This window comes from Clarias gariepinus, chromosome 17 (assembly GCF_024256425.1).
Source record: "Clarias gariepinus isolate MV-2021 ecotype Netherlands chromosome 17, CGAR_prim_01v2, whole genome shotgun sequence".
Lineage (NCBI taxonomy): Eukaryota > Metazoa > Chordata > Actinopteri > Siluriformes > Clariidae > Clarias > Clarias gariepinus.
The window spans coordinates 13,766,154-14,054,511 of NC_071116.1; the positions used below are offsets into that span (position 1 = coordinate 13,766,154).

At 37.0% G+C, this 288,358-nt stretch overlaps 14 protein-coding genes and 2 pseudogenes across 14 annotated transcripts; 12 read left to right on the forward strand and 4 right to left on the reverse strand.

Annotated features, from left to right (window-relative positions):
* Positions 1-1,626: 1,626 nt before the first annotated feature.
* rab38b (RAB38b, member of RAS oncogene family) lies at positions 1,627-6,562 on the reverse strand. Its single transcript, XM_053476251.1, has 3 exons — positions 6,364-6,562; positions 5,044-5,324; positions 1,627-1,907 (listed from the first exon to the last, which is right to left on the reverse strand). Exons 1-3 carry the CDS (start codon positions 6,560-6,562, stop codon positions 1,755-1,757), a joined length of 633 nt encoding a protein of 210 aa, XP_053332226.1. The 3' UTR covers positions 1,627-1,754.
* Positions 6,563-8,513: 1,951 nt separating this feature from the next.
* Positions 8,514-43,892, reverse strand: grm5a (glutamate receptor, metabotropic 5a). Its single transcript, XM_053476250.1, has 9 exons — positions 43,780-43,892; positions 42,305-43,042; positions 30,054-30,303; positions 21,173-21,408; positions 20,511-20,757; positions 20,185-20,353; positions 19,160-19,286; positions 13,343-14,282; positions 8,514-10,755 (listed from the first exon to the last, which is right to left on the reverse strand). The coding sequence occupies exons 2-9, from the start codon at positions 42,984-42,986 to the stop codon at positions 9,879-9,881; spliced, it is 3,528 nt and encodes a 1,175-aa protein (XP_053332225.1). The 5' UTR covers positions 42,987-43,042; positions 43,780-43,892; the 3' UTR covers positions 8,514-9,878.
* A 1,028-nt stretch (positions 43,893-44,920) lies between these two features.
* On the forward strand, positions 44,921-48,888 carry LOC128505556 (tyrosinase-like). Its single transcript, XM_053476059.1, has 5 exons — positions 44,921-45,745; positions 45,993-46,209; positions 46,867-47,014; positions 47,150-47,331; positions 48,516-48,888. Exons 1-5 carry the CDS (start codon positions 44,921-44,923, stop codon positions 48,728-48,730), a joined length of 1,587 nt encoding a protein of 528 aa, XP_053332034.1. The 3' UTR covers positions 48,731-48,888.
* A 269-nt stretch (positions 48,889-49,157) lies between these two features.
* kpna7 (karyopherin alpha 7 (importin alpha 8)) lies at positions 49,158-52,322 on the forward strand. The gene is made up of 11 exons (XM_053476060.1): positions 49,158-49,244; positions 49,345-49,429; positions 49,499-49,639; positions 49,717-49,802; positions 49,883-50,151; positions 50,284-50,366; positions 50,463-50,726; positions 50,878-51,111; positions 51,620-51,802; positions 51,948-52,094; positions 52,185-52,322. Exons 2-11 carry the CDS (start codon positions 49,364-49,366, stop codon positions 52,272-52,274), a joined length of 1,563 nt encoding a protein of 520 aa, XP_053332035.1. The 5' UTR covers positions 49,158-49,244; positions 49,345-49,363; the 3' UTR covers positions 52,275-52,322.
* Positions 52,323-53,724: 1,402 nt separating this feature from the next.
* Positions 53,725-59,008, reverse strand: chordc1b (cysteine and histidine-rich domain (CHORD) containing 1b). Its single transcript, XM_053515626.1, has 11 exons — positions 58,827-59,008; positions 58,456-58,505; positions 58,281-58,337; positions 58,040-58,191; positions 57,806-57,906; positions 55,904-55,962; positions 55,740-55,810; positions 55,545-55,650; positions 54,510-54,629; positions 54,259-54,321; positions 53,725-54,016 (listed from the first exon to the last, which is right to left on the reverse strand). The coding sequence occupies exons 1-11, from the start codon at positions 58,888-58,890 to the stop codon at positions 53,843-53,845; spliced, it is 1,017 nt and encodes a 338-aa protein (XP_053371601.1). The 5' UTR covers positions 58,891-59,008; the 3' UTR covers positions 53,725-53,842.
* Positions 59,009-62,861: 3,853 nt separating this feature from the next.
* Positions 62,862-117,807, forward strand: LOC128505418 (protocadherin Fat 3). Its single transcript, XM_053475819.1, has 28 exons — positions 62,862-66,141; positions 71,811-72,128; positions 78,886-78,947; positions 83,658-83,972; positions 84,108-84,318; positions 84,518-84,586; positions 85,128-85,270; positions 86,385-86,660; positions 86,824-87,031; positions 87,206-91,291; positions 91,685-91,881; positions 93,496-93,649; positions 96,020-96,253; positions 96,863-97,255; positions 98,213-98,427; positions 98,653-98,790; positions 101,082-101,225; positions 101,368-101,565; positions 102,925-103,202; positions 103,280-103,815; positions 104,996-105,124; positions 105,443-105,600; positions 107,619-108,081; positions 108,471-108,624; positions 110,062-110,756; positions 111,253-111,345; positions 114,270-114,329; positions 117,311-117,807. The coding sequence occupies exons 1-28, from the start codon at positions 62,862-62,864 to the stop codon at positions 117,772-117,774; spliced, it is 13,671 nt and encodes a 4,556-aa protein (XP_053331794.1). The 3' UTR covers positions 117,775-117,807.
* Positions 117,808-127,174: 9,367 nt separating this feature from the next.
* On the forward strand, positions 127,175-136,481 carry mtnr1bb (melatonin receptor 1Bb). Its single transcript, XM_053516485.1, has 2 exons — positions 127,175-127,370; positions 135,637-136,481. Exons 1-2 carry the CDS (start codon positions 127,175-127,177, stop codon positions 136,479-136,481), a joined length of 1,041 nt encoding a protein of 346 aa, XP_053372460.1.
* A 9,112-nt stretch (positions 136,482-145,593) lies between these two features.
* LOC128545428 (cell surface glycoprotein MUC18-like) lies at positions 145,594-158,051 on the forward strand. Its single transcript, XM_053515688.1, has 10 exons — positions 145,594-145,658; positions 147,766-148,275; positions 148,757-148,817; positions 151,249-151,311; positions 151,678-152,034; positions 155,307-155,425; positions 155,701-155,848; positions 155,995-156,110; positions 156,355-156,511; positions 157,002-158,051. The coding sequence occupies exons 3-10, from the start codon at positions 148,811-148,813 to the stop codon at positions 157,094-157,096; spliced, it is 1,062 nt and encodes a 353-aa protein (XP_053371663.1). The 5' UTR covers positions 145,594-145,658; positions 147,766-148,275; positions 148,757-148,810; the 3' UTR covers positions 157,097-158,051.
* A 2,597-nt stretch (positions 158,052-160,648) lies between these two features.
* Positions 160,649-164,175, forward strand: LOC128505585 (nectin-2-like). Its single transcript, XM_053476097.1, has 4 exons — positions 160,649-160,733; positions 162,659-162,871; positions 163,239-163,589; positions 163,937-164,175. Exons 1-4 carry the CDS (start codon positions 160,649-160,651, stop codon positions 164,173-164,175), a joined length of 888 nt encoding a protein of 295 aa, XP_053332072.1.
* An 18,058-nt stretch (positions 164,176-182,233) lies between these two features.
* On the reverse strand, positions 182,234-183,313 carry LOC128545396 (uncharacterized; annotated as a pseudogene).
* Positions 183,314-186,929: 3,616 nt separating this feature from the next.
* Positions 186,930-194,583, forward strand: LOC128545378 (cell surface glycoprotein MUC18-like; annotated as a pseudogene).
* A 3,946-nt stretch (positions 194,584-198,529) lies between these two features.
* LOC128505444 (uncharacterized) lies at positions 198,530-205,325 on the forward strand. The gene is made up of 6 exons (XM_053475863.1): positions 198,530-200,093; positions 200,682-200,801; positions 201,161-201,206; positions 201,313-201,389; positions 201,946-202,037; positions 204,238-205,325. Exons 1-6 carry the CDS (start codon positions 200,090-200,092, stop codon positions 204,553-204,555), a joined length of 657 nt encoding a protein of 218 aa, XP_053331838.1. The 5' UTR covers positions 198,530-200,089; the 3' UTR covers positions 204,556-205,325.
* An 846-nt stretch (positions 205,326-206,171) lies between these two features.
* On the forward strand, positions 206,172-210,327 carry timm10b (translocase of inner mitochondrial membrane 10 homolog B (yeast)). The gene is given in 4 exon segments (XM_053515746.1): positions 206,172-206,335; positions 206,419-206,514; positions 209,522-209,921; positions 209,924-210,327. Coding segments are annotated over 4 exon segments (702 nt in total). The 5' UTR covers positions 206,172-206,308; the 3' UTR covers positions 210,103-210,327.
* Positions 210,328-216,480: 6,153 nt separating this feature from the next.
* Positions 216,481-237,197, forward strand: ilk (integrin-linked kinase). Its single transcript, XM_053516237.1, has 13 exons — positions 216,481-216,624; positions 221,015-221,189; positions 226,644-226,809; positions 227,295-227,390; positions 232,638-232,734; positions 232,840-232,923; positions 233,049-233,134; positions 233,252-233,361; positions 233,527-233,654; positions 233,827-233,948; positions 234,783-234,882; positions 234,970-235,100; positions 235,600-237,197. The coding sequence occupies exons 2-13, from the start codon at positions 221,101-221,103 to the stop codon at positions 235,747-235,749; spliced, it is 1,359 nt and encodes a 452-aa protein (XP_053372212.1). The 5' UTR covers positions 216,481-216,624; positions 221,015-221,100; the 3' UTR covers positions 235,750-237,197.
* Positions 237,198-240,196: 2,999 nt separating this feature from the next.
* LOC128505765 (NHL repeat-containing protein 3-like) lies at positions 240,197-250,721 on the forward strand. Its single transcript, XM_053476367.1, has 7 exons — positions 240,197-240,348; positions 243,367-243,519; positions 243,609-243,759; positions 246,814-247,017; positions 247,482-247,573; positions 247,678-247,790; positions 249,014-250,721. The coding sequence occupies exons 1-7, from the start codon at positions 240,256-240,258 to the stop codon at positions 249,258-249,260; spliced, it is 1,053 nt and encodes a 350-aa protein (XP_053332342.1). The 5' UTR covers positions 240,197-240,255; the 3' UTR covers positions 249,261-250,721.
* Positions 250,722-253,129: 2,408 nt separating this feature from the next.
* Positions 253,130-271,854, forward strand: emsy (EMSY transcriptional repressor, BRCA2 interacting). Its single transcript, XM_053476104.1, has 21 exons — positions 253,130-253,191; positions 255,232-255,291; positions 255,523-255,631; positions 255,732-255,831; positions 257,841-257,915; positions 258,033-258,208; positions 258,286-258,444; positions 259,312-259,571; positions 260,691-260,919; positions 261,112-261,336; positions 263,379-263,528; positions 263,723-263,896; positions 264,194-264,330; positions 264,423-264,599; positions 264,680-264,881; positions 265,979-266,143; positions 266,276-266,425; positions 266,929-267,059; positions 267,314-267,832; positions 267,929-268,252; positions 270,904-271,854. Exons 3-21 carry the CDS (start codon positions 255,526-255,528, stop codon positions 271,099-271,101), a joined length of 3,657 nt encoding a protein of 1,218 aa, XP_053332079.1. The 5' UTR covers positions 253,130-253,191; positions 255,232-255,291; positions 255,523-255,525; the 3' UTR covers positions 271,102-271,854.
* Positions 271,855-288,358: the final 16,504 nt, after the last annotated feature.

Below are 288,358 nucleotides of genomic sequence, written 5' to 3' on the forward strand. Positions count from 1 at the left end.
TTTTGCAGTTAAATGTCTTACAGTACAAGCAAGTCTCTATGATTCACCTCTGTGTGATCTGTGCTAAGAATATATAATCGTGTATGTTTTCTAATTTAGTCAGTACCTCACAGTCCAGTTAATTTGCTCTTTTGAAATTCCAGGATGCTGCAGAAAAGGTGACCAACAGCATGCACAGGTTTGCAAAATAATAATCATGCGGATGTTGCGGGAGCTGCAACCTTCACAGGAAGAGCTTTTATACGTCTGTGCTCAGCAGTTGTCATGGTGATACCAGAAGACTTGGGCTGAATATGAGTAATATGCTAAAATGCACTGCAATTCCACCAACGTTCTATCATGTACTATTCCCAATGACAGGAACTCTTGCTTTTATTCCCCTCAGGAGTGTTTCTGGTTATGGCAACACAAATGCTGTTTAAGTTTAGTTTATGCCATGGTTTCTGTCCTTCAACCCATATAAATATTAATGCACTATTGTTTGCTAATTTATTACTGAAGAATGTAAAGCTTAATTACAAATCACTGATGTCAACTATAATAAAATGTGTAATCCCAAATCACATAAATATTATATTTACATATACTGTACCATGATAATAACCATGATCAATTGACACATCTATTTATATATGGAATAACCAAAATAGTATACTGCATACTATTAAACAACTGTAGAAAAAAATGTGAAGAAATATACAGCTATTCCATTTGAAATATATTAAGATAAAAAAAAAAAAACAGCACTAGAAGTAGAAGTAATTGTAGGATTTGTCAGTATAAAACAGTAACAAAGGTAATGAGTCAAAGAAGAGGCAATAAATTGATCAAAACAGTTTTCTTCCATTTTTAGTCCAAAATGCAATGCATTCATGCAATACTAATAATAAATGATAATTTATCCAAATACAAAACACTTTAAATCTACATGTACATGTCTGCTTTTAAAAATGTACATAGTACTTAAGATAAAGTGTTTTCAAATTATGTAATGCTTCCCACATAGACGACAATAGACTAGTGCGAGGTAAAAGTGCAAAGGGTTTGCACTCAGCAGGCAGTGGAACAGAAAGGAACTTAGATCAATAACCATGTTTAAAGATGTGAACTAAAGTTTGTGCTGAAGAGGGGCTTCATGGGAGATTTATATAATGGTAGTGAGTCAGAAAGTGAATCACTGAGTTGCATGGAGAAAGAGTGAGAAAAATAAAGGCATGGGAAAATGTAGAAAATAGATGGAAAAAGCTACAGAGAAAGACAAACAGAGAGGGTATAGTATGTGGTGTTTCATTTCATGCACCATAAGGATGAAAGTTTATCAGGGAATTTTCTGTTCTGAATATTCTGCATATTCTCAAAGAAATGATGGAAAAACATCTGCTTACTTACTCACAGCATCAATACATTTAAACACAAATACCAACATGTGAAACACATATGCGACCAACAGCCCCAAACAATTCATAAACAGATGTACAATGTATTAAAAAGGGACCCAGTTCCCATATGTTCCCTATGTCTTTTAAAACTGTTCTTTATCTGTCCGTCTTGAATCACAAGGGGAAAACTGCATAAGCCAGCCCCTGTGTTGTAGATAAATAACTGTAATCTTACAAAATACCCATTCATATGTTACTGGACTTTGTGTTCCATTCACACGCAGGTGTTGTGGGTACAGACACAGTGGGAGAAAAGGACATCCGTCTTTTAGTTCTCCAAGGCTGCTGAGCCTGAATCCACGTCTTGGTCAGATGTTACGGTTTGAAACATGCAGAGCAGCTCATCTTTGTGGTTGTGGTCAGCTGAGGGGAAATGCTGTCAGGAACCACCGATTTGAGTATATCGTTCTCACTGGCAATGATGTGCTTGACCAGGTAATTTGCAGCTTCATTGATGTTAACGTTTTCCTATAGCAGTGAGATTGAGAAAGTGTTAGAAAACTTATAATGCCAAAGTTTACTTTTAAGCCTCTATGTAAACTCTACGCTAATATCAGTTTGGTCATTTGCATACTGTATGTCAACTATGGTACATTTTCAAAGATTTAAAAAAAAAACCTGATTGACCAAAATCACCACAGTAAATATGAGTTCAAGTCAAACTAGGAATTTTGAAAATGGAATGTAACCGCTACTGAAATTTGCACCAACATTTCACTAGTGCTTGGACACTATCAAGGCAGAAAGATTCCTCAGTATGCCAGAGTCATAACCAGACTACCGGCTTCACTTCTCAAATGCTGGCCTCGCAGGAACTCGTTTAATGACCCAACATGTGGCAATCACTTGGAGTAAGGTCAAGACTGTACTGTATGTGTTAAAAACTCCCAGCTGAGTTCCTGTAATGTGCAAGTGGTGTTCCTGAATGATTGTTTGTACAGTTCACAGAGACAGTTGTGTCTCTTCTGCAAGTTGTCAACAAGTTCCCTGTTGGTTTTTAAGGATCTGGTGTCCTACTCGCTGAGCCACCTCAGCCAGGATCGTCCTTTAAGGAAGTGTGGCCTTCTGTAAAGCGTTTAACCATTCTGTAAATGTCAATCGGTTTTATGCCTTCATTCATAACAAATCTCCTGGTTTGACTTAAACACCGTCCATATGTACACTGCAAGTTAATAGAAGAAAATTCTATTGAATTCTTGAATGTTATCTTGGTAAATTAAATATTTTTTTTTTAATAATTTAAAAAGTAAAAAAAAAAAAAACCTGTTCCATACCTTCTTGCTTAATTTGACGCTGTAATTACAAATCTAATGTTCATGACTTTTAATTTTAATTCTAAATCTCCTGAATCTCGTAATCTGGTTCTGGCCACCTGACATTCCATTAGGGCCTGAGCTGGCTGAATAAGGTGGCTTAGCTATTTCTAATCCTATTTTTATATTGGCAGCTGACTAGTCGAAAAGTCAGGCTCTGTAAATCACAGTTACACATTATACTGTATGTGAGTATTTAAGTTCTTTCTAAGGAATGAGATTCCATGATTTGTTTCATTTTACTAGACAAAATAGCACTGTTCTTTTAGCTACTATACTATAAATCTTAAAAACTAGCAACAAAGTTCTAGACTAAATGCTGGTTAAAGATTATAAATATAATTTGAAAAATGTAAGTAAATAGTTCATAGATACCACAATGATGTTGTTTGGCTATGATATATTATGTAATATATGTGGTACGTATAGCTGGATAGGAGAGCAGATCAGTTCATTTTCTCTATTATTTTGTATTGCTATATTATGTAAGTGCAAAAACTTTGATTAATAAAAAAACGGGGTAACATGTATAGAGCAATCAGGCTGAAAAACAGAATGATCACCTATGACACTTATACTATTACTTTTCTAAGCGCCCCAACTTATGGTTTTCCCCAAAATGACCGTTTGGCTAGGGTCTCCTAAAATTTTTTTGATTATGAAGATACCTTTGCTACCTGTGCCAAACCACTTTTCTTCCCTGACTGCTAACTTAAAAAAAAGAGACATAGCATGACTGGAAAAACTGTAATAATTTGGTGAAAATCATGTTAATCAAAAATCATTCACACCTTCTAAACTGGCCTGGAATCAGTGCAAAAATCACCCCATAGACTTTAATGGAGTTTATAGAGAGGACACACACTAAAAAAATATTTTTTGACTGCTTTGGAAAAACTGGCATCATGCACTCAGTGTTTAAAATACACACATAAAAACTTGACATTCCACAAGTTTAAAGCCTCCTCTCCCAAACAATCCAAATTCTATCATGCAGTATGACTAAAAATAGCACAGTCATGGCTTTGGCTTTGATGTTAAAGCTTGATACATTCTCTGTGCCTGTGAGTTTCTCTTGCCAGGGGGAGGATCAGCTGCAGCAACACACACACACACACACCTCTGATATCAGGGACACCTTTGTAATCGTTGAAAAAACAAGTCATTATCACAGAAAAAGTGGGCCACTATTGCATTCCCACTTAATTTCTCCAAGAACTGTATCTAGTTCTTACTAATTTAAGTTCTTCTCTCAAATTATAGCATGCCATTTAGTTGTTCTCATGCTTGTAATATTAGTTATGCCATTGCACAATTGCCAAGCCAATTCCAGCTGTGGATATCTCACATACTTTAACAAGCTCAATAGGCAGTATAATGCGATAAACATCTAATTCAGAACACAGCTAGTTCTACAAATGTAAACAAAGGGCTTTACTTACTTTTTACAAAATGCAAAACACAAAATGTAGACTACATCATAACAAATATTTTCTAGATTTGTGCATATAAACTATTATATACCTCACAAGAATTTGTATGTAGTTTGTGTAAAATATAATACAGTGTATTAAACATTTGTATTTAAAACATCTAGCAATGACCTGCTTCTGTGAGGAGGCTGGAAACCATGTCTTGAAGTTAGTTAGAAGGTTAGTTGGAAAATAGTAAGCCTATCTCCAAAAATTAATTATAGTATGTGCTTTTAGTAATGACCCATATTTTAGAGGGACATAGTATTCTTGGCTACAGACACTTTTTAAATAGAATGGGTGCTTTTTAGGTACTCTTTGAATGGCACTTTAGCTCCCCATTGAACGGATGCTTAGTTCCCATTCAAGGTTAATCACGGTCATGCCAATATTAAAACAAACTGTGGCATGGCAGCTACAGAGAATTTCCTTTCAGTAAATGTTATTACTTGATGTAAAAGTTAATACATTAGTTAAATGTTATTACTTATTACTCGTGTACATATAATCATATTTTACTGTATGTATGAGAATTCTACTGTAGTTCCACTTAATTCATGAGAAACCATTTAGATTTTTTTTACACAATGTTGATAAGTGAAGCCTCTTGTTTGTAACTGCTTGTATGTAAGAAAGTGTCATCTTTTTAAATGTATTTATAGAATTATGAATGGAGAAAAACGGTTAAGTCTGGCACAAGTACTAACATGAAATGGACTTCCATTGTAAATTGATCCCAACTACTTCCCACACCTATATGCAATTTTAGTCAGACTTGCCTCTGGAGTTTCACCCAACAGATGTATGTGAAAAGTCTACCTTAGCTGATGTTTCAAACCACCCTACAAATCCATTTTCTTGGCAGAACTGGTCCATCTTCAGACTGTTATTGACCAGAATGTCTTTGCTTTGGTCACACTTGTTGGCCAGAAGCACAGTTGTAATGCTTTTGCCATTTGCAAGTGTCAGCTTCGAGTCCAGGTCCTCCTTCCATTTAGCAACTGCTTCAAATGTTGCAGGTCTGGTGACATCAAAAACAATGAATGCCCCCATGGCCTCTCTGTAGTATACACGTGTCATGTTCCCAAAGCGCTCCTGACCTTAATGATAGGCAAAACAGGGGGCGGGGGGAAACACAAGGCAAGGTAAGCATACATTTGTTAATAACACTGAACTTTATTGCTGTGCATGTATTATACAACCGTAAAACTGACTGTTTTATTTGTGATTATTTGTGAGCTTTAGAGAAATGCACAATAAAGTATTTACATTTTCTTCATAAGTAAACAATGAATTAAAAATGATGTAATACTCATTCACTAATTCTATTACTACAGTAAAAACTCACTTGTTAGATTCTATAGTTTATTTGTGCATGTACAGTATTCGCAGGTTGGCTAACAACCAAAGTTACAGTAGCTACTCCTGTCTGGTTTGTTTAGGGCGATTTTCCTCCACAATGACTCTCATGTGATCTACAGCACCTCCAAATCTTACTCACATGAGACCACTTATCATATGATTGCATGCATACCTTCCACATGGGAAATTAGAGCGAGAGAGAGAGAGAGAGAGAGAGAGAGTTTCAGAACCTTTATATTTGTGTACAGTGTGAACCAATGTCAGTGTAGGTGGTTGTGTTCAGTTATGCCTGCATGTTGTGTGTGTGAGAGAGAGAGAAAGAGAGAGAGGTAGAGAGGTGGCTGGCATAAATGGATCTGGATTTATTAAAATAGTGTTCTGTAGGAGGCACACTGAGGGCTCAGGAACTTGACAATCCACTCTGCCAGTTGGATCTGCTCTTATAAGTAGGTCTAACCAGCAAACTCTCCAGTATTGCATTAACTCTAATGTTAATTTCTTTCCATCAGGGCTTAGGAAATCAGTGTAAATTTAAGAGTGAACAATTTCTCTGTACATGTAAAAGCTGAAATGGGGTTACAGACAACTTGACTGGGGCAAATGCAACCATACATCCAATGTAACAATTTCTTGCGTGAGCCATGTCTAATTGTCTAATTAATAGGCGTAAGTTTTTAAACACGTGGACATCATAACCTTCCAGAGTCCAGTCTGAGAAAGAAAGAGGCCCGAGGCAGGGACATGAGGATTGTTACGAGCGCTGCCGCCCACGCCTACCTGCAATGTCCCAGAGCTGCAGTCTCACGGTCTCCGAGTCCCAGTTGAGAACTTTGAGAGCGAAGTCCACCCCGATGGTGGCTCTGTAGTTCGTAGAGTACGTCTGATGGACATAACGCTTAATGATGCTGGTCTTGCCCACACCTAAATCCCCGATAACGAGGATTTTGTACAAGTGTTCTTTCTGATGGCTCTGCATGGCGGCGGACTGCGCGGTCGCTCCACTCGGAGTCCCGAGAGAAGTTCAGTGATGCAGCCGATAAACCCCGGGCAGGGTGGGGCGGGAGAGCAACTTGTGACCGGCATGTTGGCGTCTCTCGTGGGAGTCACGTTTTCTCCCCCCCATCCATCCCGAGCGCGCGCGTGCGTGCGTGTGTATATTAATCTCGTAATTGTTGAAGTAAAAAACTAAAATAATCAGTATTTTGTTTGTTTGAATGTTCTCAGATACAGCGAATGTGACTTTAACCTGAGAGACCTTTCACTCTTTACATGGTTCTTTAGGGGGTAATACTTTGTTTTACTGTGATTTTACCACAGACTGGTGGGCCATTATTTAGAAACAGTGGAATTTTGGGGCAAAAAAATAAATAAAAATAAAAATAAATCCCTGAAATGTACAGTTTCGTTTATTTATTAATTTTTTTTTCATAAATTTGCAACATTTCAAACAAACTTCTTTCACGTTGTCATTATGCGGTAGAATTTTGAGAAAAAGAATTAATTGAATCCATTTAGGAATAAGGCTGTAACACAAAATGTGGAGTAAATGAAGCACTGTGAATACTTTCCAGATGTAAGACTTACTTTTAAACTTTATGAATCCACAAAAAGTAGAGCCTGATGCATTTTTATTAATTCATTATTTTTGCACATTTTTTAATTGCTGTTACTTCGCTCCAGGTATTACCAATGACAATAAAAACAATTTTTTTAATTAGAGACCTATTAAAAAAATGGCTTCCATGGGATAGTTTTCATTTATGCATAATCAGTTTTTATTTTAAATTTTTAACAGTTGTAAGTATAAAATAAGAAACGCCAATTTCTAACTAAAAAGCAGCACTTAAAATTGCAAAATAAAAATGGCATTTCTAAGCAATACCTTAAGAACTCAAGAACATTTTCAAATTGTTGAAAGTAGTCACTGGCGTTACAGAGGTGACTGATATTTATTTCATATTCTTAATTATAATTTATTATGTTTCATGATTTTAGTGTTTAATTTATTTCATAAGGTATTTATGTTATTGTGAATCATATTTATTTAATAAAAATATATCTTTGGATGAAAAGTACCTGGACCCACTTTCATGTATGAATATTCCATGTATCATAGTGATAAAATATTTCCTTGAACTTGGCCTTTAAAAATGCCTCAATTCAATATAGAACATTAAACTAAGAAAAATTATTTCATGGTTAAAAGTAAATACCATAATTTCTGAACATGTACAAGTAATGTGTCTGTTATGTTAATTTAACTAATTTTGGCATCCACGACTCTAAGTGACAGCACTTTCCACCATTTTTGTAGAATGACCCAAGTAGGGTCTTATGGATTTAATAAAATGACACTATAATGTGTAAAAAGTCATCAGTATATATTGTAATGTACTATTTATAGTAAAATATTTAGGCCTAAAACAAACACTCCTTTCACCATGTCTCTTAACAGTGAGCTTTTGTTGCTAAGCAACATAACAGGCACAGATTTAGCTTAAACAGCACAAAGGCTTAATGATTATTGTATCGTGATGATAAATGCAGTGTTAAAGAAATACTTTGTAATGTCTTATTATGAATGGATATTATTTTCGATAATGTTATAAAATATTTGTTGATATTTATATTTTTATAGGTTGTAAACACTTTTCAGCCAATTGGATTTTAGACCCGAATTGTAATCGCCCAATTCTGTGTGTGCGTGCATGCCCACGCGCGTCATGGGCAGAAGTGTGGGAGGTGTCAAGAAATGAAAAGAAAAACAGAAACAAAATGCAATCGCAGCATGAGAATCCAGTTTAGCCCACAACAACCAACTAATCATTTATCTTCCTACAATAGTGTAGAACAACAAAAAAATTAATCCTTGACATTTTATCCGTTTTAATAATATTCAGAAGTAGCCTATTTCCATTTTTTTGTCACACAATACAAATGCAACTGAATAAAAAATGTTTTTCCCTTTTTTTTTTTACTTTCAACTTCTTGCTAATTGTCACATAGATAAACTATTATAAAAGCTTTTACAAGATACATTCATTTCACCATCACAAGGCCTAAACTAATAATTATTAGCCTAATATATTACAGTAATATACTAAATCAACACAAATGTTGGGTAGAAAAATACCTCACACTTAGAGCCAATATCTACAATTTTTTGAAAAAGGTAAAGGTAAAGAGCAAAAGATGCAAAATGCTTTTAGAAAATATACAAAAGGTAACACTTGTAGATTCAGCTGTTGGCAGTGTTCTGCATGCATTACATCCATTCAGTAAATATATTGCACAATGTAGGCTGAAGAGATATGCACAGTGCACAACATTAGTAGAAAGTTTAAGCACTGCCTTGAATTAAAAAAAAATCTTTTAAAAAGAGAATTTGTTTGGTCCAAATGATGTCTATAAATAGACAAGTTAAATTCATTAGGGTTAAATGAAAACGTATCTGACTGATTCACATTCAAAAGTACATAATTACTATAAATAACATTGTAACAGGATGCAAAGCATGTGCGCTTGAATGCTTGTCTACTAATTCACTAAGCCTTAAGTATTGCTATCTTTATGTTGCACATTACACAGCCAGCCTAACAGTAAAATTCTATTAAATTAAAACAACTAAACATCTTTAAAATATGACGTGTCATTTTCTTTGCATCTGAAGTGTTAAACAAGACTAAGACTGTTTAGTACTTGTTACTGAAACACAGTCACTTGGAAAATAATGCCATTTAAAGATTTGTTCAGAATGTATCCCATACAACTAAAACAAGATATACTGTATATTATGTTAAAGCATTATAGTATGCAAGAAATTTGGCTGAAGGACAGCGTTATACACAAACAACAAATATAACAATCTTTCAATATAATCACATGTGGTTATACTGTTGGAATGTGGTCACTGGCTTAAGGTCAAGCACAGTATACTATCGCAGTCCTTTGTTCGCTGAGCTTTCCTAAGCAAAAGCATGTGTGCACCTCAAGCTGCTTTGACATCTCTGTTGGTGCACTTTATTCAAAAGCTTACAAAGAACATTTTCATCCATGCTGTTCAGACTAAAAGAAGCTATTTAGCTACTTTCAATAAATCCCTGCAGAGCTTCCTCAAGCATTGTTTTATCCCTGATCCTTTTCTCAGTATAGCCTTGATTCCAGTTCTCTTGAGTTCCGCAACAGTATAGTAGAACCTGATTTGAAAATATTGTCATAACAGTATTTAAAATGCCCGCATGCCACTGATGGTTCTTTTTGATAGCATGTGATTTGATCATCTGGAAGGCTAATTATAGTGAGGAGGAGCTCTGGCTGTAGTTGCGCAGCATCAGTCGGTCATACTTTGGGGAATTGCGCTCACACAGAGCCAGGTCTGAGTCTGGACAAGTTGGAGAGTCATGCGGTGAGCCCACTAAGGAGTCCCTGAATGGGGATGGAGGTGTTAGAGCAGCCAGTTCCTCAAACTCCGTGGTCCTGACTGCAAAAGAGGGGTCATAGGTGCTATTAGAGAGACTAGCGGGGGATGCCCTGCTGCTTCCACCTGTGACTATCCCTCCCGCAATGCCTACTGCTGAGCGGGGGGTAGCATTAGCTGCAGCCACCACCTCTGCATAAGTGGTCACTGTTGTCGAGCGCTGCATCTCTCGTGGAAGCAACTTAAAGGAGGGAGAGCAGGGGCCAGAGGCATTTATGGTACTGCCTGAAGTAGAGCCAGGTGGTAGCATCATACTGTTGAGCTCGCTGATGTTTGCAGTGAAACGGTTCACCACACTACTAATCTGGTCCATAATGGATGTCTGCAATGGTCCACCTTGCTGTAAACGCTCTGTAAGATACGTAGGAAGTGCTGCCACTGGCAAAGGCCGTTCTCTAACATCTTCCTCATCTTCACAGCAGCGCTGCATTGACCCACGCTGGCACACGGTGGGCAGTGGAGAGGGAGTGCGTGGACGGTAGGTAACAGGGTAGCGTTGGCCACTTGGTGGCCGTTCAAATGACATTTTAATTCCAGTGTCAGAAGGTGCATCACAGCCCTTGGAGAAAGGTTTAATTATAGCTGTTTGATTGACCTCTTCTTTTCTCTTGATATGAATTGAGATCCTCTTCCACAGGTTTGGCCGGTAGCCTCTCTCATTTTGTGCCCAAGTAACCGTCTTGCCATTTGAACTGAGGAAAGAAAACATGAACTCAGACCAGTTGATATACAGTAGATGTTATTCTCTGTCCTCTAATCCAATATAGCTTCAAACCCTTTTCATATAAAATAGTAAATTATATGCTATTTTATATGAAATGCTGTTATTCAAGTCATCAGTGATATTTGTACAAAAATTATTTAAAATAAAAAACAAATAAAAAAATGTGAATGGTCTCATAAAGTATGATAAAAAAATGTTACTCCTTAATTTATAAATAATAAATAATGATTTATAAATTTTAAATTGTTAAATTTATGTTCGGATATTTTTCGCACTCAAAATATACCACATCTCCTACTGCCTGATTGTCTAGTGTGGTTACATACAGTACTACTTGCATATACAGTAGTTGACTGGTTTTTCCATGCTGTACTATGCACCGTCCTTGGTCTAGTCTGCTAAATAGGCTGATCTTACAGTTTCCCCTAAGATCAAGCATCAAATGTAGCATCAAAAACTCATGCATTTTCATATTGGATCATACAGTTTTGTGTGCCACATATGGGAGGCATGGTGTCTCAGTGGTTAACCTTTGGTTTTCCCCACAGTCCAAAGACATGTGTTGTAGATTGATTGGTGCACCAAATTTACAATAGAGCATTGCTAGTCTCACCACTGTCTTAAACACTTTTCCTTTCATTCTCGCTGATACTCTTTTATCGCACTACACACCTAAAACTTTTCTCCACCCATTCCAACCTGCCTGTACCCGCCTCTTCACCTCCTTTCCACACTCTTCGTTTCTCTGGACCGTTGACCCCAGGTACTTAAAGTCCTGCACCTTCTTTGCCTCTGCTCCGTGTAGCCTTACCGTTCCACTTGGGTCCTTCTCATTTACACACATGTATTCTGTTTTGCTGCGGATAACCCTAATTCCCCCTGCTTTCCAGAGCATGCCTCCACCTCTCCAAATTTTTCTCCACCTGTTCCCTGTCCTCGCTACAAAGCACAATGTCTGTTGCAGATTGGTTTGAGAATAGTGAAAGCAGCATGATAAAATATGCCAGATGTTAATCCATGTGCAAATACCAATTGTTCCCCTGCATTGTGCATTCCTCCTACTGGGAGACTCCTCATCCGCACCCTAGTGAATGCCTTGGTCTAAGTAAATTCTTAAATTAAATTGTATAAAATCTTATTTGTATATCAAATGGAAATTGTTGCAAATCAGGTTGAAAGAAAAAAATGGATACATATATATACATATATATATATATATATATATATATATATATATATATATATATACATTTAGAGTGTCAATATAGTTACTAGATAGTTATTAGATACTAATGCAATCTTAAATAAATGTCTTACATAATTGTGTGGAAAGTTGTGTGAACAGGAAATGTGTCCACTTTGCTGAGGTTACCAACTATTCACTAATGGTGACTTTGTACAAAATTGTTAATTATAAAAAGAAGCAATCACTAAATAGATACTCAAAAAGTCAATGAAGGACAGAGGCTGGCAATAGGTGACTACATCACGTCCTAGTTGACTAAATTGCTTTCCCATGTGCTAAATCTCTTGTAATCTATTTTGTGCAACTCCAATTTTATGCAACTCTATTTTCATTTCCCACTGTGTGGTGACGGGCATGGTCAAGTGTCTCTTATAAATGGGGGTGGAGACTTGGAGATGCAGTGGGTAATTTTATAAATGTGCAAGCACTTTTTATATACTTTTGCTCCTCTCCTGCTGATTTCTCTACTTTGCACAGAATTTGAAAACAAGACCTAAATCTGTCATTTTATTGAGTAATTAAACTCAGTTTTGCAAATCAACTGATTGCCTTGCTATCAATTTACCTTCCAGTGCTCCATGAAAATTAGTCTGCAGAGTATTTTAATGTGCCTGAAAAAATGTGCCTGCGGCTATACTTAGCTCAGACAGTGGGCATTTGATACTCAAACTGTTAATCTATCATAAATTCAAGACCCTTATCTAGGTAGAAGTTAGCAGACATCATCAGCACTGCCCACAGACTGATTGACCACTTTAAATTGAGGTCACTACAGGCCTTTAACCACCAATGTCATTCTTCAATTAATATAAGTAGATATACTTAATTTAAAGTTGTTTATTTTGGATACAGAACACAGGACAGGACCCTGCAATTTTCCATATGGTTCTTGCTCAATGTTTATGGTTTTCTATATTAATTGTCTATTTTAGCAAGTTCCTATAGTGTAATATGATATGTTCGTTCTTAAGTGAACTGAAATAATATTTTTTTTATTTACTTTTTTTTAATCACTTTCTTTTTTAAAGGTTTTGAAAACATTGATTAAATATATGTATTTTATGTATATTGATTTGCAAATAATATTATTACTGTAAAATTGCAGAAGTGTTTTTTAGGGTAATATGTTGTAATCAGTTTAATCTTCTAAAAATAAACAGTGTGCCATTGCTGTGTACAAACAATATACAGTAGTAGGAATGTATTAATAAATATTAATTGAATCAACTACCTGGTAATTCTGCCACAATGTTACTTTAAATGCACATAGTAATTAAACCTGAACAACATATTTAGCATAATAACATACCTGACATTTTCTGCTCCTGATCCACGTCGCTTCCAGAGTTTAGCCAAACTGCTGGAGCGACTAGCTGATGAGGCAGACTTGCCGTCACCCACATGCATCCTTACGACAGTAGATGTGGTAAACGCACTGCGCACGTTGCGCTCTGGCTTTGCAAGCATGATATAGACTTTTGGCACAAACATGCAGCACAAAGCGGTGGTCGCACTGAGACTGACGGAAAAGCACATAGTGATTATTTTGTAATTGGAGCCAAAATAGATAGGCACAAAGGCCAGCCAGATGATGCAGGTGGTGTACATGGTGAAGGCGATGTATTTGGCCTCATTGAAGTTGGCTGGGACATTACGAGTCTTGAAGGCATAAAAGGTACAGCTGAGAATGAGCAGCCCATTGTAGCCCAACGGTGCTACCACTCCTAGTGTTGTTGTATTACAGATGAGGTGCACCTCACGGATTGATGGGTAGTCATAGATCACCTGAGGAGGCTCCATAATGAAGAGTGCAACTATGATGGCCAGCTGCAGGAGAATAAGGATGAAAGCTATAATCAACTGGGCACAGGCACTCATAAAGCGAGGCTTCTTGGTGCAGATTTTTTTCTTGCTGCCAGCCAAGATGCGAGCAATGCGATTGGTCTTGGTAACCAGAGCAGAGTAGCTCATAGCAGGGGAAAGGCCAATACCTAGTCTCTGTAGATAGCAGTACACTACATGTGGCTTGGCGATGAGGCAGAAAGTGCAAAGATAACCCAGACAGATGCCAGCCAGTATGATGAAGCAAAGTTCTCTGCTGGAGGATTTCACAACTGGTGTATCATGGAACCTGATGAAAACCAGTGTCACAAAGATGGTGGACAGAAGACCAAGGCAAGCAAAGACCACAGCCGCTATAGGTTCAGGGTCTCCCCACTGTAAATAATGCACTGGTATTGGCTCGCACCCTAAGAAACAGGAAAGCATTATTAGGACCTTATTTTGTATTACAAGTTTTTTTTTACTGTAGAATGGGCAGTTACAACCACTTATTGAAGATTGAAATAATTGGAAAAGCAAAAGTAATAACATCAAACACTATGAAATGTTAAAATGTAAATATAAATACTGACATGTACTGTGTTGGTGGCCTTAAAAGCCTTACATAGGCTATTTACCTTTTTATTTGTATGAGAAGTCATAAAAGTAGAGAACTCAGATCAGGAGAAACAGAGCTTCTAAAAAGACAGGCCACTGGTGACAATGTAATAAGACTTAAAATGGTAAATACTAGAAAGTCCTAGTAATATGCACTTTTCAGCTTTTTAACACACTTTATATATAATAAATTATATTTACACACTAATAATTCCACTATTATCGTAAAACTATAAAATATAATAAATAAAAAGTTTTATTGGAAACACCTAAAGAAAAAATATATAAACATTTCAGTGTAGTTAGACAGAATGTACAGAACCCAAAAATATTGGGAGCTTAAAAGATTAAAACTATAAATTTGCATTATGAGATTAATATTATGGGTTCTGGAAATGCAAGTACTTAAGTTGTTTTATATGAAGTGATATATCTTTTATATGAAGCTAAAAATATCTTTGTGAATTTGCTAATTACAGTAATAATTAGAAATATGAGACTCTGGCCCAGTCCTCTTTCCAACATTTGGTGAGCTGACACACTGGGATTACCCAGAAGAGGAACTGGAAAGCCTATGATAAGAAAACCAGAGATTTCCCAGAGCACAAGAGGCTTTGAATGGAGTCCAGGGTGATATTCCTAGCAAGTGGGGTAATCTATTCAGTTGGATCTTTCTACTACTGTGAGTCATAGCCCTGCTGTTGGTAGTCCTCTGATTTGCAGTGACTCTCCCTATGATCCCCATGAATTTACACCACTAAAACCAGTATATTAATCATTTACAAAGACATTTAACGTGTTGCGTAGTCCATCACATACATCAATACAAATTTCCCATCTACTATTATTTTCAATGACTATAACATGTAAAATTTCAATATTTTTATTTTGTAGTTTGGCACTAGTTTGATTTTGAGTGATCCTAATTTTTAATTGCATTGGTTAATTTTCCCCATTTCTTTTATCTTATTGTCAACAAGCTGAGACAACGTTTTTTTTCCTTTTTATTAATAGCAAATTCCTGCTGTTTCTAAGCAGATATTAAATGAGAAATATATTAAGCAAATCTGTTTTGTTCTATTCTCCCATATGGTTTATGATGATCAGTCAGTTTTTTTGAATCAGTGTCATCTTGCTTACAGAGACAGGTCTCCAGTCTGTGTCAGCTGTTATACAGTATTGCACACATGTGAGCCTTATTATTAGTAATAGATGGAATGTAAAATGAGATGGTGCAATTAATTGTGCATCTGGGTACAGATTCAAATAATTCCCATATCTCATTATGGGGTTACAGTGTACTGTGTCTTTGTTCAGTCACTTACAACCTTCATACCACTATTCATATTTATTTATTTATTTATTTATTTATTTATTTATTTATATTTTTTATTATTATTTTTATCTTACAGTTATCAGTAGACAGTTATCTTAATCTCCAAAAACAGTTGGAAAGATCTGTACAATACAATTGCTCCTTATGTACCACTTGTTGAACAACATTGACCACCATTTGACTGGCACAAACAGTCAAAAGTATTGATATAATCTGCTTAAAAAGGCTTCCAAACTCGATGAAATCTCTCAATTAATGTTACAAAAATGGATTTGTTTCTGCTTTTGTTGTTTAAGCTGATTACATGCTGTAAGCCCCTAGCATGCTTTCCTGTGCCAAGAAAAAAATCATTGTTACAAAGAAAAAAAAAGAACAACTGAGTCTGTTGAGATGTTAAGGGTCATTGAAACTTAAGAGGGATTTGTTTTATTTATTTATTTATTTATTCATTAATTAATTTATTTATTTAAAATGGTACTTATTGTTCTCATGAGGACCATGTCCAAAGCTCTGTTTATTGCATTTAATTGCTGTAGGTCTGTTATGAGTCTCAGTGACCCAGACACTGGAAATGTATAACTAGATATATCTGTACTAAACATACCAGTTTAACTATGCCAAGCCCAGTATCCCTGCTTCTGTTTATAATTTGAAAGGCAACAGTTTATTATAAATAAGCACTCCTACTCTTAACCTAGATCTTGTTCTATCAAATGATTACCCCGCTGTTATGCGGTTCATATGAGAGTCACTAAAATCATCATCTCTGTAATTTCCGTCTCAACACACAACATGTCTTCTAATTTATTCCAATCCTACACAGGCTCTTAAAATGTATTGTCTTTTTCATCTTAATTTACTTTACTGCTTTGTATTGAATGATTTGGGTCATTTTCATAAAAAAAAAAAAAAAAAATCTATAACATGTAGAACCACCTTAGCAAAAAGCAATCAAAAATAACTTAAGATTTTCTGCAGGAGTTATTAGTCTCATTAGTCTTCTTATAACTAGTTTGATGAGAAATCAGCCCAGTCTTCTTTACAATGGTGTGTAATTTCCTTAATGTTTGAGAACAATTGTTAGTGCACAGCTTTCTTAAGATCACGCCACAGCATCTCAATGGGGTTGAGGTCTGGCCTTTGGCATTCTACCACCTAGTTTTTTTTTTTCTTCTGTACCCCTTTACAGGTGCATTTCAATAAATTAAAATATCATCAAAAAGTTGATTTATTTATGTAATTCAATTCAAAAAGTAAAACTCATAAATTATATACTGTAGATTCACTACACACAGACTGAAGTCTGACGTGTTTATTTCTTTTAATTTTGATGATTTAGTTCACTAGCCTGCTAATACAACTAACCTGTAAATTTTTAAGCTTGTAAGAAACAGAAACGAGATTTAGCTCTTGTTTTAACTTCTATGTTGCTGAGTTTAAAAGAAGGATGTCATTGCAAATTAAAACAACTATCAATACATCTTAAATCTGCTGCTAGTGCAACTTTTTTTTTTTTCTCAGCCACATCTGAAATGGAATGCCTGAAATTCGGTCGGAAATGCCTAAAAATAAGTTGGGGGTAAAATAAGTATTTGTAAGTATGTGTTTTGTTCCACACATAAAAATATCAGGAAAGTCATATTTCCTGCATTCTGATTGGCCAGAAAAGTGCATTTTAGCAAATGCATTTAAAACTACAGACACTTAGAGCATTTTCACATTACGGCCCCGGAATAATTTTCGAGAATAAAAAATCTGGTTTATTTTGATCAGTGAGAACACAATCGTTTCTGGAACCGTGCCCAAGTCTGCTGGAAAAGGGGTGTCAAAAATAATACAGCGTACTCGGGCACAGACTGAATCAGATATGGGACCAAATAATACTTGAGAACAGAAGTAGATCACTGTTTAGACACTATATCATCAGTGCCATCTGTCTCCTCCGAAGTCTGTGTGTGTGTGTAGTACAGTGCCGACCTCATCCTCTTACCCATACAGTCATAGCTGGAAGTAAGTAGGCATATGAGAGCATTGCTATTGAATTTTTATTTTAAAAATATTAATAATATAAGGCATAATGCGAAGGTTAACTTCCATGTTCTCTTTTTTCCTTGTGTTTAATGGCGGCTCACAAACCAAGCAGGTGTATACCTGGTGTCAGGATATGTTCAATCACATGGAGATATTGGAAAAGACAGATGGTGTTCATTACAGTGCACTCTAAACAACAGTTGACTTCCATGGTCAGGTACAGTTAACTTTTATATATGAACCGCACCTACTGTAAGTAAGCTGTACCATGCTCAAGACCAGATTTTCAAAAAGACCAAAGCAAAGTATGCTGAATGCTCACATTACTCAAATGTACCAGACTTTGGGGTTGAGTGTACTTGAATTCATGCCTGGGCCTAAGGTGTGAAAGCACCAATATACACTGCGTTTGAAACAGAAGCTGTTAACAGACCTCTAAGACTTTTTAAAAGTAGTATACTACTGTATGTAATATTTAATTTTTGGCTGAAAGCTTGTATTCATAATGAGTTTAAGAAATGAAAAGTGATTCACTACAAAGGTTATTGTTAAAAGACTTGTTGTCAGATTGCTGCAGCAATTATCTAAATTTAGGCAATTAAGTATTTGCTTATTTAAATACAGATTGTGAGTTATTTGGGCCAGGCAGTGTCTGATCGCATACAGTCCCCTCCACCACTGAAAAGGCAAGGCCAAAGTATAATAAATCACTTTTAATATTTGGTTGCATATCCCTTGGTTGCAAAAACTCACATCATAACTGATTGTTTTTTGTGGTATGGCCTTTCTCCATATTTTTTGTTCTTTAAGAAATATAAATATTAGAAAAATATAAGAAAAATAAATTTTAAGAAATAGTAAACATGTGGCTTGTGATACTTACACCGCAGGCCTTTTGGTGGTTGTTTCTAACATTGACTGCTGTTATTTTCCTTGATTGTACTGTTTGATGTGTGGTTGTTTGTACACCAGAGGTTTTTCTCTTTATCAGGACATGCCAAAGTACTTAAATTGTTATACATAAGCATCAATTTTCCTATTTTCTTAGCTTTTTTTAACAGACAGTTCTCTGGTCATCATGGTCATAAAAAAAAACAAACAAACAAACTATTAACTATTTAATGAACCAATAGAACAGGGTTGCTCTGGGCATCATCTATTCATCTCAAACCCAAATGTTTTCAGTGTCTAGTAAAATCAAAGGCAAAGCCTTGCCACTTCAACACTTTCAGAGGGGACTGCTGGATTATTTAGGCGTTACTAACATAATAAAAATGTATGGTATTTTAATATTTACATTATTAAGATCTATTTACTCACCTGTGAGATCATCTGTTGGCCAGGATCCCAGCTCACAGGCCCGGCAGGTGTACTCATCAAAGACATACTCATTATCTTTACATGGAGTACAGGTCCAGCAGCAGCTAACTTCACCTTTACGGATTACCTTGGATGAGATCGAGGAACTTATCAATAGTCCAATCATACTAATACAGATTTTCAAAATCCAAGCAAAGAATCCTCATAAACCCTAGTCATGCCATTAAAACAAAAATACATTTCCTCACCGATTAAGCAGCTGTGTGATACCTATTTTTGTTTTACAAACATTGTAAAAAAATCCATATTTATGGACATTTATGTATCCATTCATCCATCTAGGAAGTTCTGTAGTCCAGCTAGGGACTGTGGAGGCCAATTATGATTACCATTGTGTTTATTACCGTGGTAGGACCTCCTGTCAACATTTACACGCACAGTCACACACTACAGGCAATTTGGGAACGGCAATTAACCTAATCTTGTTGTTGACCTGTGGGAGGAAACTGGACGTGCGCACACACCCTGAGGTGGGAATTAAAACCGATCCCCACCTCCCTATTTATTTATGTATAAATCTTTTTTTTTAGCATTTTATGCTAGCCCTATTCCTCCAAAATATGACAGTCCCTAGTGCTTGTGCATACACACTGCAGGTGTCAAATAACATTGTTTTGTAAATAATAATAGGCATGAAAGGTTAGCATTAAATAAAAGCACATTTTACAATGTTTTAATGTAATTTCTCTCATATTAATATTGTGTTTACACATATACATAAAAACACACATTTTACTACCACCAATTAACATTATTAATGTGGTAAGATTGGATAATGTAAATCATGTCTACGTTTTTAATCCACCCTACTATACTAGTAGAGATCACACAGTGACTCTGTCTAAATTAATTCCTGGCTTTTTAATTTCCTGACTTCATTAAAGTTATTTCTTTCATGTTATGACTGCATAACAATTCATAAGTTCTGTGTCATTTTATGACTTTTATGATACAATATTTCTTACCTTAATCTGAGCCCTTTCACAGGGGTCACTGCAGACTGAGTGGATGATCATGCTGCTGTTGGCCCAGATCTCTTCATCGTCCATCTTTAGTCCACTGTTGTCCCAGCTGCCGACATGAATGTAGCTGTAGTCTTCTTCACTCATCTGTTTGAAGTTCATGATCTCATATCTGAACAGTACACACACACACACACACACACACACACACACACACACACACACACACATACACACGTATACAGTATATATGATCAAGAAGAAATAGCTATAAAATACATCATATTTATCATCCATGCTTGGAGTTTTTTTGTTTTTTTTGCCCCTACCTTCCTGGAGAATCCCCATTTTCATCAAAGAGCACCACCTCTCCAGAAACACCAGTGAAATTGGTCCTCATGAGGAATTCAAGAAGTTTGCGGCCATCGATGGGCCTCATTGATTCACACAGACCAGCATAGCCAGGACACAGTGATTTCTGCATGGCGTGTAGACCATAAGCCATGCTGTAGATGGCATTGATGACAAAGCCCATCTTAGTGTCTTGAGCATAGTGGATCCGGAGAGACTCTTTCTCTGATTAGGGAAAGATTAGGTGTATTACTTTTTTAAAGCATCTTACTATACATACAGTACTGTGCAAACTTCTGTAATACAAACAAAGCAAGTATGCCTCTAAAAATAAATACACAAGTACCATAAAGCCCAAAAAATAGTAAATAATGAAAACAAGTCTATTTCATGTGACAATGCTATGAAGACAGCATTTGTGCTGTTTTATAAAGAAATTAGCTATCAAGGTGAATGAGGTTAATCAATGTCCTAAAATTTTGGAAAAAATCGATGGGAAAGTTTGTACCAAGATAATTTGCCCAAAATGTACATTTTTTAAATAGTAAATAACCACAACAATTGTTTTTATACAAGATTTCTTCATTTAAAGGGTAAAAGCTTTTAAAAATGTCAACTTTTTTGTTTAAGCTACACTCACTGGTGCAGGTGCGGTTGTATTTCGTGTTCTCCTGTGGGTGGCCCTTGAGTCGGCACTGGAAGCGATGTTGCCAAAATTCAACGAACCAGGGGTTGCGATGGTTCGTGTCTGGCTGCAGATTCAGGTAGTAATCATCAAACCAGGTGACATAAGCAGACTGCAGCTTGATGGTGATGCCTCCAGCCGCTTCTTTCTGATATCCATCTGTCACATCATACCGATCGGCCCAGCCATCACTGCAGAGAGGGGCAGAGAAATGCAGCAGGAAGGAGTGTGATCCAGTGAAATTAAATGCTGTGACAACAGGAATCAATGTTGGAATACATTTACATAATCAGCAATGTTCCAAAACAGAAACAACCAACAACTGTTTCACACATCCCCGCTGTAAAGTGTGTTAGTGAGAGCAGGACACTGGTGTTTATACTCAGCATGTGACTCAAGACAGAATGCAATAACCAGATCTTTAATTGTTCATAGCAAAGACAAGCTGGCAGCACCAAAGAATGAATATCCATATCCAGGTTTTTACAATGAGATAAGGGAACGAGGAAAGAAATATTTTTAGAAATTGAATTGAAATAGACGAACTAATCTACGTAAATATAAACATGTTCGAGACACAGCAGAAAGAAAAGCAGATGGTTTAGTGAACGAAAGCACAGAGTGTGAGATGTTGAACCATTCTGCACACTCGAAGAGCAGAGGGATAATTTGTGACACCCACAGCAGATCAAATGTGAAATGGGGAATACAGCAGCAATTTATTTGATGGAACTAAGGCTCAGCTCTCTAAATTACTTCACTGATCTCTTTGAACAGTTTAGTGAGTCCCTTAATGTGCATCCATTTTAATTAGTAAAAATAATATTCACATATATATACACACTATCGTTCAAAAGTTTGGGGTCACTTTCTAACTCTATGATCTTTTCTGATTTTTATTTCTTTCTACATCGTAAAGAAATGCTGAAGGCGTCCAAAAAATGCATTAATCTCCTTTGAACAGGTAATGGTGAGATGTGTCTGCTACTTATGCTCTGTAAGGACTTTATAACACCTTTAATCTGAGGTGCTGTTAATTGGTCATTTTTCAGGCTGATAACTCTAAATGAACTTCTTGTCTGCGGCAGAGGTAGGTTTTGGTCTCGCCGTCCTGGGATGGTCTTTATGAGAGCCAGTTTCATTATTTACCTAATTCCATATGTTATTTTATAGTTTTGAAATCCCAAGTATTGTTGTAGAATGTGGAAAATAAATCACTAAACAAAAACAAAGAAATTTGCAAGTGTCCCCAAACTTTTAAACGGTAGTGTACAGTATATATATACACACACTGTATATGCACCCCTACTTTGAGTTTGCAACTTCACTATATAATTTTAGCCCAGCTGCTTTTTAGAGTTTGAAGTGGATGTTGTGAGTTCCTGACTATTTTCCCCAATCTCTTACTAACCAAAAGGTGAGAATAAGGCTGTGCAGCTGTGCTCTTCCTACACTAAGTACACTATACACTGAATACGCATAAACCTATTTTGTGTTCGTTCTGCCTTTTCAAACATTTCCAAGCTTTGCAGCTCTGGTGTTACACAACTCTGAGCGTGGGAGGTCTTTGTATCATTTCTGTTATCTCGCTAAGGAAGGAGAGGCTTTCATAACTCGTCCTTGGAGCCAAAGCATTGTGAGCAAAAACATTGAAGGCAGTTTTAACGCCGAGCTTTAAACATTGCAGCACAGTGTGCTAGTGAGCTCTGCAATAGCCCACACACTGACCCGCTGGGTCAGCCTTCTTCATGACTTCCGGCTGCTACCGATATAAAAAAGATCCTGCACAAGAGCCAAGCCATTGTTGCTTAGTATTACATTTAGACACATAATGATTTTCTTATTTTAAATATCAGTCCCTTAAGATCTTGAACACAGAGGAAGAGAGGTGTAGATTTAAATTACACCAGACTAATACAGGTAGATAATCAATCCTTGAATTCAGAACAATTGCAGCGTCGGTATACAGAAACAGGAAATAATACAGATGTGGTGGAGCTAGTAATAAATGTAATATTAATTTGAGGATATAAAATGAAAGATTATATTAGAAGTTGCCTTCTTATGAAAGAATGACTAAACTCTATAAAAAAATCTGTGGCAATGGAATATGCTTTATTTTTGTCTTATGCAATTTGTGCAGTCCCCTGCACCACTGAATTACAAATGTAAAGCACCGAAAAAATGCTTCTTTTCTGCCACTCTCTATAATATCTAACAAGCAAGGTAAAAATGTAGGCAGAAAATCTGCGCTTGTCTGCATAGCATTTGCCTGGAGCCTGCATCACAGGCTGTTGTACACACACCTCCACATGCATGGTAGCTTTACTACGTCAAATTAGGCCGTCTGGATATCATCCATGACACCGATTTCCGAAATAGGCACTCTTCAAAAATTCACACTCTGTAGAAAGTAAACAACAGTTGGGCCTGACACAATGCCTCTCTCTCTAAAAAGCACTAATAATGTATTCGAAAGTCTCATTCTTGGCACGAATAGAAAGGCATTTACAAGTGCTTCAGACTGTTAAAGGACATACTGTCCATTAACATGTTTTACAGCACACAATGAAACCAAAGCAAAGAGGAAAATAACCCAATTAAATAATTCTACAAACATTAAAAAAAAACATTAAATCAAACACAAATCATTCTACAGATATAGTAATGAATTTATTAATGAAAAGAAGTAATAATATTCTCTTATTCTACCGCATAAAAAAAAAAAAAACTTGTTTGGAAATATAATGCAGAAAGTACTCTGATTTTGTTCTGTTGAGTTTAATTTCTACAGGCACCTGGGTGTGTTTATGTAGATGAGAGATTTAACACCACTGCAGCCTGCAACGGATCAAAGGGACCACAATTCCTCTGACAAATGAGGAGTCTCGGCATCTCGGTATAAGCAAGATGCATATTTTCCTGCTCCCACACAGATATGACATAACAAATGGATAGAAAGCGAGAACAAATCTGAATAAGGGTATACTTACACTGGTAGCATATAATGTTGTCACTACAGTAGAGTATATGGTTGACCATATAGTTATAGGTTGAGTAGAAAACAATGGAACAAGCCCTTTTTTAATTTTATAGCTCACCATATTTGTGAAAACATATCTAGTTGAAAAGAAGAAGCACTTTTTGTAATGCAGTGGGTACAGTACAACAACTCTCTTTATCTTTAAGTAGAAAATGTAGGTTCAGTATGTTTACCAGTGAATATGCTCACCATCTGGTGATACCTATTAATGTTACACGGTAGACCTTTCTTCTTTGGAATAAATTAACAAAATGTTAATTTATCCTGTTTTTACAAACTTTTTTTGTATTATTATTATTATTATTATTCAGCCATTGCCAAATATATATAATTTTGTAACTATAATAAAAAGTAATAGCAAAATGCATAAAGAGGGGAAAAAGAGTTAGTTTGGGCCTCATGATGCATAATGATAGTTCTCCCAAAGTAATAGTTGAAAAAAACAGCCAGACTGAATTTAGGCTAAATCTAATAATAGAAAATTGTGATGTCACATTTGAGAAAAATTAAAACGGAAAGAAAAATCTCTTGTTTGAAGGGTACTATGAATAGCATATTGGATTCTGAAGGCTCCTGGGCACAAATTCTTGAAACACCATTCACTGGGAGCTGCCAAAAGAAATTAACCATACTGCAATCATGAACTGGTTATAGATTACTGAGCAAAAAAGAACAATGATATAAAAAAATATATTTCATCAGTCCATATGTATTTGGACAACAGCACATTAAATTATAGATACAAGGGTTACAAGCCAGCCTACATAAACAAGTCTGGTATAAAATGACACAAGCAGCAAGCCACACACACACACACACATACACACACACACACACACACACACACCTACACACAAACACACACACACACACACGCACACACACACACACACACACACACACACACACACACACACACACACACACACACACACAGACACACACACACACACACATACACACAAACACACACACACACACACACACACACGCACGCACAACATCCAAACTAAAGAATCAACAGCATTTCTTTCCGAACACCTAATGTTATACTGTAGCATCACATAGAGATAACTATAATGAGGCTATAATGACTATAATGCAAAACCCAGCAACTTCCATTGTATTGTTTAGCCTATAAAGCCTTTTATACTCAGCAAAAAAAGAAACGTCCCCTGACTTTCAACTGTTTTTACTTTCAGTAAACTTAATGTGTAAATATTTGTATGAACACTAAAAGAGTCAACACCATAAGACATAGACTAAAAATGTTTCACAATGTGTCCCTGAATGAAGGGAGGCTCAAAATCAAAAGTACCAGTCAGTATCTGGTGTGGCCACCAGCTGCTTGAAGTACTGCAGTGCATCTCCTCCTCATGGACTGCCTATTGCGGACAGTCTAAACACTGATGGAGGGATTGTGTGTTCCTGGTGTGACTCGGGCAGTTGTTGTGGCCATCCTGTACCTGTCACGCAGGTGTGATATTCGGATGTACCGATCCTGTGCAGGTGTTGTTACACGTGGTCTTCCACTGCGAGGATGATCAGCTGTCCTTCCTGTCTCCCTGTAGCGCTGTCTTAGGCGTCTCACAGTGCGGACATGGCAGTTTATTGCCCTAGCCACATCAGCAGTCCTCATGCCTCCCTGCATCATGCCTAATGCACGTACACGCAGATGAGCAGGGACCCTGGGCATCTTTCTTTGGGTGTTTTTCACAGTCAGTAGACAAGTCTCTTTAGTGTCCTGCGTTTTTAGAACTCTGACCTTAAATGCCTACTTTCTGTAAGCTGTTAAGGTCTTAACGACCATTCCACAGGTGCATGTTAATTAATTATGGTTAATTGAACATGCATGGAAAACATTGTTTAAACCCTTTACAATGAAGATCTGGCAAGTTATTTGGATTTTTACAACATTATTGTTGAAATACACAGTCCTGAAAAAGGGACATTTCTTTTTTTGCTGAGTATATAATATGCTTTATTCTTTTCTGGCATACAATTCTTTTTTCTATAACTGGTAATTTTGTGGTGGAATACGAATATTTAAAAATCTGAATTTTTTTTGGTACTGACTTAATAATTAAGTCATAAAATTAAAAAAACACAGGGTGCACACACTCACTCACTCTCTCTCTCTCTTTCACACACACACACACAAGCACACAAGCACACACACGCACGCACACGCACGCACACGCACACACACGCACACACACACGCACTACAGGCAATTTTGGAATGTCAGTTAGCTTAATCTGCATGTCTTTGGAATGTGGGATGAAACTGGAGAACCCAGTGAAGACCCACCAAAAATGGGATATCCATCGAGGCTACAACTAACAACCAGGGAGGGTGAAGACTATTACATGTTTTTTCTCAAGACATGTAATGTCAGCCAATCGCATCATTTCCAACTGCTTGCTCACACACCCTCTGGGGTAGCAAAACACACTCATAGATAAGTGCTATCAGCTCCTTCTGCTTGCGTGAGCTCACAGATGCACATGGTTGTCTAGCATTGTGTTTGATGCAAGACCGCTAATGTGTGACCCAGTCTACAAATCACTGACCTGATCATCTGTCATTATCTACACTTGTTTCTTATTGGTTCATCCCTAAAGTTAGATTTTTTATGGTTGAATGATGCATAGGTATAATTTACTGTGTAGCTTCACAAACAAAAAACATTCCTCTAGACTGGAAATAAAAGCCAAAACATTGCCAAACAACAATTTGAAAAATAAATAATAATATATTAAATAATAATAATAATAATAATAATAATAATAATAATAATAATAATAATAATGATAATAATAAATAAATATTAGTCAGATGATGATTAAACCTTAAAGGAACAATATCTGTGTATGTAAATGAAGCTTAAATAAAAACTATTACACTTTTCCAAATCGTTATAAAAAAAAATTAAATAATATATATATATATATATATATATATATATATATACACACACACACAATCTAACAACCAACAGCTCATTGCAGTCCCAAAATGGAAGGAATGCAGTGTCAAAGGCCAATATTATAAAAATTGTGTCACTTGCAAATCCTATCGATCCCACTATATATAGGAACCTTGAATTGCGTGCATAATTCATTCCTGAAGTGGGCTCATATCTCATAAACCAAATCAAAATTTCCCATAAGAAATAATGGAAACTCAAATTATTTATTCCACAGCCCCCCAAAATAAATACATAAAAATAGTTAACACAAAATATGAAGTAAAAATAAAGCAAATTAACCTTCACTAAAAATAAATGGCGACAGATAAGTATTTCCGTTTGTGCTCACAGGCACTGTGTATGTGTATGTGTAAATCTAAAGTAAGCTCCTCTCTCCCCCTTCTCGTCGAAAGTAAAAGGTGTGTGTGTGTGTGTGTGTGTGTGTGTGTGTGTGTGTGTGTGTGTGTGTGTGTGTGACACAGTGTCCAATGACACGCATGACACAAAGAGCAGGCTGATACAGAGAGAGAAAATAGATCTTTAACCTCTCTAATAAGACTTGCTTTTGCTTTACACGTGTGTTTTTGTACACACACATATACAGAAACGTGCACGTGAGACAAGCGCACTAAGACCCAGCAGGGGAGACGATTATCCACAATTCCGCAGCACAAGAGAGAGAAAAACCGTTAGCTCAGTTGTGATAACGTGACGCTCGGTACTCGTAAACCAAGACTTTTCCAAGTCAATATTTATAAAAAAATCTTTGCTTGTCTTGCGGAACAATCGCAGAGAAGAACCTTCCAGAAGAACAACCATCTCTGCAGCAATCCACCAATCAGGCCTATATGGTAAAGTGGCCAGACGGAAGCCACTCTTTAGTAAAAGGCACATGGCAGCCGACCAGGAGTTTGCCAAAAGGCACCTGAAGGACTCTCAGACCATGAGAAACAATTCTCAGGTCTGATGTGACTCTCTGGCCACTCTACCATATAGGCCTGATTGGTGGATTGCTGCAGAGTTGGTTTTCCTGGTTCTCCTCTCTCCACAGAGGACCTCTGGCGCTCTGACAGAGTGACCATCGGGTTCTTGGTCACCTCCCTGACTAAGGCCCTTCTCCCCTGATTGCTCAGTTTAGATGGCCGGCCAGCTTTAGGAGTCCTGGTGGTTTCGAACTTCTTCCACTTACGGATGATGGAGGCCACTGTGCTCAGTAGGATCTTCAAAGCAGCAAAAATTTTTCTGTAACCGTCCCCAGATTCGTGCCTTGAGACAATCCTGTCTCGGAGGTCTACGGACAATTCCTATGACTTCATGCATGGTTTCTGCACTGACATGAACTGTCAACTGTGGGACCTTATATAGACAGATGTGTGCCTTTCCAAATCATGTCCAATCAGCTCGATTTATGTACCACAAGTGGACCCCAATTAAGCTGCAGAAACATCTCAAGGATGATCAGGGGAAACATGATGATGCGCCTGAGCTCAATTTTGCAAACGCTGTGAATACTTATGTACATGTGCTTTCTCAGCTTTTTTATTTTTAATAAATTTGCAAAAATCTCAAGTAAACTTTTTTTATGTTGTCATGGGGGGTTGTGTGTAGAATTGTGTGTGGAAAAAAATGAATTTAATCTATTTTAGTATAAGGCTGTGACATAACAAAATGTGAAAAAAGTTGTGATGTAAATACTTTCCTGGATGCACTGTATATATACTGTACATATACTATATATACTGAGCAGGTAGAACCACTTACAGATTAAAGAAATGACGTTGATATCTTGTCACAGTGGTACCTACGAATAGTGCATTAGGCAGCAAGCAAACTTTCAGTTCTCAAAGTTGATGTATTGAATGCAGGAAAAATAGGCAAGTATAATCTTACTTATTATAATAAGAGCCAAGTTGTGATAACTAGAGGACTGGGTGAAAGCATTTACAAAACAGCAGGGTCTTTTACTTATGGGTCTTTTTCTAATATCCCATGGTATCTACAGTAGAAACTGCCAAGATGGTCCAGGAAATGCTAAACAGGTAACCAGAGTGAAGGCTATTCCCTCTGGTGTAGTCTCACAGAAGCCTACTGTAGCACAAAAAGATTATGCTAGATATGACTGAAGGACACACAATGCATAACGGCTTCATGTGTACGGAGCCACCTCCTGTAGTAACAGACCAGGAAGTGTGTCCAGGGGAGCAATGGAGCAATGAAAGGTAGTCTGGTCTAATGAATTCTCTTTTCTTTTATTTCATGTTGATGACCAGGTGAGTGAACATTGCATCCCTGGCGAGCAGATGGCACCATGATGCACATTGGGAAGAGGATAAGCTGGCAGGGCAATGTGATGCTTTGGGCAATGTTCTGCAGTGAAACCTTGGGTCCTGGCATTCACATGCTTGTTACTTTCACACATACAGTACCACCTACCTAAACATTGTTACTGACCAAATGCACACCTTCATTGCAATGGCATGTCTTAATAGAACTGTCCATGTTTAGCAGAATAACACATCATGCCAAACTGAGAAAAGATGCCCAGGAATAGTTTAAGGAACATGATAAAGAGTTCATAGTGCTTAATTGGCCCTTAAAAGATCTTAATATGATTGAGTATCTGTAGAATATGCTGGAGAAACAAGTCTTCAAGAAACAAGATTTTCAAAGAGGATACCACAGCACCCATTCAGAGTGTCTGTGCACATGTGTGTAAAAGTATAATGTCAAAGTATACTGTACTGTATATTCCTATTGGTTTAATATCACCTAATATTTGACTGCAAATTGAATAAATTGTAAGTGACTTGAGAGAGCATTACCTGCCAACCAAAAGGAACTCTCCCACTAGTCGACGTCGTCTCATGGCTTTGAGAATCCCACGCACAGTCATGCCCTCGCAGAAGCATGCCACCACGCGTGCTTTGGGCAGATGACTGCGCAGTTTTTCCAACAGTCGGTCAAAGCTCTGCTCTCCGGCGTTACTGTAGATCTTATCTGAATGTGCAATACAGATGCCCTCTTTGGCTGCCATTTCTTTGAATGCCTCCATCCCGCTCTCGCCATAGTTTCCTGAGGATTAAGAAATTACATTATCAACAAACTGTAGCATTTGAGCATAGACATGCTGCTTTATTTATGAACGTTCCTAAAACAAGTATTGTAATGCAGTTTAAACTCAGGCTAAAGTCACAATCTGTTGTATAGTATACTGATATTCTACCAAGGGGTCTAAAAGTTATATAATTCCTACTACTAATTAATATAGTAATATTTATGTTTTAGCACCTTTACCACAAAATCACCTGACCTTAAAATTACATATAATTTTATTACAGAAAAACATTATATTATTACAGAATGATTTTCATTATGTATTAATATGTAGTAAGTTTGCTGTCTCTCAGCAAATCCTTTTCTGGATATTAATTTACTGCTTAACTCACTAATAGCGAACCTCTTTTGTCAACTGCTTAGCAACATATTTGTTGTGATCTGCTCAATTCACAGATCTAAATTCATTCTTTTGTCTCAACCCATATAGAAATTATACTTCCCATATAGTTGCAGACAGACTTTCTAGGTTCTAGATTACTGTTCAAAAGTGTATTTAATAGCACTAACTCGATCATGGAATTGAAGATTCAACTATTTACAGCTCAAATTTAAAAAAAGGATGATGCAAAAAAAGGACAATGCAGGTATATATGGGCAATGTCTGGGCTCTGAATGCAAACTGAAGATTAGCAACAGTTCTGTATTCAGTGCCTCAGCACTGAACATCTTAGAAAGGGATTTGTTGAGACAGATGTGCACAGATGCGGCACATACTCTAATTTAGCAGATCTCGATATGAGACTCATAGCCCAGGGAGACTTTTAGCAATGAATGTGTTCAAATATGTTCAGCTTAAACAGGTTTGGCTTTAGCTTTATCCAATTAGAGCCATTCTACAGGATTTCTGCTTGTGCAGTAAAGGATTAGGATCCTTAAAATTTAGGGATAAACACAAATGAGGGTAACACAATTTCAATTGCAAATATTATGCTCTCTAACTTGAGGTGCTTAAAATGTATCAACTTATTTATGGCTGGACTGCCAACAGACAATGTTTTCCAGGGGTAAACGATTTGTTTTATGTAGAACAGTGGCTGTTTTTTTTTTTTTTTTTTTTACAGTGCATCAGTTTCTCATTGCTTTATAATCAAGTTCATTGAGGTTTGTTTTTCAAATATAGGAGTTTGTAGATGTCTGCCTTCTCTGTAGAGCAGATGATTCCTGCAATCAGATCTGCCACTTCTAAAAGCCAGTACATGGTACGGTCATACTTAGATGATGGATTCTGACATGAGCATGAACAATCAGAAGGACATGTTCCACATAGAAACAGGTTATCTGGAACATGTTCACCCATCCTCACATGCATTATAGCACTCATAATGTGTCCCAGGGCGTGACAGATATTATCCTAACTTAACAACTCGGAAAGGCTATTCCAGTGAGCAGTTCCAGTTTTGCTGTGTTGACTGGAAGTTAAATACAGTTGTGGCAGTAACCCTCTCAGGGCTGGTTAAGATCAGCCCAAGACACTATAAATTTAAGCCAATCTGACTGGTCCAAAAGTTTTAGTTATATTTTCTGTGGCACTGTCATCGTCATGTTCACCATGGAAAATTGGCCCAGACCACCAGATAGACTACCTATTAAATATATGTGTTTTTTCTGCCTTAGTTGTATCATGTGTAGTTTAAGTCCTCATTTATTGAATTCCATTTCCCTGGCCCTGTCTTGCCATAATTGAATTTCTGTTTAGTTTTTCTAGTTATTTCTTGCTCTCAGTTCTACTTTTCCCAGCTTAGCTGAGGAGATTGTTCTGCCTCAATGCTTGACTGCACCCATAGGTACAGTATGCCTCCCTGTTCACCTGCAATGGGCGCTCTGCCTCCTTGCTTAGTTAGGGTTGTCGATTTGCCTACTTTTTTTCTTGTATGGATCATTTTGTATTAAGGTCTTTTTTTAACTATCGTTAAAGACTTTGCACTAAAGGCATTTGTATTTGACTCCATAGATTTTGTGACAGTCAGTGAGAATTTGTGGTAAAGGTCTGACCATCTTTGTGACATGACTAAAAAAGTATTAAAGTGAAAACACTGTTCCTGGCTGTTATCTGTACATACATACATACATACATACATACATACATACACACATATACATGTATGCGTCTATATATATATAAAGTCAACGTGGCTATGTCTGTCTATATGTATGTATGTATGTATGTATGTATGTATGCTTCCTATACATATTGTATGTATTATAGTCATTGGATTTTTGGGTTTGTGTACTGAAATATTAAAAATGCTTCTAAAGTGTAAGACCAGAGTTTTAACCCAAAATTTGTATTTGTGTCTATATGTATTGTGTAGGTATTGCATGAAATACATTTTCTGGTCTACGCAGAAACATATAAATTTTTTCTGTCTGGTGAAAACTAATGATCAATATTCTCCTGTGCCCGTGTTTTACACAATGTCAGTGGTTAGCTCCCCCATATTACTTCAAAATCAGGTCACCTACTTTCTGCTAGGAATACGGACCCTTTGGTAGGGTTGTAGTAAGAGTACTAATGTACAATACATGTACTGTGCTCACTGAGACATAACAAAAGGCAATAATTAAACCTACGGAATCACATTAATGCACATAGTGCCCATTGTTATACAATACACATTAAACTATAATGGCTCAGAGAAAATAATGTTTCTTTTTTTATGTAAAGCCCCCTCTTTAAGTATTCAAATAGAAAGGCTAGTAAGTGGTTGCTGTTGATATTTAAAGGTATTTACATATACATACAGCAAATATAGACAGGGCACATTTTCTTTGAACCCACCCATATTTTTATTGCCCATGTGTGCCAGTGTTATTACTGTAGCTCTGAAAGTATACTCTTGGTTTAAGCCCTTGTTTCGCCTTATAAGAGTGTAATTATTGTTAGAAAGCATCAGCCAACATCAAGACAAATAGGTTGTCTATGGAAAAAAAACACACAATTGTAACTCAAAAAAACAAAACAAAGGAAAATCAACCAGTGCCACTGCATAATCACTAGCGTGGTCAGTACAACAATCGGAAATGTCTTGCAAAAGAAGGAAGCTACTGGTGTGCAAACAAAAATGCATTAATCAGGTCAGTCAAGGACAGCAGTTTATGACAAACTTTTGTAAAACCTGTGAAGACCACCCCACTCACACCCACACACACACACACACACACACACACACACACACACACACACACACCAAAAAAAAAAAAAAAAAAAACCTGTCCGTGACATCACCAACATTTTCCAAAGGGCAGGAGTACAGGTATTAAGATCCACTTTGTGGAAATTTAGAGGTCATGCCCAAAATTAAAACCGGTCATGAGCATGAACATGAACAATCAGAAGGTTGGGTTGGAATAAGCAAAGAAATGTAGAGATATCCACAGATTTCTGGAAATAATATCAACTTCTACTAAAGTGATAGGAAAGTTCAATGTGACCTACTTATTCAAAAAATACAATCTCATCCGTCACTCACAATGGAGGTACCACAGTGTCATAGCTTTGGGTTGCAGGTTACTTTCTGGAATGGATTCAGTTATCTTTATTCATGTAACTCATGAATAAGATGCCAACTGCAGGATGCAGGATCCAGAAGTCTACAGAAACATTTTTCCAACAATTCATGTAGTCTAATGAATTTGGAGGAGCTTCATCATAAACAAAGACAATGGCTCAAAAAAATACCCACACAAAAAAGGACATAAGTAAAAATTTAAAAGGAAGGAAAATACAAAATCTGAAATCTAATGACAAAATATTTTATGTTAAAAACTGTTATTTATGCTGTCATAGGTAGTATACGGTCCTTATCTATTATGTGAGAATAAGCATACCTAATTATGTGTTTCTGTGTTTCTCTCACTCTTTCTCTCTCTGTTGAGCTACCAGTGATCCTTACCCGTTCTGCCCTCCGGATGTGCCTGTTTCATCCTGATGCCCTACTTTTGGTTAGAGTTTTCATCAAATGAAGACTGCTCACTGCTGCTGAGGATAGCCCCATATGGTCTTCTTATAGATAAATGTGACTGCTGAGGACTACTTAGAAACCATGAAGATCATGGTGGACTGCATTTAATACAAATTTCTCGATTTCTCTGTCAGTTTTTCACTTCCTTCGATTCATTGACTGACAGCTGTGTTGTGGATATGGTGAAATAGTAATACATGAAACTTTTTTCCAAGACCAAGAAAACCAATTAACTGTTATGAATGGTACATGATGTACGATCAGCATAATCATGGTTTAAATTACAGGAAAGCTAAGGGAAGCTCACCCTGAGATGTTCAGGGGAGCTCTAAATTCTTTTTTACACTTTTGTGTCATACGTTATATTTTACTTTCCATAATTTTCTGTAATAGAAAAAAATGGGTTGATTCTATCATTATTTTTAATTTTCTAAGCATCTGTCTCCTCCCTAATTACCACAATTCTGTGTCTACTCCTGCTGTGGCCATCCATGTGTGGCACTGCTGCACTCAAATTACTAGACATCCATAGCCACCCGAAATCCTCGTTATTGGGTGGGCACAGTATTACAATGGACTGAAAGTCATTCAGTACAAAAACAAACTGTTTATTTAGTATTTGTCGTTGTTCAGGATATGTTGTTCTTATTGTGCCTATATGAAATGTCATTTTCGGTATTAACTGCCTGCAGTGATAATAGTAAAATGTTTTTCACAGTTACTCCGTTATTGAACATGCTATCATGCACTTATATATGTGTGTGTGTGTAAATATACGCTACCGCTCAAAAGTTTGAGAATACTTGCACATTTCTTTGTATTCGTTTAGTAATTTTTTTATATTCTACAATAATACTGAGAATTTCAAAACTATGAAATAACATATATGAAATTAGGTAATTATGTAGCAACAACAACAACAACAGTCAGTTATTATTTTAAGACATGAAAGACAGCCTTTCTGGAATAGTTCCTGCAAAAACAGTATTGTCATTTGCAAAACCCATCAAGCACCATAATGAAACTGGCTTATGAAGACGATCCCAGGAAAGCAAGACCAAAACTTACCTCTACTGCAAAAGAGAAGTTTAGAGTTTAGAGTTACCAGCCTCAGACATCACCAATTAACAAACAGCACCTCGGATTAGACCCATTATGAATGCCTACAGAATATAGCAGATACATCTCAACATTAACTGTTCAAAGGAGATTATTGCCTATGTTGGACACCTTCAGCTTTGCTTTACAATGTAGAAATAAATAAAAATTTGAAATGACCATGGAGTTTTTGAACCCTGAGTATAATTAAAAATTTATGTTGTGCACATCTTTATGCTAACAACTGTATTTACATGATATCTACACTCACCTAAAAGATTATTAGGAACACATGTTCAATTTCTCATTAATGCAATTATCCAATCAACCAATCACATGACAGTTGCTTCAATGCATTTAGGGGTGTGGTCCTGGTCAAGACAATCATCTGAACTCCAACCTGAATGTCAGAATGGGAAAGAAAGGTGATTTAAGCAATTTTGAGCGTGGCATGGTTGTTGGTGCCAGAGTATGTCACAATCTGCTCAGTTACTGGGATTTTCACGCACAACCATTTCTAGGGTTAACAAAGAATGGCGTGAAAAGAGAAAAACATCCAGTTTGCGGCAGTCCTGTGGGAGAAAATGCCTTGTTAATGCTAGAGGTCAGAGGAGAATGGACTGACTGATTCAAGTTGATAGAAGAGCAACTTTGACTGAAATAACCACTCGTTACAACCGAGGTATGCAGCAAAGCATTTGTGAAGCCACAACAAGCACAACCTTGAGGCGGATGGGCTACAACAGCAGAAGACCCCACCGGGTACCACTCATCTCCACTACAAATAGGAAAAAAAGGCTACAATTTGCACGAGCTCACCAAAATTGGACAGTTGAAGACTAGAAAAAATGTTGCCTGGTCTGATGAGTCTCGATTTCTGTTGAGACATTTAAATGGTAGAGTCAGAATTTGGTGTAAACAGAATGAGAACATGGATCCATCATGCCTTGTTACCACTGTGCAGGCTGGTGGTGGTGGTGTAATGGTGTGGGGGATTCTTGGCACACTTTAGGCCCCTTGGTGCTAATTGGGCATCGTTTAAATGCCACAGGCTACCTGAGCATTGTTTCTGACCATGTCCATCCCTTTATGACCACCATGTACCCATCCTCTGATGGCTACTTCCAGCAGGATAATGCACCATGTCACAAAGCTTAAATCATTTCAAATTGGTTTCTTGAACATGACAATAAGTTCACTGTACTAAAATTGCCCCCACAGTCACCAGATCTCAAGCCAGTAGAGCATCTTTGGGATGTGGTGGAACAGAAGCTTCGTGCCCTGGATGTGCATCCCACAAATCTCCATCAACTGCAAGATGCTATCCTATCAATATGGGCCAACATTTCTAAAGAATGCTTTCAGCACCTTGTTGAATCAATGCCATGTAGAATTAAGGCAGTTCTAAAGTCAAAAGGGGGTCAAACACCGTATTAGTTTGGTGTTCCTAATAATCCTTTAGGTGAGTGTATTATAGGAGAATATACTTATGTTCACATGAAAATATCAAAAGGCCTTTAGCACTGCACGTTCCACATAGGAAATTAATTACACTGTAACCAACACCCACTGGCAGGGAATAAATAAAATGAATATGTAAATGGTAATCATGATCACTCTTCATCAAGTTATCCAAGCTGTCCTACTCAATTATAAGGTCTGTCATGATATGGGAAAAAAAGGCACAGTAACCCTGGAAATCAGAGGAGCAAAGTCATGCTGCTTCTCAACATGCCCATCAAGTGTTTATATGCAAACAGGGGAGAAATAATAAGGAGTTTTACATTAATTATTTGGTGTTCAGATGGTAAAAATTGAGAAAAAACTCCCATGACAATTATGCTTAAAGTGGTATTAATGCCGTTTCTAAAACTCTTAGAAACTGTATTTAGGAAGCATACATCAGTTATAAAACTTGTGTTAAAATATTTCCTGTTTTTTTTTTAACAATTTCCTTCAGAAGTGGGGAGATGATAATTCTCTCTGGTGTCTAAACTACTTGCTGCATTTCTTTCCCGTTTGCTGTGATATAGCTTAAATACCAGGTAGTAAAGCAGCAGTATGTCAGAAGTTATTCATGAGGTCTCCAGGACCTCTATTGTGCCTCAAGATCCTCAAAAATAAAAAAAACCTTGTTTAGCCTTTTTTTTTATACCAGGTGTGAAGTGCTTACTCTCCATGTCAAATCCTCCTAAGAACCTGAAGCTGGTCACACTTTCCACCTCCTCCCCATAAATACAGAGTCCTTTGTGGTTTGTTTTGAAGTTTCACAGACAGTGTCTATGTTTCCTCTCTGTAAGCATTTTCATCATTGTTTAATAATAGACCCACTATAGTTGTATCATCTGCAAATTCGATTAGTGCGTTTAAGCTATAGGGCAGTTTGCAGGGAGTACAGGAAAGGGCTTAGAGTGCGGACTTGGGGGACACTGGTGTTGACATTTACATTTTTTTTCATTTAGGCATTTGGCAGACGCTCTTATCCAGAGCGACTTACATTTTTATCTCATTACACATTTGAGCAGTTGAGGGTTAAGGGCCTTGCTCAAGGAGTGTAAGTGTTGAGCGTGATGGTTTATTAAATATGCTCCACAAACCTTATATTCTGTCACCTGTTGGTTTTGTCTTAATCATGTACTGACTGGTTTCCGATTTTCTGATTGCCCTAGTGTTTTGCCAATCTACCGATCTTTGCCTGTTTGGTTTTGTTATTAGCTTAATAAATCATGTATTCCTTACCCGCACTTGAGTCCACCTCTATGTTACTCCTGACAGAATACTTCACCGTCATGAATGCAATGGAAAAAATAAACATGTGAGAAGCACTCCTGAGTCTGCAAGAGTACTGAACAAACTTCATCAGTTCGTACATCCCAGGAACACACAGTTATCCTGGTAATAACGGACCGCTTTCCCAAATCAACATATTTAATCGCACTACCTAAGTTCCCAAAAGCGTTCCAAGCGGCAGAATTGATGTTCTAGCACATATTCTGAAACTTCAGCATACCTAAGAACATAGTAATTCATTAAGGTACCCAGTTTATTTCCAGAGTCTGGAAAGAATTTATAGAGAAGATGGGTATCTGACTTCAGGGTATCACCCTCAAGCAAACAGCCAAACTGAACATGCAAATCAAGGGATCGGCTGCTTCCTGAGAACATTACATGAAAATTGCTAAAAGCGCTATACAAATAAAATTGAATTGAATTGAATTGAATTGTTCCTTCTATGGGTAGAATATGCACAGAACTTAACCCATTTCAGTGTGTTCTAGAATACCAACCTCAGCTGTTCTAATGGAATGCCAACATCACAGACTCTCCAGCAGTAGATGAATGGTTTTGGAGAAGTGAGCAGTTATGGGAACAGGCACATTAGCGCCTAGAGAAAGCAGCAGAATCCAATAAGATTTTCACAGACTAACATTAAGAACAAAACACAACATATGAATCTGGAGATCAAGTCTGCCTTTCAACAAGAAACCTACACGTAAACAAAGGCAGCAGGAAACTATACCACAAATATGTTGCACCATATAAAATTCTACATGGTGATTCTTTTAGGGATGAACAATGTAACATACAAGCTTGAATTACCTCTGCACTGTTTAATCTTACGTACGTTTCACATCTCCCAACTAAACTGATCATAAGTAGTCCATTGGATAAAACCCATCAGGACACTTCCCCATAACCAATCCAGATGGAGGGTCAACTGGCCTACAGGATCAGAACTATACTAAACTCACATCGCAGACAGGGTAAGCTACCCCTAAATACCTAGTCAAATGGGAGGGGTACGGACCAGAGAAGTGAAACTGGGTCCTAGCACAGGATGAACTGGACCCACTAATGATTGAGGAGTTCTACAGCAATCATCCTAACTGTCTAGCCCAAGATCCAAAGGGAGACCAAGGAGAAGAATCGCTCCCGGAGGTAGTTCCTTAATCGGAGCTCTCTCAGGCCAGCTAAGTCAGCAGAACAGACAAGGCTGTATTCATGAAGAAACATGGCGAAAACAAACTACAACTCCCAACTTTCACCTTCCAAATCAACTGAGTTGTAACACACCTTTACCCAATTACCCAGGTGCTTAAATAGGTAAAATGGAGAAATAGTGCTTAAATGGAGGGACTGCGCGAAGTATATAGTTTGCTCCCATGAGTTTTCCAGACGTTATGAAGCCATGTTTGTTTGTGTTAACTTTACAGTGTATGACTCTCATCCTTTGTTCTGGTTTCCAATTTTCTGATTGTCCTATAGCGTACGTGTTTTGCCGTTCGACAAACCCTTGACTGTTTTTTGGACTACACCCAAGTTTTACCCGTGTTTGGTTTCGTTATTAGCTCAATAAATCCTGACTTCGTTACCTGCACTTGTGTTCCATGTCTATGTGACTCCTGACAGATAAGTGGAATTAAATGCCAAACGTAAGTCTACGAATATCCTAATATAGGTATTATGATTCTCAATAAAGTGAAAGTGTAATTTCTGCAACTGTGGATCTGTTGGGTTTGTAAATGAACGGTTGTTGGTCCTGGTCACAGAGGATGCACACCTTGATGTGATTTAAACCCAATGTTTCAAAGCTTTTCTGAATTTCTGTTCTTTAAGCAATCAAGCTGTAGTTGTTCCAAGTTGTGACTACTAATAACAATTTAGGGGTGATGGTGGCGGCTATGAGGCAGACAGGGATGGTACTGTAGCTTGTTGTAGTGTGTGATTAAAGATGTTAGTAAACACTCCAGTCAACTGTACTGTACTGACATGGAATGCTATTGAGCCCTGTTGCTTTATTGCAGTTAATGTTTTGCAAGATTTGCCTGACCTGGTAATGTAGAAGAGTAAGCACCTGACCATTCCATTGTGTTGATGTTGCAAAAGTGACAGGTGCATTTTTGCCATTTTTGTTTGGATGTATATACCTGTCTAACTGTAAAGTCTAACACTTTACCCTTCTTTGTGTGAATCAATATTCTTATAAAACCTGGGTAAACAGTCTTAAGATTTGAATGAGTCAAATCTCCTGCCACAATAAAAATGCTATGTGGGTGTTTATTGAGTTGCCCGCTAATGGCATTATGTGTTTTATTCATGGCAGCCTTAGTGTTAGCCCGGGGGTGTACATAAACGGCTGTAATATAAACCACAGAGAACTCTCTAGATAAAAAAGGTCTGCAGCAAACTCCAGTGCCCCTGCACCACTTGTTGTCTACGTACACACATGCTCCCCCTCTGTAAGGTTTTGTAATATGATGTGAACTTTCTCATACCTCAATTCTGACAAAACAACCCCCTCTGCGCTTCCTGATTCCTTATATAGTAACACTTTCTGTAGCCCATCTTCAGATGAATATACATGCAAACACTTTGTGTCTGCTGAAACCCTTTTTTTAAATGAAAAATGCTAATGTATTTCTTTTTGTCTGTCTGTCTTCGGGTCTCTCTATGACTTACATATTAATGACTGGTCCTTTGAATGTACAGGATGTATGTGATACAAGCCACCTGGGCAAAAGCTTAAATATGCTCTCTTTGCTGATAATAATGCCGGCCCGGTAAGCATCAAGATTCGGCAGACACAACAAGCAATACTTTTCACTCATCCTAAAATTTTCGGTACTCCTCTTAAACCTAACACCCTTCTTTTGTCTTTTGAGTTAATTGTCAGCTCAGGACAGTAGAGAGAGTGGCCTGCTAGCTCCACAGCTTGATCATTAATCCTTTCATGTAGGTTTGATCATTATGACATTACTTTCCAAACAGTGTCTTGTAATCTTTAGACTTATACTGTATCATCAAGCTTGTTGATGAGTGATTGTGTGTTGGCAAGGAAGATGCTAGGCACAGCGGGTTTGTTCAGGGCTGCCAGCATCCTACTGTAGCTGAGACACTGGCCGACTTACCTTGCTTCTGCTTCCTTTAACATCTCTGTCTGTGTCCACTTCTCTTTGGGGTCATGTTTTGTGTGTGCCTACAGATAAATAATTTCCTCTGGGATAGAGTTTAAGTTATTGGGGACATAATCAACAATTCTGTTCTTAATTCCAAGATCTCCATCCGAGTATATTTCCTAGTATTTGGCTTTAACTTGCACCACTGCTATCTTGATAAAATCAGTCATCAGTCATTATATAGGTCATTAAATCAGTATTGGTGTCATAAAAAACATATAAGAAACTGCTTGTGACACTTTAAAAATGAAGGTGTTAGGAGGAACAAAGATGGAGAAGGTTCTTAAAACATTAGGACAGCTTTAAAAGTTTATGGAACTGAGAAGTACTATGAAAAATACCCTTTTCCCACTTATCAGTATAATAAAATAATATAATTTATAAATAAATAATATAATATAATTAAATGATTTTTTAAAATTTAAGACGAATGTTCCAACAGAGTAATTAAAAAAAATCCATCCACCAAATAATGATAAATAATAATTGGGGTGAGTATTTTCTTAAGGCAATGTAAGTGTTCAAAATTACAGTGTACAGTGATTATCCAAGAGTGGAAGTTTGACATGAATGTCCACGTTTTATAATAATAAACCATAATCAACTAGTTTAAGCAACTTTTGCTTAAATAGTCCTGGATTACTGAAGTGAATATAGAAACTGAATTAAAAAATTTGCAACACTGCCATAATCTAAGCAACACAAAAACATATTTTTCAAATATTTCTATTTTTACTTTTACTCCTTAATTGAATATCATATGGAGTAAATTAAAGGCTTTTTTTTTTTTTAAACTGGACAATTTATTGGCATAGTTGTTCCTTAAATGTATTTAGGTATAATTAGTCTTGACTGTAACTGCCATGAAGTAATATAAAACATCATAAAACTGTTCAACCAGAGCCACATTTACATTAAACAGCACATGTCTCATCTTACCCTCTGTGTGTATAGCTGACACATAAGTCCAGTTGTATCGTTTAACGATGTCCACCATTGCCCTGGCCTGCTGAGCATCTGATGGAACCACCCTCATGAAATACTTATACAAGGACTTATCACTGAGATCCATACTGGTGGCTGAGTAGGCAATTTGGGGTATGTTGAAAAGCTGAAGAAGGTTTTGCACCTGGATGGCCACTGAGCTGGAGCCAGGCCCAATGAGCCCCACTATGGGTTTCTTCCCTTTCATGGGTGTGCCTCCACCAGCTGAACATCTGGACATGCTCTCCTCTTCCTCAGTGGAAACCAGGGTGTCCCGGATAAACTCTATGCTTTGTTCCAGTGCCACTGCTGAGTGCCAACATGAGTCTCGGATCTCACAACCCAGTGTAATGTTGGGTAGAATGTTGGGGTCAGCATTGATGCGATCAAGAGTGTGCATCATAGCCTCCACACGCTGGATGCCATACTGCTCTCGCACAGCACCACATTTTCGCTCATGGACCTTGTCTGCTGGTGGTTGATGGTGCACAGAGAAAAGTGCCCCAATGGTAATGTCACCAGGCATGTGGGCCAGGACCCGACGCTCATTAGACTGAGCATGCACCAGTGTTACTAGCCTTGTAAGCCTTTTGGTGTCTATAAGAAGTGCGAAAAGAAAGAAAAGCAAAATCCCCATTTCCTGTCCTCTCTCAGATCAGTCGGTGCCAAATACAGATGGAGTCGTCATGGTATCTGCAACAGTTATTAGAGAGGGAGAGAGAGAGAGAGAGAGAGAGAGAGAGAGAGAGAGAGAGATGCTCAGACAGATAAATGAAAATCTAGGAAAATCATTGCATAAGTCTGACATTCTGTAGTAAGTGGAATTAAATGTTTAAAAAAAGGAAAATATTACAAAAGTAAATCACTATTTTCACCGTTGCCAATTAAAACTTAAAACACGTTTATCTAATTAGAGCCCTGTTTCCCCTTAAAAGCTAAAATAGATCCTGCCAAATGGCTGTTCAGGCGTTTGAATATGTCAGTGGTGTTGGAGGCGAGAAAAACCCGTGAAGTCACGGGCACACTTTCATAACCACTGATCTCGTAGCCTTTAATTTGTCCAAACAATCCAGCGTCGACGCTACAAGACCTAAAGTCTTATGAACTAGTGTCTCCTACAACGTGTCTGATGCGAAAGACTCGGAGCTCTCCGCGGTGCTGAAATGTCGAGCAGTATAAACGAGCTGCATTCCATTACAATCATTAGGCAAATACAAATACATTAATCTCAACGCAACAAGAAGCATGCAGAGAATAAAGAAACTTCGATTATGTCTGAAAACGCCAAACTCCACTGGTTACCGAGGAACACAGAACCGATGTTTTCTTTAGGCTTAAACAATATCACTGTGTAGCAGTATAAAGTAAACGTTATGAAATGTCCCAAATGTCTAGTTCGTATTTACAGTTAAACGAAACAGAAATCTTACCGTTCTCGCCTTCTCCGTGTCCTAAAAGGTGGACATATCTTGGTGTAATAAGCGCTGACGAAAAGCGTGCGGTTTCAGCACCGAGTGTCACATGGTATTATGGATAATATAGCACTGCGCCTTTGCGCGCTGGTCGAAGTGTTTACATTCATTAAGGATGCTAAATGTTGACACATCCCTTAAGTGTAGCCTCTACACACCTTCATTTCAGTGAACTAACAGCGCAGAGTGAGCGTAGGTGGTTTGAATGCGGTGTTCTGTATGGTGTTATGGGAAATGTGTTTCTTTCTCCTGACAGGTTGGACAATTTAACCATGGTCTAAATTACTTTATTTGTGGGACAAACTGTTGGCTTTTATATTATTTAAACTTGTATATGTTTGTTCGACATTGGGCATTTTATTATGAAATTATAATCATATAAGAAATCTTAAGCATCAGGTAACTTATTGCACCCTACAGCGTGACACCCAAGATTGGCCATCAATTTTTAGACAGAAATTTGAAAATAATATTATATAAATGCAGGTATGTGTTTCGATAGACTGTATATTATAAAGGAAAAAATAAATCAGTTAATGTATTTTGGCTCTACCTGCTTTACCACAAAAAGTATATCATAGCTGATCTTGGATCATTTCTCACATCATATATAGAAATCGTTATATCTTCCTCAAATATCAAACATAATCTTTTGTCATTTGGGCACCATCTTCTGGTTAAAACTGCGCATTGCGCACTAAAGTTTGGATATTTACCCAAAGCATAGAGCATTGAGTTCTCTCGCATAGGCCCCTAACACAGGATAGGAAAAAATGAAATTATTTAGTTAATAAAAGAAAGGAAGTTAAAGAAGAAGTACCTTCTTCCCAACAAGGTGGTCAAATTATGTGACATAAAGCGACAGAAATGTTACAATGTTGAAATGATGACTTCATGCAGTGACAAAGCACGAGCAGCAGTAACAGGCGGGAATAAATGTTTCACCCTAACGACCCTGAGGCTGGGAGGCATGTGATCTGAAGAATCTGAGGGGGTGTGGGAAAGAGATGGGGTATTAAGGAAAAAGGATTGATTCATGAAAGGATTGATTCAAAAGTCATCAGTGTCCCATTGCCAGCAAAACCTTTTCTATTATGCGATGCTCTCCCTGGTTGTTTTAATCTTATTCGTTCAGCTACTGAAGCCGACATGGCAGCAGATTCCCCGGCAATGCGCTACCACTGAAGCTCTGGCCTTGAAGCAGTGCTGTCCTGTTTGGAGCGGAGACGGATCTGCATGCGGAGCTCGCTCTGGTCGGGGATTTTGCCAAGACGTGGCCGTTTCGGAGCAGCCCGATGGCCCCCAATACCCGTTTAGAGGCGTGGATGACCGGGAGAGGTGGCCTCTCAGCTTTTTCAACCGCACTTGCCGTTGTCTCAGAAACTTTATGGGTTCCGATTGCGGTGATTGCGCGTTTGGCTACTACGGGTCAGTTTGCGCTGAAAGACGCGAGACGGTCAGAAGAAATATTCTTCAGCTTTCAAAGATCGAAAGGCAGAAGTTCATCTCTTATCTTAATTTGGCCAAAAATACAATCAGTCAAGATTATGTGATAATTACGGGCATCTACAACCAAATCAGCAACTCATCCGGGCCAATGTTTAAAGACGTTTCCGTCTACGATCTGTTTGTCTGGATGCATTACTATGTTTCTCGGCCAGCCCTGCTCGGAGGGGAGAAGAATATCTGGACGCAGGTGGATTTTGGACACTGGGCCCCGGGCTTCTTGCCATGGCACAGGGTGTTTCTGCTTCGCTGGGAACATGAGATAAGGAAAGTAACGGGAGACTTCGACTTTGCTATGCCATACTGGGACTGGAGGGATGAGCAGAAGTGTGAGGTTTGCACCGATGAGCTCATGGGTGGGCAAAGTCCTCTTGACCCCAGACTCATCAGCCCGTCTTCTGTTTTCTCTTCATGGAGGGTAATCTGAAAACTTGACTTATACATTAAGTGACATAGAACCATGTTTACAATAATCTGTACATAATTCCACTCTTCACACAAACACACACACACACACACACACACACACACACACACACACACACACAAATAGCTTATCAATGATAAAAAGATATTAGATGATTATAGCATCTAAAAATAAACAAGACATATTTTGGAATAATTATTCTTATGATTGCAATATTGTTTAACTATAAACTGTGTAGGTTATTTGCTCCAGAGAACCTGAATACAGTCTGAACGGTATCCTATGTAATGGCATTGAAGAAGGACCTTTATTGCGCAACCCTGGGAACCATAACCAGAATCTGACAGATGGGCTTCCTACATCTGCTGAAGTGGACTTTACTCTCAGCCTGTCCGAGTATGACACAGGACCAATGGACCGCATGGCTAACATGAGCTTCAGGAACACGCTAGAAGGTTGAACAAAAAATAGAAATTAGGCCACAATATGTTTATCTCTTTATAGGGCACTCACTGAAATGCTTAAAAATTTAAATTACCAAAATGACAAGACTTTTTCCAAGTCTTTTTTTTTTTTTAACTTTTAAAATTTTTAACACAAGTTTCTTGTAAGGCTATACATATGAAGTTAAAGCCACATAAAACACATCAAAATACAAGCATACCTATTTCCTACAAATATGTTTTCCTTGAGGTAATGATACTGCCACTTGTAAGTTACCGAATGTGGTTCTATGCCCGATTAAGGGTTAATAAATTACGCACAAATTCAATAGATGCACCAATCCAATCCAAACAGTTAATTTTCTTGCCTGAACTGAATGGAATTTTATTAAGTTGTGACGGTTGCTGTAGTGTTCATCTGGAAGTGCTGTGCTAGTGCAGCAAGTTTGATAAAGGGAATCACCATCACTTTGTATTTGTATTTAGGGCTTTAGTTACTGAATATGATGTTGTTTGTAGAAAAAAAAATCATCCTTTTGATGTAGCCTCATATTATTTCACAAGATTATACCCCAATTAAACTAATTTAATTATATGAAATTTTTTCAGGTGATATTTGGCAAAATTAATCTATAAAAACGGCTAGCAATTAACCTTACTTCATTTTAGGTTTTGGAAATCCTCGCACAGGCCTTGGGAACAGCAGCAAACTTGGCATGCATGCAGCACTGCACATCTTCATGAACGGCTCCATGACCTCAGTGCAGGGCTCAGCCAATGACCCAATTTTCCTCCTACATCATGCATTCGTAGATAGGTGAGAAATAGCAGTGTAAAGTTAAACAATTCCTAGCCTATTTAACAACTTATGTAGAACATCTTTCTTTTGCCCGTAATCAATATTTGCTTTGTATTGAAAAGCTTGTTTTTGAGCTTGCCCTTGTTTCCTTAGCATTTATGAGCAGTGGTTAAGAAGATACCAGCCAGAAAAGTCTTACTACCCCACAGCTAATGCACCAATTGGCCACAACAGTGAATACTTCATGGTGCCATTTATACCTCTCTACCGGAATGGGGACTACTTTATTTCCAGCAAAGAAATGGGCTATGAATACTTCTACCTCCAAGATCCTGGTGACATATATATTTTACTGTTATATTCATTCATATGATGACAACTGCAAAGTAGTGTTACTTCTAGAAGGATAGTCATGCTTTGTTATTTGACCAAAACATTTTATAAAAGGGGCAAAACAAACAAACAAATTTATTGGAAAACACTTTTATTTAAAAGTGTTTATAAATAAAATATTTCTAGTATTAGGGAAGATTAATTGATATCAAGGAGAACTCATGTTTGAATAACCATCTTCATTCTATGTTCACAATCGCATTCACAGTCTAATTTATACTGTCAATATGTAGGTGGCACAGTGGCTTAGTGGTTAGCACTGTAGACTTACACCTCCAGGTCTTGGGTTTGATCCCAGCATTGGGTCTGTGTGCATGGAGTTTGCATGTTCTGTGCTTGGTGGGTTTCCTCTGCACAACCAGTTAGAATGAGTAAACAAACAATCAATATATCAAATGCATCGTATTTTTTTTAACAATTAAATTTTAGAATGCAATGTAGTCAATACATTCTAATATGCATATTGAAACATTTTAGCAGGGCACTGTGCATTAATACATTTTGCATTGATGTTACACTAATTATCCACCCAATAATTTACCACATTATTTCATATGGAGGCATGAGAAATAAAGACATACAGTAAGCCTATTCTCTTTGTGAAGATGTAGTTTATGTATAATAATTTAGAGTGGTAGGTTACATTAAATATTACATTTAGGGTAGATTTAATTAATTGATTCTCATCGTATGCTGAAAATCCTTTTAAAAATGGATCACTGCAGCCTATATTAAACACATGAGCACGTCTATGCTTTGTACCACTCTCTCACTCATTGTCTATTCCGCTTTATCCTGTATTCAGGGTCGTGGGGGGCCTGGAGCCTATCCCAGGAGGCTTAGGGCATGAGGCAGGGTAAACTCTAGACAGGGTGACAATCCATCGCAAGGCACAACTACAGGCAATTTGGGAATGCCAATTAGACTAATCTGCAGGTCTTTGGGAGAAAACCGGAGTGTCTGGAGGAAACCCACCAATCACGGGGAGAACATGCAAACTCCATGCACACAGAGATGGGAATGGAACGTGGACCCTGGAGGTGCAAGGCGACAGTGCTAACCACTTTTTTTTAATGAAAGGGTTCATAATAATAATAACAATAATATCAATATATTGTGATTGTAGGTCAGCGGTTTGTAGATGACGTCAGGTCCTATCTGGAGGAGGCGCATGGCCTCTGGCCCTGGCTGCTGGGCGCCGCGGTCTTGGGCGCAGTTTGTTTTGCACTTTTGGCTGTGGTGCTGACTAAAATCCGCAGACTTTTAGCAAGACGAGCGGAGGAAAGCTTCGAGAAGCAACCTCTCCTAAGCAGCTCCGAGGACTCGACCGACTCGTACTAAGCCTGAAGCACGTGACCTCTAGGTGGCGACAGTGCACATGAAACCTTTTCCACCCGCCTAGAACTCTAGTACTCTAGATAAGAAGTGGGGAGAAACATATAAAAATGTGAACGTCAGATATGGGGCGAAGTTAAGATATAAATATGATTATGATTTTTTTTATTACTTCAGAAAAAAATAAAGACAAAACTTATTACAAATAAATGTGTCGAGAATTTTTTAAAGTATCAAAGTGCAACCAGGTCCCAAGCCATGTTTAGTAAATGTAATATGTGTCTATATCAATTTAAAAAATCACTATATGCTAGAATTAATAAACCAGCTCTCTTTACCACAGTTTTGTAAAAGCACTGAATGAAGGTACACATGCTTGTTCAACAGACCATGTCCATGAGGAATTGCCGATTAGGATCACCTGAACATGGTTCAGCAAGGCATTTAAATATTTCTGCAGGAGGTTGTCTTTTTTTTTTTTTTAAACAAAAAACCTTGAGTCAATAGTGTGGTGATCTGGGTGAGTGTGTTATACTTTAAACCTATATTATGGCTTAATTTTATCTCCTTTAAGATACTTTAGGTTTTTCTCTAAATGTAACATTTCCCCTAACTTCTAGTGAGAACCTAATACACAAGATGCCTACCGAAGCTTTGGGTGATAAGCGCATGTGCAAATTCAAAAACCGAGGCAAGGATTCCATGGTAGGTTTAACACACCATTAAAACTGAGCAGTCTGTTGGAAATATGGCTAATTTGTTCCATTTCTGAAGAAAATGCGTGAGCGCAGGGTTGCAGAATGTGTGGAGCTTCGAAAAGCACAAAGAGTGGAAAGCATCCTGAAAAGGAGAAACATTTCATCTCAGCCTGAGGAAGAACCATTGTCTCCAGAATACACCACTGATAACCAACAGGTTGTAGTGTCCCTATTCTTATCATCTTCCCTATTAGTGTGTGCTTTTACCCAATGTGGTTTCTACAATTTCATTAGGTCATTTCAGCAACAATTGAGGAAATTGTTGCCAATGTTAACAGTGACTCTCAAGAGCAACAGTTGCAGGGCTGTCAAACAGCCAGGTAAGGTGCATCATGATATTCTTCTCAATCACTCTTACAAGTTGTCATTTAATTTTTTTTTTTATTTTTTTTAATTAAAGGAAACTTTTGTCTCGGGAGAGAAATCCTCCATTAAAGGAAATAGTGGATGCAGGCTTGCTGGCCCGATTTGTAGAATTTCTGGGTAGGAACGATAACCCCACCCTGCAGTTTGAGGCTGCCTGGTCACTTACTAATGTGGCATCGGGCACCTCATGGCACACTCAGCAGGTGGTGGAACATGGTGCAGTGCCTGCCTTCATTGCCCTTTTAGCCTCACCCATGTTAAACATAAGTGAACAGGCTGTCTGGGCCCTGGGCAATATTGCAGGTAACTGACTTGGTAAAGATCTTAAGCAATGTTTTATTGACACCATGTGATGCAAGCATCTTAAAGTTGCAAGATAAGCCTTTAAATACCTCAAGTATTCTTGACTTGTTGCTCAAAGGTGTGTTCCCACAGGTGATGGCCCAGCATATCGTGATGCACTTATTGACTGCAATGTGATCCCTGCCCTACTAGCTCGGCTAACCCCAGATGTCCCTGTAAGGATTTTTTTTCCTTTGTTTTGATTTTTTTAAATATTACATTTTCCATAACTGGCTTGTGGTGGGAAAATAATAACTTGCTGTCCTCCATAGGTTGGCTACCTTCGCAACCTGACATGGACCTTGTCCAACTTGTGCAGAAACAAGAACCCTTTTCCCCGTTTCTCTGCAGTCCAGCAAATGCTTCCCTCCATTATACAGCTGCTTCACCACAGCGATAAATCTGTTCTGTCTGATGCATGCTGGGCCATCTCCTATCTTACAGATGGGCCAAATGAGCGTATTGATATTGTAATAAAGACTGGGGTTCTTCCACGACTGGTTGAGCTTCTGGGCTTTGAGGAGCTTGCAGTGGTGGTAAACTGTTTTGAGCCTTAATTGAATCATACAGAATTCGTAGAAAGAAAATAACTTAATATAAATCTGTTTTGCTTACCCATCTCTGCATCAATATAAGTGCACCTGAATATATATCCCTTTTTTTTTTTTTTTTTTTTTTTCCCCGAAGACTCCAGCACTCCGCTCTATTGGGAACATTGTAAGTGGTTCAGACTTGCAGACACAGATGGCCATTGACGCTGGTGTGTTGAGTGCCTTGCCAAAGCTAATGCGTCACCCCAAACCCAGTGTCCAAAAGGAAGCAGCCTGGGCTGTATCCAACATTGCAGCTGGACCACGGCAACAGATTCAGCAACTAATAACATGTGGTCTATTGCCTCATCTTGTAGATCTTCTAAAGAATGTAAGTTTTATATTTTTGACTCCCACATCATTTTTTTTTGGGGGGGGGGGGGGGGGGGGGGGAGTTGGACTTGTTTCTAAAGGTGTGGGTTTATTTTCTAGCAGCATGGCAGTAGTTTAGGTGTAAATCAAATGCCACTTTGGACATTCCTTCAAATAGACTATACATCTCTTTTTGTAAAGTAACCAGACTTGTATGGAAGAGTCCACAATCTGAGGCAAACAAAAGAATTGAAGTTAAGCCCTATTTTGTGTCCTTGTCTTTTTCTCATTGTCCTATTAACTTCAAGTGTGGGAAGAGTATAAATTAAGTAGTGGCCACTTAAACATTTAAGTTGGTAAGTCATTGACATTGCTGTGACTACTAGAAAATGATCCACTTTGGAGATCACAATAATATAGCTGTAGCATATAATTTATTCTAAAGTGTATTGTCCTTTAACAAAACCCTGATCCCTGAACTTGTCTAAGCAATGTTCACAAAACAATACAACTTGAATCTTTTTCAGGCTGACTTTAAAACTCAGCGAGAAGCTGTCTGGGCAGTCACAAATTTCACCAGTGGAGGAACCGTGGACCAGGTTGTTCAGCTTGTCAAGTGTGGTGGTCTGGAAGCGATTCTAAATTTATTAAAGGTTAAAGATTCCAAGACAATCCTAGTCATCCTGGATGCAATCAATAACATTTTCTTGGTAAGGGTGAAATTATGTTCAGCTCATCATTCTTTATCACTCTCTAGCTTGCTTTTGTAATGAAAGTCTTTTCCTGTGCTGTATGACTACTGACCTGGTGTCTGTGCTATTCAGCTCAGCTGACTGACTGCTTTTCTTTTTCTAGGCTGCTGAGAAACTTGGAGAGGTTGAAAAGCTTTGTTTGCTGGTGGAGGAGTTGGGTGGGCTGGATCATATAGAACTCCTTCAGAATCACGAAAACAATGCTGTGTATCGTGCTGCCCAAGCACTTATTGAGAAGTACTTCAGTGAGGTGGGTTGAAGGAGAAAATGGTCATGCTGCAAATTTACTTCCATCCTTATGCATATATGACTAATGTGATTCACTTTTCCTTTTGCATAGGATGGTGAAGATGAATGCCTGAAAACTGAGGCCACTGAAACGGACTTTGTTTTCGGGCCAGCTGAGGTGCAGAGAAGATTTGACTTCTGAATTTTCTTTTTTAAAATGCCTTTGTATAAATAAATATTTTTTGCAGTACTTTGGCAATTTTTTTTTTTAAAACATTTTAGTAAGCAAACGATAATTTGTAATTGTTTAAAACGGTGCCATAAGGTTCTAAGTTTAAGAATGGCCAAAATGGCAATTCATTCTAACATTTTGGTGAGTGGGGTCTAATGCAGGGTTAAAATTGATGGGTAACTTTAATTTGTTCCAGTAATCACCAGTTATTTCAATCACTGTAGAGAAATGAATGTATTCTGGTTATGAGCATTAAGGAAGCAGTCAGATAAGATGAAGTTGGTGCCTACAGTTCAGTGTACCCCAGACTTTTACCACTTTTTTTTCTCTAGTGTGCTGAAAATTAACTGCAACCAGAACACATGGTAGAGCTAATAGGTAAATCAATATAATAAGCTAGGTAAGTTAAACTGGACTTACTGATCACATTAAAAAAATTCTTGGTTAATAGATCTTAACCAGGGGGCTACATTAATCATGTGTTGCATATTTAGCAAATTTGGTTTTAGCCTCCCCCAAAATATTTCAGCAGTTCATGGTCATCTTGTGAATCGTCACTTTGCTCCAAAGTGTGCTGGGATTGGTTTGTCAATTTGTATTTAATTATATAACCTGAATAATAAGTAGATGAAAGGCATTTACAATGGAGCTAAATGCAGCACAACTATTACATCAAGATTCCAGGCTTCCAGTAAATCATATGAAGGGTCATCCCATGGGTGGAAACTAGCCTAGAACTTTTTTTTTTTTTTTTTTTTGGGGGGGGGGGGGGGGGTAATGCAATATAATTGAGCATATATCCTAGTTTATTGGTGGTCAATTTGTCTTTTTCCTTTATTGTTCAAGTATAACTTACAAAGTGGGTATATACTGTAACAGAATTTAATACATTCAGTGAGACTCAACAACCCATTTAATGTTGAGCATACCACCCACTTAACATTTGAGACTTCCCAAGATGCAAATGTGGAATACCACTGTCTTTATAAAATATTTGAATTCTTGTTAAAGTATGCAATCAAAAACCACCCCATTTATTTAAACCCTGTTTAACTGATATACTTGGAGTATTACACTTCCATTGTTGTAGGATTGGTTCAACATTTAATTATATTGGTCAAGTTAAAAGATGACTTTTAATGACATGGAAAAATAAACTATGGGAATGTAAAGTTGGTAAGAAATATACAGAGTGGGTTGTGAAAAATCATGGCTATTTCCACCGTCATCTACTTAGTATTTTACAGTGATTACCTAATAGCAATAGAATTCATCATAAACTCAGTGACTCTGGCTATCGTGCTTCAAGCAATCTACCATGGAAAATGACAACCATTCATAGTTTAAAACAATTAGACCAGTAGTTCTGGACCTAATTTAAAGGAAAATTGCATTTCATATTGCAAAGTGCAATGAATCGTGAACACTCTGAATCCTGTTTTAATAGAATTTCTTTCATGCATTGTAAATGTTTCATTATTTGTTGAATTACTTACATAGGAAAAGGTCAGAAATATCTAACAGCTCTGCATGTTCTTCTAATCATCACTATCACTATCACTATCATGCCCCCTTTTCTTCTCTTCTTCTTTGGGTGGACTGACTGCAGGTGGAAGGTCCAGCCGTGCCCAAGACATCGGCTCAGCTTTCTTCAAAACAATCTCAATCTTAGCAGCCATCATGTTCAGTGTGCTTTTACTTGTGTCAATAACCTATAATGAGAATGAAAAGCCTGCTATTTAGCCTTGGGCAGTGGTATACATGTATAATAAAGTGCTTGCAAACTAGTACTTGCTACTTACTGTACAAAGTGTCAATGTAAACAAGTACTCTATACCACTACTGTACATCAAGTGAAACTGTTAAAATTATTACAATTGCAAGAATACTATTTTCAACATAACCACTGTATACAGTACAATGAATTCTGAGATGCATAAATACTAGTACTTACACCCCATAAAATAATCTTCTGGTCAAATTCCTTATCTCCATCAAATATAATGTGGATATCCAGCTGCAACAAAGGGAATTACTTACAGGATGTTCAATGTAATTTAAATTCTAAACTTCTTACTTGTAATAAAGTTTTTGCATTTAAGATTGTAGAAGTCAACACTGAAATTGATAAATGTAAAACAATGAGTTTGACCATGAACAAAACTCTACACCCATAATAAAATTGCAAATTTAGTGCAGTTGTACCTGGGTACTATTGGCATCCACATAGCTAAGCTCAGGTACGGAGTTTTTGGCATAAACTGTTATGGTGACCTGGCTTCCTGTTTGGTGCCAATCAAACCTGCATGGCACAACCTTCTTACCCTGAAAACAGACATTCACAAAAACAGTAAGTTCATACTCTCCAAAACATTTGATTTCACTAATGAAATGTAGTCTTTGACTGTTACTGCAACTGAGTTCTAGCAAGTAGCCAAAATGAATGGAAAGGGGGAGGAAAGAAATTTGGTGTTACCCAACATATGTTGCCACCTTACTTTATGAAAAACATAAATGTTTTATTTTCTTTATAAACCCGCCTAGGCTTTGTGACTGCAGAGATCATTTAAGCTATATAAGGAGCTAATTTGAAACCGAGCCAGTTTCTCTAAAGATGTTTTAATTGCTAATTTGCCAGATAAGAGTGTGCTTGGCAAAAAGTAAATGCAATGCTTTGATCACTTACTTCTTCAGCGATCAGCTTTTTGGGATGAAATGTTGAAACACTGCTAATGTTTACCCAAATTTAGCAAAGTCTTTTGATGGTTGTATTTATGAGGAGAGACTGAAAATTAAACAAAAAGGAATAATTCAAATTTCAAGGAGCCAAAAGTCCTTTTAGCTATAAATCAAATTGTGGTGTTTATGATAAATATTCCAAATCTCTGAGACAAAGTAATGGTTAGAATGAGTGGATAAACATAAATTTAATTGTTTGTGTGATTTTGTGTGTAAAACTGTTCTTAAGGTAAATCTTCATTTATATAATTATTGGTTTTGGCTCTATTCTGTTCATTGACAGCCCGTGTAGTATTGTGTGTACAGTCTAGCTTACCAATTGGCCTTGGCATTTTTTTAATTCCAACATTTCTATGCCTCTTTTTCAGAACTGAAATGAATGTGGCAATAAACATGACAATCCCCTGCTCTTTGGACTACTATGCTACAGAACCCTTTTGAGAAGATGAAACAAACCATTCTCTTAGTAAAATATTCTAATCATCACACGAAAAGGCACACCGAATCTTTTTTCCGCCATAGGTGTTTTCCTTTGGTGCAGCCCTCCTGAGAAAGAAAAGTGTTGAAGTCAGATGTTTTCCTTTTGCAGCAGCTCCAGTATTTCATCCTTTCAAGAAAAAAAGATGCAATATTATCCAGCAATATTAACTAAAAAAATAGGTGTTAAGATATACTGTTTATTGGGTTACTATTTACCCCTCATGGAAGATTGGGAATCCAGCATGAAACAAACAAAGTTCCTCATTGCTCTCTGTTCCACTGAAAGTCTACCAGAATGGTCAGGAAAATATTAAATAATTTAATAGCTGGTAGTTTAGATTAAGATATCATAAAAATAACAGTCTGTGCACAAAACATACCTTGGTGCAGCCTCCATTTTTACAAGATGTACCAATCTTAATTTCATCATCTTCCTTATCTGTAATACAAATATACAACTTAGTCCTTTTCTGACAAGCAACAGAAAGAAACCAGCTTAGCTTGAACATATGCACACAATGTTATAATCTTTGACACAATATTATTAATGTAGCTAGTTTTTTTCTATTATTTATATATATATATATATATATATATATATATATATAAAACATACATACACACAGTGTATATATATATATATATATGTGTGTGTGTGTGTATATATATATATATATATATATATAATGTGTGTGTATATATATGTAGGCTACTGTTGCGCTTGGCTTGCTAATTAGGGACAACCCAATTATTTTGATTCATTACACAATCACAAACACACAACTTCTTTAATTCCTTTTGACTGTGTATTGCTGCTTTGCGACAATGACAACTGTTAAAAGCGTTATACAAATAAAATAGAATTTAATTGTATGCCCGGTATAGACATTACATCACAAGTGTGTCCTTAGGAATGTAACAGTAGGCAGCACATCAACTTTTCGCCATACTGTGAGGTAATAACACAAATGCAACGCTTGCGTTAAAGTGTTTTTGGAAATAGGTCAAGACAAAAAGGCTGTGTAGCCAGGCATTCCATCACAGCCGTGTCACAGGCGTTTGTGGGGCCAGGCGTGTCACAGGCGTCCACCAACAATTGTAACAGTAAGCAACATCTCAATCAACTTTTATGTCACACTTAGAGATAATAAAATGTACATCTTCATTTGATTACCAGATCATTAGGAAATTTGGCAGCAGTGCAACTTTCTGGATGCCAAGTGCCATAAAACAAGATTAAGAAAAGACCATTAGATGGAAGTTTGTGGGTGGAGCAGCTTTGCGACAATGACACCCTCTAGTTTAACATGCATATATACACATATAGACACACACAGACACTAATTATATATATATATATATATATATATATATATATATATATATATATATATATATATATATTAGGGGTGGGCGATATAACCAAAATCTTCTATCACGGTAGAAGCAATTTTATACCTTCATAACGATATATATCACAATATAGCAATTTGTATCTGAAAATGCATAATTAAAAATTCACGTTCGTCTCATTCGTATCAGTTTTCTTATACCCAAACCAATTCCACAACAAAGACGATGCACCTTTTTTCTTTACAATCTCCTCGTTGTTGATTTTGTCACATGTAAGCTGCTGCACCGTCTTCTTCCATTGTCGAAGTGTATGTGAAGCCAAACACATCAAAAGTGGGACAAAACCGTGGCACCTCATTGAACCAAATATCTGCGCGGCCCAGTGGACAGCACAGCGCGACTATCTGGATAGCGCAGAGATGATCTGGTTTATTTGCGGACTAAGTTGAGCAGCGCTGCTCGAATCACAAACCTGCGTGACCCACTGTTTTTTATTTAAATTTTTTTTTTTAAATGTAAGGACTGTTTAATATTGTTTCTCCCTTGCCAAGCCTGGTTTGTACGTGCGCATCCCAGCGGGGTAAAATTTATTTTGATGGTTGGCGCAGTCTATTTCTACCAGAGTCGCGCAGGTTCGAGCAGCGCTGCTCAAGTTGGTCCGTGCTGCATGATCCACCGGGTCTGAATATTTGGTCTGCCCATGCCGGCTCAATCGGGTGCCACGGTTTCATCCCACTTTAGATGCATTTGGCTTCCCATAGAAGTGAATGTGTATTGCGTGGTTACGTAATCTCAACCGTGCAAAAACGTCACGTGATCTCAACCGCGATTAAGACGATAGATCAAAATCTCTATCTGTTGACAAATTTCTACCGGTTAACCGTGTCTACCGGTATATCACCCACCCCTATATATAGATAAATACTAACCTTCTTTCTCGGGTGTATTTTCAGACCCCTTGAGCTTTTCTAAAGCCTGCTTAAGTGAAGCAGAGACTTTCTGTGGTAATCTTGATAGTGGTTCATCTGGACTGCAAAAACAAGAAAAAAAAATTTTAATTAAAAAAAAAATAATAATTCTTTTGTGACATCTGTGAGCAAGTACCTTTAAACTGGTTTACATCATTAGTAACAACAAAAAAGTACTGTTGAGACATCTATTACCTTGGTCGCTGTATAGCTTGAAAAGGTTTCGGTGTCTGGATGATGGACTGTGGTTTAAAGTCATCGATATCCTTCTTTTCTCCAGATGTCCGGACCTCAGGTTTGATGGGTTCAGGAGGTTTCTCCTGGTTATGAGGTCCTTTTGTACAACCCTGAGGGGAAATTAAGATAGAGTGCAAACAACTGTAGCATTTCTATTTATTAAAAACAAACACTTATTTGGCCCTGACAGTTTACTTACAGCAATACTAAGGAAATCGGAAAAGTCAGTTGTGCGTCTCTTACAGCACGACCAACCCTAATGAAAAGATAAAGAATACAACAAATAAATTCAAATAGGCTCTTAAAAAAAGAACGTGAAAGTACTTTGTATAAAAAAGTTTGTATACAAGTTTGCCACCTCCTCATCAAGTTACCTTCAGTGCATCGTGGAAAACTGGCACTCCTGGGTGATAAGTACATTCATCTGTGAATAGGGAATGGAAATATTAAAAAAGACTGAAATAAAAAGGAAAAACAGTACTTTAACTACCTGGTTTAGACAAATACAATAGTTCTTAGCTTACTAGCTACACACGTCAGTGGCTAATAACCGGCAGCCTTTGAGCTTCATGCCTTCTTGACTAAATGGCCTTTAACTAACCAATAAAACTATTTAATAATGTTTACTTTGGAACATATCGCTTATTGAAATTAAACTAGCTAACATGAGGCTACCGTTATCCGGTTCTCAAAGCCAGTAAAAGCATGCAGCTAACTGTTTAGCTTTGCAAGCTCATTAACTCACCGTCAAGATTCTTCTCAGGGTCAAAACGTTGTCCACATCCCTTATTATAACAAAGCACAGACATTATGTAACTACATATATTTACACAAACTCTAAAATATCACGGAAATGGCACTGAACCAGATGAGGATCCAGTCGGATCTAAAACGCTCCTTGCCGCTTCCTCCTTCCGCCATCTAGGGCTGAAAGTCGATCTCCAAGAGAGGCGAATCTCCGATTCCAGGCATTAATAATCAAGGCTCGATTCCGTTTTGCCACAGCAATCTATCTATTTTCAGCTAGCGTTAGAGGAAGAGTTAAAAAAAATTAAAGGTTGAAGCTAAAAATAAGCTGATCATCTTTAATGTAATGTAACACGTAAAAGTCCATCTGTCTTTCTGTACGGCAGAACTCTCTGCCTAAAATCAGTACAAAGAAATAGCATTTTGTAAGGTTCAGTATCTTACACCTTCTTTACACTAAGTTGTACTTCTTTCGCTGTTAGCCGAATACGCTCCTTGTTCAGTAATGGGGGGATCAAATAAAAAGAAAATAAAATATAAAATAGATTTGATAAAGATTACTTTTTGACTTAAAATGACTCCAACACGTTAAAATTCACCTAAACCACTTTAACACTGTTATTTCAGCAGTGAAAATAGTGAAACTTCTAGTAAAATATTCAGTTTAGATTTTCTAACTATTATCTATTGGTGCTTGTTTTACATTGAGCAAGTAGCTTATTGGTAGCTTCATTTGCAGTAGATTATTAAATCTGGCACATAAATTTTTATAATATAGCTTTTACTCAACATTTTGATTTCATTTATAGTGTAGTTTCAACTTCAGGCAGATATTTAACTACTGCAAAACTTTTCTTAAATTCTAAAACGTGGTGTATAGGCGAAACCCTTTTTGTTGTTGTTAAAAAACATTACTATTACATAAATAAAATGAAAAATATGTAGAAGAGTTTTTGGGAAAATAGATTAAGCCATGGCATTAGCAAAAGTTTATAAAGTTATTATCAAAAGAATAAATGTGTGGGTTTAATTTGCCTCCTGTTAGTCATTTTATATACACTCCAAGAGCCATGATCAAGTTCAAGTTCAAGTAGGCTTTATTGTCATTACAACCATATACAGTTAGTACACAGTGAAACAAATCAACATTCCTCCAGGACCAAGGTGCTACATGCAACATAAATTTACAACATAAATTAACTGAGACACTAAACTAGCTAACCAAGAGGCCTAGTTAGCTTGCAATGTTAAACCCACCTACGGTAAATGTTTGAGAAGTAATCTCACCTTAAAGTACCTAAGGTTTCTACTGGATTCCAATCTGGTGACTGGGAAAACTTAAGATGATGAAGATGATGAACTTATTGTCATGCTAATAAAACTGATTTGCGATGGAAGGGGTCCCCAAGGGCTGATAATCATATTTATTAATTATAAGATAATAGTCATGAATGCTGGTTGGAGCTGGTTGGCCCCACAAAAACTTTGGCCTAGGGCCCCAAAAGACTCTCGAATCACCTCTGGCTGGAAATAGTAATTGGATGATAGGTAATAATTACCAATACTTTACTAGGCAGTGGATTTCAAGAAATGATTGATTAGTATTAATGTACAAAATGTGTGCTGAATTAACATTCCATACACCATTATACCATCTTCATCACTCTGAACTGTTGACACAAGACAGGTCAGTGCCATGGATAAATGCTGCTGGCGCCAAATTCTGACCCTACCATCTGTGTAACTCTGCAGATATCAAGATTCATTAGACCAAGCTGCATGTTTTTCCATTCATCAAACTGTCCAGTTTTGGTGAGTCTTTTCCCATGGCAGTGTCAGATTTTTGTTTTTGGCTAATAGAAGTGAATCCTGACATACTCTTCAGCTGTTGTACTTTAGTACCCACATTTTGTAGAAAAGAAAATCCATACATATACAGCTCTGTAAAATGGAATTATTTCCATAGAAATGGTGACGAATTTGGGAGGAAAGAAATCTCCTTTCTGATGAAATCTTTCTAATGCAGCCTCATTTGTTCAGCAGGGTACCTAGTTCCTCCAGTCCCGATCTACAGCAATAAATAAAGATGGACTTTCACCGGTCATAAAATAGTATTTTCCCAAAATGTTTACCCTATTCATTTTAAAATACTCAATTAAAGCAAAGTTATTCTAAACCATTGTCAGCTAAATGACCTCATATTTACATGGGAAACTCTGACTTTTACATTGGCAGATCCAAATGGAATAAACTATCAAAGACTAAACATTCATTTGTTCTCTTGTGTAATTTGTGGAAATATTATAGTAGTGTAGACATAGGAGAATTTTAAGCAACTAATAGGATTTCACTTTAAAGTAAAAATACAATAGAACATGCATGTCATGTATTGACATTTTATCAAGTCCCATTGCTGCTCAAAAATATATAACATACATCTTGAAGCAAAAGCTTTATAAAGACTTTTTAAAATTCCGTTTTAAATTATATAATATTTTTATTGCAGGGTGTAACCTTTCTGCTAAAATCTTTCTGGTTATTCACAGTTGATCTCCCTTTTTAACAAGGCCTTTCAGTTCTGCTGGTGTCTAATTTGTATGTGTTTTTTATTTATTTATTAAATGTATTGCAAATTCTGATCCCAGATCATTAGCAGTTAGATATACCCGAACCTGCACGTCTGACATCAGTCATCAATCCTGGTCAAAATCAATGCAATCACTTTTTCAAATGCAGGGCAGAAGTGTTTAAGCGTGCCTTAACTTTGGCGAGTGGGCGGAGCTAATGCGTTCCTTAAATTTGCTTTGAAGAAAATGATGCAGAATGGGCGATCTCTCTCTCTCTCGCTCTCTCTCTCAAGATTCAAGAGTCAAAGGTGCTTAATTTCTTAAGCCAAAGCTTAGAAATAAAGCACAAGAATATATCAGGAGCAGATAGATTACAATAAATAAATGTATAGAAAATAAAAGAATAGAGGCATTTAGCTCTGCAGTCGAAGATAATGTAACACTCTTGAACATTATTGGAAATAAGAAAAGAAAAAGAAAAGCAATAATGTTAATAATAATAACAGCGATCAGTGTGTGTGTGTGCATGTGCTCTCTCTCTCTTTCTCTCTCTCTCTGTATGTGTTTTCTGTCAAACTTTGTTCTGCCAGTTTTAGCGCACAGCTAAAATCTGGTTTTAATGTTTATATTCTGGATTAAAATGATAATAATCAGCGCATCAGTGATCAGTCACTCAGTGTCCCCATAAACCAACAAGGACACATCATCACCAAGCCGAGGCGCGCGTGCAGAGCTGACAGTGTCTCGTGAGCGCGCGTTGCGAGCCGTGCACTGCGCACAGGAATCAGTGCTCGCTAAGGGACCGAATCAAGCTTGAGAAGGGGATCTACTTTCTCTCTGCATGGTTGAATTTTAGCGGGTAATTTCTTTTACTAACACTCGCTCATATACAGGTAAGACACATCTTTCTTATTCTAATATTCCGGTCCATGATCAGTTAAGTTCAATCGCGCGTTGCTTTTGCGCTCCAACACATTGGACATGTCAGCGTGTGCGTGTGTTTACTCTGGGCAAAGTATTATTTAATAGATAACTTGTTCATAATTTTACGTTATGAACAAGTTTATATATATATATATATATATATATATATATATATATATATATATATATAATACGTGTTTGTTATTTAGCGAATATTTTCACATTTTTTCTTCACCTTTCAGTGAGTGAGTTTTTTTTATTCACAATTTATATTGCTCTATGTGTTTTTTGCTGTGAGATTAATTCCATAGGAAGACAATTGTAAATTCAGACCTTGCCTCATTGCTGAGCACGTTATCCTCCTGATTAAACTCTTTTCAACTTTTTTTTGTAATTAACTGTTGGCAGCACTTCAGAATTTCATCCTGGCATTTCATCAACAAGTTCATTTTAAAGAGATTCAATTTTCGTGTCTTCGTGAATTAGCCTGTATGTTGTTTATAGCAAGTAATTTCTTATTTACAGGGACACTGGATGATGACATGGCTATAAACAGATTTTCTGCGAGAAATGTGAGAGCCCATCTGGCCAGCTTTTCCCTCTTGCTCCTTTGGCTGCTTACCTGTTGTGCACAGCCACAGCCTCCTGAATCACATGATTTTCAGTTCACCAGGACTGTCTACAATGCAACTATTTATGAGAACTCTCCGGCACGGTCCTACCTAAAAAGCGAAGTCAAAATGGGGATCATTCTGATACAGTCCATCCCAGCGGACATTGAATACTCGATCATGTCAGGAGACGAGGGGTTGTTTGAAGCCGAGAAGTACGTGCTGGGAGATTTCTGTTTTCTGCGCATACGTACTAAGGGGGAAAGCGCAGACATTCTGAATCGTGAGATAAAGGACTACTACACATTAAGTGTAAGAGCTACAGCTAGTGGTGGTCTACAAGCATATACAAAAGTCATTGTGCAAGTTATGGACATGAATGACCTTCGACCTTTATTCTCACCTACTTCTTATACCATCATTGTACCTGAAAGCACCCCAGTGGGGGCCAGCATTGGCCAGGTTACTGCCACTGATGCTGACATAGGCTCCAATGGTGAAATTTATTATTTCTTCATAAAATTAGTGGAAGAGTTTGCTGTCCATCCCACCAGTGGCATTATATATCTTACAGCCAAACCCGATGTTGATAAAAATACAAAATTTGAACTTGAGGTGTTGGCAGTTGATCGTGGAATCAAAGTTTATGAGAACAATGGTCTGAGTAGCATTGCAAAAGTATTAATCGACATCATACAAGTTAATGAATTTTCACCAACACTAAATGTGGTTGCAGTTGTCCCATCTGTGACAGACAAAGAGCCAGTGTATGCTGTGGTTACAGTGCAGGATCTAGATGAAGGTAGAAATGGGGAAATCGAATGGGTTGGTATCACCAAAGGTGATCCTTTGGAGCAGTTTGTTCTCAAGCAAGCACCACGTGGTAATAATTACTTGCTGAAAATGTCTGAACCAGCAGATTTGAATACATTTCCATATGCTTATAATCTCACTTTCCAAGCCAAAGACAGAGGCATACCTCCACGGTTTTCCAACACTCAGATTCTTCAACTCTTGATAAAAAGACCAGAGCCTGTGCTTTTTCAATTTGAGGAAGATATATACAGAGCTACAGTTAATGAGATGGCTCCTCCTGGAACAATTATACGGACTGTTGCAGTCTTTCCTAAGCCACAGTATGTCACCTATAGCTTAAGCCCTACATTGGATTCTACATATTTCTCTATTAATAGTTTTACTGGTGTCATATCAACAATAAGGCCATTTACCATGCCAGGACATCAACTTTTTGAGTTAGAGGTAATAGAATCTGCAAGTGGTCTGAGTGCCAAAGTGCAGATCACTGTGGAAGATGCTAATAATAATGTTCCAACATTCACCCAAGATTCATACAAAGTGACTGTCAGTGAGAATACTCCAATTGGTACTGTAATACTTGTCGTATCAGCAGTAGATGGCGATCAAGGGGATAATGGATGCATAACATACAGTATACCAATCCTTCAGCCTGTGCCCTTTACAATTAACCCAAATACCGGTGAATTAATGACATTAAAAGAACTGGATTTTGAATCATCTTTGGAAACATATGTTTTCTTTGTCCGGGCTTCAGACTGGGGCTTGCCTTATCGAAGAGAGAGTGAGGCAAATGTTACAGTACAACTTATAAACATCAATGACAATCCACCCCTTTTTGAGCGTGTATCATGTAAAGGAATAATTGGTCAAGATTTCACCAAAGGACAGACAATATTCACTTTTTCTGCTATTGACATTGATGACCTTGGTTTGGTTAAATATAATATACTGTCTGGAAATGAACAGGGCATCTTCAGTTTAAATCCAGACTCTGGCATTTTGTCACTGAGGAAGTCCCTTGTTGGTGCTAATGTTAAAAATGAAGTGTTTAGTTTAAGAATAGCAGCCACAGATGGTGAGTTATTCTCTGAGCCCACCTTTATTAACATATCGGTTGTTAAAGGGAAAACTTTAACCAGGAATTTGAGTTGTAATGACACAAATGTTGGACAAAAAATTGCTGAACAGCTTCTCAAAAAAGCCAGTGCAATGGACAAATCAAAGATTGAAGAAGCTTACAACGACCTATATTCTGTCAATCGTCACACACCTCAGTTTGAATCTTTTTCCTCTGCTATAGTAGTTCGTGAGGATTTGCCTGTTGGATCAACTGTCATGAAAGTGAACACCACTGACAAAGATACAGGCTTCAATGCTCGCATTCTCCATGTTATATCTGATGGAAATACTGACAGCTGTTTCAATATAGATATGGAAACTGGTGTGATTCATATCTATCAGCCACTGGATCGTGAAAAATCAGACCGATATCTCCTTAATATAAGTATATATGACATGGGTCTGCTTCAGAGGTCTAGCTGGAGGCTGGTAACTGTAAACATTGACGATGTAAATGATAATAGCCCTCAGTTCTCCTCGGAGAGCTACACCGCAGTGGTGCCTGAGAACACAGCCATTGGAACAGAAGTGATCCAGATTGTAGCCTCAGATATTGACCTGGATCAAAATGGTGAAATCTTTTACACATTATTGACTAGTACACCTCTTTTCATCATTAACAGTGGAACTGGGTGGCTCTATGTTTCTGGGAAGCTGGACAGAGAGTCAATGTCAGATATTACCCTGAAAATTGAAGCCAGAGACAAGGCAGACAAAGGGAATCAAAAATCCTCTGTGACGACGCTAAAGGTCTACTTGGACGATTTAAATGACTGCCCACCCATGTTTATTCCCAAGAGTTATAGCTGCAAGGTATTAGAAGACGTTCCTGTAGGCACTGTCATTACATGGTTGCAAACCCAAGATCCTGACCTTGGATTGGGGGGAAAAGTAAATTATTTCCTGACTAATGACTTCAATGGGATGTTCAAGGTCAATGTGGAGAGTGGAGCTGTAAAAGTGGCCAAGGAACTAGACTTTGAAAAGCAGCAATTCTACAATATCTCCGTGGTTGCAAAAGATTGTAATGACTCTGCTCAGCTTCATTCTTTTTCTTACATTGAGGTGGAGGTGGTTGATGTTAATGAAAATTTTAATGAGCCCAGCTTCTTCGAGTTTGCAGTGAATGCCACTGTTAAGGAGAACTCACGCCTTGGAACAAGTGTGGTTCAAATCACTGCTAAAGACAACGACACGGGCAGGGATGGCCAACTAAGATACTCAATCAAATCTGGCAGTGGCCTTGGCAATTTCTTCATTGATGAGGAGACTGGTATGTTTTTAATTACTTTAGTACCTATGCACCATTTTGTGGTAAAGACATTAATTTCTCTTTTACCTGCAGAGCACACACATTAGATATGATTTGTACCATGAAGGACATTAGTAATTAATATGATAGATTAACACTAATGCTTCTGTTATGTGGAAGTGTAACATTAATTATTCATGTTCTTCTGGATATTGCCTAATAGCAGTCCTTAACATAGAATAAAAACCTACAGCAGTGAATTACTAGGCACTCTATTAATCATTTCTCCTGCATGAGAAATATAAAAAATATAATGTTTTGTGTGTGTGTATATATATATATATATATATATATATATATATATATATATATAATTACATTTTGACATGTTATAATAAAATGGGGTTCTTTGTGCTAGCAACAGCCTGGCAATTACACATTATTACAAGGTTGTTGCTCTATCAGATAAAATTACCTCTTCTAGCCATAAACGCAAACTACTGACCTAGAAAACAAAAATTAACCTTCATGCCTTTTGAATACGCATTCTTAAAAGCCACTTTGTTACTGAGTTTGATATTCAAACTTTTAGTAAGAATATCAAAAGCTGATTATGCAGAATTCAGTTGAAGGGAAAAATATAAAAATGAGGAGGCATGTTAAGCAACACTCTGATCATTAATTACAGCTAATTACTATTGATTAAATAGTGGAGTGCTGTGGGGTGACACAGATGTGGTCCTCCATTTACATGTCAACTATTTCATTTGAGTATGTTAATCTTGGAGTGTTTAAACGTATGACAAGTGTGACTAGCCATATCAACACTGCAGATGATGATAGATATTCTACTAAGAATCACAGTTTCCTGTGCGTCAGTGAGTCTTATTCTAGTTTTGGTGTTTCTCTTCAAAAATCTTTCCTATTTTTGAGTGGATTTCTCCAATGGTCCAAAGACATGCAGATTAGGCTAACTGGCACTTCCAAATTGCCTGAAGGGTTTGAGTGTGTGCATATTTATGCCCTGCAGGATGTATCTAGAGTGTATCTTGGCTTGAGTACACTGGGTTCGGCTTCTTGCGTTCCATGACCCTGTACAGAATAGGCGGTATGGAGAATGAGTAAGTGAGTGTTGGGAGACATGCTGGAATTTTGCATCAGTCTCTTTAATTTCAGGAGCTTTTTACGAAGTGAAATCTGTATACGCTGTGAAAATCTAGAGTCAAACATGCTCACTTTAATTTTCTTTAAGTCCTGCAGTGATTGATTGTAGTACTGCATGTGTAAGAGCAAGTTAGTAAAATTAACTTCCTCTGTTTAAATGTCACTGTGAACTAAAGAGACGGATGGGATTTATAAAAGGCTTATCCTCACTTCACTTTTCTGCCTTTAGCAGCTATTGGTATTCTCACCAGAACTTGGAGAAATAAGTCAAAGCACATTTTCATTTAGATTGCTGTCACAGAGGAGACTCAGCTCTAATTTACCTCTGAACTGTGGCCTTTTTTTATTCCTGGTTACATTCGCTATATCAAACTCATTTATACAGAAAAAAACATAATTACAGCATGTCATCATGGACAGACTTAAAATAACCTTATTGCCTTATTGCTCTTTTGGGGAGTTTTTTTCATGTTTGCCCAAAGCCATGTGAGGTGGGAATTGTTACTATGAGCATAAATCTCTTTCCATGAACTTAAGTCAGTTAGATTTCATTTTAATTAGATGTAGATTACATTTAAATGTTGAGAAAAAAGCACGATTTTAATTAGAAGTAGATTACATTTGCATGTTGAGAAAAAAACATCAGTCTTACAAAAGAAGAGCCTTAAGATGAAGAACCTTAACAGCCCTTTAATATTCACAGGTTGTTGTAAGATTTTTTTTTCATAAATATCAAGCCATGTGGGACTAGTGAGTACAACAGAATTGACTTTTGAGAACTTTTAAGTAAAACTTAGGATTCTTGGTGACATGCTTCATCATCATCATGTTCATCGTCTATACTGCCTATCCTGTACAGGATCACAGGGGGGCATGAAGCCTGTCCCGGGAGACTTTGGGCTCAAGGTCAGTGTACACCCTGAACAAGGTGCCAGTCCATCACATTGCGCACACTCACACACACACACACACATACACACACACACACACACACACTACCGCACTTTTTATGGCTTGTATAGCTTTAGTGACACGCAGCTCCAGGGTCTCTAGTTTGATCCCAAGTTTGGGTTACTATCTATGCCGAGTATCTGTGCATGTTTTTGGTTTTTGTCTACTTTGAAAAACATACCAGTAGGTGGATCAATCTCTGCTTTGTGTATGAATGTGTGTGCACATGGTATTCTGCAACGGACTGGTGTTTCATCCAATGTGTGCTCCTCTATTATGCCCAGCGTTTTCATTTTAGGTTCTGAATTCGTTGTGACCCTGACTAGGATAAAGAAGTTACTAAAGATAAATGAATGAATGAATTAATGGGTTCATTTTGCTAGACCTCGCTAATTTTAAAAATCAGACTGCTAAATATTGATTACCTCTTAAAAAGAGTCTATCAGGATGAGATTTAGTCTTGGATAGCGGCCATTAAATCGCAAGGACAGCAATACTTCTTGATCATGTCTTGATTCAGATGTTTTTTTTTTTGTGTATGTTTGTGTGTTTTTCTTTTTTATTTTAATTAACTAACAATTTTAGTTGCCATTAATTGACATAAACAGAAATTGGTAATTTGACTCAGGTGTATCAGGTCATCTATTTGATTGGCAATAAGATCTCTCAACCACAACACCACACAGGACTAATACCATTTTTAAAAGATCCACTATTATGACAGTGTCTCTTCGCACTTATCCTAGATATTCATGGGCACTTTCATGCATATTTGCACCCCCCCCCCCAGTCATTTTTCTTGATTTTTCTATATTTTTCTATATTGTACAGAATATTTTTATTTGTACAAAATATTTTTATTTCATTCTATCTAAATTTATTTTTTACTGTATTTCTTTTTGTTCATAATTATTTCTTATTAATAAGCTTTTTTTTTAAGGTCACGGGCAGTCATATTAGCATTTCACTGCATATCGCACTGTGTATGACTATGTATGTGACAAATAGAATTTGAATTTGATTGCTGGCAATACTGTGAACTATAAGATTTTTTTATTATTTGTTATTAACTGAAAATTATAAGTAAATATTGTTATATTTTTAACTAATCATAAATTAATCACTTATATTTTAAATGAAACTATCTGTGAAACTTACAGTGGATTCTAAAGAACTGGGCAATTTTTTTCAAATTTCAGCAACATCAGAAAAAAATTATATTTTCCTGTAAATTTGCTTTAGTTTTGAACCCAGATACATCAGATAAATGTTAGGAAATGTCAAAAAAAAAAATAAATGTCAGAGGAATATTGTAAGCATAAATATAGTCCAATCATATGATCCTTTGATATAGAGGTGCAGTCTAATAGTAGGCAAACTAGTTCTAATACATATTTATAATATAGCTTTTATACTGTAGCACATAAACTGTTCCATTTTATCATTAGTTACTTATTTACTATATATTTATTTGTAAAGATCATAGCATTTTACACACAACTGCAATGTCTAATCTACATCTGCAGGTAGATTTTTAGGTTTTGTGCATATATACTGCTCTAAGTTACGCTTCATTCAGGCTCTCTTCAGTGCAGGTTTTCATTATGTATTAAAACACTTTGTCCTTTGAAACCCTTTCTATGGTATTCTGCATGTGTGCATGTTGGTTTGAAAGACCAATCCTTCCTACAGTTCAGTTTTTGCTATTAGATATGGAACTACATTTTAACTTAATAAGAATGTAGCTTGGTTTCTAAGCTGATTTGTTTCTCACAAATTCTATATTAATTTTAAATATAATTGTAGCTTACATGAATGCCATTTTTGCTATATATATATATATATATATATATATATATATATATATATATATATATATATATATAAGATGATATTTACTGCAAGTCTTCTATATGTTTAATATAAATGATAATTAAACAACTCACAACCAGCTCGATTAATCAGATGGTTAATGCTTGTGTTAAAATAACTTGGTTAGGTGTGAAGGTTGTAATACTAAGGTATTTTCCAGATTGTACTCTCTGACCTTTCTTGTCACCTGAAGGTTTGAAGACTGAATGCATTTTTAAAAAGAATGAATACAAATTTTTGTGTTTGAAATGAAGGTGTTTGGTGCATTGCTGCTTTATCCTGTTGTGAGCTGATCCATCATCTGTCTCTCTCTGTTACGGCCTCGTGTATAAATATGTGCACATTTGTATGCTTGTGTGTATGTCCTCTGGTGCTTAATACCTTCTGCAGAAGCCTATTCGATCCTAATTACAGTCTAGGAGCAGTGCACTGGGTGACCTGAGTGGACTTTTTTTTTTCTACTCATGGTGGATGTGCTAGTTGGAACCCCTGCGGCAGCACTTTCTGGCTGAGTGGTACTGAAGTGAGTTCTATAGTATGGACTAGTGGATAGGGACAGCTGTCTGATTGCTACACTGCTATGTGCTGGGTGACTTTGTTGGCAGCTCAAAGCCCCAGCGGTGATCATATTTACATGTGGGAGCACTGCAGCATTTGAGGGCCCCAATCACAGAATGGCAGAGGTAGCACTTTGGTCAGAACCGATTAGATGTTCTACGTTGAAGAGCTGAAGGTCGTCCAGTCCCTGAGTGTTGCCATGGCAGTTGTTCCCCACAGTCAGAGACACTCCAGACGATTTCTTCAGCATTTAACATAAGACGCTGCGCCACGTTGGTGTGTTTTTGACACCGCCTGTTAAAAATCTGTTCATTCAGCATTTATGTCTTTGGCACAGCGTTGTGCTTCCACAGCAAAAAGAAGGCATACATGAATGAAATCTCTTTATTTATGTACATATTTTTTCCTTTTCCATTATCTTACTTTCAAATACTGATTAGGACTTTTCTTCAAAGTGTTTGTTTTGTAGGGAGTCAATGATAAAGTAAGAGTACCATGCTTTTAATATTTCCGAACTGAACAGTTTACTTTCTGATTGCTAGAGGTTATGTTCAGTAGCCTGGGTAGCTGGGAAAATTTTAACACAGCTCTGATGATAAAACACAAGAGTTTTAGCTGTTTTTGTTAGGGTGAGTGTGTTTGTAAAAATTTTAGTATTTTAAAAGTATCGGTCATCTAAATTATATTCATGTTAGGGTAATAAATCGTCTGATGAAACAGGAGCACATTACAACTATTTTTTCTTCAAACTACTGTATCATTGATATTTAGCATTACAAGAATGTGTGTACTAGTAACCAAATTACTAGTACTGGGTATTAGGATCCCAAATCTGGCAAATGTAAATCTGTGACACCTTCAGTATTTTATATAGATTGACTTCCACCAGTTTGTGATGGATAGTAAAATGTCTACTCTTAAAGACTTAAGACAAGACTGTGCACATTTGAATAGAAAGTAGTATTATCTTTTGATAAAAATAGTTTTAAAAAAGTTTTTTTCGGGGCCATATTTAAATAAAACATACTAGCATAATCGTGTTTATACTGATAAGGCCCATGCCTTATGTGGTAATTGATAGTGTTTTTGCATGTTATGTGATGTTGCATGTTCAGAGTTTAATGTTGTGCTATCTTCCCTAACAGGAGTGATCTACACTTCTAGTATTCTAGACTGTGAACGTCAGGACTCTTACTGGCTAACCGTCTACGCCACAGACCGAGGGGTTGTGCCGTTCTCTACCTCCATCGAGGTGTATGTCCAGGTGGAGGATGTCAATGATAATGCCCCTTTGACCTCTGAGCCCATCTATCATCCTTATGTATTGGAGAATTCACCCAAAGATGTTTCAGTGGTGCGTGTACAGGCCAATGACCCTGACGTTACTTCTTTTGCCGAACATCTCACATACCGCATCACAGCAGGAAACCCACAAAACTTCTTCACCATCAATTCCAAGACAGGTGAGAAAATTATCCTTTATTATTATTATTATTATTATTATTATTATTATCCTGAATATTTTTTTTATTTATGCTGGCTAAATGACAATTTACTGGTCATGCAGAAAATGCAAAGTAAATTAACTTATACAGCCATAACCATAAAACCAAAAACATTTAGCTCAATATTGTGTAGGTTCCCCTCGTGCAGCCTGGGCAGCTCTGGCCCCTCATGATCCCATAAGACCTTGGGGCGGCTGTGGTATCTGGCACTGGGACGTGAACAGCGGATGCTTTGGGTGCTGGTTGAGTTAGTTTTAGGGCTCATCTGTGCATGTGTGTATTTTAGCATTACATTGTTGTTTGTGATGTTTTGAACAAAGCTACCACATGGTCCATGGTTCATAAAACAACAACAAAATGAAACTTATTCAGAGTTTATTTAGAAAATTACCTGTATGCAGTACTCAGGAAATCTCTATGTAAAAAACCCCACATATTTTAGTTGTTTATGGAATCCTGACTCATAAATTGATTTAATTGAATAATTAGAACCTGCTTACACACTTTTATTATACCACGTATTTAATTAAAATTCCAACATCAGCACTTGGCAATTGGCCATCTATGTACTTTGCTTTGTCCTCCCTACCCCTGGTAGCTCACCCCCGTAAACACTCCCCCCCCACCCCACCCCCTCCCGCCCACAACCCCCACTTCCCAAAACAAAGTTTATGCTATATTTAAGAAAACCTGCAAAGACTTATTGCTTTTAAAACACTTAAATTAACTAAATTCTGTAGTTACATTTCTGCTACTTTGAGTTTTAAAAAAATCATCTTTTCTCCATGATTCCTTACACTCAAAACTTTATCTATCTGTAAAATCTGGTGCTAACTGGTGCGAAAAAGTGGGCCTGTATTGTGAAGTTCACGCTGTTGCTTTTCTGTTATTCTGTAATTCATCAAAAGTATGTGTGATATTTTCAAACTTTGGGAAAGGTTAACACCCTTTGACCAAGCTTAGATATAGACACTTTGTGTTTTTATAAAACCATTTATTTTTTCTAGACATACCCGCAGTGTTGTGCATGAACACGCTAAAAAAGCGCATGAATAATTTTTGGTGAACGGTGAACTGATCGGTTTAGTTGTCAACTAAAGAATGTGAGCCTCATTAACATGCCAAGTAATGAAAGCAAGCGACAAATACTTTGTTCTTTTGATTTCTAATATTGCTAATAAAGACATACCACACACTGACAGCAGCTCCCTGACACCTACAAATCATTAACAATATCTCGGAAATGTTGATGTTTTACGAACAAGTGAGCGAGAGAGAGAGAGAGTGCATAGCGATTCGTCTTTTGCTTAGTGAACCTATAATTGTTTGTAGTGGGCGGGGCTAATATATTATTATTATTATTATATACTGTATATGTATACGTAACCTCACTGTCTCTCTTCTCTCTCCATTAGTATAGTTGAGTCTTATGTAGTGCTGTGGCTGAGTTGAGGTTGAGTAAAGCACAAATACATGTACACAACTTCACCTAATCATCAAAGTACAGTAAAATGTAACGTTACTCCTGCCCATAATACCAGTGAAAATAATGGTAGTTTTTTTGTTGGATTTTTCTATTGCTTGTGATGGGTTTAATGTTTGTAAAAGACATGTTGCATCATCAGCGTCATCTGCAGCTAGTTCGTTTTTGCATAATTTGCTAGATGCATATTTTATGTGCTTGAAATTCATTCATTTTACAAATAATTACCCCAACTTTAATATAATTTAGGACATACAGTGTTTTATGGTAGTTACCACAGTAGTATTAATGTCAAATCTTTAAAATATAAAAAAATTATAGGGTAGACAGGGAGTCATGAAGAGGTCCTGGGAGTTTCAGTTGACCCCAAGATTGCTTGACTTCCATCTTAATAAATTTTTTAGAAATGTCTGATGGTGTTTAACACAAACTCAGGGCCCAAATTCGGCAAATAAAAATTAGAGGTAAAAATTATTGAATACATTTTTAACAGCTATTAAATAATTAATTAATATGTACTTATTTCGCTGATGTAAGTGATTTTCATATATTTTGATCTGTTTTAAAATATCTAGTGTGGAAGTTTTATGTAGGCTAAAAATATATTCAGCTTTTAAAATGAATCATAATAAAAATATTAATTATTTTTAAATTCGACAGAAAAACACAATATTATGTTCTGGACATGTTTTGTCCCAGTCCACAAGAATGACTGATATTTAATCATACAAAAGAATGCAAAGTGTAAGGAACAAAATGACAAGAAAAAAAAAGTGTAATAAGCCTTTTTTGTAATTTCACAATTTTTGATGCTAGCTAGCTAAAGCTATGCTACATTAGCCACATTAGCTTTGGCTCCAGTGTTGGAGCTGGGAGCCAAATCTGGTATTTACATTTGTAGAATTAAAATGATTTCCAAAATTAATAGATGAGGTTCCAGATCCCATGTGATCAAAATGATTTTATCATTTTTTTATTTTAGATATTTTCACTTCTAGTTATACTGGTTGTGGGAACAAAGCCTAAAAGTTCCTCCCAAATATGGCAACCATAACAGAAAACTCGATCGGGGCTGAAATGTTCAATGAATAATGTGGTCTTCACACAATAAAGAAAACTACTTACCATCCAATTCAGATCAGGAAATAGCCTTTGGACCACACTGTATATATTTAACTGCTCTGAAGTGCTTCTGCATTTAACTCATGGATTTTATGTCCTAAATGAGGCCAGTGGCAGCACAATCTGAGATGGGCAATAACGGATATTGATCCCTTTGCTTACTAGCTGACTAGTAATTACCTTTTGTTTCAGATTATCTACAAGCTGCAACCCTAACACACACTTATGAACACATATATACAGTGCAACATATCATATTGTATGTTGTGCTCCTGCTCAAAATGATTCTGTATCTCTAAATGTGCTTACTTCTGCCATATGTCACACTTCATAAGTAATTAGTGTGTGGACCTAAATAAAAAAGAAAATGGTAATTTATCCTTTTGGGAGGGCTTAACAAAGTAGTCCCTTGGGCTACACTGTCAGATGGCATACATAAACTGGCACACTAGGATTTTTTTTATGTAAAATTGGTCTAACAAACAGCGAGAATAGTGTGACATGCTGTGCTGTTTGCTGTTGCTGTGTGTGTAACAATATGGTGTGTGTGTGTGTGTGTGTGTGTGTGTGTGTGTGCGTGCATGCATGCATATGCGTGTGTCGGTGTTTGTACAAGTGTGTGGGTGTTTTTATATAGTAATTAAAGGTGATACAAGCTACCTTAGGGTTAATTGTCAAAAATCTTGTTTATTTAGCTAGAGTTAAACATGTGCCTAGCAAGTTTTAAATGATTTTCTTTGGGAAAATATCTGCTATAAAATTCAAATTTAAATGCCACTTTAGGAGAGACCATATCGTTACGGGAATGTGAAGGATAACGAATAAACAAATAACAAATACATGAAAATTAAATTTCAGTTTTTATGATCTGTTTTATTATAATCTATTTTTTTCTACAGATTGTTATGTACTTTTTAATTAAATACAGTTTAACATGTACTAGAAGTGCATATAGGGTATATACCTCAGTACAAATATTGCCATTGCGGTTAAAGTGTGGGTTATATATTGTAGCGGCCTAACAAGGCTGACAAATACGAAGAAACTATTAAGTGTTTTATGTAAAGACTTAATGAACAGCTTCTCTTTAATGACTGTAATATTCATGCATGCAATCTGGAGCTCCAGTGTGGTAGTGGGGACGAATTAGGTTGGGGTGTAGGTCCACAGGGCATAGCTCAGTGCAGTTAGAGTCCTCAGAGTTGTGGCACAGTGAGCCGAGCACATTGGAGGCAGAGGCGGCGGGGTGTGCACAAGGGGCGTGTGGCAGGCAGCTTCCTGCTTGGCAAATTTGGACCCGAACTTGCAGAGACAAGAGACGTGCGTAAGTATGCGTTAGGAAACCCACAGATTTACCCACAGCTTTCTACCCACGGGTTCTATAGTATGTGGTGAGTGCTGTGTTCTCTAGCCAGGGTGAATTTAGATGCTTCACCTAATTTCCCCACACAATGGCGCTGCCAAAAGCAATAAATGTGCTGTTTTACAATAGGGAGGACACGATTGATATTACTTTGCAGATTTTTGACATACAGTACTCACCCACTGATCTAAAGGGTGAGGGCTGCTCCTTTCATGCCACGTCCAAGCAGAATGCGGGCCCTCCTTCCAAACAGCAGGTCGATGAGGGTGAAGCCAGTGGAGGCATGTGGAGTTTTTTGGACCACAAACAGTATGTTTGCTATAAGCTGGTTCCAGTTATAGCCCCCACCCTTGCACACTATTTGCCGCAGCATTCTCTTTAGCATTTGGTTAAATCTCCAGAATGGCGTGGAATGAGTTAGGTGCATAAGAGTGCTGACTTTCACCTGTGACACTACAAAGAGATTGTACAGCTCACCTCACCTCAGCTTGTGCTAGTAAAGAAGGTAATTTCTTACTGAGAGGTAGAAGGCAGGCCAGGGCTGTGGAGGTGTGTCGGCTTTATCCTAAATCTCAACCGCCTGTTCTCAGCAGTATGTTAAGCAAAGATTTTTCTTCTGTAGCTGCGTGAAACTACCATCATGCTTTACCTGCTGAGACAGGAAGAGAATGGGATTAGAGGGATCATTAGCCTCACATCCTGCCTTAGCGCCTACGCCATCATCCGGAGTTTGCACCAGCCACACCGGTTGTGATGGCTCTTCCTCGTTGGTAGTAAACTGGGACAGTCAATTACCTCTGTAGTCTTCACTTTAGCATGCTCACCATTTCTAACATCATCATTGGCTGTCTCATGCCTACTGCCTTCCTCTCCTATTTTGGGAGGAAGTACAGCACATAGTCCATTGCAACTCTCTCTGCCATTTTGTAAGACTTTTAAGGTGGCTGGCCGCAGTGCCAAGAACTTTCCAACATCTTTTTTGGCATTTCCGAGAGAGAGAAATGGCACAGTGGGGCTCACCTGTGAGCAGTGGAATGCTGCTGCACTCCTGTTGAGGCCGGCCCTCCTGCTCTGGCCCCACAAGGTTAAAGCTGTGAAAGCTTGGCTGCCGTTGCCTGCAGAACTTGTGACAACTGCTCGAGGAGTGCCTTTTGTTGAGTGCTGGTTTCAAGGAGATGCCCAAGATATTCTTATGGAGATCTTTGTGCGCCCAGTTCTGGTCTGCTTGGCCATATTGTCCTTCCGAATAGCAGGTTGACAAGGCAGAGAAAACCATGGAAAACCAGTTTCATAAAACACAAAGAGTTATTGATTTTCACATGCTCAATTAATAGCTTCTTCTTAATGACCATAATACTCTGGTGTGCAGTCTGGAGCTTTAGTGTCGTAGCAGGGATGCATAAGGTTGGGGAGCAGGTCCATAGACTGTAGCTTGGTGCAGATAGAGTTCTCAGAGTTGTGGCATGGCGAGCAGTTGAGGCGCATAGCACGGAGCAGGAGGCGCGTTTGAGGCAGAGGTTGGCTTCCTTCTTGGTGAATTAGGACCGAACTAGCGGCGTCTGTTAGTCCAAGAGACATGCTTAGGTACTCTGTGTGCTGTGATTAACAGGTTGGAGCCAGAAGGTTTTCAAGGGCTGTGTAGGATGGCTTTCACACACATGCCTGCACACACCAGTTTACCGATAGAGACTTTTACTCAACCAATCACGTGCGCACACACAGACACACAGACACATGGACACGTGCACACACACACACACACACACACACACACACACACACACACACACACACACCAACTAGCATACAGACAAGGGGTAGGGGTAGGCGGTTGCGTAGGATGACTTGACAAAACAAGAAGTGCATGCATGCCATATGATACTTGATATTTGGTACTCGTCTATCAAGACTTGCTCGTTTTTCAAGTCAAAATTTAAAAAAAAAAAATTTGTTACCTTATGATATAATAAATCACTTTTTTTCTTGTAGTAACACTTTCACAATTATATTGTTGTTCTTTGCTGCCCAGTGACTTCTTTTGGTATAACTTTGCTTTACGGCTAAAATGCTGTATTTATAGTCACTCTGTGTGCATGTGTTTATGTTTCCAGTTTCCAGCTGTTGTAATTTGTTTAATGGAGTCTCTCTGGATCAGGGTGTTGTACATTTAGGAATAGTTGCCATGTTTAGCTGCACTACACTGCTTTTTTGTACAAACAGTTTCAACAAGAACATGAGTTATGCATTTTATGCTATCTGCTTCCTTTCTAGTTCCTCATTCTATCTACAGCATTACAAGGATATGGGCCAATTGCTGACATGCTCATATTTATTTAGAATGCATCTCCATTCAGATGTCCTACCTGTAAAGGAAAAGCTCTGCTTTTAATGACCCTCTATTCTCAAACTCTCAGGGGATAGTTAATGCTTTGCAAAGGACACTAGGGGCTCAGAAAGAGAGATGCCTACTTCATGCCATCTGTAAAATCTGGCTGTGTGATCAGCCTCCTGAGCATTACAGGAAGCTGTCCACTTCCCCCCCCTCCCATAATTCATACACTGACGTATTTTTTATTATTATTTGTTTCACTATATTTAGTTGTCTATGGGTAATTACCACTTATTCTGAATTCAAAGGCCACTATTATTTGTGACACAAAAATATTCCTTGTAATAGTTCAGTTTTTAAGATGTTTTAAATGTTGCGTTTTATATTATTAGGAGATAATAACAATAATTGTATTTAGGTCTCATCACTACGACATCAAGGAAACTGGACAGGGAGCAGCAAGCCGAGCACTTTTTGGAGGTATTTATGTGTCATTTACATATACAGTATGTCATTAGTCATGGCTACAATTGTTGGCACCCCTGAAATTTTTCTAGAAAATCAAATATTTCTCACAAACATTTTTTGCATTAACACATGTTTTGCTATACACATGTTTATTCTCTTTGTGTGTATTGAAACAAAAAAAAAAAGTGAGGAAAAAAAAAACAAATTTGACATAATGTCACACAACCTCCAAAAATAAGCTGGACAAAATTTTTTAAATTGAAATTAGAAATACTTGATTTTCTGGGAAAATTTCAGGGGGGCCAACAATTTTGGCCATGACTGTATACAGTATTTAATAGACTTTTTTTTTATACCATGTTTAATAAAATAATTTTTTATTACTTCTGATTTTTAAACTTCCGGTAACATATGTTCAGCAAATTTGGCTCAAAATCAGTGCCTATAAATACAATTGTTTAACATCTGTTTAACATCATTTAGCAAACATCTGTGGTAAAACTTACATTAATATCCCACCATGTTTGTAAAAAATTAATAATTTTGTGGAGAATTGTTTTGTATTAATACTACAGTATATACTGTACTGTATACACAATACTGTGCAAACGCTTGAGCCACCCCTTATTTCTTCATTAAATTAAATTAGATAAAATTAAAGAACTGGGAACAAATGTTTTACTGCCAAAGATTGCAGAAATATAAAATAAAATAAAAAATGGTTGTTTGTGTAACAACCTCAGCAGCAACCTAATTTCCCCTCTAGTCTGTACCAGTCACTCAGCATTCAGCATCACCAGCAAACTAGTCACTGACCTGATCAGCTGTCATCATCTGCACCTGTTTCTCACTGGTTCATTCCTTATGTAAAGATATATTTTATCTTTGAATGATTCATAGGTCACTGTGTGGGTTAACAAACAAAAAATAAAAAAAAACATTCATCTGAAACCGACCAAGTACAGGGACTGGAGTAAAATGAGAGCCAAAGGAGCCTGGAGTACTGTTTCTCAAGACTGCATTAAAATACAACAAAATCCAGCTCTTTGCAAGTAAAGAAATGAGGGGTGGATTAAAAAAAATAAGAACATTAAATTATAATCTGAATATATTGAATGTAACCTGCCGTCATCACAGAGCAGGCACCATGTAGTTGTTTTGATGTTTATTGTTTGTCATAGGCATCTTGTGACAACAGGCAATCATGTTAGCTATAGGAATTTAATGATCAATGACAAGATAATGACTACACTGGCAAATTTACTGTATATCATGGCCCAAAGTAATACTTAGGTTAGATCACCTGTTCTTTGTAAAGATTGCAAAAAGTGAAAACAGTTTTTCTAAAAACAGTTAATCTAACTGGGTGCAATTTTTTTTTTGACATCTAGAGGTAAATAGCACCGAAGGCAGAAAATGATTGTCTGCAATCTTTATGAAACCAAATCAAGTAACAATTTCAATCAATTTTCAACCAAATCAATTTCTATTAACAATCATTTTAAATAAATAAGTAACAAAACCAACAAACATCACTTAACAGTATCTATGAGCATTTAGGCTACAGTAGGTCATTTTATAATCTCTCACATTTATGATTCGTTTCATTTCAAAATCACAAGATCTGCATTTATAATTTAAATAAAAAAGAAAACTGTCTAAATAAATAGTTCAATGAACATTTCAATTTTTCATGGCGAGAAAAAGATGCACCGATGGGTGCACACACACACACACACACACACACACACGGTGCCCTGCGAATGACCTGACTGTTGTTAATGGCAGCTAGTTTATTGATACTGTATTCGGTGGTATCAAACATCATGTCATTTTACTGAAGCCATTTAATTTAAAGGCAGCCATATAAGTTTCCAAAAAAAATGTGCCCTTAACCCTAGATTTTTTTTTTCAGCAGAAGCTACACTGTAACACTACTAATAATCTTCTAATAGAACTTATTTCATTTGAACGTTGGATGGACGTTACTCATTTGCTCATGGAAATGTGTAAATATAATGACTCTGTTTTCTGTGTTTGTCTGTTGGCATGTGCATTTTATTGTAAACAGCCTAATACTGTTTACAGTGATATAATAATTGCTAATAATATAATATACTGATGCATTTATGTCTCCTAACACCCTTATCCAGAGCAACTTACAATTTTATCTTATTACACGTCTGAGCAGTTGAGGGTTAAGGGCCTTGCTCAAGGGCCCAACTTGGTGGTCATGGGGTTTGAACCTGGGACCTCCTGAACCATAGTTCAATGCCTTAACCACTGACCTACACCTGAACCCAATAAGCCTAACTGCATGTCTAAAAGTTTGACATCCTAGCAGCCCAGTGGAAGGAGTGCACATACTTGTCAGACTTAGCTTGGGTAAAACTACAGTGCATCCTTGGTGCCAGAGGGCACTGCTGAACTTAGTGGAGAGGGCATGTGGCAGGTGATAAAGGGGGAGCATTTCGAGAGACAAGGCATTTTAGTGCTTATAAGGCTGGCAGAGGGCATCTTTGGGCTAAGAGGAAGCATTTAAGTGCTAACAGGGTTAACAGAAAGCATTTCAGGACCAACAGTTAAAGATAGCATTAAGCATTTAAAACATAAAGAAGCATTTCAGTGCACCACTGTAACCGGGGTAACGTTAGCAGCAGAGTCTGCAACAGGTGCTTCCATGACAGTATTAGTCATTGTTGATTGTACTGTGATGATGACACAGACCTTTTGCTCTTGGCGGTTGGCAAGAGAGAGACATTCACCAACTCGAACTGCTGGAGTAATGAGTAACAAAGCTGCTTAGGGGAAATGTTTCAAAGTTTAAGTACACGATACAAAAGAAACATTTACAAAATGTAGTGAAGTAAATGTGGAAGTTGCTAGAAATATAAATAATGAAGTAAAATAAATGTGTTAGAAAAATTTTAGAAATTTTTTATGCAAAACATTAAATTAAAAAAGACAGGAATAAACAGTCTGCAGTAGTTTGCCACTGGGGTCATTCCTGATACCATATTTTTAATTATTCTAATTATTATATGATTAGTTAATTCATTTACAAAATTACTGCAGTAAAGTAATTGATCTTCGATTGATCCTTGCAGTCACAATAATGGATGGCAGATGTACCATTAACTGACATTAGGCTACTATGTACTGTATTTTCTTTCTGGTTCAAGGTGTATTTCAGCACCAAAAATTTTAAGAATACCTTTTATTCTGCTGATTATTTTTAAATGCAGTATGTCGCAGTGGACCTCAAATGGTGATCAAATATGAGATTCCGCCTCGATTTGCTGGTGCTTAATTAACTCTGCCATGGATTAATTAGAAACGACTCTGGCTTCAGACATGAATAGCCAAAATGACCTGATGTTGGCTCCTGTTAAAATGCCTTTAGGCTGTGTTCATAAACTAGCGACCTAGCCAAGTGTGAAAAATATAGATATATATTTTTTTCCTTTTTCCTTAATTTGGAAGAGACTGTAAATAGACGGTTCAGATTTGTTGCTTATGCAGTCCAGTACCTAAGCAATGTTTAAATTGGCAACAACAACCGACATAAACAGCCTGCATTTAAATTTATTAAAATGTATATGTTTCTGACATCTAACAGTACTTGTTTAGTTTAACAATATACAGTCTTTGCATTATTTGTTTTCCATAATCACATCCCTCAGCTTAAAGTGTGTTCTCATTGCAATAGAAAAAGGACCTTATATGCTATTGATTATTTAAAGTAGGACAGGATGTAGACAATGCAAAATAAGTGTAATTACTATGCAGCATGTAATGCCTTGGTGACTTGGTTAGACAATGCTTTTGTGAAGGGACAAACCAAACTGATGGAGGAATGGTTCCATATTTGTTCTTCAATACAAACTATATACAAATATGGAGTTTTGTTGAGCAAGTGTTAATTGATTTTTTGATTAGCGTTGTACAGTACTTTGAATCTATACTGTGCATAGATCACTATAATTTCTGTTCTTTTTGCATGCAAAGGTTGAGTATGAATCTAAATATTTCTTTGCACACCATGTAAAGCTCTGAATCTCTTATGCTCCAGTTGTCCGATTATCCCACTGTAAATTAGATAAAGATATTTTGTGTGCATTTATGCTGATCATTGTTCCCGAAGGGCTTTCACTGGCTCTTTTGTGATAAAGTGTATCTAATAGGTAGGCAGAAAGTGTGAGGTGCTGATTGAGCCAGGATCTAAACCTTATTTTACATTTGCATGTATTGGTGAGCAGTATATAGAGAACAACTTTTCATAGAAGGGAGGGGGAAGAGGCAAATGTTATTTATTTATTTATTTATTTATTATTTATTTATTTATTTTTAGCTAAAACTAAGAGGATTTTTTTTTTATTAATAGAATAGATTCAAAAATAGTTATTAAGTTATTTTTATCCCATCTACTTCAATTAATTACTATTTTTTACACCTAGGATATAAGTAAAAAGCCAAACACAGAATTACAGTTTAACAATAATGCTTGCAGAAAACCAATTACCAAATTTAGGATTATTTTTATGGATTTTCTTTTAAAGGAGATAATTGATATTAAATTAGTTTATTACCTTGGGATTTGGTTGTTTACATAAGTAGTGTAACACTGATTAAACTAATTGCTAATAAGCCTAAACATTTGCACTAACTATATACAGTACACATAATTGTACAAATTGTTTGGAATTTATTGCATGCATTCAGGTTACTATTTCGGATGGCAGTGGAGTCTCCAGGCAGTCCACAGTGTGGGTAATAGTGCATATTGAAGATGAGAATGACAACACACCAAAGTTTCCCGAGAGAGTCTATTGCATAAGTCTTCCAGAACGGGACCAAAACAAACATGGAAATCCTGTCTTTAGAGTCTTTGCGTTCGACTTGGATGAAGGGCCTAATGCAGAGCTCACATACAGTATAGTGGATGGAAATGAAGATGGGAAGTTCTTTATTGATACCAAAACTGCAATGGTGTACTCCACAAAGATGGTGACAGCAGGGGCTTATGACATCCTCACGGTACGGAGCAATTTTATCCCACAGGCATCTTATTGTGGGTCTACTACCTAATATTACCTATCATTACATTTATTTTCTACTTTCAAAATCAGTGGCTTCCTACACTTATTAGTTTGCAATCCCTATACTTTGCAGATAAAAGCAATGGACAATGGGATCGCACAGAAATGGTCAACTGTCCAGGTACACATTGATTGGACCAGAAAGGTATTGCCTTTGCCACAGGCCTTGCAATTTGTGGCACCTGCCTATAACTTTACTATTGCAGAGAATTCTAAAGTGTTTCAAAATGTGGGGAGCATCTTTGTGCAGCAAACAGAAACACCAGTCTGGTTTGATATCATTGGTGAGTTGTAGCGTGGTTTGCTCTATGGTTACATAAAATGTATTTTACAATGTTGGTATCGATTATTTATGTATTATGCATGCATGTTTTAGTGAAAGACATTTAGCTGTGCTGAAACTTTTACGTGATTCTATTCACTATTTCCCTTTTATGAGTTTACCTTGGTACTCTTGCTGTCTCTGTGCTTTCATCGTGGAAGGTGGTACATCACTGGAGATGTTTAACATTCCCCGATTTCATAATGCTAGAAACTGCACAACCAGCACAGGTGAGGAAAAAAAAAACTATTTGATACTTGCTTTAAGACGGCAGATTGCTTAGGGCAAAAGCACAACCTTTCTTACAGTAAACAGTGAAGAGTACTCAACACCTACCAGAAACCATTTCCTCTAATCTCTGTTAAATATGATGGAAATTGAGGGAAATTGGATAAGACATATGCAATGAATACTAAAAATGCCCTCATGCTTCAGAGTGGACTAGAATTAATGATTTGCGGATCTGGGGCAAGGAAAACCTGAACGTATCACAGCTGTTTGTGGCAGATTGAGATATGAGACCATAGCTGATGAGAAAGATGTGAGCATACAGTGGTTGATGCTGTGAAGTCCATAAAACTTTGATGATGAGCTTTGCTGCAGTGAAATTGCATCTCCTAGAGATGTGGAAAAAATACTGAATCCGTTTGTTGGCCAACTAATTGTGTTTATTTTACATTATAGATGGTGCAACTATAGATTAACATAATGTTATAAATATACTTTCTTGCTAAGCTGTTTAAATATATTTTATATTAATTTATTTATTAGGAAAAGAAAACTATGACGGAGTGAATGACATCCAGAGGGGAATGGGGACTATAGTTTTGGTGAAGCCATTGGATGCAGAAAATCAGTCATTTTACAACCTAACTGTCCAGGTGACTGATGGGACAAATACAGCAACCACACAGGTATGTTCAAGAATTTTGTAATATCAATGTCTGTTTTTTTTTCCTGGTTAGCTCTTTTATTTGAAAATAGCAAAAAGTATTTTAACACCTGATTATCACATCCATATGTGGATCTTCCTCAAACTTGTCTTTAATGTCTTTCCATGCTGTTGCATCAATATTTCCCTTTACAAAGGGCCCAAGCATGTTCCAAAATAAATTCCATATACCAATATAAGGTTGATATGGAAGTGCTCAGATGGTCAGAACTAACTAACTTCTAACTTCAATACATCAATGCTTGACTTGACCGGTGCTCTTGTACCTTAATGAACAAAAATTCCCACATTCACATTCAGAAATCTATTAAACATCTTTCCTAAAAGAGTGGTGACTGTAACAGCAAAAGGATGAATCAACTACATGTTAATGCCAACGTTTTTGAAATGGGCACATACAGTATGGGTATGGTGGTTAGTTGTCCACATATGCAGTATGTGCTGTTTGTCTAAACACAGCCATATAGTGTTTTTTTTTTTTTTTTTAATTCTTTTTTGAGTGCATTTATTTGTAATGGGAAACAAATAAGGTGAACTATACATTCATTAAGTGTGATTATTACTGTTTCACAACCAGTCCACACTCTATCGGGCAACTATCTCAACATACTGATAAGAAGATACTTAGGAGATTCATTAGGTTAAAACAGGGGAAAAGGGCAAATACTGTATAATGATGAAGGCAAATACATCATTAGAGCTTGTTAAAATAAATAATAAAAAAAACTTGGGATGCATGCCTAAACAATATCAATGCTTCAAAAAAAAAAAAAAGAAAAAGTAACATAAAAGTAAAATAAGTGCTACAGGAATTATTTGAACAAATGAGACCCTTGTTTGTAATTGAACTGGGCTTGTTTTTGATAAGCCTCTAAATCATTGCTTTGAACAAAAGTGGAGTGGATTAGGATGTTACATTGAATTTGTTTAAAGAGGTATGTCACTTTTTGACTTTTGCAAACAGTATGCAGTGTGGACAATAGTAAGCATGATTAAACATAATCAATACATTTTGCATCACTGCTTTTTATGCAGTAATGTAGTTATTTATTGACTTCTGCTGCTTCTATTTCCAGGTTTATATCAGAGTTTTGGACTGCAATGATAACCCTCCAGTTTTCTCCCAACCTAAATATGAGGTCTCAGTTTTAGAGAACACACCAGTGAACACAGAGGTTCTGCGTATCAAAGCCACGGATAGTGATGAACGAGCCAAGCTGAGTTATTCTTTTCATGGTAGTGTGGATCTGGTCAGCATGCGTATGTTTCGAATTGATATTGGCACTGGTGTCATTTACACTGCTGATGTTTTGGACTATGAGGCATGTGCACAGCATATTCTTATTATTATGGTAAGAAAGAATAAACATTTACACTAGCTTGTTTTTCAGTTACTTACCATGTAATCTAGTAACTACAGTAAAAGTAATAGGGAAAGTATGTGTTTACAGATTGTGAAAGTTTTTTTACACTATTATTTCTTTCTATCTCCGTATGCCTTCATATTTTCTATAGGTGAAAGACCAGGAATTCCCCTACTACAGAGACCTGGCTCAGATCATAGTGAATATAGAGGATTCCAATGACCAGAGTCCTTTTTTTACTAACACAGTATATGATGGAATGGTAACTGATTCTGCCTCAGGGGTACCTGTTGTACAGGTTTCAGCCTTGGACAGAGACACAGGGAGGAATAAAAAGTTGGTATACTCCATTGAAGCAGGTGGGTTTATGAAATATCAATAAAAAAATGTCTCGCATCCCCTGACTGATCTAACAATTTCATATGAATGTATGATACAGTATTTGTTGTCACTTATGTTTGCTAGTATTATATAGATGCACACTGTATCTCCATTTTGTACAGTTGTACTATAATTAACTTGTTTTCTTTCAGGTAACACAGGAGGTGCATTTGGAATTGATTCACTGTCTGGCATTATTTTAGTGGCCAGAGAGCTAGACTTCACATTTGTTGGCTATTACATTCTTACTGTTCGTGCCACGGATGGAGGCAATCCAGCACTAAGTGCCACTGCAACTGCCAGAATTTCCATCTCACTCTCAAATATCTCTAGTCCTAAATTCACCCAATCAGAGTACCAGGCTGAGATTCCTGAGAATGTGCCTGTTGGAACCTTCGTTTCTCATATCACAGCTCTAAGCCCTTCCGAACTCATTTACAATATAGATCATGGGAATAATGAGAAGACGTTTGAAATCAACCGCTACACAGGTGTAATTGTGACTCAGAAGTCCTTAGATTTTGAAACCACATCATTCTACAAATTGATTATCCAGGCTGTCAACATGGCGGGGTTTGTTTCCCGTGCTACACTTAACATTCAAGTGGTAGATAAGAATGATAATCCACCTGTATTTCAACAGCTGTGCTATTCGGGAAGCATTAGTGAAGCAGCTGCCATCAACAGTGTGGTTTTAGATGATGATGGAAGTCCCCTAGTGATCCAGGCTTTTGATTCTGATAGGAACGAGAATTCTTTACTAGTCTTCCATATTGTGGAAGACATGGCAAAATTATTCTTCTCTGTTGATGCTGGTACTGGATCAATCAGAAACATTGCCAATCTGGACTATGAGACCTTTAGTGAGTTTTACTTTCAAGTCAGTGTTAGGGATAGTGGTAGCCCAGAACTGACTGCAGACAGTGCAGCAGAAGTTTTAATAAAAGTCATAAACATCAATGATTCTCCTCCCCGATTCTCTCAATACACATACGACACTGTTGTGCTGCTCCCTACATATTCTAGTCTAGAGATTTTAAAAGTGGAGGCATCTGACCCTGACATGAGTACAAATTCAATTTATTATTTTGCTGACAACAACCTGGAGCCTTTTGCCATTGATTCCAGGACTGGGATCCTCACAGTCAAAAACACCAAGCTGTCACAAGACAGGTACTCTTTCAACATAAAGGCATCAGATGGACGTTACTCCTGCACTGCACTTGTGACAGTAATAGTACGTGAGGCTATGGACAGTGGTCTTTTGTTTAGTGAGCCATCATACACTTCCACGGTATTGGAGAACACCATGAACATATCTACTTTAATGGTAGTCAATGCTATAGGAAACCAACTAAATGAACCAATTAAATATACAATGTTAAATGCAGGGACCCACTTTAAAATTGGACCCACATCTGGGGTCATACAGACCACTGGAATCGCATTTGACTGTGAAGAGCAAGAGGTATATGAATTGGTAGTGGAGGTGAGTCGTGAACATGACTGGTTAAGGGTTGCCAGGGTGATGGTTCGAGTGCAAGTGGAAGACGTCAATGATAACGCTCCTGAGTTTGTCGGCCTACCATACTATGCTGTAGTGCAGGTTGATGCGCAGATTGGCTCATCTATATTTCAGGTGTCAGCTACAGACTTGGACAAAGGAATAAATGGAATGGTTTCCTATGAGCTTGAGGATGAACATAAACATTTTGAGCTAAACAGTATAACAGGTGAAGTTACTCTTCAAAGAGCCTTTGTAGCTGACATGTCCAATGTTGAGTACTCACTAGTCATTATCGCGCGTGATGCCGGCTACCCTTCACTTTTTACTGCTGTAGAACTACCAGTCACAATAGTTAACAAAGCCATGCCCGTTTTTGACAAAAGTTATTATGGGTGTTCTGTTAGAGAGGACATACCTGTGTCAACCCCAATTCTAAAGATTAATGCTGTGAGTCCTGAAGGGCAGAACATTATTTACACCATTGTGAATTGGTATCCCTCTCTCCAGTTTGACATTGGTTTTGAAAGTGGTGTGATCAGTGTTATTTACCCCATAGATTATGAGACTACTCCTTATTATAAGCTAATAGTCAGGTCCACTGATAGGATCACTGGAGCTGCATCAGAGGTTGATGTTAACATTGATATTTTGGATGTAAATGACAATGCCCCTGTATTTGAGAAAGCTTTATACACTGTTACTCTGGCTGAGAACTTAATCACAGGGACTGTGGTGGTACAACTCTTTGCAACAGACAGTGAATCTGAAAATGATGCTATTCATTATGAGATACTTTCAGATGATTCAAACTACACAGACTACTTTGCCATTGAAAGCACCACTGGTCGTGTTGTGACAGTCCATCTTTTGGACTATGAACTAATTCAACACTATAGATTCATTGTCCGAGCAACAGACGATGGCTCCCCACCCCAGAGCAGTGAGGTCACGCTTTCTATCTTGGTAAATGACACAAATGACAACCCTCCATCCTTTGACCAGCCACTCTATGAAGTCTTTGTTAATGAACTTGCTCCGAAGGGGAACTTTGTAACCTGTGTTCAGGCTTTTGATGCAGACATCTCCGATTTTGACAGGATAACATATAGCATTCTTTCTGGAAATGATAGGATGAACTTTTTAATAGACCCTGAAACAGGAGTCATTACTCTATCGCACCAACGTTTGCAGCGGATGCAGCAGTTATACATGCTCAATGTGTCTGCATCAGATGGAGTGTTCACTAGTATAGCACAGGTAAATATTTGGATACTTTGGGCCAACCTATATAACCCTGTTTTTAGCCAGAAATTTTACCTTGCTGAGATACAAGAGAATAGACCTGCAGGAACTACGGTTATTCAGGTTCAGGCCACAGATGAAGACCTTGGGCTTTTTGGTCAGATAATGTATTCGTTTATCAATGACCTTGGAAAGTCTCTGTTCATTATTGGAGCAGATGGAGTAATCATCACTGCCCAAAAATTAGACAGAGAGAATATGATGATTAGGGATATTATATTGATAGTAATGGCTCTGGATGGAGGTGGAAGAGCCTCTTTCTGCAATGTTAGAGTAATATTAACGGATGAGAATGATAATGCTCCACACTTCAGGGCTGTGGAGTATAGGGTTAGCATTAAATCTAATATAGGTATTGGTACACTTTTGACTCAGATCCAGGCTCAGGACCCAGATGCTGGGGATAATGGCAAGGTGACTTATTCATTGTACAGTGAGGCAAGGCTTCCTTTAGTGGATGTGTTAGAAATTGAGCCTGATAGTGGATGGATGGTCACAAAGGGAAGCATGACTCATTTGAGAGGAACAGTTTTATCCTTCTTTATTAAGGCCACAGATGGAGGAGTCCCTTCTAAACACTCATTGGTGTCTGCATTCATCCATGTACTCCCACCTGATGCTACCATGCCAGCATTCACTCAGCCCCAATACTCCTTTACTGTTCTAGAGGATATACCAATTGGCACAGTTGTAGGTTCAGTGTTTTTAAGTCCAGGTCAGAGTGCAATTTTTGCTGTGGTAAATGGGGAAACAGTAGAGAGCAATCAGGGGAAAATGTTTATAATAGATAGAGAAACTGGTGTTCTCAGGCTTGATAACACGCTAGACTACGAATTAGTTAACATTTATCATTTCAAAGTGTCTGCCACCATGAGAGAAGATTTAGTAGAATCTATGTCTGTTGTTGATGTGGAGGTGAAAGTCCTAGATGTGAATGACAATAAGCCTTCCTTTGAGACTAGCTCATATTTAGCTATGGTAATGGAGGGCGTTTCTGTAGGTACACGGGTCATGCGGGTAAATGCTCTGGACCCCGACTGGGGCACAAATGGCCAGGTTACCTACAGCCTTGAATCAATCTTCAGCCATGATAAAGAACAAACTGAGCAACCATCTATCAATACTATGTTTACAGTAGATAGTAAAACAGGTTGGATCACCACTCTTAGAGACCTGGACCATGAAATATATCCATCGTACACGTTCAATGTGGTTGCATCAGATCTAGGGGAGACAATCTCTCTCTCTTCTACTGCTGCTGTCACTGTTGCTATAGCTGACATCAATGACAACCCTCCCATCTTTGAGAGTGCCTACTACAGAGCTGCTGTGAAGGAGAGTGACCCAATAGGAGAAGTAGTGTGTGTTCTTAGCACCCAAGATTCAGACACTTCTGATCAGAATAGACTGGTCAGCCTCCATATCACAGGTATGTATTAATGTATGCATTTGTAGCATGATGAAGTATATTGTATTCAATTGACTGGAGTGAAAAACAATGTATGTTGGAAAAAAAAAACTAGATTTATATGTCATATTCTTATGTGAGTGTGCAGATTGACAGATTAAACCTTTTTGTTAACTGCATTTATTCCCATTACTAACAAGTAATTTACTTAAATTGAAGAAGCCAATATACATGCAGGATTTAATTTTAAATATGAAACAGATGCAATAGGTGCTTAAAAAACAATTCAATCAGAAACAGATCATCCTAAACCATATTGAACCACTTTGGACCTGTATAAAATTCATATGTATTATTGTGATTACATAAATTGGAAATTAATTTTTTTTTGTGGTTGTGGTTTCCTTGGCCTAGGGGGGAACCCTAGGGGGGTGTTTGCAGTAGATACAGTGCAAGGAGTGTGGAAGTTGTTTGTGAAGCAGGCATTGGATAGGGAAATGCAGGATCGATATCTACTCAATATCACTGCCTCTGACAGCTTGTTTGTGACCCATGTGATTGTGGAGGTCACCGTCATGGATGCCAATGACAACAGCCCTATATGTAAACAGGTGTGGGTAAAATAAAATTACCTTTGTTAAAACCTACATATTGAGCATGTCCCCAATGTATCGCTTGTATTATTTTAGATCCCAATAGACATAAATCATCCTTGCCTTTAAATCATCCTTCGAAGACAAAAAAAAATCATGGCAATACTAAGTACCCCACATGATTTAATGGCTTTTATATCCACCTTTAGTAGCAATAACTTGAAATAATTATTTAGTTTATGATTTTTTTCCATCTCTCACATTGTTGTGGAAGAATTTTGACCCATTTGTCTTCACAACATTGCTCCAAGTTATTGACGTTTTTGGGCGTTCGCTTATTCACAGCTCTTTTAAGGTCCAGCCACAGCATTTGAATTGGGTAGAGGTCTGGACTTTAACTAGGCCATTCCAAAACCTTAAAAAAAGAATTTTGTTTCTTTGTCAGACATTCTGATGTAGATTTACTAGTTTGCTTTGCATCATTGTCCTGTTGCATGTCTAATTTCGTCAAAGCCTCAGCTTCACATTTGCCTCAAATAAGTAAACTTATTCAATCTTCTTCTAATTGTGCTGTCATGGACTGAGAAGTAGCTCTTGGGACTTTTGTATTTCTCTGTGCTTGGGGTGAATGTGTCTTGGCACATCCACTCCTGGTAACTGTTGTGAATGCTTTCCACTTGTGAATGATCTTTCTCATTGTTGAACAATGGACTACAAATTGTTCGAAAATGGTTTCATAAGATTACTGTGCAGCAACAATTGCTTTTCTAAGACCAATGCTTATGCCTCTCTCTCATTGTGTTAACAAACCTGATTGCTCCAGACCAGCAAACTGCCAAAACCTCTGCTTCTATAGAGGTCACCTGCTAATGATGAGATAATCAAGAGCTAGCAGCACCTGGCTGCAACTTAAATCCATCTTAAATCCTGTTGAAGCTGTAAGGGTGTTCTTAGTCTTGCCCAAATGATTATTTTTGGCTTTATTTTTGCTAAATAAATAATTGCATGGTAAAATCTTATATGTTATTTGTCTGAGGTTGTATTTGCATAAGACCCACTATAATCAGATTATTTTTATTATGTTTTTACACAAAAGTACAAATTTAAAAGAGGAGGTACTAACTTCTGAATGTTTCTGAGTATTTTAAAATATAAAAATGTAAAAAAAAAAAAAAAAAAATTAAGAAATATTTCTGTATTTCTACACATACTGTTTAAATTCATGGTTGATTAACCCTCCCAGGAATTGACATTTAAATACGAAATACAATTAAAATCAAATAAAAAAATTATATTAAATAAAAATTAGGATAGCTAAATTAGCATTAAGGATCCCATTTACTTTGGTTTTGTGTGCATGATTTTAGTTGTTACCTTATTTCATATTATTTTTTAGTCTCTAAAAAGTTGCAGTGAACATTAATACACATGCCTGACAATAGTAGTACACTGAAAAAAAACTTACTGATAACAACAACAATGATAATATTATTAATAATAATCATCATAATAATAATAACAATAATTATTATTAATAATCATTTATTCATTGTGTAGTAGTAGTAGTTTTTAAAAAATAATAAACAAAACATTTTTTGGTATTTTTTCCTTTTTGCCCTTCTGTTTCCCCAGGCTATATATGAGGCATCATTTCCAGAGGACATACCCATTAATTATGGAATTCTGACTGTTTGGGCTACAGATTCTGACATTGGTATCAATTCAGAAATTCAGTACTCCTTATTTGGCATTGGAATTGAAGACTTCTATATGGATACTAACACTGGTAAAGATGAGATTCGGTAACCAAATTCTTTAAAACCAAACTGACAAAATATGTTCCATGAGCAAACCTAGACAGCAGGCATTTGAGTTTAGGCATATAAGGGGCAGCTATGGAATATGTGGTATATTATAGCCAAAACGAGCAAGTGTTGTACTTTTTTTAAGTAAGGGATAACTGGAAAACAGGCAGTGCTTTGGCCCTCGAGGGCGAGGGTTAGTGATGCCCAACCCTATAGCCCCCCCTACCCTAAACATTTTGTTTGTGTTCCTGCTTATACACCCATTTATATTCAGAAAAACCTGTTAACTGATTTAACTGATTATTTAAATTAGGTGTCCTGGCAATTGGAAAGTGGAAATTTAAACATAGCATCTTAGCAACGATATTAAACAAAAGAAGCAATACAACTAAATAAAAAAGTGGGTTACAGCCCGGCAAAACACAACTAGAACCAATCAGTGATAAAATAGGAAATGAAACAGGAACTAAACAAAACACTAACAAACATACTGTATATATGAAGAGAGAGAGAGAGAGAGAGAGAGAGAGCGTGCTAGCTAGCTAGCTAGATAGATACAGTAGATAGATAGATAGATACAGTAGATATAGATAGATAGATAGATAGATAGATAGATAGATAGATAGATAGATAGATAGATAGATAGAGATATTTTTTTGTCTATTGAAGTGCAGCATGCAACAGTGTGGTGACAAAAAATAAGCATTGCTAAGTACTGTAATTACATTTTTTACTGGTATAATTGGTTGATGTTAGGCAGCCATATTGCTTATGAGTCTGTTGATAGCCCCAAGTACTGTCTATTGTCTTGGATGTCTTGGAGGGCCAAACACTCAACTCCAACATAGGAAACTATGGTACAGTGATAAAAGTGGGCTCCAGGGAAAAGTGTTTCCTGCTTTCTGAATGGCCTGTACAGTTCCTTTAACAGCACAGTAGTGTCAGCCCATGGGGGAATGCTAACATTCATATAATAACTGATGAATATTTCCTCAGTGGCCAGTGTGGTTGCCACTTAAGCATGACACAAATGTCTAGTAATGTTTGTTGATCATATGTGATGGTGCAGCAAGATAGACCACAAGAAATGACTTTTGTATAGACAAAAAATAAATTAATTAATAAAATAAAAAACGCTGCTGATTGGGGGCTCGCAGCGTTGCAGCCATGATCAATATCATCTTGGTCATCCAGATCTGGCTGATATGACAGTACTTGAGTTCAGTGCTATCATGGCTGAAAAGACAGTGTTCAGGTCTATTGTGGCTTACAGGACAGATTTCAGGAATGTCATTGCTAAAAGGCTAAAGATAGGACTGATGTACAGTATTATGGCTAACAGGACAGATTTCAAGGCTATAATGCATAAAAGGACATGGTCCATTAAAAAAAAAATCAGAGACTTTACTGGAGGACTCCCTGGTGACCTCTATCTGGAGTTAAGCCTGTTGGGTAATAAATACTGCTCCTTCATGCTGGAACTCCTGCAATTACTCCACCACATGCTGTGCCAGGAGCGCAGTTCTGCCATTGTTCAGCTGAATGGTAGCTTCTTTGTTTGATGCTGGATGATGTACAGCTGCTGTCACTGCTCTATACTGTCTGCCTTTCATAACTACAAAGTATGAAGTTTCCTCTCACCCTGAACACTGTCGTGCTCTGAACTGTCAGTCCTATTTTTGTATTTGGTATGTGGAGAACCCTGAACACCATTGGGCTAAGTGCTGAAAAGTTTACAGATCGCCAGTGCATTGTGAGGGAGTTGTCTATGAAGCCTGGTCACTCTCACCTGCCTGTCTGTTTTCGAAGCACCCTGAGGTCCACCTAGCACCATACATCTCTTCTATACACTCTTTGTTACCAGTCAGCTCAGACAGCCAAAAATATTAGTGAGAGTTCATCCATTATGCTGGAGGTTGGGTCTTGAAACTGTGAACATGTCAAGAAGACTATGAACAAAAATTTAAATACCCATGTCAATTTAAAAGTTTCCATGCACCATACCCAGCTCCAGTGTGGAACACCCAGAGTAGAGTGGCGATAAGGGGAAATGTAAAAGAAAAGTTAGGAATCAGTTTGCTTTGTTTCAAATAAATGTTATTCATTTTTAAATTCTTTTATTTTGATCACTAATTTAAGAAGCAAATCTAATTCCAAATTGAAATTTAATTTGTACATTGGATGGTAATTTTTTCCTTGATATTTAGAGTTTCACGAGGGGCATGGTATTCTTAGGGTGGTTTGGGTGAACTGTACAAACATCTGACAATTTTAACAGGGGTAGTTGAATTTTTACACCCTGTGTCTACATATGTTCTATATTTCCTTTTTTTGTATTTATTTATTTTTAGGTGAGCTGAAGACTGCCTCTCTTATGGACCGGGAGAGGACTCGGTCCTATAATCTAATAGTGCAGGCTACAGATGGAGGTGGCTTATTCTGTCGCTCTGATATCTTTCTCACTGTAATAGATGTAAATGACAATGCTCCTTCCTTCTTTTACACTGAGTTTCTAGCCAGTGTGTTTGAAAATACTGCACCTAAAACCCCACTAACACGTCTGCAGGCTGAGGATCCTGATGAGAGTGAGTACTCTCAATAATAAATTTTCCTTGTAACACATAGGCTGTTTTTTAATCTCTGGTTCTCATTTTAATGGACTACAGGTATTGTTTTGTGGTCATTATTGCCATTAAGTGGGTTTTCTATTAGATATTCACTTCACATCCACCGTTCCAAGGTCAACATTATTTAAAGCCTTCTAAACAAAACACACTTATCTACATTTAATTCTTATTGCATTGTTGTTTTCTGTATGGCTTATCCCTTTTACCAGGATTTATATTTACAGTTCAGATAGAAAAAAAATATATTTGCTGTAGGGTATGTGTGAAAGTTAGTGCTATAACTGTGTTTCTCTAAGCTTCATTGCTTTATTCTATAATACAGACAAATTAGCAGTACGTCATGTTTTTACACCAATTAAATACCACAAGGGTTTGCTAAGAAACAGTTTGAGACCAATTCTTCTAAATGGTCTTAGGCTGGTTGGTTTATTTCTCATGAAGCAGAGATTGCTGTGTTCATGTCTACTTAAATTAAGAAATAAAAACAAGTAAATAAGTAATTAAGAAAAATCAAATTGATACTGTAGTGGTCTGTTTGTTACTGTTTGTACTCTGTGTTTCCCCCAGACCTAAACAGAAGAATCATATACTCTCTAGTGGACTCTGCTGATAGTGCCTTCTCCATTAACCCATTTTCTGGAGTGGTAATTCTGGAGAAACCTTTGGATCGAGAGATCAAAGACTCATACCAAGTCAGAGTGCAGGCTGCAGACCAAACAGGGGCTGTCAGCTCACTCTCCACACAGGTAGACCTCATTGTCATGGTTCTGGATGTCAATGATAACCCACCAGTCTTCCAGAAGCAGGACTATGCTGTTACAGTGCCTGAAGATGTTGCTGTTGGAACAGAGTTGTTGAGGGTCTTTGCTTCCAGTAAAGACATTGGTATCAATGCGGAGATCTACTACAGTATCAGTACAGGCAACGAACTTGGGAAGTTTTACATTGATAAGACTTTAGGTGAGCGAATGATTGGTGCTGTTTACAATGTTTAATTAAGTATCAGTTGTTATTTTAAGACACAAAGGTCAGCTGTTCAGAAACAGTTTTTGTAAGAACATTATTTTACAGTGCATTTGCAAAATCAATCTAGCACCATGATTAAACAGAATCTCCTGAAGACCATCCCATTAAAGCAATGCCAACACTTACCCCTGAAACAGAGGAGAACTTACCAGCCTCAAAAATCAACAATTAACAACATCTCAGAGCTGTTATGCAGACTTTACAATAAATAAATAGCAGATACATCTCAATATCAACTGTTCAAAGATTACTGCATATTTTGGATGCCATCCGCATTGTTTTACAATGTAGAAAGAAAAAAAATTGATGGTGTGGCCAAACCTTTAACTAATACAGTAGTGTGCACTTCACTGTAAGCACAAATAAAATATTTAACAACAAATTTCCACTTTCTGCATATATTAAAGGACAAGTGCATAAGACAATTCAGAAAATGGACTTTAATTTGGGGATAACAGTTTAGGGAAGGGCAGAAAATTGCTCGTGTTAAAGAATATAATTGTGCATGCATCATTCCACTGTTTACAAATGGGTATATGTTAAGAAAGTTAAGGGTTTCTTGCATTTAAGATGTTCCTATGTAGAAATTTTTAAGAAAAATATTTCTATTTTACCCTTCTTCTAGTTTTCTTAATTTTGCACATAAAAATGTTTCATCCAGTCCCGTAGCATCCAATCTGTACTGTGTTTTTCTTGCTCTAAGACAATGGTGGTTTAATTAATATATGGTGTGTTTCCAGTGTGTTACAGCAGAAAAACACTAGAACTGGAGTTTTTAAATAATTTTCAACAGGAAACTTTATAGATGTTAGGTTTTGCAATGGTTAGCTGACTACAGTCACCACATTCTGGGCTGTATTAAAGACTAATTGTTATTTATTATTATTCCAGGCAGCATCTCAGTGGCTGATGATTTGGACTATGAAGTCTGTAAAGACTTTTTCCTTAAAGTTGAGGCTGTTGATGGTGGAACCCCTCCTCTGAAAACCTCCACAATCATAAGCATTGACGTGATGGATGTAAATGATAATGCACCTTACTTCAGTGAAGAGATTTATAATGTTCTGGTCAGTGAAGACACTGCCAGTGGGGAGACCATCATTAGGGTATGGTTAATTAATGTGTGGTTATATTTAGCAATTATTAAACAGTACTGGATAATTATTCATTTGATATTTTAGCTGGTGATTAATAATGTCCAGTTATCTCTTAAATGTAATTATTAAGGTAAAAATTTTCAATTATTTTTATTGAATTATTTGCAGAAAACAAGGCACTTGATGGCTTTACTCTTCTTAAGGCTGTTGCTTTTTTGTGTTTGTGATGTGAAGTTATTAGCAGAAGACCTTGACAGCCAAGTAAATGGGAGAATTACTTACTCAATCTTGAGAGGAGACCAAGGGAACCAGTTCTGGATCGATCCAGTCACAGGACTATTGAAGGTCAACAAGGCACTTGATAGAGAGAAGGTTAGATTTTTAAACAACCTTCATGACTCTCACAAAAAAAAAAATCACCAAGGCCTTGCATTTGGAGTCTCTTCTCTACAAATAGAATAAAACTATGCATAAAAAATGTAAAAGTTAATCATTTTCTGGGCAAACATAATGCAAGCGCTTTGTTGTGGTTGCATGTACTAAATTACACAGAGAGATTCATGGTATTTATACGGTTGTAATGGGTTTGATGCATGGGAAACACCACAGACTTTTCTTACAGAAAATGGGTAATTTCATTTGGGAAAATAGGTAAGGAAAGGGGCTTAATGCAGGAAGATGGGAAAAAAGAGAGGAAAGTGGTGAAGGGGTGTACGAGCAGGCCTGGAGGCAGTGCCCAGCTCGCAAGCGGGCACAAGGATGGTGAGCAATAGCGGCGGGCAGAGTGGGCCTGTGTGGTCAGGGGAACCTGCATGCCCCCTAAAACGGCTCTTATTTGCTGATTGGCCATCCGACCCCTCCTAGCTCTCCTTAGGCGCGGCTACAGACGGGAGGCCCTCATGGTCTGGTGGCTGGGTGGTTTTTCCTGCTGGGAATCTGGGCCTTAACGTGAAGATGCAGTGACCTTTTGCTCTTTAGCGACAGATCACGAAAGCTAGCTCTTTAGTGAAAGTGAAAGTGCCGCTGGAGCTTGTGCAATCTTTTTGCGGAGATCAAATGGCAGCATTTAGTTCTATGCCTTTAAAGTGCCTTGGGCACACTGTATCACTCCGCTTGTATGCCACTATTCCACATTGTTGTTCACCGTGTGACTCACTGTGTGCTCCGTAGACCTCCAGACCTTGAGCTACACCACCCTGGCCAGAGATCCATTAACAATGATAATTTACCAGCCATGACCTTTGCCGCGGCTCCACCTCTTTGCATACCTGCAGAAGCGGAGGCAGCCTAGCTAGTGAGCCTACGGAGTAAACGAGGAGTGACAACACATTGAGACGCACACCCATCACTGTTTTCAATGTTTTTTTTATTTTTTTTTATTGTTTTTAACATTGTACTGTATATTAATACTGAAGTCACTGAAATTATGACATATAAAATATGGAGTTATGTGGGTGACCAAAGTGTGTATAAAAACCCAGAGTATGTTTTATATTTTTGTTTCTTAGCCACCTTTTGCTTTGATGACAGCTTTACACTTTTTTGGCATTCTTTCAGTCACCTAAAATGGTTTTCCAAATAGATTTCCCAGAGGTGTTGAGTACGTGTTGGCTGCATTTCCTTCACTCTCTGGTCCAACTCATCCCAAACCATCTCAATTAAATTTAGATCAGGTAATCTGATGCTGCCCTTAACTCTCCGTCTTGGAGAAATAGCTCTTACATAACTTAGGTGTGTTTTGGGTCATAGTCCTGTCGAAAAACAAATGATGGAATAGCATGTCACTGCAAAATGCTGTGGAGGTCATGTTAATTAAGTGACTTAATTTTGACCAAGTCACCAACAATGTCATCCTGAAAGAACCCCCACACCATCACCCATCCATGGAACTATTCTCAATTCCATGTCCAAGCGAGTTTCTTGTTGTTCAGCTAAAGTGATGGTTTCCTTGCCTCAATTTGACCATCAAAGCCTATCTCATAAAATCTCCTCTGAATAGTGGAGGTTAATACAGTATATATCAGCCACTTTAACTTTTGGCAAGCATTTATGTGGGCTCTTATCTAAGGTGGTGTAAATAAGTGGTTTCTGAGGTTGGTCATTCTAATAAATGTATCTTCTGCAGCAGATGTAGCCCTTGGTCGTCCTGTCCTGAGACAGTCCTTATGAGAATGAGTTTCCATCATAGTTTGATTATTTTGCTATTCAAAGTTCTTGAGATTTTTTTCAATTTGACTGACCTTTGCTTAAAGCAATTAAGGACTGTCTTTTCTCTTTATTTAGCTTTCTTGCCATAATCTGGATTTGTACGGTAGTTGAAGTAGCACTAATCGAGCTATTGACTCTGTACTGTACCTACTCTGCATTTACACAAGACAACTTATATGCTCTCATCAGACCATTCAGGGTAGACAGAGCCACTGCCATTCTGAAGGAGACCACTTCCATTTAAATACAGAAATCTTCTATGGTATACAGACAATTAGTCAGAATAACTTAATATTTCTTTAGAGTGATCCTTCCCTTTTAGTGGATAAATGAGCCCAACCATTACCAGGACTTTATTTGATGTGTTAGTATAAATGCATTATCAGTATCTAACCCTACTATTTCAATGTAATTTTAATCACACTCTTCTTATATCTTCTTATATCCAAACTTAGGTCTCCAGCTACACTTTGTTCGTTCAAGCATTCGATAGTGGGTCTCCTGCGATGTCCACGACTGTACCTGTGAACATTGATATTGCTGATGTGAACGATAATGCTCCAGTGTTTTCCCCAGAGAATGCTTCAGCAGTTATTCAGGTATGTGCTCAGGGTGTCTCGGAATTGTTACACTGTTACAGAATGGAACAGCCTTATATTTGGTGAACAGCTTTATATCAGAAAAGAAATGTTCATTAATAATCTTTTGTTAGAATAAACTTTTGATTATATGCATTTTCAGCTGAACAAACCTGCAGGTACCACCATTCTGATCCTTTCTGTCTCTGATAATGATGCTCCACGAAATGGAGGCCCTTTTGAATTCCTAATTGTATCTGGGAACGAGGACAGCGCATTCACTCTAGACAGGAATGGAGAGCTGCGGTCGAACAAAGTGTTTGAACTACATGCTACAAGGGAGTACGTCCTTGAGATCCAGGTGTGCTTAAAACACTGCTCTGTGACAAACTGCTATTTGCAAGGCACTGAATAAGTGCCATCTATCTTTATTAATCTTTTATAAAGCCTTCATCCAAGATGTATCAGCTGTCTGTTTGAAAAATCTGAAAAATCCTTGAATGAGTAGGTGAGCTTAAACTATTTGCTGGTACTGTATATTTTTGTAAAGGTGCTTTATGAGGGTGTCCACTATTAAAAAGCACTATACAAATAAACGTTTTGTAAAAATCTACTTTTTTTTTTCTTTTCTAAAACTTAGCTTAACTGGCAAGTTGCACATTGTAGCACTTTTCAAGTGATGTAACCTTTTTGACATCAAAACTGAATGAAGCAGTCTTTAAAACAATAGACTCTCGCTGCATTGCCTCTTACATTGGCTGGTCCGACAAAAAAAAAAAAAAAGTCACACACACTGACTTTGCAATCTGGTGGCCAAGTCACGCGTGAAAATGATTACTCTTTCACAATTTGAGTCCTAGAATATGGCCGTGCCATCAGGGAAGAAAAAAAATCTATAACACTTCAGAGGCTTGTACAGTGGGCACTATACATTATGGTAAATCTGAACTGATCTGCTCAAATGACCTTTTTCCTTTGGTCCAAAGTCAAATCTTTATGCTCCCTAACAAATTGAAGTCTTTTTTCTGATTAGTCTCACTAGCAAGTGATTTCTTATAGCCACACAGCTGTTTAGTCTCAATCCAGTGAGTTCTCATCACATTTTTTACGATGCCGCTCCACTATACCTACATTTAAGGCATCTTCATTCATTTTCTGATGACAAATCTTCCATTAAGTTGATAGTTCAGCATTATCCTTCCAGGTTTTAATAATGAGTTAGAGCGTTCTTACACTATTTGCAGATTTTTTTTTTATCTCCTTAGTTGTTTTCTTTTCTTAATGCAGACCAGTAATTTGACTCTTTCTGAAAGAGATTTTTTTTAGCAATGTGTATAATTATGGAGTTTTATGTCAGTTGACTTGATGTGTTCATGTACCGTACTGTAAAGTTTTAGTAGGATTCATGCTGATCATCTTACCCCTTTTTACGAATACTTAAACCTTTTTATTTGGTAAAACCTAAATCAATATATTAATTTTGGTGAAACATGCAACATTTGTTTTCTTTTAATACAAATTCACTTAAGGTGCTGTTTTAGTAAAATCGTCCTACCAAATAATTAAACAAAATATCAATATGGTTTATTAATGTTAAAATATGGTGTTAGTTCTTGCATAGATACAATAAAGTGCATTGAAAAATACAAATACTGTAATTTCATGTTAATTACAGTAATATATGTTTTCATGTGTTTTTCTTTTCTTTCTTGTGAGTAAGGCATGGGACTCTGGGAAGCCTCGCTTGTCCTCGACCTCTTTTGTGGTTGTGCATGTGATTGGAGGAAGTGTCTTTAAGCCTGTGGTCGTTCCTCTAGAGATCATTATAGTGATGGTGGAAGGTGTCTTTCCTGGTGGCATCATTGGAAGAATCTATGCCAGGGATGAAGATGAGAATGATGAGTTGTCTTTTACACAGCAGCCTCAGCCAAAAAGCCTGTTCAGTGTTGACCGACAAGATGGCAAGATTGTGGCCCTGAGTGGTCTGGAGCCTGGCAGGTAGCATGTTCCTGTTTGTTTATTTAGTTTCAGACTGCGGCTTGTATGGTATTTTATAACACCATCAATGTTTCCAGGTACTGCATTAATGCCACAGTCAGTGATGGTCATTTCTCAGAAACCGTGGGGGTAAATGTGCAGGTTGAGGTGGCCACAGAAGAAATGGTGCAGAATGCCGTCTTATTGCGCTTCCAGGACCTCTCTCCAGAGGACTTCGTGGAAATATACTTAAAGCCTTTGAAGAAAACTATTCAAAATGTACTGGTTGGGGCCAGAATGGTGCAGACCCCAGAGCCAATTCATATTATTGGGGTGCAGTCGGTGACACAGTCTTCCCAGCTGGAGGTCCTGTTGGCTGTGGAAGCACAAAAGGGAGGTTATCTGGAGCCTGGGGAGCTGGCACTGAGGCTGGGTGAACTACGGGAGAAGCTAGGAGGAACATTGAAGCTGGTGGATGTGCTGGATCAGAGCTGCTCAGGCGATTTGGACTGTGGTGATAGTGTGTGTGAACTCAGCCTAAAGCTGGAACCTGCTGACTTTATCACTTATGGTACCTCTAAAGTGAGCTTTGTCTTGCCACGTTTTGTGCGCACACAGACTTGCATGTGCTCAGGTACGTCTGACTGCAGGCTGCATGTCAAAACCCATGAATTAACAGTTAGAAGTTTAGTAAATCATTTTTCAAACCCTGCGTCATAATAAAGACAAAACCATGTCATGCCTGATGTATTTTTTTGCTATGAATCATAATCTGTTGACTACTTGTTTTTTATAGTCAGCTAAAAATGATTCCCTACTTTGATAACTAAATTAGATTTCGCATATTGTCTTACCTTGTCATACACAGTGGATCTGTCTCTCTCAAGCTTACTTGCAGACATCTTATCCTACCCTATTTATAATCGAACATGTTAATAAAGTTGTTGACTGAAGAGCTTACCACTGGGTAATAGACATTAGTCAAACTGCTGTCAATAGTTTAATGTGTTTTTATAAGTTTAAATAACTTATTGTTCATTACAATTAATAAAAATGTTCAAAATTGTTTTGGGCACAGTATGGATATTTATCATGTAAATGTTACTCTTTATGAAGGGTAATTTAATTTTAAAAATCATGGAAGAAAAAGTAGCAATAGGTATTATATATGTGATAATGTCCATGGCACATCTTTCTTGAAGTTTCTTTTCTTGATCTTTCTTGAAGTTTGTTACTCAACAACTAAAGAATAAATAACAAAATGTAGCATCTGAATTAACCTGTTATGTCAATGGTAACATAACCTATCATGTGACATATTGTAAACTGTTATGATCACAAATGACAGCATTTAAGTTCAGGCATGAAAGTTGTACAATTGTCTTTTTTATGAAGCAGTGTTTAAATGTTACTAGATTTTTGATGTAATTATTTAATTTATTCAGCATGGAAACTTTGTGTTGCTTTTAAATCTTTCAAAAATTGGGTTTTCAAGTAACCCAAAGCACTTCCTAAGCACTTTATTGGAATTGCTTAAACACCTCCACTCCTTAATGTAAATATCTAATGTTGCAGAAGTGCAATAAATAAAATAATGCTGATACTTGGCAGGAGTGGTGATTCTGACTGTGGCATTATTGTTAGCGACAGACAGCAACTGACCCAGTATTAATATAGTGTTCCGAATAAAGTGCTTGCTGACTATAATCAAAATTCTTCTAATCACACCTAATATTAGTGTTGTACTTCCAGGTGGTTGTTCAGCCTTTTTTTGCATAGCTCCTGCCCTAAACATGCTGCGCTCTCTTGAGCAGGTGGAATATGTTCAACATCTGATGCGATGTGTGGCCAGGCCTGTCCTCCTGACATGCAGTGTGTCCATAGTGCTGCAACAGCTCCCTCTGCATGCCAGTGCCTGCCTGAAACTCTTCACCAGTGTGCAGGTTTGAACCCACCTTGTCCTTATTTGTGACCCGTTATATCAAGTCTTTTGTATGCACAGGTTGCACAGGGTAGGTTTACACTATGACCAATAGTGTGCAGTAGGTGAAATGTATCAAATTTTCAGTGGTGAATTATGGGCATAAATTTGAAAGGGCACAGATTTATGTACATATATTATTATATATGCAGAATGTGTCACAGACACTGTGTGTGTGTGTGTGTGTGTGTGTGCGTGTGTGTGTGTGTGTGCGTGTGTGTGTGTGCAAGCATTTCTGTTTTCCCCATGGCATGTTGATGTTTTTTGATGTGTTCTGCAGGTCAGACATCTCTGAGTTTTTCAGGGAACAGCTATATTAAGTACAAAGTGACGGCCAACAAGAGAGATGGGGCTATAAAGGTCAGCATGAAGATCAGAACCCTGCAAAACAGAGGAGTCATAATGTACAGGCATGCTGAGCTTTGTCACATGCTAAAGGTAAACACACATGCTCTTGTGCAGGCACATACTGTACAGTACACAGTATTACATGCACATGCGTAGAAACAACAAAAAACTGAATTTCTCAAAGGTTTGCACAATAAAACTGAAACTAAGCACACAGTGTGAACACCTGAAGATGCAAAAACTATAATCACAATTTTGTTTCATTTAAAGAGCAATTCCACAAACATCTCTACATGCAAATACCTACATTTTAGCATGATTTTCATAATCAAGCCTTGTTTGTTCATATGGAAAACAACTCGAAGCACAAATTGGTGTCATTCACGCCACACCTGCTTAAACTGCTACGCTTTTTAAATGATCTGTCAGATCATAAAAGAGGCCTTAAGTGTATCATAAATCTGTTAATAACAGAGACCTCAATTGCGTCGTAAAGCTATGACTGTGTCATAAAACAGCGGAGCAGCACACAACACAGCCATAATAATTTTATCAATGTCAAGCATGTACCAGTAAATCTACATCACAATGGTTAAAAAATAAAAGAATCAAGGATTTTAATGACCAAGTCAAAGTCTATGTCTCAACTGAAATGCTGTGGTGGGACCTTAAAAGAAACATTTTCTTTTCACAGATTGGAAAGATAACTTGCAAGTGGTGGCAGAGCTTGATTCGCAATTGACAATCATAAAAGAAAGTGGTGTTAGCTACAGTAATTATATGATCATGGGGACAAATGTTAAAAAAATATATATATATATATTATGGTTCTCACATACAGTCATGTGCAAAAGTTTAGTTCCCTCACTTTTAGTTATGTGTGTTTTGTGTAAAAAATTATCTGATCGTAGCGGATCTTAGTATTAGGCAAATCTAACATCAGACAAACAACAATATATGACTTTTTTTTTCACCATGCCATTATTTTCAGTATTATTTATGAAAATGAAGCCAAAAATGATTTAAGGAGGTAAATGATTGCTGCACATTAATCTTCCAAGGAGTGCACATCCCAACACATTCACCCCAAGGCCAGAGCATGCAATGCTCAGAGAAATATAAAAATCGAAAAGCTAGACCCTACAGACCTCACTGAGCATGTTACATGTTAAAGTCCATGACAGCACAATAACTGTAAGAACAAGTACGGTTTGCTGAGGAGGATTGTCAGGAGAAAGCTTCTGTAGCAGGAGAACATGGAAGCATGACTGAGGTTTGCCATGACTGCATCTGAACAAACCACAAGACTTCTGGAACAACATCCTATGGAGAGATAAGACTGAAATTGAGTCATTAGGCCCAGCACCATGTTTTGCGAAATCCAAACAGCAGTTCAGTCAAAATACACTGTACCCAATCTCAAGCACGGCGGTGGATGGGGGATAATTTGGTTTTGCAGCCACATGACCTTGGCACCTTGCAGTCACTGAGTTGACCATGAACTCCTCTATACCAAATTATTCTATTATTTCTGTCTGAAAGCTAAAGCTCGGTTGAAATGGGATCATGGAAACAAAGATCTAAGGCACACCAGTAAATCTACATGAGAATGGCTTAAAAATTATGTTTTTTTGTAAAAATGAATGTTTTGTAATGAACAAGTCAAAGTCCAGATCTCAACCCAATTGAAATGCTGAGGTGGAACCTTAAGAGAAATGTGCAGAAGTAAATGCCCAAGAAAATAATTCCTAAGTTATTGCTGCTAAAGGTGGGTCCGCAAGTTATTAAATCATAGGGGTATTTAGTATTGCCCACATGTTTTTTTGCCTTTCTGGCTTACTTTTTGTTAAATAAATAATGTCACAGTGAAAACAGTGTCACGGTGATCACCCTCTGCGACTTTTTTATTATCATTTACAAAAAAACACATGGAGTTAAAAGATGGGGTACTAACTTTTGCACATGACTGTACACACACATGCATATTTAGGTACACATAGACATGATCAAACTCATATTACTATCTTAATTAGTTCTTCAAATGTCTTTTCTGCAATGCCCACTCAGGTATGGCATATCACTTACAGACTGCTATACTGTGCATTTAGATTGAGGAAGGGCGCCTTTGGTTCCAGCTGGACTGTGCCAAAACTCTCGATGTACTGGGCATCTCTGGACGCCCCATAAATGATGGTGCATGGCATGCTCTGAGCCTAAGTCTAAATTACAACTATACACTACTCTCACTGGATGACAGCCATGTGGAACGCTGGCATGATGCCCAGATCCCTGTTCATCTCTGGCCTTCTACCACTAATGTTTCACTGTTTTTTGGGGCTCTGGTGTCCCAGAGAGGTGAGCCCAGGCACTCCATGCCATATGATGGTTTCCAGGGCTGCCTGAGTGCTATAACACTGAACGGAAATGAGCTGCCACTACAGAGTAAGAGAAACCGCCATGGTGAGTTAACCGCAATCAGTGAGGTGAAGATGGGCTGCGTCCTCTACCCTAACCCCTGTCTGGAGGTGTCATGCCAGAATGGTGCCACCTGCAATAGCCTGGCCACTGGAGGTAAGATGTGTGGAATAGTGTAGAATTAAATCGCTTTTTAAAACTTTGGGTTTTTTTTTTTTAGGAATTTAGTTTGTATGCATGAGGTTTATGAATTAAAGCAAGTACAAATGACCTATTAGCTTTGGTAAGTAACAAAACAAAATCATTTAATGGGGCTTTTTATTGAGTTCTGTAATAAATTATAATAAAAAAAATCTGTAAACCATTTTGCTGATTGCTGAACAGTTATCCGATGATACCATTAAAATTTATTTAAAGACAATTTCTGATGAAGTTGATGTGTGTTGTATTTAATGATTAAATGTGATGGCTGTCAATCAAGTGATAACTGACTGATTAATGATTTATTACCTTTCTTACTGTTTATCGCGGCAATGGGCCCATAGCTTTTTCCTGCAGCTGCCCACCACAGTACACTGGTACTCTCTGTGAGTCAAGAGTCTCAGCCTGTGTCCCCACACCGTGCCGGAACAGAGGAGAGTGTAAAGCTGTGGGTAACACTTTCCTTTGTGGCTGCACAAAAGGCTTCACTGGACTCATGTAAGCCTCATTTTCATCTAATCCAACATTACATTTACACAAACAAGGTTGTATACACACACACACACACACACACACACACACACACACACAGTATTATAAAATATAATTCCTCATTGCATTTATTTTTTGATTAGTCATGTAACATGCATTTTCTAATTAAGCACTGCATTATATCATTATAATTATTGATAGATAAAGTAATTATTATTATCTGGTTGTATGATTGTGTTCATGTTAATGAACAGACTGTGGGCTTTGTAGGAAAAGCTTTTCCATTAGAGGGCAGCATTGTTGTCGAGAAGGAGGCTTTAAATTCCCAAATATACTAATTTTTAATTACTGTAAATTATTCTTTACATATTTATAACAATATTTTTATGAAAAAAAATTAGGCAAAAACTATTATAAAACTTTTAAAGCAAAAGAACTCTATTTTAACTTATATCTATTATATCTATTAGCAAGGTATTAAACATGTTATTATTGTTATTTGGATGTGTATTGGCTTGTTTGAAATTTTTTCAAGAAATAATTAATAAACTTAATTTTTAGAAAGTACTCAAATAAATTAAGTTAATATGGAATTGCATTGGATAACCACTGCATAAAAAAATAATAATTTGGAAGATGTTTCCTTAACATTCATTAAAATGTAACATCCTTCACAACTTCTCAATGGTTTTTAAACTATGGTCTGCTTATGAATTACTTATATTCAATGATTAAAAAGTCTCTTAAACATGAATAATTTACTGCCCAACCAAAAAAAGTCACACACTCTAATATCTTATAGGACTGCTGTTTGCTTTTGCACACATTTTCTGTCGTGGTGTTTTGACAAGCTTATGCAATGTCAGAACAGTTATTTCCATCGCGAGTCGCATTACTTCTCTAAAGTCTTCTCCAGCACATCCTAAAGATTCTTAATGGAGGTAAGGTCTGGAGTCAATGATTACCAATTTATGTGTGAAAAGATTTCTCATGATCTCTCAACCAATATTTCACAATTTAATTCTGACAAATCCGGCATTTAGCAGGCGTTGTTATCCAAAGCAACTTATATTTTATCTCATTATACATAACATTTGAATGTTAAGGGCCTTGCTCAAGGACCCAACAGGGGCAACTTAGTGGTCATGGGGTTTGAACCTGGGACCTTCCAAACTGTAGACCAATGCCTTAACCACTAAGCTAACCTGAGCTGACATGGTTGTTTAAAAAATGAGAATATACTCAATTGCATTAGTTATGGTTAAATAACTTGTTTGCCAGCTAAACCATATAAATAACTGCATTAATTTTTCATTGGCCAGTGGAAGGCTCTTAACTATTTGTTTAGTTGTGGTCAGGTGGTGGCATTTTTCTGGCCAGGCGGTGTTTTATTCTTTATCTTGGGGTGTTTAAAAAAAACCTAACTGATCCCTATTAACACAGATGCAGTGAGGATGTGAACGAGTGTGACCGGGAGGAGTGTGAAAATGGCGGCACATGTATGAACACATTCGGGTCATTCTACTGCAACTGCACAGCTGGCTTTGAGGGCCAGTTCTGTGGGCAGCCATCAGCAGGTGTAACAGGAACACAGGCTGAGATGCTGTCCTACATTGGCCCAGCAGAAGTGATTGGTATTGCCGTTTTGCTTTTTGTGGTGTTGGTGCTTCTTGTGCTGCTGGCTGTTTTCCATAAGAAGCTGCTACGTAAGGACGGGATCAGCGCTGATTCAGCAGGCATCTCCGCAGAGAATAGCTATCCCCTACGTGAAATGTGTGCAGGTGCTGAAGGACCTGAAGGACCTCCACAGGTCATGGTACGCCCTACTGCTTACACAGCACCAAGGTTTCAGAGGGAGGAAACAGCAGGTCTTGCCAGCATCTCATGTCCACCCCCAATGGACACATTTCAGTTAAGATCACACAACCTGGGTATACCTAGAAGAGGGGTAGCTGTGTGTAGCGTTGCTCCAAATCTGCCCTCATTGTTGCCCAACTTCCCCCTCCGTAACCCTCCCTGGGAGGATGATGATGAAGATGATGAAGATGATGATGAAAATGAAGAATGTGATACTCAGGCCCGAAGATGGCAAGATAGAAACTATCGAGCAGATGGTCAAGAAATGGACACAAAATGGGGTAAAGAGATGATTACATAAACATGTAAACCACACACACACACACAAAGAAAAAGAGAGACAGTGAGATAATAGACCTAGTTATTACTTTGGTTCCATTTGTTACTGTATATATTATTTCTTAGTTTAAAGAAACTAACACGTTAAATCTGCACGTTAAATCTGGCTCAACAATAAATAATGTATACTCACAATCTGTCATCTGTCTTTGTGGCCCTGGCTATACAGGAAAATCCTGAATAAAATTCTACATTTAAATTTAGTAATTACTCTGCTATTCTGCTTTCAACCTAAGCACATGACTTGTAAATATTACATATAACTGTTTTTGTTGTATTTTTAATTGGACCCCAAGACATCATTTGAGGCTTATAACAGTTTACACTATCCTGGTCAACACTAAATAAAGCAATTAATTACATGATACATGCTAAAAGGTGTGTGTGTGTGTGTGTGTGTGTGTACATGTTTAAATCCTTAATTCTACTTCTCTGTAGAGTCTATGACTGCAGTGGATGAGGCCTCTTCTTTTTCAGATAGCAATACAAGTGAAGCTCACTCTGTTAGATCTGACTTCTGCCTTGACAACGGTGAGGCTACATTCAGCATATCAACTATGCATCTTCTACTGTAATCTCATCCCAAACCACCTTCACCACCACCATAAGTACCACATTGACCACTAACAACTTCCTTTAGAGATTGTAGTTAGGTGTACATTTCTGTGCTTATAACTGTGCTTAAGACATTTCTGTGCTTATAATCTTAACGATCTGCAGCAGTAATAACTATAGTTCAGTTGAAAGTAGAAACCAAACAAGTGCTTGCCAAACAGTTGTGGGTTTTAGCACTGGTGTTTCAAAAGAAACTGCAGTCACAAGCAGATTTTTTTATTTTTCCTTATAATTTAAAAAATCTAGTTATAAATTATTCCTTATAATTAAAAAATCTAATAATTTAATTATACCTTATCTATAGAAAAAATGCTTTAAAAATAAGCATCATAAAGCAACTTTGGATCATTTTGGATTTACATTTCTAATAAGCAACCCAAAGTTTATAGGCAAAAAATAATAATAATCTATTGCAGCAGAAGGTGCATCGCAAAAGTGAGTGGCAAAAAGCTTCAAGCAGTAGTTTTGCACGGTTTGAAAGGTGAGAGGAGGTTAACCCTAACCCTGCACCTCCACATAATGCAATAAATTAATGATTAGGATGCTCTGGTATATGAATAAATACTGAATGATTAGTGGTAATTCTATTTTGGAAAATAAGCAGGCATAGGAAGATGTAAACTGTAAAAGTTATATTTTTGCTTAAAATATGAAAAACACAAATTTAAAGTTAGTCTTAAAGTGTTTAAAGTTAGATTTTCTCTGAAATTTTATGATAAAGCATATAGGTCCTGATTAAATAAATATAATAGCGGGCAAAGTAAGTTTTGTGGTAGAGTTTTGTGGTACTAAGAATATGTAGAAGGGTCCATCTGGAAAGTATACTAGTGTCAGCCCATAGATTTGTCATGAGTAGATTGTAGATTGGACATACCCACCAAACTTTTGGCAGCAGATGTCGACACTATTTTAAATGGATGCTATAGCTGCAGTGGAGAAATTAAAAAAAGATCAGATTAAGACTGATTCAAAATATAATTTGCAGTACTTGGCCCACTGTAGCATTAACAGAAGCAGTATAATTTAACACAAATTTGTTAAACCAGTATATTATATATATATAGTATTTAGTATACCTAAACCAAGTATACTATTAATCACCATAATCTATAGATTCCCAACAAGGAATATTAAAGCAGCACTTTCAGCTGCTCTTTTTAATGTTGATGTAGTTCTGGGCTGAGCTACTTTAGGCTACAGATATATTAACAGGGGCGGACTGGGACCAAAAAGTGGTCCTGGACTTCATGGCCCACAGCAGCCCACCACATCCCACATCACAAGACATTGGCTCATTAATAAGGAGAATAATTTTTTACACCACTAGTACAAAAATATAACACAATACAGAAATAAATGCTATTTAAACATATTATTTGAGGTATCACTGAACATATATTTGGTAATATTTGTATTACAAAGAACCAAAGAAAAGAACATTAAGACAAACAACATCTAAAACAATATTTTAGCTGGTCAGGGGGAATTTGTCTTGATGCAGTGTAAGATATACCACTCATCAGTGTAAGTTGCAAGTGCAGCAGGGTCAGTTATGATGAACCAGTGCCTGCTAATGATGATAACCAACACCTCTCCCCTTCTCTGCCTGAGCCGAGTGAAAAGGCTGGCAATCAAACTGAATAGGTATCAGTATACCTAAAATCAATAGCATCATTAGCTCGTGCTAGTAATTATTATGGTAGTCAATATTAATTAAAAATCATGTTTTCCGCATTATTTTAAATTAATATTGACTATCATAATAATTAAAATGAGTAGCAAGTTTACTACTGCGAGCTAATGCTGGTTCATCATCACTGGGCATTATCTGTTAATCTGAAGCATTTCACAACATCTACCTCTAAAGCTTTTTTCTTCTTTTCATGTAGCGTTTAAGCTTCACCTTTTTTCCCCCTCTTTTCATCCATGGAAATTATTATAAACTATTTGCTCAGAGAAATTCGCTGTATTGAGAAAGGATCAATATATCTCCCTCTGTAAATTAGGAGGAAAAGGGGGTGTGTTTCAGGACATGAACAGAATGGAATAGACAAAACTAATTAATACAATCACAGTACATTTACATGCACACAAACAAATGCTGTTTGCTGGCAGCGCCCGTGCGATTGACGCATTCCTTCATCTGCGTGGAAAAGAGATGCAATATTATGGTTTCCGTGATAAAATGTTATTTTTTAATAATGTGTTATTTATGTGTGAAACAGTTGTTAAACTTTAATTATAGTGTCAGCAGTCAATAGTGCAACATTGCAATCATTTGTATTTTGATACTGATGCATTAGCAATGGTTTCACTTGTAGTCAAAACTATACAATACAAGTACAATATCTATGTGCGACATTTTCCACCCTTTTTTTTTTAAACAAATTACACATTATAATAAGATTGGTTTAATATAGTGTTTTTTTATGCGGTACTGCACAGTAGATATTTCCAGGTAATGAATATTTATTAATTATTACATTTCAGTGTTAATGTCAGTCTAAAACCTGTTTATATAACATTTAGATTTTTTTAAAATTAAGATATGATAATGATGTGAAGTAATTTGCTAGTGAAAAATTACTAGATTAGTTCTACTTTTCGTAGTTTTTTTCGGACTAGTGACAATTTTACAGTTTGTTGGTGCCCTTGGCAAAAATGTGCAGGGGACCACTCCAACCAGTGTTTAATACCATATAATATCTTAATATTATGAATAAGTCATAAATAATGAATAAGTTTGTCAGCCCTAATAAAGGTTGTTTTTTTTTTGTCTAGTATTTGAATAATGACCCATTGCTTTGTTATGGTTGTTGTTTGCCTAAACCCAAAATTAGCTTCCGTTGTGACAGTGATACGGCGGGTCAATGATGCAGCGGACCACGTCACCAGTAAAGGTATGATGATATCCTCATTTTGTTTGCGGTCTTTAATTTTAATAATACATAGATTTTTAGAATAAAGTATCTGGTGTACTGTAGCCTATATCAATACGCTATGCACTGTATGTAAAACACAATATAAGTATCTCAATTTGTATTTGTATCTGATAAGTGTAGTAACCAAGTGTAAACCAAGAAATCAGCAAAGTAAAAAAAAAAACTCAAACTCGAAGCAAAATGTGTTGAAAATAGAAAAACACAACAAAAGCTAAATTAAATGAGATTTACAGGCAGGTCCATAAGTACAGTAAACAATTAGATGTAGATTTGAGATTAATCAATTAAAATGTGATTGAAGCTGTAGAATGTTGTTATAAGTGTTGACTTCGCAATTGAGCTTCATTATGTCATCAAAAGTCATCATTATCTTAAAAACTGTTAGGGAGATCAGAGCAAATAACAAATTGGTACATATTAAAAAGGGATACAGTGCCAACCTCAGCAGCACCAAAAAGACTCTAAAGAGAATAATTACAATTCTTTTTTGGTGATAAAATACCCCTTGAAAACATCTAGTAGAGAGGCAAGAACTCTCTGGAGGAGGTACTGTAGGTGTATCATTGTTAAAGTCTAAAATCAATAGACTTCTTTATGAATGTTCTGTACATAAAGGCAGATAATCTCAAGATGAAAACATTGTGTAACACTTAAGAACATAAATGGGAGATTAAACTTCAGACTAGATAACATTTATCAAAACCTGCATTGTTTTGGAACCAGATTAATTTGTTGCCAAATGATTGGAAAAAGAAAAAATGGAGAAGAAAATGAAGGCTTCACAATCCAAAGCATACCATATCTGCCAAATATGGTGGAGGCAGTGTTATGGCATGGGCATGCATATCTGCCAATGAATCTTTGTCATTGGTGGTTATTGATGATGTCACTGCTAAAATTACACAATGAATTCTAAAGTGTAGAGAATTATACCTCTTGCTAAGATTCAGTCGAATGCAAAAAAAAGTGATATGACACAGATTTGCAGTAAAGATTGCTAAAGTCACAAAACATACAGTGAAATCAACCCAAAGAAATGGAATGTACTTAAAAGGTTGAGTCACCTGACCTTAACCAAATTCTGCATGCTTTTCTTTGAAATAGGCTGCAATAAACACTAAAATAAAAATAAAAGTATCTCTTGGGAGGAAAATCAACATTTGGTGATGTCCTGGGGGTCCAGAATTCAGGCAGCCATTGATTGCAAAGTTTCCCTCAACTTAAAGGGGTTATAGAAAAAATATCCTATTCAATAAAACAATTTTATTTAATTAGTTTGAGGTATGATGCAAGTATCCAGAATGTTTAGGTAGTAAACATTTTTGTGTGTAATATCTGTGATCTTTTTTTCTTCCTGCTACAAAATTAAAAGGCTGGATGAACATCGTCTACATGTTGGAGAATTTTTGTATTTCAGTTTTCAATCCTTGCACATCACTTTCGTCCTGTTGAGACATTAAGGAAGTGGAACCTCCTGCAAATTATTTATTTTAAAATCTGCACCATCAAATATTGCTGTGCTTGATGGTACTCTAATTCAATTTCTTTTTTCTTTTTTTTTGTCATTTATTCCTACCGTTTTGGGCTATTATCTCTGCCACTGAACAAGACACAAGTCGTCTTTGGACAAACTGTTGAAACTTTATCAACTTTCTCAAACTTGTGCTTTTCATAGCTGGATTATTAGCTGTTTGTTCTTTAAAACTCTTAGGTAAGAAGATTAAGAACTTGAGCCATGCCCAAATTGGCTGATTCGTGAACATTTGTGATAGGCACTTACAGCACCTTACTGCACCATAATGCTTTTTGTGATGCTCAAATTCTCCCAGGCTATAGAAACCCTTGTTGTTAGTCATGTCCTTCCAGTGCTGTGGGGGAAGAAACAGCAGGTATGGCAGTACAGCCTGCATGAAAGAAGAGACTAAGCACCTTTGACGCATTACAGTGGCAGGTACAGCAGTAGGAAGAACAATCACCTTATCAGATCAATGGGGGTGGACTGAGTGTCTTTAACAAATTTAACAGCTCTTTACCAGCTGTTAACACTGATTCAGTAGGGTATATGAAAAGTTTAAAAATCATAAACCTTTATTAAATTTTTTTTGTGTAGCAGCTCAATGTAGAAATTATTCTAATAATATTTTTTAAAGACAGCTTTGCAGAATTTCTTTACCTGTACTGAAGATTTGCACTATAGTGACCCATCCCTCATTTCTTCATATTTTCTTTAAAAGAGCCAGACTTTCTTGTATTTTTATGTGGTCTTGAGAATTAATTTAATTTCAGGCTTCCTGGTGGAATTTTAGAACATTTTTGGATCCATTTTAAGTCTAGTCCAGTGCCTGTACCTGACCAGTTTTAGAGAAATGTTTTCTATTAGTTAAGCCACACAGTCACAAACAGCCAAACATCAAACTTAAGGCATGAACCAAAGAGAACTAGCTTTTTCCCCTTCCCTTTTTAAAAAGGTGTTTAAAAAAAAAAAAAAATCTTATTACAGATTTAGTCACCTTTGCTGTATAACGACTGCGATTGTTCTGGGCAGATATTTCACAAAATTTTGTAATGTAGACGTGTGAAACTGATGTCAGGTCTGAGGCTTAGTCTGTGTTCCAATTCAGTTTAAATGTGTTTAGTGGGGTTGACATAAGGGCTGTGTACGTACATGCCACTCGAGTTCTTCCACAGCAACCTTTGTAAAATGTTTTAAAGAATATTGCTTCATGCACAGGACCATTTGCTTTACTAAATCAAGTTTAATAATCATGAAGGAAAATTGTAATGCTTCAGCATACAAAGACATCCTTTACAACTGTGTGTAACTGGTTGGAAAGGTTCTACATATGGTTGTGATTATGTGTAAATCCTCGTAAGTTCTTAAACCGTTGGCCATATACAGTACAGTAGTGTATTTAAAACAGTCTTTCTCTGTCCTGTAGCATACCACTGGGAGGCTACGAAGTGGATTCCTGACCCCTTAATGACTGACCTGGAATCCATTAACAGACTGTGCTCTTCTCCTCTTCTACCAGCTCCTCATATCCTTACCGCCACACGGCTGAGTGACAGCATTCGTTTAGGCGGCAGTGTGCACTCCCTGGAAGTCAGCTATCCATCACATATGTTTGAAGGCCACAGAGACTTTTACTCATCACTATCTAGGGAGAAGAGCCCTGACCCAGTGTGTGATGGTTGCCAGGATGAGGACAGTCTTCCTCAAAGGAGCTATAATGAGGGAATAGCCAGTGCCTCGTGCTATCACTCTAGCCATGGGGAAGACGGGCTACAAGTCTGGAAAGATTCTCACTCCTTTGGCAGCCATAGGGAGATCAATAAACTTGGGGACAGACGATCATTTGGAGCTCAGTGCACACAGAATAACCTGTCTGTGGACAGCCTGTAGACAGGTATAAGCACGACTTTCTGAAATGACAGCCTAGACACATGCACGTCAGTGCATGCGCAAATAAAAGAATAAATAAATAAAAGAATAAAAGAATGGTATAAATAGAAGAGTTAAACCCCAGACTGAAAGTATAAAAATGGCAGAATGTTTTCACTTTCCTTCTTTATTCCAGCGATTCTGAGAGCACGATGAATCATTTACAGAGATGAATTGGCCAACACATTACTAGCCACAATCAGGGATTGAAAGAAATCTTTGGAGTATAAGACTTTTTTTTTTGTCCGGGCAGAATAAATAGCAATATAAACATATGATATATTAAAAATTTAAATATTTGCTATAAACCATCAAAGCCTTTCATACAGTGTTTGTCTACCCATGTGAAGAGCAATGGTATGTTTTCAGATCAATAGCATTTTACATTTTATACACTTGGCATTCTGTCACAGTCTGAATCACACAATAGTGTGTTCCCCTGCCATGTCTAAAGAAATATTTTATATTCTCTTCATGTTCAAACCTTTCAGTGCGGTTGACTTTAAGAACAGTGATGTGCCACAGTTCCCTCTTATTTGATGCAAACAGTAACAATTTTAATTTTACTCTCTTTCTATCTCATACATGAATTCTAAGGGAGCCTGTATCTTGAGCAATATTTTGCCACTTTTCTAAGGCTTAAATTCGAATCCCCACTGAGCACTTCTAGCTGAGCAGAGGCCTCAGGAGGCAGTGCTTAGGCCGGATGACTGCAGAGAAAACAAGCTTCAATGCTCCCCTCCACCTCAATTACCCCCCCACCCCCCATATATCCTTCTTGAATGGTTACATAAAGGGACTGTTGTGACAGAGTACTGGGGAAGGTAATGCACAATTGTAATATGCTGTAGTACTGTATATGCAAAGGATTTATGCAAGTTGTGTGGACATGTGAGCTTGGTCAATCTCCAGAGTTCCTATAGTAGCACAAGATTTTTGAGGGGTTAGTAAGTGGAAGAATTAGTAAACCATTGCTATAATTTATATATGCAATACTTTTTCTGTGTCTCTTAGCAGCACATATTGTATCTTTCAACTTTAAATGGCACAGGGGCTGAATTGGCTGAATTCATAGTTCTGGGCTTCTGTGATGCGAATGGATGGAAGCAGGTCTTTGTACAGGTACCATTGTAAGGGGATAATCAATGTTATTCACTTTACAATTTTTGCATTTATGACAGATCTGTGAATATGTCTAGCTTAGCTCTGCAGTGCTGAGTGCAGTAATATGTTCCCACAGGGCAGGCAACCCTCCAGGCAATAAAAGATGGGAGGAAGGTATTGGGAACAAAAATTTCCTCTTTATCACCAAGGTTGTGTGAAGGTGATTCACAAGGAAAACAATATAACCAAGTAGAACAGCACTTTAAGTATATGACTAAATGGGGCCCAAATATAAAAAATCTGTGACCATAAAAGCATGTTCTAACATTTATTCTAAAAATGACCCAAATATTGCATTTACTTAGTGTGCATTATGTCTTTCTCTGAATTCTCTGACTGAGTACTGATGTTATTTCACAGTCATGTCACACTCCATGCGGTGGACAGTGCAATAAGTTTTACAAAGTTTAATCTAACATACACTGCTGTCCAGGGGGAAAAAATGGACACTCCAAGTTTTAATGACCACCTTTAGTGTTGATGATGGTGCACACTTACAATGAACTTGTAAATCAATCAAGGAAGAAAACCTCCATAGATGTGATATCCGGGTCATTCAATACATTCAGATTGCAGCTGAATTCATTTTATTGTCACATAACGTTGTTGAGACATAGACCTGACCAACTGAGGCAAACCCAGTTAATAACACTGTCTCCTGAGGCTTTTACAGTATACATGATGGATAGATGAATGGATGGATAGATGGACACACAGCTTGATCCTGTACTGTGAGTTCTCATTACATTGTGCATACAGTATGTAATGCTCTTACTTTCCCTGCTAAACATTGTTGTCATTTGAATTGTCAGTTTTTATTATGCATCTGTACTAATCATTTAAATGATCATCTCCATACAGTGATTTTTTTTCTGAAAACATATCTTCCACAAAGTTGAAGGTTCAGCACAGTCCTTACAGGTTTTAATAATGTGTTGGACAGTTCTTAACCCAGTTCCAGTAATTTAAACTCCCCTTAATTAATTTCGGTACTTGAATGCTACCAACAGTTTTTATTTTTTATTCAGTAAAGAGAGTGAGAGAAGAGCAACTGCTTGTGTGATATGAACTTCTGATGTCCTTCATGTCTCCCCCCCCTACATTTACCAATTTTATATATAGAAGTATACTGGTATAATACAAATTACAAAAAAAAAAAGGAAACAAAGCATCAAACACTTAATGTGATGATGTAGCCTCTCACAATAGATTCTAATTTTAAACTATTGTCTTTCCTGTCTATACACATTTATTGTACTCATTGTGGCAAATGTACACAATGCACTTAATTAAAACTGTATGTTGGCTGTTGGTTATTTGTGTATGTTTCAAATGTTTGTATGTTAAAATATGGCATATGTATTCTTAATATTAAATAGCTTAATACTGTACACTGTTGTAAATAATACTGCATAATAAGCAAACATGCTTTTTACATTCTTTCATTTTTTTTGATAATTTGAGAATTTATACAGGAAATTCACAGCAGTGACACATAGTAAAATTGTTTTACACATTTTGAGTTTTATTACATATTATAGTTATAATGTTTCTATACATAATAAAATTGTTATTATTGATGTTTATTATTACTGTATATAAGCCCCTTTAATGGTCATTTATCCTAATTTACAAACTCAAACATATATAAGGAATATTATACCTGCCTAATATTGTGTAGATCCTGCTTGTGGCACCTAATCACCTCTGACCCATCAAGGCATTGCTTTTTGTCTAGCCATCACAGTCTGGCCCTGGTCCATATCACACATATCCACTTGTGTTCCACAGGGTTCGGTGCTGGATATTTTTTATGTTTTACCCCCTCACAGGTTGAGATTATAACATCATATGGGTTTTTATACTACTTCTTATGCTTATGACATCATCACAGGAAATCTGGCTGACATTTTACCATGAATGGCAGGGCATCCCTGGTGATGTATAATCCATGTCTAGATCTTGCAACATCCTGGACATCTTTTATATCTCACCATCTGTCACTGCCTTGGGATAACGATGGACAACCAACTTACTTCTTTTCTGACATTGCTAAAGTAATTGACTCTATTTTTGCTAATTCCTCCCTCAGAACAATATGTTAAAAAAAAAAAAACCCTGGCGAGGCCTCGATGGGAGCAGCTGAAAAAACGACAACAAAGCATATGACAACTGTGCTGGAAATTTTTCATGTAGTTGCTGCCAAAAAAGAAAAAAAGAAAAAAAGAAAGAATCCATAAGTTTTTTGGAAGGTGGTTTGTTAATGTTTCATAGATCTTATAGATCATTTGTGTTTCCATAATTAATAATGATTTATCTAAGATAATAAATCATACAGTCTAAAGATGGATTCCTGGTTCACAGTTGTTGTAGGCAGCTATGTACTGTTCATACTGTACATAAGCACTCATCAAACCTCTCAGACATTGGGGGGAGGGAATCTGCTAAAAGGAATACCCTATCCAACACTATGCACGCTAATACTAAATAGAATGTAATACTAGATATTGAACCAGTGACTAAAATTGCTGAATCCAATACTGTGCATTAAATTGCTTAAAAGTATGCTCTGATAGGTACAGTACTACACTGTGTATGGTGATAGTTATTATGGAAGTGCATTAAAGATAGCTCCTGTGGTACAGTAGCAGTTTATAAATCCCCTAACATGACATTGCTCAAGCCTGCTCACCTACACTGAATTCATTGAATGTTTATTTAGCCTCATGTGTCTGTATATAAAAAAAATTACAGATTTCCAATTTTTCATTGCTCAAACTTAATAAGGTGAATTTTTATTAACATTGTTAACATTAGGGATCCTAATTGGGTCTGGTAATATATATATATACAGTATATGTACCAGACTAAAGGTTTCATTTTTCAGCACGACCTGGCACCTGCTCACAGTGCCAAAACCACTGGTAAATGGTTTACTGACCATGGTATTACTGTGCTCAACTGGCCTGCCAACTCTCCTGACCTAAACCCCATAGAGAATCTGTAGGATATTGTGAAGAGAAAGTTGAGAGATGCAAGACCCAACACTCTGGATGAGCTTAAGGCCGCTATCGAAGCATCCTGGGTCTCCATAATACCTCAGCAGTGCCACAGGCTGATTGCCTCCATGCCACGCCGCATTGAAGCAGTCATTTCTGCAAAAGGATTCCCGACCAAGTATTGAGTGCATAACTGAACATAGTTATTTGAAGGTTGACTTTTTTTGTATTAAAAACACTTTTCTTTTATTGGTCGGATGAAATATGCTCATTTTTTGAGATAGCAATTTTGGGTTTTCATGAGCTGTATGCCAAAATCATCAATATTAAAACAATAAAAGGCTTGAACTACTTCAGTTGCGTGTAATGAATCTAAAATATATGAAAGTCTAATGTCTATCAGTACCTTACAGAAAATAATGAACTTTATTACAATATGCTAATTTTTTGAGAAGGACCTGTATAATTATGAGTATAATAATAGCTGCGTTAATACCTATAGAAACATTGTAAAACTTTTGTTTTGTTTGGATGCCTAAACATTTTAGAAACTTTTAGTAAGGATCCCAGGATGAAGCCAAAAGTAAAGGCACTATCGACTGGGCTAATAAGTACACTGGAGGGGACCTTGAATCAACATTACAAAGTTTCTGTGGACCCAAGGGAGGCTCTCAGGCAGATGCACTAACAATTTCAATTTGAAGCCACAGGTGTGTTGGAAAAGTCTGTTGGCATGCTGCGTTGATAGCAGTCACATCTGTTTGTGAGTCTGCTTGCAATGCTTACAGTACACAGACAATAGTATAGTCAGTGATGGGGTGTTCTTTTCTGTGCACAAAGGATGTCTTCTTACATTCAGTTTCTTAAGGCAAACCCTCCTTCCCTAGAATGCCGTCGAATCTTTCTTAACATGCTCCGCATTTAGATTCAACAAATGTTGACAAAAAATGTTTATCATGTGTTTTCCATTACATTTATTGATTTAATTTTTGGGGAGTGAATAATGTAAATCAAAATGCAGCAATGCTGTAATGTCTTGTCCCAGAAACTCTTGTCCTAGAAGACTCAGATTAATGCAGTTGATATCAGTAGATATTGTCACGAAGAAGCAATATTTACAGAGTCTGCCAAAAAATGTATACACATCTCAGGAAAAAAAAACTTGTATAAATATTTTAATACTATTAAATATTTTAATACTTGAATAGATTTCTGACTCTCACAGACCTGTAACTTCTTCTTTAAGAGACTCCTCTGTCTTCCACTCATTACCTCTATTAATGGCATCTGTTTGAACTCGTTATCAGTATAAAAGACACCTGTTCACAACCTCAAACAGTCACACTCCTAACTCCACTATGGCCAAGACCAAAGAGCTGTTAAAGCACACCAGAAACAAAATTTTAGACCTGCACCAGGCTAGGAAGACTGAATCTGCAATAGGTAAGCAGCTTGGTGTGAAGAAATCAACTGTGGGAGCAATTATTAGAAAATGGAAGACATACAAGACCACCGATAACCTCCCTCGATCTGGGGCTCCGTGCAAGACCTCCCCCACATGGGGGGACCTAGTGAATGACCTGCAGAAAGCTGGGACCAAGTTAACAAAGGCTACCATCAGTAACACACTGTGCCACCAGGGTCTCAAATTCAAAACCAGTGCCAGACTTGTGACTTGTCCAGGCCCGTCTAAAGTAACTAGAGAGCATCTGTCATATGGTCAGATGAAACCAAAATAGAACTTTTTAATAAAAACTTAACTTGTCATGTTTGGAGGAGAAATGATGCATCTAAAGAACACCATGGGGGTGGAAACATCATGCTTTGGGGCTGTTTCTTCTGCAAAGGGACCAGGACGACTGATCCGTGCAAAGAAAAGAATGAATAGAGCCATGTATTGTGAGATTTTAAGTGAAAATCTCCTTCCATTAACAAGGGCTTTGAAGATGAAACGTGGCTGGGTCATTCAGCATGACAATGATCCTAAACACACTGCCCAGGAAACGAAGGAATGGCTTCGTAAAAGCATTTCAAGGTCCTAAAGTGGCCTAGCCAGTCTCCAGATCTCAACCCCATAGAAAATCTTTGGAACGAGTTGAAAGTCCGTGTTGCCCAGCGACAACCCCAAGACATCACTGTTCTAGAGAAGATCTGCATGGAGGAATGGACCAAAATACCAGCAACAGTAAACCTTGTGAAGAATTACAGAAAACGTTTGACCTCTGTCATTGCCAACGAAGGGTATATAACAAAGTATTGAGATAAAATTTAGTTATTGACCAAATGCTTATTTTCTACCATAATTTGCAAATTAATTCTTTAAAAAATTTTACAATGCAATTTTTAAAAAAAATTTTTTACCCCTATTTTGTCTCTCATAGTCGAAGTATACCGATGATGAAAATTGCAGGCCTTTCTCATATGTGTGTGTGTGTTCAGTTTGTCCATATACTGTATAGGTCCATAATGAGCAAGCTGGAGGCAATATATACAATCTTATGCAAAAGTTTAGGCACTCCTTGATTTTTTTTTTATTAAAAAGATCTGATTAATTTGATTAAAAACAGTCTCTCTTGGAAATTGAAAAAAAAAAACGCACAATATCCTCAGAAAACATTGATGCATACAGTAGTTACTTCTTATGCCATAAATTGAACAAAATAAAAAATAAAAACAGTATTATGACACTGTGCAAAAGTTTGGGCACACTAAGAGTCTTAGATTCTTTTTACAAGGTTTCAGGTCTTAATCAGTTAATTAGATCTAATGCATGGCAACAGCTGTCATTAGTAAATGTCAATTTCAAAGCATCACAAATACTTTGACTCTTCAAACCTTGTGTACACACCTGCAGACACTCAACAACCATAGGTTCATCTAAGCAGCTGTGTAAAACTCTGAAAATGAATAAAAATTATTGATGCCCACAATGCAGGAGAAGGCTACAAGAAGATAGCAAAGCATTTTTTAGCTTACAGTTTCCACAGTGAGAAATGTAAATCACGATGAGATCTGGAATACCAAGAAAACTCTGCAGATGTTGCTAGTAATGTGAAAAGTGAATTTACATTGTTAGCAAATCTCCTTATTTTTAAGGCTTTTCAGTGTTTGTCAGCTTAAATCTACGCTGTTATTTAGCTATTTAGTTTATTTAGTTTCATTTGGAATGCAGCCAGAAAATATCATAATTAAATCAATTGCTTATAAGATTATATCTAATTTTAAAGAAAAAATGAAAATTTGAAAGATCCAATCGAATAAAGAATTAAACGGTGGGTTGGCAGAGTTATGTGCCAGAAGTTTGATCAAATAAAGAAATTGTATTGCATGACTGGCTTTTAGAGCAGATTAAATATTTAACTTCTAAAATCGTACATATTTCAATGTAAGAAAAAATGTTTATGTAAAAAAAAAAAATAGTGTTGGCTAGGGTTTTTATTAATTAATTAATTGATTTATATTAACTAATTACAGTGGCATAGTGGTTAGCATTGTCGCCTTGCACCCCCGAGCCCTGGGGTTGATTTCCACATTGGTCTGTGTGCATGGAATTTGTATGTTCTCTGAGTGCTTGATGGATTTTCTCAGAGTTCTCCAGTTTCCTAAGTATGACTGTATGTACCTGTATTTATCTGGTTGGAGTGTTTACAGTGTGTTTATAATATAAGAATTTTAAGAAAATCATCAAGATGCACAGTGTTCTTGGGGCTGAATGCCTCATGTTTACTCTTCCAAAACATACCACATTTTCTTCACTTCAAATCCCTTTCTATGTGTCTTTGAGGCATTTATAAACAACTGCAGATTTCAAGATGAGATCAAATGATTGTACATTGAAACAAGTTATTGGGAGTTAAAAAAAAAAGGAACCCAAAAGGGAATAACGAAGAAAAAGTTATTGGGAGGAAGAAAACCCAAACTTTTACCCTCAGCTGAGAGGAAATTGGTTTCGGATGGTCAGGGATAACTCAGGAACCATTAAGACATCGGCCTCCCATGAATTGGTAACACCAGTTTCCCTGCCTACATTCCAGTGAGGGCATGGGCATCCGGACGGGTGGATCACCTGCCATTTGGGTTATGGCCACAATGCCTATTAAGATGTTACCAATGAGCGTGATCTGCATGTCTCTGGAATGTGAGAGGAAACCAAAGTACCTGGAGGAAACCCACCAAGCACGGGGAGAACAAGCAAACTTTATGCACAGGAATCAAACCCAGACCCTGAAGGTGCAAGATGACAGTACTAACCACTAAGCCACCTAATAAGATATTTCTTGCTTTATAAAGTACTGTATAAAGAAGTGTGATTAGGTAAAACATCATTCAACTACAATACCCAACTACTGTTGAGGTAGTTCAACTACTGTTGAGGACGAATGATCACATTTTCAGCGAACTTGTGTAAAACATTCGAACACGCCATAATGGTGAACAAACAGCATGGATATGTAAATATAGATTAAAAGTGCGTCTGAAATAGAAAACTGCAATAAAAGCTGAAATGGGCATTTTACCCCGCCCGGGCGTCCTGTCCCACTGTCTGTCCCCTGATGTTTAACACGCGAAAATATGCCTGCTCTCTCGGAGCTGACGTGAGGAACCTGTGCGCAACAGCAGCGGATCAGCAGCGCGCGCTGCTTATAAAAGCTCTTGCAGGAGTGAGCTGGGTATTTGTTAGTGAGCTGGTTAGCTGGTTAGTGAGCTGGCCTCTTTTTCTTCTTCTTCTTCTTTTGCGACGAGCCTATCCTGTCAATGTCTTTCTGTTACTGTTATTACAATCCAGCATGGGGAAGCGGTTCGCGCTCCTTTCATCCACCTGTATTCTGGAGAGGAGCAAAGTGGGAAAAACATCTGTGCATGCATTTACGCGCCAAGAGGACACAGTCTTGCGCGGTGGTTCGTTTGGGTGTCAGGCGAATTGAGACATAATGGGCATGATCTGTAATTAACTAATTAATCAATTAAGCAACGGAATGGCTGTTTTTTTTTATTATGCCGAAAAATATTGAACAGATGATGATTAAATAAAAGACATTTTGTCCATTGTATGTCCAAACATCTGCAGCATTATATCTTCTTAACTACAATAAGCATTATTATCGTAATAACTACAAAGCGTATATGCGCTGTTGTCAATAGTCCAGATTGTTCAGATGATCGAGTGTGGAGGAGTAGTCGCTGGAGATTATTTCGTCATGTCAGAAATCGTCCCTCTCGTCAGGAACCTGAGGGAAGTGGGAAGGTTGAGGCGCGCGTCGGATCCCGGAGCGCGCCCTGCCTGGGCTACAGCGCTGCTGGCCAGCGTGCTCATCTTCATCACTGTAGTCGATCTGATAGGAAATTTTTTAGTCATCATTTCTGTATTCCGGAATCGCAAACTGAGAAACGTGGGTGAGTAGCACAATAACCACACACACACACACACACACACACACACAGTACTGTATATAAGCTACCATTTAAGATGCCCTTTATTCTTTTTTTTAACGCACAGGCATGTTTTCGGTGATGTTAAAAAAATACGAATGTATACATTTTGACAAGGATTCTGAAGACTCATCATCAAACCAGGTCTTTAGAAATAGTTTAGGATTTAACTGTACACATGTAACGTTTTTATCGCCCTTTAAAATAAAGTATATGTGTGCCAATTGTACACTATATGGAGTCAGTCAGTCTGTGCCAGAAAGACTCACTTCTTAAATGTGAATTTTGTAAAATAGTTAAGTCAAGTTAATGAATGGATTTATGTTTGCTATAAAATTTAGACCTGAAAGATTAACAAAAAATATTATGTTTGCAGTTTATTCGCGTTTTAGCAACTTTTCTTTCGTTTCCATTCAAGGAAAATATATATCATCGATATAAATTATTTTCTCTAACTATATATTATTCATTTATTTATTTATTTTAATTTATACCTAAAATTCCGAACAGTATCTATCTAACCTTTCCATGACTCCATATAAGGAACAGTAGTTTTTTTAGCATTAAGAATAGCTAATAGTTAATAGCATTACGCTGCATCACATTTTATAAATCTATTTCTATGATAATAATGAACAATAATTGTTATGTGTACATTGTTTGTACTTTATAAGGACAAAACATTTCTGTTATATTTCTGTAAATATGATACATACGTAAGTTTGCGTTCATGTTGCAACCTTCATCCAGCAGAGTCTAACCCACATCTATACGTCACTTATTCTAGTAAACACGAAATTTGATTACATTTAAACGACATTGCAAGGATAAAAGCTTTTTTATTACTTCCAGCAATTTCCCTCATATTTACTCCAGGGTCTTTCATTTTCTTATTTTTTTCTGTTGTATAAAGAGTTTAATTTGAATGTTGGAACACTTTGCCATTTTTTCGTCAGTCTTCAACTGTGCAGTGCCTCAGCTTCCTGATCATGGCTGAAAGGAATATAAGCCAATGTAAGCATTAATTTTTGTTGCCCATATGCCCTTAAGCTCACTAGTTGTAAGTAATGGGTAGAGTTGAAGTAGCCTTTCTGTCAGCCTAAATCAGTATTGCCCATCTCATGTTAGAAGTGCAGCTCATTTGATTATTTTATAATGTTTTATGGCTAAATTCTGTGCAAAATCTAGTTTGAAAAGCTCAGGAGATCAGCAGTTTCTAAAATACTTTAGCCACCTCGTCGCAACAGCAACCATGATGTTCAAGTTTCTGAGAGCACTTTTCCCTGATTGAGATGTTTGATTTTAACTTTACGTGAAGCACATCAAACGAATTTGCACATTTTGAATTATGCATAGTACACATCAGTAAAGAATTACATTACAGAAAAAAAATCCAAAATCAAGAATCATAATCACATCTAAAGAAGAATTAAGCTGAAATGAAACAATTTTTACATCCAAATATCAGGGTATTTAAAACACCATTGGAGCCCAATTTACTGTGGTAATTAGAAATACAATATATACACAGTATTTTCTGGGACATAATTTAGGTGAATTAAAAAAAATTTAAACATGGAAATTGTATGGTAAAAATGGATTAAACTACCATATGCAGTTCCTCATTTTAGTCTTCAATTTAATGTACAGGTATGTATGTGTTAATTTGAATAATATTTCACATATGAAAAAAAGAAATGTAAAATTGCCATACTGTACTGTCATATTGTTGCTAAAATGTCAACAGGTTCCATAAGTTATTGTTATTGATTCCAGATGCAAACTGATTTGTTCATGGAAAAGTGTGCACTTATTTAGCATTAAGCATCAGAAACTTTTTAATGAACAACTCTTTATCTGACCATGAATTTTATATTTTGCATTGATGTTAGGATCCAGTACATTTTTTAAATATGTAGTGGAGTGTACATTTCAGACAAAACATTTGCATGTTATTTTCCTAATTTTTTATTTTTAATATCTGAAAAGCTAAAATTATCATGCAGATAATTACTCTTAAATTTTGCAATGCAGCATCAGTTCAAAACTAATTGTGATCTTAGGTTAGAGTCTGTAATACACATGCATGATGCATGTTTACAGTCAGCCTCATTTTTTTACATTTCTGATCGTATGACTCACACCTCTGTCATCATCATCATCATAATCTGTCCTCATCAGATTCTAAGGGTCAGAGAGAAAACCTGTCAAAATGTGTTTGATCATTAGTTCCTAGTTCCTAGTTTCTGCTCAATTCTCCTGTTCCTCCTGTTCAAGGAACTAAAATGTATTCCTACAACTTTCATCATTTTGTCTTCTAAGATATGCAATGCACATAATATCTTCTCATAAACATATAGTAATTATACATCAAAGCTTATAAAAAATAAAGAAAAAAAAGAAAAAAACTTTCTATTTACACTGTAATGTAAATAGCACTGTAAGATATATAACGAGTTAATAAAGAATGTGTAAGGTTCTTAATAAGTATGTTAAACTGTCTGAAATATACAGTACACTGTATACATACAGTATCTACATCAGTAGATAAGGTACATTATATATGTACAGTACAGTACCTTAAGCCTAAAGAATATCTATAATGCTCATTTCCATATTATTCCATCTATTATCTTAAAATATTAAAATATACTTATTTAATTTCAGGTTTGCATATGTTACAGTACTATTCATACAGTATGAACAGTATCTTTCAGTCTAGTTAAATACACACAGTCAGAAACATGGGGAAAACTACTGAATTGACAGTTGCCTAGAAGATGATCATCAGCATCATCATTGCAGAAATGAATAAGTGTTACCAGTGTGCTCAAAGTGCTATCTGGAAAAGAAAGTGTGGTAGGAAAAGGAGCACAAACAACAGAGATGACATCACGCTTAAGAAGATTGTTAAGCAAACCCGATTCAAGAACATGGGAGAGTGGAGTGAGACTGGAGTCAGTGCACCAAGAGCCACTATGCAGAGACGTCTTCAGGGAATTGACTACAACCGTTGCTTTTCTAGTAAGCCACCCCATGTCAGAAGTATTTAACCTGGGCGAAGGAGAAAAATAAGCGTTGCTCAGTGGTCTGAAGTCCTCTTTTCATATAAATGTAAATTTTTTCTTTTATTTTAAAAAATCAAGGCCCCAAGGTCTGAAAGAACAATGAAGAGGCATATAACTTACTGTAAGTTGCTTAAAGTCCAATGTGAAGAGTCCACAGTCAGTGATGATTTGGAGAGCCATTCAATTTGCTGGGGTTGGTTCACTGTATTTTATCAAGTCCACAGTCAATGCAGCACTTACCAGGAGATTTTAAGCACTTCATGCTTCTGTCTGCTGAGGAGATTTATAGAGATGTCGATTTCTTCTTCCGGCACCTGCCCACACTACTGCTTGCTGGTTTGCTGACCATAATATTACTGTGATTGAGAGACCAGCGAACTTAACTGACCTGAACCCATAGAGCACCTATGTTGTATTTATCAACAGGAAGATGAGAAACACTATTTTTTAAATGCAGACTACTGCTAACCCATCCCCCCACATGACAATGATTGAATTTTGCTCAGAGACAAGTGGAACCCGTGAAAAACCCATTTTCTAACCGGGTTGCTGTTTTGTTGTTTTAAAGCATGATACATAAATTAAAACATTTTTTCTAAATGATAAAATCATTTTCCCAAATGACAAAATCACAACAAAAGAAGAATTAAGCTGTCTTGGAGGATTTTTCTATGCTAAATTAACAACAAAAAGACAGCTACGTGAACTTTTAAGACTCAATATTCTGATTTAGGTGATGGCTTGTCTGTGCCATTTGCCTGTCATAGATGAAAAATTCAAATATGTTTGATCAAAACCCTTAGTAGTTTTGAATAATAAACACAGATTACAGTATTATGCAAAAGTCTTAAGCCACTCCTCATGTCTTCATATTTTGCTTCTTTTCATGTATTTTCTTTACATTTTTACAGTTCAAACATACTGCCAGTGCAGTCAATGCATACCTTGACTGAAAAAAACAAAAACAAAAAACCATTATGGACACTATCAGTCATGGATTGGCCTGCACAAAGCCCAAATCTCAACATTATGGAAGCATTGTGGGATCATCTTGACATAGAATGAAACAAAAGGAAGCCAGCATCTAAAGAAAAGCTTTGTAATGTCCTTCAAGAAGCCTGGGGACCTATTCCTCAAGACTACTTAAAAGTAGTTGACCTATTAAAAAAAGGTTACCTAAGATAGTTCAGGCTGTCTGGAATAACAGCAGCCATACCAAAGATCAAAGACCAAAGCTTGTTTAAAGCTTTTTATATTATATTTTGTATTTATGCATGCACATGTTGCAACAAAATGACTTTACCTATACTGTATAGTACAGTATATACAGTCTACAGTATATTAAGTGTGCTTAAAAGGAGACACAATTTGACATGTGACATAGACTGTAAAACACACTTATACACTCACCTAAAGGATTATTAGGAACACCTGTTCAATTTCTTATTAATGCAATTATCTAATCAACCAATCACATGGCAGTTGCTTCAATGCATTTAGGGGTGTGGTCCTGGTCAAGAAAATCTCCTGAGCTCCAAACTAAATGTCAAAATGGGAAATAAAGGTGATTAAAGCAATTTTAAGTGTGGCATGGTTGTTGGTGCCAGACGGGACGGTCTGAGTATCTGCTCAGTTACTGCGATTTTCACGCACAACCATTTTTAGGGTTTATGTAATGGTTAACCCCTAGAGGGCGCCTAAGCGCCTGGGTTTGTTTATGTTGTAGTTTTTGTTTAAGTTGGACTACGTGTCCCAGACTGCACCTCGGTCAGGTGACGTAGGAATTCACCTGAACCGAGGTAAGCTAATTAAGTTAATTATAAATAGCCTGACTGGAGCGCAGTCAGGCGTCTAGCTTTAGTTGTCGTACTTATGATTTATGTCGGTGTTGTTTTATGTGTACAATTAATAAAAACCATTACCAAACCGCCAGCTCGCCTCCTGCACTTATGCCACCTAAACATAGACGCCGATTTAGAAATCGTGACAGTTTACAAAGAATGGTGTGAAAAGGAAAAAACATCCAGTATGCATCATAATAGACAACCAAAGATAAAATTTATGTTGATATTTAAGTATCTGACTGTATGAAATGTAATTATTTATCTGACTTTAAAGTATAAATTTGGACTAACAAGGTCCAATCAACAAAAAATATTTGACAATGTGACGTAGCTTGTAGAAAATCTTTAAAAGTGAAAGGAGTAATGTTGAGCATGCTTGAAGTGACAACAAACTATTTATTTATATAATGACTGTAAAATATAAACTGTTCCTTAGCTTGTTTATCCATCATTGTAAGTTTAGCGGGCACTTATTAGATAATACATTGATAAACAGTTAGTGAGCTGGATGAGAGTCACGTTCAGTTCCTTGGTTACCCCTTTTTCACCAAGGCGGTTCTGGAACTAGTTCAGAGCCGGTGACTAATTTCGAACTAGTTCTTGGTTTTCAGACACCCAGAGCCTTCAGACAGAAAATCTGGTTCCATGGCAGCACCAACACTCTGCTAGAAAGTACAGAGTAGAGACATACAGTACACAGACGTACAGTATACAGTGTTTATCAAACAGAACCTACTGTAAATGACTCAAACATGGCCTGATTTGATTAAGGCCTAAGAAACGTGGGTCTTTCTGTTGTGAGTAAGTGATGGAAAAAGCACGTCTTCTAGGAGAAGTAACTGTCATTGTACCCTCAGAGGCCCCAAATCTCACCGGATGGTGCTTCAATTTAACAGCCATCTGGATCGAAAATGTCCACCCTGACCACATGTTAAAACCTTTTAATCTGAAAGTAGCCAGGCCAAATCTGTATATGCTTATCAAAGTTTGTTTGTCTAGAGTTTGAAGTGTGTTGAAAACTTCTAATCCAAAAGCAGGCAGGCAATATCCATCAATGCTGATCAAAGTTTCTTTCTCCAGAACTCTGAAGTGTGTCAACATAATTGAATCTACAAACCAGAAGGATAAAATACGTGAACGAAGATTATGGTCTCTTTATTTTGAAAATTGGAAGCATGTCGAAAACTTTTCATCCAAAAACCAGCAAACAAATCCGTGAACCGGTAACCTGAGTCTCTTTCTCCAGATATTATAAGGTATATCAGCAACCAGAGGTCTTAACTGCAACGTTGGGCAAATACTCCAGGGAGAAAGCGAAAGATTCAGCATCCTTTTAAGGCTGAAGTAGAAATTACTATGTGGGAACAAGAGCGTGAGAAAGTCAGTGTGAGAGGGTCATAAGGAGGAAACAGATCTGAACAGTAGTCAGACTGGAGCTGGGAGAGGAGAAGGATAAAAGCAATTAATTGTACATTTATGTATTCATGTCAGAACACTGGCAACGCTAGCTGAGAGTAAACCACATACCAGCATAATGGAAGCGTACTAGAGACTAACCAGACATTTACTCTAGTGAGGTTGCGCCTGGCGTTGTGAAGCTATTTATATCTATTGTGATTTTGATGTATGACTTGTATTTCACTGACTACAACTTGGATCTCCTCTTGTTCATGTTGTTTGTTGATCGACTTACCCCTGCCTGCTTATTGAGCTCCATTTTTGATTTGACTGCCAGTGTTTTCTCTATTAATAAAACACCATATTTTTCCTGCAACTGTGTTCTCAAAGTCAATTCCTGACAATTCATTATTAATTTATACTTTCATCCTGGTAAAAAATTTCTTTTTGTAAAAGAGTTCTTTAAAAAACAAATCAGTACTAGAATTGCAAGTTTATTTTACTAATTATATTAACTACAAATTCTTAGATAATTGATTGATTTGCACATCTACCTGACACATAATGTCTGCTACAGTAATAGTATCAGGATCTATTGGAGGTCTTGTTGGCAGACCTTCAGTCTTAATAGCCTTAATTCATTTTATAAAAGTTTACATCAAGAAACGTTATTTTGTTTGTTTTGCCTAATGGCTTTTTGGAATATTTGCAGTTTTATGGAGTTTAGTTTTAAGAAAATAAAGAGATCTTGGTCTGTATTTAAGTATCCCAGAGTAAGAAATCGCTCCTAAGTGGCTAAAAACTCTCAGAGTGGTGCAATTTTTGGTCCTATTTTGAGGGCCTACATTTTAATCAACATTCCCAAAATTGGAAATCTGTCTCCTCCAAAATATAGTCGAGCTCTGGAGGTGTCCTAAAGGAGGAAATGGCGTTCAGGCAGAGACACACATGGAGGAGAGACTTTTTGGTAATAACTATAATGTGAAGCCTACTTGTGGTGAATTGATGAAATCAGTGCCAGTTGTGCCAGTTTTAGTAATTCATGTCACTAAAATTTGTCTTAGATTTGTTGACATTGTGACAAACACTGTTTATGACAGCACTATTGCGACAGCACTCTTACTGTATCTTCTTCCTGTAGGTGATAAGGGGATGGGAACGTTTACAGCATTTTTCCGGATGTTGTTTTAGCTTTGCATTGAAATATAGTCATCCTACAAATAAGTATTATTTTCAATATTTTTTAATTCTATCTGATGAGTAGCTTTTCTTTTCTTGAACAAACATTATGGGATTATGGAAAAGATGTTCCATTTCAGAATGGTTAAATAATCAGCCTGAATCAAGGCAAGCAACAACTAAAATAACCTGAATTGGATTAAGACCTGTGTAAGAAGGATATTGCTAACTCATCACCTTTGTGGAAGAAATGGTCAGTTATGTTTGTACTGTAAATATTCTAATATGTTAAATTCGAAGACAAAAACTCTGTTAGTTTGATGCCTTTACAGGTCATATCGTATACAATACATTGTAGGCCAGTGGTTCTAAGGTAATCTCAGTTTGCAACGGACATCAGTATTAACCCAGGGCTTTTGGTTTGGAACCTGACTGTGATCTTAGACACAACATCCTGTGTTATGATACCATACATTACATTCAATGCATGTAATTTGTCTGCTAATTGAGCTCAATAATTAGAGAGAGAAACAATGCATTTAATTGTGTGGCCTGTATTTCTATACTAACTGCCTTAGTAGTCAATTGTTGGCAGGTCCGCAAAGCAACAACTAAAATAACAGTCAACAACTCAATCCCGCTCCTATCGTAGAAGGTCACTGACTAAATGATTAGTGCAAGACTTTTGCACAATATTTATAGTTATACAGTTATTTAACCTTTTTTCTTATCTTCTTTTAGGTAACATGTTCGTGGTTAGCCTGGCCCTTGCTGACTTGGTGGTGGCTTTTTACCCATACCCACTGGTCCTCTATGCACTGTTTCATGATGGATGGTCACTGGGGAACACTCAGTGCCAAGTGAGCGGCTTCCTAATGGGCCTGAGTGTAATCGGCTCAGTGTTCAACATCACAGGCATTGCTATCAACCGCTACTGCTACATTTGCCACAGCTTTTCCTATGGGCGCTTCTACAGCCTCCGTAATACATTGCTACTTGTGGCACTCATCTGGATGTTGACTGTGCTGGCCATCCTTCCCAATATCTTTGTAGGCTCTCTGAGCTATGACCCCAGGGTCTACTCATGCACATTTACACAAACAACCAGCAGCTCATACACCGTGGCAGTGGTGGTCATACACTTCCTGGTACCCATGGCAGTGGTGACTTTCTGCTACCTCCGTATCTGGGTGCTAGTCATCAAGGTCCGGCATAAAGTAAAGAAAAAAGAGCATAGCCAAGTGCGGCCCAGCGACCTACGCAATTTCGTCACTATGTTTGTGGTGTTTGTGTTGTTTGCCATCTGCTGGGCACCATTGAACCTTATTGGCCTTGTAGTGGCAATTGACCCAGAAGTAATGGCCCCTCGCATCCCTGAGTGGCTCTTTGTGATTAGCTACTTCATGGCCTACTTTAACAGCTGCCTCAATGCCATTATTTATGGCCTGCTTAACCGGAATTTTCGTAAGGAGTACAAGCGTATTGTAAGATCTGTGTGGATGCCAAAGCGGTTTGTATCAGAGACTACAAGGGTTTTCACAGATGGCATACGAAGCAAACCCTCTCCAGCCATCAACAATGAGTGAAAATGCTTTTGAGGTTTAAAGCACGCAGACAATTTTATCTCTCGCCCAAAACGGGAACTGAGGATTAGTGAAATTCTCATTTGAAGCCCAATTTTTTATTAAGCATGTCATCACGTAATTCGTCATTTTTGAAATTGGTTATGTCTTTTAACACTGCTCAGGGTGCTTGGTGTCTTTTCACCACTGTGAAAGATCACTTTTAACTTACCTTTTTTATCATTTACACTGGAAACATGTACTGTACAGTGTATTCTACAGGGTTTGCTTTAACATTATTTCTAATGGTGACATCTAACAGTTTTGATTCATGCATTTATTATGTTTTCATATATTTTGGTGAAAGCAATAGACAGAGTTTACTTTGCAAAACTTTTATGTTTAACATCTGACCTGAAATTTACCATCACATGTTTAGGCTTTTTTATATATAGAGAATGCAGTTGGATCTGTTTAATTTGTCAAAGAGTTAGTAATGCTGGATAAAGCATAACCTTTAAGCCAACCACAAATTCTGCTCTTCTAATTCCCTTATTCAATCATGTGGCATCTCTTCTTTACTGGTTCTCTCCCAAGCACACTACAGCATAGGAGAGACTTTACCTCAATAAAGAAGGGATTCAAAAGAAGGAAATGCTGCTTATGTATCTTGGTTGGGCTGGGACTAGAAAACAAGAATAAAATGTGTTTAAAACGATGTGTTTGATTTTACTTTAATATTTTACACATTTAAATTTATCGCACACAGACATATGCACACAAAGAGCTTCCAACAGTGTAATGACTTAATAGTGTCACATGCAAGTCTTCTCCCACAGATTGTGTGTGTTTCTATATACAGACACAATATACAAGCACCTCTGCTTTCACACACCCACACCGAGACACACTCGCTTGTATACTGTACACACATACACACACACTTATTAGTAAACTCTAAACAAATCAATAAAATCCCTAATAAGCCATGTGGAAACTCGCTCTGATTAAAAAATTCTTAAAAAAAAAAAAAAGAAACTATACCTGGATTCCCACAGTTGCACGTGCTGATGCATCCTGTTAATTTTCAATGGGGTGATGTTACGCATAAGTCTTTAAGCCTTAATGTGGCTTAAAGAGCCCAAAAATATCGTGGCGTTAAACAAATCAATGGGGTGTTAAGAAAAGTTTTTTTGCAGTCTGAATTCACTTCATACTCCATAACCAGATGTTGATTGGACACCAACCAAAGAAACCGAGATTGCAGAAACTGTGGTGAATCCAGTATACAGTCATTTGGTTGTGTTTTTTTTTTCTTCCTAACATGACCTGGCAGGACTCTCCATGTGCTGTACATGGACCCTCAACATGTACACAGACCCTAATATACATACATACATACTTATTGTATGTACAGTACATACTGTACATACATACATACTGTGCATGATAGAAACTATGATAATTTGAGAAAGAGAAAGAGAAGAACCACTAGCTCAGATCATTGGCTCGGGAAAAAAGCATATACGGACTGCTCGTAGTGCAAAAACTTGGTCGTTCATCATGTTAAAATTGATTACAAATTTTACAAATAGCTTGTCTTGCTAAATAAGTTACTCGCAATCCAATGTTTTACTGATTGATAAATTCCTAAACTTTATTAGATGTTCATAACTAATCTATCAAAAATTAATAAAACAATAATACTTCAGAAGGTACAGGTAAAGAGTTTTCACAGCATGTCTAATCTATTTCTGCAAGAAGGAGTGGAATAAAGCGGCCAAATCAAGATGTAATAATTTGGCAGACAATTACCACAAAAAGCTCTTTATCAGTGTGCACAAGGTAATTTCCATTGCAAAGAAGCAATCCATGTCTGCCATTTTAAACAGACAAATCAATAATCAGCCAGTGAAAATGCATGACCATTTGCAGAGACATATTTTAGAAATCAAGGTCAGGGGCTCATTTAGGTCTGGTTTAGTGAGGTGTTAAGGTACACAGCTTGTCAAGAAACTTCAACATAATATTATGTTGCTGATAAAGAGTGAACATTAAGTAATGTTTTGAAACACCCTAAAATAGAGTGGAACCTTAGATTACGACCATAATTCGTTCCGGAAGTGGGCTCGTGGGTCAACAGTTATTTAAAATAGATTGTTTTAAAGTGGAAAAGAGTTCTATGGTCAGACAAGTCCAAATTTGACATTCTTGTTTAAAGTTATGGACACCCTGTCCTCCTGGCTAAAGAGGAGGGAGACCTTCCTGCATGTATCATCTGTATCATCTGTAAGTGCATATTGTGGGGGCAGCTTGCCTGCTTTGCAAGGCACTTTAAATGCTAAAAGGTATATTAAGGTTTTTCTCAGGTAAAACATTTATGTTCTCTATGTTTTATTGTAAATAACATATTGGCTCATATGATTTTAGTCTTTTAGCTTTAATTTTATTTAAATTTTAAAAATGTCCCAACTTTTCCAGACTTTGGGTTGTACAAAAAGTATAAGGAGCCCAATAATGTAAACTTGGATTAGTTGAAATTATGTAATTGGAAAGAGACATACTTTCCAATCTACAGTACAGGCTATGATTTTTACCCATACATAATTCCGCATGACAGAAAATGTCTGTGTATGTTCTATTTTAAGGATACAGACAAGGTAACATGAACATGGACAGGGATGTAACCAAATACAGTTGAACCTTGGATTGCAAGTATAATTTTTTCAAAAGCTGGCTTGTATATCAAAGCACTTGTATATCAATATTCAGATTTCCCCTAAAGAAATAAAGTAAACTCCTATGATTCATTCCACAACCACAATATTTATATGAAAATAATTAATACAGAATATAAAGTAAAAATAAAACAATTGCCCCTAAATTTTCCTTTAAAAAGGATGCAGACAGAGCAGTGTTTTCGTTAGTGTGTGTGTGTGTGTGTGTGTGTTTGTGTGTGTAAATTCCATCTTAACTACCATTTAAATATGTGTAAAAAGTCATGAAACATGCACCTCTTCTTAATAATGTTGCTCATTAAAATCTATCATTATTTTTCAGTGGTATCAACACACACAAGTGGTTATACACGCACAGAGTCTCTTATCAACATGGATTATATATATGTGCTTTTAATGTGCTGATGTCAAAATGTAAAATTATTAAACTCTGCAGCAATTATTAACTTCTCTTGTTCCAGGGCTGCAAAAATTATCCATCTTTTTCTTCACATCTCTTTTCTTCTTCAGTCTTCATATTCCCTCATCACCCTTTGCCCACAAACACCACAGAGTTATTTGATGACTTGAGACAACCTGAGGACGCAAGGAACAGCAAAACATTGCTTTCAACTAAGCAAGAAACAACAAGTCAAATTGATGAAACATTGCATAAGGCAGTGATTTGATTCTCCATTGTGATTATGATCGTAATGACCCATGTCATTCTACCAAATAATGATGGCCTTGTTTAAAAAATGGCATCAGTTACCCTTTGTGTAAATCAGCTTCACACCAGTGTTCCCGATACAGACAAGGCAGAGCTGTGAAGGAAAAAAACAAAAACAACATGACTATCAGTGACAGTGACATGACCAGTGTAAAGGCCTGCCGACACTAATCAGGGAAAGAGCATTAACTGTGTACACAGTGACGTATGGAAAGTTTGTGTAAAAAATTTCAATGGCACCCCAATACATCATTTGAGGCTTATAACAGTTTACACTATCCGAGTCAACACTAAATAAAGCAATTAATTACATGCTAAAAGGTGTGTGTGTGGGTGTGTGTGTGTGTGTGTGTGTGTGTGTGTGTGTGTGTGTGTGTGTGATTGTGTGTGTGTGTGTGTGTGTGCGCGCGCATGTGCGTGTGTGTGCCCTCATTTATTCTCCTTGTGTCTCGTACAATAAAAGAAAAATGTTTGTTAGGTAAACAAGGGAAACTACTTAGATGTAATATGGGAAAAAGAAACAGATGAAGACAATGGCAAGAAGAGAGTCTGTGTCTGACCTTGTCTCGATGGTAACAAAGTTTAGAGGGTACAAAAGAGTAAAAGTTCTATAGCACACCCAATGATAATATTCTATATGTGAAGTGGACAAAATCTGCAATAGATAACAAATAGACTATGTATCCTGTTATTCTGCATTCTGCTAGATCTGTCTGGACAGATTATTACTATGATTTTTTTGTTGTTGTTGATTATTTATTACTTTTTCCTTTAGATAACAACTGTGAGCAACTGTAACCTACTGTAGCATAAGCAATTTCCCTCTGGGATTAATAAAGTTCTTGAATGGAATGAATCTTGAAATGGAAGCATCTAGTGGTAATAATAACCTTGTCAAAAAATGGCAAAACATGAAAACCCACAAAGCATTGTCTTAAAGTATGTGAAGTTTCCCACCATGGCTTATAAAAGTTCCAAACTGCCTCTTTAAACAACATCAGCACAGTTGTACATCAGAAGCTTCATAGCATGGGGTTTCAATGGCTGAACAGCTGCCCATGACACAACACTCAAGATTGATGGTATAAGGTTGATGGTATCACTTAACTTCATACATTTCAAGAGGGGCAGCGACTCTCCAGAAAACACAGGGACAGGGATATGCTGTCTAGTATAATTAAGTAGAGCAAAACTATGACACTACGCTGGACTTATACCAGACATATATCAAAGGTTTTAACGAATGGCGGTGTGGTTGAAACCAAAATAATCAGAGCACAAATTAATGCTCGTGTGACTGAGAGAGGGAGGGGGTAATTAATCATAAGAAGGTATGAATGTAGAGGATGTAAATTGGGGCATTACTGTACATAAAACATTCTGAAGCTCTGTGGTTAAGGAGTAGCATAAATGTCTGCTTAATCATATATAGTTATTTTTATTTGCCAGGACACTAATTCACAACTGTTTCATTTCAGAAAATTGAGTTCATTCACCATCTTAACTGCTGACAAACAGAGAAAGTTTCAGGCTGTGCTTTCTTAAATAAGTGGTACTGTAAGTGGGAGGTAATCATGCTGTATCTTCTGATAAGGCGCAAGTAGAAGTTAGGAAACCCTAGAAAGTACTCTAACTCCTTAAAGGTAGTGGGAATGGGCCATTTCCTCAGTGCTGACACTTCACCTTTGTTTCTTAGCTGCACTGTATAAGAGGGGGGGAAAAAAAACTAAAAACTACCCTGAGCATTTAAAATTCTAATTTTCCCCTTTTGCATAAAGTTTCAAATCTGCACACTATGTCCTTCAACACATCACTGATGAAAAACACTTTAAAACTCTGTGGAAGTTGAATAAAGCCTATACATTATCATGCAATATTTATAATAGGCAGAGGTGGAAATAAATGAGGAAATCTGTTAGCTGATCCTCTCCTTTTCAACAAAAGGACAACAAACACTGCAGCATATGAGACCATGGCACTCCAAGACCAAGCACTGTTGCCTGCTTAATTGTCTAAGTAGCTTGTTCCATACTGTACCTTAACACAACAGTGACAATTTGGCAAGATTTTGGGGCTGGGTGCAATTCATTGATAACACATGATAACACAAAAATCCCAGGACTGTCCTGAAACTTTGTCAGCGTACTCCAAATAAAAACTGACCATCCCAAATATTCAGTTTGTATCATTTACAGTAAAGTATTGTTTTTCATTGGTATAGATTTTTGTACTGCCATAATATAAGAGCTTTTGGATTATCCTGACTATATATTTCATATAAGTATGACCAAATAAGCACAAACATTGATAAGAACATTTTCCAAGCACCTACTGTAATGCACTTATACACAAATGGAGGATGTAGACAAATAAAAAATCATTCTATGCTGCACATTATTTTGTGCTACAGTAAATGACTCTACGTCAACATGTGTTTGATTTGAGATGTACACTCTCAACTAATCCCCCAATTAACTATGTTTTTAAATAACCATGTTGGTTAAGTCTTTACACTACTTTTGTGTTTCAAGTTCCTCTAACTTGGAACATTGGCTTTGACCATGCCAATGCAACTCTGTAATAGTTGCACCACTGTTGCCAATTCTTTTTCAGAGGAAAGGAGCTAAAGCGTGAACAAAATAAGTCGCTAGACGACTTGTAAAACTATTGTTTCAGTTTAAGTCAGGAATAGAATCTCAAGTTCTGCAAGATCTACAGTATGAATAAAGAATGAATAATTGAGTTCCAAATTTTTATTGTGATTGTGTGGTGTGTGTGTGTGTGTGTGTGTGTGTGTGTGTGTGTGTGTGTGTGTGTGTGTGTGTGTGTATGTGTGTGTGTGTGTGTGTGTGTGTGTGTCACAATCATCAGTAACAAATATAATAAAGTGTGTGAGCTGACGGAACAGCCCTCTGAGCAGTGCTGTTAGCTGCTAAAGGGGCCAGTGCCTGTCATCTCAGTGCTGGACCATTTAAAAGGCTTTAACAAGACATACAAACCCCAGAGACCAGACATCGACTACATGCCATTACCCTCCAACTCCACCCGAGGAGAGACAGAACTTGTCCTCTAGCTGTTTACTTGCTCTCCCAAAATGTGCAGTCATGTGTACAAGTTAGTACCCTCTCTTTCAAATAATAACAAAGGGTTGTAAGAATATTTCCGAACAATTTTAAATGCAATGTTCTACAAGTGGAAAGCATTCAAGACAGTTGCCAATCTTCCCAGGAGTGGACGTCTCAGCACATTCGCCCCAAGGCCAGAGCAGGCAATGCTCAGTTGTTGCATAGTTATTTATTTTCAAAATGAATTCAAGGAGGGGAAATGACTGAAGGAGAGAGTAGTGGAATTCTCTTTTGATGAGTGGAAGTGAAATCTCCAAGTTCAAAGCCAGCTGACCTGAGAGTATCCGGATGTTGGCATGATTTATAGACTGGGTTAAATCCAACGTTGCAGGTCCAAGCATGTGCGACAGAGATCAAAGACCTTTGTACAGGGACCACAGGTCAAAAGGCAAAAGAGCAGTCAAGAACACAGACAAATAGGCTCTCAGATGAGATAATCTACTACTAAACCTAGATTACAGCGTCATCATGAAGCCACAGGCACTGTAAATTACTTGAGTTGATTTAGGTGCACAGGCGACGAGAGAGGAGCTTGCTAAGGAAATTAAGGTGTTGAAGACTATGCTTGGCTGATCCATGACGGAACATAATGTTTGTGTATTACACATATGTATTATACAGTACCTGTATGTATTACCATTAAAGAATTTAAAACCTCAGTAAAAAATAAGGAAAATGTCTTTACCATCTTCAGTTTTTACTAAAGGTATACTCACTTTTGCACTTGGTGGTCTCGAACCAAATAAAAAAGGGGAAAAATAAAGTGCTATGGTTGTATAATAAGTAATTTGGTACTATAGAGCTTGTGAACTTCTTACTAAACAAGATTACAGTACAGCTCATGATTAAAAACCTAGTCTCCGTGCCCTGAAGTTCTGGCTTCGATAACTTAAAATGTAATAGACAGGACATGAGGTACAACTGCTTTTTTTACACTGATCTAAGAAAAAAAAAAGAATTTGGCTCACCATGAGAGGCTGCAGTACACCTACTGCCACAGCAAACACCAATCTGCAATGTTTGCTCATTATACTTAATTTTTAAACCAATATACAGTATGCTAAATCAGGATGAATAAACTTGTTTTTCAATGTATTTTTCGTATTTTTTTTTTTAAATATGCTCGAAATAATCATTGTACAAATGTACAGAAAGTATACATTAGAATACAATTTTTAACATACGGTAGTCTCAGTATATTTTCAGTTAAATTTAAAAGTACTTTTTCTTATGTACTTATATTTAGTGCACTACTCTCTCGTGTGTGCGCGCTTTTAGACTCCTTTTTGCAGCTGAATCTCTCTCCCTCTCGCGCTCTTAAACTCGTGTGCTGAAAATCACTTTTGCCCGATCAAGATAATTTATGTTTATTCTGTGCGCTCACTGTCATAAAGCGACAACTGCAGCCGCGTTAGAACTCTGCAACTATTCCAGCCAACCAGAGACTAGAATCAGTGCGACACCAGCCAATCAGAAATGGAGGCGGGCAGGTTTGGACTGTCTATTTTGATTGGCTCCCCAGTTCTTCGCTTCTAGTTTGGAACAACAACTGAAAGCTGCATCATTGCGTGTGTTAGTAAAAAAATTTTTATTTTAATTGGCATAAGGTAAATTTTATGGTTTTTGGTAGGTAATTTGTAATACATACTTTAAGCTATAAAATGTATTGTCTAATGTGTTGTTGCTAAATCTTATGTACTTTGCTTGTGGTATAATGGCTCCGTAGCTCTCGGCCTGTTTTCAGTCTCTGTGTAACAGTTACAACTGTGGAAAAGCAACACACCAGGTTTGAACTAATACTGTTTATTCTAATACTGATGTTTGTCTGTGTTTAGACAACAGTTCATATTTTAGTGCAATAGTAGTGCTTTTTTGTAACCTTGTGCAAATTAAATCTGTTGAACTCATAAATAAAATCTTCCTCATAATTACTGATGTAATGCTTTTCAAAAACATGTTATAGTGTAGAAAATGCATTTAGCATTTGTAAATTTTCCTAAACACCTTTAGTGTACTGTTAACACATTTGCAATACTGTAGTATAGAAGGTTGTGTGTACTGAATGATATAATAAAGTATATTTGTATTAACCACACAGTGTACTTTTTTCAGTATTTGCAATTGTCCAGAAGTATAACAGTATGCTACGGCTGTAATAAGAATATACTCATAGTATATTAATCATGTATTTGTAACACAGTAAAAATAGCTGTAATGTGCTTATAATACATTAAATATATACTTAAATTTCATGTATGTATGTTAATACACACACAGTGTATTAAAATCTTTAGCCATATACTTTAGGTGTACTAAGTTTACTTAAATTTGTTCCACTTTAGCACACAAAAGTATACTTAATACACTTAAAATTGTACTTTTGTACAATTTTATTACAACTTAAATACACTTGGTACAAAATTAGTTGTTCCAAAATAGCAAACTTCAAGTATACTAGTTATTAGTCTGCTGCAGGCATACTTAAATTGCTTGCTTTTAATATACTTTAACATCCTTTTTTTTTTTTACGTGGGTATAACAGCGAATGGGAGACGCGCATCGAAGAACGACACAATCCAGGATCAGGACAAATCCACAAGGATCAAATCCAGCTAACTGAGTGAGCCACGTAAGAAGAACGGACCCCTAGTTTTAAAGTCTCATGTTTATTTCAGCATTTTTCTTACAAGTCATAAAATAAAAAGCGCTAGAGCGCCCTCTATTGGCCATCTGTCCCTGATACAGGCCTACTGTTTAAAATAATAAAAAAGAGCAATTTTTTTATATTTCAATAAATTAAAAATTACTAATATCAACTATTTGTAGTTTTTAATAATAAGATTTTGCACTTTAATCAATTATATACATAATAAAATATACAATAAAAGTATTCTGATCAACACTAATGCCCCACAGAAAGACAAATATCAACATATAATTTATTTCATTTGCAAACAAGCATAAATTAGTTAACCCTTTTAGCTAAGACATATTTCCAGTTATATATTTTTAAAAAATATATTCTAATTTTAACTATTATTAAATGACTCTAATCAGCATTGTTGGAGGCTAAGCTAAAATTCTAGACATCAGCATTGAGTAAGAAATTAATACTAAATATCTACAGTGCATCTTGAAACCATAGGAATATCATGAAACAAAATTCTGTAATTTAAAAAGTAAAACTTGTATATTCTAGTTTCGTTACACATAAAAGTTTAATGTTTCAAACCCTTTTTGTATTAATTTCAATGATTATGGCTTAGAGTGCATGAAAATCAAAAATCCAGTATCTCTATCCAGTACAGCTATTTTTGATCCTTTACTTATTTCCAGTGCTTTAAATCAAAAGTATGACAATCCAAGTATGACAATAAATTAAATCTTTTTTTACGTCCCGTTAACTCTGAGGTAATGGTATAGAAAAATAGCAAGAAAAGTAAGGTCTAGGCATAATGGCAAACTTTTTTTATTTTATTAAACCTGTCCAGAAGTAAACAAGTTACCACAGGTCAGGACTTTCCCTCAGTTGTCAACAATAATTTTGAGGTATTATTATAAATAGCCAAACATTTCCACACACATCAGTACAAAGATAACTCGCTTGTCTTCCCTAATTTCATGCACTTTTCTTTGACTGGGTGTATGGAATTTTGTTATGTCCATGAGTGCAAAAAGTGGTTGAATGACATAATTTTATAATACTCTTTTTATATGTCCTAGTCCTTAACAAGTTCTATGATAGAGCAAAGCATGTATTTTCATAAATACTGTACACCTGCGTTTCTGATAAACAGAATCAGTAATATATGTGAAATTGTTAATTAATGATGACATTATCAACATTTAGCATTATTTAGAGTACAATGGAACCTCGGATTGCGAGTAACACAGTTTGCAAGCATTCTGCAAGACAAGCAAAAAAATCTTGACTTGAAAAACAAACATTCCAATGGAAATACTTATCTTTCTGGATTTATTTTACTTTTTCAAAGGTAAAGTTAAGGTTAATTTATTTTTATTTTACTTTAGATTTTACACAAATTATTTTTATATATTTATTTTTTTGGCATGTGAAACAAATAATCTGAGTTTTCATTATTTCTTATGGGGAACTTCGCTTTGATATATGAGTGTTTTGATTTACAACCACACTTCCCAGAACGAATTATTCTCACAATCCAAGATTTTACTGTAAGTTAAAAAGCTAAGAGCTGCAGAAGGCTAGGTTAACTGTTAGCTGCTGACTGCTAATCACTAATGGCTAACCTAATCCTAAAAAGAGCTAATAATTGCTAATGAACAGTGAACAGCAGAACTGGGCAAAGTTGATCACTGAGCTGGGAGAGGGTCTCTTAATATATGAGGTCACAATAGGGGAAAATCTTATTTGATTGTTTAACCTTTGGCCAATATAAAAATGGGGAAAGGATAAAAGATGGGAGGAAAGGTTGCATACACTGTTAAAAGTATTTTAAATAGAGAAGGGAGACAAATATTGATGATAGAGGATTCAAACTGAAATGAAAATAAGGGAGATGAAGACCAGAAGGTGGCAGTAATGTAACTTGATGCCACGCAGCATAAAACAGCAACAACTGAACAAATATAGGGAGAACTAAAGCACTGATTTTGTTTGTGGGTTTATAGAGATATGTATGTTGAAAAATGAATAGAAATGTATTTTGCATAACAGGCCCTCTTCATACATATAAAATGACATTTGTTTATTGCAGGTTGAACAGATATGCAGGTGGATATGAGTGTGCAGAGCTGCACACTGGAGATTAAAGTGGGTGACCTTAAATGCATATATACATAAGCACTTGGATTCCGTTTTAAAAACTCCTGTACATGCTGTTCTTTACATTGTATCTGAATTAATTAATAATATGACTTTATCACCCCCAGTAGAGTTTTTTTCTAAACAATTTTCTGCAGTATCAGTTTAACATGAGAATAGTATTAATTCCAGCACTGCTGTTTGTAATTTTTGTTTTTGGACTGCAACTGTTTAAATACTGACTAAACTTGATCAGATTTCATAGACTCTGAATCCAGTTGCCTTTTAATCCTTGTTATGTTTTGCAGTAATACGCCCGCTGCGTAAGCATGTTTGCCATGTGAGTGTGTTTGTGAGTGTGTTTGTTGTTTTAGGCCTCTGACGTATATTAGGGAGAGCTGTGATGGAAAGGTCGTGTAGTGATGGAGCTTTGACCAGTGAGGAGAGGATGAAATGGGCTAAGGTTAAACATTCAGCTTTTAATATACTGTAACACAACATACAGTGTACATTATTGCTCGAAAGTCTTGAGCCCCCCATTTCTTAAAGTATAAACAGATTGGTGTGGCTCACGACCTTTGCGCATATACAATTCAGTGTTTACTAAATTAACCACTGCTTCCTTATTGAGTCCGTATTGAAAACATGCACACATATTTCAAGCATGTTTATCAACTTTCCTGAGAGTAACACTTTAGCAAAATTACAGGTGAACATCGATGTCCTTTTTTAACATATAACTGTACAGATGATACTGTTGGCCCTGACGGGAGACTCTACTTCTTCGCTGGAGTGATAAATTCTGCAATTGTATTAGCTTTTCGGACAGAGCCATAGCCTTAATCTGTTATGTATCCAGTGTCATCATCCACATTCTCGTTCTCACAACATCACAAGTCCATGTCCTTACAGGAATTCGATTACTGTTTGTGTGTTTATTATAGCAAGCACCCTAACACGCCGCAGTGTCTCTGTGTCCGCGGGACCGTCAGTGGAAAATGGAAGGTAAAGTAATTTTTGTGTGTGTGTGTGTGTGTGTGTGTGTGATTGTGGGTCACTATGACTGTGTTGTGTGCTGAGAGAAGTGGCTTTTATATTCATGCTACATTACAAACTAGACCAAGCCAGCTTGGATAAACTGACTGGCAATACTACGCACTGTCTTTCCTGCAAGGGAAAAACATTTTTTTAAATAGCCCACTTTTTCCATTGCACATTGTTGACCATTTTTAAATCTTTTCACAATCAAGGCCTTCACCACCCTTTTACTGGTATTAAAATACATTAATTCAGGCCGTAGCACAAACCATTTTCCATTTAAAATGCTGCCTGTGTATTTTGGGTCGGCCTGCTTCACCACATCCATAACACCTTATCAGTAGTGATTGAGAAAGTGTATTTAAATTATAGTCATGGGTGTAATACATGAATAAATGAAAGTTATTGTAAGAGAAACTAGAAGCCACTTATTCTAATTTAATTTTCCTTTGAGCAGCTGAAAATCTGAGTGTCTGAGGGAGGAAAGGAGAGAATGAGTTGCATGTCAGTACAACAATGGTATGAAAGTCTTTGTGAGGATATGATCTCACCAGAAGACCTGGTATAGAGGGAGAACAAAAAATTACCAAGTATTGAGCCTTGTGGGACACGAGTTGAAAGACTGCATAGAGCAGATGTGGATCCCCTCCATGTCACAAAATACAATCGAATACGTGACACAGAGCACCTGGCCAAAAAGCTCAAATATGCTCTCTTATTTGATACTAATTAGAGAACCTCAGACGCATTGTGTGTGCATGTGGAGAAGTGGACATATCAATCAATAATAACAAAAAATATTTCATTTTAAACTTAACACATGGCAGTAAGACATATATTTACATATGACATACATTTTATTCTCACTAGTAGGTCAAAAACATACAGCAGTGAAAAATTCCCACTTGGCTTTGACACAGTCATATCTTCATGACAATATTTTGCCCCACCTTACCAGTATTTGCTCCTCTCTACAGTGTTAACTGAGAGAGTCAGGATTTTAAAGTTCAGAATTTAGACCATTATATAGCACATCAGTGACTTGACCTGTCAGCCCTCCTTCCACTCAAAACCAAAAACCCACTAGCTCTGCAAAAAATTGTGTCAACACAGTAAGAACTTGTACAACTTGACAAAAATGCAGTAGAAACCGGCAAGAATGTAGTATTGCCTACCTTGACATGGAGCTGCCATGCAATTTTGGATACCTTCAAAAAAAAGTCGGGTGAGGAAGTGATTAAAGCAGGACATGACTCAATAAGTTAATAATGACATTGACCAGTTAACAGAATAATGAACAGCTCTCAGGGATTTTACACACTACAAGCATGGGGTTGAGGCTGAGTTGGCATTCCTGCTTCTGGACCTCCACCTCTAACGTGCACTCTTGCCTGTTAGTGTGAGTGGGTCAAACTGATTGCATAAATCTGTGATAAGGTAGAGCTCTCTGAAGGCTATACAGTAACTAAACAGTTGGCTTAGTTTGCTGCTTACTCTTTGCTCACTTCCTGTACTCTGTCTTGAACATGCCACAACTCAAAATGCGGTTTCCTTTAAGGACAAAATGGACAGTGTCTTATATGAAACCAAATACCTGTGCTTAACTAACATCTTTTTAAGTTATTTTTTTCCTTTCTTGTTTTCTTTTTCTTTTTTTTTAGCAAAATGGAGGATGACCAAAATAAAGTTTACAAAATTATGTGTTAAAATTGTTTTAAAAATAATTACAGTCATTAATTAATTGCAAAAATGAAATTGTACTTTACCTGTGAACTATATAGTATTGTGATATGTTTGATCCTTTGAAATATTTTCCACTATACACAAGTTCTCACTCTCTGTCTTGTGTGGTCATGGATAAATTTGTAAGAAAAAAAAACTTTAAATAAATTTACAAATTGTGTTCAACAATATAAACTAGATAACATTGCAGGGTTTGATAATGTTTTCTTTCTTCTGTTTGAGCAAATTTGCATGTTAATGCTAATACTCACTGGCAGTTTGACTAATGAAACAAATTCACATAGTGATCACTGCTGCTGAATCAGCGGTTCTAGTCATGCCTGAGATACTGAAAGCAAAGACCATACATTTTAATACGTTCTTCACAGATGAAACAGAATTTACAATTTAAAAGTTTGTTTAAAATAGTTTTGAAGCTCTGAATCAATTCTGAATTAAAAACTGATGCATCAATACAAAGAGTTAATCAATTGATCATTTTAATTAAGGTTTGTTTAATATCTAGTGTAAATGAGGCTATAGGTAAGTGTATATTGTCTTTCTGTCTCTTGTGATGCATTGTTCAGGAAGTGGCTTTAGGCTATATCACCGTAGTATAGCCTACAGCCACTTCCTGAACAATGCATCATTTTTTGTTCTTTCACTGTTTCTGCAGTCATGGACACTGTCATGAAGGGTAACCCTACCAGCATACTTATTATAATAAGCATTCTTCAAGGTAAGCATGACTTGATTTATTTACAAGCTTTCCGTACATTTACATATTGCCTTTACTGTTTAACAATATATCGTTTAGTTTATTGTTTAGGTGATAATGTAATATATTTGGTGTATCTTCTTTATAATAGGATAATTTTTTTTCTGATAGCAATCAGTAGTAATCACTAAGAAGTTTACACATTTATTGCTAAAACATTAAGATAATATTGTGATAATAATCTTATATTATTAATATTATATTAATATTAGTATGATGTATATACAGTACATCATACTATTTTTCTTTTCCTTAAGTATGTATAATTTTTGCTGACTCTGTATATACTGTACATCCCTGATTAATGTTACGCAAACTAACCAACAGGAATTCAGAGTGTCTCTATAGAACATAAAACGGAGGTGAATGCGACAGTTGGACAAAAAATCAGCTTGCCATGCATCATGCCAGAGAAGCATCCAAAAATCATCCAACTACAATGGCATAAGGAGGGAAAACATGGACACCAAAAATTAGTGACATTTAATCCTACATTTCCTACTTATTATTATGCAAATGTCACACTGCAGCTGGTGCCAGAAACAAACAGCACAAACACGGACAAACGAGGCTCCATCTTGCATTTGCAAAATGTTACTGAGGAGGATAGTGGAGAATATGTTTGTGATATCGCCTCATTTCCTGATGGCAGCATCAAAAGCTCCACAAACGTCCAAATTACAGGTAAATTCATAATGAATGTAACTAGGAACAATAAAAAACACCACTGTTTTCAGGATGCTGCAGAAGGATAGCATTTAGTTAAAAATACTTTCTCTTTAAAGTTTAAGATACCATCAATTTAAATAATTTTACCTCTTTTTTGTCAGATTACTGTGTTGTGCTTCTTCCTACAAATAAACTTAAAAAAACCAAACCTATTAGGAAAAAAATAATTAATTAATTAAGAACTAGGTTTAGTCATAGGTAGTTTAATAAAGACAAAAGTTGTCTGAATTTGTACTGAGATATTTCCGCTTGCCAAGATTAGTATTTTTTCCAATGCTGGTACAGTGGAACCTCGGATTACGAGTAACAAGGTTTACGAGTGTTCTGCAAGACGAGCAAAGATTTTTTATAATTTTTGGCTTGAAAAACAAGCCTCGTCTTGGTTTTACGAGCACCGAGTATCATGTTTAACGCATGCGCGTTAAACATGATACTAACGCATGCTAACGCATACTAATCGCGACTAACCGATTCTTTTGAACGGCTCATAAACATGAACGATGGGAGCCGAGTTGCAGCTGGGAGGGGAGCCGTTCTTTCTGTCGTTCTTTTTATCCTATGTGTGTTTCACACAGATGCACACAAATTAGCTCCTCCGCGAGACAGAACAGTTATAGGGGGAGGGGCGCACCCAGCGCGAGGGTGCTACTGCCTAACAGCATGGTGATAGTTGTGCACGCATCCTTCACGTGAGTACTCCAGTGGAAAAAAAAACCTGCGTGCCTCTGTCATTGGGTAGGAGCGAAACAATGTTCTTGTGTGGAAGTGTTTGTAGTAAAAGCTGTTTTGTACAAAAATTCATTGCAGCCAGCTTTTTTTTTATGTTTATTTATGAGTAGGTATTGTATGAATAACATAAGTCAACGTAGCTTTACACATACACACACTTTGCATTAAAGGTAAATCCAAAATAGTGATGTCACTGTCTAAGCAGAGGGATGTTGTGCAAACCTATGGAATATAGTCCACACATGACAAATGAGGCAATAATCAATATTTTAGAATAATTTAAACTCAGTGATTATTTTCAGGATAACTGACTAAATATTTAAAAAGAGCCAAAAAAGTCGTTCTTTTGAACGCCTCCTTGAAAGAAACGGATCGCCAAGACTCGGATCTTCTCAAAGAGCCATAAATCCCATCACTAATGGTAGGTGGGCTGTTAAGGCGTGTGTGTGTGCGTGTGTGTGTGTGTGTGTGTGTGTGTGTGTGTGTGTGTGTGTGTGTGTGATTTGACACCGAGCTCCTTCACTCACAACAACACACACACAAACACACACACACTCTCTCTCGCATTTACAGCCCCCCCTCCAACTCCCTCCTCCTCTTGGCTTTCCACACACATAAAGACACACACACTCTCTGCCTTACACAAAAACTCTGCTCCGTCGCAATTCTTTTCAAAGGTAAAGTAAATTTGTTCTTTTTTACTTTACAACTGTGATTCCGTTAGTATGCATTCACGCGAGTGTGACTTGCGATGTTCCTTGTTAATTTTTCAGATAAAACAGTCTCTCCGTTGTGTGTGTGTGTGTGATCTGCATGCACACACACACACACACATTAATGGAGAAACTGTTTTATCAGAAAAATTAGCAAGGAACAATGCGAGTCACACTTGCGTAAGCGCATACTAACGAAATCACTGCTGTTAAGTTAAAAAAAAACTGAGTTTCTGTGTAAGGCAGAGAGTGTGTGTCTGGCACTGTTTGTGTGTGTGTGTAATGTGTGTGCACACACCACACACACACACACACACATACACTCACAGCACCTGCGTGTGCAAACTTAAACACTTATCTGTCAGGATTTATTTTTACTTTTTTTTAAAGGTAAAGTGCAGGTTAATTTGTTTTATTTTTACTTTATATTTTGTATTAATTATTTTTATGTATTTATTTTTTGGGGGGCTGTAGAATGAATAATTTCAGTTTCCATTATTTCTTATGGGAAAATGAAATTTGGTTTACAAGTGTTTTGAAATACGAGCCCGCTTCCGAAACTAATTATGCTCATAAGCCAAGGTTGCACTGTATGTGTTTTCTTTCATAAAATCTTGCAGCTTGGTGCATTTAAAATATTATTTAACACAATATGGTGAAACTTGGTTTACGAGTGTTTTGCAACACGTGCACAATTTTAAAATAAATTTAAATCAATTATTTTTGATTTAATACATTTTTTATTTTAATAAATAATTTTGGATTTAATGCATTTTTTTATTTTTATAATTTTTTATCAATTCATCAACTTGATAAATGAGCAAGGTCTTGAAATACAAGTAGTATGCAGATGCTTTATCTGCTGAGTTTCACATGATCACAACTGAGCCAATGGTTCTTCTCTCTCTCGTGCTGTGTGCTTGTGGGTAATCATCTCCCATGCTCAGTCTTAGTGCGCATGCGTCACTTGTAACACCTGTGCACGTGTATTGTTTACTATAACCACGTGTGGTGACCAAGTGTAGTGACTGTTCTGTAGTCATTGTACTGCAACAATGGCCCTCGTAAAGAAAAAGGTTGAAAAGGCTATAGTGTGGGAGATGAATCTGTTTAATGGCACTGTCATATTTCTGTGAAATTCTCAAAATGAGTCAAAAGCAAGTGTCATTACAGAGGTTCCTTATTTAAGATTTTCTGACAGAGACATTCAGAGAAGAGTGATACCGTTAGCATAGGTGTGCCCGCGCGCTTGTGTGTGTGAATGTCATACACAGTATGTCCTCCTGTCCTCTTTCTCCCTCAAACCAGCCACGATTCTTTTCAAAGGTAAAGCAAAGGTTAATTTGATTTATTTTTACTTAATATTGTGTATACATTTTTTATATATGAATATTTTTGGGTTGTTGAACGAATCATCAGAGTTTGCATAATTCAGAAATAAACAGAAATAAGAAATTCACTTTGATAAACGAGTGCTTTAGATTACAAGCACACCCCCGGAATGAATTATGCTCGCAATCTAAGGTTTAACTGCATATGCTATCAAGTATATCAGTATAGCAGTATGATATTAGTATATTTATTCCAGATTTTTTATCACCCTATACAATAATGTATACATGTATCTTTAGACTTAATCACAAAGATACATAGTTTTTTTTCCTTCTTTTTGTTCTTAAACTTTTAGCAGTAAGAGAAAAGAAAAGTGAAAAATTATTTATCAGCTGATACATTATGACCTAACCAAAGTTTTTTACCTGAACACAATGTTTGTTTTCTTCCCAGTGCTAAAGGTTTTAATTAAGATTACACCCTCTGACAGGAATATAATAGAAGGGGATACAGTGAGCATCAAATGTGTTGGTGATCCTCCGCCTGACAAGTACATATTATCATTCTCGTTTGTAAGTCAGAAACAGAAAATAAAATACATCAATACAAAGTTTTTTCACTGCATGTCACTCATCACTTTGCTCACACCACAACACCACATAAATAAAAGATTCATTGTTGTTGACGTTTACTCTTACTTTTACTTTTGGATCACTTCTGTCATTTTTTTTTTAACATATTGCAAGTGCGATTTAAACTGTTATTCCTCAATGAAAGTTTTTTCACTGCATGTCACTCATCACTTTGCTCACACCGCAACACAACTTTGATTTGCTCCTTCCTACAGAATCAATCAGAAATGGAAAGTCTGGATGGAAAGTTCATAATTCAGAATATTACTCGACACGTCAAATATCTAATCTGTCAGCTCGTCAGGAATCCTTCAGAACGAAACTTAAAAAGTCTCAGTGCACATGTACAACTCACTGTAGACTGTAAGTCTTTATCTATATCAGTAACATACACCTTTATATACTTTACATGCATTTTCAACTAAAACAGATTAAAGTAAACATTAATTTTAATGTTTTCCCTTATAAATAAAAAAATATATATTATTAATTCTTGCTCTGCCAAACAGTTCTTGATGAAATAGAGTGCAATTCTGAAGAACAGATACAAGTCGAAACTGGGACAAATCTGACAATTGCATGTGAAGCAAAATCTTCTATGTCCTTGCATTTTGTCTGGAAGAAGGTAATTCACAGAACAATTATTTGAAAGATAAAACTATTCGGTTTCATGGTAATTCTTCATCTGTGGTTACCTTTAAAATAGGGTAGCAAAAAAAAGCTTCTGGACCTCCAACTCTTTGCACTCTTTCCTGTGAACACATAACATTATCTACAATAATACCAGCCACATGTTTAACAATACTTAAACACATACACACACTAAATATTAAACAGTATACACCTACGATGTCAATGTTTTTCTACAGGACAACATGACAGTGTCCTCTGGTGCCAGTTTAAACCTGTGGACAGTGAGTCCTGATGACTCTGGGATCTACACCCTGACTGTTCACACCAAAAATCTGAATCGTCTCCACAGACAGAAAGATTTTACAATTACTGTGGTAAACAGGACACACACAGGTGAGTGTGTCAAAATCAACCTGTGATAAAGTAGAGCATTCTAGTAAGCCACATGAATAAAAGATTGTTGTTGACTTTTACTCTTACTTTTACTCTTGGATCACTTCTGTCATTTTTTTTAACATATTGCAAGTGCGATTTAAACTGTTATTCAACTATTAAATGTACTATTTTGCATTCAAACACACATATACGTATGTAGGTTACCAGCAAATAATTGGACAAATTATCTCATTAAGAGGATGTTAACGATCATTATCAACTCAATGTTATAAAATACTAAATACTTAACAAACATTATACTTACTTAAAAAACATTATAAAAACAAATACTTAAATGATTGCTAAACGCTACATAAATTACTGACTATACATATATCACCTGTAATAAATTGGAACAAATGTATTGTAGTATTTTTACACTAAATGTATTTTATTAAGTGTAATGTATGATTGAATATAAATCCAATGGCATATATTTGTGCCCCAGTTCCACAGGACAACATGGAAGTTACACCCCCAAACAGGACAAACTTGGGCAACATGCAAGATGAGCACTATATGTGTCTGCAGTCCACCACCTAAAAACTGCAATACTTTATTTTAATCTTGTAGATTTTATGTGATCAATCATTTTCCACTTTTTAAAGAAGTTGCTCAACTTGTTACAAATAGAACATATCTGTGAGCAAAAATCTGCTCTTATTTAACATAAACGAAATTAGTTACTCAGAAGCCTATATACTGTAGCTTGCTCACCTATACAAAAAATCTAAAAATAACTAAGCAATTAGATGCAGAATCCCCCCCCCCCCAAAAAAAAGAATAAAAGTAAAAAAAATTATAATTAAAATAAAGTTTTTAAAACAAAAAAAAACATTTTTTATGAAAACCTTAGCTAATTTTTAAGGACACGTGTTCTATTGCATTATTACAGCAGCCTTATGCAAATCACAATGTTAAGTTCCATCTAGAGTTACACTGAGATCTTGTATTGAAGGTCCCTGGAGACTAATTTTCAATGCACAATGCCATGAATGCCGAAAAAGATGATGAACATGCATTATGTCGAGCTGTGAACCTGCCTTGACCTGCCTTCAACTTTTACCTGAACTTGTACAACTTCCGGGAAGAACTTCCTTGGCAAAGAGCTGCCATTCGCTCTCTGAGGCTCTATGACTAAACAGTTGAGTGTGCTGATTGTAGAAAAAAAAACTTTAAATAAAATCACTAATTGTGTTTAACAAGATAACACTGCAGGGTTGAATAATGTTTTCTTTCATGTGTTTCGAGTTTCATATCTTCTTGTGAATGTTAATACTTACTGGCAGTTTGATTAATGAAACCGATCCACATAGTGATAACAGTGAGAGCCGTTTACTGCTTACATCAAACAACTGTTGGGTCAGCACATTCAGTCATGCCCCAGATATTAAAGGCAACACCCATACATTTTAATACGTTTATCAGAGATGAAACGGCCGAACCTAATGTTACAATGGCAACATCACAACCACACAACACCAGCAGCCACAACATTATGGTGTATATAAACAAGACACATATAAAACAAGTATATAAACAAGTGGGTCAAAATGTCTGCATTAATCTGTGATTAGGCAGATCTACAGAATCTAAAATGCTTGTTTTGAGCTAACTCCCAGTAATAACCAGGGAGTTTTGGATCTTTATGCAAATTATAAATGCAGTTTTGTCCTAAAAGGACAAAATGGCCAGTGTGTTACAAATAGGGTATACTGTAGACTTATCTGCTAGGAAGTGAAAATCCCTGTGTTTTATAATCCTCTGTGCCACAGAACTGTGCCCAGGTGCATTGACTTTTGCCCAGTCATCAAAGGTATACGCTATCCGCAAAATTACACCTGTTCTGTTGGTTATTTGTTTTACGCTTTCAAAAAAGAGTCGTAAATAGGAGGTAGATTATTGATTTGATTCAAACTGATTTATTTTTTAGGCACTGTGATTTTCGTTAAAAATAAATTCAACTGCACTAGTGTTTATTATCTGATTTGTCCCAAGAAGCTATATATTTTACAGTATCAAAAACTACAAAAAGTATGTCATATACAGTATGCCTAGAAACTCAGAAGGAGTAATACTCTTGCTAAATGCAACAGATTGAGGCATTTTAAATTTTCTACAAAGACTGTGATATAATTTAAGAAACTTGGCAAATTCAGAATTAAATTTACCAGTTGAAAGTTTGCAAATTGTTTTAAAAGTGTAAATCGATTCTGAATAGAAAACTGATGCATCAATACAAATAATCAATAAATTAATCAATAAAAGTTTGTTAATTTCTAGTGCAAATAAGACAGTACTGGTGTACTATAAATTGTCTTCCTGTCTCTTCAGTTTGATTAATGAAACAGATCTACATAGTGATCACTGCTGCTGAATCAGTGTATCTAGTCATGCCTGAGATATTGAAGGCAAAGACATTTTACATACTGTCAGAGATGTCAAGTAACGAAGTACAAATACTTCGTTACCTTACTTAAGTAGAAATTTTGGATATCTATACTTTACTGGAGAAATTATTTTTCAGCCGACTTTTTACTTCTACTCTTTACATATTTACACAATTATCTGTACTTTCTACTCCTTACATTATAAAAATAGCCTAGTTACTCCTATTTTATTTTAGCTTGTCATTCAAAAAACAAACATTTTTTCATGTTTTTTCAAAAACAACCGGATAAATCGCGCCATTGATTGTGGTTGGATGAGAAGTATAAACATACTATTCCGACACCCTATTGGTTGGTACGCGATCCATCGCACCTGCACATGACGTCACGTCACACACTTCAGCAAGGACGTTTCAATAAAATAGCAATTTCGGTTGATAAGGTTATGATAAGTAGACAAAGACGTCCGTGATAGAGACTCAAGATTCAAGCGAAATGTCACAACCAAGCACCAGTGAGGAAGGTAACAGGAATGATATATATACACACACAAACACACACACACACATATATATATATATATATATATATATATATATATATAAATTTGATGAATCACTTGGATTAATCATTCATTCTGACAGCACTAATGTTACTATACAAGGGTAATTGTTACTAAGCCTGCCCTGGGTACACTAATTTTCTTGTACTGTATGTTGCCCTCACAGATTCCTGCAGCTACATAAGCTTGGATGTACATCCAATAAAGGTTACCGATGACATGCCTCTAAAGTTAGACTTTTTTCACCATTAAAATACTTATAGGCAACTATTACATGTTAATGCTCAGTAGTACACATATATGGTTCTTTAATGTATTTGCATTGTACTAAAATGGATTCTTTTTCAATTGCCATATACAGTATCATATTCACTATGGCCGTTAAAAAAAAACAACAAAAAAACAACACATTTTTCTTATTTTTATGAGGTGTTAGTGCATGCTTTTTATGTATCTTCCTCTTATGTTAGCTTTCTGTTACTCTGTTATCTCTTATGTTAACGGGTCGGTTTTGACCCGTGTTTTTAATCAATATTACCCTCAAAATAATTATTTATGATCCAATTTTTTTTCCTTACCTATTGGTTACTTTGTTATGCTTCCTTGTCCATTAAAAGAATGTTTTTAATATTTTGGCTGTTACCTCATGAGCTTTTACTTTAACAGCAGACCTCTCGTTTTCAATTAATAAAATGTTACCTGACCATTACTGAGGGGTATTACAACACATCTCTTAAATAAATTTGTTATATATATTTTTATTATAATATTAATTACTATAGTATCTAAGGTGTTAGGGGTCAAATTTGACCCATATATATTTATTTCAAAGAAAAAGGCAAAAAAGTATTTTCAAAAATAACTTTAAAATGAATAGAAACCTAAACAAGTAAATCTCAAAATGTGGATTTGCAAGGTCAAACAATCAACGAACAATCAAGCAAATCAAATCAATAGAAATGAGGCACTCGTTTCAAAAAAGGTCTTTGTGTGCAAGAACATGCATGTGCATTTAGATGCATGTGTGGCAAAAAGTGACACTTTTAGTGTTCTTTGCAAATATATTTTTTTGCAGAAAAAGCAGAGTACATTTGTCTTTTTGTCTTTATTGCTAGGGCAGACCTGACACCTCTTTCTTTTAGAATGAGAAAAGAGAAAAAAAGAAAAGGTGGCTTCAGTGGGGTTGTGGCTGTCATTTTGATGACATTTGCAGCAGCTGCCCTGCCATGTACTGTAGGTCAGGAGGTACTGAGCTCCAACAGATCCTCGGAAACCTGCTAATTTGTATCAAAACGCTGTTTTGTGTCCTCTGCCTCGTTTTTAGAAAAGATATGATCCACAGCTGGGCTTACAGTAAATCTTCTTCTTATTTTTGACTGCTGCAAACAGTAGATGTGTGCTCTGTAGGTCACCAACGCTAAACTAAATTTGTCTTATGCAAGCCTTACATGTCTGAACATGTCTGTCTTTGTTTGTTTGTTTTGTTTGTTTAGCTAAGGAGACACACAGGCAAAGAGAGAAGTCCCTCAAAGTATGTTTATGATTTTTGTTTGATTTTTGTATAACTATTGTTTTATAACCTTAAATTATAACTGGGTCAAAACTGACCCTACCAACACAAAGGTAGTAATTTTCACCAGAGCATGTTATAATTTAGTACAATTGTTTTTTTGTTTTTGTTTTTTATTTTAATTCAATACAGATTCCTGACAAAGTCGAAAAGCCTTGATGCAATAAACAAAATTAGGTAGTAGTTTTATGCATTTAAAAAGTAAAACGGGTCGGTGCTGACCCTAACACAAGAGGAAGATTAAATATTTATTTATATTTATTTTAATGTATATAAAGTATATTTTTAAAGAATTTGTCAAATTTAGAGAATGTACTATTTAAAAGTTTGTTTAAAATGGTTTTGAAGCTCCTAATCAATTCTGAATTAAAAACAAATGCATCAATTGTCATGGCAGATTTTGTGAACTGCACTAATGTTCTAAACCCAAACCCAACAACTACTTGAGTTTTGAAAGAGAAAAAAGTTTATTGCAACCAAAAGTAAATAGACAGCACTGGACAGACCAGCCAGAAGACAACAGACACCCCACGAAAATTCTGCAAGTTCCCCACTATTTTTCAAATTTTACATGATATATACCTTCACTTAGCAATTACATCATTGTTTGCTCCTCCTTAAATCAAAAAGTCACTTAATATTCATTAGATGTAAGCTAATTTTGCTCAGGTCAGATTGATATGGCAGCTCATATTTATTCATATCTGGATAGACCTAAAAGGTCGTATTTTCTTTTTTCGCCCCTTTTTTGGAGAAAGTTTGGTTTGTGCCTTTTTTTTCCAACCAAACTATTGACCACCGTTGGTGCAGACTTGGGTTTTTCGTCGGAGTTGCAATTTTTAAAATCTTCCTTTGCAAGATCCATAAGTACTCTGTCCTTACTATTCCCATTATATCTGATTTGTCTTTAACTGTCCATAGTATCCTTCTACATATATATCATTTATTTGTTTATAAGTACTTTAATATCCGTTTTGATTATTAGTTTTGATTATACATTAAACATAATTGTACAACTATGTGATTTTTTTAATGTTTCTGACCTTATATATCAACTAGTAACTAATGTGCTTAATTATTATTATTGGATACTAAAATTAGAGATTAATTAAATCAGCACATGATCATGTAAAAAAAAAAAAAAAAGCCCTTCTCGATCTTGCCTGAGGATCCTTCTGAAAGCAGGTGCTTACACCCTGCCTTATAAAAATCGCCATAATCATCACCTTATCAGAGCACTTATTCCTCTGAGGAGGGTATTGCTGAGGATAAGTGATTAATTTGAATAATTTTCCTTTTTCCAACATGATAAATATGTATGTTGTTTATCCGTTCTTAAAAGCGGAAGTCTGGCTCTTTGCACCTTATGTCCCGATCAAAGCAGAACCGAAAACTTATTTTTATATTTTGGATCACTGCCTGAATTTTTCTGTATTTTCCAGTTGATTAAAGTTCCTCAATTTCTTGCACTCTGTGATTACGGTTTGTTCTTGGTTCACACTGTTTCTGCTTAATTATCGTTAGTAAACAGCTGTAAAACAACATTAAGGAATACATATTATTAGTATTATTGTTTTTTCTAGTATTATTATTTTTATTTATTGCTCTGTTTTCTATCCCTGCCTCCTGCCTGTACTGTATATTTCTCACTTCCCCTATACCCCTGTGGTATAGCCTACAGCCACTTCCTGAACAATGCATTATGTTTTGTTCTTTCACTGTTGTTTCTGCAGTCATGGACACTGTCATGAAGGGTAAACCTAACAGCATACTTATTATAATAAGCATTCTTCAAGGTAAGCATGACTTGATTTATTTACAAGCTTTCAGTACATTTACATATTGCCTTAACTGCTTAAAAATATATGGTTTATTTTATTGTTTAGGTAATAATGTAATATACTTTGTGTATCTTCTGCATAGTAGGATCATGTTTTTTCTGATATCAATTAGTAGACTATATATAATTTTCAAACGTCAGCCATAAATGTACACATTTATTGCTAATACAGTAGGATAATATTGTGATAATATTATATTATTAACATTATATTAATATTGTATACATTACATTATACTATTTTTCTTTTCCCTAAGTATGTATAGATTTTTTGGCTGACTCTGTTTACACTGCAGATTAATGTTACGCAAACTAACCAACAGGAATACAGAGTGTCTCTATAGAACATAAAACGGAGGTGAATGCGACAGTTGGACAAAACATCAGCTTGCCATGCATCATGCCAGAGAAGCATCCAAAAATCATCCAACTACAATGGCATAAGGAGGGAAAACATGGACACCAAAAATTAGTGACATTTAATCCTACATTTCCTACTTATTATTATGCAAATGTTACACTGCAGCTGGTGCCAGAAACAAACAGCGCGGACAAACGAGGCTCCAGCTTGCATTTGCAAGATGTTACTGAGGAGGATAGTGGAGAATATGTTTGTGAAATCGCCTCATTTCCTGATAGCAGCATTAAAAGCTTCACAAAAGTGCAAATTACAGGTAAATTCATAAGGGAGCGGGTGGAACAAAATGTAAGATTAACAATATCATAATTGTAAAAACATCTATATATTTTTTACAGTATCTGCTTATAGCTTTTAATGTATACTATCAAATATATAGCATAAGTATAGCATAATTTTTGTATTACAGATTTCTTTATTATTGTATACAATCATAAAGGTATAGGTATTGCTCTATAGCATTAGACTTAATCACTCAAAAATACTTAATTTTATGGATTTTCCATCACACATAGAAATTACACTTTACCAATAAAGGTTTATTGTTTTTATTATTATTATTATAACGTCTTTATCCGAACACATTGAATATTTGTGTTCTAGTGCCAAAGGTATCAATGACGGTCATGCCTACAAACAGGCCTATAATAGAAGGGGACACAGTGAACATCACATGTGTCAGTAATCCACCACCTGCCAAGTACATATTATCATCCTCACTGGTGAGAAAAAAAATTAAAATGTACTGCTGCCAATTTCTTTCCACTGTGGATCAGTCAGAAGCTATCCACCTTCTTCTGCACTGTGTGACACTATTGTATCCCACTTTACCACCATCTTGATTTTCTCCTCCATACAAAATCAATTAGGAATGGAAAGTCAGGATGGAATGTTCATAATTCAGAATATTACTCGACACATAAGAGACCTGATCTGTCAGCCCGTCTGGAGTTCATCAAACCAACCCTTACAAAGTCTCAGCGAAAATGTGCAACTTACTGTGGAGTGTAAGTCTTTATCTCAATAACAGTACATGTTTTTGTGCATTTCACATGCGTCGTGATTTATGTACAAGTGGATGAAAGTGTACATGAATCCTTATTGCTTTCTTTTTAAAATGCCCCAAAGTATTCTTATTGATCTGTCAAACAGTTCTTGACGACATAAGATGTAATTCTGAAAATCAGATACAAGTGGAAAGTGGGACAAATCTGACGATTAACTGTGAAGCAAAGTCTTCCATGTCCTTGCATTTTGTCTGGATAAAGGTAATTCACAACACAATTATTTGAAAGATAAAGCTACTGTATTAGGTTTCATGGCAATCCATCTGTGGTTACCTTTAAAATGCGGGAGCAAAAAAAAAAAAAAAGACAAAGTTTCTCGACCTCCAACTCTTTGCACTCTTTCCTGTGAACACATAACTTTATTTACAACGCCAGCCACATGTTTAACAACACTTAAACACATACAGTATACACCTATGATGTCAATGTTTTTCTACAGGACAACATGACAGTGTCCTCTGGTGCCAGTTTAAACCTGTGGTCAGTGAGTCCTGATGACTCTGGGATCTACACCCTGACTGTTCACACCAAAATTCAGAATCATCTACACAGACAGAAAGATTTTACAATTACTGTGATAAACAGGACACACACAGGTGAGTGTGTCAAAATCAACCTGTGATGAAGGTTAAATGTTGCTGACTTTGTTGTTCACTCCTAGTTCACTTCTGGGGCTGCATAATTTGATCAATCACAGTGCAATTATTTTAAAATATAGTGCGAGTGCGATTTTAACACACATATATGCAGCTCTATAGGAAATAATTAGACAAATTATCTCATTAAGATGTTAACAATTATCAAATCAAATTCAAATTTTATTCGTCACATAAACAATCATACACAGTATGATATGAGGTGAAATGCTTAAACAACTGCTGTTGACCTCAATATTTCAAAGGAATGTTTTAGTGCGAAGTAAGAGTAAGGGAATTAACAAAACAATTTTTTACATAATATACAAGCAATAAGATAATGAAAATAAAGTATTAAAATGAAATAGAAATATAAAAAATGAATATATATATATATATATATATATATATATATTTTTTTTTTTTTTTTTTTATATTCTTCACTTTTTATATATACTATATATACTTTTATATATATATATATATATATATATAGTGAAAAAAAATTATGCAGTTTTTCCCTCAGTTTCTTTCGACTGTCAATTCTTGGATAGGTAGGAAGGGAGTAGGGGGCAAAAACCCCAGCCGGCAGACGGAGGGCCGTACCTCTGCTTCAGTCCCAACCACTCACCCTCGGACCGCACCTGAGCACGGCCCTCCGTCTGCCGGAGTCCCACTGGCGTCGGAGTCTGGCAAAGAGAGAAATGAGAAATTGTATGAGTGACGCGTATGGCGTCAGATTTATGTCAAAAGTCACGAGCGCGTAAGACATGCTCACGAGCACATTATGTTATTTCACACGCGCAAAAATGAACCTTCAGCTGGCATGATAAAAGTACTCGCGCACAAATTCAACAACCGGGAGGTGTACAGGCAGCTGCGCGCGAGCGCCTGGCATACTCTCATAGGTTAACTCTGCTCGCACAGTGGAATCCTGCTCCGCGCAGCGGGCTTCTGCTCGCGCAGTGGATTTCTCCTCGCTCAGCTGATTTCTGCTCGCTCGAGTCTAGATGACTTTTGACAATTTGGGGGCGGAAACCAAGGAGGACACTGACTCTCTTATGATTGGTTCACCTCCTCTTTTGCGTCCGCCATTTTCTCTTACATCTATAAACGGCAAGATGAGCTGGATCCACACAAAAATACAATAAGGGACAAGGTGTTAGCCTGCAAAATCAAATGCATTAAATCAGCGTCAGTAAGAATAGCACTTGTACATGTGAAAACAATTATGTTATGATTCAGTTAGCCTAATGTTAGTTGTCTAAGATGCAGTTTTTAAAGATTACAAGTTTTAAAATGAGTGTCGGGCGATCAGCATCACAAGTGTTGGCTAAGGCGTTAGCTACAGAACGAATAGGCTAGCTAGTTACGTTACTTATTGCTCAAAAATATGGTAATTGATTTAACTATGATCTGCGCAGCATTTTATACGTAGATAGACAGTTTATGTATATTAGAAAATTAATTCCCACTCTTCTTCGGTGGTAACTTAACCCAACTCCGTGCCTTCCTGTAATGAGAGCTGTCAATCAAGGTACAAGGATGTCCCTGTGGGTGTGATTACGATGAAAGTGACCAATCATAAGAGAGTCAGTGTCCTCCTTGGTTTCCGCCCCCAAATTGTCAAAAGTCATCTAGACTCGAGCGAGCAGAAATCAGCTGAGCGAGGAGAAATCCACTGCGCGAGCAAAACAGCGCTCCGCGAGCAGAAGCCCGCTGCGCGCGAGCAGGATTCCACTGCGCGAGCAGAGTTAACCTATAAGAGTATGCCAGGCGCTCGCGCGCAGCTGCCTGTACACCTCCCGGTTGTTGAATTTGTGCGCGAGTACTTTTATCATGCTAGCTGAAGGTTCATTTTTGCGCGTGTGAAATAACATTATGTGCTCGTGAGCATGTCTTACGCGCTCGTGACTTTTGACATAAATCTGACGCCATACTCCCGGTTGTTGAATTTGTGCGCGAGTACTTTTATCATGCTAGCTGAAGGTTCATTTTTGCGCGTGTGAAATAACATTATGTGCTCGTGAGCATGTCTTACGCGCTCGTGACTTTTGACATAAATCTGACGCCATAGACGCGAGTCATACCCTTCACTCACCAAGACAGGGGTAGCTGCAGTTTGGAGTAATGGGCGTGTCAAAAGGTTGGGGCGTGCCGAAAGGTAGGGGGAAAGTCGAAAGCTCTTCATGATTTGTTGCACAAGTTGCCTGTTTAAAGGCTAATATTAAACGCTATTGTTCTTTTTAATGCGTTTAAGTAGTGCAGCCATCATAATCCTCTACATTAAAATTCCATTCTTTTTCTGTAAAATATGGATATTACAAATATTCCTTTCTAAACATTCTACTGCGTTGCCACGGGTTACTGACGTCATCCTCGCGCGTTTGAGTCATGGGCGTGGCTAAAAGGGATATATAGCTCCGACCGGAAAATAACAATGAAATGAATTGTTATACATATTGGATCGTTTTTCACGTCTAAAACTAATCCTTTCTGTAATACAAAAAGTTTTATTGTTGTATAGTGAGAGAAAAAAAAACGTTAGATTGATATGCGCATGCCCAATAGAGCTCGAGCTGTATTCCTTCTAGCCTTAACTGTATTAAACCCATAATCAAAATCAAATTACAATTTTTTAAAAGAATATAGTACCACAAGCTGTTCATAAAAAAAATAATGTAATTTTAATATTTTTGGAATACTATTAACTTTGTATTGGTTAAACAAAACAAAAAAATTGTAACAGAATTAGTCATTCAGAATGTTTTAAACTGACAGTTGTTTTTCTGTAGTTTTACTAAAAGTGCATGAAAACTAAAAACATTCTTGTTTATACTGTTTTGGTCACCGATTTTTATACTGTTTTATATTGCTCTTTAAAATGTCACTTTAATCAACTAAAATAAGTACACTTGCACTATTCTTATTGCACTGTTCCATTTTTCACCATATCAGCCTTCTGTGTTGTAAACTGTCCCTTTTTGCAGAACAGTAACTCAATTATCTTACCTCTGTTGTTCTCCAAGTTTGTGCTATTTAAGTTTTTTTTTTAGGTTTGTTTAAGTTTCAGTGTTATTTGTAACAAGGGTTAAGAGAAACATAGCTTCAATTTTCTATATGTACTGTATGCACTGTACATGTAGCAGAATTGACAATAACGTTGACTTTGACATTGCCTGATAAGGACAAATATGGTTCATAAAACACCACAATAAAGAGGAGGAGGAGTACAGTTTAGTAACCTTAGAAGTGGCACTTATTCAGTAAACAGACACAATTTTAGCCAATAAAACATTTTATTTACAGGCAGAGCTGCTCCGTTTAAGAGTGTACTCCACCCAACCTGTACACTTAAAGTGCTCATTCATTCATTCATGCTGTAGTAGCAGTCCATGGAACAGAATCCTTCAAACTCTCGGTCAGAATAAAATCATGAGGCCTAAAACATTTCACGTGGCCTAAAAACATCTGTAGCGCAAAGCGGACACCGATAAAAACTGCCAATCCTTACTTCGAGGGAAAACCTGTCCGTGTTTCGTCTCACAGTAATATGTCACTGTCAACAACAATTAAACGAACAATTAAATAACGGAAATAAAGAAAAAAATTATTTATATTGACTAACCACATCAAGCCTTACTGCCACAATGTTCTTCCACGCTAAAATAAAGGTACTCACATATAAAAAGGATTACCGCTGATTGGCCAATGCAGAAGCTCCATTCACCAATGAGAAACCTTTCGGCACGCCCCTACCTTTCGACACGCCCCCTACCTTTCGACACGCCCCCTACCTTTTAGCACGCTGATCGGCCAACGCAAAAGCTCCATTCACCCACCAGTTTCTTTCGACATGCCCTCTACCTTTCAGCACACCTATTGCTCCAGGTTCCTCCTCCAGACAGGTAGTCAGGCTACAACAGTCGTTATTTTTCCAAGAAAGGCGGGGGGCTGCGTCCGATTTTGGATCTTTGCGGGTTGAACCGCTATTTCAAAAAGTACAGATTCAAAATGTTAACCATCAAAATATTTGTCTCGCAAATCCAACCAGAAGATTAGTTTGTGATGATAGATTTAAAGGATGCATACTTTCACATAAAAGTTTTGCCACATCACAGGAAGTTCCTGAGGTTCGCTTTTGGGGGAGAAGCTGACCAGTATCTGGTCCTTCCATTCGGTCTAGCTCTGTCACCCCGAACATATACTAAATGTATGGATGCAGTCCTGGCTCCCTTGCGACTCCAGGGCATCCGTTTTCTCAATTACACAGACGACTGGCTAATCCTGGCCCAGTCTCAGCAGCTAGCGCTCCGACATCGCGATGTCATCCTAGCTCATTTTCATTCCCTGGGTTTGAGATTCAACGCTACCAAAAGCGTTCTTGTTCCGGCTCAGAGGACAACATACTTGGGTGTCAGATGGGATTTGATCACTATGCGGGCACAATTGGCTCCCGCTCGTGTCGAATCCATCCTCAGCACCCTCAAGGAAATCAGACTAGACCAGGAAGTGACTGCATATCACTTTCAAAAATGTTTAGGCCTCATGGCAGCTGTATCCATGGTGATACCTTTGGGCCCTGCCCCTACAGGGCTCTATCCTAAAGATAGTGGATTGTTAATATGTCCTGCTGTCTGGATATATAATGGACACCTCAAAACTGTTCCCCACTCATATTTCTCTGGGACATAAGGGTAAACCATATAAACACGTTGTTTGAGGTCTCGGGAAAATAGAGTAAATTGACCGATAGCGCCATCTGCTGTTTTGGAAGAGGAAGTTGCTCCATTGCATTTGTGAGAAAATAGGTTGGCGCATTTGTGAAAAAATACGTTGGGTGCATTTGTGAGAAAATACGTTGGGCGCATTTGTGAGAAAGTAGATTTTTTTCCGCCTTTTACAGCTTCGGAGCAGGAGAAGCTTCACCTACTGTGTCCAGTACGTGCTTTTCGGACCTACGTCACCCCACCAGCCAGCGGCGTAAATCAGAGCAGCTCTTTACATGCTATGGAGGCCGCAACCGGGGGGCGGCCGCCACTACACAGACCTTGTCACACTGGGTGAGAGATGCTATTGCTCTCTCCTATGAGGCGCGTGGGCTCACTTCGCCTCTAGGACTCAGGGCTCATTCAACCAGGGGGATTGCTTCATCTATTGCACTAGCAAGAGGTATTCCCCTGCAACAAGTGTGTGATGCACACACAATTGTTAGATTTTATAGTCTGGATGTTCCTGTCACTTCGGGCTCACGAGTCCTCGAGTCAGCTTCCCAGACATAGTTCTGAGACCTCTCGGCCTTGTGCGCACATGCTACACAATGCGGGGTCCAGACACTAGCGTTTTTACGCAGGATCGAGTGTAGTCTTTAAAAGGGAACACCTCGGGTTACTTTGCTGTAACCCTGTTCCCTGAAAAGGCAGGAACGAGATGCTGCGTCCCAATGCCGCACTGCCCACGTGACCAGACGTCCGTTCAGACAAATCAATCTGAGGAATGTTGCCGGCTCACTCCTATTTATAACCTGCAGGTGCGTCTAATCAGATGACGTCACCTGACCGAGGTTATATAAGCCAAAATTTGGCGTGTTTGGTACACACATGCTTCACAACCGGCAACATGAAAAGATATTCCCATAGCGTTTTCACGCAGCATCTCGTTCCCGCCTTTTCAGGGAACAGGGTTACAGCAAAGTAACCCGAGACATTTCCAGTCGTTGTGTAACAGTTAGAAGCAACACACCAGGTTTGAACTAATACTGTATATTCTAGTACTGATGTTTGTCTGTGTTTAGACAACAGTTCATATTTTAGTATGAATATTTTAAACTATAGGTTAAACTATAGTAGTGCTTTTTCGCAACCTTGTGCAAATTAAATCTGTTGAACTCATGAATAAAATCTTCCTCATAATTACTGATGTAATGCTTTTCAAAAACATGTTATAGTGTAGAAAATGCATTTGGCATTTGTAAATTATCCCTAACTCCTTTAGTGTACTGGTAACACATTTGCAATACTGTAGTATAGAAGGTTGTGTGTACTGTATAATATAATGAAGTATATTTGTATTAACCACAAAGTGTACTTTTTTCAGTATTTGTAATTGACCAGAAGTATAACAGCTACTGCTGCAATAAGAATATACTTATAGTATATTAATCATGTATTTGTAACACAGTAAAAATAGCTGTAATGTACTTATAATACATTAAATATATACTTACATTTCATTAATTACTGTCATTTATGTATGTTAATACACACACAGCCATATACTTTAAATGTACTAAGAGTACTTAAAGTTGTTCCAATTTAGCACACAAAAGTATACTTAATACACTTAAAATTGTGATTTTATACAATTTATTTACAACTTAAATACACTTAGCACAAAATAGCAAACTTCAAGTATACTATAGTCATTAGTCTGGCTGCAAGTACATTTAAATATGCTTTATCATGCTAGGATTTAATATACTTATCATACTTTTTTTTTACTAGGGATATCAGAACTGTAATACATTGCAACGTTTTGTGAATAAATAATTGCACAGAATCATATTGAAATTATACAGTATGTGATTAATTAAGATAATTGTTTTTTTTATTTTTTATTGTTAGTCGCTCTGGATAAGAGCGTCTGCCAAATGCCTAAATATAAATGTAAATGTAATTGTGCACCACTAGTCACTTCCTCTAATGGAGCCCTACGGTATTCTGGGGCTTCAACCGGCCACAGCTTAAAATAAAACATGGTTTCCTCTAAGGACAAAATGGGCAGCATGTTAAAGACATGGCATATGGAAGTGAAAAACACCCTTGTTTACCTTACATCTTTGTAAACTTCTTTAGTAACCTGGAAATGACAAATTTATAGTGTTTTAGAAATATATCTTTTACTCTCACTCGCACACTAACTTATCCTCTATACCACTTATCCTTTATACCACTTATCCTGTACAGTGTCGTGAGGCGCCTGGAGCCTATCCCAGGAGAGTGAAGGTATGCCCTGTATAGGGTGCCAGTCTATTGCAGGGCAGAAACTTGTACTCACTTACACACTCACTCACGCGGTTTGGGCAATTTGATTTTCAGGTAGTTATACTAAATTAAAAACAATGTGACAGATCAAATCTTAGCCACAAATGGCTAAATTTATTTTTTAGTGTAGTGTACAGTATAATTGAATATAAATCTAATTAATGAAATTTGTCCCCCAGTTCCACAGGACAATATGAATGTTACACCTCCAGACAGGACTGTGAAAAAAGTGAACAACGTTCAACATGAGCTCTACATGTGTCTGCAGTCCACCACCTGAAAACTGGCAATTTTTTTATTGCAATACTTTATTGTAATGTTTTTGGTTTGATGTGATCCATCATTTTCTACTCTTCAAAGATTTTGCCTAACTTGTCAAAGACAACATACTGTATCTGTGAGCAGAAACCTCCTCCTATTTAACATAAATAAAATGTGTTATTTCAGAAGCCTACTGTATACTGTATAGCTTGCTCACCTATACGACAAATCTAGGGATAACTAATCAATTAGATGCAAAAAAATTCTTTGACTTTTAATTATTCTGTTAAAAATATTCTGGCTATATTCTTTTTTTTATTTCACCTTTTTTAAAAAGAATTCTAATCTTTAAGTATTAAAACTGTGTTTGTAGAAAAACTATTTTTTATGATTTTTTTTATTTGTTTAAAAAACAGAATAAAAGTAAAAATTTTAATTTAAAATAAAAAAAAATTGACACATTTTTAATGAAAGTCTTATACCTTTGCATTGTTTTAGCAGTTCTGTTCCATACAGAATTACTTTTTTCCTTGCCTGAGATCTTCTTTTATGACGGGAGAGTGAGAACACTCTATAAAGTCTTTTCCAGCACATCCCAAAAACAAAATAAATAAAACATAGGGGACTACCACCTCCATATTCTATTGCCATTGACTATTGGCTGAGTAGAACTAAAAATAATTTTCACCTATTACAAGCTTTATTTTTTTATCCCTCAAACATCTTAAAACCTGCTGTACATCCTCCCTCATCTTAAAACCTGGCAGTGGAATTCACTATTGACGGCTTAACCCATAATGCACAATGGCGCGGATGCCAAAAAAGACAATGTACATGTACTTGGTTGAGCTGTGGACCTGCCTTGACTTTTTCAGTCATAGAGATGATAGAGAAGACTGTTGCTTTGTCTCATGGCCGTACTATACACCCAAGTATGTCACTGGTAATTATTCTTGACATGAAGTTCTTGTCAGACATTGATGCTGTGTTTCTTCTACTCCTGAGTCAGCAACCTGGGGAAGAACTTCGCAGAAACACGGCGCATGTTTAAATCACACGTGAGGATTGCCTGGATTGTTTCGTATGACACACCAACATTGACAGCAATGTTGTGGCTTTTTCTTTAATGATCATCATGAACATGTCGCAAAATGGTTTTGACATTGTCGGGGATGAGCTCATTGAAGGTCTTCCAGATCTCTTGTCTCCCAGTAATGTTCTTCCACTCGTGAAGCGTGCATGCAATTCAGACTGTCTCATTTGGTTTTGCCTTCAGGGCCTATGCAGTCAGCGAAGGCCACAAGTCTATGAGGGCCAAATTCAAATCCTTTAAAGGATGTAGCCCCCAAATTGAGACACAGCTAATGTGTATCACTATCCCCTACTGTTAGTACCAGCTGCATTTTAACCACTCTGGGAATTGGATTGCTATGGGTTTGCAAAGCGTATATAACCTTGTAAGAATCAGAGAAGGGAATGGATGGAAAACAACATTTAGCACTATCCTTTTAACCTGCAGTTTTTATTATCAATCTATTGAAAAAACTGTAGGTTGAAATTTGTCATTGCATATTTAGACGACATCCTGATCTATTCTCCAGATCTAACTACTCAAATTAAGCAGCTCACTAGCATTTTAACTTGCTTAAGGGACGATCTGTGAGGGTTCACCACTAGGGGGCATGGTTTGTCCAGAGTCTTGTTTTGTAATTTTTGTTTTTAATTTCCCAGAAGGCACTTCGGTCAGGTGATGCGGGTGCTCACCCAAACCGAGGTAGCTCATCAGATCTCCTATAAATAGCTGGTCATTCTGGGAAACTGGGTCGAGCATTGTTTACTGTCATTTTTATGTGGGCATTTTGTTTTGTTAAGTTTAATTTGTATTTTGGTTTAAGTTTTGTTATGTTTTGTAACATGTGTGTATGTTAAAAGGCTTTAGTTTTTGGTCAAGTCAATGTTAAGTGTGTTTCTGTGTATGTGGGGCTGACTCAGTATTGTGAAGTGTGGTGTTTGTCTTAGGTTTAATGTAAGTATTTTTTTTGATGGGTTTCTAGTGTTTGTGTAAGCTCCCAGTGTGTTTAGGTCCCCTTTACGTTTAGGTCCCCCATATGTTTAGGTTCCCCGTACGTCTGGTCTTTATCTGTTGAGCCGCTAGCAGGATTAGCTAGGATATGGCATGTCTCAAGTCTCTCTGTGTCTCGAGTCTCTCTGTGTCTCGAGTCTCTCTGTGTCTCGAGTCTCTCCTGTCTGGAGTCTCTACTGTCTCTGGTCTCTCCGTGTTTGAGTCTCTACTGTCTCTAGTCTCTCCGTGTCTTGAGTCTCTACTGTCTCGAGTCTCTCCATGTCTCAAGTCTCTCTGTGTCTCGAGTCTCTCTGTGTCTCGAGTCTCTCTGTGTCTCGAGTCTCTCCTGTCTCTAGTCTCTACTGTCTCGAGTCTCTACTGTCTCTAGTCTCTCCGTGTCTCGAGTCTCTACTGTCCCTAGTCTCTCCGTGTCTCGAGTCCTGTCATTGTCACTAGTCTTGTCTCGTCTAGTTTTATCTTGTCTCAGCTCCAAGTCCTAGCCTTTTGTCTCGCTCAGTGCCCTTGTAAGGCTAGGGAGCTCCTGTGAAGCTAGAGAGCCTATGTATGTCAGGTAAAATTACAGGAGCATAGGGTCAGACTAAAGTGAAGCTAAGAGAGCCTCTGTATGTTGTGTAGAGATACTAGAACCTTGTGATAAACTAAATAGGCCATGTTAAGCTCTAGCTCGTATGTTAGTTGGTTGAGTCCTTTGTTTGTTTAGTTCCTTTATTATTTTGTGTTTTGTTTTATGTTTTGAAATAAAATACTTTATTTTACATCATCCCCTCTGCGCCTATGCCTGCATCTTAAATTAATGACATCCATGCAACGTTCCTCCCACAACTCCTCTCATTGATTAGTGAAATGGATTAAAATAGCTGCCACGATAAACAGGAAATGCAGTTGGAAACAATACTTATGAATTATACATTTTATACAAACGCTGAACCCTTTGCTTATTTATTCAGCTCCCAGATGCGTACAAATCTTACTTAAATTTTGTATGCTTATGACAGGTTTGTGGTTCAAGTTTAAATTTAAATACATAAATGTGGAATATTCTAAGCAAAAGTATTTTGCACTATCCTTGTATTAAATGAAAAAATAGAAAAAGTTTGTTAAACATCAGAATTGTTTATAAATACAGACATTTATGACACATAAATGAATTATGATGACACATAAATGAATTTCACTGTTATTTTTTTAAGATGATACTGTTCACAGTTATTTCTGATAGAGGAGAAAGCAGGTATTTATACATCTCTCTGTGGTCAAGCATTAATTCTCCCTCCCAATTTAATAATGGCAGCGAAACAGCAGTCTGGGTCCTCTGTGACATCATAAAATCCTCTAAGGCAACCACGTTTCCCTTTTCTGTAATAACCAAAGCAGGTCTTAAATAACGTTTTACACATTTTACATTGTTTCATTTCAAAAGGCACTTGTAATTCAGCCCTTGATGTTTCACTCCAATTTTCCCAGTTCACAACACCTGTAGCCAAAAACACACACACAAAGCAGAACTCATCTTGGATTGTTAACCATGATAAGCTTTAAAAATACAATAAGCAAAATTACATAAAAAAACACACAGATGTTTACTGTCAAGCCATGCATAGTGTGCCTTCTGTCTGAACTCGGTCCTGTTCACAACTGCACTAAAGCAACTGCAAGTAAGCGAAAGATTCATGTAGGCAGCATCTCCATCCTTTAGCACTACTTCCAAGAGTATCATTTCCAAGATCTCCATGGGTAACTGCAAAGTATATGGAAAAGGTTTAACCCTTCATTTGCTTAAATGAAACAGGACAGTATTCCAGCACTTAAGAGACTTACTGTACATCCAAAAGTTGCAACTCAGGAGTCAGGATTGCCTTTTGTGCCTAAAAGAATAGCAGAGAAGACATGTAATTCTACACATGTTAAGAGAATACGACAAAAAAAGTCATATTAAGTGTAATTAAGTGTAATTAATATGTAATTAATAATGTAATTTTCCTCTTGAGTCTCTTTGTTGCACATCTTTCTTCTTTAGACCTGTAATGAAATGTAGTAAAGGAGAGGTATGTTTATATTATGTAAATAAAAGTTTTCAAAATAATAAGTGCTACGCCTTTAAAATTAAAAATTGATTGATTCTTATTAAACATACAAAAGTTAATCCTTGTGCTTTTGTTCATGACCCTAAATAGATTAAAAACTGAAGCGATTGTGCATATCGCAATATGTACATTTACAATACTTTAATCATTTTTATTATATTGCACAGGCCTAGTATGTATAATGTTAAAGTGACACCTCAGCAAAAAGTTTAGTGCTAGTTCATAAAATGTAGAGAATTAAAGGAAAGACAATAAACCTCAAGGTGAAATTCTCTAAAAGAAGCAAACACCACCATCTCCTAATACCAGGCATGTCTGTCTGAGGGAGAGAAAAAAAATACTTTCTAATTACTATTTATACATTAGAGGCAAGTATACATTAGAGTTTTTACTCACCTCTGTAAAATCAAAGTCCCCTGTTATTGCAAAGCTCAGGAATTACTGAAATTGTAAACATTACAAATACATTTGTTCTATACTTTATTAATTCCAGAGGGAAATTGCTAATAAACAACAGACAAGCGACGAAGGTGGGATGCCACAGTTGTTGCTGAAATGTTGTTGTGGAAAGCCCCGTTGATGTAGCCATGAACACAGTCAATGAACCTTGAAAAACAAATTATTTTAAATGTTTTTACATTTATTTACAGTATTCATACTTAAAAATCAGATATACTTAAAAATCAGACATACACAGACATACTTAAGAATTATGCACAGAGCATTACTGGCTGGTTTGGCACCATAGTAAAGTGACAAAAGCAAAAATGTTAAACTCACCATCATGGTGCACTGCCAACTGGAAATGTTTTTTAATGTGATAGTACACCAACTCTGGCATACTGGTGTATGGGCAAAAAGGGCAGTTGCTGCAGCAGTCTTTTAAATACTGCTCACACCGCCCCTTGCTTAACACTGTTTTGTGCAGGTTTGCAAGGAAAATGGCTCTTAAAAGAGCCCTTGGGTTATGTGAAGAAAACAAAGAGAGAATTGATGAGTAGAGTAAGGGTTAGAGAATAACAGCAAAACAAGCTAAACAAAATAGAAAATGTGTTGCACAGGGAATATTAATAGGGATGTCAACATCAAGGATCTGCAAATAAAAGAAATAAATCATTGGTTTTAGTATCAAATGATTTAAATTGTGCTTATATAGAAGTTGTATATATAGTTGTTATAATTAAGGTTTTAGTCACAGAAACAATTCCTAACATTTTGCTCTTTTAAAGTACAAGTTAAAATCACTACATTAAAAATGAAACTGTTTAATGAAACTTCTTAGTATCATGGCCAATACATCACATCCCCTACACGAGTCACTGATGTCATACAGGAGCACGTTCAGCCACAGACTGAGACTACCAAAGTCTAAAACTGAACGCCACAGGACATCATTTATACCAGTGGCAATCAAACTCTATACTGTAACTCCTCCCCCTTCATTCAGAAGCTGACAGATTAATCAATAAAGATTTACCATGCCCTGATACACTGTGCAATATTATCACAATAACAATATCACATGAAAAACCAGTAATTATACAATATTATGAAAATCATGTGCAATATTTATATATATCTTGTGTGCTATATCATTTGTACTCTATGTGCAATATCAAATATTATGTGCAATATAATCATGGGTGCAATAACATAAATGTAGAAGAGACAATTCTGCACCTTTCTGTACAGTCTGTAGTTTTTTTAGCTTTCTCTATATATTTTTTATTCTATTTTTATCTGTGTCCCTATATATATATATATATATATATATATATATATATATGTATATATATATATATATATATATATGCATGAATTACTAACATTTATAGATGGAAACTATATCCATGACATATCACGCATGCACTGGGGAAGACACAGCATCTCATATGCATTAAAAAGCATGCACAAAAAAACTTTTACACTTTAACACTTAAATTTAACAATTTATTTAACAAATAACCAATTTACACATAAAATGTAGCAGATGCACCCACTCACCATGCAGTAAAGAACACCAGAAATGAAGGTTTCAACATCACTACTTTGCCACCAATGAGATGAGTTGTGGAAGTTACGTGTCTCGATAATGTTAATTTGCCTACAACCAATGAGAAGGCATGTGGGCGGGGCGACATGTGCAGCCCCACTCCAGATTCAGCCCCGCCCCAATCTGCAGACAGGGGTACTTGATGTAAAGGGAGAGAAAAGTGAATTTCATGCCGGTTAAGGTTATTTCCTGTTCTACATAACACATCCAGAGGAGGGTGCCAATGCCATACACTATTTAGGGAAATGTAATGCTGTCTGAGGTTTGCAAATATTTTATTGGCATTTCATCAGGAATTTCGCCAAATTGCAGTTTCACTCACCTTTGAAGAAAGGTGCAGGATTCTAGACCATGATGTGCTGGAACCTCTGCTGCAGCAGTTCCATTTCAGCCACCCCAACAAATCAGGCCCACATCCTAGAGGTACTGTAGGCAGTGTAGGAATATCAGTAGTGGGTAGAAGCTCTTTGGGAATGCGTCAGTCAGAGCTGGGCTGCCAGTGGCACTAAAATCCATACCCGTTATCGAGTCATTATTGATTTTATGCCGATTTATGAGTTGTAGTTTGCGTTTATCAGCCAAAAATCTTCTTATGTGGATGGAAGTAATGACAAAATTAACAAAGTGATATTTTAAGGAAAACAGGATTTTTTAATGATTAAACACAATTAAAAGATACATTACATGTTAAAGTCTGATGCACAATAAAAATGTTTTATTCTAAAATGAATGTGGTTTGATTATTCCTATAAATTTAATAAGAAAATCTGATGACAAATTTACCTTATAATTTTTATTCCTAAAATATGCATGGCATACAGTAGCTGAGAAGTGAGATTTTGAAAATAAAGGCATTGGTTTTGCACGCTCACACATGCGATGCTAATAAAGAACAAAAGCAAAAAGCAACAGTACAGTTGTAACAACAACAACAATAATAATAATAATAATGAATGGAGAAAGCACAGTCAAAGGAAAATCACTATTGATACAAACGAAAAAGAGGAGAAAAGAAAATTAAAAATAAAGGTCCCGAATAAAGTGGAATTGTGGTGCATGTATAAATGTGAATCTCTCTCTCTCTCTCTTTCTCTCTCTCTCTCTCTCTCTCTCTCTCTCTCTCTCTTTCTCTGTCACATGCGTGTGGGACGTGCGATTTTCTCTTAATCATGTTTATTAGCCTTTTCTGTGTCTTATGAATATTAAAAGTGCCACATGATTAAACTTAATGTAAATATGTTAATGTTACTGTAAATACTAGCATGTATTTTCCTATTATTTTGATAATAATATATATTTTTTGCAGTTTGTGTCCCAGCATTAAATAATTATTTGACCACGAATGGCCAGACTGTGGTTTGGTTCAAAATTCCTCTGGCCACTGTGCTAGACGTGTATCTGTCATTCCTAAGACGAACTGATGCTGTATTAGCAGCAAAAGGAGGCCCTACACCATACTAATGAACTATTGTGGTCTAAAACCATTTCAGTTTCAGTTTCATTGTCCAACCCCTGTACATAGATCACAAAAAACAAATAGAAAAAACAAAGTATAGCATAATGAGGTCAATATCATATTGTTAATGCCTCCGTAATAGTTTGTAATAGTCAGTAGCATCATTTTAATTTCTCTTTAAAACGGTTATGTTGTTACCGCTTTCATTATCATTTATATAGTACTCAATAGAACATTGTTAAATTTCGTAACAGCCAGTTATTGAAACGTTATTCAATTCAATTCAATTCAATTTTATTTGTATAGCGCTTTTAGCAATTTTCATTGCCGCAAAGCAGCTTTACATATTCAAAAGAATTATTTAAGTTTGTATGAAATGTGAATTTGTATGAATCAAAATGGTCAGTTTGTCCCTGGTGAGCAACCAGGGGCACCAGGATGGGTCAGACAGGTCCGGAGGGCAGAGGGAGTCTGGATCACTGGCAGCTCAGGAACGACATGTGTAGCTCGACAGAGAGAGAGAGAAAGAGTGAAAGGGGGGGACAGGAGGAGAGAGGAAAAAGAAAGAGGGGGGGAAAGAGAAGAAGAGGAGAGATGGCAGTTAGGTATGGTCACAGTCACACGTTATGATGTCGTATTTATTGCTCATATTGCTCGTATTGCTTGTGTCGAAATGCGTTGTAGAGCTGTTTTCATGTCCTTACATATTTGTTTCCTTAGTTAATGGCTTGATGGGTGATTGCTTCACTTGAAAAATTTACCGGAACTGGTAAAGTCCACAAGGTCCATTAATGGCCGATTTTAAATCAGGAGACGTCGGGAGAGGTCAGTAGCTAATTGGCTCAGTGGAATAGGGTCCTAATATTTAAAGTAGATCACGTAATCTTCGTTTGCTGTTCTCAGAACACATTTCTTAATGGCCGTGTTCGTGTTGATTGTTCAAATCAGGGTGTAAATAAAGGTTAATAAAAGCTGCCACTGTTAAGCTCTTAAGCAAGGACTTTACATTTACATTTTTATTTAGGCAATTGGCAAAAGATCTTATCCAAAGCGACTTACAAAAAGTGCTTTAAAGTTTCCATCACTTACACTGGGTTACTGGGTTACTAGGTTACTAACTAAGTGCCTTTAATCAAACACAGTTGGGAAGATTATTATTTTTTTTTTTTTGGAATGGGGGGATTAGTACAAGTATTGAAGAAACAGATACATCTTGAGTCGTCATTTAAATAGATTTTGAGATTTGAGATTGTCAAAGACTCCGCTGTATGGCTATCTAGAAGAAGTAGGCACCACCTAGGTGGATGAATGTCTTTCTCGATCCCTAAGAGATGGTGGAACGAGGCGAGTACTGCTGGATAATCGAAGGGAACATTGGCTAATGTAAGGTAGCCTGCTTTACTATTAACCACTCTGGGTGGTAAAAAGGCTCCTGGGACAGGCTCCAGGCCCCTGCGACCCTGTACATGATAAGCAGTATATAGAAGATGAATGAATGAATGAATGAATGAATGAATTAATATTTTGCTCTCCTTTTTCTATCCTTCTAGTTATGTGCATAGTTTATTAGTTAATTTTCCTTAGGATATGCAGAAACAAATGCAAATAACTCCAAATAAGCACTATAATCCTATTTTGTTTTGTCTTTGTTATTACCGCGTTTTTACCCCCCCCCCCCCCCCCCCCCCACACACATCTGACTGAGGATTTTGCAATTGTGTATGGTAAAGGTACCAACCCAAACTAAGACAAATAAACTTGAACTTGCAAAAGGCAAGAATATTTAATAATGTTTTTTAGTGGGCCTACACTAAAAAAAAAGTCTGTTTTATAACTTTTTTACTGTAATTTTTAACAGTTTTACATATTGTTTTAGTTTTGTTATATAGCATCTAATATTTAGTAAATTATAAAATAAAATTACAAAAAATCTAGTAATTTACTTTACTCATTAAAAAGCTAATACACTATTTGACTTGCCATTCACCTGTGTCTGTGCTACCTGTGCAAAAAGATTGAACGTGTTACATTGACTTAAAAACGACAGTATTTTACCATTTTTAGTCACATTTACATTTACAAAATGTATTTAAAGTTTACATCATTGGATACATACTTACACTGGGTTAACTAGGTTAATAACTAAGTGCCATTAGTCCAACACAACTTGGAAAAGGTTTTTTTTTTTTTGGGGGGGGGGGGGGGGTTAGTTCAAGTACTGGAGAAACAGATGTGTCTTGAGTCGTCGTTTAAAGATAGTCAAAGTCTCAGCTGTACGGACATCTAGAGGAAGTTTATTCCACCACCTAGGTGCCAAAACAGAAAAGAGCCTGGATGAATGCCGCCCTCGATCCCTAAGAGATGGTGGGATGAGGCGAGCAGTGCTGGAGGATCGGAGGGAACGTGGTGCAGTGCGTGGTGTGATTAGAGCAGAGAGGTAAGTGGGTGCTGGGCCAATTTAAGCTTTGTAGGCAAGCATCAGCGTTTTGAATTTGATGCGGGCAGCTACAGGAAGCCAGTGCAGGGAGCGGAGGAGTGGGGTGGTGTGGGACAACTTGGGAAGGTTAAAAACGAGACGTGCTGCTGCATTCTGGATCAGTTGCAGAGGACGAATCGTGGACAGAGGCAGGCCTGCCAGGAGTGAGTTGCAGTAGTCCAGTCTTGAAATAACAAGGGACTGAACAAACACCTGAGTAGCCTGTGAAGATAGAAATGGGCGAATTCTTCTGATATTGTAAAGAAGAAATCTACAAGAGCGAGTAAGGTTAGCGATGTGTGGGGAAAATGACAGATGATTGTCCACGGTTACCCCAAGATTGCGGGCAGTGGTTGAAGTAGTGATTTGGTTGTTGTCCAGGGATATCACAAGGTCTTGACATGGGGATGAGTCACAAGGGATAAACAACAGTTCTGTTTTACTGAGATTGAGCTTCAGCTGATGAGCAGCCATCCAGGTTGAGATGTCTGCCAGACATGCTGAGATCCGGGTGGAAACCTGAGTGTCAGAGGAAGGAAAGGAGAGAGTAAGTTGGGTGTCATCTGCATAACAATGGTATGAACATCCATGCGATAATATGACCTTACCAAGAGACCGGGTATAGAGGGAGAACAGAAGAGGACCAAGTACTGAGCCCTGCGGGACACCAGTAGAGAGTCTACGTGGGGCAGATGTAGATCCCTTCCATGTTACCTCATATGACCTATCTTCTAGGTAAGAAGCAAACCATTGCCACGCTGTTCCACAAATTCCAAGGCTTGTAAGAATAGATAATAGAATCTTGTGGTTCACCGTGTCAAATGCAGCTAACAGTTCCAGGAGGATGAGGACAGATGATAGTTTAGCAGATCTAGCAGCATGGAGCTTCTCAGTGACTGACAGAAGGGCAGTCTCTGTAGAATGTGCCACTTTGAATCCAGATTGGTTGGGATTATTAAGGTTGTTCTGTGAGAGATAAAGAGACATTTTGTTCTCAAATGTATTATGTATCAAACATATTTTTGTGTTACAGATATTAGTTGATATTTGAAATAAATTTCTGTGAAGCAGTTAATTTCAAATGTGCCATTTGTATTTGGAATTTGTCTCTCAAAGTCGAAAGTGTTGTGACTTCCAGTGAGGCAAAGAAAAATCACATGGTCAGACCTCTGCAGGTCAGAACCATAATGTATCCTGTGTATCAGACAGGCAGCCTATGACATCCTTCCAAGTCCAGCTAGCCTGCATTGCTGGGACTTAGTCGAACTCTCTAACATATTCTGAGCTGCTGTCCAAAGGAGAAAGACACCAAGAGAGAGGCCCAGAGCAACATCCGGGATCCTGTACACAAGACTGGCAACTGTTGGTAGAACAAAAAAGTAAGATTCCCGCAGCATGTTGCAAATGCCACAAAGGGTGTAAAGCTACTGTAGGTGCTTAGAGTTTGGGTGCTGGGGCTTTACAATCCAGTCTCTCTGTGGAGCATACACATTACAAGTGAGAGAACTGAGAAAAGACATCCAGGAGAACATAGAGGCTACATACTGTAGACAGCTTCCAGGTGGTTATGGATTAAGAGAGGGGATCCATGGGTTTGTACTGCTAGGGTACAAACTGAGACCTAATTAGCCTTAGCTGGGTCGTCTGAGTGAAGGTGTGTGATGTTGAAAGAATTAAAACACCCAATGACCTGAGGATTCATCACTGACGATGTACCCTAGCTAAGCATCAGAAGCCATTTATTAAATGATGATATTATTTTTTAAGGCAAAAGCTGTCCAGACCTACCTGGCACTATGTGAAAGATTTTTCTACCTCCTCAGCTAAATCATGAATCCAATGTGATTTTGGAAAGCTGAGTTAACTTTGACTTGTCACACTGAGGCTTGATTACTGCCAGAACTGGTTGAATTAAGAAATCACTTAAATAGAACCTGTCTGACAAAGTGAAGCAAGTTAAAAGATCTAAAAAATTTCAAGAACAGATGAGAAACAATTTAATGGATCAGTCTGAAAGGGTTACAAAGCCTTTGAGACTCCAGCAAACCATGGTGAGAATCATTAAAAACTAGGAATAGTGATAAATCTTCCCAGGAGTGGCCGGCTACCAAACTTAGTCCAAGGGCACATTGATGATTCATCCAGGAGCTCATAAAATATCCCAAAAAAGACAAGCAGGCCTCACTTACCTCTGTTAAGGTCAGTGTTCATGATTTAACAATTAAAAGGAGACTGGCTTAAAATGACACCCATTCAATGGTAAAGTACTCGCCCTATCATTGCTGGTTCGATCCTCGGCTGATGCTGTAGCCTAGAGAAAGTTAATTGGCCAAGCTCTCGAAGTGGGGTGGGATGGAAGGCTCTCATATTAATTATGCCTCTACGGCCAACCATAGGCATCTGTGCGGAATAAGCAGATAGTGCTGCCCTCCAACTGTGTTACGTTGCCTCCAATCGTGCGTGAGCGAGCAGTTCGAAAATATGCAGCAGGTTGGCGTCTTCGTCTTTTCCGGCTGAAGGAGTGATGGGGAAAAGTTGGACACGAATAAAGAGTTACAAGGTAAAAGCTACTAGTGACCAAAAAGAATACAGTACAATGGCTCATCTCACATTTAACAAAAATATCTTAATTATCTTTCTTTAGCAGTGTTGGGTGTAACTTTGAAAGTCACACTTTGGTCACTTGGATATGTCTTGGAGAGGAGAAATGTGGCCCAGAGTAGTGCCCTTCATGTTAGTCCAGTTTCCTTGGAATAACCAGATAATAATGGAGAACCTTCTGTTGTTCAGAGCAACTGTTGAGAAGGGCCAGTGGAGAATGGGTAATGGGGTATGAGCAGAAGGGCTACAGTACAGTAGCTTGTATAACCACTCATTTGAAGTGAGCAGAAAATTATCTCAGGATGCACAACATGGTGAAAGTGCAGGAACAATCATTTAAATATGGAACTGAAGCTCAAACTATTGTTTCAAATATTATTTAGATTTTTTTCAAAGAGAGGGAGGCCCTACGCAGTGTTAGTGCTCTTAATAAAGTGCTCACTGAGTGTATATGTCAGAAACCCCCCATTCAGTGAATTAATTACTGACTTAGCTGGACTGCACTGTTTTCAGTTTGATCTGATTCAAGATAGGTCCTCTCCTTAAGTTATTAAGTTTTAGATTAGTTCAGATTACAGTAGATTACATTACATTACATTACATTACATTCAACTTTATTATTATTGTGCAAAGTAATGTACAGAGCAAATGAAATGCAGTTAGCATCTAACCTGGAGTGCATAAGTGGCCTATTTGCAATAAATAAATACAATGTGATTATACAAACAGAAGATTAAAATGGTAGTAGGGTTATGGTATAGTATATATAGTGATATAGTAATGTACTGTACAGCTGTGCAACATTGTGAATGTGCTATAGTAAACAAAAGGTGCATTTGGTAATAAAGTTATTCCACAACTTTATTTATAATGGTGTACAGTATAATACAGTCTAATGCAGAATTGTGCAAACATTGCAGTGGATTAGCAAGTGATTACAGGCCTAAAAGTTACAGAATATGCCTATGTTCATGTGTGAGTTCTTATTTGTACAGTATATACAGAATAAATATGGATGGAATATACAGTAGTGCAATAATGAAAAATGAAGCAGTGCAATATAAACTGAAAATGGCAGTGCATTGATGTGTTAGCTAACAGTCCATGAGCAGCTGTTAAGTGCGGTAACAGCCACAGGAAAAAAAAAAAATATTGACTAGTTATAAAAGTTAAAAAATTATTAACAAGATGGAGCTGAATCATAAAAAAATATAATTTTTATCATAAAAAGATTGATTACAGATCTGGAGGAATTGGGGCAATGAAGACAATTAACCTTCCTAGACTCTGAACCTGATGTTATGATGTTTTTTTCTATCAAGTAAAAAGTTACTTAAAAGTTACTCTTAATATTAATTTATATATTGTGTGTTGAAACAAACTGCAAATAAATCTGACAAAGACACTTTCGAGATTTTGTATGATCTTAGATTTTCTTTTACAGGTTTCAAATGCATTTAAAAACATTTCCTGTCTTCAACTTATGTGTGTGTGTGTGTGTGTGTGTGTGTGTGTGCGTGCGTGTGTGTGCGAGTAAGTAAGCGGGTGAGTGTTTTCACCTGCATGATCGTTGAAGCTGCTTTACATTTTCATACAGAAGCATTTCAACAGGAAACCAAAACAAACTAGGAACGAGATCATGATGCGCACAGGCCTGAGCAGGGCTTCAAAGAAAACCCCATCAGCAACTCTCACACAATGACTCCTAAAATACCCCCAAATCTTACACAAGAAAGAAATACAACTAATATTTTAATCCTTTCAGTGAAGAGGGCAAAATTATGTTCCTTCCTTAAACACAAATTTGAATATTTTTAAAAATGTTCTTTAAAAAAATAATAATCAATACCTAAATAATTATTCCATGCAGTACACAAATATTTTCTTAACTATTATTTACATGTTCAAGATTTCACAGTGTTAATCTCTGGTGCGGTCTGTATGAGAAACAAGGATGTGTGCAGATGCAGAGTCTTGTTCCTGTCACTTCAGCGGTATAGTTTACAGCCACTTCCTGTGCAGCGTGTCACTTCTTTTCTTTCTCCTAAGCTAACTGTTATTTCTGTAGTCATGGCCTCTGTCATGAGGAGAAAAGTTATCAGCCTACTTATTTTTTTTATAAACATTTTTCAAGGTAAGCATGACTTGTATGTTTTAGTATGATTTAGATTTCAGTACATAAAAAAAATTTGTAGAGCAAAAACCTGTGGTTTATTTAAATGATTAGGAATATATAGAATTTTTATCTTCTAAGGAATACGATCATGTTTTTGATATAAACAGTTCAGTTCTGATATAAACAAATCAGTTGTTTAGATGACATTGTGCAAATGCTGTGAAATTTAATCAAGGATGTTTTTATATAAAAATACAATTGTAATACTTAAGTGAAACAAACTGTACATCCCTGATTAATATTACGCAAACTAACCAACAGGAATACAGAGTGTCTCTATAGAACATAAAAAGGAGGTGAAAGCGACAGTTGGACAAAACATCAGCTTGCCATGCATCATGCCAGAGAAGCATCCAAAAATCATCCAAGTACAATGGCATATGGAGGGAAAACATGGACAGCAAAAATTAGTGACATTTAATCCTACATTTCCTACTTATTATTATGCAAATGTTACACTGCAGCTGGTGCCAGAAACAAACAGCACAAACACGGACAAACGAGGCTCCATCTTGCATTTGCAAAATGTCACTGAGGAGGATAGTGGAGAATATGTTTGTGATATCGCGTCATTTCCTGATGGCAGCATCAAAAGCTCCACAAAAGTGCAAATTACAGGTAAATTCAAAAGATTGACAATTTCATAACTGTATAAAAACATCTACAGTATAAATTTTTACAGTATCTGCTTATAGCTTTCAATTATCATAGCATGTATACTATCAAATATATAAGTATAGCATAATATTTGTATTATTTTATTATTGTATACAATCATAAAGGTATAGGTATTGCTGTATAGCTTTAGACCTAATCCCTCAAAAATACTTCATTTTTCATGGATTTTACATCACACATGGAAATTACACATTACAAATAAAGGTTTATTGTTTTTATTATTATTATTATAACGTCTTTATCCGAACACATTGAATATTTGTGTTCTAGTGCCAAAGGTATCAATGACGGTCATGCCTACAAACAGGCCTATAATAGAAGGGGACACAGTGAACATCACATGTGTCAGTAATCCACCACCTGCCAAGTACATATTATCATCCTCACTGGTGAGAAAAAAAATTAAAATGTACTGCTGCCAATTTCTTTCCACTGTGGGTCAGTCAGAAGCTATCCACCTTCTTCTGCACTGTGTGACACTATTGCATCCCACTTTACCACCATCTTGATTTTCTCCTCCATACAGAATCAATTAGGAATGGAAAGTCAGGATGGAATGTTCATAATTCAGAATATTACTCGACACATAAGAGACCTGATCTGTCAGCCCGTCTGGAGTTCATCAAACCAACCCTTACAAAGTCTCAGCGAAAATGTGCAACTTACTGTAGAGTGTAAGTCTCAATAATCTCAATAACAGTACATGTTTTTGTGCATTTCACATGCGTCGTGATTTACAGTGGATGAAAGTGAACATGAATCCTTATTGTTTTTTTTAAATGCCCCAAAATTTTCTTATTGCTCTGACAAACAGTTCTTGATGACATAAGATGTAATTCTGAGGACCAGATACAAGTGGAAAGTGGGACAAATCTGACGATCAATTGTGAAGCAAAGTCTTCCATGTCCATGCATTTTGTCTGGAAGAAGGTAATTCATAGCCGTTATATAAGAAAGATATATATATAAATATAAGAAAAACAAACCTGTAATCAAATGTGGTTATGGATTTTATCAGTATCCAAGATCCTTAACCTTTACCCTCTGTTTGACAGGATAAAGTATTAGTTTTAGCAAATGTATAATTTATTTAAGTTTATTTTTTTATTATTATTATTATTATTTTTTTTTTTTTTAGAAAAAGGCTGTTAATTAACTAATAAGGTAAATCAGGTATACTGAGAGCTGAGATAACAATAAACTGTGCAGGGTGGGTGAGGCCAAAATCCAGGGTAATCCAATTATGAATTAGGAAAGTCTTTACTTATTTTATTTATAATGGCTTTATGCCTTAGTATGATTGAGCAAGCAAATAATCATATACAAGATCATTTCACTAGAAGCATGAACATTTTTATGAAAAAGTGTGATGAGCTATGTAACTGACTATGTTTAACCAATTTGGTCTGTTTTTCTTTTTAATAATGCCTGCTTAGAATAGAATCGATTCCAGTAGCTTAGCAAAGTTTCTTATTCAACTTTCTATATACTGTAAGTTTTCATAATGCTCAACAGATGTAAGAAACAGTTATGTTATATCTCTTGGAGCCATTTTTTAAACTGCAGATTCCAAGATCAGTTCCAACTATTAAATGTAAGGACAAGTTTTTGGGAGGTGTAGCCACTTTGCCAAGACCTAGAAGAAAACCGAACTGTCACGCCCAGCCGGGAGCAAAGTTTTTACGATAGTCGGGACCCGCTATGGAACCACCGAGGTCTGTAATGAAATGGAAGCTGATGGAACCCCAGCATCACTGTCTACAGTCGATGAAGTTTGATATCCTGATATGGAAGGGTGGTGTCTAAGAAAGACGCCCCTGCTCTAAAACTGACACCTTCATATCAGACTGAAGTTTACAGCTGACCAAAATGAAAGTCTTGACCAGAGATGATTTGGGGAAGAAAGGCTGAGTAATTTAAACCAAGAATACTTTACAAGTTGTTAAATATGGTGATGGTAGCATCTTGCTATACCCAGCGAAGTGGCTGAAATAATGAGGAATGAGAACTACTTCGCCTAAACTGAGGGTTTCTACAGGACAATGACCACAAACACACATCATAGCTTATTTCTAAGGTTTAAGCAGATTTAGAATTTTGAGGCTAAAGATTAAATAAAAAAGAATTATAGAGCATGTTTAAATATCATATCCATGCTAGGAAACCAAAAAATCCCAAACTAATTTTCATGCACCAAATTCTTGTTTTTGTCTATAAAAGATGTATGTTGTACAATCATACTGATCAAGAAAGACCAGTTTAAATAATTAAATCCAACATCGTTGTAAAGTTCATATTCATGACAAATATATGTAAACTTTTAACTTTTAACTTAATATAAAAAATAAAAAAAACGTGTATGCGTACATATATGCCTATGCTGTTGCCCTTTTTCTACAGGACAGCATAACAGTGTCCTCCGGTGCCAGTTTAAACCTGTCATCAGTGAGTCTGGATGACTCTGGCAATTACACCCTGACTGTTCACACCGGAATTCAGAATCGTCTACACAAACAGAAAGATTTTACACTTACTGTGATAAAAAGAACATACATAGGTGAGTGTGTCAAAATAAATCTGTAATAAAGTAAAGCTCTCAGATAAGGCTGCGTGACTAAACAGTTGATGTTTGCTAAGGTTGCTGCTTACCCTTTGCTCACTTCCTGTAATGGTTTGGCAGTCCGCTGTGTTGTGAGGCTTCAACACACATCACCTCAAAATGCGGTTTCCTCTAAGGACAAAAAGGGCAGCGTGTTGCGGACATGGTAGATGAATATACTTGTGTTCACTTACATCCTTGTAAGCTTCTGTACAAATATTAGGGCTGACCAAAATAATGAACAACGTTTTAGATTATGTGTTACAGTCTCTAATTTGAATGCCAAAAAAAGAAACATTACAGTTTGCAGACAGGTAAAATAATATGATTGGTTTGACCCTCTAAAATAGTTGGCTTGATCTACATCCAGACTGCAGTTGTCCAGTTGAAGACCACTGTCCAGGGTTATAGTTGGTGAAATTATGGAAAACCTAATAAAATTTTGCTCAAATGCACAAAGAAGAAAACAATGCAGGTTTACAACTAATACCACAAAGTAATACACTGTGGCAGTTTGATTAATTAAAAAGAGCCACACTTTGATCTCCCTCATTAAATAAAAGTTGGGTCAGCATATCTAGTTAAACCCCTGATGTTATTGCCTGTTTATATTTTTAAAAAATGTTTAATTTTATTTTAAGAGATAAAACAGATGGTTCTCATGACTGGTACTTTTTATTTTATATACTGTAGTTAGTAAATTGTGTACATTTCTATGTTTTACATTTTTATATGAGTAATATGGCTCCCCAACATAAACTTATTGTTGTCAAAACATTGTCGGGGCATTAAATCGGCCATGTTGTAGACGTTGGAACAAAATTGGTATAAAGTTATTTTTAGAAGTTGAAATTATTTAGATGAAGTGACATCAGAACAGGGTGGCATGGTGGCTTAGTGGTTAGCACCTCTTGCACCTCTAGGGTCCGGGTTCGATTCCTGCCGGGTTCGATTCCTGCCTCTCCCCGTGCTCAGTGGGTTTCCTCCAGGTGCTCCAGTCCAAAGATGTGCAGATTAGGTTAACTGGCATTCATTATACTGCATACAATGCGTGTGCAATGGAATAGGCAACTTGTTCAGGGGTTACCCCGCACTTGTGCTGTCTCAAAGGATAGGCTCCAGGCCCCCTTGTGACCCTGTATACTGAATAAAGCAGTATAGACATTTAGGCGTTTGGCAGTTGCCCATATCCAGACCGACTTACATTTTTATCTCATTATACATCTCAGAAGTTGATGGTTAAGGGCCTTGTTCAAGGGCCAAACAAGGATTTGAACCTGGGGCCACCTACAAAGTAACGCGTTAGAGTACTTGGATTACTTTTTTGATGTAACAAGTAATCTAACGTGTTAGGTCCGCCATTCAAGTACTCAGTTATTTAGTTTGATTTTCAAAAATGTAATTCGTTATGCAGACAATTTATGTAATCCGTGAGACAGCAGTAAAGTGTAATCTGTTATTGTGTGTGTGTGTGAAAGTCGTCCAACAAGCCCTGCCCCCGATAACCCGCCCCCTCTGTTATTCCTGCTTTTATTCCCCTATCTCACCTATGCGGTTTGACTCGCAGTGAGAAACGGTGTTAGGCACCATAAGCCGCTGCGAGTGACCACCGACGTTCCGCAAAGTTCTGCAAGGTCCGCGAGCTTCCATGCGGACCGATGCACGTAAAGATGGAAACGTAAAGTCGCGGTGAATCATGATGAACCGTACTCATGGCCACTGCGCAAAACCACATAGGTGAGATAGGGGTATTAGTAGTTAACAGATTATGGGCCAAACTTCGCTGAGTGATGATGGTAGGATATTATAAAGGTCTTGACTAAAACAACATGCATGAGGAATCACAAAGGGGTTTTCATCTGCAATGGAAAAGTACTCTAAGTATTTACTTTCATCAGAAAGTAATGCTGTAATGTAACTGATTACTTTTTAATGACAGTCATTTTGTAATGAAATGAAACTTTAAAAAGTAACATCCCCTAACTGCTCACATGCACATAGCAGTGAATGCCACAAAAATACCAGACCACAGCAATTTACTAAAATACATTTGAAAACAGACAAAAGGGTAATCAAATTTTTATTGTTTGGAGATCTGTTCTGTGAAACCAGACATGATACGTTTTGGGTGCAGTGATAGTAATTTGGGTGCTAAGATGCAACTCAGTAATATTTCCAAAGGAAATTTAAACAGGGAAATGATATTTACATTGTTGTTAGATTACAACACTAAGAGATATGCAGCATAGGATGCATGCGCGGTGTTGGGGGCGCTGTTGCACCCCACCCTTTAAGCGGAATTCGTAAGGTCGGACATTGTGTGAATGGATCTCAATAGCATATACAACATGCTATAAATAAAGGTTAAAATGTCATTGTTTGAAGGTAGTATTAGCAATAATTTTGTTTGGGTCATTTAATCAAAGTTCTCTCAACATCGTTTTATCAAAGTCAACAATATTGTCATGGGCTTGTCCTGACGGTGGACAACAGTCTTACAACAATATTACGTTGGTCCATCCAAAGTTATGCTTCTTTATGTTTTAGAGTGGGCAATAACACTTTCTCTATGTCTGTGTCAATCTTAAGACCATCTGAGCAGCACCACGACTATGGAGACAACACCACAGATAAGCAGCACAACTTTGACAACATCCAACCCTATGGTTACAACATCCGACCCTATTGTTACAACACCGACGTCACCACCACCTCATACCAGCTCTGCCACTAATGCCATAACTACAGAGGGAGGCACGCATATTAGCACCTCAGCGCCATCTACTGGAAACACCACCATGGTGCAAGCAAATGTTACATCACCATACATGGATGTAAATAGTTCAGCCACTACTTTCACAGTCACCTCAAGTGAGGTCAGGACACTGTCTGAGGAGTGCTGTACTTCCATCCCAGGATCTACCAGCAGAGAAATCAACTACACACACCCGGATACCAGTACAGTCATCCTTACAGCAGCTTTCACAAACAGGACTACTGTGGGAATAAGCAGTGTCTTAACAACCGAAATAATAAGAAACGGTAGGGTGATGCAAGCATACTTTTTCAATTTACTGCATACAATAATGTTCTTTATTTTTATATTAGATGGCAAATGCATGACAATAGGGAATGAAAGAGAGAATTTATCTCCTTATTTCTTTGTTGCAGATGTAAATACCTCTAAGTCACATGTGGCGTTTGTTATCATTCCTGTTCTTCTGTTGTTGCTTCTGATTGGCTTTCTTTACCGCCAGTACCACATTCAGAAAAGGTGAGATACGTGTGAGAATGTCCATGTGTCATGTCTATCACCTCTCTGTCTGCTAACCTCTTTGTTTTTTTTTCCCCTTTAGGCTGGATATGCCACCCCCATTCAAGCCTCCTCCTCCACCAGTGAAGTACACATCAGCAAGAAATCAGGATGTACCAGTTACTGACATTTTAGTATGATGCTTTTATGCATCAAAACAAAGCCTTTTATGCTGATCATACTGTGTAAATACATTAAAACCTGTTCTTTACTTAAGCAAGGGCCATGTGTCACACTCTGAAACCACCTGGCGTTTTTTTTAAAAATGTATTAATGGTCAAAGTGCACAAACAGGGTAACAAGAAATCATCAGAAGAAAAAGAAAAAAAAGCATGATTTTTCTTTCTCTTTAGACATGAACTTTAAAAAAGACAAAAATAAAACATATTTTGAGCAATTTGATACTTATTATAGAACATGCTTCTATAAGCAAGTTTTTTTACCGGGAGATTTGCTGAAAGTTATGTGCTATTAAAGGGCCACTGCATACTGTATATTTGCAAAGCACATGGAACAAGCATCACATATTATATTTATTATATTTAAACAACTAATCATACTGACTGAGTATTTGACTGATCTGATTGTTATTATATTTAAAGCACTATGCTGACATTGATTTTGTAATATAGGTATGTTTTTATGTGGAATTTTGTAATCTTTCTTCACTAATAAAATAATACCATTTTATTTTTACCAGGAATACGAAAAAAATATTATTTTATGCCATTAATTATTTATTAGTCATTAATTTAAAATTTTGTTTATTATTAAATTGTTTTATTGTTTATTTGTAATAAATAGCACAATATGTTTATAAGCTCAGGTCAGTGAGGCCTACAGGCTTAGAAGATCAAAACTTGTATTTTTTTTATTTATTTATTTTATTTTTTATTTTTTTTTACAAAATATTATGTTAATAAAAAAAATATATCACACTTTTTATGGTATCTGCCAATAACAGCCATAGCATTATAAGCAAAAACATTATGCCCAGTATTGTATAGGTCACCCTTGTGCTGTCTGGGCAGCTCTGACCCCTCAGGCCATGACTCCACAAGACCTCAGGTGGATCCTTTGGGTGCTCTGGGTTGCAAAGCTGGACCTCCATGTATCAGCCTTGTTTGTCTCGGTCATTCCATGGATACTAAATTTAATAGAACCGGGGAAATTGGAGGATGGATCAACAACCTTGAACTCTTTGCCTGCTAAGCCCCATTTGCGGCAGCTTTGGATGTCACCAGTTTGTTGGTATATTCTTGGTGATCTGTGGCAGTGGTGTTATTATAGTGGCTGATTGGTGTTTGTGACCATGGATTTATAATCAGCTATGGGGCAGTTTTTTTGGACTGGGGACACAAAACTAATTAACATGAAATTAATAGAACCGGGATAAATAACTTACAAAATATTTAGCATAATAAATCTTAACAAGTACATTTAGCAGACACCCTTATCCAGAGCGACTTACATTTTTATTTTATTATACATGTAAGCAGTTGAGGGTTAAGGGCCTTGCTCAAGGGCCCAACATAGACAACTTGGCAGTCATGGGATTTAAACCTCCCAAACCATAGTCCAATGCCTTAACCACTGAGCTATCCCACAAATGTGCGATAAACATAATTTGCCACATAATGCCACTACTTTTTAATTTGTGAGTAGATATTCTTGTAATATGGTGAATTAGAGGGCTTTTAAACATTTCCAAATTGATCTTGTCCTGTAAGTTTGTCACATGTCAGTATGGCTTGTTATGTTTCAAGAGAAGTCATAGTAATTGTTTTTAAATATTTACCATTCTCAAAAAATCTTAATTTAGTGTCTGCTTGGAACGAACAACGTGGCGATTCTTTAGTTATTTAGTGGTGAATCTGGCCTCATTATATTGACTTGTAAAAAATATGCCTAACTCTTTGATGAGTTTTGATGTGGACAGCTTCAGTCTGTCACTGCATTCTACTCTGTGTACTAAAGTAGTAGTAGTAAAGTAGTATGCTCTCCACAAAAGTACCCTATACATAAAAGTATTATAATAGTATTAATTCTAGTATTTATCACCTGACACAAACACTTCTGTTACAGGTGATAAATCAAAGTAAATAACATTCCTAGACAGTTTATAGAGAGTTTGTGACATTTTCATGCTTTGGTATGGTTTGTAACGCTTACGCTATTACATTGGAATGGTAGGTACAGTACATCATTCCATTTCATAGTGGACTCTAGCACTCTAGTTTTTCCACCTGCAAATCTGGCACCAATTGGATTTTTGGTTTGTTTGTTTGTTTGTTTCTCATGCCATTCTGTGTTAAACCGTTTCGCAAGGAAATTCGCGGTAAACAGCACTTTGTCACCAACAATCATGTCACAATAAAAGTGACTAAGACCACATTTTTCCGCCGTTCTGTTGTTTCATGAGCTTAAACTCGACCTATATCTGCATGATTTTATGCGTGGCAAAAACTATAAAAGGCCAACAAATAATGGTTAAGTTTACAGGAGTTTTAAAGTTACAGCAACAAAACCATATTAGGAGACCCAAACATATAATAATGAATCAATTCAGCCTTTTTGCATTGGAAAGTGTGTGAACGCATTGAACTACATCGTGCATGTTCATTCTGGCAAAAAAAAAAAAAAAAAAAAATGCAATTAATGTTTAACATGAGGACAATTTAGGAAGCCAAGATTGTCACAGGACAAGATTGTATTTTAAAATATAAATACTACAATAATTAGTGGTTGTTTGTTTGTTTGTACATTTTAAAACACATTCACACATTAAAGGTTCATGCATAAGAAATATATTCAGTATGATGTGCACAGACCCGTTGACATATTTCTTTTACTTTGAAATATTCAAAACAATACATATACAGTATGTGTAAACAAAATAAGAAATATATTTTATATTGTTGTAAATTTGTTTTAAAGCTAGTTAAGAAGTTTTTTATGACTTATAATTTTGAACAGTGAATGGTTTAGTTTATTTTTATTCTGCATTGAAATAACAGGATGGGTTGTTGGTCCCTAGGCAGTTTCAGATATATAAAAAAGTTACATGCATGCGCCCATGACTGATGCAACAGAAAAGGATTAACCCTATCATCTGTGGACTGAAAGTTCGTATCCCATCTGAACAAATTAGCCATGTTCTCAGGTGAGCTGTGGCATACCCGCACTCTACCATCAATCATAACAACACTAGCCACAGGACATCTGTGAAGTCATGCAACCAGAAGTGAGCAGACAGTAGTATCCTCCTAGTAAGTCATGCTGCCCCAAATAGTTTGTGCGGCATTTTATTCCAAAGATGTGACAGATAAGCTGAACAAAAGATTATTGATTGGTACAAATAGGTAGGTGGTATTCTTTAAATTTAGGTTCGCCGCAAAACTCAAAAATCTAATGCAGTAAATTTTCTTTAAAATTTTGAGCTCCTCATTTTCACAGTGCAGAAGTACAAATGTCTGGTAAGTTTACATGTTATTTTAAAAACCTGTGGTTAGAAGTGCTAAAAAGCAGGGCATAAGGTCCACCCAAGTAAGGAAGTCTTAAAATAGCTTAATTGAAGAAATAGTCCACAGTCCCTCTACTCGTGTTAATCAACCGGTAGACATTACAGTTAAAGACTCACCAGAAAGGTGTTAACAAATAATAATTGTAGTAGTGGTAATTTTTATCAGTCTGTGAAAATAACTCGGAGTGTTATGTAGTAGCAAGTACTGTACATTGAGCCTGATACACAGAAAATATGCAGAATGCTTTTTTTTTATCTTTTGATCCGAAGGTCTTTAACTGTCACACAGAAATCACACCTTCAGGATCATAACACAATCAAACAGAACAGTACAGACGACATATAAATCTGAAAATAATTTATTTACAAACTTGAACATTCCACCACTCATCTATTTTGAGTGGTGGAATGTTCAAGCGACTTGAACATTCAAAGCAGCTTTATGGGCTCTTGACATTATAACATAATAATGTTATGCTAACTAATTAACTAACTACTACTCTAATAAATAATGAGGACTGAACATATACTGAGGACTGTATATATATATATATATATACACTCAGCAAAAAAAGAAACGTCCTCTGACTTTTAACTGTTTTTACTTTCAGTAAACTTAATGTGTAAATATTTGTATGAACACTAAAAGAGTCAACACCATAAGACATAAACTTAAAATTGTTTCACAATGTGTCCCTGAATGAAGAGAGCCTCAAAATCAAAAGTACCAGTCAGTATCTGGTGTGGCCACCAGCTGCTTAAAGTACTGCAGTGCATCTCCTCCTCATGGACTGTCGCGGACAGTCTGAGCACTGATGGAGGATTTATATATATATATATATATATATATATATATATATATATATATATATATATATATATATATATTAAACTTAATTCTCAAACCCAGAGAGTGCTCTTACTAAAAAAAGCCTACAAAAGAATTTTTTTTTAAATAAAAATATATATAAAAAATATATATATATAGTTTAATAGAGTAGTTTATATATATATATATATATATATATATATATATATATATATAAAACATAATTCTCAAACTCAGAGAGTGCCCTTTCTAAAAACAGCCTACAAAAAAAAAAAAAAAAAAAAAAGATCCATCACCAGCTTGACGCTTAAAACCTCGGGTCACACCTCAGATATTCAGAGCCGACAGAAAAACTAACCAAGCAAACCACATCAAATATCAAGAATTGACCAACAGGAACACCTTGCTTTATTGCACAGCAGTTTATCTGAAATCTTAAAGACATTTAACCACCAAGAATAAAGAAATGTATAATCCACCATTTCACTTTTAATTGTCAACATTTAATTCTCAAATTGTCACTTTTAATTTAAAATATATTTGAACTCCTTAAATGTTAGCAAGTACTGTATATGAAGAATCTGAATCAATTTTATGTGAATCAACTTATATCACAGTAGATGCAGGCATTTTCTAAGTATGTGAATGATCATAACTGAGCTACAGTGACTAAGTATTCAATGAGTTTAATCATTTAAAAATATATATATATATACATATAAGATATGTGCTTTTAATGGACGAACATTATTGTTAGTGACTATATTGTGCAAGTGCTTTGTGTTTGTGGTTCAGTACTCAAAGAACAGAAATGAGCTTACCCAGAAGGACGTTTCCTGCTTTGTGGTCGGAAATGGAAAATTAAAAAAAAAAAAAAAAGAATCTCACATACTCCACAAAGTACACACTTCCTGCAAACACTAAACAACTAGTAACAAGGAATGAAAAGATAATTATATATTATTAATTTTTATTTTGCATTCTAATTGAAGTGTAGTAAGCTGGAAGAATTAAATGCACATCCCATCCTAAGGAATAGCCACAAAGCATGGGAGCTCCAGTATTCCATTAGGTTAAGTATAATCTATGACCACAGAGCACAGGTCTAGAGGTTTAGTCTGTTTAATTCAATGCAACACAAAAGTTTTTATTATTATTATTATTATTATTATTATTATTATTATGTGAAAAATCAGTGTGTTTGTTGTTGTCACTTTTTCAGAAAACTGAACCAGAAGCACAGGGTTAATTACAAAAAAGGCTAAGGGTAAAAAAGTTTTAGTACAACAGACATTGTGTTAAATACAACGTGGATAAGTTACACTGAGGCAGTGCAAGAATATGAGGGGAAATACAATAATACACCATAGATTACCATTTGCTGTTTTCAATAGATATAATCTGGACTGTATATTGTATACAATTCAGAAATCTGTTTACAATTAAACAGATTTTTAACTGTAAAAAGTTTCAGTAACATTTACATTTAGTCTATTATACTAATTTAAGGTGTGAGATCAATAAATTGAGCAGTTAGTTTAAAGGTTCCAAACTATGTAATTAACTTGGAAAAACATTGATTAAATTAATGATGTGAATGTTTAGGATCTCTTGATTTTTCTACATGAAATAAAAATGAAGTGTTTTAATAAAAATTGTTTTAGTCATGCCCATTACAGTGAGAAAGTCTTACCTTGTGTCTTAGAGTGACGTGAACATTTGCAGTGAATTAAGTATCCGCCACATTTCCTGTTATAACTGAAAAAGGCACAAGACAGTAAAAATAGAAACAGATATGGTGCACCTCATGAACAGCACGCGTAGTAGACAGAACTAAAGCTGCACTGCCAACGGACAGTTGAGGATCAGAAGATCTGTGATGAGTAAGTTACACTTATTATCTTAGTTGTTCAATAATAATAATATTCAGTGTAAACCATGTAAAAACCTATGTAAATGTTTTTTTAAACTTAAAAACCAAAATCACAGACCAATTCTTTTTGACTTTTAAAGCATTTGAAGTCAAGTAGTTTAAAGACATAAAAAAAAAAGACCTATGAACTGAACAACTCTGTGTGTTTTAGTGAGTTGAACTAAATGTGGCCCATTACTTATTAGTATTATTTACACTCGTACACCAGACATTATTCCCAAACACTTTTGTCTCAGCAAAAAAAAAATTAAATTATTGTTTAATTCACATACCAAGCTAAGTAAAAAAGTATATTATTATTTAAATGCAGTACTATTCGACACAAAAATTATATTCAATTAGCTTGTTGATTAGCTGGTAAAATTTCTGTGAATGTTTTTTGTATATTAACATAATAATGAACGCAAAACTGTGTTAAAGTACTACCAGTGCCTGCCTTTCATTAACTGCTTTTCATTAATTGACTGCATTAATAACAAATTACATAATTTCCTATAACTTGCTTTATCTAATGTTGCCTTTTTTATTATTTATTTAGGTGGATCGGGTTGCACAGGCTCCTATGTGGGTCTGTCACTAACATCTATAGCACTGTTAGTGTCTGTATGTTTAAACATAGTTCTCTATTCACTGAGAAGAAAAGATAGACAGAAAAAAGGTACATTGAACATGCATCTATTTACACATAATTAGTTAGTAAGCAGTTGGTGTATATTAAATATATTGTTATTTTTATGTTAACTGTATATTAAGAATATATTGCTGTAGATTCAGTATGATATAATGCTGTTAGAATGTGAAATGTATTAGTTCATTATACATTTATATATAAAATATATTTAAACTTTTTTATAAAATTATGATGTAACGTATATAAGTATATTATGTATATTACAAGTATAATAATTTCTCACTAAATGGTTTTACTTACGGTATACAATATAAAAAAACTATTTTTTACAACGCATTCTAACAGTACCATTGGATAATATTATATTTATCCTTTTTTCTTTTAAGGAGATTTTGGGTTGCCAGTGTACCTAGATTCTTTTCATAGTGACAGGTAGGCATATCTTCTATGCTCTTTTGTGTATTTATAGTTTTTTTAGTTGCTTAAATATGTCAATATGCTTCGCTATGGTCTTACATAAAATGCATTTTCCCCCCAGTAATTATAGGTTTGAGGAAGAAGAACGGCAAAATCAAGACAATCCTATTTATGGAAACATCTTTGTAGATGGTGGAGGTGACTATCTATCTCTCTATCCATCAATCTATCTATCTATCATCTATCTACCTATCTCGTTCTCTGTGTATATACAGTATATATACTGTACATTATAACTGTCTCTATGTATGTATGTACGTATGTACGTATGGATCGATCAATGGGTGTGTGTGAATATATATATATATATATATATATATATATATATATACACACACACACACCCATTGATCGATCCATACGTACATACGTACATACATAGAGACAGTTATTCAAACATAAAATAAGTTTTGACAGTTACAAGAAAAAAAATCAAAAACTGTCTGAGCTAAAAAAAAATGTGAAACAAAGTTTTTAAAATGTCAAAACTTTAGTTAACAGATATTTTGAAATTATAGGTTTGAATTATTTAAAAAATAATTTTATATGCACATTCATCCTATGTCAATACATAGCAATGTTATACAGGTACAATAAATAGTACATATTGTAATATAAAAATATACAGCCTCAGTATGACCATTTCGCAAACGTAAGTGCTGTACTTGAATAACTACTTTTGCTTTTTTTTCAGCAATATTGACACAGACTGAACATGGGGACTATGAACAGATGACAAAAAAAGGGACAAGACAAGATGTACAGTCCACAGTCCAAGATGAAAAGGTAGAGTGCAAGTGATGCGTGTGTGAATAACTCCTTGAATATTACAAAACTCTAAGAAATCCTTTAGTAAATACTTCAACAGTCCAAACCTAATGAAGTGCATTTTTAAATTATGAAAAAGAGACATAAATAAAAGGTTCAAATGGTCTGAAAATGGGACAATGTCAGTTTCGCTGATACTTTTTTATGCTAGAGTTGATGTTCTGAAACCAACGTTAATAAAAATAAAAATGCCAACGTTGGACCCAAAACATCACCTCTACCATCAAGAAGTATCAGCAAAGGTGACACTGTTCTATTTTTTAGAGCAATTAAGGTTTTAAGTCTTTTATTTATTGCTTTCCTTCAGAATTTTAGAATGCATTTTATAATAAATAAAAGTGAAATCTCACTATTTTACACACATTGATAATGTTATACTCTAGTAGTTATTTTGAGCAGATCAGCCCACGCATTTAAAAACAGCCACATGCACATAAATACTGTGGCTCTTTACTTTCACGCTACGGTGGTATTGAGCTTTGAGACCACTGTGCGTCTATAAGTGAGCCTGTGAGAAATGCACAGGCACAGGAAACCATATCAGACTTAAAAACTGACAAAGGGTTTGTTTTTTATAAATCAAACACTCTTTTACCAGGATGTCCCCTCAGCAACATCCAGTTAACCATTTAGTACCACATAAAATGTTTGGAAAGTTTATTAGTGTTAATAAGTAGTACTTCATTAAAAAGAGGACAGAACTCTCTCAATGCACAGCATAGTGTAAAGTGAAGGGCTCCCAAAATGCTAAGTAACCAAAAAAAATATTATATATTCGACTACAGATATACAGAGATGTACCTCCTATACAAAGGTCGGGGAGATCATGTTTACAACACTGGAATTTTGTTTTATTTTAAAATAGAAATAAATAGGAAGTTTAAGAATTATGAAAAAATTTGATTTTTGAAAACTATTCAAGAATTTCTAGGTCACTATATAAATGTAAGCAAATTTGTGAATTGGACTTAGTTAACTGCTTAGTCAAAATGTCAAATTCTCTCTAAGGCTCATCCCTTCCATTGACGCATGTGTTCAGATGACTATCAGATGAAGTTAATCTAAAATAGATCAAAAGTTCTTGCACATGGAGCTCATCAGCTGAAGTGCATACTGTTATTGAAGCAAAAAGTGGGCATCCATATCAAATACTAAATGCAAGAAACCCTGTAATGCATGTAAATATTTTTACAAATTGCCTTTTTTTTTACTCTAGTTGGCAATAATATTATTTGTCTTTTCACTAGTTCAGAGTTTTGTACCATACTGTGTATTACATTTAGTATGATGCGCAAAAAAATGAGGGGACGTAAAAAAAAACCAAGCTTTCACCCAAAAGTTAATAAATAAAAAAAAGTGTACATTAACTTAAAGGAAACAAAATACTAAATAAAGAATACCATGTTTATATGTAGACTTACAGTATGTGTAAATGCTTGTACATATTACCCCTCAATGTGTCACACGTGCCATCACACATGCGTTAATTAGATGTTTAATTTGTTATTTTTAAGAAACGTTAAAAAAAATCCTCAATAAAACATCATAAAACCGGCAATTACAAAATTTACAGACATACTGGAGACATTAGTACCATTCTTCCAAAAGATATTACCTCAGTTGATGTTTTAATGATGGTACTGAATATTAACAACATGACATCAAAAACATTTTTTAAAGATATTGTGACTATATAGGCAATAGCATCATAACAGATATAATTTTGATATTCATTTAATACGTATACCATTTAGTGATCCCACATGACCTGTGGATGAGGACTTTATTATAAGGTCATCTCTTTACAATGGCAGGGAACCCAAGGGAATAATTTGACCCAAACACTGCCAGAAGAAAAAACACAACCCCTATCTTTATATACGTTAATGTGGCCTATAGTGCTGTGTTCACTATTATTTTATCAGATTATTAATTGATTAAGTTATTAGTCAAGAACATTGCAGACAAACTCTCACTATTTTCATATCTCAATGACTAGATTAGCATCCTCTCTGTGTTGGTTGGATAAACCCAGGTCTAATAGTCTTGCTTTTTATAAGCAGTTGATTTCGGTAGTGGAACTCATCCCCCTGAACAGTTCTCTCATTTGATTAGTGAATTAAATATAGATTAATTAAATCAACATTTTTTTCCCCAGTCTGACCCAGAAGATATTTCTTATGCATCTTTGGATTTAAGACTTGTTCAGAAGGGCAAGAAAAAAAAGAGATACCAGAAGAAACAGAATCAGACACATAAGGTCCAGACTCATCCTCCTCCAGTGGTGCCAATGAGACGCGTGGAAATGGGAACAGACTGTGACGTCGCCCTGCCTTCACGGACCAGCAGCCTCATTGTTTCTCGAAGCAGCATCTACCTCAACAGCCATCAAGTAGCACTGGAGACAGAGGAGTTACAGAGGGAGAGAGAACGAGAAAGGGAACAAGGGACAGAATGGAATAGCAGTCACGAGTAAGAGATGATGATGATGATGAAATTGCATGGCAATGTAATCACAGCCTTGGCCAAACAGAACCAAGTCATGATCAAGGCAGCAGCAAATGTAGTGCAAAGTTGTCTCTTTTATATTCAGAATTACAAAGTCAGTCAAATTTAGCACAATCCAATAAAATTATTTCACCATAAACATTTTAATACCTGTGCTCAAAACAGATGAAGGCAACTGTAATGCCAAAATATTGCTGCCTATGATCAAGTAGAACTCGGTTGGCTCTGCAGGTAGATTGAGCTGTTTAATTAAACTTGCAATACTGTACTCTGCAACAGCAGAAGGCAGGAGGATATTGAGCAACTTTGTTTATTTATGTTGTGGAAAAATACTTTTAAATGTTTTCCAAAACTAAACTGAAAGAAAAAAATACTTTTTTTATGTCTATGGAAAAATACATAAACTAGAATAAACACCTGTAAAGAGTGCAGAACAAGAAAGTTATTTGTAAGGGTCATGTCTACTTTTACATTTAACTTACAGTGTAAGTTTGTCACTTTATGCATGTTGGAAAATCATGTTTTTCTTTATAATGCAACTTTAATTATATCTGAAATTTAACTTAACTAAAATGTGTGCTTTGTAGTCTGTTCTTTCAGCGACAGCTTCAGTGCTGCTGCATTTGCAATCCCACAACTATTATACACAAAGCATATACATAATAAAATCTAAATGAAACCTAAATTAGCAGGTCAATATTAAAAGAAAGGTTTCCATAAATGAGTTCAACCTATTTATCATAATGAATCTGATATTTGGCATTAATAAAAGCTGGCATTACTAGTCACATTACATTCTATCCATGGAATACAAGGCAATGTGCATTCATAAAGTAATCACTTATCGAACATTCTTTTTGTTTCTTTTTTATTAAAAGTATATATATTTTTATATATAACTTGGAAAGACTATAAAGAAAAGTATTCAGTCTTTTTTTGACACACTTGTAATTTTATTATTTTAAATGAATATTCAGACCTCAATCATAGGTCCATAAATCAATAAAATGAACATTTTGTTTGATTAAGGTTCTGACCATAAACTGTAATTGAAGAGCTCTACAGAAATTCTAAGCATGTAGAAATACAATTAAAAAGAATAAACAAATAAATAATAATTACTAAAAATAAGGTTTATGGTTTTAGTGTAGTATGCACAGAAATATATATGGCTTGCCATAATTCCATTAACCAACCAATGTGTTATATTTTCTATAACAGCTTATATAACACATTGTGTGTGTGTGTGTGTGTGTGTGTCTAAAATCAATGATACACTACATATACCCAAAACATGCGCCTGAAGTAACCGCACAGCTGCTTCTAAGGTATCTGTATAGTAAGAGATTTTATCTTCGAAACTGGAACCGTAATGAACTTCCACAGGATTTAACAAGCAGTCTCCTAAACCAGTCCCAGTATGCCTGTTGTCACACACTAAAAAATAATATAATTAATGATTTTCTTTAGCTTTATTAGGCATACAGTATCAGTCGAGCTTCATGATAACTATGACTTCCGGGGTTTCGCCCACGCGACAGTGACGTTGTTGCTGCTCTGGTCACGTGACATGAACATGGCCGCCCGCATGTGAAAGTCATGCTACATTCGGTCGGAATCACTATTTATTGTTTTTAAGACATTATTTAGAAGGAACCAGTAGCGATCAGACCAGTGTATGAACCTGAGGTTTTTATAGACGCGCTGTAAAATATAGGGTTATGGATCCCGACGGACAACTGCGGAATGTAAGTAAAGGTGATATCTGCTGAATAGGATGTAGATATTATCCGAGCATATGATGCTTATTTGTGTTTTTCGGGCTTTTCAGCTTCGCGACTTCCTCTTAGTTTACAATCGAATGACGGAAATTTGCTTCCAGCGATGCACGAACAATTTCAACTACAGAAATCTGACGATGGATGAAGTAAGTCAAGTATGCATTAGTGGACACAACCACCATCAGAAAACATTATCCTGGATAGTGCTGGTGGATATTTAAGAAGTTCCTCAGTTGTTTAGTTTTATTACTGATAGAACTGCGAAATACCCGGGAATCACTTCCTGTGATAGGGTATGCACTTTGGTTATATAAGTAGTAAATGAAATGATGTTTTGTTGCATTATATTATAGTGATGTGACTCAACGGTCACCTCCAGATATGAAATTCTCACAACACCTACAGTAGCTGCCGATTCGATTAAAATTGTGATTCTATAAGTATCACAAATTTATAAGTATCCTGATTTGATATTACATTTCCGTCCGATTTTGTTACAATTTTAATCCCTGAAAAAGTTAAGTGCTTAATTAAACGTAGCTCATTTCAGATAACATTAGTTTTTGCCAATTAAAAACTCATATACAAGAGTTTAACATTTATCTGAGCAGCACGTACAGTAGCTCTACCACAATTACAGTGTTATTTAAAAAAACAAACAAAAAAAAAACATAATAAATACTTCACCAATACCACACAAGTGGTATAGAACACGTGTACAGTAAATAGTTCAGAGTGTACCACCTGTAAGATTATATAGAAACAGTGATGTTTGATCATGTAGAAGCTTCTGCGCTCGGTACAGAACCGTTTATATCTGAGGCTGATCGGCCAACCACCGGTTATTTTTTTTTTATTTTTATTTTTTTATAAATTTAGTCCTGTCCAATTCTTTTTCCCCCGATTTTCTCCCCAATCTAGTCGTGGCCAATTACTCCCCGTCACTAGGGGGCTTCCACACACATCAAGGCTACTACAACCACTCAGTCGGGAGGACGAAAGCTATCCCGTGTTTCCTCCGAACCACGTGACGCGAGCCGACCGCATCTTTTCGAACTGCTCGCTCACGCACCGTTAGGGGCGGAGTAACACACTCGGAGGAAAGCGCTAGCCGCTCCTTCCGTGTGCGCGAGCTCACAGACGCCCCTGATTGGCTGTAGCGCCGTGACTAATGTGGGAGCGCAAGTACCTCTCATCCCTCCCCCCTGAGAGAGCTCGGCCAATCAGCTCTCTCTGTGCCTCCGGCTGTGAGAGGAAAACAGCATCACCCGGGGTTCGAACCAGCGACCTCCGGATGATAGGGCGAGCGCTTTACCACTGCGCCACTCGGAGGCAGTCAACCACCGGTTATTTTATGTTTATATTGGAGGATGAACTGGCCGATCGACCAGTTCATCCTCCAATATAAACATAAAAATTATATAATATTATATTATATATGGCCTCAATACAGTGTAGCAGTAAACAAGTTGGTTTAAATAATGTTATAACGTCCTGTCTTTTACAACCATTAAATACACCACGACCGATAAAAATTGCTGTTGCAAACAATGCAGTGAGCAAATCTGCCGTTATTTTCACTGCTATTATGGGTAGAAGTACATTTTGGGGTAAAGTGTGTTTTCCTAATTATTATTTTTTTTTTTTGCAAGAAAAAAAAAAGCAGGTCTACACAACTGAACTGATGTGGGCAAGAGAGAGAGAGCTTTAATGTAAACCCTGCCCACTAAATAGAGTGTTCAATTCACTTGGCACAAAGGGACAAATAAGTTTTCACTCTCTCCCTCTCTCCCTCCCTTTCTCTCTCTCAAATCTAAGTTTTATTTATGGAATATTGTATAGAATTTGCAAGTGTCAGGGCGCTGTTATCAAAATGTGGTAGGCTCTCGGAACTTCCAGAAGAGGTGCAATGTCTGCATTAGAGCCGATTAGACTGTTGAACACCGACCAATAAGTCTTCACAGACACTACACTGTTACTTTCACACTGTCACTTTATAGTCACTAAGACACTTTATGCACTCCATACTGCACATAATTGCTTTTTGCACAACATTTATTGCGGACATTCTTTATACATTCATATGTAGTAGACACTCTTACAAATGTGTGTGTATGTGTATATTACATGTACTGTATGCATATGTGTGGATATGTGTATGTGTGTGTATATATATATGTATGTATATTTATGTGTATATATATATATATATATATATATATATATATATATACACTTGCACACTATTAATGTACTTATTCATATGCATATTTATTTTCATGCATATCTATTCTTATAATAGTATTCCACTATTGCTTGTGTAGCTTGCACACAAGAATTTCACTCACATGTACTGTACCAGTGTACCAGTAACGTGATGTGACAGTAAAAGTGATTTGATTTGAATTACAAATCAATAACATTCCCAATTTATAATAAACCGTACTATGCACAAATTGTAATGCTTAATAATGTTCTAATGTTATATGGAATGGGCTACATTTAATTAAGCATTAAACTTTTAACTTTTAAACTTAAAATTGTAACAAAATTGTAACAAAAGGGGAAATGTATATCAAATCTGGATATTTATAAATTCGTGATACTTATAGAATCACAATTTTAATCGAACCGGCAGGTAGGGATTGATTTAACCAGCAATTGTTAGCTACCTGACCGGCAGGTAGCTAAAGATTTGCTCAACCTTATTAAACTGTCTTAGGCAGAGTGTCCCCGATGTCTCCTTATATAGGGTAAATTACCATAAATAAGCAATTACATCATGTGTAAAAAAAAAAAAAAAAAAGTGTTTCCCCAGTGTATGGAGGCTTTTGGCACACCCTGTACTGTAGGTCTTTGTAAAACAATAGCTCAAGGATTTTGTGTGGTTTTATTTATCTTGTTTGTGTAGCAAAATTCTTCTAGCATTCATATTATAGGTAGCTTTTTGGGACATGATCAGTGAGTGTATGCACATGTGACGATGGCATGCTCAGAAACCTTTGGTAGAATGTCTCAATAAATTGTCGGAATACTGATTGTTCTATACTTAATAAGGGACATGGTTTGATGGCATTAAAACACAATTGTAGTAAAATATGTAAGCAGAAAGGTGACCTTTTTTTTGTTTGTTTGTTTTTTTTGACAACTTAGGAGCATTGTGTTGACAACTGTGCTGGTAAACTAATCCGTTCCAACCATCGCCTCATGGGCACATATGTAAAGCTAATGCCAGCCATGGTCCAACGGCGAATGGAAGAGTTGGAGACCAAAGCTGCAGAAGCAGCAAAGGCTGCTGAAACGGTAGCTCCAGTAGAGTCTCCCGCTGGAGCTTTAAATTCATCAGATGTCCCATCCACACTCATAACATCTAATCTTGCTACACCTCCCCCAGCTGGGCTGACACTCACATCTGCAGCAGAACAGGCAGGGACAGTATCACCATCACTGTCCAGAAATGAGGTTGCTACAGAAAGAGCACACATGCCTCCAGCTGAGCCACCTACAGTAGTCCCATCCAAGCAAGCATCCTTAGACGTGACTGGTTCACTTAATAGGGACTGAAGGTCTCTCCCCCTCCTGCAAATCCCAGCGTATCCGCACAAGAGTTCATCTCAAGTGCACCGGCAGACGTCTTCTTACGAAACACAGAAGAAAACCGTGCTGGTGTAGTGAACAGCAACGAATCAACACCAGCTTATCAATCCACAGGGGGAGAAGGACCACAATCTTAATGTTGATTTATTAATAGACAGCAACATGTTTCATTGCTTAGAGCTGTTATCTGGAAGTATGTACTGAGTAAATGAGTATGAAAACTACTGGAGGGTGAAAAAGTGTGACTTTTATTAATATATTCACTAATAATATTATTCATGCCTGGAGTGACCTGGATATTTCAGGTTCCTAATAATAGCGCACACACAGTGGAGAGAATAAAATGTGACATTTTCATTTGCTGGTGTTTTATGTTCATTTCTGATGTTGGGAAGTTTACCGAATGTACCAGGTGAGTCAAAAGACAAACACCCAGAAAAAATATTGTGTAATGGTGGGAAAGAATGTCAAATTTTTATCAAAAAATAAAATAATGATAATGAAACCTTTTAAGGTTTTTGTCAACTTCATAATAAGATCTAATTTCAGATTATTATTACACCCTTACAGTATTGTATTAGATTTTCTGAATAATTGAGTTTTGAATTTGTCTTAGTTTAGCGTTCTCTAAACATGCATGAGACATGCTATTGGAATTACACCTTTTGTAGTAGTCTTTTATTTATTTAAGTTATATTCACTATAAATTTATTACATAAGACAATTTAAAGCAAGGTAATAAAAAGAATAAGAAACTACAAGAAACAATCACATTCTCAATCACATTCTCATTCACTCTCAGATTGCAAGTGCCCTGGTGGATATCATGTATAATAACAATATCACAATAATTATATTTTTTAATAGTTCTTGAAGCATTAGTAAATTCTGGATTGCAGTCATAAGGCTCACAAAACCATTGTTCAACATATGCTAGACATAATTAATTCGATTCAGTTTTATTTGTATAGCGCTGTTAACAATGGACGTTGTCTCAAAGCAGTTTTATAGGAATGACAATTTTGGTTAGATGTGTGGTAAATTAACTTTTTTTGTAAAAAAAAAAAAAAAGAAATTGTGTCTGGTGAGCAAGCTTGAGGTGAGAGTAGGAAGGAAACACTTCCTGAAATGACAAGAGAAAGAAACCTTGAGAGAACCAAGCTTAAAAGGGAGCAAATACAGTAATTAATAAAATACAACTGGTTTAATCTCGGTTGTAGGAATAAAACATCTAGTCTAGGTCACCTTGGGTTTCAAGAGTTAGAATATTGCTCTTGTGTAGCAACATCTGGTGCCTATGGTTATCTTTTCTCATGATACAAGCACTGCTTTAGTAGTAATCATTAAAAGTCTGTTAAACGAAAAGGAACGCATATACTTTGGGCTGCATCTAACAATTTCACTCTCTTATTCATCTTCTACTGTATAGCGCTTTATCCCGTATTCAGGGTCGCAGGGGGTCTGGAGGCAATCCCAGGAGACAAGGCGGGGTACACCCTGGACAGGGTACCAATGCATCGCAGGGCATACACAAACACTCACTCATTAACACACTACAGGAAATTTGGAAAAACGGCAATTAGGCTAATCTGTATATCTTTGGACTGTGGGAGAAAACAAAAGTACCCGGAGGAAACACACCAAGCATGTGGAGAACATTTAAACTCCATGCACACACAGACCTGGCTGGGAATCCAATCCGAACCCTGGAGGTGCAAGGTGACTGTGCTAACCACTACACCACCGTGCCGCTAACAATTTCATTTAAGTTAAAATAGAATTGTATGTATAAACAAAATCTGCCACAAGACAATAGAGTTTAGTCACTTAATAATTAAATAGATGATAGAGTACTTTATCAACACAAAAGAAAAAATTATAAAAAGTAAATATATAAAATAAAATGTGAAAAATTTAATCAAAAGAAATGATGGGAACCCTAGGTAACCCGTTAGGTAATACATATAATAAATAATAATATAATAAATCCTTTCACGTTTTTTAAAGTTTAGATTTGTTAAAAACTTAGATCATAGTTGAAACTGTCTAATGATAAAAAGGTCACTATAAGGATTATATACTCAGCAAAAAAAAAAAAAGGTCCCTTTTTCAGGACTGTGTATTTTGTAAAAATCCAAATAACTTTACAGATCTTCATTGTAAGGGGTTTAAACAATGTTTTCCATGCATGTTCAATTAACCATAATCAATTAATTAACATGCACCTGTGGAATGGTCGTTAAGACCTTAACAGCTTACAGAAAGTAGGCATTTAAGGTCACAGTTCTAAAAACGCAGGACACTTAAGAGACTTGTCTACCGACTGTGAAAAACACCCAAAGAAAGATGCCCAGGGTCCCTGCTCATCTGCGTGAACGTGCATTAGGCATGCTGCAGGGAGGCATGAGGACTGCTGATGTGGCTAGGGCAATAAATCGCCATGTCCGCACTGTGAGACGCCTAAGACAGCGCTACAGGGAGACAGGAAGGACAGCTGATCATCCTCGCAGTGGTAGACCACGTGTAACAACACCTGCACAGGATCGGTACATCCGAATATCACACCTGCGTGACAGGTACAGGATGGCCACAACAACTGCCCGAGTCACACCAGGAACACACAATCCCTCTATCAGTGCTCAGACTGTCCGCAATAGGCAGTCCATGAGGAGGAGATGCACTGCAGTACTTCAAGCAGCTGGTGGCCACACCAGATACTGACTGGTACTTTTGATTTTTAGCCTCCCTTCATTCAGGGACACATTGTGAAACATCTTTAGTTTATGTCTTATGGTGTTGACTCTTTTAGTGTTCATACAAATATTTACACATTAAGTTTACTGAAAGTAAAAACAGTTGAAAGTCAGAGGACGTTTCTTTTTTTGCTAAGTATAGATCAGGGTAAAAGAATACTGTAAGTCTGCAGAAAAATCCAGAAAATCACATTGTAGGATTTTTAATAAATTTATATGCAAATTATGGTAAAAAATAAGTATTTGGTCAATAACAAAAATTTCATCTCAATACTTTGTTATATACCCTTTGCTGGCAATGACAGAGCTCAAACGGTTTTCTGTAAGTCTTCACAAGGTTTTCACACACTGTTTCTGGTATTTTGGCCCATATATTTGGTCCTCCATGCAGATCTTTACTGTAAGCTGTAATTATGGATTCCAGGGCAAATTAGTTCTGACATATATTCGTTATAAAGTATTTTAACATAGGAACCTGTTCGCCCCTTTCAAGAAGTTTTATTTTAAATAAGAAATTTTAAAAAGGTGAACATGAAGTATGAAAAGCTATCAAAGTTTAATTTCATTTCAGATTTCAGATTTTTCAACTACTGTTGAATACCATAAACTAAATGAAATCTAAAACGTTTTTTTTAATACACATTAGGTAACACCTAATGCACCTGCATTAGACTTAGTTTTACATTTACATACAGGCAGTAGTGGCAAAAAAATATGCTGTGTTGCAATATCCTCATCTTTTATGTATATCTGTGCCGGTGACAGGAAGATGCTGTCTTCTTTTGGCTACACTAAAACACTGCCATATGTCCCAGATATGACAACTTGAATATTTTTCTAACAATATCTACAGATAGTAAAATGTATGTTTTGTGTAGTGTAGTGTAGTGTATTGACTGCTGCTTCATTTTTATATCTGTTTTTTTTTATTAAAAAAAAACACAATAGTGTTCAAAACAGGAATTTGATCCATGATGTTAACCATCATAATTATAAATTATAAATTGGTACAAAAAATATTAGACGCATAGATGGACATAGAATATAAAAGAAGTTTACTGTAAAATTATTTGAGAGATTGCTTTACTTTTGCATACAGTATCTGGTTTAACAAAGGAGTTCATGGTTGACTCAATGACTGCAAGGTGCCCAGGTCCTTTGACTGCAAAACAAGCCCATATCATGACCCCCTCCATTGCCATGCTTGACTTTGGGTATGAGGTGTTTCTGCTGTTTGGTTTTGCGAAGCACAGTCATGCTTACGTGAGGAAAAGTAAATGCTGAATGTGATAGAAAGGCAATAGAACACCCAATGCAATCACAGCCTACTCTGCAAAGGGCGCAGCAGGCAAGTAGCCCAAAATTGTGATCGAGCACGCATGCGAAGTGTCGAACAATTCTAATCCACAGAGGCCACATCCTACAACCCACCTCAAAAGATCCAATATTTACTGTTCCAATTCACCAATTATGTTTACTTATTCACATCGGTATATCAGTTAATCCTGGATATTTCGTAATTTTTTTTTTGTGAATGTTTGCACACTTTTTAGTATTTGCGTCTTGTTGTCGTACATGATTGTGGATTATTATTATTATTTCAATAATAATAATAATAATAAATAATAATAATAATATTATTTCAATAATAATAACAAGTATTAGAATTACAGTAAAGTTTCTACTAAGCTTGCCACCTCTTCTGGTTTTCTCCAGGACCGTCCATTTTTTTACAATCTTCCAAAAAAAAAAAAAAAAAAAGTATGTTCCCTTTTTTTTGGACAGCTGATTTTTTACACCTATATTTTATACATCAACAGTATATTGCATAACTATAACATAAGCTATACAAAACTGGTTGCCAATTACTATAAACACAACATTGGCCCACTACAGTGTATGATGTATGTTCACAATGATTCTCCTAGTTGCTAATTTAAGAGTGATTTAACTTAAGTACTAAAGTATTAACTTCTATAAAATTTATATTCATAAGTAACTTTGGCTAACTGTTTTGTGTGCTTATTCAACAATATAAAACGTTGAAATTTAAAAATGAATTGGAGGAAGTACTAGGCTTATGAAAAAGAAGTACAAATATTAAACTTTCTTTATTAATGACTGGCTTAAACATGCTTTAAACATGTATTTGGCTACAGGTGGCATATGCATAGCAAAAAATGTGGTAAAGTATGAGTGAAGAACTGCATGCTGCAACCTAGATGCACCAAAGCCTACTTTAATCTAAATGCAAAGCAAAGGCAAATTCCGCATTTACAGTCAAGAACAATTAGTCTATGCGGTTTTCTATGCATTTTAACCATGAATCCACATGCAAACTCTGTGTTAGGTGACTAAAAACTGACTTTTTGGAAAATATCTTCCAGGTTAAAGATATTTAGGAACTCAGTTTTCAGCGATGACATGTGGACAGGAAAAACAGCACTTCTGGCTTGTAAGAGCAGGCTCGCATGCACTGTATATCCTGTTTTTGATGAGCATAATGTAGTCAGTAAAAACGTTTTTTTAGGCCTCTGTCTGGCCAACATAGTTTTACAGTTATGCTTATAATGCAGGCTAATGGTTTGGCATGCTTAGAAGGCATGTATTTGCATTTTCATGTGGACAAAGATTTTTTGAGCAATTTTAAGTCACTTTTGATTAAAAAAAATAAAATAAAATAAAATAATTTTTTTAACCATCTGCCTAGGTTTTTTTGTCCATTCGGCACATCAGCGACGGATACTCTCCAGATATATCTGTCATTTCTGTGGCAGTTAAATAAAGGGTCAGGTTGCCAGCTTGACACCCAATTGTCATTCACACACTACGGGCAATTTGGGAATGCCTGTTAGCTTAACCTGCATGTCTTTGAACTGTGGGAGGAAATTGGAGTACTCAGAGGAAACCCACCAAGCATGGGGGAGAACATGCAAACTTTATACACATAGACCCTGAGGAATCGAACCCTGCCTCTGGAGGTGCAACTTGACAGGGCTAACCACTAAGTCACCATTCCACAATATGCCTATGTAAGTCCCCCAATTCTAGGTCTCTAGGGGTTGGTTGTTAGACAGACAGACAGATTATTGCTCTAGAAGGAACTCAAATTTTGAAAGGAAATTACATAATTCTAGGTCTCAAGGGGACAGTCAGTTTTTTTTGTCTGTTGGTTATTCAGTAGATAGATAGATAGATAGATAGATACTTGATTGATTGACTCAGAAGGAAGTTTCAAATGCATCAAGTTTGTTAGTCAAAGGTGGCAACCTGAGTTCCTACACACCTATAGTGCTTGGTCCTTTAATAAGGAAAAAACTCAAGAGAATATAGTAACATCTTACATTTAGAGACTCAGAGTAAGGTTCAGTTAAAAAAAAACATAAAATAAATGATTTATATTCTTACAAACGAATGTGCTCCTATAACATGAACTCAGTTGTTATTTTTAACAACTATGAAAGCAAAAACAGAAAATATGTTTCTATGTCATTGTAGCATTTAATTAGTTTTTAATGCTGATTAAAAATAAAAAGCCTAGGTTTACACAGAAAAAAGCAACTGGTGGTAGACATGAAGTAAAAAGCTTTGGCTATTTCAGTGAGCGCCTCAGACATGTTTCCTCCATCACACACACACACACACACACGCAGTGATCATCCGTTCAGATAGCTCTGGTCGAGGAGAGCGTGTGAGTGCAGTGTTTCTGAAATTCCTCCCTAGAGGGCACGGTTTTAAGCGGATTCCCAACAGAGGGCGATGCTGTCGTGTTGTTTGAGGGAACGCTTCAGTAGCACAGAAAGGCGGATCCTGCAGGCGAGCTCTCCCACCAGGGTGTGGACAGTGAGGGCTTAGTGTCCGTCACACTGTCCTTGTTCGCTTCAGCCAGAGCTGCCGCTTCAACAGGTAATGACTTTGAATGATATTTCACCTCGACGGAGCCGCGTTCAGACTTTCAGTCTACTTATTCTCGGAGTAACTCGGTGCTTCGGTGTTCTTAGTGAAGCTATGGCGCTGGCTCGCTGCTAACCACCTAGCGCTCTGGGCTACACGGCTAGGGCTTAGTTAGCTCCGAGAGACAACGCTAACACTCATTCAATGTTTGAGCTTCGGTCAGAATGTATGAACTGTTCATGAGCGATTAGTTTAATGTTTTATTTACTTTCACAAGTATACACGCGTTAAATATTTAAGTGAGGAAAGTTGACTTTCCTCCCCTCTTTACTCCAGCTAAAGAAACTATCTGCAGCGCTGACGTCACCAGTCCTGAAAACAGTTCTGAACATAACACAGTGTTTGATTTATAAAAACAACCTGCCTGGATGTGTCCAGCTTTTAAAACGTGAAATATTTTTATTAGTTCTATAATGATACCATATAAATATTTTATAAAAATGTCCACGTTTTTGACTCTTGTTTCCAGATTCTTGTATTTTTCATTACCTTATATGAGTGCATGTAGAGGTGGGCTTGTTGTGACGTCATTATGCTGGATTCCTACCTCACTAGTCTCACTTTCAGTTAGATTCCACTGTGGCCCTTAAAACACATTTTAGCCATTTTTGTTTTGCTGTTTCTGGGATTTTTTTTTTGTATCTGTAAAGATGTATAGATTTTGCAGTATAGAGTGACATATTCTTATTTCAGCACAACCTAGGCAGTGTGATGAACTGAATATTAGTTTATTGTAAAAAACTGTCCAAGCATGACTAAGCAAAAAAAAAAGGGTAACATAATCACATGTTGTTTTCAGTTGTTTTATGACAAAACAATGCTCAAGAGTGTGCATTTTTGCTAATTTAATGCCTATATTTCGGTAGTGGTAAAACTTGCACTATATAAGTCATAATAACTTTTATTCTACCCAACATATCCAATAACCCAAATCAACAATTTGATGTGCCCATTAACACGCACTTCTGTGTTGTTGTTCTATTGATTTTCAGCTGCTCCCATCGAGGGGTCGCCACAGCGAACCCTTTTGTTTGATCTCTTTTAGCGTTTAATCTGTTATTAACTTATGCAGACTTTTACAGAAGGTGTAAATAGACGTCCATAGTTGTATTAAAAATGTGTGCACCAAAATGTTTTGCATGTTTGAACAAGTAAGATTCAGCTGTTAATACATTATTAGTACTTAGTTGGTTTTTCTCGAGCGGTTTTAAGAGCAACAGTTTGCCTAGAAACAAAATAAGATTTTGTAACACACTAAATAATTCTTTTATAATTTGCTTTATATTAAGTTATAGGTTTGGTAAAGATATAGGTGGGATTCATCATTCCTATCCATTTGTCTCTTGTCACCCTCAAACAGATCAACAATCATGCCTCCTTGAAACACAGATTTTTTTTTATTATTACAACTTCTAGGCATATGCTTTATGATGGGTGTATTCCAGTTTGAAAGAAAACAAGTAGTCACAACAATGACAACAAATTACAAATTTCAGTTAATAGGTATTATCATAAAGTAATGGGCGTCTGTTTTCTTTCTTTGTGCCTGTAAAGACAAAACAAAGTTTTCGTAACATTGAGGATGTTTTGAATTGAGTAGGTTGTAGGCCTTTCTGCACTACTGCTTCCTTTATCAATGACATGGAAAAATCTAACTGTAAATGCTAGAATTTGACATTTCCTATTTGTTCTTGATAAAGATGTGTCTGTGGTCAGTTTCATGATTTATTACTATTGTGAATACGGCAAAATTACTTTTACTTACCCTTGCATACGACTGAGCAAAAAGCTACTTAGGTGGCCTATTTTGGAATATCCTAAAGTGAAGTATCAAGGATACTTATTGTATTCTAAGCTATCCACCTGAAACCACTTGCAAATTAATACATCTACTTAAAATATAACCATTTTATATTGTTGCGCTGTGGCCTTGCAACCTCCAGAATCGAGGGTTTGTTTACGCCTTAGGTCTGTGTGAGGAGTTTGCACCATGCTTGGTGGGTTTCCTCTGGGTACTTCGGTTTCCTTTCATAGTCCAAAGACATAACATGCATAAGATTACATAGCAAGATCATGCTAATTGTCATTTTGCAACTCTGTACAAGATAAGCAGTATAGAAGATGAATGAAAATTCCAAGCTTACATTTTTGTAGCATCATTGCCAACTTGGTTTCATTTGCCTAATAGTTGCTGATAGTGATGCTGTTTAGAATTTATCTCCACTTTAAGAGAGTGATGCCTCAGCTCTTTAGTCCTTTATTCTGTCTCTCACTTTTTCATCTAGTCTCAATAAATTAGGTTCCAAAGTTTCATCTTTCACATGAATGCATTAATACTACCGGCAACACTGTTATGTTTATCATCTCTACATAGATTAATAATTATTCAAGCCAAGTCTCTGCTGTAACTCGTAAACGTTAACTGAGGTAAAAGTTATCTTGGAACCAGTAACCAAGACGTAAACTGGTACGGTGAAAAAAGAATATGATCACAAATCCATATCTGTCTGTTATGGAAAAGTTTTCTAATAAAATAACATTAAATTATTGATTTTTAGTCGAGGATCAATTGGTTTCTTGTGCATTTCAAGCAAAAGGTTATGAAAAATGACGATTGATATATTATTTTTTTTATTTAAAAACTCCTAAAGCAAAGTAAAAGTAAAGCTTCCTAAAGAAGTAAAGCACCAGTGAGAGAAAATGTTAACATGAAGAGCATAATATGCAAAATCCATTTTAAGGAGTATGTGTACAATGGTAAATACTAGTTGGCCTCAGTCACAATGTACTTCCTGCTTTAACAGCTGTGTCATGTATGCAACGTTAATATATTTGGTAATAGAATTTATGTGTAATGTACTCTGGGTGTAGTAATAGTGAATGGTGGTGAGATTGAGCATTAAACTCAACAAGTGTTAAAAGCTTCGTACTGTTCAGTTAAGGTGATAATTACTTTATCAATTGGTTTACTTATTATTAATTAATATACTACCACCACAAGTATATTCCAGACCCGTGGGGCAAAGACTCAACTGTCACTTGGTCCCTCACAGCCCAGGGTTTTCACATACTACACAATGAGCATTATTATTAATAATTTAAATTATTTTATAGTAAATCAATAATCATTTGCCATAATTACTTCTCAGTGAATAGTATGTATTTATGAATACCCATTTGCAATATTTACTTCTCAGTATGTAGTATGTATGTATGAATAACCATCTGCCAAATTTACTTCCTCAGTGTCTAGTATGTATGTAAAAATAATCATTTGCCATATTTACTTCTCAGTGTGCTGTATGTAAAAAAAGACCATCTGACAGTTGAGTTTTTACCCCACAGGTCTGGAACATACTTGCGGTGGTAGCCCTCAGGTTTACCACTGCATGCAATAGACAACCATTTTTTATGTTTTAGTACATGTATATAGCTCAGGATTGTGCAGTATAGAGTGACACATCCTTTTTTTCAACCTAGTTAATATGATGCACTGAATTTTATTTCACTTAAACCAACTCACCAAAAATGGGTCACATAGACAAAGAAATACCACAGTGTCATAGGATCACGTGTTTCTATGGTTGTTTTTGGTTGGTCCTGTGACCAATAATAATATTTACGTTTTGTGAGTTCTACATTTTTGTGCCATCTTTCCCATATTCCGAGAGCAGTAAAATGTATAAGGTTTAAAAGTAGTGGTTCTTCGTGACTCATCAGAAAACCCAAATGCACAGTTTGTTGCCTGAAATCTGTTTGTTTTGTATTTTTAAATCGGTCATTGACCGACAGTATGCCCTGTGTTGTCGACGCAGATTCTTTTTGAGTGAGTTTTATGGATTAATTGTCCTGAATTTATTAAAGAAGAGGCTATTCACCATGTGAAACTATGTTCCTCTGCAGAGGTTGTGTGACCTACAGTACGCCCATATTATTCTTTATACGGCAGCTAGCCTCTCGTTACACCACAATCACGCTACCGCTTCTGTACCTGTTTATTCTGTTAGCAGTTACAGTCTATACTTTTCTGTACAGTGCGTATTCTAAATTATCTTTTATTAATTTTTGTTGTTCTTTAAAGCTGTTTTGTAACAATGACAAATGTGTTCGAAGCATTATTGAAATAAAATTTTATTGAATTGTAAATATTTTACCATATTGTCAGCGTAGGAATCATGCAAACTGAAATCTCTTCGAATTGTTCATTGCCTTTCTCATCACACGTGATAAAACATTATTATTTAAAAACATCTTGCCATGTTTTTAAAATGGATAACTGCCATAATATTGTCCCCTCATCATGTTATTCCTCACTAATGTGAACATAACCTGTGTTTTCTAGGTAGCACTGCATCACACCCCTGTCCCAGGCCACTCCTGGTAGGGGACGAAGGATTCCACTAGCCTGAGAAGTCAGAAAGTTTCACAATGGACGACATCTTCACTCAGTGCAGAGAGGGTAACGCTGTAGCCGTCCGCCTCTGGCTGGACAACACGGAGAACGACCTTAACCAGGGGTAATTACTCTTCCAGAAACATCTGAAATACGTCCAACCTTTAGTGAAAACCAGCTGAATCACGAAATTGTCCGTAAAAGTTTGTTCAGTTTTAAATAATTTCTTTGTTGTGGTGAGATTTTACCATGCAGCAGGTCTAATAACAAAAGGTCAGACTCTTGATTCTGTAATGTACTGAATCGTCAACAGGCAGGATTTTTCCTCATGGCTTTCACTCAAACTCTTTTAACTCTATTCTATCTCTTGTTCTTGTTGCTTTTTGTATAGTTTGCATTGATTTTTGCTGTGCGTTTCATTTGGTCGTATTTTTCTGGTCCTTAAATCGGTATAGTATATTCTCTGTTTGTAGGATGTTGTGTAAGCTAGTATAATGGGAATTTTTATGATTCACGTTGAAAGAGCCATTATTTGAACGAGGTGGTACTAGACTGCAGTTCACTCTCTCCTGGAGGGTGCTGGCGATGGTCCACAGGTTTTAGAGGAACTTTTGATTGCTGGATAATAGTGTGTGGTAAGGTTGCCAATGTTTTTCCTCTCGCATTCTTCCTCTTAGCAAGTAAACACTACAAACCTTTACTGACAGTTAAGTTGTTTTCCACTAGAGATGTGCAGTGCAGTCGGTGTAGGCTTCGTCAGAAAGGTGACACAGTGGAAAAAAAGCTGTGCACATGCTTGAGAGGAGAAATGAAAGTGTGTCCCTATATGGTGCAAAGATATACAACATTTATCCATGACTCCACTCTAGACAGCATTTCCAGCCAAGCGACCAGAGCTGCATCGAAATAGGTAGTGAAATCATTTTCTGTGCTTAATCCAAGAATACTTGAAGCAGATCACTTTCATTCAGTTCATATTTATGCAGACATCTGGGCAAAAGTTTATTCCGATTTTAGCTCTGCAAGTTGTGTTGCCAAAAGAAATGTTTTTAGAACCTATGCTAGCCGAGGGAAATTTGAATATGATAAAATAATTAAAATAAAGTAAGTTGAGGAAAGAGATAGTAACACTCCCAGCGGGGACTTATAACATGCTTGAGCATTGTCCTTGTCTGATGGGTGGATCACAAGCATCTGCATGTTTGTAACAGGCAACACTTCTGTGTTTGTAATTTGGACACCGTCACGTGACTAGAGTCGAGAAAATCGTCACATCCGCTGTAGATTCTATCTAGGCATTTCCTGGACGCCTGAAACAGTTAGTCACTGAGGCAACTAAGCAATCAAGCCGGTCTTAATGCTCCTCTGAAACAGACTGATGAAGAATCACTATAATGATAAGACTTGGCATACTTTTCTTTTCAGTGATGGTCATTATTGTAGTGTGACTAATGTAAGGGATGTGTCATATTACATGTAGTTTCTAGTATTATACTGACTCAGAGGTAGGAGGGGAAAGAAAGAGGCAGACTGCTTAGGAATGGCTGGGGTAAATAGTTTCCATACTATGAGCTCACTAACCAGAGCATTCTGACTTGAGCCATACCAGTGCAGTTCTCTCCTTCTCTCTCTCCCTTTCTTCCCCCACCCTCTCCCCCCCTCTCTCCCTTGCTCTTTTGCTCTCCCTCTCTCTCTCTCTCTCTCTCTCTCTGCCCCATCCCTCTCTCTCTCTGCCCCATCCCTCTCTCTCTCTCTCCGCTATCCCTCTCTCCGCCTCTCTCTCTCTCCCTACCTCTCTCTTTCTCCCTCTCTCTCTCTGTCTGTGTTTGAGCAGCATTTAGTCACTTGTGTCTGACAGAGCTTATAATGAAATTTATTTGGAAAATATTATAAAATATAGGCGGGAATCTCTTATGAGACGTATAAAGTAAATTTTCAGCTTTTTGAGGGCTGTAGAAGGCATTTCGATGTCATGACCCTATGCTGTTGTAGGAGGGGACAGGAAATGGCAAAACAGCGAGGCTGCATAAATGACCATAAGAGCTTAAAGATTTCAGTTATAGGCTGATCTTATCTGAGAGTAAGCAGTAGTAAGTTTGAGGACAGGTTTTTTTTGTTTTGTTTTTTTCCTCTTCTAAAATCCTGAAGAAGATTACTGTAATTAGCCTTACACTGATTGGTTCAAGGATTTTCCCATCGAGTTCTCTTAAGTTTAAACTAGCTACACATCTTGTGGTTGGCATTCAGGAAAATAACTTTGGTCAGAAGACCTCTGTATACTAACACATCACCTAAATTGATTCCATGAAAGCTGTATAGAAGCAGCGAAAAAGTAACAGAATGTCTCCATTTGACGTTTATATGCATTGAATTAACAGACTGAAAATAGCTTGGCCTTCTCTCATATCCTCTTTTGTATTTAATGAAAAATGTTGCTTAAATTCTTCCTTTTAGGGTTGTATGATAATACTATATACTGTGGATTTTTAAATAAAAAAGAATTGTGTGTTGAAAAATCTGATATTTTTTGTATCAAGTTTTCCAGTCTTGGAAAAGTCTTGAGATTTTTGAAAGCAAATAGTATTTAGTGTGTTGTGTATGAAAAAGTATGAATGTTTGTGTGTGCACAGGTGAGTGTGGGTCTATCAGTGAGATGGTGTTAAACTTCTGTCCGGTAGAACTATTGTAGACTGTTGACTCTTGGGTGCTAAAAGAGAAATAAGCACGCAACCCTCCTCAGGCTGCATTTTTACATGGCGTGTTTCCTCAAAGCAGGTTAATCTAAAGCCACACTAAGGTTTAAGGGGCGTGACTTTTACACATTTACCGGTAACTCTAACATCAAAAGCGCAAGCTACTACGCAAGCATAAAAAGCAGCTTTGTGCAAACTGACAATCTGAAATAAACATGGGTGTAGTGCTACTGAAAGGCACTGGAACCACACTCCCAGTGAAGTAATAATATCCGCATAATCCAGTTGAAATTTATATAAAAATAGTAAATTGAAGCATCCTCTATGACACAGGTAGAGGTTTACCCTTATCTGGAGCAATTTACATTTATCTCATTTGTACATCAGAGTAATGTTGTCACAATACAAGATTTTTAATATTGATAATGTCTATTTTTGTTAATGAGAGGAAGTAGACTTCTATAGTTGAAAAAAAAGATAATGATTAAATGTGTTATAGCGAAGACTCTAATTCATTTTTAAGATAATGTACCTGGAAAACATTTTGATAAGACTGATTAGACACATAATCTAGGAGTAGGTTATTTCATTGACTGCTGTAATCATCTCTGATCCATTGATATTATTTGTTAGCAGAAACATTTGAAATGATGCATATCAGCACCTAGGATAAAAATGACCTCTAACTGAAAGTAAATGTACCGGATGATCTATGTCATGCAGTAACAAGTGGTCAGAGGAGACCTGCCTGTCTTACTTGGAATACCAGGTGTAAACAGGGCCAAATGTTTGCTTGCCACAGTGGTGACTTGTGAACGTATCTGTCAATGCCGTAATTTTTTTTCAGTTTACAGGACAGTCCTGGTGCAGAGTGTAGCTTGTGCTCTCCTGAACCCCACATTAGTCTACAGGGGTCACTAGTCTCATTAAATTAAAAAGGGGAATTTGTTTTATTAATTTAATTTGAAAAAAGGTCAAGTTTGTTAGGTTCGGGCGTATTACCTAATCCAGTAATACTGTTTTCATTTGAAAATGATTATACAGAGATTGTTATATTCATGAAATAACAGATTTTAACAGTTTTGTTTTTTCTGATTTTCCTCTACAGCAGAATGTGTGGTCCACATCTCACATCTTGTCTTGACCCATCATGTCAAGTACTTAACAAACACAGGAAACATATTTAGCTATTGTTGACTGAAAAAACTAAACCCAGGCACTTAACAGTAGTATAAAAATGAATACAGATTAGAACAACTTCAGTTGATTTACAAGTATTAGAATGGAAATAAAATCAAATTTGTCAATCATTAGGTTGTGACCTAAATGGCTGTTAGGGTTTAGGTTCTGTTTCGCTTGTTTAAACTGATGTCTTTAGGGCCTGTAATAGTCTTGCATAGTTTTGCCCAAACTAATATTTGTGCGGCCTGTCAGTTGGTTGTTCTTTTACACCCTCGGGATGGGTGTTAATGATGTACGCCTTTAGGACTTCACATCCTTACAAGGACAAGTGAGTGTCTTTCAAGGAAACGCACACCACCCACGCATTCTAAAAAGGCAAGGGAGGGATGGACAGCAGTATAATTTCCCCTTATAATCTTCCCTTCTTGCTTCACTAATTCTCCCTGTTCATTCGGCGATAGTGTCAGTCTATACTCTTAGGAGTTGTTTCTGGAAGCTTTGTGATAATGAACCACTTCTGCTGTGGTGATGAATATCTGTTTTGCAGAAGGAAACCAGATAGAAGTTTAAAAAAAAAAAAAACACAACACTTTCTATGTCTTGTTGCTTGTGTAACATTTGTTTTAACAAACATTCTTTAAACCACATTCTTGCAGTTTTGAAAGGTTTGCTCAGAACCTTTGTTCTTTTTAATCAATCTGTCTAGGATTCCATTCTTAAATGGAAGCCGTCCAGAGACCTTTAAACTCTTGCTCGTTCCAGCCACCAGTTTTGTATGTGTGTGGTCAGTGGTCATGTTGTAAAGCAGAATGAGAAACCCTAGCAGCTGTCTTAAGGTTATGTGTCCTCAAGAGAAGAGGAAACTCTTTCCATCCAAATTGCTTCTTGGATAAAATTACTGTTGAACTACTACCGTGGAGTCCTCTGAGTAATTAAGAAGGATTTTAATTGCTTCTGGCAGTTTGTAAAATTTATTCTTGCGCTATTCATTAGCAGATGTAATTAGCCCCGCAGTGGTACAGTGTGTGGTACAGTGTGTGGTACAGCCGCAGTGCTGATGTCAGCTTTTACTGTAACATTCCCATCTTTACTCTGACTGTGAAAAAGGAAATGGATGACCAGTGAAGGAATCCTGCATTCAAATATAAATAAAGCCTGGTGTTGAGTTAGGAAGCGTGTCACCCACCGATGGGGGAGGGAGGATGCGGTGCAGACAGCAGAGGGCCAGTTAACTGCTGTTTATATTTAACCCGACAGGGCAGGCTTATAGACTGACAGCTGAGACTAGGATCACCCGCTATGTGTGTAGAGAGAGAGGACGCCAGAGCTGTCTGTGGCCAGTGGTTGTGTTTTTGGCCTCCAAAAATGACCAGTGCTATGAACAGTTTATAAAGAGATTATTTCCCATACATGCAAATGAATCTGTTACATAACTTGGTCAGACTTTTGTAGTGTGTAGGACACAAGTAGTCCTGGTTGTGATGTGAAGTAGCTTGAATGTGTGTGTTTACCAAAGCAGTTAATGCAGCATTAAAGTACTGGATATAAAAAGCTGCACAGTACGGCGATATTAAAATAAAAAAAGTCTAATGTATATTATATATTTTTTGTTGTTGCTGTCAGGGCACAAAGTGACCTAAAGCCTGAACTGTTACTGATTTTATCCGACTTTAAGGTTTGTTTGTTGTTGTTTTTTGCCTCAGAGATGATCACGGATTCAGTCCGCTGCACTGGGCGTGTCGGGAGGGCCGCTCCAACGTGGTGGACATGCTAATTATGAGAGGAGCCCGCATCAATGTGATGAACCGAGGAGACGACACACCGCTCCACCTGGCTGCTAGCCACGGACACCGCGACATTCTGGGCAAGGTTTGCAGGATCAGTATGCATGTGCACAAGCCTGTATAAGGTAGTCTAGCATGATTCGGGCAAAGTGTTAAAGTTTGCATTCCCACGCACACCCAGACATATACACAAACACACACACACACACACACACACACACACACTGCAAGTGCGGACATAAACATACCATATCTGGTAGTTTCATTCGTTGTGAGTTATAAATAAAGTACCTGATAAAAACCAACCACAAACTTTCTGTGCAATACACACGCCTGTTGAGTTTTGTGTTAAAATATTAGAATTTTTCCTGAAATATTACTGTTGTGACCAATGCAATTTAACCTCATTATGGAAAAGGAAAAAAAATTAAAAAATTGTGTAAAAGCTGTTTATTTTGTAAAACATTAACTTCTAGATGCTTTAAAGCCATATTTTTGGCTGTTTTGAATCTTATTGTTTTTATAGTGTACAGAATGATGTGTTGTGTGTTTTATACTATTTTTGTTTAGCTAATCCAGTGCAAAGCAGACACCAATGCATCCAACGAACACGGCAACACCCCCCTCCACTACGCCTGCTTCTGGGGCCATGACTTGGTTGCTGAGGTGAGTTTACGCCTCCCTCTGTTGGACATAAGATAGAACAATGTAGGGCACAGGCATGTGGATCTACAGGCACACAGTGTTCTCATGTTACCCCCTGAGCTGAAAAATGTGTTTTTAATCGAACCCAAGATTTCTTTAAATCATATGTACCCCGCCTTTATACTGTCAGTGGCCACTTAACTGGGTACACCTACTGTACCTTCTATATCGCTGTTGCGCAATATGTGGACCATGAAGGTAATAATTGTGAGTTTTTTTACAATAAATAATAAGAATGTTATATACATTAATGTAAACAGTATAAATATGCTGAAGATGCTGCGATTTCCTTTGTGAGTGTCAAGAATGGACAGGATTTAGAATGAGTATGTTAGAGGCACAGTGCTGGTAGGAAAAGGAAGATCAGAATGGTCAGATTGAGATGGTTTGGAGATGTAAAAAGGAGGAAAGAGGGGTGTATCAGACGGATAATGTTAGAGATGGAGCTGCCAGGCAGGAGGAGAAGAAGAGGAAGGAACAAGAGGAGGTTTATGTATGTGGTCAGGGAGGATGCATGAGGTTGGAGTGACAAAGAGAAGATGTGGTGGACAGTTAGATGGAGACAAAGAGTCCATTTAGGTGACCACCTTCTGCTTTCGACTACTCCAATCTGGAGAAGAAGAGTTTGGATTGGGTGGGCTGCAGAAGAGTTTCAGATTTAAAATTAGGATGTTTGTAAATGGATGCTCTGTGTGATTATTCTTTTTTTTGTCCCAGCCATGTCATTATTATACATGATGCAAACCCATGAAGCACATTGTTTTAAAAGTATGCAAGTTTATAAGGACAGTTTTGGTGCAAAACAATTAGCTTAATCTTGCGCTTACAGTCTATCTCTAATTGTCACTTTTATAGATTATAACTGCATAAGTATAGCTGAATTTTTATAAGTACATAGTTTATGTGTGAAATTTTATGTGTTAACCCTTTAATACACTTAACATCTGATGCTGTTATCACTTGAGAGGGACTACCATAAGACCATAATTGGTCAGGTATTTTCAGGACATATTTTGTGTTAACTGTTTGCTACCACATCATGGATTGAGACATTATGGTAAATGGGCTTGTATACTTTAGTGATCCTAGTGCTACAGTACCAGTCAAAAGTCTGGACATGGCTTCTACTTTAACCAATTTTTGTGATTTTAAATTTTTTCTACATTCGTGGCCAAAAGTTTTGAGAATTACATAAATATTGGAAATTGGAAAAGTTGCTGCTTAAGTTTTTGTAATAGCAATTTGCATATACTCCAGAATGTTATGAAGAGTGATCAGGTGAATTGCATAGTCCTACTTTGCCATGAAAATGTACTTAATCCCCAAAAAACCTTTCCACTGCATTTCATTGCTGTTATTAAAGGACCTGCTGAGATCATTTCAGTAATCGTCTTGTTAACTCAGGTGAGAATGTTGACGAGCACAAGGCTGGAGATCATTATGTCATGCTGATTGGGTTAGAATGGCAGACTTGACATGTTAAAAGGAGGGTGATGCTTAAAATCATTATTCTTCCATTGTTAACCATGGTGACCTGCAAAGTAACGCGTGCAGCCATCATTGAGTTGCATAAAAAAGGCTTCACCACCATTCACGTGTGGGGTTGCTTCTACTCAAGGGAGTGGGCTCACTCACAATTTTGCCCAAAAACACAGCCATGAATAAAGAATGGTACCAAAACACCCTCCAACAGCAACTTCTTCCAACAATCCAACAACAGTTTGATGAAGAACAATGCATTTTTCAGCATGATGGAGCACCGTACCATAAGGCAAAAGTGATAACTAAGTGGCTCGGGGACCAAATGTTGAAATTTTGGGTCCATGGCCTGGAAACTCCCTAGATCTTAATCCCATTGAGAACTTGATGGTCAATCCTCAAGAGGCGGGTGGACAAACAAAAACCCACTAATTCTGACAAACTCCAAGAAGTGATTATGAAAGAATGGGTTGCTATCAGTCAGGATTTGGCCCAGAAGTTGATTGAGAGCATGCCCAGTCGAATTGCAAAGGTCCTGAAAAAGAAAGGCCAACACTGCAAATGCTGACTCTTTGCATAAATGTCATGTAATTGTCGATAAAAGCCTTTAAAATGTATGAAGTGCTTGTAATTATATTTCAGTACATCACAGAAACAACTGAAACAAAGATCTAAAAGCAGTTTAGCAGCAAACTTTGTGAAAACTAATATTTGTGTCATTCTCAAAACTTTTGGCCACGAGTGTACATTTGTAAAATGATTACTAAGGTATCCAAAATGTGCAATAATCTTCTTGGAACAGTTGATATTGAGATGTCTCTCCTACTTAGACTCTGTGAAGCCCTTATAATGACTCTAATCTGAGGTGAGACTGGTAACTCTAAATTAATTTCTGAAGCTACAGGTATATTTTGTTTTTGCTTTCTTGGGATGATCTTTATGAGAGCCAGTTTCATCATAGTGCTTGTTGGGTTTTAAAAAATGCACTTGACAATACTGTTTCTGTAAGAACTATTCCAGAACATCTAAATGCTGTTCTTACTTAATTACATACTTCCATATGTGTTATTCCATAGGTTTGAAATGTACAGTATTGTTCTAGAAAAAAAATTACTAAACAAAAACCATTGACTTAGAAAATGTGTTCAAACTTTTAATTGTAATTTATGTCACTGGTGATCCAAGAAGACAAGTAACCATTTAGGATTTGTAACCATTTAGAATAAGTAGGATCGGGATCAGGTGCAATGCAAGTCAAGCAGACTAAGCCTTTGTATTGGAAACTGGCATACAAAGAGAATGTGTGTGTCTCCTTTTAAAATTTGCTTTAGGAAATGTATCCATCTGTACTGCAAAGCATCATCCAGTGACTTCTGAACCATTTCGCTGAATCTGCACAGATATAATAGACTCATTACTCTTTAGAATACATCCTGTTGCCAACACATTATCAAGCTGAAACTAATCTCACTGGCAGCCACAAATACCCATGCCACAAGATAAAGTAGTACATTTTGACTCATGACTAGTTGCTTCCTTTTTAGCATTTACATTGTGTTACTTAGTTTGGTCTTTTTCTGATTGGTCTTCTCCTGTTGACTTATGTTATGCCTACCTGCATGTAAAGTGTTTGTAATCTGAACATCTTTTGTAAAATGTTTTTTTTTTCCTCTCCAGATAAAGAGTTATTCTGTTATCTGTAGACAGTTATATTCTGTGTTCTTTCAGACCTTTTGGTGCTCCTGAGTTTAATAGTGCATTCTTTTATTTTAAAGATGTACCAGTACACCAACTGGACACAACTATCTCTTTCCTACGTATTTTTTTTTGTTTGTTTGTTTTTGTTTGTTTTTTTTCTCCTGATTTTTTTGGGCTTATGATGGTAGTATCTGGTAACAGTATCTAGTTTTTGATTCAAACATATTTTGGTTGACAAAATTAATGTTATTCTAGATGTCTGTGTCCAAATATTCATTGACCTGACTGTAAAAGACCAGACGTAAAAAAAAAGGAGAAGCTGTGGCTTGGAGTCAGTGTTTGTGACAGTAACGCTGGAGTGCAGTTGTGCACGTCTGTCATGTGGAAACTTGTTTGGTTCATGGGTGTTTAGAGAAACTATGGAGAAAAACTTTTAGGCGGCCTTAAAGATGTTCGTGGCAAACTACTCAGCTTTTCCCAAAGGGGGTACATGATCATGCTATTCTGTTGTGGAAATGTGTGGGAGTGTTGACATCTACTGATGATATTGTTAAGTGATAAAAGGAGCAATTTAAGGATATTCTTAAACCATTACACATATCCCCTTTTAACAAGGTAGTGCTGGTGTTGTAGAGTCCCTTTCTGTCCCTCGTGTTACTATAGTGAATGGAATCCGTCTTAACATTGAAGGAAGGTTGAAGATGTGCAGTTAACATCCCTCTTCAATCTTGTGAGGCTGTGCCTGGCACGCTGGGAGAGTGGTCCCTATTTTTAAAAGTGGTTGTGTTCCAGTTATAGGAGAAATTGCAGTCCTTAGTCTTTTCGGAAAAGCCCATGTCAGAGTTCTGAAGAGGAGACTCCATCCAATAGATCACTGTGGGATTTAGAAAGCATGTAGGTGCTGGCCAGGCAATAGAACAGTGGACCAGCTGTTTGCTGTTGCACAGCTCTGCAAGGGGTTATGGGAGTATGTTAATCATGTCTAAATGTGTTTTGTGGATTCAGGGGAAGGCTTCATGTGTTTGATTTGCACATCTGATTTTTATTTGACCCCAGCCTGAGTCTTGTCCATATTTTTGGCATTAAGTAGAAACCTTTTAATGTTGGTTTCCATTTCATTCAAGGGTGTGTCTCGTCTCCCCTACTGTTTATGGTTTCCCTCAACAGGATGTGAAGAGACGGCCAAGGTTGGATAAATTACGGTGGCCAAGAGGTACTATAACTGTTATTTAAAGATGATATTCTCTTGGTGCCGTCCGAAGTCGGGTATAGATCTGCAAATCCGGGACTATGTTTCTCTCACAGACCAGCATGACATGCTCCCTTAAGTTGAGAGCAGAGACCTTCCTGTTGTTGGAAGAGTTTCAGTACCTTGGGATTGTATTCATGTCTAATGGAAAGAGAGGGCATGAGAATGACACGAATTATGAGGAGTCCCCCATGTCTGCTCCCACTAGAGTAATCAGGCACATCCCGCAGGATGGAAACCTCAGTAGAGAGATTATGACATAGTTGGCTTGGGAACATCTGTAGGTCCCCCAGGAGGAGCTGAAGAACCAGTGTTTATGGATCAACTGGGTTGTCTGAAAGTCTGGGCTGATCTTCCTGCCTTTGTCACCATGACCATCACCAGGAAAAGTTGAATAAATTATGAAATGAATTAATACATTGATTAAACAAATTAATTAATATCTTTTACCATTCATGTGATCAAGTATTGACCCCTTTAAACTTTTACTTTAGCTGTATTTTTTAAATCCTGCTCAGCCCTAATCAACCGGATACACTCATACAAATTTAAGACACACTAACAAGCTACAAGGATATGGCAGTTCCTTCCTACTTAATTGTGTGTTAATGGGGGCTAAAAAGAAATTGGACATAGCAACAGATAGACTACAGTTAGTTACTGTACACGTAATAGTGCACATGTATGTCTGGTTAATTAATTAACTTCCTTCTATATATTTTTGTTTAGTTTTGTTGCACTTGCTATTATTTTAAATACCTCTGTTTTACATTTCGCTTCAGGATCTTGTCAATAATGGTGCTCAGGTGAGCATCTGTAACAAATATGGAGAAACACCAATGGACAAAGCCAAGCCACACCTGCGGGACCATCTGAAAGGTTTGTGACAAACCATTTTAACTCATGACACACTGAAATTCATTTAAATATGAAAGCTCATCATGTACCATGTTAATCACATTAACCTAAACTATGTTTATTTAGAAATGGCTGAGAAGCAAGGACAGAATCTGACCAAAGTTCCCTTTAAGGACACCTTCTGGAAGGGCACAACTCGAACACGGCCACGTAAGCAAAAAAATGTGGAAAATATGTATTTAGGATTTACTGTATGTCCATCTTCTCAAAGTAAGATTTCTAAATCATTGCATTGTTTATTAATGTATTGTTTTGTTTTGTTTTTAAATTTATAGGCAATGGTACACTAAACAAACATGCCGGCATAGATTACAAGCAGCTCTCATTTCTATCCAAGATCAATGAAAATCACTCAGGAGAGGTGAGGCCAGTCCTTAGTTGCAAACATTGCCTAAAGTCAAATAATTGAATATTTTTCTTCAATAATTTTCAATTTCTATGAATTAATTTTCATTTACGTTTACTCTCTTCGTGACAGTTGTGGAAGGGCCGCTGGCAAGGAACAGAAATTGTGGTCAAGGTGCTTCATGTTCGGGACTGGACCACCAGAAAGAGTCGGGATTTTAATGAGGAATACCCCAAACTGAGGTATCTTTTTTAAACAGCCTACTGCATTTCTGTTCTGTTTTATGCCAACACGTTTACTTCAGGCAGGAGCTAGGATGTTAATATTGATACTTGACTTGTATAAAACAATTGTGCTCTTAAATGTTTGTCTTCAAGCTGCTATGTGTGTGTGTCACTATGTTATAGAATTTTCTCCCATCCCAACGTCTTGCCCATGTTGGGTGGGTGTCAGTCACCTCCTGCTCCTCACCCCGTCATCATTACACACTGGATGCCCTATGGTTCCCTTTACAACGTGCTTCATGAGGGCACCAGTGAGTAGAGTTTTATAAACACATTCTGTACACAGACGATCTGACAACCCATAAATGTCTTCTGTTTTTATGAAGTGTCTTTGGTATTTCCTGTATGACATCACAATTCCGCATTGTGATTTTTGTGAAGAAGAAAATTAGAGTTCTAAATAATGTATTGCTTCCTCTTTAGACTTTGTGGTGGATCAGATGCAGGCGGTGAAGTTTGCTCTGGATATTGCCTGCGGGATGGCCTTCCTTCACACACTGGAGCCCATGATCCCACGTCACTATCTCAACAGCAAGAGTGTCATGGTTAGGACAAAACTAAATACGATATGCACCAAAATATACAGTACTGAAACTCGCGCATCTCAGACACGCATATGCATTTGCCGACGGGGTACATATTCCCAGGAGTGAAAAGGAAGTCGTGTTGTGCAGTTGTTGTTGGAATTTGGTCTCTCGGCGGAGGAAGAAGTATTCATAGTCAAGTATTATTTCGGCTTGTATGATATTGGTCGTGAACGGCTTGTTACACCACCTGATAACCTACTTGTGGGATATTAAAGGAGAGTGTGTTGAGTTGTGAAGATCTGCCAGGAACTGTGCGAGCAAATCGTCTCCTTTTGCAGGCTTGTTTTGGGTATCTGCGAGGCGGTGCAAACACACCACGAACACTTACATTACGTATACCGTGGTAAATCAAAACACTAATAATGTGTGTTAGTTTCTTTCAGGAAAAATAAACTCTTAGAGAACAACAATGTAATATTTGTCCACTAAACATTTCATTACTGTATTATTTGGAGCATACTGTTGGGCCTCAACAGCGCTAATATGTTTGTCTAATAAAGTCTGCAATATCCTAAATCAGGAACTATGGAAGCATACAAATAGAAGAAGTGAGTTTGTTTCAGCATCCAGTTCTCATTTTTACGTCTAAATACTTTTTGCCAAAAAGGTCAAAATTATAACACAAGTTCAGTTTCCGGACTCTACTACTACTGTACTGTATATATTTATATTACTGAAACTAGTATGATACCTGACCTTTTTAACTTTCTGAAAAATGTAAGCTAAAGTTAGTTCTTACATCCCAATGCTTTGTTTTAATTACATTTTTTTGTCCTTGATGTGAATGAACAGATAGATGAGGACATGACGGCCAGGATAAGCATGGCAGATGTGAAGTTCTCTTTTCAGTGTCCAGGCAGGATGTATTCTCCAGCATGGATGGCCCCTGAAGGTACCTCGCCATCACTTAGCCATTTATTTATATATTTATTTATTTATTTGTTTTTGTTTGTTTACTGTTTTTATGTGCCCCCACCAGCTCTGCAGAAGAAGCCTGAGGAAATTAACCGCCGTTCTGCAGACATGTGGAGCTTTGCTGTGCTGCTCTGGGAACTGGTCACCAGAGAGGTACCATTTGCTGATCTCTCCAACATGGAGATTGGCATGAAGGTAAGGCCTTATGTGGTATGTTATTTTGTTAGCAAGGAGAAAATGAGCTCTGTTTACAATGCATTAATTGATTAATGCTTATTTTGTTTATTTATAATATTTATTTTGAACATAAATGTTTAAGTAGTGATATCACAAAAAGCTATTTTTAAAGCCTTTGTATTGGCTTCACATTGTTTAACAAAAATTAGATCTTGATTCTTATACAAGATTGACATTTTTGGGATAAAACTTACACAACATGCATACAAATGCAATTTTTATTTTTTTGGTTTTGTTTTGTTTTTTTATGAAGATCAAAAAATTCTATTATGGTTCCCATGAGAGTTCACTGAGCACAAGCAGATTTTTTTCCCCCCTTTAAAAGTTGTCAATGATAGGGAAGAAAATTTGATTCAGTTTCCTGTCTCTTAATATTTATGGTAATCTATGCATGATATGTTTATCTGGAATTTATTTTTCATCCACACCTTACTCTACATCTGCATTTGTCCTGCAGGTGGCACTAGAGGGTCTGCGTCCCACCATCCCGCCTGGCATCTCGCCCCACATTTGCAAACTTATGAGGATCTGCATGAATGAGGATCCTGCCAAGAGGCCAAAATTCGACATGATCGTGCCCATCCTGGAGAAGATGCAAGACAAATAAAGAGTCCTGACTGTTCTCTCTACACTCTCCACTGCAGCTCCCCTGCGCATCAACAACCTTCCCACCTTCTTCATATGCTGACTGCACCAGTATTGCCTTAAGCCCGCCATTCACCAAAGTGCTCTGTGTCACTGCATCCTTTCAGCAATGAAAAGCATGTTTGTACTTTGTACGCAATGGACTGTTGAGTGTTATCCTTGCCATCTCTTGTACTGTTCTTTTGTGATACACAATCAGTTGATAATTGTGTATGTCTGTCTGTAAGTATGTCTGCTCTGTGTAAGGGGTTTATGGAGATAGATATGGAATTATTTAAATGCCTCTTAATAGCCATAAATCAACGTGTCTGTGATGAGGAGCATGTGACACAGTGAATGTACTGTAACAACTCAAATATACCATCTAACCACTAGTCTCTTCATTTCATTGTTCATCATCACTGTCCTTCGTGGGGGCCATATTTAACCATTATTCACTGTGCTCGTGAAGCCGTTCTCGAAACAATCTTGTTTAAGCCTTGCGATGTACGTTTCTTAATCTTTTGTGGCAAACGGAGTATTATGGAGTAACTCCATGCAAGGGAATTATATATGCAATGAATATAAGTATTTGATCTAATGTACCATGTTAGCCTTGTTCACCCCTTTTTAGCAGTCATTTATTAATTTTAATGTTTGAGTGTGCGCAAAAAAAAGGGTTTCCTGCCAAGACTTGTAACATGCAATAGCTAAGGCTGATTTCATGCCTCATTAAGCACCTAGTAACCAAATAGTGAACTGCTCAAAGCATTATGGCGGAATTCTATAATGTATGACTGCGTTTATTTTTTAGCTAGGATTTCCTGTCATTTCTTGTTTTGTTTTGGTCAAGGCCAGGAGAAAAGTAGCGTTTTTCTGCTATGCATGACTTTGCTTTATTTCATTAACTAATGTTTCTATTCTATCTAATCTAATCTTCATTGTCCATGTTGTGTGGTGAAAAGTACCGTTCTAAACAATTTTATACTGTCTGTATACATATGTGTATTTTTCATCTGCTAACCCATGACTGCTTTATGAATCTCTGCCAACACTACATCTATACACTAGCGCCACGTTTTCTGTTTTCATTGTCCAGTGTGAGCTTCTCAGTGTTTAAAAAGAGCCAGAGAGAGAGAAATGATCATAGATTTCCTGTATCACATTTAAATACAGTATATAAGATCAGTAACAGATTTTTTTTTTCTACTCTAGCTTTAAGTAAACCACAGCTCTGGAGGAAGAGATCTTTATCGTTTAAATTATCTCACTAGTTCTTTGATTCCAGCTAATATTTTGAATAAACTTTTGTGGCCATTTGTTTCTTATTTTGAAAATATGGGCTGTTTATATATTTTTTCATGTTAACAGAAGTTTACAACTGAACAGAAAACAAATAAAGAACAAATAAAGTGCTTTGGCCTTGCTTAACCCAATTTGTCTCTGTAATCTGGAAAGTTATGTTTTTAAGAGGGTTTACAGAAAAAAAAATGTAAAGAGTAGCAAAATTGTCCTAATATGGTTAGTTAAAATGTTTTTACTTTGTTTAAAAGAAAAAATCCTGTCATAAACTGCAGTGAGCACAACTGCCATTATTTTCACTGATTTTATGGGAAGGACTACTATTTTTGCTTCTTCTTTCTTTTAAACAACTTTTCCATGACTAGAAAACACAACTGGACTGATTGAGAGAGTTGAATGTAAAGTCAGGTTGGATACAGAAAGGGCGAAAGCCTGCACCCACATGGACCTGCTTTACATTCAACATCTGTCCAGTTGTGTTTTCTGGCCATGGCAGAGCTGAAAAAAAAAGTGGTTTGGATCCTGCTGCAGTCGTTCCCGTGAACTTTCAGCTGATCCTTAAAGAGCACCACATAATTTCGGATGACATGCATCTTCTAACAGATGTCCATTATCTCTGTCTAAAGCATCTTTACAATGAGACCACTGCATTTGTTTAATACATTTTTAATAGGACCTATTTTTGACACAGTATAGTGATGTGTCTTTATGCTTTTGGTTAGTAACCAAGCAGCTTTGTTATTTTGGTTTTAGTGGCTCATATGGAACATGCAGCTTTTAATACAGTGCATTTTTTTGGGTCATATTTAAATGTCCAGATAGCATCGTGCGTCATCGTCAATGTGAGCGTGGATGTGTGAAACTACTGTCCTTTTTTGCGGAATAGGAGGTTGAGATGTGCATGGCCATGTGTATTTTTATCTATAACAAAGCACACTTCCAGGAAAGCGTGTTACTTCCTTTTAGGGTCTAGTATTAGTAGTCACATCTGCTCCAACAAAATCAACCACATTTATTTATAGTGAGTTTTTAAATAAAAGTCACAATTGTAATGTACAGACTGTATATCAGTTAAAATCCAGTGAAATCCTCATAAAATATAAATAATATATATTGTAAAGATTGCATCCAGATATTTCTGTTGATGTATTTGTGGTATTACTTGTCTTATTTTATTTCTGATTGTTTTCTTTCTCAGGTGCATGTTTATGATAAATGGATTCTGGTCATGGAACTAATATTACCTAAATATTAATATTAAACATACGTACTGTAATGCATGTATCACTTGCCTTAAAATCACGAAAAGTACATTAAATGTTTCTAATACTTACAAAACCAAACTACAATTGGGTCACTATAGATAGAGGCGGGATTAAAAGTTTGACTGATTGGACTTAGAGGGACTTTAAGGTTTGGGACAAGTTCAGTGCATTTCAAACTCTTATGTTCTACACATACAGTCACAATGTATTCATATCCTACAGTCTGGTACTGTTACCTCTGGAGCTGCGTGGCTCCAAAAGTTTCCCTTTTCTATATGTGGATTGCACAAGTCATGTCAGTATAAGTCACAAAAACTGTGCTTTGTTTATTTGTAGCATGGAGCATATTAACCTCATTCTGTATGCCTTCCATAACCAGAGAATAATGTGCACACCTTAAATAACCAGGGAATAATGCCCACACCTTAATTAACCAGGAAATAATGCCCACACCTTAATTAACCAGGAAATAATGCCCACACCTTAATTAACCAGGAAATAATGCCCACACCTTTAATAACCTGGGAATAATGCCCACACCTTAATTAACCAGGAAATAATGCCCACACCTTAAATAACCTGGGAATAATGCCCACACCTTAATTAACCAGGGAATAATGCCCACACCTTAAATAACCAGGGATAATGCCCACACCTTAATTAACCAGGGAATAATGCCCACACCTTAATTAACCAGGGAATAATGCCCACACCTTAATTAACCAGGGAATAATCCCCACACCTTTAAATGAACAGGAAATAATGCCCACACCTTAATTAACCTGGGAATAATCCCCACACCTTTAAATGAACAGGAAATAATGCCCACACCTTAATTAACCAGGAAATAATCCCCACACCTTTAAATGAACAGGAAATAATGCCCACACCTTAATTAACCAGGAAATAATCCCCACACCTTTAAATGAACAGGAAATAATGCCCACACCTTAATTAACCAGGAAATAATCCCCACACCTTTAATTAACCAGGGAATAATACCCACACCTTTAAATAACCAGGGAATAATGCCCACACCTTAATTAACCCGGAAATAATGCCCACGCCTTCCATAACCAGGAAATAATGCCCACACCTTAATTAACCAGGAAATAATGCCCACACCTTAAATAACCTGGGAATAATGCCCACGCCTTCCATAACCAGGAAATAATGCCCACACCTTAATTAACCAGGAAATAATTCCCACACCTTAAATAACCAGGGAATAATGCCCACACCTTAAATAACCAGGGAATAATGGCCACACCTTAAATAACCAGGGATAATGCCCACACCTTAATTAACCAGGGAATAATGCCCACACCTTAATTAACCAGGGAATAATGCCCACACCTTAATTAACCAGGGAATAATCCCTACACCTTAAATAACCTGGGAATAATCCCCACACCTTTAAATGAACAGGAAATAATGCCCACACCTTAATTAACCAGGAAATAATCCCCACACCTTTAAATAAACAGGGAATAATACCCACACCTTTAAATAAACAGGGAATAATGCCCACGCCTTAAGACTCACTCCTTCCATAACCTGGAAATATAAAGTCTATTGATTCAGGAGTAGGACAAACACTTTCCACAGTCAGTCTGCACCAAGCTGAATTTGTCGACAGTTCATAAACAGTACAAACGCTGTTATACATACATGCAGTCACCAGCCAATTACACATGAAAATCTGTATCTATCCCTGCCTTCATGCAATTATCAAACCGTCCGGTCATGTGACTAGCAGTGCACGAAATCATGCAGAATCGGGTCAAGAGCTTCTGTCGAGGTTCATGCGCGCGCGCGCGTCAGCGGTAAAACAATTGTCACGTGACCACAACAGGAAGCGGATTCGCGTTTGCTCAGCTACTCGGTTCAGTCAGTGCACTAACACAGCTCAGGTTTTCTACATGAAAAGGAAAAGTCAGTTGTGCTTCATCAGTTCAGCGATGGCTGTTATCTTCCTCGTGATGTTTGTAATGTATAGCACCTTAAATTCCCACGTAAGTTTTTTTTTTTTTTCTCTTATATGATATTTGACATGTTTACCGTTAGCCGTAGCTTGCTTTAAGCTGTTAGGTGCAAAGCACTAGCTAAATGGTTATTGCTAAATAAAATATTTTAAAACGTCTTTTTATATCTATTTTAATGAATATTACATTATGTAAGGAAATATGACAACGCTTGCTGTAGCTGTCAGGTGCACTCTGTGTGTAATGGGAATGGCTTTAGTGATGCACCTGAATCACCTAATCATTTTATAACAAATATTTTAAAGACTCAACCAAGGAATCTATATACTGTATATATATATTTTATTCATTTTGTTGATCATGCACTGGGAGCATTATTTGAAGGGGATATTGATCTATTAGAATATACTATCCTTAATTTCATGCTCCACTTACTGTTATAGTACATTTACCCCTTTAGCATTAAGCATTTTTCCATAGAGAAGCACAAAGCAGTAGACCCTGGGGCAACCTGAAAAATCTCAGGAATGAAGGTGCAGTTCCTCGAACGTCTAAAAGCGAGTCAATTGCCTTAGAGCCTCATGTTAAAATCCCCAACCTTACAAAGGAAATAAACATGGATTTGAAAACGGTTTTAATATCGATAGCTAGATTTCCCTATTCATGATGACTGTAAGAACTGTAAATTTTGTGTATTTTATTAATTAAAATGATATTAATATTTGCATAACTAAGAAACATTGCCAATTTGAATGACAGCCGGAATGCAGGTGTCTAACCACTTAGCTACCACTTAGCTGTCTGCTACACATCACTTTAGCTAACCAGCTACCTGGAATCGTTTTAGTTTAAATTGACACAGGACGACATGTAGGTGGATCTAAAACCCATGTTAAGGATCCAACTGGAGATCCTGGAGCCGCCGCAGCAATAGTACCACCATGCTGCCCCTGCTTCCTTATTACTCGACTTAATTGATGTTTAAATGTTTAAGATTTTTTAGCATTGCTCAAAGTCGTGGCCAAAAGTTTTGAGAATGACACAAATATTAGTTTTCGCAAAATTTGCTGCTAAACTGCTTTTAGATTTTTGTTTCAGTTGTTTCTGTGATGTACTGAAATATAATTACAAGCACTTCATATGTTTCAAAGGCTTTTATCAACAATTACATGACATTTATGCAAAGAGTCAGTATTTGCAGTGTTGGCCCTTCTTTTTCAGGACCTCTGCAATTCGACTGGGCATGCTCTCAATCAACTTCTGGGCCAAATCCTGACTGATAGCAACCCATTCTTTCATAATCACTTTTTGGAGTTTGTCAGAATTAGTGGGTTTTTGTTTATCCACCCGCCTCTTGAGGATTGACCACAAGTTCTCAATGGGATTAAGATTTAGGGAGTTTCCAGGCCATGGACCCAAAATTTCAACATTTTGGTCCCCGAGCCACTTAGTTATCACTTTTGCCTTATGGCATGGTGCTCCATCGTGCTGGAAAATGCATTGTTCTTCACCAAACTGTTGTTGGATTGTTGGAAGAAGTTGCTGTTGGAGGGTGTTTTGGTACCATTCTTTATTCATGGCTGTGTTTTTGGGCAAAATTGTGAGTAAGCCCACTCTCTTGGATGAGAAGCAACCCCACACATGAATGGTCTCAGGATGCTTTACTGACACAGGACTGATGGTAGCACTCACCTTTTCTTATACAGACAAGCCTTTTTCCAGATGCCCCATACAATCGGAAAGAGGCTTCATCGGAGAATATGACTTTGCCCCAATTCTCAGCAGTCCATTCACCATACTTACTGCAGAAGATCAATCTGTCCCTGATGTTTTTTTTTGCTGCCCTTCTTGACACCAGGCCATCTTCCAAAAGTCTTCGCCTCACTGTGCATGCAGATGCGCTCACACCTGCCTGCTGCCATTCCTGAGCAAGCTCTGCACTGGTGGCACTCTGATCCCGCAGCTGAATCCTCTTTAGGAGACAATCCTGGCGCTTGCTGGACTTTCTTGGACGCCCTGAAGCCTTCTTAACAAGAATTGAACCTCGTTTCTTGAAGTTCTTGATAATCCTATAAATTGTTGATTTAGGTGCAATCTTTGTAGCCACAATATCCTCATCAACATGCTCGTCAACATTCTCACCTAAGTTAACAAGACGATTACTGAAATGATCTCGGCAGGTCTTTAAATAACAGCGATGAAATGCAGTGGAAAGGTTTTTTTGGGATTAAGTTAATTTTCTTGGCAAAGAAGGACTATGCAATTCATCTGATCACTCTTCATAACTATTCTGCTATTATATGCAAATTGCTATTATAAAAACTTAAGCAGCAAATTTTCCAATTTCCAATATTTATGTAATTCTCAAAACTTTTGGCCACGACTGTATACTGTGTTTTTTCAACATTTTGATTAAAACTACATTTCTCATATGTTAAATTGGGCTAGGATACAGTACATCATAACCATGCTAAGAACAGTAATGAAGTACTGTAAAATTGCAAATACAACACCAAGTTGATAATATATTTTTCTATGGAGGGGGAATTTGTATAATAACACAAGCAAGTAGAGAGGCAGACAGCTGTGTTTCAAACTATGATTTATGTGTGCCAATTCATGAAAATCGATTTTTAAAACCCTTTTTTTTTTTGAGGTGATGAAATGTTACCCTTCCTCTATAGTCTTACAGACGGCACACTCTTAACTGTTAATACATTGAGGGGCAGCACAGCATCCTGTGTGGTAGGAGCAAATTACTTGCTAAGTTTGATTAGAATTGTAAGGACATCTAAAATAAATTAAGACTGAATCAGTATTTTTCATAAAAAAGGGATACTAACAGAATTGCAACACAAATTGAATTACACCTAGGTATCGTGATAATATCGATAATCAATAATATCAGCTGGCCTTTGGTGATTCCAATCGATATCACGTACAAATACTTTTGTTTAATGCTTTTGTACATGAGCATGTAGTTGTAACTTGCTGTTTTTCTCTAAACTCTGTGTTTGTTTTTATTCCTCTATGGTTAATTTTGAGAAGTATTTAGCATCTGGACGCAAAAGAGATGTCGGAGTTGTGGGGAAAACTCTTTACAAGTTGGATGTCTCCTGGCCCAAATATTCAGAGCATTTCACTGGAGAGGTTTTCGGGGTGGCCGTGAACCATCATGCCGGCGTGGTGTATGTTGCGCAGGTAAAGTTAACACATCCTCACATCCACATAATCAAAGACATGCAGCAGATCTGTATCAGGTATACTGTGTGTTCACTGTTTACATGCAGAGAGGTGAGAATATTCCGAAGGTGCTGGTGTTTAGCACAGATGGAGAGTTCCTTCATGCCTGGAACACCAGCACACTGGAGATGCCACATGGCATTTTCTTGGCCAATGCTTCAAACGACCCCTCTGTGTGGATCACTGATGTAGGGAACGGTGAGTTAATGCAGAAATTTAGACATTTCATTGTTTAGTCTCTGGTCAAGTTTTTGAATCCATTGCAAGGATACTGAGGGTGAATGAGAGGACATTGATATACAGGGTGGGCCATTTATATGGATACACCTTAATAAAATGGGAATGGTTGGTGATATTAACTTCCTGTTTGTGGCACATTAGTGACTTTTCAAGATGGGTGGTGATCATACTAATGTGCCTTTGGCCCACCCTGTAGATACCAGGCAATTTCTTAGCATGGAGAATAAATTTGCTGAGCATCAACAAGAACTATTCAGTGTGTATGGAACAAGTACAAATCAACACCAACAGCGTTAACGGTGATGTCCTTGCCGCTGATTAATTAATCTAATCTTATCTAATTAAATAATCTAATTTAATTTACTCACAAAGTTTTCAGTCTTTAGAGCTTGCTGTGACCTTGACCCTGTTTGGATCAGTTTCTTATGGAATTAGCTTATGGAACAGAGAAACCAAAAACATAACCCCTCTTCAATTTGGTGGTCAAAAAAAGCTTTAGTTTGATGAACCATTGTGGCATTTGTAGCAGATCCTCACATTTGTTAAAAGTAGAATTGTTGATCAGATCAGATATAAGGTCTATTTGTCTTGTGCACAGAAACCAGTGGCGGGGTATTTTAGCAAAGAAATTACAGAATTTTCTCTCATAATTAGCTGGCTTTCACATCAATCACTATCCAATACATTAACTAACAATCGTTGGGAATGGTCCAATCACATGAGCCCAAATTTTTAAAAACAAATTTCATTCACTATGAACAAAAGTAGGAGGGTTCGGGGCGCACAGTGCCGTGCCCCGAGGATGATTTGATAAATAAGACCTCAGCCTCAAATCACATGCTTTTCAAAGATTTACGTGCCTGCATAGACACTCATTTTTTCGGCGCCCCGCGTACCCGAACACAAATGAACGTAATACAGTTTAGATTTTTTTTTTTTATTGCAAATAAATTATATTAAGAAATACAGCTGAATATTGTGACTAAATTACTTTATTTCATTATTAATATATATAATTATTATGTAAAATTAATTTCCAGGGATAAATATATTCAAACTTTATTTGTCACATATGCAGTCATACACAGTACAATATGCAGTGAAATGCTTACACGACTGCCAGTGACCTTAAAAGTAAAAGCTTATTTATAAGAAATAAATATAAATAAAAAAAAGAAATACAATAGAAAATAAAATTTAGCTAGGTAAAATAAAGTAAAAATATTTCTGTTTCTATAAATCATAGTTATATAAATAATTATATGTTAAAGTAGCATTCTTCTCTGCCTAACGTTAAGGGGGCGGCGCCCCAGTGCCACTTATTGACCGGCCGCCACTGACGTCAGTGCCAAATGTAATTTGAAATATATGTTGTGAGGCTCAGGTACTCTACAGCTGTGCAATATCAAAAAGTAAACATCCAAAGAGGAAGGAGAGAGGACAGAAGTGAAGGGGAATTAAAGCACAGATCCTATCTGTAAAACTGGATCATGTGCTGTGACAGGATGCAAACAAAAGTGCAAAGGGTAGTAAAATAAATATTAGCTTTGTGCAGCTATAGTGTTTGAGCAGTTCTCCATGTACATTGAAGAGTATTAAAAAAACAGGCTCAGCACCACCCAATGTTTTTTTTTTTTAATGGTACAAACACGTGGAAATGGCCTGTACGTGGTGGATATGGCAATAACTACCAGCTGAGTTCCTGTAATGTGCAAATGGTGTTCGTGAATGATTGTGTTGTCACACATGCAATCATTTCGGATCTGCACCCAAATCTTTTTCTTGCTCCTCACTCACTCCTGGGAGCTCACTTGCCATGTGGCCACAGCAGGTATGTGTGAAAAAGTGGAAGCTGCTAAATCTGGCATAGCTGTCACACTGGAAGATGACTGGTTGGGGCCATCTGGCTGCCACCACAACTGTCTCTGTCTTCGCCCTCTGCCTCTGAGTCCACTTTGCCACCAGCAGCAAGGAGGCTGAGAAAAAAGGTTTATGCCATGTGCCCCAAGGACTCTAAAGGTGTGTGGATTGTACAACACTGTTAACCCACCTGCTGAGGGACAGCCGCTGAAGGACTGAACCAGATGCCCCGGCACTTTTAGTTTCATTACGGCCAGCCTTTGCTCTTCTGTGGCAAACCAAATATTTGCAGGTGGCTGTATTGGAGGGTGAAATATGCAAGTGTACATGGAGAAAAATAATAATAATAAATGCTGGCCAGTGGAAAAGTGGGGAGAGGAGAGCAATTGTTACTCGGCACATCACAAATCAATCCTGGTCCCTTTGTGGGCTGAACAAAGGATTTGCTCACATCAGGCACGCAATGTTTAGTGCACAGCTGTAGTCTGTAGTCCATTGGTGTTGTTTCCCTCAAGATGAGCTTAAGCAAACTTTGAATAAACAGAAAGTAAGATAGTTCCCCTTTCCATTTTTTTTTTTTTTGCCTTGGTAATCTATGATAAAGGACATTCCATGTCACATGTACTTGAGGTCAGATATTTGGTAGTATGACACAATCATGTTCCTTTAGCCTCTTGTAGTTCGGATCATTCTGATTATCCAGCGTTGTAGGCTGAAGTTTTGAGCTCTAAAATTGTGTGTTAGTGTCTCTTAGTGTCTGTTTTGGGCAGAGCTGGGCCCCAGTTTGATTAAAGTTGGACATGATGAATAACAAATGAATCTAAACAGTGGGTTTATAAAGAAGAACTTTGCAAATTTAAAGAATAAAAAAAGGACAAAACAGGGAAGTGGGTTTTTCCTCATGTTTTTTAAAACTCGTCCAAAAAATTTCAAAAAGGTGTTTTTTTTTTTTTTATATAAAAGGTCCACTTTAATTGTGCAAGTATATTAAGTATCTTAGTCTTTTAATAACGGTTCATCAGCCACAGTTCGTCCAAGCCTGCTATGATTTGCATTTTGTTTTTTCAACATTTCAGAAATTTGATTCAAATGAGTATTCATACTGTCATGTGAAGACACTTTGTATGAAATAGTTGCTCTGTATGTCTGCAGGGCCTTATGGACACAGTATAAAGCAGTATTCGCCCTCAGGGAAGCTGCTGCAGGTGCTGGGAACAGCAGGAAAAGCCGGCTCTGGCCTCAATCCACTGCAGTTTGATCAGCCTGCTGAGATATTCATCCACGACCCCACTAGAGAGGTTTACATTGTGGATGGAGATGGAGGAATGAACAACCGGCTCATTAAGCTGTCCCAAGGTTGTCTTTTTTCCCTGTTCTTCCCTTTTTACATTATTTAAAAAAAAACATTTATAATAATTGCTTGATTTAGTGTATATTAGGAATGTTAAAAGTTATACAAGATTTGCAGATTAAAATTGCTCATGCAGGCAGTTGGATATAAAGTACACCGGACAGAAGAGAGAGTGCATTTTCATAAATTTTTTATGATGGATTAAGGGTCTTCAGATTCATAATGCATGTCTATAATAATTTTCAGATTTTTGCATTGAACTTTATATTTAGTATTTAGTAAAGCAGTAATGCTGGGTGTCAAATGAAATTAAATTTCTGTCATCAGAGTTCACACTGATACATTACATATGCAGACGCAAAATAACTATTCCAGAACAGTTTATCGTGTTTTAATAATCTTTAAAGGAATAAAGCACTGTAAGATATGATTTTCTGAATTTTGGACTGACTTTTTGTTTATTGTGTAGACCTGCAAATGGTGTGGACACATGGGGAGAAAGGAGAGGGACTCTCGCAGTTCTACATCCCTCACAGTGTGGCTGTCGATAACTTCCAGAGGGTATTTCTCCTATTTGTAATCAGCTTTTTCCCTTTTATTCTTCCACTGTGCTTTGAAAAAGTGGAAAAATCCGTGTCATATCCATTGCGGTTGTTGCATCTCAGGTGTGGGTTGCAGACCGAGGAAATAAGCGGATTCAGGTGTTTAACTCTGTGACAGGGGACTGGCTGGGATCATGGGGAAGCTGCTTCACAGATGATGCGCCTTACTCCGTGAGGTAAGGCTGGGTCACTACAAGAAATATGATGCTGACAAAACAGGCATCATTTTGATTGGTATTTTTAGGGATAGGACAATAACTGAGGTGTAATGTGTAGACCTTTTTAAAGTGAGTCTGCCTTCAGTACAGTACTGCACTAAAGTGCAGTAAAGTGACCCATTCGGATCTGAGAATTTCAAAGGCTAAATGTAATTTAATTGCTATTCTGTGACATTCACTTTGGTTTGTAGCAATAATGATTAATTTTGAAAAACATAATTTTGACTGGCAGTGTAAACCAATCAGACATAACCATAAAATCACCTGCCAGGTTAGGGTTATTGTGCAGAGTGGCAGAGCGCATAATTTTACTGAAAGGGGCAACTGCCATCAGGAAAAACTTTACAACATTCTTGGTAGGTGTTTCATGCCAAAGTAACACCTACTGTACATAAGTACAGTACATAAGTACTATAAATAGATTGTATTTAACCAAGTCCAAGTGTTAATATTAAATGTTTACTATTTTACGATATGAGAGAGTTCAACTTGCAACCTGAAGTGAAACCCCCAGCCACTGGAAATGGATAATATAGAAAGTACACTTTTTTTTTTTTTACTTTAATACGTAGTGGAGTAAAAGTTGGCATTCAAATTCATCAGTGGGTTCGGTGTCTTTATGGAGCTAGCTTTCTGGACAGTGGTGTTGCCCAGAGTGGGTAGTAACGAGTTACATTTACTCCGTTACATTTACTTGAGAAAATGTAAAACTTGGGTACAAAAAAAACATTTACTTGAAAAAAAAAAATACTTCTATGAGTAGTTTTTTTTAAAGCATGTTTTACTTGCAAAAGAAGAGCTTACTACTGCCGTGTCTTCTGTATCTGCCAAAACAGACAAACAATTCATAGTGTGTGTAAAATATATATATATATATATATACAATCTGTATATTTGTGCTTGCAATGTTGCATAACCAGGACGCATGATGCTTTTTGAGAAATATCGTGTTTTTAAATCTAAACCATCTAAAATTTAATTACTGCCTTCCAACCTTACTAAAGCCAATAAGAACCAAAATTTTATGTAATGGCTGTTTGTGATGGCTGTCCATTAATGCACTTTAAACACAGTGTTACATCACACAGTATAAAAAAATGGAGTGTGTTTAAGATTTGCATGCGTAACTTGCAAGAAAAACCTTTATGTACTGTGTCCTAGTATACTTTTTTCCCCCACAGGCTCACCCCTGACCAGAAGTACTTAGTGGTTGCGCAGTTAAACACTAACCGTGTCACTCTGCTGGAGGCACCTCCAGTGGGAATTATTGGCCAGTGTAAAGTGGTGAGTTCCATCCAGCTTGCTGACGACATTAAACCTCACCTGGTGGACTTGGACCAGAAAACCGGAGCTCTTTATGTGGCAGAAATCGGTGGTCAGCAGGCTCAGAAGTTTGTGCCAATCACATTCGGGAATGGTGTCCTTTAAATTAGATTTACAGTTTAGTTTAACAGAAAACCATTTCTTCACATTAAGCCGTTTTGAAGACAGGATTAAAACTTGGTATCATTTATATTAACTTTAAAACACAAAAGTGTTGAAAAGTGTAAACTCATAAATCGTATTTGGGTAAAATATTATATTACAATAACATCTGTTAAACATTTTCCAGATTCCAGTTTTAAGCTGAGAAATAATTGCACTTTATTTTAGTATTGAAAGATAATCGTAACACTTGATGTTTATTTGTATGTATTAAGACAAGATTTCTGTGCAGGTGGATATTTTGACAGAAAGAAAGCAAAAGCACATAAATATGTATATTTATGTATGAATTCAGGCACATAAATGTTCTAAACTGTAAGCATATATACACATCTTGTTTGGTGTTGGGTGTTTGCAGATGCTTTTTGTATGTGGCTGTAGTTATATTTTTTTGTTGTTGCATGAAGCCATTCTGTAATGCTTTAACTTGTGTTATAACAAATTATAAAAACTTCTGCTGTAATTCTTGTTTGGAAGTAAGTTAATGCCTTCTGTGTGATTTGTAGAATAACATGCAGCTATGTAACTTGTAGAGATGGGGAAAACAGATTCAGTGATGTATCATAATTCTTTGGTATTGTATCACCTCACTGAATCCTAAATCATCTTTTAAATACTTTTTAATTCATAAATTTTTCCATTTGAGGCTGTAAAATTATGCCATTCCTCTATAATCCTACAGGTGGCTATCTAAACTATTAACAAAGTGGTAGACAGCACTGCGTAAATGAGGTGGGAACACATTATTTGTGAAGTATGTTTAAAGTTCTAAAGAAATCTGAGAGAAAATGTAATACTGAATCGGGATATTTATAAAATCGCAATCCTATATAAATCATGAGTGTGAATATATCTTGTGGTCCCTGGTGATTTCCGTCCTTACTAACTTGTTTTTATCTGTCTTTAAAAAAAATAAAAAATAACAGTCTCGGCTGTCGAAGGGGCGTTATCTTTTTTTTTATAGTTATTTAAATTATATTTAGTAAATATGTGTGGGGTTGTGACCAGTATTGCCTAAGGTTTGTTTTGCATGGATGAAAATTCGCATGGAGTTTACTGCCATTTATTATTTAAAGTAGTTGGTATTTTACTTTGAGTTAGTCAACATTTCTGTATATTTTTATAAACATAAAGTAATCATTACAAATTATATTTTGGGGCCAAATATGTGTTTTGATGTTATTATTGTTGTGATTTTATTTTTATTTTTTTTATTTTGTGAGTGTTGTATACATTGATGATGTATACATAAAGTGAATCAATCACTTACTCAATGTAGCAAAAGAGAATTATGTTTCTACACTGTCAGTCATTTTTGTTTGATCATAGTTCGTAACAAAACTGTCACTTGTCTTTAATAGACAAGAACTATTGTGAGATTAAATCATTATTTTCAAACACAAATTTCTTGTCAATACTTATTTGAGCTTTGTATGCAGAGAGAATATGTGTCCTATCATTTTTACATTATAAACACCATGTTTATACAAGTTTTTCCGTAGTAAACATAAGAACTTATGATGGAGACGTAAGTTACACATATTTGTCCTCTTCATTAGGAAGCAGCAGTGCAGAAAAATCATACAGATACAAATCAAAAGATTCAGTATAGGTTACTGTCTGTATCTCTATATTTATTGAGATCCCTTCTGTCCTCTGGACCTGTCTGACTCATCCTGGTTACTTGCTACTGGTTTGAGATTTCATTACTTGAAGGCCCTTGTGGTCTGCTTGGGATGACTGGGGACGGTTCCACCTGACCATGAGGATGGTCTTGGACTCAACTAATGTCGGTAGCTGTTCTCTTATAACTTGTGACTGCTGTCGCTTAATAGTTCAGGACTAAACTTCACACAGTTTTGATCCTGGTTTTCCAAAAATAAAAGTATTTATATACTTTATATTAGCTAAAACACCCCTCCTGTTATATTGAACTTTCAGCCTCTCAACAATTAGTATGACTGCAAATTAATCCCTGACATCCATTATCACCCAAATGAGGAAGGGTTCCCTGTTAAGTCTGGTTCCTTTTAATGTTTTTCCCATCATCATCTCAGGGAGTTTTTTCTTTGACACCATGTCCCTCAGCTTGCATCAGAGACAATCTGACCATGTTGATTTATAAGCACTATATTGCCAAAGTTATTGCCTTCAGATGCATATGAACTTAAGTAACATCCACTTCTTAATCCATAGGGTTTAATATGATGTTGGCCCACCATTTGCAGCTATAACAGCTTCAACTCTTCTTAGAAAGCTTTCCACAAAGCTTAGGAGTGTGCTTATGGGATTTTTTTTTTTTTTACCTTTCTTTCAGAAGCCCATTTGTAAGGTTGGACGAGAAGGCCTGACTTGCAGTCTCCATTTAAATTTTTCCCAAAGGTGTTCTATGGGGTTGAGGTCAGGGTTCTGTGCAGGCCAGTCAAGTTCTTCTGAGCTTCCTTACCAAGCTCACTCATCCATGTCTTTATGGACCTTGCTTTGTAGACTAGTCCACAGTCATGTTGGAACAGGAAGGGGCCAACCCCAACTCCTGAAAACAACCCATATCATAATCACCCCATACCACCAAACCTTACACTTGGCACATTGCAGTCAGACAAGAAGTGTTCGCCTGGTAGCCACCAACAAGACTCAACCGGGAAAAACAATTGAGTTAAATTAACCATCTTGTCTGTGAAATTGTTCTTAAGGGAAATTGATCAGTTGATCATGTGTAGCAGCAGTGCAAGAGCTTGAGGTAATGTCCACATCAGCCATCAGCGCCTTTGAGCTTGGCATTCTTGTTAAGCTAAGTATTAAGTATTTTAGGCTAAGTTTAGGTTACTCTTTTGTGTCTCAGACACATGGTGGTAGGTCTAACAGTGCCTGAGAGGGATAATAGGACATTTTTCCATGCAGAACATGTTTATTATGCTTGCTTTTGGTAAATAGGCAACAGATGGTCATCTTCCAAATTACAGAGCTTTGCTTATCCACATTGGCCATGTTTGTGGTTCCTTTGTAAATGTAAAACACATAAATGTCCTCACTGTTCAGTCTGCTGGAACTCTATTGTTCAACTGATAATTTTTCTTACAAGAATGCCAATTGATCTTTATTTATTTGACTTCGTGGTGTCAATTAATTCGCTGTATATTTATCGAGGTTTATTTGATCAGTCATGTGAACTTGATGTGTAACACAATGGCTAAGCTGCGAGAAAAAATAAGTTTTATTCAACGCCATGTTTCAGCCAGAGGTCGCTGTGCTGCGATGGGCGGTAAAACCCAGACATTTTAGAAATCGTTAAAAAAAAATTTTTTTGTAAATTTGTTGTATTTTTTTTTTAAACCATTAATTACACAAATCCAGTATATGGAAACACGACCGTATTCAGTATTTAACGCGCTATTTTTACACAAATTGTTACCATTTCTAGTCGAGACACTACTACATTATTATCCAATGTACTCATACAATCCCGGAATCATAGTATTGTTTAAATGATTTACTATAATGTATTATAACACGTCCAGGCATTGTACATTAAGAGTGTCCTTGTTTAGTTTCGAACCCTGTCTAGCAGTTTATTGTTGTTTTTTTCTAAGGGACCTGATTGGGACACTGGAAAAGTGCCTGTTGTAAAGTGGAAAATGTTACCCATCATAATAACATAGAAAAGATAATATATTAGGAAAAATAATTTTAACTTAATCGTGTTAATATATTGTATAAGTATATAAACACTTAATAAAAACAAACCTAATGTTTTTTCCTTCAGGTTGAGATTTACATTAAGGCACTTTTGCGGGCAGCTACAGCAGCGGCTCTTCTGTTTTGGCGTCGATTAAACATTAAACATGGCGGACTTTGGGGACTGGATCTAGCAAAGGTTAGTGTTTAATTTTGCCTATATTTGGTAACACTGTTGCAGTTTGCAATGATACAATGTTACCTCTGGTTGTGATATGATGCAAAGTTATTAAAGGATTAAAAGCGCTGTTCTAATGTTGAGACTTGGTGGTTCATGTTGAATCTCATCCCTGCCCAGCCAGTAGAGCTGAGAGAAAACCCTCTTAGTGCTGATAAGGGGTTATTTTTATTTTAGAAAAACTGCATGCAGGAAAAAAAAAACACGATTTTACGGCGATCAGTGTCTTTAGGGTGTTTTATTCATTTTGGATTAGGATTGTGGAGGATAAATAACTAGCTGTTGGTCACAGTGGGCTGATCTTTATCATGAATCTACCTGATGTGTCGCACAGTTTATTTTTGTGTGCTCTCCATGTAGTGGTGTAACAGTGTGCACATGATTAATGTGAGGCTTTTTAACCCTTTGCAATGCCATCTGCAGTCACCTGCGTTTTTTTTTTTTTTTTTTTTTTTAATCAGGGAGTTTTTCTTTTTGTATATATTTTTATGCAACTTATTTGGTAGAGAAGTCTGTTCTCTCCGACCTCACCCTCTTCTGCTTTCTGTAGAAAACCTTTTCAGCCTCCTAATAGAGACAGTCAGGACTGAATAACGTCTAACGTCTCGCTTCTGCGTTGTTGTTTTTTTTGCCTCGATTAAATTGCACAGTTAATTTTCAGACGTCTAACATTTTTAAATTAACATCATGATCATGGCTTTAACTGTCTAAAGAGTTGTGGGAAGGAACCAGTGCAATTTAGCTTTAAAAGTCACTAGAAGTAGAAACATGACTTGGATTCATTTAAAAATATTTGGTGACTCGTCATGATCATTTGCAAATCAAAATTTGTGTAACGGAAAAAGGAAAATTTCCTGAAGACCTTCAGGATAAACTAGAATCCAATATGTTCTAAAATGTATAGACTAGAACATAATACTGTAGATTATAACTTTTATGGAAATGTTATAGCTCATGACACCACAGACGACTATCCTTTGTATTTTTATTTTCTGTAATTTCAAGAACGCAGACTAAATCAATATTATACAACAGTACATCAATATTATGACTGCTGACTTTGAAAACAAAATCTAGTTGTGCTTATGTTGATGCATATTGCAGTTGTAGTTTAAACTCCAATATTTAACTATTTTAAACAAGAGATCTTATTAATAGGATGTTTGAGGTTATTTATTTATTTATTTATCAATTCGAAATTATATATAAAATAAGTACTTAAATTCCACATAAATTCCCAACTACAGTGGAACCTCGGCATACAAATCCCCTGCCTTATGAAAATTGGATTAAAAAATTTAAATCTTTTTGTGAAGCATTTTTGGTATACAAACAAAAGAACGAACCAGCAAACTTGTTTGTATCAGTGGAAAACCAAACGAAGGAAGTTTCCTAATTTCTTAAATTGTTTTCAGACAACGAATGCTGTTTTGTAAGTCAACCCACAATACCAATGTTGCCTTTGGCATGCGTTCAAAAGCTATGCGATTTTTCCAGGTTTTTTTTTTATAATCATTAGTAATATTTTTAGGTGGCTGGAACGAATTATTTGCATTATTTCTTGCAAATAAAAATTTGTATCGCGTAATATTTTCCTTCAAAATTCATATGCTGAGGTTCCATATGTGTAAATTAATAAGTTGCAGCGCTTTTGTAATTAAATAACTGCCCAGTTTCATATTGTGATAAAAATTTTATGTGATTAATTGTGCAGTTTGAACGGTTAAGTTTAAACAAACAGTGGACTGACTTTGGTGATCATTAATGGTGATAGTAATCAGTGATTGGTCATTGATGAGTCGAGCAGACATGCTCTTATCAGCTGTGAAAGACTTTTGCTAACAGCTGCTCAGAAAGTTGCTTGATCTGTTGAGAGCGGCATATAGTCTTAAAATGTTTCAGAATGTTGTTATTTTGTAACAATATATAAAGAAAAGAATAGATATATTTACAACAATGAATTAAATTATTTAATGAACATATATATTTTTTGTTTTTAAGTTTTTAGAAGAACCACATTAGAGCGTGCACATTTCTGCCAGTGTTCACTGCCTCCGAAAGGTAACAGTTTATATCTGTGACTTGTTTCATATGACATAGTAATAATACAACAATAGTGATATTGTGAAAAATAATAAAAACCAAAGGAGTTTTTTTAAAGCTGTTTTTGAATCAATGCAGTTAAATTGTATTAAAACATTATCAATAACATGTTTGTAATAACTGTTTATTATGCTATATAAAAAAAAGAGATTGCACTGCTAAAGATGGTTCATTTCTGTTTTTCAAAAGTGGATGATTCAGCAGGAGAAGCCTCAGCTGCCTGCCACCATGCCGGTGGTGTGGCCTACGCTTCTCGACCTCAGCCGAGATGATTGTAAACGAATCCTGCGCAAGCTCGGTGAGATGCTCTTATGGGTTTGGTGCTTAAAAGTTTCAAATGTAAAGACCTCTCTAAATCTACGTATTCATGTGCATGTTTGTAAATGTTTTGCATGTAGAGCTGGAGGCATATGCCGGCGTGATCAGTGCACTTCGTGCCCAGGGTGATCTCACCAAAGACAAGAAAGACCTACTCGGGGAACTTACTAAAGTATTGAGGTAGGTTCAGCTTTGCTCTAAAATGATGTGGGTCAGTGTGTGTTTTTGTGCCTTAAGGTTTCTGCGTCTTAGAATCCAATGAGCAAGCAGCTAAGAGTCATGTACACCATCTGGTCATAAAGCAGACTAAATGTAGATGGAATCAATCAAGATAACTAAAGAATAAATCCATGCGTTCACTGTGGGACAGAGGGGTGCTGAGGAAAATGAGCAGCCTCACATTGATTAACTGAACATTTTGTGAAGAAATATGCATAAAGAAATGCCATGAAGAGGTTATAATAGCAGTTTAAACGTATTCATGTGTGCATCTGGTTGTATAGATGTATTATTATGTGCCAAACAGAAAAACTATAAGTTTAAACTGATATTTTTTGTGTAATAAAATATTAAAAAATTCTGTTACAACACCTTTATTTATGTTAATAACACTTAGAGGAGAAATCAGTAAATCACAGTGTATGTTTGTATTATTTTAGCATTATGTTATGTTTATTTTGTTTTATTTAATAAGTGTGTAACTTCACTAAAGCTTTGTTCAGACTGCAGGTAAGTCATATTTCATATTGCAGATCAGATCATATTTGGCTCTGGTCAGACTGGTAACCCAAATTTAACACATTGTTGACCTTTCTGCATTGGTTGCTATGGTAACGACGACGGAGGCGTAGGTAGACTGTAGGACTGGTGCTGGGTTACATCAGATGCTGGAGACGTATGACAACAGACTGATAACAAGAAGACAGTTAAGAACGGAGATATCACATCTCACACTTCGGGTCACATGCATGTCCAAACCACATGACCATGTGGACTTGAACTTGTTCATTTTGAGTGACGTAATGGACAGTGATAACGGATTTAAGTTGATAGATCATCCAGAGATACATTTTTAGGAAGCTGATTTGAATTTGATTTTAAATCACCTTTGAATTTAATCGGATTAGCAAAAAAATCTGATTCGATTTATTTCATTTTTCAGACTACATAAAAGCAATTTGATTTCCAAACTGATTTCAGTCTGGATATGCCAAAAATCAGATTTGGCCTGGAAGTCTGAACAAGTCAATGCTTTTTTTCTGTGTAAACAGCAAAATGATCAAGGGGTGGATAGATCATAGGACAAGGAGAATGTTGTGTCTGGGTTAATTGTTACTCTCAGTTCATTTAAGAACCAGAAAAGCAATAAACCCCCTCTCCCTCCTGGCATGTAATTTGTTATGTGGTAGGGCTTCAAAGTTTGCACATTTGCTTAACCAACAGTCGAACACGTTAACAATTAATAACTAATGATAACATGATGCGTATTTAAAAAAAAACAAAAAACATTAATAGCAGCACAATCCCAACATCCCATTTAGTTATTTATAAGGAATTAATGAAGCCCAAATTGTTTAAAGAAACAAAAAACAGTACATAAGAATGAGAAACCCAATATGGCAGTAAAAAAAATGCTTATCTTGCTCTTCATTCAAAGACGAGGCGTTAAGATCTAGTTAATTTTGCACATTGTACTGTGAATTGCTAGTGCGCCCTCTTGTGGAGTACAAGCTAATAGACATGTGAACTTCGGAAGAAAACATTGTCAATTAGTACAATTTTAATTCTCAAAATTCTTATCAGCACTTAACCGATCCCTAGTATATACTATTATGTCTCAGTGTAGAATGCTTCACAGTTGTTGATGCACCTCGATGCTGTAGTGCTGACTACTCCAAGCAGTTTTCATCACCTGCTGCACCATGCGCATCAGGGCAATCTGACAGACAATACAATGTAACAGTGTTGTCACATATCGGATTACCATGCAAGTAACAGACTAGTTACCATGTGTTACGTTACCACTTTTTTACCTGGTCAGTTTTGGAGTAAACGGTAACACTGGAGCTTTGAATATCTCGTTCCATGTTTAGTCCCTCATTTGCCTGATTTGGTCTGATAATGCTTTCTACTTACATTTTCTTTTCCCCTTTAAAGTTTATCAATCTGATGCATAATCTTTTTACCAGCATCTCAACCGAGCGGCATCGTGCAGAGGTGCGGCGTGCAGTGAACGATGAGCGTCTCACTACCATCGCATACCAGTAAGACAGCAAATTCACTACACAGAGTCTAAACCAATGTAACTAACACGAACTAAACCCGGTTTATTTACATCAGTAAAATGAGTTACATGTACCCGTCTGCTTTTCATCTGACAGCATGTCTGGGCCAAACAGCTCCTCGGAGTGGTCTATTGAAGGACGAAGGCTGGTCCCCCTGATGCCCAGGCTGGTGCCTCAAACAGCTTTTACAGTCACAGCCAATGCAGTAGCTAGTGCCACGGCACATCAGAACTCTTCCCTACTTCTTCCTGCAGAGACCGGCAACAAAGAAGGTAAATAATGACGGAGGAAATATTTTGTGAATGCAGTTTGGAATTACTTTAGTGTTGATGATGCTGTTGTTTTGCAGTGGTGGTATGTTACTCGTATACCAGCACTACAGCGACGCCCTCTAGTGTATCTGCCCCCAGTGCCAGTGTAGCAGCAGCAGCCGTCAAGTCGCCTCGGCCTACGAGTCCTGCCTCCAATGTGGTAGTGCTGCCCAGCGGGAGCACTGTGTATGTGAAGAGTAAGTAGCTAATACTTTAGGTCCTGACATAATAAAAAGCATATAATTGTAATAATCATGTGCAGAGATGCTGTGAATCATAAATAGAGTGTCGATTTGTTTAATTATTCGTTCGATCATGGGGAATCTTCAGTGTAATTCCATAGCACTGAAGCAGCAATCCTCTCATTAAATGGGAGTAATTGCATAAAATGCAAGTTCTGTTTTCTGTGCAAGCTGTGATATATTTTTAAGAAACTCTTTAATATTAGATGGTTTATTGTGGGTTTATCCAAGTAATTAAAAAAGTATGAATTGATTCACCATTGAAAACCATTAATTCAACTAATTGAACAAATGATAGATTAAATGGCGTAATCAGTTAAATCTTATAGCACTTATTGTGTGCGTTTGTGTGTGTGTGTGTGTGTGTGTGTGTCCTCTGGGTCTAGCAAGTATTCAACTTTTTAAAGCAGATAGTTTTTCTAAGCTGTAATTTTATTAAAATGAAATATGTATTTAATTTTATTAAAAGTCTATGTGTTTGCATGTATTTTGCCTCCTTTAAACCTTGCTGTGAGCCATAAGCTCGATGGAATTAGATTTTCCTGCACCTAAATCTATAATTAATATGATCTGCTTTTGAACTTTGCCCGTTTTGATACCATTATGACTCTTAAAAGCAGAATGCTCATCATCTAGTGCTCTCAGTAATGGCCAATTAAAAGCATGCTTTTAAATTTTTTAGTACTAATTTGTACTAACTTTGCAAATGGCTGCCATGAGTGCTCTTCCCATAAAAGCCCCCATAAATGTCAGGTGATTTCACAGATGCTGTTTTTGTCTTATAAAATGGAGTCTTGCACTCTCTCTCTCTCTCTCTCACAGGTGTAAGTTGCTCTGACGAGGATGAAAAGCCTCGCAAACGTCGGCGCACAAACTCCTCAGGCTCTTCACCCGTCCTGTTAAAGGAGGTGCCTAAGGTGACCCCGCCCACCACAAAGAGCATCACGGTGCCGGTGAGCGGCAGCCCGAAGATGAGCAACCTGATGCAGAGCATCACAAACTCGCTACCACCCCACATGTCCCCAGTGAAAATCACCTTCACCAAGCCAAGCACACAGGCCACTAACACCACCACCCAGAAGGTCAGCGCACACACACACACACACACACACACACACACAGAGCGCCATAGACACATCTGGTCAGAGAGAGATGGAGAAATAAAAAGCTGAACTGTAGAATATTTTAATCAGACCTTAAGGAGCTTCAGCAGCCGTCTGGTACTATAAAGCTTCCCAATTACCTTCTTACCTACACTAAAACAGCATCATTCATTGCACATGCTCATTTGTCTGTGAATTAAATGAATTTGTTTGAAACATAAGAAAGTAAAAAAGAGCCTCATTATAGTACAGCTGATGAATGTGAAGCAATAACTCAATGGTTTATTCGAGTTATATTATACTAATATTTAGTTCTCTCTTTCTCTCTCTCTCTTTATCTCTAGTTAGACATTAAGCAAATTAAGTACGAGGTGGCATCCTGGTTTTAAAACAAAAAACTCATCTGTGAACTTAACAGACAACTTCAGGTTGTAGGAAATGGGTTTCTTTTTTATGTGGATGTAAACTTTGAGTGGGAAAATGCCATGTAGCTGAGATATAAAATTATACACAGACTTTGAGTAACACAGGTTTTAGTCTTGGTTTATGAGTACCGAGTATCCTGTTTCACGCATGCACTTCTTGTTTTAATGCCGAGCGTCACGTGATCACAACTGAGCCAACGGTTTTTCTCTGTCTTGCACTGCAGAATTGTGGGTAATCGTGTTCCCTGCTGCTCCCCTTAATATTTAGTACTAATTCTTTTTCTGTATTTATTTTTTCGCGCTGTGGAACAAATAATTCAAGTTTCCATTATTTCTTATGGGGAAATTATTTAATAATATTAATCATGCTCTTAATCCAAGGTTCCACTGTATATGCACCATAATGTGTAATATATTTCTTGTTTTGTTATAGTGTATTTTACAAAATTGGCTGAACAAAATGTCATTCAGGGACTGTTATCGAAGTCTGGCTATCGGTACCGGTATAGAAAATCTTTAAACAATACCCTATAATGTCAGTTGTAGTTCTTAAAAAAAATCTAAAATTGGTATTGGTCAAGAATCAGTATTGGTGCATCTCTAATTCTACAAGAAGTCATCTTGTCTTTCCGCGTCTTTAATTTTATGAACCGATCTCTTTGCCTCTTTTTAGGTCATCATTGTTACAACCTCTGCAGGCTCCAGCTTTGTTCCCAACATCCTCTCCAAGTCTCATAACTATGCAGCAGTGTCGAAGCTGGTGTCTAGCTCTGCAGGCACATCATCTGTTCAGAAGCAGACCATGGTGATTTCAGCCGGCACCACCACTGCCCCCGGCCCTGTTGCTGTGACAACTGTGGTGTCCTCCACTCCTACGATGGTCATGTCCACTGTGGCTCAAAGTAATTGTTAGAATAATATTATCAATTATGTTATTTATTTTTTTTTTTGTACAACTCTTAGTTCTTTATAAATCAGTGTAAATCTATATTTTGTATTAACACTGTTTCTTTCTTTCTTTCTTTTTTTCTTTCTTTGTGTGTGTGTGTGTGTGTGTGTGTGTGTGTGTGTATACACGTGCACCTTTGGCTTAGCTGGCTCCACAGCAGCAGTGAAGGTGGCCACAGCGAGAATGCCCTCCCCCAAAGCTCTGGTGGCTTCTCCCTCTCAGCTCCTCCAGTTCCCCAAGCAGCAACAGCAGCAGCCGCAGCAGACAGTTCCACCCAAAGGCTTGTCTGCGTCTCCGCTCTCGTCCTCCACTCAAACCACCAGCACAGTGTCGGCACCCAAACCCACCATACAGATCAAACAGGAGTCAGGTCAGAACCCAAGCTCTCTTTTCATCTGGAGATATACAGACACGCTCATTTAGCACACCTTCTTACAATTCCATCTTTTTTTTTTTTGTGAACGGACCGAATAAAAATAATCTGATCTTAGCAGGTCGCAAATACGAGGCAAATACAACCTCAGATGAACAACATATCATTTTTTTTTCTCCGTGCCACTTTTATTGAATTAAGAAAAATGAAGCCAGAAATGATGTGGGCAAAATTAAGTACCCCCTTCCAGCTTCTACGGGGTTCAAGAGGGTAAGTGCAGCCAGGTGGTGTTAATCCTCAGCTTTTCATTAACTGATTATCAGACCTCTATTAAAGGAAAAGTTTGGGCAGTTTGTGTAGCACACAATGCTAAGAAGGAAAGATGTAAGCAATTATGTTCATAATAACGTATAAAATAAAGTAAATAACAACATTCAACCTTGATTCAGGAGAAAGATTATTCGCAAGTGCAAAACATTCAAGTACGTCCCAGCACATTTACCCCAAGGTCAGACCATGCAATGCTTAGAGAAATACAAAAAAAAACAAGAGCTACATCTCAGACCCTATAGTCCTCAATGAGCATGTTAAATGTCTCAGGTCCATGAGAGCACAATTAGAAGAAAACTGAGCAAGTAGTAGTTTGTTAGCAAGGGTTGCCAGGAGAAAGCCTCTTCTGTCTAAATAGAACATGGAAGCATGACTGGTGTTCGCAAACCTGCATACAAGGCTTCTGGGACTGTGTCCTATGGACAGGTGAGACCAAGAGTTTTGCAGCCGCATGACCTGGAAACCTTGCAGTCATTGAGATGACCGTGAGCTCCTCTGTGTACAAGAGTATTTTTAAAGAAAATATGAGGCCATCTGTCCGACAGTTAAAGCTTAGTCGAAATTCGGTCATGCAAACAGGACAATGATCCAAAGCACACCAGTAATTCAACGTCAGAATCAAGGCTACATCAAGGCTTTAGACTGGCCTAGAAGACCAGACCTCAACACAACTGAAATGCCGTGGTGGGGCCTTAAGAGAGTGCTGTGTGTAAACAAATGCCCAAAAACCTCAATGATACAAAGAAGAATGGGCCAGAATGATCTGAGAGACAGGAAAAAATTACTTCAGCTTATTGCTACTAAAGAGGGATCTACACAGTGTTGCCAACTCCTCAGTAAGGGAAGTAGCCATTGGCTGTCCAAAGAAGGCACTAGAAGTCGCTACATGACGTCATCACGACATTTACATAATGTCATGACAAATAATGTTTCTGTCAAATATTCTGCTTTTTATAATTTTATTTACTTATTTATTTTTAATTAAAACACTTAAAATAAAATAAAAAAGGGCAATGATATGCAAGTGCTATAACAAGTCTCAGTTAGCTTAACACAGTGCAATAGCAAGGTATTATTATTATGTAATAAACTAGAATGAGATAGAATAGAAAAAAAATAGAATGTTAATTGTATAATAAAGAAAACTAAAATAAATAGATAGAACACAAAAGGAACATAGAAGCTAATGTTAATTAGTTAATGTTAGTTTTTTTTTTTTTTTAATGTCACAGTTCCAGCCCTCCTCCTGCTACAGCAAGTTGAGAAGTCTAAGAACGGTACGGTATAGAAACATCAAAGTCCCCAGTAACACCAGAAAAAGTCGCTGGATTTGTCGCTAGTCGCTTTTTTAAAAATCTGTCGCTAGAGGGATCTGAATACTTGCTAAAGTCGCTAAGTTGGCAACACTGGATCTACAAACTATTGAGTCATGGGGGTACTTAGTATTGCCTATATTTTCCTTTTTGGCTTTATTTTTGTTAAATAAATAACGTCACAGTGAAAAGATTTTATGTTCTTCGTCTCAGATTGTATTTGCCTAATACTGAGATCTATTACGATCAGATGATCTTTTATATTATGCTTTTATACAAAAAACAACAACATGGAATTATAAAAAGGTTGTACTAACTTTTGAACATGACAGTATTTGTGTGTGTATATATAAATATTTAAAATTTAAAAACTTTGGTTTTTGACTACATATGTAGGTGTGAAGATCATCACCCAGCAGATGCAGCCGAGTAAGATTCTGCCGAAGCCCTCGAGCGCAGCCATGCCGAGTAGCAGCTCCGGACCCATCATGGTGGTGAGCAGCAACGGAGCCATCATGACCACAAAGCTGGTCTCCACCCCGACAGGTACATCAGGTTTAAACGCCAGCCCCAAATCCTGTTCTGGTTAAACTCATTAACAACAACATGTACTGTTCATGACACATTGATGTGTGTGTATATATATATATATATATATATATATATATATATATATATATATATATATATATATATATATTATGTGTCGTGTGTGTGTGTGTGTGTGTGTGTGTGATCAGGGACCCAGGCTACATACACCCGGCCCTCAGTCACACCATCCATCGGCGCTCGAATGGCCACGTCACCTGCTGGGACCACATACGTCAAAACCACCAGCGGCAGCATTATTACAGTCGTTCCCAAGTCTCTCGCTACGCTGGGCGGAAAGATCATCAGCACCAACATGGTTTCCGGTAATTTGCTGGGAGACAAAAACAATATTTAAGGAACAGGGTGTTCACATTCATGTTAAATAACTCTTACTTGCTTCATGTGTCGTACAAAAGTTCCCAACTGCTCAGGTCTTTCCTTTAGTCATGGCAGGATGAAACATGAAAACGTAATCTCTTAAATGACATCTTGTATTGATTAAAAGTTTGTAATGAGCATAATTCTGTAAGAGTGTGAGGAAAGGCAGGAGAAAGAAGAGAATCTAAACTCGCTTTCCGTAGGACTTAGTATGATTTAATTTCTACCCTGATAATTAACAGGCACCACTACGAAGATCACCACCATTCCCATGACCTCCAAACCCAATGTCATCGTGGTGCAGAAAACCACTGGGAAAGGAACCACCATTCAGGGCTTACCTGGCAAGAATGTGGTCACCACACTGCTAAATGCTGGAGTAGGATAATAATTATAATTATAATACTAATAATAATAATAAACCAATTATTCTTGGTTGAAGTCGATTAAAAGAGCGTGCATGTTCCTCAGGGAGAGAAAGCTTTGCAGGCTGTCCCGGGAGCAAAGCCTGCAATCATCACTGCGTCTCGGCCCATCACGAAGATGATCGTAACGCAGCCGAAAAGTCTGGGCTCTGCCGTGCAGCCGTCTACCACCACCAAGCTCATCCCAACCAAGATAGTCTACGGTCAGCAGGGCAAGACCCAGGTCTGCTAAAGCTTTTGGTCTACTGGTCGTGCCTGATTTACCTTGCTGAGATACAGCATTTCACCCAGAATGCTTCACAGGTCCTGATAAAGCCCAAGCCAATGGCGTTCCAGGCGACTGTAGTGAGCGAGCAGGCAAGACAGCTGGTGAGCGAGACGCTGCAGCAGGTGACGCGCGGTCCCGAAGCAGCTGTAATCCCAGGCTCCAGCCAGGAGGGGGCGCCCAAGGATGACTCTCCAACCTACATGGAGAGCAGCCCCACATCTTCAGACAATACTCATGGTGAGGGCTTGCAGTAGATTGGCCACATGCTTTCCCATTTGAACAATGTATATATTTTTTACACCGTTTTACAACATGAAAATATTCTTTATCTTAAATGTTAGAAATTTAAAAAGTGCACGATTTCTTTAATCTTTAAGTGTTCCACAACCGTTTCTTTTTCATTAAACAGCCACACATCTATTGTTCAAATTGCAAATTGCAATGCTTTATGTCTAATATATAAATAGAATAACACGTTTAATCATTTATATTGTGTGCCCAAACGTAGAGCGCTTGTTAAAAGCTCTGTATATGGCCAAGTCATATATGGTGTAAATATCCTGATGCCATCCATCTTCACAAGAGCCATCACCAGCCTTAACACTGGGTATGGCATTCTTTTCCTAAATAAAGTCCCATTTTGTCAACAACTTTGCTAATGGTGTGCATGGGGACAAAGATTGTTTTGATCTCATCCAACCACAACAAAAACGCTAACTGTGGTTTAATGACGCTTGTTGACATTCAAGAAATGATCTTGCGAGATGATCACAGGAAGGGCTTTTTCCTTCAATGCTTCTAAACAGCTCATGAGCATTAATTTTTTTAATCAGTTAAAATTGTGTAATTTTAAAACTATGAGCTCATAAGTCTCCAGCAGTAGACGGTTGGTAACCTTAGGAAAGTGGACCTTATGTTAGCTAAAATTATTTTCCTGTTACACAGTGTTTTTTCAGTGTGTTGCAAAGAAGAAATATTGTTCATGGCCGTGTTATCTGGTATCACCCGAAAGAGCACGGGTTCCCTTTTTGACTCCAGGACGTGGTTAAGAGGGCTTTTCAAACAGAACATGAACAGAACAGAACACTTATTATGGGGACATTTTTGTCAAAACAGAGAGAAACCATTTTACTCAGTTTTATTTTTTCATTAAGAACATTTATTCAGAAGGGTGCTATGTTACACTATATTACTTCATTAATAAGAGTAATTTCATGTTTAAAGGAAAATATTAAGGATGATGGGTATCTATACCTACGAATAGCATGTGATACGGATCAAATGATTATTGCCATGTTAGTATACTTTACTTTGACCTTCCTGCCGTTCTGTAGACACCCAGTCCGTCGTGCACGTCATCAGCTCCAGGGCTCAGGAATGGACAGAACAAGAAGTCTCAGTGGAAGCGAGTCCCACCATCATTTACCAGGACATAAGTGGAGAGGCCCAGTCTGCCACGTCTACCATTAAAGCCCTGCTAGAGCTACAGCAGACCACAGGTGCGTATGTACAGTATGTCTGCATGTCTTATTGAAGGCTATTTTACCGTACCTGATTTCCATCTTTAGGTAAGTGTTGCACAATTTTTTTCTAGTGCTTTTAATCACACACAGCTGTATTGCTCTTATCAGCAAAGGAAAAGGCAGAGGCCAAGCCACGGCAGCACACCATCGATCTGAGTCAGATGGCAGTGCCCATACAGATGCCCACGGAGAGGAGACAGTCTCCTGAACCCTCGGGCCAGGCTGCAGGGGAGCCTGAGATCCCAGCAGAGGCCACAGGTATCAGTACTGTTAACTCCAGATGTTTATACTATTGTGCATGCTTCATTAAAAAAGGGGTCACTATAAGCCAAGAGTATATAAGTTTATATTCTTATTTAAGTTTGGAAATGTTATATGATCTAATTAATTTATATAAGATACAATCAAAAAATTTTTAGGTACTGATTTTATGGTTTGATTTTTGTGATCTGATTTGTTTCAACACTTCAGGTTTCTGTTTACATTTTAAGTGTTTTTTTTGTTTTGTTTTTGATTGCAGTTCACAGACAGTAGAGGCCTTTAAAATGAAAATGTTTTAGAATCCAAACTCGCTTTAAATAGAAAATACTGTAGTGATTTCCATTTGTGACATCATTGTTTCAGTGTTCCATCAACATCTTGGCTCATTTAGAAGCTGTTTCCACTTTTGAAAGGAATATGTTCGTTCCTAGTCGTGCGAATAATAAGTGTGAGAAAAGTTAAAAAAGAGAAGTTATGTCATGGTAAATGAATGTTTTCAGGTAAATCAGGAAAGGTTGCAGCAGGAGGTGAAGTGACTACATCCTGCAGTCAGTCACCATCTCTCTCTTCCACTGTGAAAAGCTCCAACACTCCCGCTTCTACCAGCAGCAGCAGCTCAATTACTGCCCAGGTACTACGGTAACACTGCAGTGCTGATGTGTGTGTGTGTGTGTGTTTGATGTGTGTGAACATGGGTTGTGCGAAGGCTGAGACTGATGTCAGAAAAACCCGACCCACTTTAAATCTCTCTCTCACTTGCATTTCAATACTCGCATCATTGCTATAGCAACCGGTGGGAGGATGAAAGCATTTGGGAATAAAGCCAGTTTTATTGTAATAAAAAAAATGCCCTGGTTTAAAACCCTGCTGTGTGATGTGTTGCAGGCAGGAGCTCTCAAGCCGCTGGAGGAGCAGGCCATAGTGGAGGAGGGAGAACTGGAAGGGGATACGTTGGACCCTCAAACAGGACTGTTCTACAGATCAGTAAATCCATCAACCCCACCTCCTCCTCCCCCTCCTCCTCCCCCTCTACAGCAGCACCGCACCCCCACACACCCCCTTAGCAAGCCAGTAGTGCTCTCTATATCCACGCCCACCAAGTCGACGCTCAGCCAGACCGAGGTCTCCAAAATCAGCCCCAGTCCTAGGCCTCCGGTTCCAGCCGTGACTGCACGTGCAGATAAACCCCCTGTCTCTCCTGCCTCCTCTCTTTCCGCTCCCTCTGCATCTGGAATCCAGCACACTCCTCCCAAACCGGTCCACACGCCGCAGCTGCCCCGATTACAGCAGGCACCAAGTTCACACCATCGACCCAACACACACACACAGCTCTCCCAGCCCCCACCCCTGCAGGCGCACCATCCCATTGCCTCAGATAAAACAGCCAGCAGCAGCAGCAGCCAGGTTGGACCACACACATAAACACACACACACAATCTGGAATACCTCTCATGCCTTTATTTATTTATTTATTTATTTATTTTAAAATTTCCTTGACAGGTGCAGCAGCCAATCATAACACAAGGAGCAGCAGTCACTAAAATCACATTTGGGGCTCCTCCCGTGTCCAGCAGCAGCGGTGAGGCTGCAGTCAAGCTGCAGGCCGAGTCCAGCTCGGAGAAACCCGGCGTCTCGGACATCCTGAAGATTTCTATGATGGAGGCAGAGATCGAGCCAGGCACCGAGGCAGTGGTGGTGGACTCATCCAGCGACTGTGGTGCTTTCAGCAAAGCCGCCTCCACGTCTCCACACATCAGCAGCTCCAAACATACACACACCACCTTCGGACGCATCCAGAAGAACAAAGACCTGGACGTTATTCAGGTAAACAGCCGGTAGTTCATCTTATTTAAAGTTAAATGTATAGGGAGAGAATGAAGGGTGAAGTATGGAGGAAGACAAGCGTCAGTGCAAAAGAGCTATGGTTATAACATAACATAACATAACATAACATAACATAACATAACATAACATAACATGACGTGTCATCGGCTCATCATTAATAAGGTAAAATGTTCCATAGTCTGGGCCACATGCTCTTTATCAGGTAAAGTTTGTGAGCTAGCTAGACAGATAAGTTACAGGCACACCAAAGTGTTTCCCATGATAAAAGTGTAAGGCTTTTTGCTACATTAAAACCTGATAAAGTCTTATTTTAACTAATATATCAGAATGTTGCACTGTTGTAGTGGACTATATTGATAGTGGTAGGTATTTCATTAGTTGTTGTCTAACAATACTAAATGGCAAAGCACTCGATTCTCTTTGATTCTGTTTTTTTTTTTTTTTTTTTTTTTTTAATAAGCCAGGGCAAAATTCTTATTATGACCAGGAGGTAATTAACTTTTTTATTATTTAATAGGTTTTGGAAAGTCATTGTGTGTGTCAGAGGGCTGGCGAAGCCTCCTAATAATTACATATTTAACTAAAATAGAAAAAGAAAGGAATACCGTTAAAATATTTAACTACTATAATTACTCCAAAAAAAAAAAAAGGCTTACGCTCAGGGACAAATTAAGTCCAGTTTTGCTTGTAATGTTCTACGTGAATTCAGCATGTACAGCTGACTCCTTACCCGTCACCTACAGCATTCACCGTAATGTTTTTCCCCCAAATAAAATGATTCATGTTGCAGTTTCATCTGTGAGCTTGAAAAGGAAGTTTACCATCCCTTTTTAATGATCTTGCAGGTTTGCCTGAAAATGTTAGTTTCATGTTAAATATTTGTAGACAGCTAAATTCTCTTCTTTTGAGTTCTTATAATATAGGCTCGTCCGTAGCGTAGGCTGCATTGTTCAGTCAGTTTTATTTGTATAGCGCTTTTATTTGAAGCAGCTTAACAGAATTAAAAGAAAATTTCCGTTTATATAAAAGTAAACCTTGTGCAAACATTTGTAATCTAGGTATCATTTTTGGCAGCAAACTTGCATATGAGCCTTTCATTAATCCGCAGTGGCATTATTGAGACATAACATGCACCACTATGCAATGTCAGCAATATTTATTTCCGTCCAGAGTTGCACCAATATTTGCCCAAGACCTTGTGTTATGACGGGAGATCAGCTCCTGAAGCGTTGTAGAGCACTCTGTGGTGTCCAGTTGTCATGATGCTCCCTGAACCACAATTTCACAATTTGAGTGATTCACAATAAATTATTTCATTGATATCCTGGAATATGCCTTTAAACCTAATTTATGGTAAAACCTGGTCATTCAGTACATTCAGGTCATCAGCTGACTTTATTTTATTGCCACATAATGTTGCAATGCCAATTGGAGCCCAGATCATAACACATGGCCTCCACATGGGCACTATGCATGATTGGTACACCTCTTCATGCTTTCCCTTCTCACCCTGATTCACCAGTGAAGTGAAGCCCTGGTTGCTGATTAGTCCCATTAACAAGTAGGTTACTTATACTGTAGCCACACAGCTGTTTAATAGAGCGGACCCTCTGCATACAAATTTCATTCATTCTAATAATCCATTCCAGCTTGGCTTTTCACTGACACAAACAAGTTTTGAACGATTCCCAGACGTATACGCAACTTGGCCTCCGTTCGGTTCAATTCTTAAGGCCAAAATTTATAAGGGAGGGCAGTCGTATGCCGAGGTTCCACAGTACTTTATTTTCACTATTAAATATAGCTCTGGTTTCTGCTGCTGATATTTTACAATGCTTCTTCAACAAGCAAAGTTGTTGGTTCAGCACTTTCCTTTCAGGTTTTGAAAACCTGTTGGACAATCCTTAACTGGACGATTGTTCAACAGTCTCCTTAGTTGTTTTCTTTGCCTGATGCCTTCTTAAAAACCATAACAGTACTTATAAATTATAACCTAAATGAATGTAGACTTCAACAAATTCAGATTTCTTTATCTAATTCTCACCTACAAAGCAAAACATCCCCTTATCCCGTCATCTCTCTCTGAGCTCGTACAGCACAACACACCTACTCACATTGGACTGGAAGTGCCCAAGAGCAGCCTCGATCAATAGTGCAGCAGTGGTTTTAGTGCCATCTTCCAAATGCCACAGTGACTTTATTGTACTTCCTTTCCCTTAAAGAATCAACTTAAATCATCTGTTTTCTACCAAAATGTTTCCCCTTTCTTCTCCCTGTTGGTCTTTTTCCTTGTAGCCTTTTTTTGGAAAATGAACTTGACTTTTGGGATTTTTTTTTTTTATGTAACGTGTTTCTTTTAGAAGGTGTTTTAGAAAACACACCACACACACGCACATACACAGAAAAACCCGGACCTGAGAATTAGTCTTGATTAGCAGATGTATGCACGCAAAACAAACAAATAAATACAAAAATGAGATGTTATTCTTGATATTTTGAATATTATTCCTACTCCAACTTTATGAGTTGACATGAATTTTCCCCTTTTATATCCTGGATGATAAAAGTTGCATAATGAGACGATTGTTGTAGTACAGATAAAACCCCTAATCTTTCTCTCTGTCCTGTAGGTGATCCCGCAGTACTCCATCATGCCTGATTCGAGCCAGTCAAATGTTGTGGTTGAGCCAAGCGGCTTCCTGGAGATCACCGACTACACCAGCCAGCGCCTAGACGACGAGGCCACACTGGACCAGGAAGTGGACAGCAGTAATGATGAGGGTGCAGCGCCCAGTCCCATGGAGACCTGCGCTGACCAATCACAATGAGCAAAAGACTTTACTTGTTATCTTCTTAAACACTCCAGCGTTCACACAGTTACGAACTCCGCTGAAGTAAGGAGTAAGAGAGAATCTGGCTTGACCGGTGGCATTCTAAGGCATTTCCTGAAGAGAATTTTATAAAGAACACTTCCTAACGAGAACCCTTCAGTATCCTATGGTTGGACAACAAATAGTTATTGTTCAGAACTATTTCTTCTCAATCCTTGTTTTTTTTTTTTCTTCCATTACAGGACAGTATTTTACCCTGAACTGAGATTTCCTTTTAATACATTTCAAAAGCAGAGCTTCAGAATAGTTTGGTTTTGTTTACTAAAAAAACATGTATTATGATTAACATGATCTGCAAGTCAGACAGGAAGGACGATTGTTTATTGGCTCACCTTAACTTGTCATTCATTTTGTGTATGTGTGCTGGATATGATACTGTAGATTGAGCTCTCGCTTTAGAAATGATTATGTGAAATTGTTAAGACTAGATTCTTGAATCGTTTCCTTGCCGTATTTGTCTGGAGGGAGTGTGTGCACTGTACCGCTTAGTGTAAATATTGTCACGATACTTAACGTGGGTAGTCATAGAAGATTCTTATTGTCAAGATGCACTTGTAAACTGACATTTTTCTCTAGGTTCCGAAAGCGAAAACATCTGGAATTCACTCAGTCATGCTTTGTTGTCTTCAAATGTACAATTTATAATTTGAATAGAGTAAACTTTAATTAAGGATTCTTGCCAAAACCTTATCCGTGGTATTGTTTTTATTCATAAAACTCAATAGGAGTCACTCCTTATCGGACGAGTACTGTAGATGTTATCATCATTATACTTGTTGGCAGGTTAGAAGCTCCTGCTTCACGTTTAAATTTCGGAAAGTACCAATTTCCCTATCAATCAGCTGATAGCATTGTGCTGCCTAATGAAAGGCCAGGGTTGGAGGTGTGTGAGGGATTACGTGTTACCAGGTAAACACACAGGATGGGTTTCTTGGTGGATTCCAGTGCCTGTATCAGTTCTATGTGTAGGAAAGCTTTTAAAGATTACCGCCTTTATTTATGGTCCATGAGCTGTGTGAAGCAGAGGCGGCGGCTGGCCTTGTGGAAATTTAGAGAGCGTCACTAAAAGCCCCTTTCAGACCCTTATTTGCACACACACTCTCCTACCGCATGTCACTTTCTGTTTCTCTGTCACTCCATGCCCTTGATGCCATATTTCCATTAATTTCCATGTTTTTCACTGGGACTTTCCGAGGATGTTTTCCTGTCATTTGCCACAGCCGTCCAACCTTTGGATAAAATCATAGTGTTGGGGTCATGATAATTTGTGTGATTTTTCCAGAAAGGCCTGCATCTTATGTAACATCAGATAACGTGCATCTAGTGTTGCGCTTCAATATAGAGATAACGCTAAAGTTTTTTACTAGTAGCGTACTATTTGAAAGTTTTTGAGCAGACTTTTTTTTCCTCTTTCTTCCCCTCTAGCTTCCTGTTTGTCTTCCCTCTTTGTGTTATGTCATCTGACACAATATTATGCCCGTGCGTGTGTGTACATATTAAAAACAAGTGTAAAATAACCCATGTGGCAAAAGGCTGGCAGCTTCAGATGTCTTTATAAAGTTCTGGGATTTCCCATGATTCAATGCACATATTAAATGGACCTGGTTCTCTCAGATTGGATAGATCTGTACGAATAGCTAAAGGAAACACTGAATACTTTTGAAAGGGTGTTGTGTTTTGTGGTTCTGACATAATACGAGTTTGAGACAATCAGCTGGTTGAAGTTACACTTTCAGTTTCGGGTACCTTGTCATGATCAAGCGAGGCATCAGGTGCGGGGAAAACCCGTGTACAAGCTTAAACTAGTTCTGCATTGTCCAGATCCCTGTGAGCATAGGTGTCAACTTTCAACTCGCGGATCGTCATTATTAGCCAAATCTAGGATTTATCTATAACAGATTTAGGATTGAGATCCAAAAGGCAGTTTGGCCACCAAAAGATCTGCACTGTACATTTAGGAATAGTTGGACCAGGCGCGAAATCAGGTTCCCGGAGTTCATATAGTGTGTAGAGCAGTGGGAACTTGTTCTCGATCACTAGTTTCATTTGGGGAAATGGACGCCTGTCTTTGGTTCAAGCTGAGTTTTTCTACTGCAAGATTCCTGTGACTGAGAGAGTTTGTTTTATTATAATTTTTTTCATATTTTCCAAAAGCAATCAGTGTCATGTGGAAACATGGTGGGACACGTACACAAGTTAATTAGATGATTGAGGATTTCCTGCACGGATCCTGTCTTGATTTCAGATTGTTATGTTAAGCTACACGCTCCTAGAAAGACTTTTATGGCCACTTATGGAAGATTTGTAGCTCTGACTAGAAAACCTGGCCAGGTTAAAATTACAAGCAAATTCATATACTTAGTGACTGGAGACTCGTAAGATTTCTCAATCATCTCAGGGTCTTTTTTTTTTTTGTTGCGTTAAGCCGAGTTGTTACCGTAACAAGAATATTACAAACAGGAAAATGTTTATATAGTCTGACTTATCAGACAGCGCTTTGTTAGACATTGTGCTTTCCAGTTCGTCTTTTCACATCACATGGTTTTTCTTTTATTACCTTTAAGAGAAAAAGTGTTTGATAAGGGAGCAACTGTTTTATAGTGCAAGTTATAACCGAAACAAAATTTTCACCAACACATACACCTATCTATACATGGCTAAAACATAGCATGTAGGTTATTAATTTTAAAAAATAATAATATACATGTTGCTGTGGCAAAATGCTGTGGTGTAAGAGAAATGAAACACTTTGGGACATGATGTTATAAGAAAACAACAGGTGATCATTACTTTCCTCTAACTGCTACGCCCCTAAATTGCCCTATTTAATTGCAGCGTTAACATAAGGTTCAACATGGAAAAGGTGAGTGAGCTTGATGTGCTCAGACCTCTGACTAAGATGTGGACATGTGTCTCTGGTTAGTTCACTGGAATTTTGCAGGCTTCAGGCCAGGATTTATGGAACGGGGTTTCTTTTTGGCGTCACCCTTTTCCTTTTCCTTTTCATTCATGTCTGCACGCTCATTTGGAAACCCTGCCAGCCTTCCAGTGGTATATCAGCTCAGAGAAACAACCCCATGATGCTTTTTAAAAACAAAACCTGGACTTGACGCACCTTTCATCTGATCTAGGACACACGGCACACGTAGGCTTGCGCGTTGCAGTGCTGATGCACCAAGCACGTCACATTTATGTATTTCCACATCGTGCAGTTACAGCTGGAACATATAACGCTGGAATGTAAATAATTTTATCTCATAGATAAAAGGTGAGGTGCTTTTTCCCAGGAGTGGAAGAGCGGCATGTTGGCCAGCAACTGAATAAAGTAATCACAAATGAGGCCCTACGGGAGTGAACTCAGGCCATAAATTCCCATTTTCTCTCTCGCTCTCTTTTTTTTTTAATATATTTATTTTTACCCCACTTCTTGCTCAACGCCCTGCTGTTTCATAGCTGAGTCAACCGTATCTCACTAATTTCAGGATGGAAGATGATAGCTGTGTGACTGTATTTAATTATTTGTATCAGTATCATTGCCTTATAAAATAATATTACAATTATTCAACATGCTGCGTTTCAAGTGAAACATTTTTAATAAGTGAAAGTATGGCCTACCATGTTTTTAAATCTGTGATCTTAAAAATGATTGGATTCAATAATATGCATTCAGTGCCAACTTCAGATTTTGTCCAGCATAAGGAATCTTGGGAACCAACTGGGCTTCTGTGCATCCTTTTGACCTGGACATTTTTTCCTTGTTTCTTTTGAAGTGCAGGGATAATGATGTGTTGTCCACAACTAAAACATGTGTAGTGACTCCAAGTGAAAACAGTGCTGGTGTACTGGTATCCCTAATAAAGTGGACAGAGCTAACTAACCTGTGTGTAATGTAGAACTGATGAGTGAGTCTGTCCACTTTATTAGGAACACCTGTGCACCTCCACGCTCACTTTGCGTGCCGTGGCATGGTTGTTGACCCATTTAGTTTCCACTGTTGTTAACAGGAATCTGACTCTACAGTAGGAAACATATTCACCTGAACTCTGGAGTTAAAGACTGGAACACAGCCAGACTATTTTTTATTTTTCCACTGTTCAACTTCAACTTCAGGTTCTGTCATCAGCTTAAATGAGTCTGGCCATTATCCTTTGACATCTCACATCATCAAGGAGTTTCCAGCTGCAGAACTGTCACTCACATGATGTCTTTTGTGGTTGTTTGTTTGTTTATTCGTTCGTTTGTTTTATACCTCATTCTATATAAACTTAAAAAAAATTGATTCATGTTACATTATTATATATTATATTATCTAATAAAATCCCAACAGTTTCTAAAATACCCAAACTTGCCAACCTGGTGCCAAGAACCATGTCAAAGTCGAACGTTATTAAAGGAACATTCTTGACTATTCTGTTTGACGTGGACTTTAACTGAATGTCTTGCCCTGTCTCTACATGATGTCATATATTGCGTTGCTGCCCAAGATTTGCTGATTGGATAATTGAACGAATATGTAGGTGTACAGGTGTTTCTTATTAGATAGATAGTAAATATATGTAGAATTGACTAGACTGCTGTGAGGAAATCTTTTGTCTTTAGTGAGAAATTGACACAAATGTTGCACAGACGTCTGGGTTTAATCCTGTTCCAAATAGAACCTGACCCACTTTCAGCTTAAAACATTAGTGCATGACATGTTTGGCTCTCAGATCTTTCTCTGGTCCTTTCGCCATGGCGATTCGATTTAATCACATATCTCTGAGTGAGAATGATGAGCAAGAAGAATGGCCGAGTGCGGTATTGCCCTTATTCGCACTGTTCCCACTGGTCCTTCTTAAAATATAGTGCTGGGTTCTTCTGTAGTCTTTGTTGATTAATACATTGAAATCATATGTTTTCTTTGAAGTCCTCCACCAATCTACAGAGGATTCTTTGCACTTTGATGAAACCGCGATCAAGGGCTTATTTCATCAGAGCTATTACCTAATATGGTTCAAGATGTATTTATCTTCTTGGTTTACTCCGTTCCTTTATTTCTCCTACAATTCTGAAAAAGCAGACAGAACTGACTCATCAGAAAGTATTTCGATGTCATCCAACCTTCAAGATGTCTCAAGAGCACTGTCTGAACTCCAGACTCTGTTTTCACAGGAAATCGTCTCATTCTGAAAGGAAATCATTTGATGTTCTTTCTTTCAGTCATTCTGCATGGCTGCTACGTAATGCTGGCTGTGAGGGCGAATGAGTTTCACTAATGTAATGATGTTTTGTCTGGCTTCGAGCTTGGCAGGAGCACAAACTCTTCGCTCAGTCGGGTAAATCGTATAGATTATATATAATTAGAATTCTTAAGAAGCTGTTGGCCTTTTAAAGCATTCCTCCGCATAACACAGATAGTGTTTCCTCATACCAGTTTAACAAGATCCTTGTGTGGTGAAACCTGAACCTCATCAGACAAACAATGCATTCCAGGGCTAATAACTGTAGAAAACAAGTCTTGCATTTTAAATATTGAATGATAGTTACTTTAGTATACCCCAAGCTGAATTTTGCTTATTTGTAGTAAGAAATAACATAAACCTGTTATAATGGCAATCTGTGCGCAGTTTCATTATGATACCCCGCTGCCATATGAGAATGTCAATATTTTTCCCCAACCACATTATGTACACTGTATATGTATTGATCAGTATTGATCACGTTCAATGGCTATTAATTGATAATAAACGGAAATAGGGAAATGTATTACAAGGTACACAGTGTTAGGTTTTAGAAGGGTTAAAGAACATGTTATTAGGCAAATTAGCTACTCTTAATTGGTCCTAGTAAAAGCATTCACACAACATATTGAACATTCTACATATTGAACGTTCTACTGGGGATAAGTGGTTATGCATTACCTGGGTCTCAGTGTGCAAACACCAAACAGCCATAACATTAAAACACAAGATATTAATCCCAATATTTTGTTGTGTCCCCTTATACCACGAACCACCTCAGAGTCTTCGGGACATGACCCCACAAGACCTCTGAAGGTATGCTGTGGTATCTCGCACCCAGGACATTAGCAGCAGATCCTTTAAGTGCTGTATGTTGCAAGGTGGAGCCTCCATGGATCAGGCTTGTTTGTCCAGCACATTCCATGGACGCTCAATTGAATTTTGAAATTTGGATGTCGTGTCAACAACCTTGAACTCTTTGCCTGCTCTGGCTGTGATGCACTGAGTGTTCTGGTGCCTTTCTGTTAAAGCCACACAATGTTAGTCAGTGACGTTAATACTGTGGTTTTTCAGGGTAGGTACCACAGAACCTTTTAATGTTCATGCAAACCACCATAATTCTTTTTCCTGCTCCAGTGCTGCAACAGTATGTGAAAATGCTCAGTATAGTACCCAGTAAAAGGAGAAGAGATTTGGGAAGACTTTCTCTTATATTTTATTGTTGTTTCGAATTTGCATTATATACTTCTGTAATTAAAATATTGACATTAAAACATGAAAATGTAAATTGAATTTCAGAATCTTTTCTTAAATTATGACTGAGCTCAAAAAAAAGGAATAAATTAGAAAGATGTTACTAATGTGTGAGAGCATACACCTGTTTGGTGTTTATAGAATCGAACAAATTCCACTGTGCTGAGTCTGAGTCTGTGCTGTTTTATTAATGCTGAATTTAGTAGGCCTCCACACCTGCACATCTGGAGACAATCAAAGACTGTGTGTGTGTGTGTGTGTGTGTGTGTGTGTGTGTGTGTGTGTGTGTGTGTGTGTGTGTGTGTGCGTGCGTGTATGTGTGTGTCTGCGGGCGTGTGTGCGTGCATGTGTGTGCGCGCGCGTGTGTGTGTGTGTGTGACTAAGCATTGCTTGGCCTTGGAGTTATTGCTTGGTCATGACTGTTTTTTATTCATTTATTCATTCTTTCATTAATCAGTCCATCCATCAGGCCAGAAATATTCCCATGAATGATTAACTGATATATCATCAATGGGGATATTTCCGGCCCAATGAATGAATGAATAAATGAATAAATAAATGAACAAAATACAGTCATGGAGAACACTACAATCCTATGCTTAATGACTTGACGAAGCCAAGGCCAAGCAATGTTTAGTCACACACACACACACACACACACACACACACACACACACACACACACACTACAAGTGATTTTTTTTAAATGAATCTTAAATTTAAGATATTGTGTCCACATATAAAAAGTTTTTTTTAAATAAATAAATAAATAAATAAATAAAGCAAAGCCAAACATCTGGAGGGAAAATCGAAGAAAAACTTCCTGATGCCAAATATAACATAAAAAAAAAAAGAATTTTCATGCATTCTTTTGATGTTTGTCATACACTGATGTACAGTACTATAGAACATGATTATTGCATCATATGATTGACATACCCTGAATATTACATACTGTTCCTCCTTACTTAGTGCTCTATAAGCATTGTTTGTCCCATGTCCTGTATCCTGTTGAACTGTAAAGCTTTACATCCTGACAGAAAAACAGGCCACACGGCCTGGACCTCACATTCATCTCAGCTGAATATTTCACACTTCATGTGTTAGACATACGGTAGTTTTCGGTTTGTTTCTGTCACATTCCCATTTCAGAATTCCTCCTCTTGTGATTTCATTCATTAACAACATGGTTGAATTAACTGAGGTGAACAGTGTCAAGTGATCCTAATCTCCTTAAAACCACTCAATAACAACAAGCTAATTTCAATCTCACCATGTGTGAGCCAGCTTTGTCCCTCAACGAAATGTGTTTGTGAGGAAAATAAGGAAGTCCATCTGGAGCAGTTGCTCAGACCATTCAGTGTTCATCAGTTTAAGTGAGAGCAACAGAGTCTGGAATGTCTGTGTTCAGCTTGCACTTCTTAGTCATTACCATGGCTATAAAAGAACACAGCTACAATATGGCAGGGATTATGTTACAGATGTTCTATATACGACAATCCAAGGTGCAATTTTAGTAACAGTGTTTCAATTCTGGTGTGGTTTCTAATACACCCTTGCTGATTTCCCCATTATTGTCATCCCTAAAAACGGGAAATCCCATCTTCCATTTTAAGGGCTTTATTAAAGTCTTTATTGGCTCATGGAAGGGGTGATAGATGAGGCATTAAAGGCCCAAGGAATAAACTCGACATAATGATTGATGATAACTACAACATTTCTGTTGTTCTAAATGTTTTTTTTTTTTCAGGGATTTTTTCTTTTTTTCCCCAGAACAGCAAAATTTGGGTGGTGAAAGTATTCATAAGTGTAAACACATGTGAGAAATGCACTTCATCTTTAAAAAATTCGCTACGCTTTAAATCACATATCTAATGTGTTAGTAAGAAGTTAAAACAATGTGTTATATGCATGCAAAGAGAGGTAGATGGATGTAGTACTGCAGTTTGGTTGATTCCTGAGGTATTTATGTATTAAATCTAAACTACTAGACACATCTGTTTAAAAAAAAAAAGAGAGAAGCTAATAATTGTAATAGAGAAGGCCTTAGTGAGACAAACCCACATGTTGACCTTTATCAGGTACGCTTGGAATTAAAGTTGGAATTACACATTGTTGTGAGATAAGACATGGACATGAGACAAAATCCAATGGAATGCCGCCATAATCAATGTAAAATCTGCTACTGGATCAGTTAATTAGCTGTTTCGTGTCTGGTGGTTCATGGATTTTTATGTTTGTTTGTTTGTTTGTTTGTTTGTTTGTTTGTTTAATGAACATTCTACTAATGAATGAACCATTTAAGACCAAAACCTGGTTGAGTACCAGGGAGTTGGGATCACAATCAACACTTAAAAAGTTTAAAACACTAACACCAACAGGCACAGGTGGCGTAGTGGTTAGCACAGTGTCCTCACACCTCCAGGGTTGGGGGTTCGACTCCTGCCTGCAGGTCTGTGTGTGAGGAGTTTGCATGTTCTCCCCATACTTGGAGGGTTTCCTCTGGGTATTCCGGTTTTCGCCCACAATCCAAAGGCATGCAGAGTGGGTTCATTTGAATTGGCATTTAAAAATTGCACGAGGATGCCCGTGTGGGTGGGTGCTTGTGCCATGTGAATTAGCAGCCTGTTCAGTATACCGAGAATAAGAATGAATGAACATCCGAAAAAATATCTCATTCTCTGGATATGAATTGTAATCTAATCTTAAACAGGCAGTTTACTTGCACAAATTAAAGGATATGAAAAGTATTATGAACAAAATATAACTAGCCATGTGTTTCTCCTTTAATAGATAAGTAGTTTTTTAATGTTTAATGAAGAGTGCCAGTAGTTTTGCGTTATAGGTTTGAGTCAATGCTTATCATCTGATACATACTCATATAGTACAAACTCGAATAACTCTTTCGATTGTGTAAAGCTGCTTTGCAACAATGTCAATTGTTAAAAGTGCTATACAAATAAAATTGAATTGAATTCAAATAGGTGTGTCACGCCTCCCATGTGGGGCAAAAGAAAAGCATTCATTCTGTAAAAATAATAATGCTGTCTGTGCGGGAGGGAAGGCATTACTCTCTGTATTCTGTCAGTTACAGACCATCTGGGGGGTCTGTGAGGTCAAATATGCAGGGGAGGGTGGCTAGAGCCTTCTTCAGGGTATGTTAAGCTCCTTGTGACACAACATGGGCAGCAGCTCTGAAAGATAAGACTGACTGGGTCTCGGAGGAAACACATGTTAGTCTTCACCCTCCCTACTGGAGAGATGGCGGGTAAAAGATTAGAGAGATGAGGGAAATAACGAGGACCAGCTATGGCTAGTCTTAAACCCCTTGGAGTGCAAATGACTAATCAGACAAACACAATAATATGTTTATCTGAAGTTTGTGATTCATAAAAGACCAAAAATTACTTTCACTTGTAAATTCAAAATGAACCTGGGATTGGGTGGAGTTCATATTTAGAAAAAAAATGGGCCATTAAATGTAATTCGCTCTTCCTGTTCCAATGTTGCATAGTCGAACAAAAGCTTTCTTGAGTATTGTCTGCCAGAGAGTCTTAGTAATGTTAACTGTCTGAATATTTTCTTGTTTAGAAAAATGGACAAAGACGGTTCTCCCCAATGGGGAAATGAAAGATTTAAAATCACAGTAAAACTTCTTCAGTAAAGCGAGCTGGTGCTTTTTTGTTACGTGGAATCAACATTGTAATGTTACTAAAAGTAGACAGTGAAAGTCCAAAATGCTAGTTCCTCATCTTTAATGAACAATTACTATAAGAGTGGTTTTTTGTGATATCATAATTTAACTAAACGTTATAGAAAAAACATATATAATGTAATGTTTCATTGTGTTGTGCATTACTATACTGTTTATATATAAAAGTTATTTCTTGGACAGACACTATTATTTAAAAGAACTTACCAATGATCTAGTATTTAAATCCAAACAGGTGTAACTATGTGCAAATTGCATATATTTGGGGGTAACGTAATTGTTGCAAGTTTGTTTAACATTTTTCCTTTTCAGATATTTAGTCATATTTTTGGACTTTTAAGACATAAATAACTTATGGAATTATACAAGAGCACACAAGCACTATCGGTTTCTATGGAGCTAATCCATATTAAAATATCAGTTAAGTATAATTTCAACGTGTTTAAAAAATTCAATTTCATAGATGAGCATTTTGGTTAAACAGGTAAATTTGTTTCACACTTAACTAGAGGGATAAAGTGATTGATTTGTCCAAGCATACTGATTTAATCAGGTCCATGCTTCTGTGACTCAGAAAGGTGTCGTGCAGTAAAAGTTTAGAAAAGTGTGACTCAGTATCATGTCATAAAGGAGGAAAGTGGGAGCAATCTGTTTGCAGTTTGAAGACCACCTAAAGCCCAAATGAACTGCACTATTAACCCCCATCCACACAGAGGACATCAGTCAGAAGCTTTATGTCGGGAAGAGGCCGTGTGCAGCTAGGATATTTACTTTAAAGCCTTGTTAACAGGACTGCTCTTAGTGCTCAGGAAATTTACCTGGCTTTGTTCTATTATATAGCCTACACTCTAATGAAAAAATTAATAAATAATATATTTTTTTTAAAAACTTTAGAAGAAATATTGAGAATTCAAAATGAGATCTTTAGAATAACCTGCAATCATAGCTCTATATCTTGAGCTCGGGTAACTGTTGAGTTCGGTTTTGCACACACAATCTGGGTGGATTGGCAAAGTTTAATTGGTTCAGGTTGTCAGCGTGTGTGTGCTTGTATGTGTGTGTGTGTGTGTGTGCGTGCCTTGCAATTGACTATTACTGTAGACTAATCAAGGGTGTATTCCCACCTCATACCCAGTGTTTCTGGGAACTACCAGTGTTAATTTGATTTTCTGAAATGATTTGTAAACATTTTACAGCTCATTGCCAACTACAGTATACGAACTTCTCTTTTTGAATTCATTCGTTGATTTACTCATGTTTTGATAAACCACTACCGCAATATTGTAATATTATTCTGTAATTTCTTTTACATTATTTCGAATTCACATTTAATTAACACCCACTGTTTCTGGCTTAGATTTCTTATTTGTATTTGTATAACGTAACATTAACTATGTGACTATTTCATATTTCACTGTTTAATACAGTGTACAATTATATCAGTGTATACGTTTATGTCATACCGCTAGTCGATTCTACCGAATGGATATGTTCGGTGAGAGATGTGAAACACTCAGAAGCTGACCTCAACTCAAACCTGAAACCAAGACAGTGTGAGGGGGGTTTCAGAAAGGCAACAAAGCCAGACGCTTCACAGAGGCTTTAAAGTGTCTTACTGTATTCATTATCCTGCATGAAGTGGAGATGACTCTGCTGTGAATATAACGCATATCTGCTCTACAATGGCAGCTGTTTACCGACATACTATGAATTCAATCCAAGTTTGGGCTTTGTGTAAGTCCAGAGGGGCTGTTTTGCAGTCTTGACTTCAGAGGCCCATAGAGACTGCAATGCAGTGAGCTTGGGCTGTGGGAAATATTTTGCTTGGCAAACAGGAGAGACATTTTTACAGTATGTTTAGCAAATGACATTTTAAGAGAGTTAAAAGAGAGTTGCATGTACTCTAGGGTTGGCTAGTTATTTATTTGTTTTACTTCGTTGGCTCTTGCATTCCCACAGAGAGACTACAAGCATGGAAAGTGATTCATTATTACACAGAAATAATTATTTGATTTGAAATCCTTTAACCAAAAACATTGTGTTACTATCTGTCTGTTTGGGGGGGTTGCCATGGAGCTCCACATTATCTGTCTCATACAGCCTGAGTATGAAAATATGCCCATATATATGCACTTTTGAGATGGAATCGATAAATATACTCATTTACTGAAATGAAATTCAGTAGTGGATTAAAATAAATTGCCAACATCGAATTAAAATAAACCAACCAAACAAGAACAAGATCACAGGAATGGCTTAACTAATGTCTGCTGCTTTGGCTGCTGCTTATCTCAGTGCCTGTGATGAGAGGAAAATAAATGTGTTCCAGTGCAATGGTATCCTAATTGATACCAGTTGTGGTTGTAAACTTACTCACTAAGAGGGGATGTTAGAGGAAGGCGAGAAGTGTGCAGGATCTCAACACAACACCCCTTTGGCAAAGAGAAAAGCAGACAGCAAACCATGTGAGCAATATGTAGTGTAGACCTATAGAGAGCTATAGGACAGGAAAAACTGTGGATCTTTATTCTGCAGTTAAATCATCTCTTATCTCGTCCCAAAAGGGATTAACTGTTATAATAAATTGGAAAAAAGACAGATGCAGAGAACAGGCTTTTTCTTTCAGCTTTATGCAGGTACAGCTCTAATCAAGAACAGACTGCCAAGATCAACACAAAGAAAAACATCAACTAAAGTATGAGGTGAAGCAATCAACTCAAAAACATCATATAGTAAAAATATTCAAACATTTTGAGAGCAAACCACAATAATCAGCATCTTCTGACACATAAGGCTGTCTTTAATAAAGTAAAAAACCATCTATATAGTCCTATTTTAGAAGCCTTAAGCCTCAAGGTTTTGAGAAAAGTATGACATGAAGGCCAACTTTCAAGCCAAAACCGAGGAATTGTTGTAAGCTATTCCCAAGACTTGTTTCTGTCATGTGATCAGTGAAGCAAAGATACTTCCTGTGTACCACAGTGTCTGCCATGAGTGGTCCAAATGTGTTCAAGGGGCTTTTGGAGAATGTTGAGGCCACAAAAAAAGACGTGTACAGTCTGTTACGAATTATAGCAAATTACCAATATGCATTGCTTAATACCCGCAAGATGTTCTGTAAAATTGGACATTATGAGATTTGGATATTGTTTGAACACCATGTTATATTTTTTAAACAACACTATGTGGGATACTGTAGTGTAAGAACTGTGGTGAAGCAGAGAAAAAATGTTACAAAACCTAAAACCTTTCTGAGGTATTTGTGCACAAGAGACGTGAGATGCACGTGATGTACTATTCTAGGCAACTGTCGTCATGTACCAAAGTGAAAACAAAACTGGAAGAGGAGGAAGCTGATGATACTGTAAACTGAAGTTATTGTATCTTTTGTAATGCTTCTGGTAATCTTTAACAATGTTTGTAATTAAAACAGGTTTCACAAAACATCAACACTTTTTCCTTTGTTTATTGATTATTAAATTGATCATTCTGCTTGATTTACTAAAATATCTCTGTCAAGGCATGAATGATAGCTTTTTGAAAAGTAATCCAAAAGTTACATAACCAAACCAATTTTGGTTATGTTGGCATTTATGCTTTTATAGCATCCTTGTTTCTCAAAGAAAACATGCACAAAATGTTCTCTATTAGTCTGCAGTACTTCTTGCTTCATTTAAAAATACTTATCTTCTCAAACCTGAAAAAATGGAGTTATCTGGCACAGGCATTTAAAATACTCCGCTCAAGTTTTCTGTTGGATTGTGGTCAAAGCCACTCCAATACTTTAACTTTATTGTCCTTAAGGGATTTTGGCACTTTGGAAAGATGCTTAGAGTCATTGTCTAGACCCATCTACAAACAACCTTTAACTTCATAAATAATGTCTTAAAACAGTGATTGAATACATCCACCTAATATTTCTTCCTCATAATGCCATCTATTTTACGAAATGCACCAGCCCCTCCTGGAGCAACACCCGCCTACTCCATGATGCTGCCACCCGTGTGCTTCGTGGTTGGAATGGTGTTGTTCGGCTTCTAAAGCTTTCCCTTTTTATCCCCAGATATAACACTGGTCATAATGGCCAAACAGTTTAATTCTTGTTTTATCTGACCAAAGGAAATTTCTCAAAAAAAGTAAGATCTTAGTCTTTATGTGCAGCTGCAAACCATTTTTTGGTGGCAATTTGATGGTAGATCTTAAATGACATCCATAAGTACACTCCCAATTGACTCAAATGATGTAAATCAGCCTATCAAAGCTACTAAAGCCATGACACAATTTTCTGGAATTTTCCAAGCTGCACAGTCAACTATTTAAACTTTTGACACACTGGACAAAATAAACAAATCCATAAACAAACTGTGGAAAAAAATGACATGTGAATATCCTAACTGACTTGATAAAAAAACTTTAATTTGCTAACCTGAAAGCTGTTGAGAGCTTAACAAATCAGTCGTTACTTTCCTGTATATACTACCAGTCAAAAGTTTGGAAACACCTTTTTCTTTAATGTTTTTTTTTTATTATTGTTTTTAACATTGCATATAAATACTAAAGACAATGAAATTATGAAAGAACAAATATGGCATTATGACGTCAAGAAAAACATGTTAAATAATCAAGAATGTGTTTTTATATATATTTTTTTATTCTTGAAAGTAGCCACCTTTTGATTTGACGACAGCTTGGCACACTCTTGGCATTCTCTCAGTCTGCCTTATGAGGCAGTCACCTGGAATGATTTACTGCTGTGGTAGCCTGCTGGTTAGGTGTGCCATCAATTTTGACTAAGTCACAGTTTCACTGGCAAATCACCTCAAAGTGAAACAAGGAGACCATAGTTAGAACCAAAAATCACAAATTTAAACTTATCAGACAAAAGGTTTTCTACTGATGTAATGGTAATTCCCTGTGTGTCTTGGCCTAAGCTAGTCTCTTCTCCTTGGTGTATTTGATGTTTTTCATGATTACTGTTGGGGATGCATTTAAAGTTCTTGAGATTTTTTGAGTTGTCCGACCTTTATTTCTTAAAGTAATGACTGTTGTCTTTTACTTAACTGGGTGTTTCTTCCCATAATATGGATTTGTACTGTAGTTGTAGTAATACTAATAGGGCTACTGTACCAACCCTTCCTCTGCACAACACAACTGATGGTCTAAAACACATTTAAAAGGAAAGGAATGTTACAAATTAACTCTTGACATGCAAAATTTGCTTTCATCCAAAAAAAGTACTTTGGACCACTGAGCAAAAGTCCAGTGCTGCTTCTCTGTAGCCCAGGTCAGACGCTTCTGCCGCTGTTTCTGGTTCAAAAGTGGCTTGACCTGGGGAATGCGACACCTGTAGCCCATTTCCTGCACACGCCTGTACACGGTGGCTCTGGATGTTTCTACTCCAGACTCAGTCCACTGCTTCCGCAGGTCCCCCAAGGTCTGGAATCGGTCCTTCTCCACAATCTTCCTCAGGGTCAGGTCACCTCTTCTCGTTGTGCAGCGTTTTCTGCCGCACTTTTTCCTTCCCACAGACTTCCCACTGAGGTGCCCTGATACAGCACTCTGGGAACAGCCTATTCGTTCAGAAATTTCTTTCTGTGTCTTACCCTCTTGCTTGAGGGTGTCAATGATGGCCTACTGGACAGCAGTCAGGTCGGCAGTCTTACCTATGATTGCGGTTTTGAGTAATGAACCAGGCTGGGAGTTTTTAAAAGCCTCAGGAATCTTTTGCAGGTGTTTAGAGTTAATTAGTTGATATGCTAATTTTTTGAGGGTTTTCATGAGCTGTATGTCAAAATCATCAATATAAAATAATTAAAAGGCTTGAACTACTTCAGTTGTGTGTAATGAATCTAAAATATATAAAAGTTTAATGTTTATCAGTACATTACAGAAAATAATGAACTTTATCACAATATGCTAATTTTTACACACTGTGTGTGTGTGCGTGTGTGTGTGCGTGTGTGTGTGTGTGTGTGTGTGTGTGTGTGATTCTTAAAATAATACTAATGTAAAACATATATTTTTCTGGAAGCTGACATTTGCCTGTGATTCTGTTCTTTTAAAAAAAAATCCGACTGGCGTCATGGTTAAATTAGGCATCCCATGCTCGTTTTTGTCATCTTGCAGAAACTCAAAATGAAAGTCTTGTGTGGAATATGTACAAGTGGCAGTGGAAGAAAGAAAACAAAACAATACCAATTAATTAAAATTATGATGAGTCATAACCTTTTTGTTATTTCGGTTATTATCTGTTCATTCACTGCTGTGCAGGTTTCAGAAGGAAGATTGTAAAAATCTGATTTTCCCCTTGTGTAGCAATACCATACAGTGTGATACCGTATATACAGTACTAAACACACACACACACACACACACATGAAAATTAAATCAAAAAGAATAATCTTGTACCATTCTACATTCACTATTCTACTATAATGCTGGCATTTCTTTTAAAAGAATGTATATGGCATTTCTTTTATTTCTTTATAAGCATTTTTAACATAATGTTTGGATAATAGAGTACATCTAATAATACATTAATGACAATTAATAGTATAATAGTTTAAAGTTAATAACATTCAGAACTGTATCCTGTATTTCATGCAAATAGGGCTAGGAGTCTGTAATTCAATCCTGTTGTCTGTCAATTCTGGGTCAGAGACCTGTGGTAGTAAGTTAATCTGTAAATGACATGCTGGAATGTAAATGCGCTTCCCATCCGCAGTTAGTTACTGTATAATGCTTACAACATTGTTGACGATTAAGCACCTTTTAAACTATGTAATGAGCCAACAAATGCCAAGCCACACTCACACACAACACTACAGCAGTTTGAAAGAGATTTCCTTGTGTTCGTTAAAAGACTTCATTAGGTTGGTCATTCCACAAACCTTTGCCTTGTAACTAAGTGACCATTGCTGTTTACCATAGAAACAGTTTTGTGATCAGCAGCTGTGTCTCTGGTTGCTGGGGTGTTTTTGGACATTTCTGTAAACTGCACTAAATGGTT

Excerpts from the sequence above, each read along its gene's own strand:
- rab38b (XM_053476251.1), bottom strand. The coding sequence starts at position 6,562 with ATGCAGAGCCATCAGAAAGAACACTTGTACAAAATCCTCGTTATCGGG. Across the intron at positions 5,325-6,363 it reads GCAGCTCTGGGACATTGCAG|GTCAGGAGCGCTTTGGGAAC; the intron begins GTAGGCGTGGGC and ends CCTATCATTAAG. Across the intron at positions 1,908-5,043 it reads GGTTTGAAACATCAGCTAAG|GAAAACGTTAACATCAATGA; the intron begins GTAGACTTTTCA and ends TCACTGCTATAG.
- grm5a (XM_053476250.1), bottom strand. The coding sequence starts at position 42,986 with ATGGGGATTTTGCTTTTCTTTCTTTTCGCACTTCTTATAGACACCAAA. Across the intron at positions 20,758-21,172 it reads ATACAACCGCACCTGCACCA|AGAAAGAGTCTCTCCGGATC; the intron begins GTGAGTGTAGCT and ends TTCCCTAATCAG. Across the intron at positions 19,287-20,184 it reads GTGAAAGGGCTCAGATTAAG|GTAATCCGTAAAGGTGAAGT; the intron begins GTAAGAAATATT and ends ATCTCATCCAAG.
- LOC128505556 (XM_053476059.1), top strand. The coding sequence starts at position 44,921 with ATGCTCTCCCTGGTTGTTTTAATCTTATTCGTTCAGCTACTGAAGCCG. Across the intron at positions 45,746-45,992 it reads CTGTTTTCTCTTCATGGAGG|GTTATTTGCTCCAGAGAACC; the intron begins GTAATCTGAAAA and ends TAAACTGTGTAG. Across the intron at positions 46,210-46,866 it reads CTTCAGGAACACGCTAGAAG|GTTTTGGAAATCCTCGCACA; the intron begins GTTGAACAAAAA and ends ACTTCATTTTAG.
- kpna7 (XM_053476060.1), top strand. The coding sequence starts at position 49,364 with ATGCCTACCGAAGCTTTGGGTGATAAGCGCATGTGCAAATTCAAAAAC. Across the intron at positions 49,803-49,882 it reads CAGGGCTGTCAAACAGCCAG|GAAACTTTTGTCTCGGGAGA; the intron begins GTAAGGTGCATC and ends TTTTAATTAAAG. Across the intron at positions 51,803-51,947 it reads CAATCAATAACATTTTCTTG|GCTGCTGAGAAACTTGGAGA; the intron begins GTAAGGGTGAAA and ends TTCTTTTTCTAG.
- chordc1b (XM_053515626.1), bottom strand. The coding sequence starts at position 58,890 with ATGTCTGTGCTTTGTTATAATAAGGGATGTGGACAACGTTTTGACCCT. Across the intron at positions 58,506-58,826 it reads CCCTGAGAAGAATCTTGACG|ATGAATGTACTTATCACCCA; the intron begins GTGAGTTAATGA and ends CCCTATTCACAG. Across the intron at positions 58,338-58,455 it reads TTTTCCACGATGCACTGAAG|GGTTGGTCGTGCTGTAAGAG; the intron begins GTAACTTGATGA and ends TCTTTTCATTAG.
- LOC128505418 (XM_053475819.1), top strand. The coding sequence starts at position 62,862 with ATGGCTATAAACAGATTTTCTGCGAGAAATGTGAGAGCCCATCTGGCC. Across the intron at positions 96,254-96,862 it reads GGCTGAGGATCCTGATGAGA|ACCTAAACAGAAGAATCATA; the intron begins GTGAGTACTCTC and ends TGTTTCCCCCAG. Across the intron at positions 97,256-98,212 it reads TTACATTGATAAGACTTTAG|GCAGCATCTCAGTGGCTGAT; the intron begins GTGAGCGAATGA and ends TTATTATTCCAG.
- mtnr1bb (XM_053516485.1), top strand. The coding sequence starts at position 127,175 with ATGTCAGAAATCGTCCCTCTCGTCAGGAACCTGAGGGAAGTGGGAAGG. Across the intron at positions 127,371-135,636 it reads TCGCAAACTGAGAAACGTGG|GTAACATGTTCGTGGTTAGC; the intron begins GTGAGTAGCACA and ends ATCTTCTTTTAG.
- LOC128545428 (XM_053515688.1), top strand. Across the intron at positions 156,111-156,354 it reads TGCATTTTGTCTGGAAGAAG|GACAACATGACAGTGTCCTC; the intron begins GTAATTCACAGA and ends GTTTTTCTACAG. Across the intron at positions 156,512-157,001 it reads GGTAAACAGGACACACACAG|TTCCACAGGACAACATGGAA; the intron begins GTGAGTGTGTCA and ends TTTGTGCCCCAG.
- LOC128505585 (XM_053476097.1), top strand. The coding sequence starts at position 160,649 with ATGAGAAAAGAGAAAAAAAGAAAAGGTGGCTTCAGTGGGGTTGTGGCT. Across the intron at positions 160,734-162,658 it reads TGCAGCAGCTGCCCTGCCAT|TATTATTATTTTTATTTATT; the intron begins GTACTGTAGGTC and ends TGTTTTTTCTAG. Across the intron at positions 162,872-163,238 it reads TATAATAAGCATTCTTCAAG|GAATACAGAGTGTCTCTATA; the intron begins GTAAGCATGACT and ends ACTAACCAACAG.
- LOC128505444 (XM_053475863.1), top strand. Across the intron at positions 200,802-201,160 it reads AAAAGATAGACAGAAAAAAG|GAGATTTTGGGTTGCCAGTG; the intron begins GTACATTGAACA and ends TTTTCTTTTAAG. Across the intron at positions 202,038-204,237 it reads CCACAGTCCAAGATGAAAAG|TCTGACCCAGAAGATATTTC; the intron begins GTAGAGTGCAAG and ends TTTTTTCCCCAG.
- ilk (XM_053516237.1), top strand. The coding sequence starts at position 221,101 with ATGGACGACATCTTCACTCAGTGCAGAGAGGGTAACGCTGTAGCCGTC. Across the intron at positions 221,190-226,643 it reads GAGAACGACCTTAACCAGGG|AGATGATCACGGATTCAGTC; the intron begins GTAATTACTCTT and ends TTTTTGCCTCAG. Across the intron at positions 233,655-233,826 it reads CGTGCTTCATGAGGGCACCA|ACTTTGTGGTGGATCAGATG; the intron begins GTGAGTAGAGTT and ends CTTCCTCTTTAG.
- LOC128505765 (XM_053476367.1), top strand. The coding sequence starts at position 240,256 with ATGAAAAGGAAAAGTCAGTTGTGCTTCATCAGTTCAGCGATGGCTGTT. Across the intron at positions 243,760-246,813 it reads GATCACTGATGTAGGGAACG|GGCCTTATGGACACAGTATA; the intron begins GTGAGTTAATGC and ends GTATGTCTGCAG. Across the intron at positions 247,574-247,677 it reads CTGTCGATAACTTCCAGAGG|GTGTGGGTTGCAGACCGAGG; the intron begins GTATTTCTCCTA and ends GTTGCATCTCAG.
- emsy (XM_053476104.1), top strand. The coding sequence starts at position 255,526 with ATGATTCAGCAGGAGAAGCCTCAGCTGCCTGCCACCATGCCGGTGGTG. Across the intron at positions 259,572-260,690 it reads CTAACACCACCACCCAGAAG|GTCATCATTGTTACAACCTC; the intron begins GTCAGCGCACAC and ends GCCTCTTTTTAG. Across the intron at positions 267,060-267,313 it reads GCAGCTCAATTACTGCCCAG|GCAGGAGCTCTCAAGCCGCT; the intron begins GTACTACGGTAA and ends GATGTGTTGCAG.